General features: G+C 40.3%; 1 protein-coding gene across 1 annotated transcript; it reads right to left on the reverse strand.

Annotated features, from left to right (window-relative positions):
* Positions 1 to 22,266: 22,266 nt before the first annotated feature.
* On the reverse strand, positions 22,267 to 183,908 carry IPCEF1 (interaction protein for cytohesin exchange factors 1). Its single transcript, XM_068984971.1, has 10 exons — positions 183,849 to 183,908; positions 98,473 to 98,509; positions 97,686 to 97,855; positions 66,867 to 66,940; positions 65,357 to 65,428; positions 56,947 to 57,005; positions 55,550 to 55,638; positions 46,428 to 46,800; positions 29,094 to 29,287; positions 22,267 to 22,473 (listed from the first exon to the last, which is right to left on the reverse strand). The coding sequence occupies exons 1-10, from the start codon at positions 183,906 to 183,908 to the stop codon at positions 22,267 to 22,269; spliced, it is 1,335 nt and encodes a 444-aa protein (XP_068841072.1).
* Positions 183,909 to 216,340: the final 32,432 nt, after the last annotated feature.

Here is a 216,340-nt window from a genome sequence, read left to right on the forward strand (position 1 = left end):
AGGCTCACATTTCACATGAAAAGTACTCTGCCCAAGGCAGAAGGACAGAAGTAGAAATGAGAGAAACCTTTATGGGAATCTATGATATGTGGCTATCCTTGACTCTTCTTGTAAAACAATGGCATCAACTTTTAGCTGAATAATGTAGAAAGAGATACGAGATGTAGCCAAGTGATCCTGCAGATTAAGCTCTGCTAAATCTCTATGCTCACTTTATACTCCCTCTTAAGAATGGGTATGGGACCCCATGTTCCACCTAAACCTTTACCCCTCAGCCCCTTCTGTGAGCCCTCTTGCCCCACTGGCCCAGCATCCCTAGAGACAGTGGCCAAACAGCATGTGGAATGGTGTCACAGACAATTAAAATTCTGAGATTTGACCCACACTGACCAGGTTTAATCCCTCACCCCTTCTACTCACTAGCATATTCTTAAACTCTCTGAGCCTGTTTCTGCCACTGAAAAATCATTAAGAATTGACATTAGGATTAAATTAGACAATATACAGAAAGCTTTCAGTAAGATAATAAAAAGGGACCATTATGTGACTTGAGGTAGTGTTAATATTGTAAAGTGTCTTCATATAGAAGTAATTCTCATGCCAATTATTCATTTAAATCATCTGACTATTTTCAAATAAAAAATACCAATGTCTGGGCCCTGCACCAGATGAATTAGATCAGTTAAGTGTCTGGAAGTGGGGCCTGACCATCAGGATGTTTTAGAAGTTCCCCAGGTAATTCCTAATAGTCCAACTGTGAAGAAAGTTGAGCACTGAAGAATTGATGCTTTTTAACTGTGGTGTTTTCTGAATGTTGAGCTTTAAGCCAACATCTTCACTCTCTTCTTTCACTTTCATCAAGAGGCTTTTTAGTTCCTCTTCACTTTCTGCCATAAGGGTGGTGTTATCTGCTTATCTGAGGTTATTGATATTTCTCCCAGCAATCTTGATTTCAGCTTGTGCTTCCTCCAGCCCAGCATTTCTCATGATGTACTCTGCATAGAAGTTAAATAAGCAGGGTGACAATATACAGCCTTGACATACTCCTTTTCCTATTTGGAACCAGTCTCTTGTTCCATGTCCAGTTCTAACTGTTTCTTCCTGACCTGCATATAGGTTTCTCAAGAGGCAGGTCAAGTGGTCTGGTATTCCCAGATCTTTCAGAATTTTCCACAGTTTCTTATGATCCACACAGTCAAAGGCTTTGACATAGTCAAGAAAGCATAAATGGATGTTTTTCTAGAACTCTCTTGCTTTTTTGATGATCCAGCAATGTTGGCAATTTGATCTCTGGTTCCTCTGCCTTTTCTAAAACCAGCTTGAACATCTGGAATTTCATGGTACATGTGAACTGAAGCCTGCTGAAGCCTGGCTTGGAGATTTTTAAGCATTACTTTACTAGCATGTGAGATAAGTGTAATTGTGTCATAGTTTGAGCATTCTTTGGCATTGCTTTTCTTTGGAATTGGAATGAAAACTGACATTTTCCAGTCCTGTGGCCACTGCTGAGTTTTCCAAATTTGCTGGCATATTGAGTGCAGCACTTTCACAGAATCATCTTTCAGGATTTGAAATAGCTCAACTGGAATTCTATCACCTCCACTAGCTTTGTCTGTAGTGATGCTCTAAGACCCACTTGACCTCACATTCCAGGATGTCTGGCTCTAGGTGAGTGATCACACCATCATGATTATCTGGGTTGTGAAGATCTTTTTTGTACAGTTCTTCTGTGTATTCTTGCCACCTCTTCTTAATATCTTCTACTTCTGTCAGGTCCATACCATTTCTGTCCTTTATCGAGCCTATCTTTACATGAAATGTTGCCTTGGTGTCTCTAATTTTCTTGAAGAGATCCTTAGTCTTTCTCATTCTTTTGTTTTCTTCTATTTCCTTGCATTGATCTCTGAGGAAGACTTTCTTATCTCTCCTTGCTATTCTTTGGAACTCTACATTCAGATGCTTATATCTTTCCTTTTCTCGTTTACTTTTTGCTTCTCTTCTTTTCACAGCTATTTGTAAGGCCTCCCGAGACAGCCATTTTGCTTTTTTGCATTTCTTTTCCATGGGGATGGTCTTGATCCCTGTCTCCTATACAATGTCACGAACCTCTGTCCATAGTTCATCAGGTACTCTGTCTATCAGATCTAGTCCCTTAAATCTATTTCTCACTTCCACTGTATAATCATAAGGGATTTGATTTACTTCATACCTAAATGGTCTAGTGGCTTTCCCTACTTTCTTCAATTTAAGTCTGAATTTGGCAATAAGGAGTTCATGATCTGAGCCACAGTCAGCTCCCAGTCTTGTTTTTGCTAACTGTATAGAGCTTCTCCATCTTTGGCCGCAAAGAATATAATCAATCTGATTTTGGTGTTGACCATCTGGTGATGTCCATGTGTAGAGTCTTCTCTTGTGTTGTTGGAAGAGGGTGTTTGCTATGACCAGTGCATTCTCTTGGCAATACTCTATTAGCCCATGCCCTGCTTCATTCCACATTCCAAGGCCAAATTTGCCTTTTACTCCAGGTGTTTTTGACTTCCTACTTTTGCATTCCAGTCCCCTATAATGAAAAGGATATCTTCGTTGGGTGTTAGTTCTAAAAGGTCTTGTTGGTCTTCATAGAACCGTTCAACTTCAGCTTCTTCAGCATTACTGGTTGAGGCATAGACTTGGAGTACTGTGATATTGAATGGTTTGCCTTGGAAACGAACAGAGATCATTCTGTTGTTTTTGAGATTGCATCCAAGTACTGCATTTTGGACTCTTTTCTTGACCATGATGGCTACTCCAATTCTTCTGAGGGATTCCTGCCCACAGTAGTAGATATAATGGTCATCTGAGTTAAATTCACCCTCTCCAGTCCATTTTAGTTTGCTGATTCCTAGAATGTTGACATTTACTTTTGCCATCTCCTGTTTGACCTCTTCCAATTTGCCTTGATTCATGGACCTGACATTCCAGGTTTCTATGCAATATTGCCCTTTACAGCAATGCCCTTGCTTCTATCACCAGTCACATCCACAACTGGGTATCGTTTTTGCTATTGTGTTTGGCTCCATCCCTTCATTCTTTCTGGAGTTATTTCTCCACTGATCTCCAGTAACATATTGGGCAACTACCAACCTGGGGAGTTCCTCTTTCAGTATCCTATCATTTTGCCTTTTCATACTGTTCATGGGGTTCTCAAGGCAAGAATACTGTAGCGGTTTGCCATTCCCTTCTCCAGTGGACCACTTTCTGTCAGACCTCTCCACCATGACCTGTCTGTCTTGGGAAATAGATGGGGAAACAGTGTCAGACTTTATTTTTGGGGCTCCAAAATCACTGCAGATGGTGTGCAGCCATGAAATTAAAAGACTCTTACTCCTTGGAAGGAAAGTTATGACCAACCCAGATAGCATATTCAAAAGCAGAGACATTACTTTGCCAACAAAGGTCCATCTACTCAAGGCTATGGTTTTTCCTGTGGTCATGTGTGGATGTGAGAGTTGGACTGTGAAGAAGGCTGAGTGCTGAAGAATTGATGCTTTTGAACTGTGGTGTTGGAGAAGACTCTTGAGAGTCCCTTGGACTGCAAGGAGATCCAACCAGTCCATCCTAAAGGAGATCAGTCCTGGGTGTTCATTGGAAGGACTGATGCTGAAGCTGAAACTCCAGTACTTTGGCCACCTCATGCAAAGAGTTGACTCTTTGGAAAAAACCCTGATGCTGGGAGGGATTGGGAGCAAGAGGAGAAGGGGACGACAGAGGATGAGATGGCTGGATGGCACCACCAACTCGATGGGCATGGGTTTGGATAAACTCCGGGAGTTGGTGATGGACAGGGAGGCCTGGCATGCTGCAATTCACAAGGTTGCAAAGAGTCGGACACGACTGAGTGACTGAACTGAACTGAAGTATGGTGTTGGAGAAGACTCTTGAGAGTCCCTTGGACTGCAAGATCTAACCAGTCTATCCTAAAAGAAACCAGTCCTGAATATACATTGGAAGGACTGATGCTGAAGCTGCAACTCCAATTCTTTGTTCACTGGATGTGAAGAACTGGCTCACTGGTAAAGACCCTTATTCTGGGAAATATTGAAGGCAGGAGGAGAAGGGGACAACAGAGGGTGATAAGGTTGGATGGCATCACCGACTCGATAGACATGAGTTTGAGCAAGTTCTGGGTGTTGGTGGTGTACAGGGAAGCCTGGCGTGCTGTAGTCCCTGGGGCTGCAAAGAGTCAGACACAACTGAGCAACTGAACTGAACTGAACAGGTAAGTCTTACACATGTGCCTTCCTGGTTGAATACACAAAAGGGATGAGGAGCTCTGCCAGTGTGCTTGGAGGGCAGGGAGACAGCCAAGGTGGGCATCCTAGAATTGATGAGTCCTGCCTTGTTTAGCAGGTACCAGAGTCCTGCAGAAAAGATGGGAGGAAGATCAGATGCGCAACAGACACTGGAGAGGTTGAGAGCCGGGTTACATTTTTCCCTTAAAGTGTATAAAAAAAGAGTCTTCTTTATGATGTGTATCAAACTCATTGAGTTTTCCACTTTTACTTTAACTTACTTTCTCTTGCCTTTTACTTTTCTTCCAACCAGGAGCAAGCTATAAACCAGAAAATTCACAAAGAGCTGGACAGATGCAATGGGGAAGGACAGCAATCAAGACCAGTGGCCCCTCGAGTGTTCTCCTATCCATTGTCAACTAAAAAACGTAGTCATGACCTGAAAGTAAAGTTATTTTATTTGGTGGGGATGTTTAGGACTCTGAGTCCTGGAGACTGCATCTCAGAAGCTCTAAGAAAACTGCTCCAAGGTGGCAGGAGGGGAAGTCAGGCTCTATACAAATTTGCAACAAAGAGAGCTGCCAGTCCAAACATCACAGGTCAGGTATTAAGTTAAGGAATTCAGCCTTCTATGCATGGGAAGATTTAAGCCTCTGGGCTCACTGAATTCACCCCTCTCATATACACCTCGTCTATTTGGCGCCAGGCCTATTTCCTTCTTCACTGTGCTTCTTGCATCCCCCAGCTCTTCAGCAATCACTGGATCAGTTTGGGGAGCCCTTATTCACATTTGGAGGCCAGAGATCACTAATGGCTGTGATATTTTTTCTTTACTGATACAGCAGGAGATGGCTTCCCTGGTGACCCAGACAGTAAAGAATCTGCCTGCAATGCAGGAGACCTGGGTTCAATCCCTGCATCTGGAAGATCTCCTGGAGAAGAAAATGGCAACCCCCTCCAATATTCTTGCCTGGAGAATTCCATGGACAGAGGAGCCTGGCAGACTACAGTCCATGGTGTAGCAAAGAGTTGGACACGACTGATCTGGTCACTGTTAGAAAAAGAAGAGTTGGACACTCTGATCTGGTCATGGTTAGAAAAAGTCCCTAACAGACGTGCCCTGGGAACACCCTTTTTAAGTTTAGAATTGTCCTGCAGGAAAGAAAAGATGTCACCATGCCTGTAACACCATGCATGCTCAGTTGCTTAATTTGTGTCCAACTCTGTGATCCTATGGACTGTAACCCACCAGGTTCCTCTGTGCATGGGATTCTCCAGGCAAGAATACTGGAGTGGGTAGCCATGCCCTCCTCCAGGCAGCTGGGTCTAACACAGCCATCAAACTGTGGTAGGCTAATACAGTTTCCGAGAAGTCAAAGACACTGATGGACCCAGCAAATGTGAGAAGCCACTTACATCAGCCCCTAATGCCTAGCTCACTGGAGATTTAAATCAAAAGCTTTTCATTTTCTCCACTATTTATGGAATGAAAAAACATGATCTGCAGACTGAAATGGCCAGAAACAATGAACATTAACCCCACTGCCTACATGTTAAATTTCCTGGTAATGATATCCCTGCCAAAAGTCACACTTGAACCAATCCTAACCCACAGGAAGTTGAAGAAATCAGTGTGCAGACTCTGGTAACAAGACGTCAGCTCTCAACGGAAAACCAGCACAAGGGGCCTGCAATATTGATATGCAAGTCACTTGCAGGCTATGAGTCAGTTTCTTGAAGTAATTAGCAATTACCAGCATTTATTCAGTGAGCAGGACTCTGGCAGACAGACAGTGACAGTCTGTCATTATCCCAACAAAAGAACCACAGCGCTTATCCTCCCCAGAGGAAGTACGATTTTTAAGAACTCCAACTTTCAAGCTCACACTCTTCCCAGACCTATGATTTATTTCACCATCAACCTTAAAAATGATATAAAGTTCAGCTATTTATTTATGAGGAGCTGCTCACAGATGGGTCTCCCAAGAATCACATGCAGCCTCAGAAAGCTCTAAAAAAACTACTGAACAGAGATTTCATAGGTCAGCTGCCAGGGGGGCGCCACTCTGCATTATCCCCCAGTGACTACATTCTGGGAAAGGATGCCCTTTCTTCAAACTTCCTGCAGACCGCTCCCCCGGTGTCACACCCTCATAACTCAGTTGCTGCCCTGATGTGGGCAAAGCAGTTATTATTTGTTACATTCTGATTCAGTTCAGTTGCTCAATCGTGTCTGACTCTCTGCGACCCCATGGACTGCAGCATGCCAGGCCTCCCTGTCCATCACCAACTCCAGGAGCTTGCTCAAACTCATGTCCATCGAGTCAGTGATGCCATCCAACTGTCTCATCCTCTGTCGTCCCCTTTTCCTCCTGCCTTCAATATTTCCCAGCGTCAGGGTCTTTTCTGATTATAGACCAATATTAGTCACTGTAGAAGCAAGAATGAGCAAACGAGCTCTTCAATGGTAGACTCTCTAGTTTGGTCAGAGCTTCAATAATGGAGCCAGAGTCAAATTGAAATCAATCAAATCCACCTCCGATTCTTACTGGACACATGATTTCAGGCAAAGAATTTAATCATTCTGAACTTAGTTTGCCCACTTATCAAATGAATGAAACCTACTTCACATAAAAGAGATAACACACTACTAATAATAGTATAATGCATGCTGCCTTACACACAATACATGAGCAATATGTATTAATGTCATTAAGTCACCAGCTTGTCCCTGTCTTGACCAGTGGATAAGTATAAATATTCCAGTAAGGAAGAAGGAAATTGAATCAGTAATCAAAAAACCTCTGAACACAGAAAATGCCAGGACCTACTGTCTTCACTGGTAAATTCTACCAAATATTTAAAGAATTAATGCCAAGCCATTTCAAACTCTTCCAAACAAAGAAGAGGAAAGAATACACTTAAACTCATTTTAAAGGGCCAGCATTATTCTGATACCAAAGCCAGACAACAATAATACAAAAAACATTTAGGCTAATATTCCTGATTAACATAGATGTAAATATTCTCAATAAAGTACTAGTAAACCAAATTCAACATCACAGCATGTTAAGAGGATCATACACAACAGTCAAGTGGGATTTATCCATGGGATACAAGGATGGTTTAACATACACAAATCAGTAAATGTGATATACCACATTAATGGAATGAAGGATGAAAATCATATGATCATCTCAGTAGGTGCAGAAAAAGCATGTAACAAATTAAAACACCCTTGCATGATAAAATCTTTCAATAAATTAGAAGGAATGCACCTAAACATAATTAAGGCTATATATGGCAAATGGACAACTTATTCTCAATGGTGAAAAGCTGAAAGCTTTTCCTCTAAGCTCAGGAACAAGACAACAATGCCCAGTCTCATCACTTCTATTCACTACAGTGCTGGAAGTACTAAACAGAGTAATTCAGTTCAGTTCAGTTCAGTTCAATTGCTAACCCCATGGACTGCAGCACACCAGGCCTCCCTGTCTATCACCAACTCCCAGAGTTTATACAAACTCATGTCCATTGAGTCCCTGATGTCATCCGACCATCTCACCCTCTGTCATCCTCTTCTCTCCCTGCCTTCAATCTTTTCCAGCATCAGGGTCTTTTCCAATGAGTCAACTCTTCACATAAGGTGGCCAAAGTACTGGAGTTTCAGCTTCAGCATCATTCCCTCCAAAGAAATCTCAGGGTTGATCTCCTTTAGGATGGACTGGTGGGATCTCCTTGCAGTCCAAGGGACTCTCAAGAGTCTTCTCCAACACCACAGTTCAAAAGCATCAATTTTTCAGTGTTCAGCTTTCTTTACAGCCCAACTCACACATCCATACATGACTACTGGAAAAACCATGACCTTGACGAGTCGGACCCTTGTTGGCAAAGTAATGTCTCTGCTTTTTAATATGCTGTCTAGGTTGGTCATAAGTTTTTTTTCCAAGGAGCATACATGTTAAGAAAAGCAAAAAGCATCCAAACTGGAGAGAAAAAGGTAAAATTGTCTCTGTTGGCAGTGACACAATTTTACAGACAAAAAAATCCTAAAGAAGAAAATTCCGCCATTAGTGGCAGCATAGATGAACTTGAAGGACATCAAGCTAAGTGAAAGAAGCCAGGCACAGAAAGACAAATGCTGCATGGTCTCAGTTATATTTGGACCTAAACAAGCCAGACTCATAGATGCAGAGATTAGAATGGCAGTTGCCAGGGGCTAGGGAGTGGGGCAAATAGGGGAATGTCAGTCAAAGAACTCTAAAGTTCAGAATTTCTGGGCATCTAATATACAAGAATGTAGTCAATTTGAGATTGTAGTCAATATAACACCGTAATATATAATTGAAATTTTCTGAGAGACCTTAAATGTTCTCACCACACAACACACAGAAAATGATAACTATATGAGATGATGGATATGTTCATTAGCTTGATCATGGTAATCATTTCACAACGTATGCATGTATCAAAACTTCACGCTGTATACCATAAATATATACAATTTTTATTTGTTAATTACATCTCAATAAAACTGGCAAAAAATTCCAGCAAGTTTTTTTCATAGATATAGTCAAGATTATTCTAAAATTTAGATGAATACACAAAGAGCTAGGATAGCTAACTTATTTTCAAAAAGAAAAGAAAGTGGGAGGAAGCAGTCTGCCAGAATTCAATTTTTATGTTTATAGCTGCAGTCATCAAGACTGTGGGATACGGGCAGCGGGAGATGCACAGAGAGCAAACGAACAGAACCAAGAACTTAGAAATAGATCCACACAAATACAACAAACTTTGACACAGGTGCAAAAACTCAGTGAAAGAAAGACAGCATTTTAAACAAGTGGTTCCGGAGTCACTGGACATCCATAAGCAAACATTAACCTCAATTTAAAAGGTTTATAAGTATCACATCTTGTATAACAAGTATCACACTGTCCTCGATAAAATGGGCTAATGATAAGGTCATATTAGGACATTTCTGCAAGGCAGTATGTTTTTTTTAACTTTTTACTTTATATATTAGAGTATTGCTCAGTCGCTTAGTCATATCCAATTCTTTGTGACCCCATGGACTGTAGCCCACGTACTCCTTTGTCCATGGGAATTCTCCAGGCAAGAATACTAGAGTGGGTTGCCATTTCCTTCTCTAGGAGATTTTTCTTACCCAGGGATCGAACCCATGTCTCTTGCATCTCCTATCGTGGCAGGCAGATTCTTTGTCACTGAGTATAGGTGATTAACAATGGTGTATTCGTTTTAGGTGTACAGCAAAGTGATTCAGTTATACATATACAAGTATCTCTTCATTTTCAAACCCTTTTCCCATTTAGGTTGTTATATAATATTGAGCAGAGTTCAATACGGTACTATACAGTAGGTCCTTGTTGGTTATCCATTTAAAATATAGCAACATGTATGTGTCAATCCCAAATTCCCTAATTATCCCTCTCTCTTACCCTTCCCCCAGTAACCATTTTTAGAGAGATATTTGCTTAACTTGGGTGTCTAGGGAAAGCAAGTGAGAAACAAAATCTCACAGTCTAACCCTGATCAATAATTTGTAAAGACAGGTGGTAAGAAGAGTAAATACTTAGGTTCCAATCAATGTTTGAAAAGTATGAAATGGAGCATTTTGTGCGTAATGTAGAAAATCAAGATGTGTTGTCAGGTTTCTAATGAATGATTCTGACTGTCACTCATGGATTAGATGATACTTAAAGTATAAGGAAATGGCAACACACTCCAGTGTTCTTGCCTGGAGAATCCCAGGAATGGGGGAGCCTGGTGGGCTGCCATCTATGGGTCGAACAGAGTCAGACATGACTGAAGCGACTTAGCAGCAGCAGCAGCAAAGTATACTAAGGTGGTGGGTTAGGCGTGTGAAGTAAAGAGCAGTTGCATTCTGGACTCATTCTCAGGGCTGATGAACTATTGAGCAAGAAGAAAAACAATATAGTCTTCACTATGCCATGCTTCCCAGGGTACCCTTACTCAGCACAGAACAAAAAGTGCCCCCCACGTGAAAAAGTCCGGCAGAGAGGTGGACAGCTGTCTTAGATCAGATTCCACAGAAGCATGAGCAGAGACAGAGATTATTGTGGAAGTGATGTGAAGGAGTCCTCCTTTTGAGCTCTTGCTTTTCACCATCATATTAAGCTTGCTACATACTGGCACAGTCAGAATTTCTGAATGAACTCCCAAGAGGCAAGTTAGTGTGCTGAACTATAGCCCAGCGGTGTCATGGTTCCCAAGGCCTCCATGACACTCCATCTCCCTCCTCCAGCACACATCCTAGACTCCCTTCCTTTGCATATCTGCTACCTGATGCTTCAAACCTCATCTCTGAGTTCCTGGTCACCATACATTCCTCAGGCCCGTGACTGCTCTTGCCGTTTTACTGGGCAAGTTATAACCAGCCATGGAGTACCAAGAGATGCCCCTGTAGATTGTCTGAGTGCCAAATGTATTTTTCCCTCTTCCACTATGTACCCACAATCTTATCTCCTTGTGGTTTCTATAGTCAATAATCCCTGCCAGCATGGTAGAGCCTTTCAGGGCCTGCTGGTCTCCCAGCCTGAGGAGTTCTAAGTAACTAGGTGGTATAGTCTTTGGTTTCTGGGGACTCTCATTGCCCACTCCCCACCCCCTTGCAGAAGTAGGACCTGTAGATGCACAGAGCCCGACCTTGGAAGGATGGAAAACACAAATTCCCTAGCTGAATCTCTTGGAGTGATGCTGAGTCAGCCAGTTCTATTTCTTGCCTCTTGTTTCCTGACCTATGTAATTTAGGGTACCATACACTGGCCACTGGCTCTTAAAAGCACACTATATTCTGAAGGGTGGTGCTCCACTCTCATAATATATTCCTAACAGTAGGTGTCTCAGCTGCCCCTTCAGGAGACTTTTCCAAAGCTCTTTCAAGCCAGCAGCCTCTTGAACATATAGAATGTGACAGAACCACCAGGCCCCACAGTCATGTACCCACTGCCTCAGTTCCTTGGCCATACAGTGGGCTGCTCATTAAGGTCACGGTCTCAGTCTACTCAGATTGCTATGACAAAATGCCATAAGCTAGGTGAATTATCAGCAACAGAAATTCACTTCTCACAGTTCTGAAGGCTGGAAGTCTGAGATCAGGGAAGCCAGCAGGACAGGGTTCTGGCCACAGCCCTCTTCTGGGGTGCAGACTCCTGATGGCACCCTGTATCATCACATGGTAGAAAGAGAAGAAACTTCTTATAAGGTCACAATGCCATTCACGAGGGTGCCATCCTCATTCCTATGGCCTCCGAAAGGCCCCACTTCTAAATACCATCACATTAAGGATGTGATGTCAACATATGAATTTTGGAGGGACACAATCATTCAGTCCATAACAGGGATGATATGCGGGATCGTCCACCAGACATTCTGTGAGCCTCAGATGAATCCATATATGGATCCCTGTCAGTCTCAATCAGGGTGAAGCACTGCTTTTTCCCAGATGAAAGGGGTTCAACCTAATCAACGTGCCAACACGTAGCTGCTTGGTCTCCTCAGAGCATGGCACCTCTTGGGACTCAGCATTGATTTTGTTCCTAGTGGGCAAGACGTTCAGCAGGAACAGTAGCTTTCACCCCTGGGGAGGAAGCACGTGATTTGGAGCCTGTGGTTAATCTCCATCTTTGGCACTGTGGTTTCTCTCTCCATGAACCCATGTGCAAGCCCTGGGGTGATTCAGGACAGAGGCTAGCACATCAGTTGGCTGACTCATCCTGTCCACTTGGTTGCTCAGTGCTTCTTCTGAAATGGGTGCTCTCTGCTGGGATTAACTCAATACAAAGATTAGACCCTCACATTTTGTGCCAAAACCCCCTCCCCTAACCCAGGCCTCTTTGTCCTCAGTGTTACTGGGGCCGCCTCTCTCTCCACACAAAGTGGACGACCAGTGACCTGGCCTGAAGCTCTGACTCCTGGGTGGTTTTCTGCTCACCACTGGCTTTCAGAATGAGACTGTAGGACCGTTGAAAAGTTCATTTTTTACTCAAATTCAGGTATAAAGTCAACCCACTAATGATCTAGGTTTGGGCAGTTTCCTCTTTGGTTTGACAATGAGAACTCCCCAGGAGGACAATGTGTGAACCCAGGGAGCGATGACTACGTAACCGTGATAAGTGGTGTAGGTGTCTGATCCACTCGTTTACGCCATTCCCTGGAGCCCTCTAGAGCTGCGGAAGCCCAGTCTTGGCCATGCCACTCCCATTTTCCACTAAATTACTTCTGGACCACTCGAAAGATATGTCTAAGAGTACTCACCGCTTGGCGATTAGTTCTGGCTGCAAAACCAGCTGGTGTGCCTTGGTTAGACACTCTACCATAGTTAGTATTCACCAGGGCTAAATAGTTGCCAGAATATTTTTTCCATGGTAACTCATTCTCTGTTGTAGATGGCATGGCCTTGGTCCAGAATCCTAGGGGTCTGTGCCATGACTCTCATGTTGGAGGCTGTCATAGACTCCAGATAGTTTCTTCTGGGTTGTATCTATCTCTACTACCGACTGTGGGATGTTCCAAGTCATAGAGCCCAAGCATGAGAAGGATTACTCGCACTACGGTCTATTCTTACTGTAGAGCCCATTCTTGTTCTGGGCCCTAGAAGATTCACATCTCAATGAATGAAGTCAGAACAATCTTCCCAAGTACAGGACATGTTCCCTTCAAAACTTGAACAGACCCACCAAGCATAATGCTTCTTTCTTACTGTAGACATCTAAGCTTCAGAGAAGGCAATGGCTACCCACTCCAGTACTCTTTCCTGGAAAATCCCATGGACGGGGGAGCCTGGTGGGCTGCTTTCTATGGGGTCACACAGAGTCAGACACGACTGAAGTGACTTAGCAGCAGTAGCAGCAAGCTTTCCAAGTGGCTCAGTGGTAAAGAATCCGCCTGCAATGCAGGAGATACAGGAGACAAGGGTTCAATCCCTGGGTCAGGAAGATCACCTGAAGAAGGAAATGGCAACCCACTCTAGTATTCTTGCCTGGGATATCCTGTGGACAGAGGAGCCTGGAGAGCTACAGTTCATGGGGTTGCAAGAATCGTACATGACTGAGCACATCCACACACAAGGTACAATAATTCTGTCCTTTGCATGAGATGTCCTGGCTTTCCCCAAGCAATTGGACCCCTAGACATTTCACATATTTAGCAAGACTTTGAGCCTTTGTTGAATCTATCTCTCACTATCCGCAGTTCCTGTGTCAAGCCATAGCCTCCGAAGTACTTGCCCCTTCTTGCTCATCAAGTTCTTATTGCTTGCTACGTGATGTCATCAATATGGTGAACCAATATGTTTTTCTGTGGAATGTTTAAATGGTCTAGGTCCCTTTTAACTATATCATAACACACAGCAAGAGAATTAATATAGCCCCCATTTATGGTAAAACCATACATGCATTTAGTCATCCATTCCATATAGATGTGAACTGAAGGATATTGAAGAGAATCCACTTCCCAGCCAAGGCTGATGTGCTTGCGGATGTAATCTGCGCTAGGAAAGAGACTGCAGCAAACACTGCAGGTACAGTGGGTAACAACTTGGTTCAGTTAACAGGAATCCATCATAATTTGCCATGATCCTTCTTGGTTTTTTAAGGAGACAAACTTGTAAATTGAATAGGTATTAGTGGGCACCACTACTCCTATACTTTAAAGCCCTTTACGGGGGCCACTGACCTCTGCCGTTTCCCTTGGATACAATGTTGGTTTTCATTTACTGTCTATTCTGAAAGAGGTAGCTTCAAGGACTTATACAATACTTATTCCTGATTAAAAAAAAAAAAAAACTGACATGAGAATTCTTCCAGCTGCCAAGTATAGCATTTCCAAAAATTAGCGTGACTTCTCTGGAGGTCCAGTGGTTAAGACTCCATACATCCACGGCTGAGGGTGCAGGTTCAATCCCTGTCAGGGAACTAAGATCCCACATGTCACACGATGCAGCCAAAAGTTTTAAAGAATAAAAAAGAAATTAGAGCACATGGGCCATTTATCATTCGGCCTGTATATTTCCCTTCCCTCCCCTAACCCAGCGGCCATATTATTTGGAAGGGAAAATATTCCTGGGAATCAGCAATATTTTGGGCCCTATCAAATTTCCCTTGAAGGTATTTCTGCATACAGCTGTCTTCCCATGCATTTTGTGTCTAGAGACTCATTTTCTATTAGCCATCTCCAAAGATCCATATGGTCAGCACCAGCCCCAGGGTATCACTGTTGCCCATTGCACTAATTCTGACTACCTTGCTTGTGATTGCTAAGTGTTGCCATCTGGCTTAGGCATTTATTGGCCACAGCCACCCTGGTCGAGAATGAGGGGCATAAATAACATCCTGGCCTAAGTGGGTCTCATTTGGGCTGAGGACCATTTTCTGGAAAAGGGGGATGCTATTAACTGCAAATCCTGAGGCATGAAAACTCTGGACAAGTGAAGGGGTCTGGGCTGGCTTCCACAGCATCCACAACAATAATATTTGGCGTCAGGACAACAACTAGTGAAGCATCCAGGCACCCCGCTGGCCTGGGAGCTCTGTCCCTTCCCCACACCACCTGCTCCGAACAGAACTGCCAACACACACTCATCAGAGACTTCAGGGCAGGCAGGGTGCTTATGAGTTCCTAAAGCATGAGGCTGGAAAAACAAGGAGACCAGCATCAAGGGGTTACCTGTAAAGACAGGCTCGTTTAGGTTGTTCAAAGAGAAAAGACAAATATAGTATTCAGATGGTGATTTATAAGGGCTGAAATCAATGGAAATTCTATGCCTCTTGGTACATTTGAACATCATCATGGATTCACTAGACTCACTGGGACTCTTTCCTGTGAGAGCAATCTGGGACCTGGCATGGAGCAGCTCATAAACCTAAGATTTCGAGGCCTAAGTCACCCTCTGCTAAATATTCAATTCTCAAAAACAACTTTGTAATGCTTTGTCTTTAAATACAGGTGTCATTAAAACTTGATCGAATTGTGAAACTCCTGTACCTGTCACACCTGAGTATGTGTCAGTTTAAAAACTAGAACCCTTTCTGATAAACATGGAATTATTAATACTTTTCCTATAGTGAATATATTTTGATGAAACCAAATTCATCACACGGTATGACAAAGGACTTTGTGCTTGTCATTAAAACTTAGACATTCCGAAATTTCTGGAAGATATCGATGGTTCAGGAGGACTAAATAGGATATTTGAAATGGAGGTTTACAGTCAGCAGATTTACATGGTAGAATGATGCCCATGAATCTCTGGACCTGCATATATGGGCAAGGAGGAGTTAAGGTTGGAGGCTGTATTCAGGTTGTTAAAACAGAGAAGGTTGCCTGCATTAACCCAGGTGGGCTGAACGTAAACACACCGGTCCTTAAAAGAACCCGTCTGGAGAGAGTCTCTCACTAGGGAGACCAGGAGCAGAGAGATACAATGTTGCCACTTTGAAGATAGAGGGAGATAGCCAAGAAGCAAATAATGTGGGTGACCTGGAGAGAGCAAGGAAACGCATTCTTCCCTGGAGGCTCCAGAAGGAACACAGCTCTCGCGCTCTCTCTCTCTCTCTCTCTCTCTCTCTCTCTCTCTCTCTCTCTCTCTCTCTCTTTTTAATTTATTTTTGGCTGTGCAAGGGCTTTCTCTAGTTACAATGTGTGGGCTTCTAATTGAGGTGCCTTCTTTTGTTGTGGCGCACAGGCTTAGCTGCCCCTTGACTAGTAGGATCCTCCCAGACCAGGGATAGAACCCGTGTTCCCTGCATTGGCAGGTGGATCCTTAACCACTGAACCATCAGGGCACTCCCAGGAACACAGTTCTGACAATATTTTGATTTTAGCTTGCGGAAAAATGGGTATCAAATTTCTGAATCCACAAGTGGAAGAAAACACATTTTTAAGCTGCTACATTTGCAGTGGTACAGCAGCAAGAGAAAACTAATGCAAGATTGTTCTGGAAAACAAAAACATGCTATATCGATGCCTTTGGATAATCTCTTTGGTCTAGAATAATTTTTTACTGCGTCCGTGTGGGAGCCTAGACAGACTTGCTGGTGGCAGATGGAGGAAAAAGAGGATGAGACTCGGCATGTAAAGTGAAAATTTGGAGGGCGAGAGGAAAAAAAATAAACGCTCTGTGTATACAGCAGTCAAGGAGGTGTTAAGTTCAACGCAAACTAACCTTCTTCCATCAGTGGATCGGAATAAAGGCGATTTATGGTGCTACTTCAGTATTGTCATTGTACACGTGTACACCCGTGGCGGATTCCTGTTGATGTGTGGCAAAACCAATACATTATTGTAAAGTTAAAAAAAAAAATAAGAAGAAGAAGGAGAAGAAGAAAAGAAATAGAAAAAAGAAAAACACCAAAGGGGGGAAAAAAATCGTCTAAAAGCTATTATTTTGAAGATGCCACCAGAGGGCGCCCTAATCTTTGTAGACGATAAAAGGCAAGCCACTCAATACTTCCCAGGGAACTTTTATTTTGACCAAGCAACATTGCAGGGCAGAAAACGAACACAAGCAGAACATTTCCACTGTTTCCCATGTCATTTTACTAGACATATTTTCTCCTGTTTTTATTTTTATCTGACAAGTCATCCTCAAACACAGAAAGCAGGAGAAATGAGTCATGCCTCTTTTTTCTCCGTTCGTTCCAAGAGGGGAGATGACAGACTGCAATGAGATTGAAGGTACCGTTTCGACATTAACATCTTGCCCCCAACCATCATGCAGTGCAAAAGGTCACATCCGCATCATGCAAGGACGTTAAAAGACGTGGTGGAATAAAATCCTGGGCTTTATGATGAGATGCTCATCATCTCCCTGGGGCATGCGTCCCCTTTTGGATTCAAGGTAGAGAAATATCAAAACAGGGCAGCGAAGTCTTCTCACAGCACGAGAAACAGAAGTATTATTCAAAACGTAGAATCCATTTCTTCTTCGCTTTCTTTGTGGTCTGTGGTGATGTGTGCAAGGGTGAAGATGTAGAGAAGGCTTCCTGTCTCACAACACATAGAAACGAGTTCGTTATCTTGTTCACTGAGACAGCAGCTCTGGGTGCTGGAGGAATGACTGATCCACCTCAGTCCATTTCCTACAAGTTGTTAAAATCTAGTTTCGGGGGCTTCCATTTTGGGGACATATTACAAAACCCTAGGTAGGCAGTCACTCTACATTTCTAGGACTCTATTTCTCTTATATATAACTATACCCCCCAAAAAAATTGGATGATGAAGCCAATTGGAAAACCCCAATCAAATATCAAATATTAGACCGAAGAGATCCATCCTCAAACTTCATTTAGACACAGCAGCTTTGCAACACAGAGTGACTATGGGGTGGCCCCCTTCTGCACCTAAATTAATCGCTCGATCTTCTGTGGACTTCATCAAAATATTATCTTTCAACTGGAATATACAAAGAGGTATATGTCCATAAATTTATATATGGCTGGAACTGGTACAGAGCCTCTCCTCAAAAGACCTGAAAGTCTCTGGTTCATCTCTGTGATACTGCTTGTGATTTAGAGGCTGTCTGAGAAAATTAGCATAATTACATAAAAAAGAACTCAGAGGAACTTAAGGTCCTAACCCTTAATCACTAAGCTCAGTGTCTGGCATCTCCTGACATGTTTTAAAAAGGAAAAATAAACAGATCTCTTTCATCCAAGGATCTCACAGCTCCTACCAAGCAGTGTAATTTACAGAAGGAAGGAAAGGAAGCAGGATGATAAGTTATGCCCCAATCCACAGCCAGCCCAGCTGCAGATCAGTACGGGAGGAACAGTAAACTTTCAGGCCACGAGGAAGAGACTGTACTCAAGAAACAGGGGCCCTCGGGTTTCTGGTGGATGACCTCAGAGAAGCCACCATGGCCCTGTCCCCACAGCAGTGCAAGGGCACGTACAGTCAAGTTCACCTGCTGGGTCCCCACACCACTGCACAAGGCAGAGAAGGAGGGAGACTCAAGCTCACGTCCTGGCCACACCACGTGGGGGTCTCCCCAAGGCACCTCACTCCTTGGCCAGAAGAAGGAATAATCCACAGCCAGCCCCAACATTACAGAGACCCCTCCGGAGGGGGAGGGGGAACCTGAAACACATCCATTTGCAAACTACTACAAAGTGCTGCTTAAATCTAAGGCACCATCGTTTCACCTTGACCTCTGACTCCAGCACAACCGCTTTCCCAGGCTTGCTTCCTGGAGTCTTCACAATAGTGTGCTTTAGAGTCTTTGTCCAAGGCTGTAGGTCCGGGGTGTGATACAGAGACTGACACAACTAAGGACTGCTCAAAGCAACAGACAGCCGCCACGTGAGGGACACGACTCAGCAGATCCTGCAGTGGTCCAATCAGCGAGAGCATCAGTGGAGGGAGCAGTCCCCCGACCCACAACCACCCCAGAGAGGAGTCCAAGCCAGATCCTAGTCCACAGCAGGTGCCGCTGGTTCAGACCCGGCTATGCTCAGAGCTTCTCCACTTCCCGAGTGGTCATGGTAGTGTGCCGTTCCGCAACCCTTGACAACAGATCTCTTTTATCCAAGGATCTCACAGCTCCTAACAAGCAGTGTACTTTACAGAAGGAAGGGAAGGAGGCAGAATGATGTTACACCCCAATCCATAGCCAGCCCACCAGCAGATCAGTATGGGAGGAACAGTAAACTTTGACAACAGCAATGGGTGTAGGAATCTCCCCTTAGACTCACATGAAATGGCCCCAAATCCATTTCAGAGATGGTCCAGTCCTCAGGAATAAATCAGAAGTAATCCAATTTTCTCAGTATCCCTCAGATCAGAAAAAAATGGCTTCAGGCCCAGAGAGACTTACTGGCATTACATCTGAAGAAAGTCACCCCTCTCTTCTCACTTCTCTTGCCCTCCTCTTCAACCACAGCTGAAGGTGGGAACTCAGAGTTGCAGCCCCCCCTACTTCCTAGCACAAAAGAACACAGAGCGAACACATCCCCAGAAGGGAAGTCACAAGTGAGCAGGTGAGTCTGGTCTAGAAGAGCTGGGTGCAAAATCCTGCAACTCAATTTTAACTTTCATGGGGGGTTCTGCAGAGTAACTGTTTCAACAAACAAAGCAAAAACGTGTCTACTGACTTCACCTTGAAAAGTAATTGAAAGACTAGATTAAGTCATCTCACGGTTCTATTTTGCCTTTAAATTGGAGTGGTATCAGTGGACTTGAAAAGGTCAGTTACATGTATATTAACGAAAAATCACAGTAAAGCATTAGAATATATCTTCAAGCTGTTGAAGCACTTCCGCCTGGGGAAAACTGGTTTGACATTTATAGGGTGGTGCTGGAAACCAAAGAGAAATAAGGCAGAAGAACATATATCATAATATCCTTCCCTCCATGATTATTTCAGCTTTTCTCACCACTTTGTTTCCATTGCAAACGCTGAACAATCCACCTTCTGATTACAGGAAGAATTTGACCTGTATTCAGGTCAAGAAGCAACAGTTAGAACCAGACATGAAACAACAGGCTGGTTTCAAACTGGGAAAGAAGTACATCAAGGCTGTATATTGTCATCCTGCTTATTTAACTTATATGCAGAGTACATCATGCGACATGCCAGGCTGGATGAAGCACAAGCTGGAATCAGGATTGACAGGAGAAACATCAATAACCTCAGATACACAGATGGCACCACCCTTATGGCAGAAAGCAAAGAGGAACTAAAGAGCCTCTTGATGAAAGAGAAAAGGGAGAGTGAAAAAGCTGGCTTAAAACTCAACATCCAAAAAAACGAAGATCATGGTGTCTGGTCCCATCATTTCATGGCAAATAGATGGGGAAATGGGGAAACAATGGAAACAGGAAGAATTAGATGCTGCTAATTATAGGCAGAATCAATGATAATTTCTAGATTAAAGAGGATGAAACACCAGCCTTCAAACCAGAAGCTTCAGGGTCCAGCCTGAGGACCTGAATGGTTCCTTCTCTCAGGGTCAACAGTTCCACCTGGGGCAACAGCACCTAAATGCTCACTGGGTCAAACTGACCAGCATGGCCTTTATCTCTCAGAAGCTTCTAGTACTGCAACATGCTTCTTGTCTGTTTGTTTCCCTTCTTAATGCTAAAGCTGTTTTTTGTTTACAAAGTATTAAGACATCTTAGTAAAGCTTAGGGAAATTTTCAACAACTATTTCCATTTAGTTTGCAGATAAAATTCAGTGGGGGTTGGTGGTTATTTCCATTTGAATGTCAAGCCACACACTCTGACACTACAACGCCAATGAGGTTGTGCTGACAATTTGCTCGAGGTCAGGATGAAATGGGTCTCTGATGCGTTCCGATTATTCTTATGGAGAGAAGTATTCATGGTGATTAGTGAGTGGAGACTTGCCTCTCGTTTCTCTAATAAAATGAGATCCCTTTAAGGGTATTAGTCTAATAGTCTTCAGAAGACTGAATTAGTTGTGCTTCATTTGGTTTAGGATGTGTGGGCATAAATGGCATAAACCTTAGAGTGTATTTACTAGAAGGGATGATGTAAGAGGAAAGTCCTTTTCTGGTTAGGAGAATGGTTTACAACAGATAGAAACCTAAGCATTCTGGGGACAGAGACAGAAAGAGAGAGACAGAAGCAGAGAGAAAAGCCAGGAAATAAAGATTATTATTAGCAATGCATGCCCTACATTTATCCCACAGGGTTTCCTGAGCATTCCTCAGACATTATAGTGCAATATCATAACTCCAATGTAGCCATAGTATTTCAATTTTTCTCAAGCAAAAAGTATATACTTTGAAATATATACTGAACAAAACATACCATAGTATATAGCCTCTTTTAAGACATTAGTAATCTGAACTTCTATAAATATCTTTAAATAACAAACATATTATAGATAGCTATTCACATAGTACACAGTAACACGTAAACATACAAAAATAAAACAATCATGTTTTTACTCCTTTTTTTTTGGGGGGGGGAGTAAATTTCAGACACCAGAATCACCTTGTCAATATGGATCCTGGGGATGGTGGATACACATTTATTTAATGGCCATGTTGTGCTTTTTGTGGGATCTTAATTCCCCAACCAGGGATTGAACCTGGGCCCTCGGCACTGCGAGCATGGAGTCGTAACCACTGAATCACCAGGGACCTCCCTGGATGTACCTTTTATGCCATGCATAGCTACCACACCCAAGGGCAACGGCAGGAAGCATTCCTCGCTGGATGTATTACTACGTCCTGGTTCAGAAAAGCTTAGGTCGGAATAGAGCTGTCTGAGTGTGATGAGAGAGTTGTCTTTAGCTGTTCTGTGAAAAGGACACATGAGTCAGGTCCCCGACCCCAACCCGGATAAAGTGTGAAAATATTATGCTGGCCTTTGAATGAGTGGAATACAGAACACGTCTCTTTCTTGAGCGTTCCCATACACCATTTGCTATGAAGAATTTCTCAACACGTAGGAAAGGCACCACCATCCTGGACCAAAGGTAAGGAATTTGGGTTCCACAATACATCTGTCCTGCTGCGGGTGCTCTGTAGAAAGCATTCTTCCACTCAGGTGATTTGGGGAACTCAGCTATCCAACCAGATGGAATATGTACATTCTTCTTTTGGAAAACGGAATATTTCTATGAAGAAGTATCCCTGATCAAAAATGATCTTTTGCCCGTGGAATGCTGTCCTTCTCTTAAGAACAAGAAACAGACAATATGGTTCGCATATCCCACCTAGAACCCAGCATGGTCGGGGGTCCCAGAAGGAACACAGACACTGTTTTCTCAGCTGAACTCCATCCCTCCAGTCCGATGGGAGCACTGGAATTGGTGAGGCACCGTCATCGTTTGTTTGCATCCCAACCGCATCCCTCCAGGAGGACCTGGTGTTTCCAGGAACTGGGTTTCAGTTTTCCTTTGCAAGGAAAAATGTTAAGCTCTCGCAACGTCTTGAAGAGTTGCCTGAGGGGTAAGACAGGAGGGGAGAGCATCCTGGCTTGTTCTCAAATAGAATTTTCAAGGCGGGCAGAGGAAGGTGGTTTCTGGGGGGAGCCTTCGGAGGCAGACGTGGGGGTTCGCCTCTGCTGATGTTGCTGATAGATGTCCTGGATCAGCAGGGTGTTCATGACCTTCCACTCCCTGTATTTTCTGGCTGTCAGCTTCGGATCATCCAGCAGCTGGTTAATCATGGCCAGGTCGTGTTCTTTACACTGTCCAAGTCGGAAAATAAAAAGAGACACAGAGAGAGAGGAGGGTGAGATGTGATAGCTATCTTCACTTCAATAAACCATCTTCAGCCTTTTGCAAATAAAGGCACATACACCTTGACTGTAAAATTATCAAAGTGTTTTTACACACTAATATTCAAATTTCTACAACAATCCTAAGAGATATGGCAGGACACCCGCCCATTTACACAGGCTAAGCACAAAGAGGTAAGTATCCCACACAAGGCTTGGGGGAAGAACTGGACACAAAACCAAGGTCTCCTATGTCACTGTTTCCTGATTAATCCAGTATTCCACATCACAGTCATATTTCTATCTCAGTGTGAGCTTTATTCCTTCTGGAATGGATAACTGCATAACCAAGTTGTTGACCACACAGTACTTTTCCTAAGACATAAGACAGTATAAAATGTCTCTTTTTAATTTTCTATTAAATTGTATTAATTTTAAATTAATTTCACACATTTATTCAAGGTATACAGACTAAATAGGTAGGCTATCTTTTTATTCAAAAAAGATACCATTAAACTTCCATCCAAACAATGTGTATTTCAATGATGCCAATTGTCTATTCACATCATTTCGCCCTGCCTCCTCTGCAACCACTGACACACATTTCTGAAATGTCTGCCTCAGGTTAGGGGACTTTTCTGTGGTCAAGGAATGGAATGAAACATAAGACGTATCAGTCTCCACATTCAAAAAAAAAGATTTCTCAGCCTAACACATTTATCGCAAATCTATTCCTGCTTCCTCCATCTCTGTGACCGTAATCCCAATTTGGGATATAAAGTCTCACCTATCACCCTTAATCTGCTGCTATAGCCTCCCAAGTGAGGCTCCTGGCCCCAGTCCCCACTTCGTATCCACCTTCTGTCCGACAGTCCAGGGAGTCCCCCTGAAATTCTGAGTCCTCTTAATGGTTCCCCTTCTTGCCCAAGTTTCCACGGACATGAGCCCATTTGTCGATTCTCCACTTGCTTCTTCCTTTCCTCTCTAGGAGTATTGACGTGGGTTTTCTCCCCCATACAATGCTGCTTCATCACCCCAGGACATGTCACACAGAGGACCTTCTTCACCCTTCTTCACCTGCTGCTGCTGCTGCTAAGTCGCTTCAGTCGTGTCTGACTCTGTGCAACCCCATAGACAGCAGCCCACCACGTTCCTCCGTCCCTGGGATTCTCCAGGCAAGAACACTGGAGCAGGTTGCTATTTCTTTCTCCAATGCATGCATGCATGCTAAGTCGCTTCAGTCGTGTCTGACTCTGTGCAACCCCATAGACAGCAGCCCACCACGTTCCTCCGTCCCTGGGATTCTCCAGGCAAGAACACTGGAGCAGGTTGCTATTTCTTTCTCCAATGCATGCATGCATGCTAAGTCGCTTCAGTCGTGTCTGACTCTGTGCAACCCCATAGACAGCAGCCCACCACGTTCCTCCGTCCCTGGGATTCTCCAGGCAAGAACACTGGAGCAGGTTGCTATTTCTTTCTCCAATGCATGCATGCATGCTAAGTCGCTTCAGTCGTGCCCGACTCTGTGCGGCCCTATGGACAGCAGCCCACCAGGCTCCTCTGTCCACAGGATTTGCTAGGCAAGAATACTGGAGTGGGTTGCCATTTCCTTCTCCACTTCTTCACCTAGTGGACTCTAATTCCTAGAGTGATTTTCACATGGAATATTTCCCAGAGTCTCTCTCTCTCTCTTTTTTTTTTAATGGATTTTACTACAGCTCATGAATGTATATTCACTTCGGGCATCATGCTCTCCAAAAAACTGAACCCCCAGATTGAACTGAGAAGATTTCTTCATGCTTGCATGCCTTCCAATGCTTGGAACCCTCTTAGAACTATCACATCACACTTAGATGTTCATGGGTCTGTCACGTCATCTATTCTAAAGCTTCTTAAGGAAGGCGACAAGGAACATATTTTATTCATTCCTGTATTCCCCGTATCTCACACAGTGCTGAGGGCCAGGTAGACATTTGGTTATGAACTATCTCGGCTAGATCCGGGGCAGGATGTGCACAGGTGAACATTCACTACTGTGCTTACTGGTCAAAGTTCAAATGCATAACCACTGCCATTCAGCGGACTTGCACTACTATTCAGTAACTGTGTTTTCTCATCCCTTTTTTCTCCCACTCCCCTAAATGACTATTTCAGAGTTTCTCATTTCTGCTCAGATCTCCTCCCCAACCCTCCCCTGTAGCTGATGACCCTGCTCTTTATTTTTTTGAGGAAATGGAAACAATCAGAAGAGTAGTTCTCCCAAGCTCTTATTGCCTTCTATCTACATCAGCACAAACACATGCTTCCTTCCTGTTCACTTGGGTGAAATATCTGTGCTTCCAGCAAGACCCGTCTCTCTACTTGTAAAAGCATGTCCTTTCGTACATTCAAGAAATTTGCTCCAGCAATTCTCAGCCCTTTCCTGTAACGCATCAGTTTCCCATCTCCAGGTGATCATTCTCGCTGGCGCACTCGTATGCTCTTACTTTTCCATCATAAGAGCCCTTCCTTGACACCTTTCCCTGTTCTATTCTTCTGCTTCCAATGTCCTTGTGCCTGCTCTTTTAGACCCACTGGCTCATGAATGTATTGTTTGTGCTCTACATGCAGCTTTAACTTATGCTTTATTTGGAGTGTTGTATTATATTTTCTTGTCTTCTTCTTTTCCTGTTTCTAAATTGACCAGAATAACATGGATTTCAAGGGAAAAGGTTCACACACATAATAATCTGAGTAGTGAGATTTATCATTTTGAATCACAAAAGCAAGGGTGTGGTGATAAACAGAGGTTAAAAGATATTTTTTGGTTTCAGGAAGGCGAGGAAAACTGTGCAGAAGGAAAGCAACCAAAGAGGAATAACAAGGAGGTTGGCCAAGACCAAGAAAGAGAGAAAAGAAAGGTTAGTAAGTTAAGTGGGTAACCAGGAAGGATTGCTACAAAGTCAAGCAGAGCCAAGACAGTTTTCTCTCTGAGTCGAACATCAACACTTCAAAAAACAATCTTTCCCACCCCAAAAAATTTTAAGGAGTTTTACTTCATTCTTAAGAAATCTTGACATCTGTCCAGAGAGTGAGCCTAACATGCTATTGAAGAAATTATTAATTAAGATCTTGGCAAATCAACAAAATTTGAAAAACTGATTTTTTCAAGGCAAAAATGAATTCACCACCCCTCTAAAGGGGATAAAAGGTTTTAGGAAAGGATCTCTTCAACTTTGGGCTAACACTTCTCATATGGTTTCTAGCTCTAAATAATTCAAATTTCTTCCCATTCAGCTCAAGTCTGTGTTAGTTCCTTTATGGATAAAAGAAAAAAACTGTAGATAAGAATAGAGAGGAAGGAAATTAGCAAAACAATAAAACTCTCTGAGCTCCTTCCTAAACTTGGCAACCCAGGGTCAAGAGCTTCAGGCAAAAGCCTTGTTTCTCCCCTGTAGAATAAGAGCTCGCTGAATGCTTTGAATTACTTTTACGACATCCTTCTGGTTTTCTGGCAGGCAGGGTCTGATAGAGTTCTGAAAGATACCATCCTTTCATTTTTTCACTCCAACTATTCAGTGCATGGTTTGTATCAAGACCTAAGCATTGGAAATGGATTCTACCAGAGCAGTTGGGCAAAGAAAGGTCTGTTCCCTTTCAGATACAAGTGAGGGTAGTTTTCCAAGAAAGTTTCAGTTGGACTCATTAATCATTGCATTAATCATTCATTTAAAAATAAAGACAGGCTTAGCCAAAAGTCAGGGGAAGTGGATCTCTTGGAGACTCTTAAAGATCTAAAGATCTCTAGTGTGTGACGCAATAGTTTGCTCAACTTCCTAAAAGCATTTCCATAAAGAGTATTCATTCCAATACAATCCCAGTGCAAGGATTTTTCTTTATTTCTGGAATGTGCCTACACTACTATAAACATTATTATTAAAATAGTTTGCTTGCTTCTACATGAAACTGTTTTTTTTTTTTTGCTTGTCCACACTACAGCTTTGAAGTATTCTTTTTAATAAACATTTATATTGCAATGTAATATACACAGAGCAAAATATACACATAAAGTCTGTGCTTAATGAAATCATCACAAAAAGAACACATTTGTGTAACCACTGTCACCGTCAAGGAAAGACTCTTACCTGGCACTTCAAAAGCTTTAGTGTGGTCCTGCCCAGTTTATATCCTCACCTTTTCCTCAAAGGTGACCACTATCCTGACAGCTTGAGTTTTAAAGACAGAACTGCCCTGGTGATGGAGTGGTTAAGAATCCCCCTGACAAGGCAGGGGACACAGGTTCAATCTCGGGTCCAGGAAGATCCTGCATGGCCCAGGACAACTAAGCCTGTGCGCTGCAACCACTGAGCCCTGGAGCCTGAGAGCTACAACTACTGAACCTGTGTGCTGCAACTAATAAAGCCCACATGTCCAGAGCCCATGCTCCCCGACAAGAAAAGCCACTATGATGAGAAGCCTGTGCACCGCAACTGAGAGTAGCCTACATGCAGCAATGGAGACCTAGTGTAGCCAATAAATAAATGGAAAAAAAGCAATTTAAGATAGTTAAAAGAAAATTATTCTGATAGCTTTCTGACATGAATAAGCATGCATGTACCAAATGATCACTCTCTAATGAAGAGGCTGATGTGTTTTTGTTTTTTTTTTTCTTTTTATCAACAAGGTCAATTTCCATGTCGTCCTGCCCTCCAACCTCATAGGAGGTTCACAGGAATACACAAGGTGGAATATATCTCATCAGCCCCAGCCTAAGGGATCTGTGGAAAGGCCTTCTTTCCAGTGATGTTCAGAGAGTGCAGCTGGCTGGGGCAGAGAGCCCCTGAAATAATCCAGCATTCCTTGCTCCCTGGTATTCATGCCCTTCTGTAATTCTCCATCTTGACTGTCGGGAGGCTGACCTAGTGAATTGCTTCTAATGAATAGAACACTGTAAATGCAATGTGATGTCTCTCCTGAGGCTGGGATATGACCCACCCTGCTTGCTCACTCTCCCCACCTCACTCACTCTGCAGGACACCAGCTTCTACTTTGGGAGCTGCTCTATGAAAAGACCCACAGGGGAAGGAACTGGGGGTGGCCTCCAGCCCATAGTCAGTGAACAAATGAACAACTGAGACCGTCAGTCCAACAACCTGTAAGGAACTGAACTCTGCCGTGAAAGAGCTTAGAAGCACACCTTACCCCAGTGGAAGAATGTGGATAGCCCCAGCTGGTGCCAGGATTATAGCCTCAGAGACGTGGAAGCAGAAACACTGAACCAGGCCACACCCAAATTCCTGACTCCCAGAAAGTGTGAGACCATAAATGTCTAGTGCCTGGAGCTGCTATGTTTGGGGGTATTTTTGTCACCTAGTTAGTAGATTACTAAAACCTGGGAAGAAAAGAAAAATCTGTTGGATTCATCAATTCTGTGGCTATAGTGCATGAAGAACAAGAGGTCACAACTCTGCAAATATTGAGTTGGCAGAAAAAGTTCATTTGGGTTTTTCAGTAACATCCTAAGTAAAACCCGATGAACTTTTTGGCCAACCCATGATGACAAAATATAATACATTTGATTTTGAAAGGACTGCTAGTGATGTTTCTCATCATTAAATGCCAGGGAAATTTCTCTACATTTGTGCTTTCTTTCTATAAATAAAATGTACCTTTGCCTTTTATTTTTCAGCCTCATTCTAGCAAGGTTTTTAGGGTGCTTAGGTTTTCTATAGATGAACAGGGACATCTGACTAAGAGTCACTCAGTCGTCTTTTGCAGCCTTGTCTTTTTGCTTGCTGACATTTCTTCCCAGAAAGGGATTCACATTCATGGGATACAAGTGGACATGTACAAAACAGAATTAAATTTCAGGTCTGTCAAGGCTTTTCAGAATCTATAAATCTTCTGCTAATTCAGAACTATTTTACAAACTCTTCTGGCCTCCCCTTGTTTGTGCTGTCGTCTAAATGTGAAACCAGGATGCTCTTGCTACAAAGAACACTTTCAGTTACAGGAGGCCCTAGAAATAGCTCCAGTACATCCTGTACACTGCCCCTTATTCTCATGATGAAATCCCCTGCTACCAGGAAGTATCTCTTTCCCACTGCCCGGCTCTCATGGTGTTTTGTAGCTTCAAATCCAACAGCTTGAAGTCTCCTAAGTCTTTGCTGTCTCTAAAATGTAGACATTTTCTTCTGGATATAGTATAGAAGAATGGCCTCCTTTAATGAATCAGGTGAAATCCCAAGATCTTATTAAATATTACTGTGTACTCCTACCAGTTGACTATCTCAGACTCTCTAACATTTATTATTCCAGGTAGAAGGGTACAAAAACAAATTACATATGATCCTTGCCATCTCAAAGCTTAATATTTGAGATTTTATGCCAGAGTGAATGCAATTATCAAGGCCTATTGTAAAAACCACATTCCCTAGGGTTTTAGGAATGTCAAGGGTCAACTCACCCTATAGAGACTGTATTGGCTTTACTGCCTTTCCTCACCTTCTATAGCCACATAAACACACCGTGGTTAGCACGGATTGTTCCAAAAAACCAGCGTTTTCTCACCCCACATCCACAGAGTTCATCCACAATCTGGAATTTCTTACCTTTAATGTGCTATTCAAAGTTCGTATTTTGTGGAGTTTCTCATTTATGGATGGATTCTTGCACCTCTTGACAAAGGACTTTCTCAGCTCCTTTTTGGTTGAAGGTCGTCGGTCCCCAAGAGGAGACAGACTAGCTTGCTCTAACGATTTGTAGAGCTTCTCCATTTCATCATCTTCAGAGGCTTTTGTCTCTTCTATTAAAATAAAAAAAATAACAATATGCCCAGTTAATCAAGGACAGAACATTTGATACTGTAGTCCTAAAACAAGATCCTCCTGACACCTTCATCTTAGACTTCCAGGCTCCACAGTGGTGAGATGTACATTTGTACTGTCTAAGTCACTTAGTTGGTGGCACTTTGTCACAACAGCCCATGCTCCCTGTGAAGGCTCTGGGGCAGGATCTGTCCCAAGCCTCTCTCCCACCTTTTGATGGCTCCTTGGCTTGTGAAGGACTCCTGTCTTCACTTGGTGTCTTACGGTGTGCCTGTCTGTGTGTCCCAATATCCCCTTTTATAAATACCAGTCATATTGATTAGGGGGACATCAATCTCTGATTTAGATATTTGGGCAAGTCTCAGAATTGACTTAGAGTTGATATTGGAATGGATTCAGACTTTTGGAGATGTTGAGATGAATTCAGTTAGGACTTCAACACAGGGATTTGGGGGAAGGACAAAACTGAACCCATAATAGTACACCCTCTGTGCTGTGTGCTCAGTTGCATCTGACTCGCAGTGGCCCTGTGAACTGTAGCTCACCAGGATCCTCTGTGCATGGAATTTTTCTGGTAAGAATACTAGATTGGGTTGCCATTTTCTTCTCTAGGGGATCTTCCCCACACAGGACTCAAACCTGTATCTCTTGCATCTCCTGCACTGGCAGGCAAGTTCTTTACCACTTGCACTACCTGAGAAGTATATACCCTGTAGCCTCCCAAAATTCATGTCCCTCTCACAGGCAAAATACATTCATTCATCCTAACATTGCCAAAAGTCTTAACCCATTCCAACATCAACTTTAAGTCCCAAACTTTAAGTCAATTCTAAGTCTCATCCAAATATCATCTAAATCAGAGATTAGTGGGCCTCAGGGGAAGACTCATCCTAGGGAAAAATTCCCCTCCACCTGTGAACATGTGAAACCAAACAAGTTCTCTGCTTCTCAAATACAATGGTGGGAGAGGAAAACCTTTGCAAACCAATATACACCCTAAATAATGAGAACCATTGTCCCGGATCTCTTTTAAATTTCCTTCCTAGAACCACCCTTTGAAAGAAGGAATCTGCCTGTGGTCTGTGGCTTTGAGCAGATAATAATCATTTCTCATGCCACACACCCCCATTCTCTTCCTTAACCACACCTCGCCAGCCTCAGCCCAAATGCTTCCAGTGAAGCGACTCTACCCGGTATCCAGGGGGACCCTATATGTTTAGGCAGTCCCATCGTGCTAGCCACAGTCTGATCTAGCGATGCACGTGGGTCTCAGATCAGGCCCACGGGGCCAAAGAGACTCAATTCTGAGACTTCGGTTTCAAGTATCAGGGAATTAATCTCCTTGTTTTCCTAAACTGAGTGATGTGATGATATGACCTGGAAGATTCCAGGAATCATGCCAAGAGTCATGAAAATGAAGCCAATCCATAGGATACAATGGAGACATGGATCTTGGTGATACTGTTAGTGTCATCTGAGCTCCTGGGAGCCAATCCATTACCTTTGTTAAGATATTCTGGATGTTGTTTTCAGTCATATGCAACTGAAAGAGTCTCAAATAATATAGAAATGTACTCAAAGAAAATCATCGCCTGCCGCTGCTTTAATTTCTTACTAAGAACTTCAGTCCTTTATTCACTTTGGTCTCTGAAAAGTCTTGGGAAAGATAGACAATAAGACTTTTTTCTACCATGCAGTCCTTAGTTTTTTCTACACATGCAGGAACCTATGTGATTTGGTTCCTGTCCTGAGAACAAGATTGACAGAGGATCATATAGAAAGCGTGGCCTTAGGAGAACTAAAAAACAGTCTCTCCAAAGGGGATAAAAAAAAATCATACAATAGTAGTCTAGGAGCATCAAAATTAAGCACACTCACTTCCTTCACAGTTTACTCTTGTAAGATTAAGTGTCTTTAGGCAATGTTTTTCCCCCTTCTACTACCAGAAAGTCCATAAGCATGCATAGTACTCTTTCATGAAATGGAAAGAAAAGATGTTGGGTTAACTTTGCAATTAAATTATAGTAATGGTCAATAAACTTCTTTGTTTTCTATCAAAACAATATCAAAAAAAGGGGAAAATATTTAAAACTACATTCGAAAACAGACTTTTTGGCTCAGTTGGTGCAGATATCAAAAATAGGCTTTTGTCAATAAGCACATGAAAAGAGGCTCAATATCATTGGTCATTCAGTTCAGTTCAGTTCAGTTCAGTTCAGTCGCTCAGTCGTGTCCAACTCTTTGCAACCCCATGAATTGCAGCACGCCAGGCCTCCCTGTCCATCACCATCTCCCGGAGTTCACTCAGACTCACGTCCATCGAGTCCGTGATGCCATCCAGCCATCTCATCCTCTGTTGTCCCCTTCTCCTCCTGCCCCCAATCCCTCCCAGCATCAAAGTCATTTTCCAATGAGTCAACTCTTCTCATGAGGTGGCCAAAGTACTGGAGTTTCAGCTAAGAAATGCAAATCAAAACCACAATAAGATACTATTTCACACTCACCAGGATAGCTAAATCAAAAAGGACATAAGTGTGGAGAAACCAGAACATTAAAGTCCTTGATGGGAATGTAAAATGGACCCCACTTTAGGAAACAATCTGGTAGTTTCTCAAAATTCTAACTGTAGGGTTACCATGTGTGCGTGTGCTAAATCGCTTCAGTCATGTCTGACTCTTTGCAACACTATGGACTGTAGCCCACCAGGCTCTTCTGTCCACAGGATTCTCTAGGCAAGAATATCTGAATGGGTTGCCATGCCCTCCTCCAGGGGATCTTCCTGATCCAGGGATCAAACCCATGTCTCCTGTGTCTCCTGCATTGCAAATAGATTCTTTACTGTGAGCCACCATATGACCCATCATTCCATTTCTAACTATGTATTCAAAAAATTAAAAACATACATTAACACAAAACTTGTGCATGAATGTCATGAAAGACACAAACAAAAGGTGCAACGGTGTAAATAAATGTTCATCAATTGCTGCAATATGGTATATGCATGGAATGGAGTATTAGTCGTTAAAAGAAATGAAGTACTAACACACACTAAAACATGGATGAACTGCAAAAAATTCTTTGAAGTAAAAGGAGCCAGTCACAAAAGGCACATACCGTATTGTCCATTTATAATAAAATTTCCAGAATAAACAAATCCATAGAGACAGAAAGTAGATTAGTGGTTGCCTGGGGCTGAGGGGACAAGCAGGAATGACAGCTAATGTGTATGGGGTTTTCCTGTGTGTGGTGTGATCCACACTTCACAGTGGATTGTGGAGTTGCACAACTCTATGACTATACTAAAAACCACTGCACTGTTTTTTATGTGTGAATTTTATGGTATGCCTAAGAAGCCACCTGCAAATGAGAAGATGCAAGAGACACAGTTTCAGTCACAGGGTCAGGAAGATCCCCTGGAGAAGGAAATGGCAACCCACTTCAGTATTCTTGCCTGAAAATTTTCATGGACAGAGGAGCCTGGTGGGCTACAGTCCATGTGGTCACAAAGAGTCAGACACAACTGAGCAACTGAACAAGCATGCATACATGAAATATATCTCAATAAAGCGCAGGTGGCTGCAACCAGCGCAGAGAGCGCGGGCGAGAGGAGCTGCCCAACGTCCGAGGTTAGGAGTGACTGCCGTGAGGAGCTGCCCCACGTCCGAGGTCAGGAGCGGCAGCCATGACGAGCTGCCTCACGTCCGAGGAGCGGTAGCTGCGAGGGCGCAGGAGGGCCTAGAGGAGCTATTCCATGTTCAAGGTCAGGAGGGGCAGTGGTGAGGAGATACCCCTCATCCAAGGTAAGATGCAGCGGTTACAGCTTGCTGGAACAACCGCGAAGAGATACCCCACGTCCAAGGTAAGAGAAACCCAAGTAAGACAGTAGGTGTTGCAAGAGGGCATCAGAGGGCAGACACACTGAAACCATAATGACAGAAAACTAGTCAATCACAATAAACTAGGACCACAGCCTTGTCTAACTCAATGAAACTAAGCCATGCCGTGTGGAGCCACCCAAGATGGGCGGGCCACGGGGGAGCGGTCTGACAGAATGTGGTCCACTGGAGAAGGGAATGGCAAACCACTTCAGTATTCTTGCCTTGAGAACCCCATGAACAGTATGAAAAGGCAAAATGATAGGATACTGAAAGAGGAACTCCCCAGGTCAGTAGGTGCCCAATATGCTATGGGAGAAGAGTGGAGAAATAACTCCAGAAAAAATGAGCGGATGGAGCCAAAGCAAAAACAATACCCAGTTGTGGATGTGACTGGTGATAGAAGCAAGGTCCGATGTTATAAAGGGCAATACTGCATAGGAACCTGGAATGTCAGGTCCATGAATCAAGGCAAATTGGAAGTGGTCAAACAAGAGATGGCAAGAGTGAACGTCGACATTCTAGGAATCAGCGAACTAAAATGGACTGGAATGGGTAAATTTAACTCAGATGACCATTATATCTACTAATGTGGGCAGGAATCTCTTAAAAGAAATGGAGTAACCATCATGGTCAACAAAAGAGTCCAAAATGCAGTACTTGGATGCAATCTCAAAAACGAAAGAGTGATCTCTGTTCATTTCCAAGGCAAACCATTCAGTATCACAGTAATCCAACACTATGCCCCAACTAGTAATACTGAAGAAGCTGAACAGTTCTATGAAGACCTACAAGACCTTTTAGAACTAACACCCAACAAAGATGTCCTTTTCATTATAGGGGACTGGAATGCAAAGTAGGAAGTCAAGAAACACCTGGAGTAACAGGCAAATTTGGCCTTGGAGTACGGAATGAAGCAGGCCAAAGGCTAATAGAGTTTTGCCAAGAGAATGCACTGGTCATAGCAAACACCCTCTGCCCACAACACAGGAGAAGACTCTACACATGGACATCACCAGGTGGTCAACACTGAAATCAGATTGATTATATTCTTTGCAGCCAAAGATGGAGAAACTCTATACAGTCAGCAAAAACAAGACCAGGAGCTGACTGTGGCTCAGATCATGAACCCCTTATTGCCAAATTCAGACTTAAATTGAAGAAAGTAGGGAAAACGACTAGACCATTCAGGTATGACCTCAATCAAATCCCTTATGATTATACAGTGGAAGTAAGAAATAGATTTAAGGGACTAGATCTGATAGACAGAGTACCTGATGAACTATGGACAGAGGTTCATGACATTGTACAGGAGACAGGGATCAAGACCATTCCCATGGAAAAGAAATGCAAAAAAGCAAAATGGCTGTCTCGGGAGGCCTTACAAATAGCTGTGAAAAGAAGAGAAGCAAAAAGCAAAGGAGAAAAGGAAAGATATAAGCATCTGAATGTAGAGTTCCAAAAACTAGCAAGGAGAGATAAGAAAGCCTTCCTCAGAGATCAATGCAAAGAAATAGAGGCAAACAACAGAATGGGAAAGACTAGAGATCTCTTCAAGAAAATTAGAGATATCAAGGGAATATTTCATGCAAAGATGGGCTCAATAAAGGACAGAAATGGTATGGACCTAACAGAAGAAGAAGATATTAAGAGGTGGCAAGAATACACAGAAGAACTGTACAAAAAAGATCTTCAAGACCCAGATAATCGTGATGGTGTGATCACTCACCTAGAGCCAGACATCTTGGAATGTGAAGTCAAGTGAGCCTTAGAGCATCACTATGAACAAAGCTAGTGGAAGTGATGGAATTCCAGTTGAGCTATTTCAAATCCTGAAAGATGATGCTGTGAAAGTGCTGTACTCAATATGCCAGCTAATTTGGAAAACTCAGCAGTGGCCACAGAACTGGAAAAAGTCAGTTTTCATTCCAATCCCAAAGAAAGGCAATGCCAAAGAATGCTCAAACTACCACACAATTGCACTCATCTCATACGCTAGTGAAGTAATGTTCAAAATTCTCCAAGCCAGGCTTCAGCAATATGTGAACCATGAACTCCCTGATGTTCAAGCTGGTTTTAGAAAAGGCAGAGGAACCAGAGATCAAATTGCCAACATCTGCTGGATCATCGAAAAAGTAAGAGAGTTCCAGAAAAACGTCTATTTCTGCTTTCTTGACTATGCCAAAGCCTTTGTGGATCACAATAAACTGTGGAAAATTCTGAGAGAGATGGGAATACCAGACCCTGACCTGCCTCTTGAGAAATCTGTATGCAGGTCAGGAAACAACAGTTAGAACTGGACATGGAACAACAGACTGGTTCCAAATAGGAAAAGGAGTACGTCAAGGCTGTATATTGTCCCCCTGCTTATTTAACTTCTATGCAGAGTACATCATGAGAAACGCTGGGCTGGAAGAAGCACAAGCTGGAATCAAGATTGCCAGGAGAAAGATCAGTCACCTCAGATATGCAGATGACACCACACTTATGGCAGAAAGTGAAGAGGAACTAAAAAGCCTCTTGATGAAAGTGAAAGTGGAGAGTGAAAAAGTTGGCTTAAAGCTCAACATTCAGAAAACTAAGATCATGGCATCTGGTCCCATCACTTCATGGGAAATAGATGGGGAAACAGTGGAAATAGTGTCAGATTTCATTTTGGGGGGCTCCAAAATCACAGCAGATGGTGATTGCAGCCATGAAATTAAAAGACGCTTACTCCTTGGAAGGAAAGTTATGACCAACCTAGATAGCATATTCAAAAGCAGAGACATTACTTTGCCAACAGAGGTCCATCTTAAGGCTATGGTTTTTCCAGTGGTCATGTATGGATGTGAGAGTTGGACTGTGAAGAAAGCTGAGTGTCGAAGAATTGATGCTTTTGAACTGTGGTGTTGGAGAAGACTTTTGAGAGTCCCTTGGACTGCAAGGAGATTCAACCAGTCCATTCTGAAGGAGATCAGCCCTGGGATTTCTTTGGAAGGAATGATGCTAAAGCTGAAACTCCAGTACTTTGGCCACCTCACGCGAAGAGTTGACTCATTGGCAAAGACTCTGATGCTGGGAGGGACTGGGCGCAGGAGGAAAAGGGGACGACAGAGGATGAGATGGCTGGATGGCATCACTGACTTGATGGACTTGAGTCTGAGTGAACTCCGGGAGTTCGTGATGGACAGGGAGGCCTGGCGTGCTATGATTCATGGAGGTGCAAAGAGTCGGACACAACTGAGCAACTGAACTGAACTGCACTGGCTTTAATAAGATTATCATGATATCTGATGATGTTTGCATAGGAAAAATTCTAAGCTTGGTAACAGTCCTGGAGTTAAGCTGGAGACATTAGAAAGTATTAAGAAATTGAAATTAAAAGACATATGACTCCTAGAGGGTAACGTTAGCATTGAGGACTCCACGAGTTTTCAGTCCCACAAGATCACAATAATTTTATACATCTTTTTTTACAGATAGGCAGGCAGGACTCTACTTCAAACAAAGTCTGGATATATGCCTTCCCTGGTGACAGTAAAGAATTTGCCTGCAATGAAGGAGACCCAGGTTCAATCATCCCTGAATCGGGAAGATGCCCTAAAGAAGGGAATGTCTACCCACTCCAGTATTCTTGCCTGGAGAATTCCATGGATAGAGGAGCCTGGTGGGCTACAGTCCATGGAGTTGCAAAGAGTCAGACAAGACTGAGTGACTAACACTTTCACATAGCTTCTAATACCACAGTATTTTTAAAGTAATATATATTTAACAAACCTTAAGAAATCAGCAAAATAAGTATAGAACAAAAACAAACAGAATGATTACTTTCTCTGTGTGCACCAAGATGCTCAGTTGTGCTACTAAAGACTGTGATAGAAAATATAATTATTTTTGACTAGTGCGTTAATTTGTAATTATGTCAGAGCAAAATGATTATAAGATCTTATATCTAATTTGACAGACAGTAAATCAGTAAGGATGAAAATAAGTTTTAGGAGCTTGGAATAGCATGGCATAAAGTACATTCCTTAAATGAAAAAGAAGATGGCTTATTTGGATAATCTTATATTATTTAATATATTTTTATGAATATATATTACCTTCAAGTTAAAAAAAATCACAGATTAGCTCCCTCTCCCCCCCACATTTCCTTCTCTAAATTAAACTTCAGGGCACTACCCATGAGGATGTGTGTAAGTGTCTACGTGTGTGTGACTTGCTCCTCCTAGAAACAGTGGAAATTTCAAATTAATACGCAGGTAAAGTGGACCTTTTGCCATTACAAAAAGTTAATATAATTTACCTAAAATATGACCAAACAATATTCAAAAAACAAACACTTTTTCATTGGGGTTCATTTAGAAATTGGAGATGGTAGTAAGGAGTGAGTATATTCAAAGAAAGTTTTAAGCTTCTGGAAAAATGAATTCAAATTACCATTACATTCTACCTCTCATCTCCTCGTCCCTCCTCAAAAGAAACCTCAGACCTGAAGACTGTATGTCTGACCTCTAATTACCTGATTCCAGAATCACTCACAAAGGTAAAGATGAGAAAATAATAAATGATGACGTTAAGAGTCAAGAAAACACCCTGATTGCTTAAAATAAGCATAATAATCTGTGGAATACACAACATATTACTAGATATTCAGGGGTAAGACCTGTGACCCAACCTTGTCCATGACCTAGATGGGGATTTTACACTATTTTACTGTTGCTAATGGCTGGAGCCTAGGTCTTCACAGGACCATAAACAGAAAATCTAATAAAAATGGAAGCAGATGATAAGTAGGAGCATAGGACAAAAAAGGACCCAAAGGGTACAAGCATATCAAAGACAGCTTGCACCTGACCTCAAAGCAGAAATGAAAGTCCTTGCTAATCATTACATGAAGACTATCTCTTTAAATGCAGTGGTTGGCTAACCTTACAGGGCTACCTCCACACCTTTCAAAGGTTTTTCAATAAAGTGGCATTTTTTTAAATCTCCTTTTCATCTTTTTTTTTAATGCAAATACTTTTCTAAATTCTAATTTCTTAGAAAACACTAGATTATTCCCTTATTTTACCAGATTATAAAAAGAGCAAAATAACAAAAAATGATTGGCAGGAAAGGCATTTTGTCTCTCTCCCACTGTAAACAGAAGCCAAGTTCATTATCTTCACCTCCTTTGTCTTCTGTGGCAAAATAAAATGAATTTTGTCTGACAATCAAGTGTTTCCCATGCAATCGCTCTCCTTCCTCTCAAGTGCATATTTTAGCCTTCTTACATAAAATAACAGGACTTTAATTTCCTTCTTCTCATATGGCACACTGTAGTCTGTCTCATCAAGCCTCACAAGTTCCTTGCCGAGGAAGATGAAAACTATTTTTATATTACAGATGAGAAAAAATGTAGAGATTCTTGAAAAACAGCACGCAATCTTTCCAAAATGTAAATCGATGCAAAATTAGGAACAAGAGTTCAGTTCCACGCTGTGCAGGCCTCTGCAATTCTCGATGAGTTTCCTCCAACTTTAATAAGCAATCACCTAGGGATCTTGTTAAAATGCAGCTTCTGATTCAGTCCAGGACAGCAGGCACTGAGATTTAAATTTTTAACGAGCTCCTCAGTGATGTCAGAATGGCTGGTCCCTGGACATCCTTTGAGTAGCAAGGCTGGGTTGCTTCCCAACAGCTAGTCACACAGAACCTGTCTCAGTTCATTGGAAGAGAAAGGGGCTGAAATTACAACCAGAAAGTTGAGACTCATCCAGAAAGCAGCATCTCTTTCTCTGCACCATAGCTTAATTAAAAAAAAAAAAAAAAATCTGGCTTGCTCAAAGGAGGATCCCAGAATCCTTGGCTCTAAAGCATCAGTATCTCACACATTGAATTGGTAGGAATTTGAGGTCAATGTTAGCGACCTTTTACTTCTGTTAGACTCGCTCAGAATGTCTGAAAGGGTCAGACATAAAACATTCTCCAAACTTAGGTTAATAATCTAATGATTTAGACTCAAGAAAGGGATGGTATTTTTTTTTTTAACAAGATCTTTGTTGACATGAGCAAAAGACAAAACAACACTTCTAACTAATGGTTACTAGTTTCTTCCTTTCCAAGATGATGCCAAATGCACGCACTCCTCTCTTGCTACCTCCCACGAACTCAGCCTATTGTGTGCTTCTGACGGGACACACACGCTCCAGTAAGTCTGGAATTTGGTTGTCGAGAACACTGTATGAAGATTATCTCTTTAAATGCTGTACTGTCAACTTGGCCTCCCCCACTGTCTTATTTTTGGTGCTTCCTTGTGCTTTCTAGACTGTGGGCTTTTTATTTTCTGTTCAGAACATAAAAGCCGACTTTAGGAGACAAGAGGGAAATTCACACGCCATATTTCAAGTCAGAATTTGAAAGGAAAACTTTTTGAGGTTGGAAAAATCTAAATGCTCTCCCAAGGAAGATAGTCATTCCTAAATATGAAACATTTTAAAAAGTTTACGTAGAAAACAGTATTTCCTGTTTCAAATGCAGTGTTCTAAGTACTTGAGAAAAGAGAGACTATGGAAGTTACTTGTTACCAAGAGAAGATATAACTACACAGTCATTTGGACATTCAGACTTTAAGACTTTACAAATGTCATTCACTTTAGCACCTGACAAGCTTCCCTGGTGGCTCAGTGGTAAAGAATCCTGCTTCAAATGTAGATGTGGGTTCAATCCCTGGGTCAGGAAGATCCCCTGGAGAAGGAAATGGCAACCCACTCCAGTATTCTTGCCTGGAGAATCCCATGGACAGAGGAGCCTGGAAGGCTATATAGTCCACGGGGCTTCAAAGAATTGGACACGACAATAGCACCTGATGCAGAGATTAAAAGCATTTTATAGGCTTCCTCTAATTAATGATTCTGACAACTCTACACAATGACAGTCAAATTTAGAATCATAATGACACACAAATTTGCTTTATGCAACTAAGATAAATCTGGACAACTTATCTTACTCATAAGGATACTACTAACCAAGAATATTAGTATAGTATAATTTTAGAGACAGATTAACTATTTATCTCTGCTTCTGTTGATGCTGGTGGAAACAGCTTTCATGTACTGAACTTTTAACTGTGTAACAGGCACTGTGTTAACTACTATACCAACATTATCTTAATACCTTTGTAACAACCCCACAAGGAAGTCTTATTAATCCTAGTATAAAGGAGAGAATGTCAAGACACAGAAAGATTAAAAACTTGGACCAAATTCACAAAGAAACAAGTCTAAGTTCTGACCCAAAGCTCATTGCCTTAAACACTATGCTTTATGCTATAAAAATACTTGATACACTGTCTTTGAATGAAGTTCAAGGAAGAGGATTTCAAGTCAGATAATGCATAATCATCAAGACAGTAGCTGGCAAGGCCAAGGCTCAGATCCTTGGCCCCTCTACTCTGTCTTCCAAGGGAAAAGTCTCCACCCAAAGCCTCTGCTTCTGAGGTGCCCAGGTTTTATACCTTTAATTCTGTTCTCACAGGGCACTCAGTCCTAGGAGAGGAAATTCATAAGCTGGTCAGCAACTTAAGACACAGGCTGGAGAATCAGATTCTCTGCTTGGGCGTTTGAACCGGGTACCTAGGGATAATGAACCAGTTCACATCAGGAGCTATCAGGGTAGGCTGGACCCCAAAGACAACAAAGGTATAAAGGCACAGAAATGGAGAATGCAAAGTCAGGGTCTCAAAAAATGATGGCAGGTACAGGAAATTCTATAAGAGAAAAATCAAACAGATTGAGAGAAAGTCAGAGACAGCATTTGGGTGTAAACCAAGTATAATCTTGTGTTTCTGTAACTCTGAGACTAATTTTACTTTGGTTTCCCATATTTTCCTATATTTGATTTACCTTCTCTACCAGTCAGATATCTACTAATATTTTATCACGGATATTTGATGTTTCTATTAAGCAAGATAACTCAGTACCCCTGTACTGTATCATGGCTTTCATTGATAAGAATAAACTTAGTCCATTGGGAGACCCTTAGTGTTTGCTGTTCTTCTGTTTTATCATTATTGCCTGTGTGGCAGCGATTTTCAGAAATAACCTGAGGTTGAGCTCATTACCCAAGATTCTAATAACTAGCTTTTTACATTTTTAAAACAAAGATTCCATTTGTTTTTAAAATGTATTCTTCCAATCATAAGAGCACCTTGGATAGGTAAAATAGTTAATGCAGACAAAAAATTTCTACATCTGCTCATACTCTAAGCAGACAAAAAACATCAGCATGCACAAACTGGTATTTGGTCAGGTTTGGGGTAATTGCTAAATTCTAAATCTGGCTCATTTATGTTACTTTCCTGGGGTGTCATGCATCCTCTAGTTATGTGTATATCTTCATTAAAAATGCATCTATTCAAAATGTTTCCCACATTCAATCTTGCTGTACTTCTACTTAACAATTTATTTGGATAAATTGGGTATTAGTCTTATTACTGATTGAGGAGGCCATGGCAACCCACTCAGTGTTCTTGCCTGGAGAATCCCACGAACAGAGGAGCCTGGCAGGCTACAGTTCATGGGGCCACAAAGAGTCAGACACAACTTAGCACACACACTCATTACTGATTATTCAGCTTGTCAGCATCCAGGGTATGGCCACTTCATTCATGGAGTAAGTATAACTGTCTCACACTGTCGACATAATATAAGTAGAAAGATACAATGTGAGTCATCATCACACAGGCATGAGTCACGGGCCAAATAACCTTTCATAAAAGAAAAGAAACAGGACAGAGTAAAACTGAGCTGACAGGAACATTCCATTAACCTCATCATCTCTTTCCCTGCTTTGCTTTGTGGAAAGACTCAGTGAAGAGTCTGAAGACCTCTGGATCTACCAACGTGGAAAGGCAACAGGATGCAATTAACACCATGTATTGTTTAACTAGCTTACTCTGTGGAAGAAGATGTCTAAAAGGGTTTAACTTCAGTATAAAATTCTAGCAACTACAGTTTTAATTGCATACCAACTGTAAAATATTTCTCTCATTGTCTAAATAAAAAGAAAGCTATAATATATGCTGTCTGCTTATTTCTGGGCTGTTATTAACCTTTAAGAATCTTTTCTAGGATAAAAGCCTCTTTCTCCAGCAAACACATCTTGAGACTGGGACTTAATCTAAAATCCTAACTTCTATCATAGACATTGTTGAAACTTCAATCCCTGTCATGTTAATAAAAGCATCCTGAACCATATTTCAGACGCAGGACTTTTAGCACTTTTCTTTTTTAATCTGAAGATAAAAAATAATAATTTTTAGAAGTCAGAAAAATGAAAAGCTACCTCTTTTCCAACACACAAACACATATGTAAAACACACACACATACACATACACACACAAATACGCAACCTGATTACTCAACATGTCATCGCAAACACAAGCAAAAACTGGGTTGCTGTTTCCATAGCAATGACTTTCTGTGGTTTAACTCTGCTGGGAATTTGACCAAATCCCCAGCAGCAGGAGAAAAGCATCAGCAAACATTCTGTACCATATGGCAAATGCCAACAAATCAATGAGGGGAAAAATAGTTTTATTTTCTCTTCCTTTCTACCCAAAGGAATACCTTTGTGTGGAGCTGTTTGAAGAAGCATACAGATTTCAATTGTCACTCTGCACCTAACTCAAAATGTTAAAATACCTGGTTTCTTCCTTTGGAGATTAAAAGACCTGTTGGTACTCAGCCAGGCTCTGCAGCATACACATGCCCAGAATGACATTAGACACGGACAAGAACTGCAGGCATCTTCCTGTGACTATCAAATCATTCATCCTAAAGGAAAATTCAATCTGCAGAGTTACCTCTTGAGAATGAATGAGAATGGAATTTTATTCTCATTTGCTTCTGAAGCCATCCTCATCCTAAATGCTGTGTGTGTGTGCATGTGTGCAAGCTTGTTTGTGCATGCATGAAACTTTTTAGTCCTACCAATGGTCCAATGATTAAAGTAAGAGTTGGTAACAGGAAAGAGTAAATATGGTCCTTTTCATTTTTTTTTTAGTTCCACCTATCCTGTATCTGGAAGGATCTTCTAAATATCACATTAGAGGCAATCTAGTTCAAGATCCTTAAATTCCCTCTTTAGTATATCTTCATAAGGCCAAAAATTGTAATCAACACATAATATGCAATTAATACCCAATGAAAATGGTTGTTTCAGAAAGAGTAAACACCTTCAGTGATGAGGAACACATTACTTTCCAAGGAGCCTGTTCAGTTTTGAACAATTCTCAATGTTAAACAGTTTCTAATGTTGAACTGAAAATTATTTCCTTTTTACATGAACCATTGGCCTCAAAATTTATATCAATTTTGAACTTCCAAATTAAGCCCAGTACCTTCATATGACAGCACCTCCCCAAGCTGAGGCCAGCCTGAGTCTCCTGCTTTCTATCCTGTACAGTCCAATAGTAACCCATCTCCCCTTACTCATCAGTGGTGCTATTTCCATTCTCCCCCTACCCAACCTCGTTCACCTCTAGAAGCAGGTTATTTTGGCAATAACTTTATTTACTAATGTAAAGTAGATCATTAGCATTAATTAAGGGTATTCAACAAAAATGCCATCAGATGGGGACTTCCCAATGATTAAGACTCCAAACTTCCAATGGAGGGAGAATGGGTTCGATCCCTAAAAGTGAAAGTGTTAGTCACTCAGTCGTGTCTGACTCTTTGCGACCCCATGGACTGTAGCCCACCAGGCTCCTCTATCCGTGGAACTCTCCAGGCAAGAATACTGGAGCGGGTTGCCATTCTCTTCTCCAGGGGATCTTCCCAACTCAGGGATCAAATGCTGGTTTCCTGCACTGCACGCAGATTCTTTAACATCTGAGTCACAAGTGAAGTCAGGGAAATAAGATCCCACATGCCTCGGAAGTATGGCCAGAAACTAAATAAATTAACAAAATAAAATAGCCTATTCTCAAGCTCTCCTGAAAATATAATGTCATCAGGGGCCCAGCAGGTAATTCAACTGTGTGAAGCATCTTCAGATAAGGCCACAGGGCGTGATGACAACTGTGGTGACTTGGAGAATGAGTTCCCGGTCTAAGAATCCAAATAGATGCTGTACACACACACACACACACACACACACACACACACACACACACACACACACCAAGGTCTGTAGAGTTCTAATCCTTGGCCTAAATTATTCTGATGTGCTGTGCTACATTAAGTTGCTTCAGTCATGTCCAATTCTTTGCAACCCCATGGACTGTAGCCCACCAGTCTCCTCTGTCCATGGAATTCTTCAGGGAAGAATACTGGAGTAGGGTGCCTCTTCTTTCTCCAAAATTACTCTGATACAAAATATCAAATTAATAGGGTACATATAAAAATTTGAGAACTTAAAGAATTGTCCCTGATGAACCTGGGAGAGAGGGCGAAGCAGTCATTTACACCATCAGACCACCGTGGCTGGCGATCCTGGAAATTTAGCCAGTCAACTCATCATTTTCTCATTTTTAAGTATCTTTTATCAGGTAAGCTTGTCTGACAGTGGAAAGAATAAAGCACACAGACTGTCAGGAACAACCAGTCATGATTGAAAACTAATCATTTTTTTAAAGTTAGTCTGGATAAAAGATAAGGACCAATTACCATGGAGTATTAAGAAGTATCAGATAGCATCGCCAACTCAACGGACATGAACTTGAGGAAACTCTGGGAGACAGTGGAGGACAGTGAAGCCTGGCGCACTGTGGTCCAAGGGGTCGCAAAGAATCAGACACAACTTGGAGACTGAACAACAACATTAAGGTTCACACTCTTCATTTCTACACTCCAGTAACTTTCTTTTGCTAAGATTTAAAATGATTTTTTTTCTTTTTTTTAACACGTAAGCTGTACTCTCTTTTGGTTTTAAAGTTCTAGTGATGCCCTCTGAAGTACACGCAGCTGCCTCTTCCTGTTAATTACACGGGCAGGCACTTCAGGAGCCAACTAGCTTAGGACCCAGCCCTCATCTGTGGTGATAGCTCAGAGAAGGTGGTTGCTCTGTGCATGTTTTGAACAAAGGAGGTGATGTCATCTACAAAATGTTGATCTAGTCACCATGAGCTCCAGAGCAGAGGACACGGGACCGAAAAAAAAACAAAAACAACCTATAGCTGATTCATGTTGAGGTTTGACAGAAAATAACAAAAATCTGTAAAGCAATTATCCTTCAAAAAATAATTAATTAAAACAAAAAAAAAAACAAAGAAAACTCAAACTTTATCTCAGATTGGTGAAAAGGTATCATTATTTTGTGAACACATACCTCATAGTTGCAAGCATTTGGTTAGTGACACTTACAGTGGGCTGGAGAAGGAAATGGCAACCCACTCTAGCATCCTTGCTTAGAAAATTCCATGGACAGAGCAGCCTCGAAAGCTATACAGTCTATGGGGTCCTAAAGAGTCGGACTGGAAGAGGAAATGGCAACCCACTCCAGAATTCTTGCCTGGAGAATCCCATGGACAGAGGAGCCTGGTGGGCTACAGTCTACGGGGTTGCAAGAATCAGACACGACTGCGCAACGAAGCACACACACAGTGGGCAATGAATGGCCTTGAAGCTGGAGTTTTCCACGTGCAACCCCCTCTACAGAAGTAACCTCCGGACTTCGCCTCACTTGACTGTAATTATCAAATCATTCATGACTTTCAGCATTGTTTCTATAATCCACCTTAGCGTTCTACATCCACATACAAATACTCATTCTCTGAAAAGAGTAAATAAATTTTTAGGGCTTCCCTGGTGGCTCAGTGGCAAAGAATCTGCCCATCAGGACCTCGGCTCGTTCCTGGGAACACAGCAGGGGGAGCCCGGGCAGAAGCCGGAGGCCTGGAACACACTTGGCTAAGTTGCTGCTCCTCTTCCATCTCCAGGACCTCCTTACAAGCGGTGAGGGAACCAGCCCAGTACACGGGCTCAATCCTTACTCCAGAAGGATCCCACATGCCACGGAGCAACTCAGCCCGTGTGCCACCGCTATTGAGTCTGTGCTCTGGAGCCCGGGAGCCACAAGTGCTGAGCCCACATGACCTTGACCCTGTGCTCTTCAACAAGAGAAGCCACCATATGGAGACGCCCACACACCACAGCTGGAGAGTGGCCTCAGCTCGCTGCAACTAGAGAAAGCAGCCCGCAGAGCAACAAAGACCCAGCACAGCCAAAAATAAATACATAAAATTATGTTTAAAAAATAATAATTTCTTGCTTTTACCTCTGTCTGTCATCTTTGATCCAGTAGGCTTATCTGGGACGGTAAGATGGTCGACGTTGCTATTCAAGGAAGAAGTGTCATCACTCGACAGCGAGTTCAAAAATGCACTTTCTGATGCATCAGCGTTGTTTTCCAGGGCCCCGCGGCCGTTTGCCTCTGAGGGGGCAGGTGAGAGCAACTGCACAGCACATGTCACAGGGTTTCCCATACCTTCAGCGGCAGATGAGCTGCTAACCATGTCAATCCAGGACTGTCTTTCTCTCGATATGGAGGAAGACAAACTGCTGGGAGTCTTTTTTATGTTTTCCATGGAAGAGAAAGAACGCGATGTTTCACTCAATTTGGGTGAAGATGAAGATGCCTGCTGTGCAGCCTATTTTTCACAAAGAAAACCAAAAGAGCATGAAATAAAGTATGATTAAGTCAGCATTCTCTACTTTTCATTTTCAATGTAGGTAGGCCAGTGTTTCAAAAAGGGACCAGTAATAAAAGAGTTGAAAGAAAATTAGATGGTGTTTAAACCTGTGTGATAGGCATGATGATGCCATTTTCCCAAATCAATTTGTATAACTTTGAATTCATGACTCTAGGATCTGAAAAAAATCTCTGTATCATGATTTACTCTGTTCTTCAATGCTCTCCAGATACTTAAAAGACCTCTTTGGGGAATTCTCTGGAACACTGAAGGACACTTTGAGCAAAAAGTATATTACAATCTATCACTGAATTTTCACTGATTGGGCAAAAACTCTTAAGAAAGGTGATTAAAAGAAAGAAAAAGCTGGAGCCAAGCAGGAAGCATAATAACGCGAAGTGAATGGAAGACCAGTGATGTAGACAAAACACATAGATTTATACTCTCAAATATTTTTCAGATATTCTTTACCACATGACCAGTATCAGCTCATAACTACATAATTAGGTGAACTAATGTTAACTCATTCACTCTTCAATAATTTTAAAATGTCGATAAACTTTCTCCAAAAAAGACAAGAATACGTATGCAGGGTCCTAATTCATTAAAGGAAACCAAGAACTACAAGAAATGGGTTGAAGATGTAGGGTCTTCTGAAAGCAGTTGTTGACATAAAATTCAAGGGTGAATGACAACCTTGGAAAAATTTTCACCAGTCTTTCAATGCAACAACACGAATGTCCTCTCTTGGGAAGGACTTCATTTGTCCTGACATTTTATCTTTATTATATATTGGCATTAAAACATATGCTTTCTTTTGGAAAATGGTAATGGTAGCTATTACCTTTTGTCTTTTCAGAGCTTTTTAAATGTTCTGCGTAGCAAAATAAAGATTTGGCGATTAGATGCTGGTCCTCCACTTTTAATTTTATCATTCAAGAAAAATCCAAAAGTCTAAATACCAGTGCTCTGGGGTTACCCTATATCTCCAGTGGCAGATAAGACAGAGAAGTCTGTGTTATGGTTCTGTTCCATTACATCATTCTATGAGATATTGCTGTCAATTTCAAGCATTCAGAACTCCAAGGAAGTGGAGGAAGTGGTAGGGAGGAGACTGTTTGAGGGAAAAAGCCAAAAAGCAAAGTAGGATCCTCTCCCCAAAAACTCAGAATGATTGCAACTAATTCAGGATAGTTGACTTTGCTCTAAATTAATATGTTCCCAAGAATTTTACAGCTTCTAAGCTTTATGTTCTGATGGAAAAATCAGTAAATATCCAATGAGTGCCTAGCTAGCTGCAAGCTAGACATGGGTTGTCAAATAAGCAATAAATAAATAAGCAGCATGCATTTTTAGTCACTCAGTCATGTCTAGCTCTTTGCAACTCTTTGTACTATAGCCTGCCAGGCTCCTCTGTCCATGGAATTTTCCAAGCAAGAATAGTGGAATGGATTTCCATTTCCTCCTCCAGGAGATCTTCCTGACATAGGGATGGAACCTGTGTCTCCTGCATTACAGGCGGGTTCTTTACCCACTGAGCCATGGCACTAAAGCATCTAGTTAAGATACTAAGTGAAAAAACTGGCTTAAAACTCAACATTCAGAAAACGAAGATCATGGCATCTGGTCCCATCACTTCATGGCAAATAGATGGGGAAACAATGCAAACAGTGACAGACTTTATTTTCTTGGGCTCCAAAATCACTACAGATGGTGACTGCAGCCATGAAATTCAAAGACACTTGCTCCTTGGAAGAAAAGCTATGACCAACCTAGACAGCATATTAAAAAAACAGAAACATTACTTTGCCATCAAAGGTCTGTCTAGTCAAAGCTGTGGTTTTTCCAGTAGTCATGTATGGATGTGAGAATTGGACCATAAAGAAAGCTGAGCACTGAAGAATTGATACTTTTGAACTGTGGTGTTGGAGAAGACTCTTGAGAGTTCCTTGAACTTCAAGGAGATCCAACCAGTCAATTTTAAAGGAAATCAATCCTCAATATTCACTGAAAAGACTGAGGCTGAAGCTAAAGCTTCAATACTTTGGCCACCTGATGTGAAGAACTGTCTCATTGGAAAAGACCCTGATGCTGGGAAAGATTGATGGCAGAAGGAGATAACAGAAAAGGAGATGGTTGGATGGCATCACCAACTCAATGGATGTGAGTTTAAGCAAGGTCTAGGAGTGGTGATGGACTGGGAAGCCTGGTGTGCTACAGTCCATGGGGTCACAAAGAGTCAGACTGAGCGACTGAACTGAACTGCTTGAGGATACTAACTCATCACACACATCTTCCTAATAACAACATGTTTGGCATGACATGAAAACTTTCCTTTCAGGAATGTCAATGAGCTTCCAAACTGGCTGCCTTCAACCACCTAGACCACTTAGCTGGGAGATCCAAGATCTGCAATTCACTAAAAAACAACTACAACAACAAAAGGGAACCCTGGCGATCTGAAGGAGTTACTACACCCCCTACCAAACTGTCCAAATAAATGCCAAGACTTGTTTACTCTTTAACATGATCTACAGAATAAATATTAACAAAAATACACATTCAGGCCCAGTGCTGACATGGTCCCCTATTGTGAGCTATTTTAGTCAAACTTGGCTTCAGTGTGATCAGTTTCCTTTTCTGAAAAGAGACCAAGCACAAGCTTTTCCTGTTGCTCCCGCTGATACTACTGTAATTTGATTGTAGCAAAATAAGCTATCTGTGCAAAAAGCTGTTGCTGCAGCATTTTTCATAAGCCTTTTTGAACCTAAAAACTCTGCTTAAAAGAATGAAGGACGTAGTCAATGAGCATCAGAAATTTCTAGGAAATGTACTCTGTTGTGGTACTCCTCAAACACACAGCAAATGCTTCCAATCCATTTTTTCCAGCATCATGTAGCATTTATAAAGTTGATTTTTGAACAGAGAAAAGAAGGGTGAGGGGCAAAAGAGAATAAGAAAAGAACTAGAAAGAAGGACAAACAAATGAGAAAAAAATGATATGTACCAAGTCAGAGGGAATTTTCATTCAAAGAAAGATTGACACAAATCTAAAGTTTCCTGGAGTGCTGCCACAGAGAATCAATATGGGAATGAGCTTTGCAAACCCTGCAGTGCTAAACTCGGTTCATTATTTCTATGACTCTCTAGCTACCCATAACTATAAGTCAAATAGAGAACTTTTAGCTCACCGCCTTCTATGAACCATTCAAGCATCCATCCAAGGGCTAGCTCCTCCTGGAAGCCTTCACTGGTTGCCTCAGGGAGAGGCAGGCATCTTTACCTGGTTCTCCCATGCTTACTTCTATTATACCAGGTGGAATATAATTTTATTTGTCAACTATTACTGTAATTGTTGAACAACTTGTTCCTCTTTATTGGTGAGTTACTTGAGAGAAGGCTGTTTTTAATCATTTATGCATCTCCATTTTTTGCATTTGTGCCTGACATTAATAAATTAGTAGTTGGTAATAAACTAAAAAGGCTGCCCAGCTGGCTCAGCAGTAAAAAATTCACCTTTCAATGCAGAAGACTCAAAAGATGCGGTTCAATCCCCGGTTTGGGAAGACCGCTAGAGAAGGAAATAGCAACCACTCCAGTATTCTTGTCTGGGAAATCTCATGGACAAAAGAGCCTGGCAGGCTATAATCCATACACTCACAAAAGAGTCAGACATGATTTAGCGACCAAACAACAACAAATAAACTAACGCTACAAAGACTGGTCTAGACAGCCAGCTATGTGTAAGAGAAGTGCCCAGAGAAGTTCAGTCTCTTACTCAGGAGCACCCTGAAATTCTCTGTAAAGTGCCTAATCCCAGGATCCAGAATTACTGGTTGCAATGCCAATAGTCCCACAAATGTCTGCATCATCTCAAACAAAATTATTTTATTTATTATTGATTAATAATTGCATGCTGTTTCACTTATTAGAGAACAATTGGGTTTTAAAATGCTATTTTTTAATGAGAAAATACAGGACATTTTTAAAATCTTAGTTTTCATGAGGAAACTATGTGCATTATTAAATAAAATAACCAATACTGGTTTTCCCCATTTTCTGTATAAGACACTTTTAATCACTGAAGAAGCTTAGTTAAAAAGCTGATTAGCTCTAAAATTCTTTCCTTTGAATTGTTTTTAAAGCACAAGCATGACATGGCAAAAAAAAAGAGTTTAAAATGGCCACCCAAAGCCTGTAATTAGAAATGAGTGAGTCAGCATATAAATCTTAAGCAACGTTAGTCAAAGTACATGAAAATACAAAAGTAATGCACAAATAATTTTAAATCCACTTTTTTTATCCATACTATCTCCCTTACAAACATTTCTATTATTATATATAGTACGCATAATGAAAGATCGTGTCCTTTAGTAAACAATTGTGCAAGAGCTATCCTAGTAAGATTAAATTTGAATTTCTAGAACTGTTTTTACCCTTTTTGTGTTTAATCTCTGACCTCTTCCTCTGCCACTGGCCAATGAGCCACGATGTGCAGAGTTTGTTTCTACTTATTGCTTCTTTGATTTGTTTTAGTTGATTCCCCCCCCATCTTTTGGATATAAAGGAACTGTACTTCTGAAAAGTGTGAAAATATAAGGACTATGATGCTAAAATAATTTCCATGAGCTGCTTAAATCTGGGATGATAATATCTTCTCAGTTTCTCTCATATCTGATCCACCAATTGGTCTTCGAACTATGTTCAAAATCCAACCATTCTACCTCTCAACTACACCCTGACCCCAATCCTCACTTCTCACACTAGATGACAGCACACTTTTCCTTAGATTTCTTTGCTTCTGGACTTTCTCCCTATGTCACAGGTCACTCCTACATGGCAGCCTGAGTGGTCCTTTCAAAATGGACATTGATCACATCACTTCTCCGCTCAAAATGCCCAAAGGGCTGAGGAACTCAAAACATCAAAGTCCTTAATGGTCAGCAAAGTAACGTCTGCACTTTTTAATGTGCTGTCTAGATTCGTCATGGGTTTCCTTCCAAGGAGCAAGCATCTTTTAATTGCATGGCTGCAGTCTCCGTCTGCAGTTGTTTTGGAGCCCAAGAAAATAAACTCTGTCACTCCTTCCACTTTTTCCCCTTCTATCTGCCATGAAGTGATGGGATGGGATGCCATGATCTTAGTTTTCTTAATGCTGAGCTTATATGATCATAGTCTTACCTAATGTTATAGTAGGAGCCCAGGGAATGCTTGTTTCAGTACAAATAGATGAAAGGATGGATGTGAGACCACTAAGTTAGGTCACTGAAATGGGAGCAGTGTTTAAAATGTTATTCCAAATGTCAATCAAATGTTATTCCTTAAAGTTCTAAGTTAAGCATTGTCTGGAAGACCACTAAGGCTAACATTATTTTTCTGAAGGAATGTATTAGAAATAGATAAATGTTGAACAGTTAGATTTTATGTTCCTTAGAAACAGAATGTGTTGCTGCTGCTCACATATATCCCAGGCAGATTTTGTTTTTGTTTTCTCTTGTTTCTGAAAAGCAGACATGCTAGACACTTGGTTAAAATAACACTTAAGCTTTTTATTTAAACAGATGAAATTTTTAAAATTATGGTAACATTTGTGCAGAGCAGGAGCAAATATTGTTTTGGCTGAATCTGGCATAGGCTAGCCATGACTGAGCTATCTAAGCCTAGACAAGTAAAGAAGACAAAATAAAACCAAACTCCCAAACACCCAAATCTTTCCCAAGTTCTTGTTGTTGTTGTTTTTTTAATTTTGGGGTAATGAACTTTTATTTTGGAATAATGAATTCATGAGTATAAAATAAATACTATTCTAGAAAATTATTTCAAAAATGATAAAATCTTGAATTAAAATTTTAATTCTATGTTCAATCATTTTGATTTCTATAAACAGTAAGATTTCAGCACCAGATCAGTTTGGATCTATGCTTCTCATGGGTGAAACCACATTTCACAAAGAGCATAAGGAATATTACAGGGTCTTTGAGTAAATAAGAGATTTCTATTCATGTTTATTCTTCTTGAGGAGGCCCCGCAGGATGGATAATGGAAAAGACATCCATTTATTTACAGAGAAATTAAAAATGGAAAGCTTTTTGGCAGGCTTAAGATAGATGGGACTCTGTAGGTTTCACTTTGGAAGATCCTTTGTGAAAATCACCACCCATGATTTTTTAAAACCCACAAAACAGCAAAAAAGGAACTGACCTCATTATATTTCAGACTCATTAATTTTATATGCTATAAAGTGATTTAAAAGCTCAAAGATCATTAAAAATTTGTTACAAATATTTTCCAAGTTTAATTTTTAAAAAGTGTTGTCTGGTAACTTGATCCTGCTTAAATGCTTATTCAGGCTTCCCAGGTGGCTCAGTGGTAAAGAACCCACCTGCCAATGCAGGAGTTGTCAGATACTAGAGTTTGGTCCCTGAGTTGGGAAGATTCCCTGGAGGAGGGCATGTCAGTCCACTCCAGTGTCTTTGCCTGGAGAATTGCATGAACAGAGAAGCCTGGTGGGCTACAGTCCATAGGTTGCAAAGAGTCGGACATGACTGAAGTGACTTTATCATGCGTATGCTTATTCATTCATTTAATATTTATTGAGAACCACTACCTAAATAGTACTTGGACAGCAAAGAGGTCAAATCAGTCAATCTTAAAGGAAATCAACCCTGAATATTCACTGGAAGGACTGATGCTGAAGGTGAAGCTCCAATACTTTGGCTACCTGATGAGAAGAGCCAACTCAGTGGAAAAGACCCTGATGCTGGGAAAGACTGAAGGCAAAACGAGAAGGGGGCAGCAGAGGATGAGACAGTCAGATAGCATCACCGACTGAATGGACATAAATTTGAGCAAAGTCTGGGAGATGGTGAAAGGCAGGGAAGCCTGGCGTGCTGCAGTCCATGGGGTCGCAAAGGGTCGGGCACGACTGAGTGACTGAACAACAACAATAAATCACCATACAATGCAACTGACCTTTCATCTAAGATGGCAATGTGGTTGCTTTTACATTCACCACGTAGAGTTCTAGATCCCTTAAAAAGCTCTTTGTAAACTCCAATACTTTGGCCACCTGATGCAAAGAGCTGACTCATTTGAAAAGACCCTGATGCTGGGAAAGATTGAAGGCAGGAGAAGGGGATAGCAGAGGATGAAATGGCTGGATGGCATCACCGACTCCACGGACATGAGTTTAAGTAAACCCCAGGAGTTGGTGATGGACAGGGAGGCCTGGTGCACTGCAGTCCATGGGGTCACAAAGAGTCGGACACAACTGAGCGTCTGAACTGAACTGAATCTGTGATATAGTTTGCCATTTATAAAACTTAAAATCACAATATTTTAGAACTAAAATAATTCATAAGAGATAGAGAAGGAGAGACACAGAGAGGAAGAGACAAAGACGAAAAAAACTAAACAAAAATATAAGCTTCTCCATTAAGCCAACAAGGCTGACTTTAGAAGAGGATTCAGTCTACATCAAGGGAAAGCTAAGAATATATTAAGAAAGGCTATATTGTACATCTAGTTCAAAAATTGGTCTACATTTTACCATAGTCAACATTTAATTTTATTTATATCTTGCTTAACTTTGGCTAATCCTATGTAATAGAAATTTTAAATAAACATTCATTCAACAAACATTTATTTCTGGTCTTGACTGCTAGCCAAATACATTAGAAATGTGACCATAATTCTCTGCTAACAGCAGATAAAAGCAGTAGAGCTCATTATTTAAATGATATTAACACCTTTAACTCAGGAACTTGGCAAAATGCAAATGAAGATTAAAAACCTTATCCCACAAAATATAAAATTCTGGCAGAAGAGTTTTGGTTGGCAAAGGAGATGCTGTAACCTATGAGAACTTATACTTACTGGGGTCTATGGTTGGACGAGTGTCATGGTGCTATGGAAAAGGCATGTACTATAAAGCTATAGGGGGCTTCCCAGGTGGCGCTAGTGGTAAAGAATCCCCCTGCCAAGGCTGGAAACGTAAGAGATGTGGGTTCCATCCCTGGGTCAGAAGATCCCCTGGAGAAGGAAATGGCAACCCACTCCAGTATTCTTGCCTGGAGAATTCTATGGACAGAGGAGCCTGGTGGGCTACAGTCCATGGGGTCTCAAAGAGTCAGGCATGACTGAGTGACTAACACTTTCACGTTCATAGTCTTAATGTCCATCAATAACCTAAACTTACACTGGATGCTTCCAAAGTTTTGGACTGCTCTCTAGGGAACATACCGAATCATTCTATAGGCACAGTTAATGCGCTAACCCCACTCCTGGCTTCCAGCTCTCTTTCTGATTCTAAATTTCTCTTCATGGTCTTGCCTTCACCCCCTTTACATTCATTTTATATCACTACAAGGCCTGCACCTAGGAAAGGCATTTTCAATTCTTTCTGAGAACAAGTAGGGTATAAATAAATGTTATAAAATAAATCTTTGCAAGCATCGGCCTATTACCTAGAAGCCCTCTGCATTAGCATGAATCCTCTGGGCACAATACATTTGTGGGTCACAAACAAATGCACCAAATTTGTCATACCAATGGGTTGCTATGGCACCCTGGGAATTGCACTTGCTTTTTGGCAATACCTTAATTTAGCCTGCTCTAAAAATGTATCAGTCAAGGTAGTTTCTACCCAGTTGGAAGGAATGACATTCACACGTTTGATCGATGAGCAACAGGCTAATTTGGTACCTACCGAAGGAGAGAGACTCTCTGCAGAGTGATGAAGGGGTGGCGTCTGGACCGCTATTTCAGGATCTTCCTGTTCACTCTCACTGTAGCATTCTAGAACAAAAAGGAAAATGCTGAAAGTTTCAGCCCTGTCATCACTCATTCCATATGCATGAGCAGAGGTTCTTCTCCATCTGGCTATTGCAATTCCAATCCAATTCAGAAAGTCCTCATCTAGTGGGCTACCTGATACATAAGAGTTTGTCTCTGTTAGGGTTTCTGCCCTCAAAGAGTGTCCACTAGGCAGAAAGAAGTCTAATCATAGCTCAGGGAAAATAAAACTAATTCCTCAAAAGAGCCGTGAGTCATACACTAAGGGAGTATAAAATCAGCAGTGATTAACTTTGAGCATAGAAATCTTAATGAGCTGAAAATGGCAGGATAAGTAAACCATCAATGATGCACAGAGTAATGTGAGTCCCAGGCGCCAAGTATTCTGAGTTCCCTAAGGGACAGGGTGGAAAACAAAGCTGAAAGGTTGCTTGATGCCGTATCACAGAAGGCCTTACATAACAGGATAAGGAGGAGGGTTTTGTGTAGTTATTTTTGTGCTCACAATCTATAAAATAGTTTAAATATTCCATGAGAATTTATTTTGTAGAAAAGGGGGCCAAGGAGATGGTTAGGACACTGATTTCACAGTATCATATTATGCTTCTTTATTCTAAAACAAGCTGTCACTTTTCCATTTCTAAATTTAAGATTCTATGATTTTGCTCTCCAAAGAAATAACTCCCTACTTCTAACTCCCGAGTTTTACGTGGTCTGAGCATTTCAGAAATAGTGTCAGCTCTGTGACCCAGACACATAAAGACATCTTTCTTCTCAATATTAAGGAGCAACTGCATCACTAAGAAGAATTAGACCCCTGGAGCTTTTGAACACTGAAAGCTATAGACTGAGCTAAAAAGATGGCCTTTGTCCCAGTCTGACATTCAGGCTCCTGGTGCAAACTTAGGGTAATTAGTCTTGGCACACACCTGGTAAAAATACTAAAATATCAGAGAGGAAACAGTGGGCTGAAAGTTATCTGCCTAGAGATCACGATGAGATCACACTGATGAGTAAGAATTCAGTAAGTGGGGCAATAAAACATTTGCATTGGCAATTGACTATGATCTCCATGAAGCCTACAGCTGCTAATGTGTGGGTGAAGTGTGAAAAGCATTCTTAGCCAGCCTGGGAGGCTCTATTCCATGTTGGTGAGCCAGTATGATTATGTCTGTCTCTATATATTTTCAGATAATTTTAAATAACAAAGTACGTTTCATTAGAACAAGGCTCTACATAGAACTTGACATTGTATTTTCACCCTATTCTCAGATGCTTGCTAAAGTTTCAGAAATTGAAAATAGAACATACCTTCATCCTTTGAAGTGGACTCAGGATGGATTTCAGCTAATCCCAATTTGTTTAACCACCTAAAATTCAAATAGAAAGTAGACGTTTGACCAGGGAGATTGGTCCCACACCTATTCACCCTTACCCTAGACCCTAGAGGAAGGTCTTTTATCAGACTTTATAACGAAATTAAGTCATAGTGCTATATCAGTATAAATGCTTTCAGAAACAGCCTAAACATGTGTTATGGAAACCTAAGACCACTGGTTTCACACTTCAGTCCATATCGTAAGCTATATGATATGAAATGAGGATAAGAAATGAGGTGGCCCATTATACAGCTAGTTAAAGTGGGTAACTACATTAGATATTCTAAATATACAAACAAATATGCGTTTTGTAATTGCATATTTGAAATGCTTTCACAACCATCCAAATGAATTTCATAACTTGACCTTTAACGTTCTCTCTCTTTAATTCTTAAAATGTAAGCTTACTTCACAAAAAGTGATGATGATCTATTTTTAAACCATGATCTTTATATCGATAAGGAAAAAGATCTGGCCAGAGTTTCACAGTTATTCCTTAGCTGGGGAAAATTTCAATTTCTTGAAAAATTTTATATAAGGTAAAGTTGACAATGTCTCATCTTCCATTGACTTACCATTTTATTGGCAATGAATTTCAACTACACATCCATGATAAAAATAGAACTAGACAAACCTGAGGGAATGCAAATGTGACTTATGACTTCAGGCCAAGGGTTCAGTTAGAAATTTATTTTAATATACAAATGTTTAAAAGACATAAAATGCATCTATTTCATATGTTCCTAGCTATATAACCTATTTGGACTGCAAGGAGATCCAACCAGTCCATTCTAAAGGAGATCAGTCCTGGCTGTTCATGGGAAGGACTGATGCTAAAGCTGAAACTCCAGTACTTTGGCCACCTCATGTGAAGAATTGACTCATTGGAAAAGACTCTGATGCTGGGAGGGATTGGGGGCAGGAGGAGAAGGGGATGACAGAGGATGAGATGGCTGGATAGCATCACCGCCTCGATGGACATGAGTTTGAGTGAACTTCCGGAGTTGATGATGGACAGGGAGGCCTGGCGTGCTGCGATCCATGGGGTCGCAAAGAGTCAGAAATGACTGAGTGACTGAACTGAACTGATATAACCTATTTAAGGGAAAAATATTATTTTGGGACAGTGATCATCTAAATGGCCTATTTCCCATTTCTTTCTACTTTTCTCTATTTTAAAAACATATTCCATAATACAAATTAATCTTTTTTTGAAACATAAGTAGCCTAAGTCAACTATCAACAAAATGATGATAATAATGCTATGAACTTATTGACTCACTTAATGTTTTATTTTTGCTAGTCCAATAATGCGTCATAAACTATCCAGCTACACCCCCACCAAAGCATAAACACTGCATATTCCCAAATCTGAAATTGTCAACAAATTAGGAATCTTTACCCAGCCCTCAATCTGCCATGGTCTAGAAAAATTTTTAATAGGAAATACAAAGTACATTTTATTTTAAAAATAAAATAGAACTTTCTATAAGAAGCAAGATGAGTTTCAGCCTCATTTAGGAAGTCCCCTTTTGTACCATGATAAACACATGTCTCTAGTGGCCACTTAAAACTAGACTAAGACTCAAGCCCAGATCATGCCAGAGGAACTGAAAAATGTTCATCAAGACTCTACAGCAAAATAAACAAAACAAAGAAATGGAAAATGACAAAAAGCTACAAATGGCTAATAAATATAAGGGAAAATTCTCAGCCTCAATAATATTTTAGAAAATGCATATTCAAGCACAAGCAAATATTGTTCACCATGAGACTGGGAATATTTTAAAATATTGCTAATTTCTAGATTTCAAGATAAACAGTCTCATCCTTTGTTGAGTTGACCCTGAAAAACTGGTACAGTCAATATCAAGCAGTTAATTTGATGATACTACCTGACCTGCCTCTTGAGAAACCTATATGCAGGTCAGGAAGCAACAGTTAGAACTGGACATGGAACAACAGACTGGTTCCAAATAGGAAAAGGAGTACATCAAGGCTGTATATTATCACCCTGCTTATTTAACTTATATGCAGAGTACATCATGAGAAACGCTGGGCTGGAGGAAGCACAAGCTGGAATCAAGATTGCTGGGAGAAATATCAATCACCCCAAATATGCAGATGACATCACACTTATGGCAGAAAGTGAAGAGGAACTAAAAAGCCTCTTGATGAAAGTGAAAGAGGAGAGTGAAAAAGTTGGCTTAAAGCTCAACATTCAGAAAACTAAGATCATGGCATCTGGTCCCATCACTTCATGGGAAATAGATAGGGAAACAGTGGAAACAGGGTCAGACTTAATTTTGGGGGGCTCCAAAATCACTGCAGATGGTGACTGCAGCCATGAAATTAAAAGATGCTTACTCCTTGGAAGAAAAGTTATGACCAACCTAGATAGTATATTCAAAAGCAGAGACATTACTTTGCTAACAAAAGTCCGTCTAGTCAAGGCTGTGTGGATGTGAGAGTTGGACTGTGAAGAAAGCTGAGCAGCAAAGAATTGATGCTTTTGGACTGTGGTGTTGGAGAAGACTCTTGAGGGTCCCTTGGACTGCAAGGAGATCCAACCAGTCCATTCTGAAGGAGATCAGTCCTGGCTGTTCATTGGAAGGACTGAGGCTGAAGCTAAAACTCCAATACTCTGGCCACCTCATGGGAAGAGTTGACTCATTGGAAAAGACCCTGATGCTGGGAGGGACTGGGAAGAGAAGGGGATGACAGAGGATAAGATGGCTGGATGGCATCACCAACTCGATGGACATGAGTTTGAGTGAACTCCGGGAGTTGGTGGACAGGGATGCCTGGTGTGCATGAGGTGGCAAAGAGTCAGACACGACTGATTGACTGAACTGAATTGAACTGAATTCAAAATATAAATATTCATTCCCCTTCACCAAACAATTCTAATTCTAAATATCTATCCTTCAAAACACATTTTCATATATATAAGAAATGTGGAAAAATATTAATTCGATGGGCTTGCAATGACAAAAAAAAATTGATACAATAGAATTGTCCATTAACAGAAAAATAGATGAAGAATGGTACCAATTCCATCAGTACCATGTTAGAAACTAATAAAAGACTGCGGTTGGGTGAGGGAGCCTTATCATGACCTGGAAAAATCCTAACACACTGTTAAGTAAAAAAGGCAAATACAAAACAAAGTGTTTATCCTGATTCAGTGTGCTTCCTTTTTGAATTAATTTTCATTGTAATTGCTTCACAATGTTGTGTTGGTTTCTGCTGTATAGCAAAGTGAATCAGCTATACAGACACATATCCCCTCTTTTTTGTATTTCCTTCCCATTTAGGTCACCAGAGGTCACTGAATAGAGTTCCCTGTACTATACAGTAGGTTCTCAATAGTTACCTACCTTATACATAGTAGTGTATTCATGTCATCAGTGTGCTTCTAAAACTATGTGCATGACTTAATTTGCAGGGCAAAGCATCAGAGAGGATATAGTCATATTGTGAAAAGTGGCTTAATTTTAGGGAGAGAAGTTAAATTGGGAAGTAAAGTTGGGGGAATGGGAGGTTTTTCATTTTACATACTTCGATATTACAAGATTTTTTTTACAAGAATGTATTCTACACATTACTCAAGTAAAACGCTTAAAAATACATTTTTAAAAACTGACCAGGCAAAGCACAATGAATTTAACGGCTAACTAATCCCTAGTTTATTCCTGATTTCATAATTTTATAATTGCATTTGACTCTCCCCCTCCAAAAAAAGCATCTCAGAGTGAAACTGACAAAATTCTTTTTTTAACATATCAATGCAAAAAAAAAAAAAAGATGAATTGAGAATGCCTGAATCAAGAAAAGACATTGCTAAGTTCCTTTCCAGAAATGAGCAGAGTAGAAGAATACTGACAGTAAAGAAAAGATTCCTTTTAGGCCTCACTCAAAACTCTTCTCCCTTTAATTGACACTATGAGTTACTTGCTGGGAAAACTCGTGATTGTTCAGAATCTTGTTTGTTTTCTTTCTAGAACCCACAGGCTCAGAGTACCTTCTTGGCTAATAACTTTTTTTAAAAAACATCTAGGCAGTAGAAAACTTTCTATTTGTAGCTAAAAGATAGATGCAAAAAGACTTATATTTATATAAAAGAAGACGACAGATGTTTCCTGGGAGTTTGTTGTATGTTAACTTGCTGTGAATGTGTGCGTTGAAGAAGCACAAGTGTTAAGAAATTGATGTACAAAATGAGAACATTCTTCCCACAAACACCGCCTGAGAAAGGCAGCTACCACCAGCCTTTGTTTAGAAACCAGCTTTTACATTACCCTAATTACTCACCCCTGCACTTATAAATTGAGGGTCCTTGCAGAACACACAGTGTTTCTTAAACTTATTTACCTTTTCCTTCATGAGAAACGTCACCACCCAAAAAGGCAGTTTCTCAAGGAGGGGAACTTCTAAAACAGGCTCCGTCTCTCCGAATACCACTCCCTTGTTCCCCAGCACCTCTGCGTCTCACTGATACCCAGAGGCATTATGTCCTGGCTCCAACACGCCTCATCAGTAAGAAAGGAAGTTCTTCGGTGGCTACTGAAAAGCAAATCTTTAAACATCCTCTGCCTAGTCTTGTGGGAGAAGGAGGAGGTTAACTAGCAATCCCAAAGGGATTCTGCATTGTTAGCTACTAGAAAAAATCATCTTCAGAATAATAAAGCTTGCTGCTGCTGCTAAGTCACTTCAGTCGTGTCTGACTCTGTGCAACCCCATAGACAGCAGCCCATCAGGCTCCCCCGTCTCTGGGATTCTCCAGGCAGGAACACTGGAGTGGGTTGCCATTTCCTTCTCCAATGCGTAAAAGTGAAAAGTGAAAGTGAAGTCGCTTAGTTGTGTCTGACTCATAGTGAACCCAGGGCCTGCAGTCTACCGGGCTCCTCCATCCATGGGATTTTCCAGGCAAGAGTACCGGAGTGGGGTGCCATTGCCTTCTCCAAATAAAGCTTAATAATGATATTATAAATGAAAAATTATGATACATTCAGGCATAGACAAAATGAGCCATTTACTTATGAGTGTCCAGAAAGACAATTTTTGTGTATAAAGGTCACCGAGAGATTCAAAAATATGAGGCCAGGACACCTCACACTCAAATTTCAATTTATAATCTTATTTGTAAGCTGGAAAGATAAATGCTAAAATAATCTCAAGTAACACAGATCTTCACACCATAGAAAGGCCCTAAGACTTTGGCTTTGATAACTGTGAAAGGCTTAGACTTAATAGTCAAATAGGCAGAGTGTGTAGCTAATGCTCATATAACTGTATTCACCATTAGACAGATCACTACAAAGGGAGGATGAATGGACCAGATATGTAAGCAAAACTGGAGTAGTGGGTCAGCAAGAGCTAAATAACTCTGATGTGTGACTGAGAGAGCAAATTTGCCTGAAATAGAGGAGTTTCAGATAATCTTGTAAGGGTCTCACACTTTTACTGGTTTAAACTGTGTTTCACCATGTAGCTAGATAAATTCCCTAGGTAACAAAAGACTTTGTAGTCATTGTTTTCCCGGTAGTCAGTCTTACTCTCCCCTTGTTGGACTGAACAGAACTACTTTGAAAGAACCAGCCCTGGGATGAACAGAAAAGATACAGACCGGAAGAAAGCTGGAGATACAGGAAGCTCGTGGGAGAAGCTAGGTACTGGCAGGAGCCTACGGGGCTGGGGAGAGGAGGCTGATGGGCAGCTCTATTTCACCACCAGTAAAGCTTTAAAAGGGTTTCCCTCGTAGCCCAGAAGGTAAGGAGTCCAACTGCAATGCAAGAGACCTGGGTTTGATCCCTGAGTCAGGAAGATTCACTGGAGAAGGGAATGGCTACCCACTTCAGTATTCTTGACTGGAGAATTCCGTGGGCAGAGAAGCCTGGCAGGTTACAGTCCATGGGATCACAAAGAGTCAGACAAGACTGAGCAACTAACACACACACACACACACACACACACACACACACACACACACACACCCCTTAGAAAGGACCACTTGGGACTGATGTATGTTCGGCTCCAGACTGACAGTCTTTGGACAAGACATTAAGTTTTCCACACATCTAGACCTTGCTCCTCTCCCATCAGGAAGCTTCCATAAACCTCTTATCCTTCGCCATCAGAGGGCAGACAGACTGAAAACCACAGTCACAGAAAACTAACCAATCTGATCACATAGACCACAGCCTTATCCAATTCAATGAAACTATGAGCCATGTCATGTAGGTCCACCCAAGATGGATGGGTCATGTGGAGAGTTCTGACAAAACGTGGTCCACTGGAGAAGGGAATGGCAAACTACTTTAGTATTCTTGCCTTGAGAACCCCATGAACTGTATGAAAAGGCAAAAAGATAGGACACTGAAAGATGAACTCCCCAGGTCAGTAGGTGCCCAATATGCTACTGGAGATCAGTGGAGAAATAACTCCAGAAAGAATGCAATCCATCCTAAAGGAAATCAGTCCTGAGTGTTCACTGGAAGGACTGATGCTGAAGCTGAAACTCTAATCCTTTGGCCACCTGCTGTGAAGAACTGACTCATTGAAAAGACCCTGATGCTAGGAAAGATTGAAGGCGAGAGGAGAAGGGGATGACAGAGGATGAGATGGTTGGATGGCATCACCAACTCAATGGACATGAGTTTCAGTAAACTCTGGGAGTTGGTGATGGACAGGGAGGCCTGCTGTGTTGCAGTCCATGGGGTCGCAAAGAGTTGGACGTGACTGAGCAACTGAACTGAACTGAGACTTTGCTAATCAATAGGATTTAGAGTTAGCAACGCAAATGAAAGGAGAAATAAAGGACTTTGACTCTCAAGTTTTTCATCTTCTCCTTCTGTGCTGTTGTTCAGTCTTCTGAGTTCTATCTGACTTTTTGTGACCCCGGACTATAGCACGCCAGGTTTCCCTGTTCTGTGCTATCTCTCGGAGTTTGCTCAAACTCATGTCCATTGAGTCAGTGATGCTATCTAACCATCTCATCCTCCTTTTGTACATTGCTCCTGTTTTTCTCAGATGCTTGAGAAAGCCAGAGGGAAAAGCTAAAATCAAAAGAGGATAGAAACTATTTCTCCCTTTGTCCAAGGAAATAAAAGTCTTGTTTGGAAGACTCGATTGTCAATGCTTTGCTCTGTTATTTCTAACACAGGGTTTCCTAACTTTGTGCTAAAAAGCCATTCTGCCCTCATTTGAAGGTTTGTAATGGGAAGGTAAATGTAGGGAACAGATGAGAATGATTCTAATGACAAAGGGCTTCTGTGGGGATACAGAGTAAGGTGCTCTGTGTGTGTGTGTGTGTGTGTGTGTGTGTGTGTGTGTGTGTGTGCGCATGTGTGTATGTTGCTCATGCATGCTTAGTGAAAAGTAGTTTTTTTCTGTAAGCTTCTTGAGCAACAAGCGAAAAAGAAATTACACAGAGCAAATGGATAAAGTCGTTATGTCTAAATTAATAGATATAATTAGATACAAAAATATAAATAGGTTAAACAATAAGCGCTATGAATGGAGATATTAAATCTGTATTCTTCATTTTTAATGCCCAGGATCCATTACAAGGGAATACATCATAGATAATCCATACACATATTTTTAATTAATTAACTGAAAGCAATGAAACATTGACAATTCTGAGAATAGGACTTAATTAAACAGAACACCCTCCAATGCCACAAGCACCTCAAATATATATAGTTTCATTCAAATAAGACCCATTGGGATCACATTGTAATCTAAACCAGCAGGGGATGTTGCAAGGCAGGCAATGCTCTACCAGGATATTGCACTTACTTAACCCGAGCAAACAGGAAATGAAGTTAGTGATATACATTTTTACATTAGAGGTACTCTGAACAAAGACGGGCTGCAAAATGTTCAGGATAGAACATGGAGAGATGATAAACATGAGTCACCAGGGTAGTCACACAGCACATACGACGTCCTGCAGAGAGTTTCCATGTAGAATTCTGAAAGCTGTGGGACCTGGAACACAATTCTTTCAGGCTTTTCTCCCTGTGATGCTAATTCTCACTTTCACATTTTCTTACAGTGTCTTCAGTCTATTCCTTTCTCAGTCTAGTGTCTGAGTGCTTCCCTTAGAAGAGCCTTACTACTTCTTCCTAAAACAGCCATTTTGATCTGTGTAGTGCTCCAAAATGCTTCCAAATACTAGGAAAGAAAGCAGAAAGACCTTATAACCGCTAAGGAGTTTGGGCTGTAAAGCAGCAGAAACAAATGAAACAATAATTGATATGCACACACGCTTAAAATTCAGACACTTAACCAAAATAATCTGTAAAGATTATATCGAGTGATATTTCTCTACTTACAAGTTCATTTCCTGCACATTCTCAGCAGCGAAATAAAAGGTCTTGATCTGTGGATGACTGATCTTAAAAGCACTTGGAAGGGGAAAAGCACAGACACGTGAGAAGTTAGAAATTAGTACAGTCAACAATGCAGTCAACAGTAAAACAGTCAAATATATATATATATGGTAAGTTCATCTGATTTCTTTGTTAATTTATAAAAGCAGAATTTTTAATTACATTAAATATCTATTGTCTAATCTCGATTACATGTAGGGAGCAGAGGGTGAATTCATCACGTCAGGGCATTCAGACCAGAACTTGGTCTTGACTAATCAATAGTCTCTACTTAAAACATATGAACATATTCTTTTATTTTCAATTGCTGTTTGTTATAGAGAAAATACACTAAAATATAAAGTGGTAGATGTGCAACTTCAAAGTACCCAGATCAACTCCAACAAGCACAGTACTTAAATTTAGATACAATAACTGCATTTATAGAAAAATAATTAAGTATAAAATTTCTACACTCTGACAACACATCAAAACCATTAACCAAGCTATCCTCTATTGGTACAGAAAAAATACAAGGCAGATTTTTGAGTTTAAAAGAAAAGTATAAAAACATTGATGATAACAAAGTATTTCCTCTTTACCATTTAGACAGGAAGTCCTGCAGTGTGGACCAGGGTTTTTGTACATGACCAGTTTCGTCAAAACCACAAAAATCGAGGCAACCTCATGTATCACCAGGTACTTTCTGATGCAGCTACATCACAATGGCACAGACTTAAAGCTCACAACAGGTTAATTGTTTTTTTTAATAATCAGTTGCTGCTACTAGAAACACAGGTCAATAGGGAACTGCCCTTTTCTAACAAAATAGGAAATGATGTCAAAAGCAGAACAAAGAATAAGTAAAAGATAAAAAAGACACATATACAAAATGAAGATGGATCCTGTTATGGGAAGAGCACTTGACTGGGAGTCTGGAGAGCTGGTCTAGGCTGGAGACTCTGGCTCCTGTTGGTTATCAAATCTCTTAGACTTTAAGTATATCAAGGTGCAATCCCCAAGGCTAAGACAACTCAGAGAATTCAATTTCAGAATGCTACTGACAATTTCATGAACTAAGGAAAAGAAACTGGTCTCATATCATATCTGCTGCTCTTGTGAGTCCTATTTAACTAGCCATTCTCTTTACAAAAACACATCCTTGACATCTGATCACCCTGCCAGTCCTGGATGGTGGCTCGTTTCTCATTGGATCATGGACCTGGTCATTAGCAGCATGGCCTGCCAGGGCTCCGTGGGGTTTTAAAATCCATCTGCTTCACAAAGTGAAATTCCAGAAAACAAGAGGTTAAAAGCTTCTATTACTGTTTGCTGTGCCAAACCATAAAGTCAACATTTTTCGACATTTGAATATCATCATCATGAACTTCTAAACCACCATATCACCTGAGGAACTTATAAAAAGGCTGTTATCCTGGCCCCATTATTTTGTGGGAAATGATAGACAACTTACTGCTTTTTCTTGCATTCAGACGCTTTCTCTACAGTGAAATCAGGCAGGTTAACAAATCCATCAGCCTTTTCTGCCTGAAATAAACACACACCACAAATAGGAATAAATGCATCAATCCTAGCCATTCGTTTATTGAGATCATATGTTGAACAGAGATAGAATAAGTGAAATGGAGAAGGATCAAAAGATACTTCTCTGAATCAGCATTGGACTTCTCCCAGACATACATTTTATAAGAGAAATTAATATTCTTCTGACAAAGCATCCAGAATCTTATCTGAGAAGTAACATGACACAGTTTTGGGACAGCCAACGTGTGGCACAAGCAGGACCTACCCAACCCCTTCTCGTCTGTCTTCCTAGAAAACAGCAGAGCTAACTGATCAGAGCTCCACTTCCTCTTGAGCCCATGGCCACCTTCAGCATCTTTCTCATCCCACTTCTCTAGCGAGCCGCAAGTATCTAAGATAGAACCTAATTAGCATCACAAGCACAGTCATTAACAGCATGCCCTATTACATGATGAACAGAGGCCTGATTGTGGAGTTAAGTAAAACTGAGGTTCATATCATGGATCCACCACTCACTGGTTGTTATAGGATTTAAATAAGCTCAGAAAAATAAAACACTTAACAGATACTCAACAAACATTAGTTTCTCTCTCAAGTTTAGTAAGTTCCCAGAGGGTTAAATCACAGAGCCATCTCTTGGAAAATCTCAGTTCCATAATCAATGCCTTGAGTTCTTTCTATAAAGGAAAGAGTGCACAGAAAAATGATACTTTTAAGGAAATAAAATGAATGCCACTTTGAAACACCATTTAGAGGAGAATGGATACAGGTATATGTATGGCTGAGTGGCTCTGCTGCGCACCTGAAACTATCACAACATTGCTAATCAGTTATACCCCAATGCAAAACAAAATGTTTTTTTAAAAAGTGCATGTCAGTGTTTCAAATATAAATATTAAAAATCTTCTCAACAAATAATAAAAGATGTTAGGCAGCTCAGCAACTTAACCTCATTTATTCCAACCATTATTCAAAATCTAGTGAGTTCTGTACTGTACCTGATTCATTATGAAAGTTTTATATAAAAACTATGAAACTTCAAGATAAAAGATTAAAAAATACCAAAAATTTTACAGGGAATGTAATCATTGCTCTGCCTCTAAAAAATTTCTTAGCCTTTATGAATAAAATTTAACTGAACCACAGGAGGCTAGATTGCTTGTCACAGATAGAACTCAAATCTTTCATCTACACTAATGTCTCTGAATGAAGAAATACAGTTCACAACATTAAACGTATCCCTGGCAGTCCAGTGGTTAAGACTCCAAGTTCCCAACGTAGGGGGCATGGGTGGGAGAACTAAGACCCCACATGCTACACAGCATGGCCAGAAAAACAAAGCAAAACATAAATGAGTCAGTGGTTATTAGAGGATAAATAAAAATTGGTTTTGAAAACACAATTAAAGGCAGCTAGCTGTTAGCTCAGCACCTTGGGTGCTCATAGTTCATATTGTCACCTGTGCTTCTTTCCCTTATCACCAACTAGGGTGTAACTTGCACTCTTTCTTCAGAAAAATTAAACTGTGAAACTTCCAGTCTTAGGTCTGTTCCCTCTGTTCTCTCCTACGTGCACCAACTTAACCAGACTCTTCACTCGAAGATCTTTCTTCTTATAAAACTCAAAACTCAATTCAAAGGACACTTCCTTCTTCAAAAATTGTATGTTTTTCCAATTTGACATTTATTTTGGGATGGGCTATTTAATCACTGGATGATGGTTTCACCAACCCTATCTAAAGAGAATGTAAAGCATTTGAAGAGATTCAACTTTCTCTACAATGCACAATGCTTTCTGTGGCCTCTCAGCATTATATAAAAGTATATTACTTTTCATTTATTTAATTGAAGAGTAGTTGATTTATTTACAATATTGTGCTCATTTCTACTGTATAGCAAAGTGATTCAGATATATATATATATGTGTATATATATGTGTGAATATATATGTATATATATGTGTATATATATGTGCATGTATATATGTATATGTATATATATGTATATATATGTGTGTGTGTATATATATATATTCTTTTCTACTATGGTTCATCACAGAATATTGAATATAGTTCCCTGTGCTATACAGTAGGATCTCACCATTTATCCATCCTATATAATAAAAGTTTGCATCTGCCATCCCAAACTCCCAACCCATCCCTCCCTCACCCATACTAAAAATTAGAGTTTTAAAAAAATTACATTAGGCTCCAGAAATTCCACTCTTATATACCCCGAAAGAAGTGAAAACAGGTACTCAAATAAATACATGCGTGGTCACAGCAGCATTATTTCATGATAGTCAAAAAGTGGAAACAGTCTAAGCATCCTTCAACAGAGGAACAGATAGTGGCCTATCTATACAATGGAATATTATTCTGTCACAAAAAAAAGAAGGAAGTATTGATAAATACTCTAATGTGGATGAACCTTGAGGACATTATACAAAGGAAAAGAAGTGACACAAAACACTATATATTGCATGATTTCATTTATATGAAATAGCCAAAATAGGTAAATCTATAGAAACAGAAGACAGATTAGTGGTTGTCAGGGGCCACGGGCAGAAGGGGATAGGGAGCAACTGCTTAATGGGCATGAGTTTTCCTTTGGGTTGTTGACAATGTTTTAGAACTAGATAGAGGAAATGGCTGCACCTTGTGAGGACACTAAATACCACTGAATTACTCATTAAAGAATGGATAATCTCATGTAAAGACTTCCTTGGTGGCTCTGAGATAAAGAATCCACCTGCCAATGCAGGAGATATGGGTTCAGTCCCTGGGTTGGAAAGATCCTCTGGAGAAGGAAATGGCAACCCACTCCAGTATTTTTGCCTGAAAAATTCCACAGACAGAGGAGCCTGGTGGGCACCCGTCCATGGGGTCGAAAAGAGTTGGATCTGACTTAGCAACTAAACAACAGTCTCATGTGAATTTTACCTCAATAAAGAAAATGCTATGTTGGGCTAGGGTATTTTAATGTAAATTCCTGCAATTACTTTGGAAAGAATAAAACAATTTATATTCACCATTTGTTTCTATTTCCTACCTTCATTGATTTCTACACCCACTAGTCCACAGAAAGAGCTGTTACCGAGAACCGCAATGATTTTCCTGTTGCTAAATCCCGTGTACCCTTTTTAGCCCTCACTTAATTGAACTCTGGAAACTGACACTACAGCCCACTCCCTCCCTCAAGAAATGTCTCTTTTCTGACAGTGCATTTCTGCAGCCTCCCCCTGTTCCCCATTTAACTGCTCCTTGCTTTCTTTCATAGGGTCTTCTTTCCCCCTCTGTTTCTTATGCCCCAGATTTCTAAGTACAAACTCACTCTGTTCTCATTCCAATACCCTCCACAGGGGATCATACTCACTTCCATGGCAGCATGTACAACCACATTTGTACACACATATCCAAAACCTATACCCGCAAACTCCTTTCAATCCTAGGGCACCCATCCCAAGATCCAGCTGCCTAATGTACGTATTCGATGAGTGTTCCACAGGCTCCCTGTCATGGACCCAATATTTGTGTTCCCCCACATCTCAAATTCATATTTTGAAGCCCTAAACCCTAACATGATGGTATTCGAAGCAGGATCTTGGGGAAGTAGTTTGGTTTAGATGAAGTAATAAGGGTGAAACCCCTCTGATGGAATTAGTGCCCCTATAAAAAGATGAAGACTCTAGTGCTTCCCCACTCCTCGCCACGCCTCCTCCATCTGAACATATGGCAAGAAAGCAACTCTCTTCCAACCAGAAAGAAACCTCTCATCTGATATGGAATCCACTAGAACTTGAGCTTGGACTTCCTAGGCTCCAGAACTCTGACGAACAAATATGTGTTGTTTAAGCCACGCAGGCTATGGTATTTTGCTATGTGGTAGCACAAACTGACTAAGATTCTCCCCTTGAGAGTGACAAATCCAAGACCAAACTCATCGTCTCCCTCCATGAAAGGCCTGCTTCTCTTTCTCCTGTGTTCTCCTCTGAAGTGAATGATGTCCCTTTTTATCCAGTTATCCAAAAACAGGAAATATGGGATGACATCTTTGACACTTCAATCTCCTTCTCAGCATCTGTGCAAGTAACCACTAAGTTGTATCATTGCTGCGTCTGCCACAGCTCTTCAAAGCATCTATTACACACACCTCCTTCAGACCATTATTGCAGAAGTCCTCTAAACCATTAACCATTATCCCTCTTCATAGTTGTGTTTTTCTCTCTGATTTAGTGTCCAAATCACAATCACAGCAAATCTTCATTCCACAAACCTCTTCTTTCATTAAAATCCTGCATGGTTCCCAATTGCTCTTGGAGAAAGTCTAAGTGTTTAAAGTGAAGTCGCTCAGTTATGTCTGGCTCTTTGCGACCCCATGGACTGTAACCTATCAGGCTCCTCCGTCCATGGGATTTTCCAGGCAAGATTACTGGAGTGGGTTACCATTTCCTTAAGTGTTTAAGAAGAGTATAAAAGGCCTTTCATGATTATGCCATGATTAATTATACAGTTTTATCTTCTCTGGAGAAGGGAATGGCTACCCACTTCACTATGCTTGCTTGGAGAATCCCATGGAGAATCCCTGGAGAGCTACAGTCCATGGTATCACAGAGTCAGACTTGACTGAGAAACTAACACTTTTACTTTTTCACTTTCATAATTATATAGCTTCATTTTCTCTAGTGCCCCTACCCCTTACTCAACCAAAAGTAAATGAAAAAATTAAAACACAGAAAAAATACTTCTATTGAGCTGAATTAGAATTAATACCCAATTTATAGCATTATTACTCTCTAGATAATCTGCTATCAGTACAAGAAGGCCACCTTAAATGACAACAACACAAAAAGCAATCAACAAAAAACTAAATACAGACATATGTAAGAGAAAAACCGTAAATCTTCATTTTGGTGGATTCCTTTCTGGTAAAACTGAAATGGCTGAGATTCCTTCAAATAAAAGCCTAAATAAAAATGAGTAAAAGATACCTTAATATTTCCCCAGTAAATTTTTCTTCTATGAGCAAAGGCATTTCTCGCTTTATGTTCAAACTGTATTCAAAATCACAGATAACTGTGTCAAACATTGTCTTTGCTTATTTGACTTGCAAAAAATGCCTCAAAAATGACAATCACAGCGGGAAAATCCTAAGGAATGACAGTTTTCTCCTCCTTTCCCTCCTCCCACCCCTTCAGATCCCTTGTTCCTTATTGCAGTAACGGAACTAACTTTCTCAAATAGCATCCTTCCTCTTCAATCATTTCTAACTTTCTGAAAAGTTACTTGAAAGTTCTTCATTGGTACTTGCAATTTTCTCCCTGGATTCTAATGTAAAAAAAAAGTCTTGTTCTCTTACCAGAACTATCACACCATCTTTTGGTCACTGTGCAAACTTGTCTTATCAGATTTAGTCTTACATTCTGAAACAAGACACTGCTTTTCACTTTGTGATATGATGCTCTACAATCTTAAAACTCACATATTCATCCTTCCCCTTTTCTAGCAACTCTGATTTTGTTCAACTTAGTGAAGTTTCATCTGCAATTGGCATATTAGCAGCATTAAAAACACATGTTTATTAAAACTGTTCATGTTATACATTCATTTATTCAATGAACATTTACTGAGTACCTTTTTTGTGTCAGGCACTGTGTCAAATATTTGGGCTTTATCAGTGAGCAAAACAGACAGAGATATCTACTTTCAAGGAGAAAAGAGACAATAGCTCAATGTATGAGCACATAAATTACACAGCACACTCTGAGCAGTAATTACTACAGAGAAAAGTAAAACTGATCTGGGTAAAGGGGTTCTGACTGCAAGGAGGGCAGGGTGCCTTCTGTTCCTAGGCTTAAAAAGGCCCTTCCTCTCTCACTTTCCTAGATATGTCTCCACGAATCAACTTAGGTGTGACCTTCTCCAAAACTTTCCCTGGCTCCTCCAAGCTTGGAGCTAATGCCTTCCGCTTTGTGTCCCAACCCCCACAGTGGGCTTTGCTTACCATACTTCTCTTTCTGTATTTAGTTATCAAGGTATTCCTCTGTTTCTCCAACAGACTGTGCACCTTGAGCGAAATTATTTTGTTGTTTACAGTTATATCACCAATTATTGAATAAGCTAAGGTGTTCAACACAAGTGAAATAAAAAAAAATGAGCTTTATGAATGAATGAAGGACAGAAACATGGTCTTTTTCCATCGTCAGTCAATAAAGTGCTAAAATGAGATGCAGAAGTCACTTGGGAAAACATTTGGCAGTTTCTAAAAAATATAAATATATATTAATAATTACCATACAACTTAGCAATTCCATTCCTAGGTACCTACCCAAGAGAAATGAAAGCATATGCCCATGCAAAGATCTGCCTGCAAATATTTATAGCAGCACTATTCATAATAGCTCAAACCTGGAAACAATCTAAATATCCATCAACTGGTAAATAGTGTGGTATATTCATACAACAGAGTACCGTTTAGTGAACCACTGACATGAGCTCAAACATAGAAGAATCTTGAAAACATAATGCTAAGTAAAAGACAGACACAAGAAATCACCTAATACTGTATCATTCTTTTATACAAATTGTAGGAAAAAAGCAAATCTATCTATAAAGACAGAAAGTAGAATAGTGGTTGCCTGGAGGGGGAATGAAGATTGACTGTAAAGGCATAAAGGATTTTATTGATATGATGGAAATTATTTAAAGCTGATTTATTATGATGGCTCATCACTCAGTAAATTTACCAAAAATCATTCAGTTGTAAATCTGAATAGTGTAATTTTATGATATGTGAAATATATCTCAATAAAGCTGTTTTTAAAAACATGAGATGCAGGAAAAGTTTGGGGAGTAAAAAATAATGAATGAATTTTTCCTGTTTGTCTGTCAGTAAGACTTAAAAGAAGGCAAAATATGAGGTCTTTGACGACTCCGCTGATGACTCAATATGACTTGTTCAAACTTTAGACACAAAATTAGGTTAAAATTTCTTATTTGCTTCAATTTTGGATTACAGGAATTTTAGAGTGAAAAATATTTTACATAGAATTTGCCACACTCAGACATATTTTTTAAATTAATTAAAATAGGATGTTAAGTTTTAATATCTAAATGCAAAATAAGTGTTCATTGCCATCAATAAAGTTTGACTTTTTCATACTACAAAATAGACAAACTCAGTTCTTAAGGACCTACATATGTCAGAAAGGTAGAAAAGCAGACCTAGAAAAATAAGAGTGTTATAAATATATCCCAGAGACTAAGTAGGTCAAAGAAGACCAAGCCAGAAACAAATGAAGTATAATATAGGAAACTATTATGTATTTCATGGTTAAAAATAAAGAGTACAATTATCTGTCTATTCTCAGTGGAACACTATTTCCTTGATTCTAAGAAGACTGAATTTTTACATTTCAATAATTCTGAAATCAAGAGGCACCTTAGAAACTATGTGTATTTTCCTTGTACCATTTCCCTCAAAATCCTGTTATTCAATAAAGTATAGGTATTTAAATGGACAGAATCTTAAATTCAAGGGGAAATTAGTTTAAAAAACAAAATACAGACTTCTTTGTAATATGCTTTTGCAGTTATGCATGAATATGAATTTGACACTCATGAAATTACTTTAAATAAACTTCAGTGAAGTTACCCAATGAATATCAAAGTCAGGAAATTTGCAAAACTTCAGTACTCCACATAAATCCATGGTTTGCTCAGTTCTACCCTGACACTCCCAGTATGTTGGAAACAGTTTAGTTTAGTTGAGTCCAGTCACTCAGTTGTGTCTGACTCTTTGTGACTCCATGAATTGCAGCATGTCAGGCCTCCCTGTCCATCACCAGTTCCCGGAGTCCACCCAAACCCATGTCCATTGAGTCAGTGATGCCATCCAACCATCTCATCCTCTGTCGTCCCCTTTTCCTCCTGCCCTCAATCTTTCCCAGCATCAGGGTCTTTTCCAATGAGTCAGCTCTTTGCATCAGGTGGCCAGAGTATTGGAGTTTCAGCTTCAACATCAGTCCTTCCAATGAACACCCAGGACTGATCTCCTTTGGATGGACTGGTTGGATCTCCTTTCTGTCCTAGGGACTCTCAAGAGCCTTCTGCAACACCACAGTTCAAAAGCATCAATTCTTTGGCACTCAGCTTTCTTTATAGTCCAACTCTCACATCCATACACGACCACTGGAAAAACCATAGCCTTGACTAGATGGACCTTTGTTGGCAAAGTAATGTCTCTGCTTTTTAATATGCTATCTAGGTTGGTCATAACTTTCCTTCCAAGGAAACAAGCAAAGTCTAAACTCTAAGCAGAGCAGTTCACTCTCATGTCACTTTGGAACAGTTGTTACTAAGTTCTAGTGGCCTTCAATTTTCTTGTTTTGCAGTGTCTTTGTCTGATTTTGTTAACAGGGTAATGTTGACCTTGTAGAATGAGCTAGAAAGTATTCCCTCCTCTTTAATTTTTTGAAATACTTTGAGAAGGATTAACTCTTTTTTTAATGTTTGGCAGAATTCCCCTGTGAAGCCATCTGGTCCTGAAGTTTTACTTGTTGGGAGATTTTTGATTACTGATTCAATTTCAGTATCAAGAATTGGTCTATTTAGATTTTCTATTCCTTCCTAATTCAATCTTGTAAGATTGTACATTTCTAGCAATTAATCATTTCTTCTAGGTTACCCAATTTTTTGGCATAAAACTGTGGTATTCACTTGTGACTGTATTTCTGTGACACTGGTTGTAACTTCTCCTCTATCATTCCTAATTTTGTTTATTTGGTCTCACTCTCTTTTTTTCTCAATGAGCCTGGCTAGAGGTTTACCAGTTTTAAAAATATCTTTCTAAAAAGCAACCCTTAGTTTCTTTCATTGATCTTTTTAACTATTTTTTTAGTCTCTGTTTCCTCTCTAATCTTTATTATTTCCTTCCTTTTGCTGACTTTGGGCTTTGTTCTTTTTCTAATTCCTTTAGATGGAAAGTTTAGGCTGTTTACTTGAGATTTTTCTTGTTTCTTACGGTAGGCCTACATCACTAAAAACATCTCTTAGAACTGTTTTTGCTGCATCCCATAGACTTTAAAAAGTTGTATTTCTATTTGTCTCAAGATATTTTCTGATTTCCTCTTTGATTTTCTCATTAACTCATTAGGTTTTTTTGTAGCAAGTTTTCAGTTTCCATGTGTTCGTGGTTTTTCCATTTTTATTCCTGAAATTAACTTCTAGTTGCATACTGCTATGGTAAGAAAAAATATTTGAAATAATTTCAATCTTTTGAAATTTACTGAAACTTATTTTGTAGCTTAGCATGTAATATATCTTGGACAAAGTTTCATGTGCACTTGAAAAGAATATGTATTCTGCTGATCTTGATGGAATGTTCTGTGGCTATCTATTAAGTCTATCTGATCTAATGTGTCTTTTAAGGCCACTATTTCCTTATTGATTTTCTGACTGGATAATCTGTCCATTGATATAAGTAGGCTACTAAAGTCCTCTTGTATTATTATATTACTGTCAATGTCTTCCTCTATGTCTGTTAATAGTTGCTTTATATATTTAGATGTTTCTATAGTAGATACATTTATGTTTACAAATGATATATCCTCTTCTTGGATTGAATTGCTTATCATTATATAATGCCCTTCTTTGTCTTTTGTTATAGATTTTTAAGTCTACTTTGCCTGATATGAGTATTGCTGCCCAGTTTTCTTGTCCACCAACATCACTGGATAGAGAGAATGTAGTATACATATACATAATGGAATGGAATATTACTTAGCCATAAAAAAAGAATTAAATTTTGACATTAGCAACAACATGGATGGACCTAGAGGGTATTATGCTTAGTGGATTAAGTCAGATGGGAAGAGACATATATTGTGTGTTTTCACTTATATGTGAAATCTAAAAACTAAAATGAATGAACAAATACAGCAAGGCAGAAATAGACTCACATACACAGAGAACAGACTGGTGGCTCCAGTGGAGGGCGGGGCAGGAGAAAAAAGGGTGAGGGGGATTAAGAGGCAGAAACTACCCAGTATAAAATAGATAAATTATGGGGATATATTGTACGGCACAGGGAATATAGCCAATATTTTATAACAACTTTATATGAACTCACACACTGTTGCTGGTAATGCAAAAATGGAAGCCACTGGAAGGAAACCGAGCAGTAACTAGCAAAAATGTATTTACTCTTTGACCCAGAAACCCTACTTCTGGAATCTGTCCTAAATATAAATATGTTGAATGGCATTTGAATTGCATCATTATTTGTAAGAACAAAAGATTGTAAAGAATCCAAATGTCTATCATCAGGGGACAATTGAATAAAGTATGTACAGCATCCACATACAATGAATAACTAAGAAAAATGACATATATACATACAGAGTAATCTCCAGGACAAGGTAAGAGAAAAAGTAAGGTATAGCACAATAGATAGTGTGTTAATTTTATGTAAGAAAAAAGAGATAGGATATGTTCATGCCTACATACTCATCTTTATTTGTAAAAATAAATCATAGAAAAAAATTTTTAAAACAAACATAAAAGGAGGAAGGCAAAAGGGTAGAGGAACAGGGACAAAAGTAAGACTCACCTGGTTATAATTAGTTATATAGTTTTGACTTTGAAATTGGATAAATGATTTATATTTTTTTAAAAATGCAAACAAAAAAGCAGTTCCCAAAATTAGAAACAAATAGAAACAAATGAATTTAATTGAATATAATAAACATGGTGACAGAACCCCACACAAATAATAACAGAGCACAGAATTTTGACTACAAGATAGTTAGTGGAACACAGTCTAAAAACTTTTAGTAATGACATTGTCCTTACTTTTAGGTGATTTTAGTAGTTTTTCTTCCCCTCAAAAAATTCCTTGAAATATAAAGGAGGAGGGAGTGGAGTTGGCTTTTCGCTTTAAGTGGCAGACTATGTGATGCTGCTTTGTTATGAAAAGTCAACTCAACTCCCTCTTCCTTTCAGGAAAGGAACTAGAAAGATTATACACCACGGCTGTCTCCAGTCTGCTAGTACTATGTGGGCCTGCAGGCAGACAGCTGACATTATTAGCACTGAGTTTTGATAAGCACTGCAAAGGAAGAAGAAAGAATGATTTTCTCTCTTCTTTTAGCTATCACAAGCAAGACTGGCAGTGAGAACACTTGAAATCCTTTTGAGAAGTATCAGTCAGTTCAGTTCAATCACTCAGTTGTGTCCGACTCTTTGCCACCCCATGGACTGCAATACGGCAGGCCTCCCTGTCCTTCACCAACTCCTGGAGTTTACTTGAACTCATGTCCATTGAGTCGGTGATGCCATCCAACCATCTCATCCTCTGTCGTCCCTTTCTTCTCCCGCCTTCAATCTTTCCCAGCATCAGGGTCTTTTCAAATGAGTCAATTCTTTGCATCAGGTGGCCAAAATATTGGAGTTTCAGCTTCAACATCAGTCCTTCCAATGAATATTCAGGGCTGATTTCCTTAGGATGGACTGGTTGGATCTCCTTGCAGTCCAAGGGACTCTCAAGAGTCTTCTCCAACACCACAGTTCAGAAGCATCAATTCTTCGGGCTCAGCTTTCTTCACAGTCCAACTCTCACATCCACACATGACTACTGGAAAAACCATAGCTTTGACTAGATGGACCTTTGTTGAGTATAGTAATTATAATAATCTGAGTAAAATCTCTAGTAAAACCTAACTTTTGTTGAGTACTAAACACATGACATCTAGGTACTAATATCTTAGTCTTTAGAGAAAAATTGATCATATTCAAATGCCAGAATGTACAAAATTGATCACTATTTAGCCTAGACATGAAACTAGACTGGCAATCAGGACTTCCTTGGTGCTCTAGTGGCTGAGATCTACACTCCTAATCCACGGGATCTGTGTTCAATCCCTGATCAGGGAGCTAGATCCCACATGCCTGAACTAAGCATTCAAATGCCACAACCAAGACCCAGCACAACCAATAAATAGGTTGGCATTGTACAATAGAAAAGTTATATGGTTCATTAAAGTGACAAAACTCAGACCAGAACCCAGAAGTCAGTTAAATAATTCTAGACAACAATTTCTTCAGTCTCAACCATAGATGAAATATCATAGAAGAGAATCTGCAGTTGGCAAATGTCATAGAAGAAAGAAGCCTGGACTTGAATCAGAGTATCTAGAAGCAAGCCACTTACTGTGTAATCCTAGGCAGAGCATTTAATCTCTTGGGTCAGTGAGGCTAATTAGAATTAATATGAATCTATGTAATACTGTAAAGTTATCAGAGCTGTTACAGTTAAAATAAAATTTAAGATTTTATTATTAATGAGAAGAATTGGGAAAGAAAATAGGAGAAGAAATGGCCCAAAAAAGACAAAGGTGAAGTAAAATAAGTTTTTCACTCTGCTCACTGTCAGCCGAGCCCTCCAAATAGCTCCTTCTTAGTCTAAACTCTCCTTATTTCCTCTGTCTCAGATTAATGTCTGTAGAAAAATATTTTAAATTCTTTGGAGAGCAATACTAGCAAGCTCTCTATATCCTTCATACAGTATCTGGGGTATGCTTTTATTTAAAGGATATTGCTTTTGGGTTTATCTAGCTCTGTATTTTGCATATAATGAGATTTTCATCCAAAGAGATTTTTCTTCTTATAAATGCTTAGAAATAGATGTCCTACATAGAAAACATTTGGCAAGTGTTCTTGACTAATCAACACAAAGGCCTGATTTCCTACCAAACCCACAGATTGTGGCAATTCATTATAAAAATGGACTGAAGGTGTTGGTGGTGATAATCAGGATGGTTCTGAAGAGGCTGGGGCTCTAACAAGGGGGAGAGAAAAGGCCTCAGAAGGAAGCCGACCACTTGCAGAGAATGCTGTGGGTGACCCAGCCACGTGGCCACATCCTGGTCATGCGGGGCACACTGGCTAGACTGCACTGCTGGCCCTTGCATCTCTTTGTGGGAGGCTTCTCTGGCTACCAGATTCCAGCTCCCCATCTGTGCAGGGGCGCACTGCCCCTAGGACAACCAACGACTGATGCGACTTGGTGTATAAATATTCCAGGGTCCCCTGTCCCTTGGGAGGAAAACTCAGAGGTGTGTCTTTCTCACAGGCTCTCAGAGTTCCCCAGCAGAATTAAGCTTTAGTTACCCACAGTCATGATCTGCATGCTCGAGAGCTTTATCAGCTAACTTTCCACCGTTTCTCACTTCCTCATTTCCTTTCCAAATATTTCCGGTATCACTTCCCAAATAAAGTGCTTGCACCTAAATCTTCTCTCAGGGTCTGCTTCTGGGGAATCTAAACCATGATGCTATTCCTTTCACAGAAAGTGTTCCTACTGGTGGTTCCTGCTCACGAACAGCCCATCTGCTCTGCACCTGAAGCCCTCTTCATGATTTCCTTTTAAAAATCGCCCAAGGATATGACTCTTTCATTATCATATTAGATCATATTTAAGTGGTCACCACGGGCTTCCCAGGTAGTGCTGTGGTAAAGACTCTGCCTGCAGTGCAGGAGACGCAAGGGACGTGGTTTGTTCCCTGGGTTGGGAAGATCCCCAGAAAAGGAAATGGCAACCCACTCCAGTATTCTTGCCTGGGAAATCCCATGGACAGAGGGGCTGGTGCGCTACAATCCATGGGGTCTCAAAGAGTCAGATATAATTTACTGACCAAGCACGCACACACACAAGTGACCGGCGTCTCACTCTCTGATCTGTAAATCAGCAATCCTAGCTAGCTCTGCTTACTTAAACATTCTTCCATTCTCTCCCTATGAAATCATAGTTTTAATGAAATTAAGTTACCAGTGAATTTTCTGGCAGGCTGACATACAAAGGTAGTCATTATCTTCTGAAATATCATTATCAGAGCAAGGTGGAAATTTTAGCATAAAAGAATCTTCTATTATTGTTCTCTATAATATAAAATCTTCCCCACAGGGCACAAGCCTTAGCACAGAAGGCCATTCGTGATCTTCCACATCCAGCACTCCCACCAGTGTTTTAGAAGCCTTAAAACCCTAGAGACGCTATTACTTCCACCTACTTAGAGTTGGTCTATTCCGCAGCATACTCAGGGAAAAAAAAAAAAAGGGAAGAAAAAGCACTAAACAGGAAGGAAAATTTTTAAATGAACAGGAAGACATTTGACTAAATGTCACTATTACAGAATAAGCTACGTGTCTTGTTTCCCAATAGAGTTCATCTTCCATCCATGGCTAGAGCAAGAGTGAGGAAAGAATAAACAAAGGAACATCATTTAAGAAAATCTGAAGTCTGGTGTGTTTGCTTTCAATGTTAGAAATTTGGGGGAAATAAGAAAAATAAGGCATACTGTTTCAAAATCACAGTTATTATAGCACATAATCGTGCCTTCACACCATGCATATTAAATCTTCCAATACTCCAGAAAATTTCAAATCTCTTCAAACTGCTTTCATGAGTTTCTTGAGTGCCATTAAGTTACTGCTCAGCCACAGCTAAACAGACTCCACTGGGAAGAGACAGTTGTCCAAAGAAGATATATAAATGCCCAAAAGGCACATGAAAAGATATTCAAGGTGACAAACCATTAGGAAATTGCACATCAAAGCCACAATGAGACACTACCTCATATCTGCTAGTATGGCCACTATCCAAAAACAAGAACAAACAAAAAACCAGAAAATAGCAAATGGTGGTGAAGACGTGGAGAAAAGGGAACCCCTGTGCGTCACTGGTGGGAATGTAAAATGGCCACCATTAAAAAAAAAAAAAAAAAACAGTATGGCAGTTCCTCAAAGAATTAAAAATAGAATTATCATATGATCCAGCAATTTCACTTCTGGGTATGTAGCCGGAAGAATTGAAAGAAGGGTCTCAAAAAGACTTTTGTATACCCATATTCACAGCAGCATTATTCACTGTCTCCAAAAGGTGGGTACAATCTAAGTGGCCATCAATAGATATGAACGGGTAAGTAAAATGTAGTCTACACCTACAATGGGATATTATTCAGTCTTAAAAAGGAAGAAAATTCTAACACATGCCACATTATGATGCAATGAACCTTGAAGACATTATGTTTAGTTAAATAAGCCAGTCGCAAAAGGACAAATACTGCCTGATTCCAGTTGAATAGGGTACCAAGAATAGTCAAATTCATGAAGAAAGAAAGTAGAATGGTAGTTTCCAGGGGTGGAAATAAGAAGAAACAGGAGTTATTGTTCAGTGAAAATAGCATTGTGGTTTTATAAGACGGTAAGAGTTCTGGATATAGTTGCATAATAATGTGAATATACTTAATGCCACTGAACTGAACCCTTCAAAATGGTTAAGATAGGAGACTGCATGTAATGTTTGAGGTACCACAATTTTTGAAAAATAAATTCCAAAAAATGTGGTGATACTCCTCTGAAAATCATTATTTGTCAGTGAAGGATGAGAATGCATTTGCCACAGTAAGTTTCTTAAGATTCCAATAGGAAAATATCAGTGGTTAACACGCTGTTCATGAGACTGCCTCTTTCCCAGGGAACAGCCAGAGAGTCACATTCCAGTCTAACAGATAAGAAAGAAGGCCCCGAGAGGGTCGGGGGTTGGCCTAGGTTGATGAGTGGCTACAGCATCAGAGGAGAGCCCATCCCCCTGATTTTGAATCTAGGGCCAACTTCAACTCTAAAATGTCATTTCCTTGTGTCCTTTTCATTCATTTGGGAGGTGGGGAGAATGCTGTGCAGTATGTGGGATCTTAGTTCCCCTATCAGGGACGGAACCCACACTCCTCACCCCCTGCATTGGAAGCGTGGAGTTTTAACCACTGAATCACCATGGAAGTCCCTTTTGTCCTTTTTGAAGACATTGTTTCCAACAAGTTCTAAATTCTGGCTCCTTTAAAAAATATTCTATATATATATATTTTTTTTTTTCACTTCCACTGCATAGCTTCCTTTCGAAAAGTGCTTGAAACACGCTTTATGGAAAACCAGACACAGCAGCAGGATGACAGATGAGTTTATCAGCTAGCTTGTCAGTAGAAGCATCTGGTCCCTTGGACCTTAAAAGCTTGCTCTGCAGGGAACGATATATTTTCAAATAATGACTTCTCAGGAAAATCCTCAAATCTAACCAAAAGTTCAGCTCATCCCATGGGTCACTTCTCATTCTATTGTTTGGAAAATGTGCACACAGCCCTCATCACTAAATCACATATTACCTAAGCTCTTACTCCAGGTTAGGAACTACTGTGCTGAAGAACCCCCCCAGGGCCTCCTAGTTCACTTTCCTGTTTCATGGCTTAAAAATCACCCTTTACACAGGGTCAGTAGGAGTATTTTTAGAATCTCTAGCACATGACAGCAATTGCCGCCAAAACAAAAGCAAACATTTCTAGTGCTTGAAAATCCTCAGCACAATCCTTCTGCATCCTAAAATCACAATGCTGTACACATACATTTCATCTAAAGTGTACACAATTTGCCATGATGTGTATTCCTTTGATCTTTTATATATTGCCTTAAAATGCATTTAATCTTCTCACAACCACTCTGAATTACGTAGGGACAGTATTCTTGGTCAAAAGGCACTTATAAGAAAATGAATGCATACTGAGTTACATCACTGACCTAGGATGAGACAGCTTAGTATGAAAGGGCAGGACTATGGACCCTGTGACATTTGTCCTTCATACCCATGCTGGCAAAACTCACTTTCCTGCCTGCTCGTTTAAAAGAATAACCGAGACACACACACACATTCACACTCACCTATCAATATATTTATATGCATACCAATGACTATATAAATGCACATATATTAAACACACTTGCATGCTAAATCGCTTCAGTCATGTCTGGTGCTTTGCGAGCCCCCTCCAGGCTCCTCTAGCCATGGAATTATCTAGGCAAAAATACTGGAGTGGGTTGCCATGCCCTTCTCCAGGAGAATCTTCCTGACCCAGGGATCGAACCCACATCTTGTACGTCTCCTGCATTGGCAGGTGGGTTCTTTACCACTAGCACCACCCAGGAAGCCCATATTAAACACACACTATAAATTAAACACATGTTGCTTTACATTCAACTTAGTATATGCGTGTTTGTAAATTCTATTTCGTGATGGCCATTTTAAAGAATTTTAAAAACCAAGATTTCTGATTTCAAATTCTGTGCATTAATGAACTATAATATATCCATATGTAACACAGCCATGAGAAATGATGCTGTGGATATATATATATAGTATATAGACATGAAAATATTTTTGTAATAATTGCTTACTGAAAAAATCAAGTTATGATCTAATGTATGGTATAACTGTATTTTTGGGAAACACAGAAAAATGTTTGCCAACACATACACCAAAATGTTTGGAGTGCTTGCATCAAGGTCATGGGATCATAATTCATTTAAATAAATAAATGATCTTAATTCATTCATTTCTTTCTGTTTCTCTCCATATCTGTCTGACATTTTAAACCATCTTCTTAATTATTTGAGGCATTTAAAAAATTATTTACATTTCTGAGAAGCAAGAAGCTGGAGTCCACCCAAAAAAAGATGAAATAAAACAGAGAAAGGTTGTGGAAACACCAGCAGAAGCACTAGGCACTGCTTGCCAGAGGAGAGGAGAGGACGCTGATCTCCCGAGGGCATTGCAGTCCCTGCCACGAGCTGAGGACTATCCTCAGACAGCCCAACCTATGTCATGAACCCTGGGGTCCTCCGTCAAAGCAACCGTGTCCAAATATAGTGGACCTGCCCTGAGAACAAGACGACAGGTGAAATATTTCACAGCCTCGGCATTTCACAACTTCTTTGGCAAAGTTTGGAAAGAATTGAAAGGAAAATAATACTGGCAATATCAGCAACTGTTCCCACACTGTGTGAATTTAGCAACAAGAAGTCATAAAGGACAGCCTGCCTCAGTTCCAGACTGCCCTGGAAGCTATGGTGTACACGTCTCTGCTCTGTTCTTGGATTTCCTTTCCATTTAGGTTACCACAGAGCATCGAGTAGAGTTCCCTGTGCTAAACAGTAAGTTCTCACTAGTTCTCTATTTTACCCTAGTATCAATACTGTATATATGTCAATCCCAAGTATACCTTCTAGCTGCTTCACTTTGCTATACAATAGCAATTAGCATATTACAAAGCAACTACACTCCAATAAAATTTTTAATAAAGAAAGCTATGGGTGGAGAACTATTATTTTAGAAATGCATTTGGCGGCCTACCAAGGAAAATAAATGTTAAGACACGGTGATAGTATCACAGACAACAAATACATTAAATCAAAACCAAGCATCCATTTTAAAGATCTTTTCCACATACCTGAATTATAATGAGGGAAGGAAAAGAATTCAAAAAGTCTTCAGTCATTCCTAAATTCAGGCTTTCAAGTGGTACCTAAACTCATGTTTTTCTCCTTTCACTCAAGTCATCATCTTGAGGGTAACCACTCACTTCCAGCTGCTAAAAATTCGTTTGCCCTATGTGGACCTGTCCACACATTTCACCTTCCCATTCTCCTTTCCCATGCACACTCCAGGAACACGGGTTGGCAACAAGTGTATCCGTTTTACTTAAGTGGTTTGAATTGCCTTCACTGAAGAAGCATTGTTAAATACTGGAATTTTGTATGGGATACTCTCAGAAGCTGGTTTTTGGCTTAAACAATGAATGCAGAAATCAAACAAATTAGAAGCCCATCATTCATAAAGGATCTTGTTTGGTAGAACTCCAGGAATAATCAGGTGTTCAATATGCTTTGATTAACTGATTTATATAAATAATTGACAATTACATAATGTGATAATTAAGTAATTGTACTTAAAAAAATGATTGGTGCCTATTCTGTGCCTACTGGTTCTAGGCTCCAGGGACACAATTTTCTGGTTTGGGGCACTTTTTTTCACTTTCTGGGTGTGCCATTTACTCCATACATTCAGTGATATCCCAAGACCAAGGTGGTCACCAGTATTCACAGAGGATAACTCTGAATGCTGAACACTGACTTTTTTTTTTTTTTTTCGGTTGCTCCATGCAGCATTGTTGTTCAGTCATGTCTGATTCTTTGTGACCCCATGGACTGCAGAACGCCAGGCAGCATATGGGATCTTAGTTGCCTGACCAGGGATCGAACCCATGCCCCCTGCAGTGGAATCCCAGAGTCTTAACCACTGGACTTCCAGGGAAGTCTCTAGAAACAGTTTAAACCAGAGAGATAAAAAAAATATATATATGCCCTCAGGAGTTCCCATTATACTGGGGAAAAGGAAAAAAAGAATATAATAAGCTCTGATTGCAATATAAATTCTTACAGATTTTTTTTCAACCTATGCTAAACTTGTTCAGACATCTTCCCCCAAATCTATGTTAATAAGTGATTACTAAAAAAAGTTAAGAAAACATCAACAACTCTTTCAAAGGGAGAACTAACCCATTTCTTATTTTCTTATGGTGGGGGAAAAAAAAAAGGTGCTCTATATTGAGTGAAACTTTCAGAGCAGTTTTCTCATAAAAAGAGAAATTCAGGCTTTCAAGTAACATTTTCTGCTAAAGTATGTTCAGTTTAATCTAAAAACCGTATTAGTCTTTTCTGTAGAGATTCTCATAAAACCGATTCCAAGAAAAATACCTTCCAAACCTAAGATCTTCCAAAATTCACATGACCTAAATATACAGCTGAATACTGAAAACTCTGATATAGTCACGGTTACTTGAACCTGCAGACACGTGGCACCATTCAGGCAGTGAGGGGGAAGTCAGTCACCTTCGGGCTGGCAGGTTGAATTCTCAAGGAACTGCAAGGTCTGAATAATAGGTATACTGGAGTGGAGTGTGACTCCCCTGGTGTCTCAGACAGTAAAGCGTATGACTACAATGCGGGAGACCGGGGTTCAGTCCCTGGGTTGGGAAGATCCTCTGGAGAAGGAAATGGCAACCCACTCCAGTATTCTTACCTGGGAAATCCTGTGGGTTGAGGAGCCTGGTAAGTTACAGTCCATGGGGTCACAAAGAGTCAGACACGACTGAGAGACTTCACTTGGAGTGGGTAGCCTATCCCTTCTCCATCAGTTCCTCCCAACCCAGGAATCGAACCATGGTCTTCTGCATTGCAGGCAGACTCTTTACCAACTGAGCTATCAGGGAAGCCCCTTAAACCCTATATTAACACACAAACCTCACCAGTTTACCAAAAGTGTTTATGAAATAAAGAGTTGGTGATTCACCCTTTTCTGTATGAGGCCCAGGGGTCCCTGGGTTCCCTTGAATCACTGATGCAATAGCACAAAAGGCATCAATAATTGGTTACTTTAATACTAAAGAACATGGGTTTCCTAGTAATTTTATGCAAAGAGTGTACAAAACTAAAATAAACCAGAAAAGTCACTGACAATGAGTCTAAGTGAAATTTCACGTTTTTACCGACAAACTTGTCCTTCCTCAATTTTCATATTATTTTCCTAGTCTCCCCAGGCTTTAAAACTTGGAGTCGTTTTAGCTTCAAATATTTTGTGTCCTATATCAAGCGCTCCACATACCTTTCCCTTGCTAACTGTGTGAGTGCATGCCAAGTCTCCTCAGCTGTGTCCTACTCTTTGTGACCCTATGGACTGTAGCCCTCCAGGCTCCTCTGTCCATGGGATTCTCCAGGCAAGAATACTGGAGTGGGTTGCCATGCCCTCCTCCAGGGCATCTTCCCAACCCAGGGATCAAACCCGCATCCATTACACCTCCTACATTGGCAGGCTGGTTCTCTATGACTTCCCTTGGCTTCCCTTCTCTACGACTTCTGGGCTTCCCTTATGGCTTATCTGGTAAAGAATCTGCCTGCAATGCAGGAGACCTGGACTCGATCCCTGGGCTGGGAAGATCTCCTGGAGAAGGGAAAGGCTACCCACTCTAGTGAATCCGGCCTGGAAAATTCCATGGACTGTATAGCCCAGGGGGTCACAAAGAGTTGGACACAACTGAGCAACTTTCACTCACTTCTTTGTGACTCACGCCCCCTGGAAAGCCCCACTTATCATGTAGTGTGTCCTAAATTTTTAGTTTCCCCTCCAGTTTAGGAGTTCACGTTTCAACAACTGCATTTTGTCACCATCTCCTAACTGACCCTCTGAAAGCTCCTTTATTCTCCAATATAGCCCCTATATTGCCCCTATATCATCCTATAGGCTATATATATCATCCTATATTGCCCCTATATCATCAGAGCCCCTATATTGCTCCAATATAGCCCTTATATCATCTTCCCCAGACTGAAGATGAAGCCCAGTCTGGGGAAGATTAAAAGTGATGATGGTTTGGGGAGAGATTTTATTTTTAAAAAAGAAAAAAAAAAGAGGGAAAACAAAGAAAAGCTACTTAAAATAGAATATGGTTTTGGCTATGGCTTGACTCATGGGCTTTCAATGCTTTTTCCCCCTTTTGTTGAAAATAACATTTTCTTCTTCTTCTTTTTTAAAGAAAACCATTGTATATTTAATTTACCTTTTTTGTCTATTGGTCTCCTCTTCATCATGACCCCTCTTTCCCCTCCCCCTTTTCCCAGTGAAATCCATGTTAAATCAATCACTGGATTCACTGCTTCATCTTTTTATTTTTAATGGAGGGTATGCCACAATTGTAAAGCAATAAGATTTGAGGAAAACAAGACGAAAATTTTGCTTTTTGCTAAATGGTAGCAAGTTGAACCTGGAGAATCCCAGGGACGGGGGAGCCTGGTGGGCTGCCATCTATGGGGTGGCACAGAGTCGGACATGACTGAAGTGACTTAGCAGCAGCAGCAAGTTGAACAGTAATCAAAAAATGGAGAAGGTGTTAGTTAAAAGTTATTGCTTCGGGTTCTCAACCTGAATTTAAAAAAATCAGTTGCCATCTAATACAAGTTTATATTCTATATACAAAAATTTGGAAGTCTAAAAAATCATGACTTTATACTTCCACTGATGGGGCAGATAGGCGATAAAGATGAATTCTGAACTACTACTAAAGATACGCGTGTTTTTTATTGTGGGGCAGGGCAAGGAACTGAGGTGACTTGGTTTGGGGAGGTAGGTTTGTTTGTTTGTTTTTAGTTTCATCACTTGTTATCTCTAGGAGACTCGGAGCCAGCAATCCTTTTCTTCTGCTGCAGTCTTTAAAGAACTTACAAAAAAAGCAAGGGCCGCCAAAACTTAAATCTTTCTTGATTTCCCCCGAAACTTAAATCTTTCTTGATTTCCTATTTCGTTCTCCAGTGGTTCATGTTTTAAAAGACGCTTACTCCTTGGAAGAAAAGTTATGACCAACCTAGATAGCATATTCAAAAGCAGAGACATTACTTTGCCAACTAAGGTCCGTCTAGTCAAGGCTATGGTTTTTCCTGTGGTCATGTATGGATGTGAGAGTTGGACTGTGAAGAAGGCTGAGCGCCGAAGAATTGATGCTTTTGAACTGTGGTGTTGGAGAAGACTCTTGAGAGTCCCTTGGACTGCAAGGAGATCCAACCAGTCCATTCTGAAGGAGATCAGCCCTGGGATTTCTTTGGAAGGAATGATGCTAAAGCTGAAGCTCCAGTACTTTGGCCACCTCATGTGAAGAGTTGACTCATTGGAAAAGACTTTGATGCTGGGAGGGATTGGGGGCAGGAGGAGAAGGGGACGACAGAGGATGAGATGGCTGGATGGCATCGTGGATTCGATGGACGTGAGTCTGAGTGAACTCTGGGAGATGGTGATGGACAGGGAGGCCTGGTGTGCTGCGATTCATGGGGTCGCAAATACTCGGACACGACTGAGCGACTGAACTGAACTGAACTGAACATGTATCTATTCTGTTTCTTAGATAAAGAATATTTTACCAAGGATCAAAATAAGAAACCCTAGAATTAAAATGGGGAGATCTATATATCACAGTGGATTTCTTCTCAAACTGATAATATTTAGCTTTTAAGCAAAATAAAGTGCCAGTTAATGTAAAACTCAACCACAAAGACTTGAGATTTTTGCTTTATGAAGACAGAGAATTGAAACTCTTTTATGCCATAAATGTGCATTCAGAGTCCATGAACCAAGCTCTGCTTTTATTTAGGGACAGAATGTTTTCCTGTCAGACCCCATTCTTCCCATTTCTTGGTAGAAACATGGTATGGGGTGCATCTCTTGGCTTCCTGCTGGTGCACAGGATGCTCCTGCACAGGCCACTTGCACTGCCTACCAGCCCTGCTCTGACATGATTTCTCCTGGTTCTGTTCTTCACTCCACATCCTATACTTGATGGGAGTATGTGACATGCTGCTCTGACACTATTCCATTAGTGTTGTCTTTATACTGGTGCCCTTGCTTATTGCAAATGTCACTTACAGCAGCAGTTTAAGGGGCTCTGCTGGGCTGGAGAAACCGTGCATTCAGGAGGCCTGTGTGCAGCGGATAACAGACCATGCCTTATGAAGGCAGTCAGGAGACAGATCTGTAGGTTTGCTTCTCCGCCTTCTGATAGCATGAGCTAGTGGGAAAAAAGGTTTAGGAGGTCTTAGTGTGTTAATGGGCTTCCCAAGTAGCTAAGTGGGTAAAGAAAAGGCCTACAATGCAGGAGACACCAGAGATAATGGGCTCGATTCCTGGGTTGGGAAGCTCCCCTGGAGGAGGGCATGGCAACCCACTCCAGTATTCTTGCCTGGAGAATCCCATGGACAGAGGAGCCTGGCGGGCTATAGTTCATAAGTCACAAAGAGTCAGACACGCCTGAAGCGACTGAGCACAGCACAGTACATAGCCCCTATATTACTGTGCGGTTGGTATTTTCACAAGCCAATTTCATGAGGTCACCTTCAGACTCAAGAATCTGCAGTGGTTCCCTACTGCCTACTGACCAAATCACATTCCTACCATGTGCATTTAGGGCCACACTTGCTGATCCTGGCTCACCTCTAAACAGGGAGGTCATGTAGCCTGACTTTAGCATTGGTAAATCTTATTCCGAATTCCAGTCCTACCACTTATTCCTTAAGCAGGTTTGAGCAAGTTACTTAAATTCCCTGAGCTGCATTAAACGCCTTGAAAAATGGGAATAATAAACTCTATCTTGCCAAGATTTATGAGAATTCAGTATAATGCCTAACACAATGGGTTGGCACAGTTCATTTATATTTTCATTTCTTTGTTCACATCAGTCCCCAGACTGGAATGCACAACTTCCTACCCTCTGTCCTTAAAAAAAAACAAAAATAATAAAAACTGTCTTCCAAGGCTGATCCTAAGAAAATCTTCTCCATGAAGACTTTCTAAATTTACTGCAATCCACAAGAATAATGTTTTTTTGTTGGTGAAAATTATGTTTATCCAGTAAAGAAGGCTGGCTTCTTTGACCAAGGAAATCACACAGCTTTGGAAAATGATGAGATTAAGGAAAACACACCTTCCTAGATAGAAAGGGAGAAGAATCTTCCAGGAATAAAAGTTGCTTGACAGAACTCTCCCACATTCAACCCAAAATATTTCCCTTTACCCTGAATTTTACAGAATTCATCTGTATTGCTCACTCTCAGAGCCATTTTCTTCACCAACTTTTTTGATCAGGTCATTTACACAGGTCTTTTTGTGTCCACCAGTCTCTAAGCTCTTAATAGAGTGAAGAATTGCAGTCTCTCAATTCATTTATTTGTAATTTATTTGTAATTCTACATTTATAACATCTATATCAACTAGTTAGTCTAAATTATTTTCAAGTCCTCAATAAATACTGATGGGAGTATATATAAATGGGTGGGGAGGTGGATGAATGGAAGGATAGATGATAAACTTTTCATGTTTGGCTCATTTAGAAAGAGAATTTTAACATCTGTTATCTGTAATTAATATTAAACTGTGCTTTGTAATTAAAGCCTAAATTGTTTAGGCAATGCCTCCAAGTTTTATACTAGCCTAATGCATATGTTCCCTTGATGAATTTTGATAGCTCACATATGCTCTTAGATAAAGTAAGAAGATACACCATCAAAATGATTACATGCTCTGTGACTAGAAACGTTTAAGAACCTCACTGATTTTAAATGGGTTATATAACAAAATAACATATATAATATTTACCATATGATCAGTCTCGGGTATAAATAAAATCCACAACATATTAATGAAGAATTCTTAGAAAAGAAAAATAAGTTATAGCAAAAGGGGAAATCTAAAAGCTGAAAAAATATACTTTTCACCAATAAGTAATCACATCTTTAGGACCTATCCTGTCACTATTTCATAGCAACACGCCTGAAAGAAAACAATAATTCAAAACTTTGTCTGTCCTCCTCCAGAGGGAAAATGCTGATCCCAAACAGTCTTCAAACGTGCCTGGAATCCAGGTGAAAAGCTCGAGTGGAGGGGATTCCCTGGGAAGTCTTCCTTCTCTCTTTCAACATTTCTGCCCCAACCTGGTGATCTGGATCAATGAACCCTTGTTTTCAGCCAGAGGCCATGGTTAGAAAGAATCTAATAAAATAAACTGTAATAAGACATTAACAAAATGGGAGCAAGCAGTTGTGTGGGACCCATCTGGGACCATGGAAACCTAGCAAATCTCAAATTGGATCTTGTCCTGTATTTTTAAGAACAGACGTGACTAGGTGCGACTATTTTTTTTTTAATCGATGTTATTCTACTGGAAAATTATTTTCCATCAAAAGCTGTCTTTACTCTCCAGCCCATTTCTCAAAACCCCCACAGGTAAGATAAATACTGGTGATTCCTAAATCTTGTTTATTTATAAAATCAACAAATACAACATGAGTGCCTAGTAAGTGTCAGACACTGCCTAAGGGGTTAAAGATATACTCAATCTTGCTCTACAGAGATTATTATCAATAGTGGAAAACAGCAAGACTAAGGAGATGTACAGGCTTCCCTGGTGGCTCAGACTGTAAAGAATCCGCCTGCAACATGGGAAACCAGGCTTCAGTCCCTGAGCTGGGGAGATGCCCTGGAGGAGGGCATGGCAACCCACTCCAGTATTCTTGCCTGGAGAATTCCATGGACAGAGGAGCCTGGCAGGCTACAGTCCATGGGGTCACATGGAGTCAGACATGACTGAGCGAGTAAATACACACAACAAGATGTACAAAAGAGGAAGATAAGTGTAATAAGTATTAAGCATAGGCTTCCGTGGGCATAGAAGAGGTGGCCTAATCTGGGTCAGAGGAAAGGTAAGGACACTAAGTGAAAATGAAGTCGTGTCTGACTATTTGTGACCCCGTGGACTGTAGCCTACCAGGCTGCTCTGTCCATGGGATTTTCCAGGCAATAGTACTGGAGTGGAGTGCCATTTCCTTCTCCAGGGATCGAACCTGGGTCTCCTGCATTGTAGACAGACGCTTTACCGTCTGAGCCACCAGGGAATTCAAGGACACTAAGAGGATCAGCTACTCAACCTAAAATTTGATTTAGGAGAAGTAAGCTTGATGGGATTGAGTGGGAGAAAGACTTTACAGGATGAAGACAAAGAGTTATCTGAGCCAATAAACAGCATATGCAAAGGCTTACAGAGAGAGCTGGCATACGTGCCATTAATAAAGAATTAAAATTAGTTCTGCAGTTGCAGCTTGGGTGGCAGTGTAGAGGGTGGGGAGAGTAAGACAGATACAGGCCAGTAGATTATCAGGAGCCAGGAAATGAACTGGCACTTTAGCGGTAAGGAAAAGCACTTGTGTGGATTTCAATCCAGGATTTGAAACAGCCTGGATTTTTAAGGCTGTTCAACTTGAATATGGTTTTGTGAAACATGGCATAAATTCTTGTGTGCAGCATGAGATTCTGTGCGAGTAAGATGGGGTGTGAAAAGCAATAGATGAATGTCTGGACTTGACCTTTCTCAAGAAAATCTGCATAGCATTTTCTAAAGCAGCAAAGAGCGGTGGAAGAAGGAAGTACACCATGTGTCGGTTTCTAGGTAACGACAATAACAAAACCCCGAGAGAGGTGAGGGTGTTGTCTCCTCAGGTTGTCAGGTAACAAGAGAGACAAGCAGAGGGATGCCACACGGCAGCATCTTGCCACAACTTGCGCATAAGCCCAGCCTCACGTTTCACTTCCAGAGTTGCTCCTTCTGAGCCCCTCTGAAGGCAGACAATAGCAGGGAACCACATGGGACCAAGCTTATCCTGGTCCCTGCATGGAGTCAGGTTGGCATAGGATAAAACCTGGGCCTGAGAAGTCTAAGGGGCTTAAGGGGATCTGTTTTACCTCTGTTAGGACTCTGATCACCTGGAGAATGTGCGTGAGCTCCCTGAGTCTCGGCCTTCTCCCAACGATCAAAATATGGTGACAACTGCTACTTCAGAGGGTATTTTGGAGGAGTTAAAAAAAAAACATGTAGGAAAGGTACCTCGACTCTCCCTTGGCATTTGGCAGGCATTTGATTTGATAAGAGGAGGCTCTGGCTATGAAACCATCAGCTTCATTACCGTATGAAAAAGAATGGGTAACAGGGAAGGTATAAGAAAAAGAAGTTTCTTCACAAGGGATAGATGCCTTGGGAGCTACTTTATTGAGTCTGAATTCCTTGAGTGGCCTAAAGTAAATAAATGTTCTCAGCCTGAGGGTATGTGTTTGGCTCTTTCTTCACAGTTCATATTCACATGGATGGCAGGACTATGACTCTTAAATTAAGTATTCACTGAATAGACTTTTTCCCCCAAAACAAACATATAATTAAGATGTCAGGGTGTGTGTGTGTGTGTGTGTGTGTGTAGAGATGACTCCTCTATAACACAGCATAGAATTAGGGAGCTGAAAGGGTTGTTCTGTTATATACCACTAGCTGAATAGGATAATTCTCTGGCCAGGTAACAATAAGTTTATCTCCATTCAATGTTGCTAATCTACTTCTACTCGAATTCATAATTTGCTCCCTGAGTATTGCTTTATGTGTTTGTATGACAGCAACTGAGGACAAGGGGCCTCGAGGGGGTCTGATGGTCCCTCCTTTTTCTCTTTCTCATCAAGTCTCCGTCAACAGTGCTGGTCCCTATGGAAGCATGAGATTCCTAATGCCTAAAATAGGTAATTCATTGCTCCCTTAAGAGAAACAAGCCAAATGAACTGATGAGGCCAAATAAGCCAACTCTGTAACCATGTGTGGTTCAGAGGGGATTCAATTCTATGAAGACAGGAATAGCACCAAGAACATATTGGAGGAAAAATGCGATTGAATGAGGAAATTAATGCCAGGCTTATATCTGAGCTTTTTTACTTCCCACAGATGTGCTATGCTCCATCAGCACCCAATCTTCCCAACAGTCTCAGAAAATTCCTAAAGAGCTATTAAAAAGTAAATTAGTAAGCCGTCTCATTTCATAAAAGATGCAGACTGTAACTTGCCACAACTAGCCAAAAGCAAAAGCCTAAAACATTATAAATGAGAAGCAGAAAATTACATTAACCCTAATTTACTAACCTTCATTAAGAAGGAAGCTGTATCACTTACAACAGCCAAGATACGGAAACAATCCAAATGTTCATCGATGGATGAGTGAATTAAAACAACGTGAGCATGCTGCAGTCCATGGGGTCGCAGAGTCGGGCACAACTAAGCGACTGAACTGACCTGACTGAGATATGTAAATAATAGAATATTATTCAGCTATAACGGGCTTCCCTAGTGGCTCAGACGATAAAGAATCTGCCTGTAATGCAAGAGACTTGGGCTCAATCCCTGGGTCAGGAAGATCCCCTGGAGGAGGGACCTGGAGAATACCATGGACAGAGGAGCCTGTTGGGCTACATTCCATGGGGTTGCAAAGAGTCAAACACGGCTGAGCCACTAACACACACACACATTCAGCTCTAAAAATAATGAAATTCTGCCACTCGTGAAAACGTGGATGGACCTTGAAGGCACTATGTTAAGTGAAATAAATTAGACAGAGAAAGATGAATACTGTATGCTCTCACTTTTATGTAGAATCGTTAAAAAAGAAATAAACCTAAGCTCAAAAATGCAGATAACAGATTGGTGGCTGTCCGAGGTGGAGATTGAGGGGTGAGCAAAAGGGGTGAAGATACTAAAAATACAAACTTTCAGTTATAAAATAAATAAATCATAGGGATGTAATGTACAATACTGTGACTATAGTAAATAATACTGTATTGCATATTTGAAAGTTTAAAGTAAATACATCTTAAACTTTCTCATTAAAAAAAAAAAAAGAAGGAAGCTGTATTTGTTTAGGAAAAATCCCTTAGGACAGAAGGTGAGAGCCCAGCCCAAGGTTGCCTTAATTTGGATAAAACCATTCCATGCTGGAGGAGACGATGAATGTGCCCAGGAGAGGAGAACAAAAGAGAGACAAAGGAGACAGTGGAGGATTACGTATTCTGCAAGGTGGTTCTTACTTGTGAACCTCCCAAATCTTTAAGAAAATTGCTAAAACTCAAAAATATATACTTTCATAAAACTCAGGGAAGAATTTTGTACCAGGTTTTGGGTGAAACCAAAGCAATACACTTGGGAGCAGGAGACAGAGGAGGGGCTGTACAGAATCTAGAAGCACAGGAGAGGGAGCCGACTCCAGGGCACTGGAATTGGATTTGAGGGCCGTTTAACCAAACCCTTACAGGATAGGTCTTTGGGTCACGTGGATACACAAGTTTTCGATTAGTGGTCAGTGAATGTAAATTTCTTAGCTGAGAATCTCACCTTCTAACCACACAGGGCACTTATTTTACATTTATAAAGTTATTTGCCCTAAAGCTCTGTTGCTCAAGAGATGGGCATATACAAGACGTTTTGAAAGAATGGTGTCAGATAAAAAGAACTGTTCTGGCTTATGGTCAATTTCTAAATGATTTCTCCTTAATAGATTAAAGGACATCCATTGCTGACCTTCACTCAACCAAAACGGGAAACAAGCTCTCCTGAGATCAGCAATTGGCTACTTGGGATTAGTGGAGAGAGTTCTTCTGTGAAAGGTCTCTGCTCAATATTCAACAACATCATTGTTTCCAGAATGCCTCAAGCCAGGAAGGATCAGAACACTTTTTTTTTTTTTTTTAAATTTTGATCATCACACATTTTAACAATAACTTTATTTTCACCCCCTTCCAACAGAAAACTCGCCTGCAAAATAGATCTCAAAAGTACACTGCCTATTACAGGATAAATTAGGCAACTTTCTTATCAAGACTTGTCCAAGGATCATTAGCTTAAAGCCATCGGTGTACACACCAAAGAACAAGAGAAGACACTCAGTGACGCAATGTTGGCACACAGGTTAGAGGTTCCAAAACCAACCCCTGCCCACCCCACCCATAGAGAAGGTCAGAAGAAAAGAAAATAATGAAGGAGGAGAAATGAAAACAGCTTCTGTGGACAGAATCAGCTTATACCCTCAACTTTTCTTAAAGTTGAGACCCTTTTTTTAGTAGAGATCTCAGCAATGTCAAGTGTCCATAGCAAGTGTTGTCCATGAAAATCCTGAAATGATTAGCATCTCTCATGGCAGAGTAACATTAACAGGCCCCGAAATCCTCCTTCAGGACGGGTATACATTGGGATGCTCCTCTCCAAGCAAAGATTAGTCAAGCCGGATGGTTTTCTCCTCCAAGTACAACAGAAAAACCTACATATCCACAGAAACAGTTTCTAGAGCTTTATTGGTTTATTTGCTCTATTCCAAGTCCCCAAAATTGAAATGATCTTTCCCATAGGGACCACCTGCTCCATCATGATCTCTGACCCACCCTTTGTTGAAGACGGAAGAGGAGGAAGAGAGTGGACTCACCAGCTGATTGCTGTACCAGTACAGCGACGACCCCTTCAGGACCACCCAGAACTTTTTCCATTTGTTGCCTAGGAAAGTTCCTTTCTCCTTTTTCTTATAGAGCCACCCTTGGCAGTCAGCATGCCCCAGGTCTTTACACGATATCCTCCTTCGACTCATGCTGAAAAAACCTGCAAACGAGTACATGAAAAAGTAGGTAACGTCGTATCCTGATTTATAAGACAGAGTGAAAGGGAACTGTACACTGTTTACCTTCAGGAAGTTGCATTTTTGTACCAAGATTTATGCAAAGTAAATGTGAAAAATAAAGTAATTTATCGATTTTATTTTTAAACATTCATTTGGTGCTTAGAAGGGACAAGATCAAAGAAACAGTGAGACACATGCAGGTGTAAGTCTAAGAACATCCTTCAGTCGAGTAAGTTGAAAACGTGAAAATCATGATTCTGGCAGGCACATCACTGCACTAACCAGCTTGTTTCAACAATAATAGCAAGTTATGCAAGAGATGGAAAAGGGTTAATGCCCACCTAGAAATACAGCCACTTGCCGACTCAGTGCCAGTCTTTGTAAGCTCTATTGACATACCACGGGGGATTAATCCAAATGAACAGCAAGCCATCATTTCTTTAAATCGATCCAAAAACAAGAACCCCACGTTAATCTGCCATCCACGTCCTGGTATTAGCATTAAGACAGACAAAAATCGGATCCCAAAGAAGACATCCAGGAGAACACGACACTCACACACACAAATAGGGGATAAAGAGACAAAAGATCTAATTACCTTGAGTTTTCTTTCTCTGCTTCTGACGCAAGGGAACCTGCTGGAAATGCAGGAAGGAGAGAAAAGAGGAAATTTCTGATTGTGTTGTAACATTTGTAAAGAGAGAAGGAGGGAGGAGGTGGCAGTGTTTATGAGCAGGATGGAAGCTAAAAAAAAAACTCTCCAAGCAGAGCTAAAGGGGCGCTTACTAGCTGAGGCACAAAATGTGCTAATTAGAATCAATAGACATTTAGCTGCACCTGAAAAAATACGTAACACAGCATTTATCACTAATGTTTCCTGTTTCCACCCACAACCACCTTTCTCACTACCACTTTAGTTATGACAGGATAGCGTTCACTCAAGTTCTTAAAAATAATACAAATATCTCCCCTTTTATTTTTTGTGAGAGAAGGAAAACTTATAGCCTGCTTTATTTTGCGCCATTTCTAAAGAGCAGCAACTATATAAATAAACCTGGAAGACACCCATTACAATCTCACAGGACTACAGGTTTACATCAGACTACTAAATTCATGGTCCTGCTATCTCCACCAGGTTGCATGTAAACCACATGAATTAAACATCCCAGAAAAAGAAGTTCCACAGCCTCTTTTGGTGCGGTGTAAGTACCTATCAACCCTCCTTATTGGGAAATTCTGATTTGCAGCCAGGTTTCATTCACATATTGTCTTATGGAAGATAAATTAATTACCAATTTCTATTTTATACTAGCTCTTCTAAGATTCAAATTAGAAAAAAAGATACTATATCTGAAATACACATTTTTTTCACAGTACATTTTAAACAATTTGTGTAAAATCATCAGACTATAAACAAAAATAGAAAAAAAAATCTTTCAACTGGCTCTGTGTGTGTGTGTGTGTGTGTGTGTGTGTGTGTGATTTTTTTTTTCCTCCATGATATCTAAGCTGAATTCAGTCAGGGTTAAATGACATAATCTTCTGAGTGAATTTGGAAAAAAAAAAAATGTACATAATCGAAGAGGAGTTCTAAAAATTGGTATGCAATCCTATTACAAGATCTTATAAAGTTATTCTAGATGCAACTGACTAATATCCTCTGTATCTAACTATTGCTCTAATAATTACAATGGTTCTATTATATGTTTGAAGAGGGAATATGACAGAGTGGAAGTAAGATGGGATTTTTAAATCCAGAGACCTGAAATCAACTTACAGTTGTTGTAATTAGTAGCTGTGTTACCCAAGGAAAAGTCAGTTTAGCACTCAAAACCAACTTGCTTCATTTGTAAAATCAAGATATTTATAAATTCAACCCCATAAGTCTCATAAGTATTTAATATGATTGCACACAAAAATGCACTAAAAATTAAAAATCCTTTATGTATGCACTGTAATATTATATGCTTATAGATATAAACAAATTTTTCATATATAATAAACAAAAATTTCCTATCAAGTTTTAGGATAGGCAGGATTTGTATTTCTCTCAGATGTATTTCTCTCATCATTTAACTTCAATGATGAAGTTAAAGTGCCTTAAACTATATTTCCTGAGAAACTTCATACTGACTTTTTATTTTACAAATATTAGAATAAAATTTTATCCTTGAAGAAATAAATCATTCTTTTGAAAAATGGACATGACAAAGGCAATATGTGCCCTAAATTTTAGGCAAGAGAAGACATATTAGAGTCATGACAGGCAACTAAAATTTAGGCATTTTTGACCAAGTTCTAGTCATTCCCACTTCATAAGATATCTCCCACACTGACCTGCATCCTGATCTAAAATTCCCACTATTCTCTCCAACGTTCTTTCTCCTGGGGTTTTTTCTATATGCAATTTTCTGAGTTCAGCAAAGCCCATTAACAAAATATTTTAACCCAAATATATTGTTCACATAATGTATTTTATTTCAATAGCTAGAACTTAGCTGACAGCCAGGACTGAAAAAGAAGAGGGTAAGTCAATTTAAACAGTGGGAATAATTTAAGAGAATCTGGGGTCCAGGAGACCCCAAGAAGCTCTCAAGACAAATTAAGAACCACAGGGGAGTAGGAAGAAAAGGGAATTGTAGACAGAGACAGTCCTAGACCATTCTGGCGCATCTGAACAAGGTCAATCACATTAGCTTACACAAAAAGAACAGCTTAGAAAAGAAGAGAAAGTAGGAGAGGACGCTGTAGGATCTGTGAAGGGAGGCACCCCACGCTCCATCCCTCCTGACTGGGAGCAGGTGAATCTCCTCCATCCATCAATTATGGGCTAGTACTCTTGCCTAGAAAATCCCATGGATGGAGGACCCTGGTAGGCTGCAGTCCATGGAGTCACAAAGAGTCAGACACGACTGAGTGACTTCACTTTCATTTCACTTTCATGCATTGGAGAAGGAAATGGCAACCCACTCCAGTGTTCTTGCCTGGAGAATCCCAGGGTCGGGGGAGCCTGGTGGGCTGCCGTCTATGGAGTCGCACAGAGTCGGACACGACTGAAGTGACTTAGCAGCAGCAGCAGGCTTCCCAGGTGATGCTAGGAGTAAAGGTATCTCCTGTTACCAATGTAGGAGATGAGACATAAGAGACATTGGTTCAATCCCCAGGTTGAGAAGATCCCCTGCAGGAGAAAATGGCAACTCTCTCCAGTATTCTTGCCTAGAAAATCGCATGGACAGAGGAGCCTAGTGGGCTACAGTCCATAGGGTTGCAAAGAGTCTAACACAACTCAAGCAACTCAGCACAGCACAGTTTGGCAAGGTCTTTCCAGTTCTACCATACAAGCTGATGGCTGGTTCTAGAGAAAACCCTCTATCAAACTGCACGCTCTGTCTCAACGTGGCCCCAAAACAGGCCTCAGTCTATGCTAGATTCTTGCACCTGGACTAATGAGAAGTAGGGCTCTAGGCTGGACAATACCTCAAGCAGGGTGAGCACCAAAAACCAAGAGGACTTCATTCAGACTCTTTTTTTTTTAAAACGAGGGGAAGGAGTTTAGTCATTGAGTCAGCCCTACCCCTCAGACAGAACTTTTCCTAAGGCAAATGATCACAAAATCTGTATAAGTGTTCAAACTGTTTCCCCCAACCAGAAGCTGAGCTTCATATTACAGGAACGATAAATTAGCGGGAATTGCATTTTCACTTGATCAACATGAACTTGAAACCTAAATTGGTTTAGATGAAAGAATGAAAACAATCTTGAGAACTTTAGTAAGTTTGAGATATGTCTAACTCCTCACAACAGGAAGTGGAACCCACGAACTCGTCAGTTTCAAAAAGATCTCACATGTGGTTTATTCCACTAGATGAGCAAGAAAAAGCCAAGCAAACAGTGAGCATTTTATGAAACTATTTTTTTTGATAGGGAATTATAACCATTATAACAAATGTATGTGTAAGTATGCTCAGCCATGTCCGACTCTTTAGGACCCTATAGACAACAGCCCGCCAGGCTCCTCAGTCCATGGGATTTCCCCAGACAAGAAGACTGGAATGGCTTGGCATTTCCTGCTCCAGGTGATCTTCCTGACCCAGGGATTGAACCTGTGTCTCTTTATAACAAATATCTGAAGCCTAGTAAGGTATTTTTCTCACAAGATTTTCTTCCTATTGGGATATTGTAGGGAAAACGAAATTCTGAATTTGCCCTAATTCGGCTCTAAAATTTGAGGAAATTTTTCTTTTAAATAAATATTTCCTTTTTATGGAAAAACACTATTTTTCTTTTACTTTTTAGGTTGGGGGGGTAAAAAATTCACTTGGCCATTAATCACTCAAAAACACATGCTGTATAAATATACAAAGGAGCCAGTGTACAATATACAAATGGACCTCCTCTGATATTGAATGATGGTGTTCACATCCAAGTTAAGGGTAATTATTATACTGATTTCTAATTTATATAGCAATTAAATCTTAAAAAGTACAATTTACCCGTGACATATTAAAATTCACCACAAAATAGATTGTCATTACATCAAATTTCACAATGGTCTCGTCTTAAAATTATACGGTGATATGCTATGATGGGTCCTGATTTGCGGCATTTTCCCAAGTTCCATGGTATAAACCCTCACAGCATTGTCAGTTTTCAGCTACCAATACTTTAGGTGGCCAGCAGCCTGAGCCAAAGGACACAAGCAGCCTCAAAGCTCTAGGGTAGTATTAGTCACTCAGTCAGTCCGACTGTTTGTGACCCCATGGTCAATAGCCCACCAGGCTCCTCCATCCATTGGACTTCCAGGCAAGAATACTGGAGTGGGTTGCCATTTCCTTCTCCATTAAACAAGCCACAAAAATTCCTGAATGTTTTAGGGCCAAGCCAGCTCCAGCTGATAAAACCATTAGGGAGTTTCTCTACAAAACACCTTTCCCCCTACCCCCCCAAAAAATCTCTCCTTTTTCCTGGCAAATTAAACTCAGTTTTGTAAAGAGAATTTTCAAGCTTTAAATATTAAAATTTCACCTGTAAAAATATATGAAAAACTTGCTACTTTTTTCCAGAAGACTAGCCACCTTAAATATTACAAGTTAATATGAAAAGAAACCCTCTGATAGTGAAAAATGAAGATAGATCAGAGACTTTATAATAACAATAGGCAATAATTGAAAACAATGATAACCACAAAACATAAAGCTTATAGTGTTTGCCAGGGTGAGTCTTTTCATAAATACCTGGACTGAATTGTCACATTTACAGTTTAGATGTTATTATAACGCACATTTTACAGAGAAGAAAAATTTTTAATTAATCTTTATTGGAGTATAATTGCCTTACAGTGTCGCATGAGTCTCTTGCCATAAAGCAAAGTGAATCAGTCATATGTAGACGCACATACCCTCTTTTGTAGATTTCCTTCCCACCACTTAGGTCAGAGGAGAAAAGTGAAGTAAATCAAGATTCAGTGTTTCGCCCAAAGTCACAAAAGGAAACAGTAAAATACATACATTTATTTCAAGAGTAAAATTCACAAAGTAGTAACCTTTAAGGTATTTGCTTTGGTTGTTGATGTTATATAAAGTAAGAGGACAGAAAAGCGGGAATTGGAGTTTGAGGAGAAGCTGGATGCAATGGCACTTTCTACATTGAGAAACTGGAGAAATAAAAGTAGAGCTAGGGAGAAGAGAAAGGAGAAGAAAAAGAAGGAGGGACAAGGAGAGGAGGGTGAGGAGGAGGAAGCTAGAAGGTGGAAAGTGAGGGAGAGAAACGTGTCAGGGAAAGAGTGTCTAGCTTTATCAGTGGATAAATGACAACAATATAGAGAACTGTGGTGCTGGAGAAGACTCTTGAGAGTCCCTTGGATGGCAAGGAGATCCAACCAATGCACCCTAAAGGAGATTAATCCTGAATGTTCATTGGAAGGACTGATGCTGAAGCTGAAACTCCAATACTTTGGCCACCTGATGCAAAGAGCTGACTCCTTTGAAAAGACCCGGACGCTGGGACAGATTGAAGGTGAGAGGAGAAGGGGATGACAGAAGATGAGGTGGTTGAATGGCATCATCGACTTAATGGACATGAGTTTGAGTAAACTCCAGTTGTTGGTGATGGACAGGGAGGCTTAGCATGCTGCAGTCCATGGGGTCACAAAGAGTCAGACAAGACTGAGTGACTGAACTGAACTGATAGAGAACATGGCTTAAGCAGAGAAATGACAACCCACTCCAGCAATATTCTTGCCTGGAGAATCCTATGAATAGGGGAGCCTGGTGGGCTACAGTCCATAGAGTCGCACAGAGTCAAACACGGCTGAAGCAACTTAACACAGCAGCATTTGTAAATATATACATAGATATCCAGAGTAAACATATCGAGTTTGATGTATATAAGACACATGGGAAAATAGCATAGATAGTATTTACGAGTCTAGAGATGTGGGAGAAGTCTGGAATAAAGGCATAAAATCAGGAATCATCGGCATATAGAGAGTGGAAATCTTGAGTTTGGGTAAGATCACTCAGATGTGTAGGATGTAAAAGGATTGAAGTCAGAATCCAAAGGAAGACCAATGCGTTTACACAGAATGAACAGGAATGGAGACTGCCAGGAGACGGAGCAGACAAGCAAAAGGAAACAAGGAAATCAGGAGAGGGATTGTTGTGGAAGTGAGGGAAAGACTGAAGGGAGAGGTGAGCCAAAACCATCAAACACTCACCAGTATAAAACAGAAAGAAAAAAGTACTAGAGACCTTGGCAAAACAGTTTCATCGTTGTGTTGGCTAGAAAACAAATTTCAGTGAGTTGGGGAGGAATGGGAATTTAAGAAGTTAACAGAGCACTAAAGACTAGTCTCTCCAGGAGACATGATCGTAACAGGAGTCCTAGAGCCAAAAGACAGAGGTTGTTACACGTGTTTCCAAAACTATGCTCCTGTGCTTATAATCTCTGCTGCAGTAAACTATAGACAAACACTTGTTCACTGATAGTGGCATGTTGAAATTGAAAAGCCATTTAACTACATGATATCAGAAGTCTCAGCTGTTCATATTCTAACTCCTTGAGTACACATTTCTTACTTTCTTCTTTTCTTTCTTAGTTTTTACTTTATTTTTAAGGGAATGAAATATGAATACATGATATACAACTTCCCTTTTCCATTTCCCTCTCATTCACCCCAGGTTACACTAAACTGAATGTGATATTTATCATTCTCATGCAAATTTAGTATTTACAAGGAGCATTTAACAATACCATAAGCAGTAGCATTAATGGTGGCGGTGGTTTAGTCGATAAGTCGTGTCCGACTCTTGTGACCCCATGGACTGCAGCCTGCTAGGCTCCTCTGTCCATGGGATTCTCCAGGCAAGAATACTGGAGTGGGTTGCCATTTCCTTCTCCAGGGGATCTTCCTGACCCAGGAATCGAACCTGGGTCTCCTGCATTGCAGGCAGATTCTTTACCGATTGAGCTACGAGGGAAGCCCTAATAGCATTAATGGAGGTGTTTAATTTTCAGTATTGTATTTTTGAGATTTTTTTTTCCATGTTGAGATAAGCAGTTGTAGTTCTAAGATAGCACTACAGTCAATGAAAATACCATAGTTTATTTATCCACTCACATATTAACCCATATTTAATATGTAATTGTGCACTGCCACAACATTGTTGCAATTATCAACTTTGTATAACTTTCATTGTACAATATAATACACATGGGCACATGTGTCCATGGGCTAGAGTATTTACCTGAGAGTAGATCGCATGGTCATAGGATATATGCATCCTTAATTTTTTGGATATACCCTGATTGCTCTCAAAGTGTCCTACTGATAATCCTTCTTGCAATTAAGAAAGAGCTTCTCCCAGGTAGCACTAGTTGTAAAGATACTCATAGGGGAGCTAGCTTCACTTGGACCAGAGGAAAACTACTTTCTACCTCCAGATGAGGCTCCCATCAAGCTGTAGCTTCAGTCTTGATGCCCCTTTTCATTTCTGATCCACAGAGATGAGCACTGTGTTTTTGAGCCTACTGTGCTTTTCTTGTGTTCTACAGTTTTCTCTTTATCACTGAATTCTGTATTGACAGCAGAGTGGAGTGTCTACACGTGAACCTGCAGGACAGTGCTGAATGGAAACCAATCATTTCAAGTATGAGACCCCACCTTGAAATCACAATTTAAGTGACAAACGAGTCACTTTCCACAGTGGTTTCAATATACCACCAAGACATCTGTCCAGTTCCTCTCCTGGCACCCTAAACTTTTCTTTTATCCCACAGAAATGCCAGGCACTTTAACAATTTCATACATTTGAATGCTTTATTCTCTTCCCCTATTTTTCATCTGCTTAACACTCACCCTTCCTTTCAGACCCAGGTCAAATGCCACCTCCACCGTGAAGCCCTCTCTGACTTTAGAAGGCAGTGAGCTCTTATAATAATCTTATATTCACTCAGGGTTATTTACCTGCAGTCATTGTAAGAACTGATTTCTATTATTTCCCAAAGATCTTCATGGTAGGTACTGTTTTTACTATTTCACAAAGAAGGAACTTCCTCTTGGTGTGGTAAGTAACCTCCCCTCAGATCACACTGAGGTATCAATACAGCCAATACCAGACCTCGCCATTCAGATTCCTAAGTCTGTTGTTTAACTCGAGGCTACTCTACTTCTGTCTTGTTTATTCCTCAATGGTTTGCTGATACCTCTCCTCTCAAATGGGTTGATAACTTATCTGTTTACAAATCTGAGTGGTAACACGGTGGTGACAATCCATCCAGTGGTCCAAACCAGCAACTGTGGTTAATCTCATATAGGCTTTTCTTCCATCCCATATAATTACTTAATCAATTCCTCTGTTAATGCTGGTTCTTAAAGTTTATCAAATTCCTTTATCAGCTCTATAGTTAAATGACAGCTCTGCTTAGATCGACCAGAACTTCAAAATAGAATTGACATTCTTGAACATGCCATGACTTCAAAATCTAGCACCTAGCCCAATGCCTAACACACAGGGAACACTTGATAAATATTTACCAAAAGGTTAACTGTGTCTTATGTCAACTTTTACTTCCTATAATGCCTTAATGATAGTGCCTGGTACAAGTGGAGATTTAACAAATATCTGGAAAGCCATCTAGTGTTTGATTGCTCAGAGCTGAAAATACCTCCACAAACATCAGCAGAGAAAAGCAACATCAAAATTGCTCTGCATTCTTCTCCCCACAGAAAGCCACATACATAGAGAAAAGCTGCTGGGATCAACTGACACTAAGTTTGAACCTACCTGGAGAGATGACCTTGGATGTTTCTTTAAAGGTAAAATGGACTTGTGCTGGACAAACCTCTTGTTGTTGTTCAGTTGTTAAATGATGTCCGACTCTTGCAGCCCCATGGACTGTAGCCCACCAAGCTCCTCTGTCCATGGGATTTCCTAGGCAAGAATACTGGAGTGGGTTGCTATTTCTTTCTCCAGGGGATCTTCCTGACCCAGGGATTGAACTCTTATCTTCTGCATTGGCAGGCGGGTTCTTTACTGCTGAGCCATCAGGGACCAGAACAACAGGAGACTGAAGCAGACAAGTCTCTCACTCGCTCGCTCGCTCGCTCAGTCGCTCAGTCGTGTCCGACTCTTTGCGACCCATGGGCTCCTCTTGCCCACCAAGCTCCTCCATCCATGAGATTCTCCAAGCAAGAATACTGGAGTGGGTTGCCATTTTCTTCTCCAGGGGACCTTCCCGACCCAGGGATCTCCCACATTGCAGGCAGACGCTTTAACCTCTGCATCACCAGGGAAGACAAATCTCTACTTCAAGCTAAAATACTACCGCCTGAAAAACCACAGTAGCTTTCTTTGACATCCTGCTTTAACCATATCCTCCAAAGACTAAGAATCTGGAACCCAAGAAATAGGAACGCATGGGGTGGAGAAGAGGTGCTAGGTGGAGGGACACAAGTCTTCCAGAGGTAGCCAACGAGCCCCCACCCTGTCATCTTTGCCCAGGCAGCTGTCGTGTACTTCTCCACTCCAAGTCCTACCTGGGACAGAAAATATGCACAGCAGCTTCCTGCCTTCAAAGCAGCACTGGCACAGCCAATTCAACACAGAGTTCTGTTGATGGAGCCTAAAAAGCAAGCTGCCAACATTTCAGCTCTTTCCAGTTGAACAAAAAGGTGGAAAAGAGATTCTTCAGTTCATCCCTGAATATTTCCACATCCCTGAGACACACACCACGGGCACAGAGATGGAGTGGGGGGCAGGGCAGTTTCCCAAAGGGGCTGGAATCACGTGGCAGCTGTTCCCAGCACACAGTGCACAGAAGGACCAGGCAATACACATTCTGTGAATGATGTATGCAGAGTTTTTTTTTTTTGTAAAGCACACACATCAAGGACCAGTTTGCTGTTAGATTGCTGCACAGATGCAGTCCCAGCAACAGGCAAAAAACCCGACAACCACAGTACCAGAAGTGTCCATTCACATTCGGTGAGCTTGTCCTCATCAGCAGAAAGACTGCGCCAAGCAACTGTGATTTCTATGCTGCTGCTGCGTCGCTTCAGTCACATCCGACTCTGTGCGACCCCATAGACGGTAGCCCACCAGGCTCCACCATCCCTGGGATTCTCCAGGCAAGAGTACTTGAGCGGGTTGCCATTTCCTTCTCCAATGCATGAAAGTGAAAAGTGAAAAGTGAAAGTGAAGTCGCTCAGTCATGTCCGACTCTTCATGACCACATGGACTCCACCGTCCCTGGGATTCTCCAGGCAAGAGTACTGGAGTGGGTTACTATTGCCTTCTCCAGATTTCTATGCAGAGACTTTCATTTCAGGAAGTTTTCCCTTGGCATTTCTTTTTTCCAGGAAACATTTAGGGAAGGAAATTTATTTTAAACAATTTTTGAGAAAACACTGTCATGAAGTTTTGATCTAAGAGAACTGTGACATTTCTTCTCCACTCAAGCAATCTCTGAAAGCAATTCTTGAAACCTTTGGGTAAAAGAATTGTGTACAATGGTAAATGAGATATTGTGTCACATTCTCTCTGAGCCTTGTCATCCTTAAATTAAGGCTGCTTTCCTTCCTTAGCTAAAATGCTGTTGCTAAAATCTGAGACTTTAGTAATCAAGCCTTTAAGACTCATATGCTAGTCATTATTTATTTATCTATTTATTTTAATGAGAAATGAATCACAAAAGAAAACTAAGCGTACTGATTTAGTGTATAATGCTGAATGACCACAGTATTTAGTTGCTGTTGTTTAGTTGCTGCTTGCTGTTGTTTAGTTGTTAAAGTCGTGTCTGACCCTTCTACGACCCCAGGGACTGTAGCCCACCAATCACCCCTGTCTATGGGATTTTCCGGGCAAGAATACTAGGGTGGGCTACCATTTCCTTCTCCAGGTGATCTTCGTGACCCAGAGATCAAACTCCAGTCTCTTATGTCTCCTGCATTGGCAGACGGATTCTTTACCACTGAGCCACATGAAGAAGCACAGTATAATGTACGGAAAGCCTCATAAGAACTACACAATGGGTGTTTAATGATTGTACCAAATATAATCATAATGGGTGGAAATTTCCCTAAAATCCCTGACCCAGATCCTAAAGGTGTCATGCCAGTGCTTTCTTCCAGGTCACAAGTTGGTAAATTATGGTTTTTGTTTATTCAACCACCCCTTACTGCACAGTCACTTAGTGTCAAGGACCAGCAATTCAGTGGCAAGAAAGTTTTAACATAGCTTCCAGGGAAACACAGAAGAAAGAGAACTGAGAAGGAAAACAAGGTCTCACCCCATCACAGTGCTTACCTAAAACTGAGGAGTCAGGGCAGGCCCTCCAGATGAAGACCTATGCATGAGAGGATGCAGTACGGTAATGCAGGTACAAGTCAGGAGGCATGGACCACAGAGGACAGCAGGTTTGGGGGTGGAAACCATGTTCAGGGGGGCTGAGTCACATTACAAAGGGCCTTGTAAATTATGCTGGAAAGTACAAAGTTCATCTGAAAGCCAATGGAAGCCATTGAACAGACGGAAAAAGATGAGTAGAAAAATCACATCTATGTGTAGGCAAATTCACCCTGGCTGTTGTTGGGCAGGTAGAGGTTAGTTGAGGGGAGGAGACAAGGGCAGAGAGAGGCAAAGAGCCCAGTGAGCAGGGGGAGGGCAAGTGCTGTGAAGATGGGGAAATATTGGGCTGTTGTTACATCTTCTGGAAAAACCCGAATAGACTTTTTGGTCAACCCAACATTTAGGTGTTAAAATAGACAGAACTTAATGAGTTAATCCTTTTGATTCTGTGTGAAGCTTTAGCTTTGAAAATCCTGCTGCTTCCCTTCAGAGGAGAGAAAATCAGAGGTAAGACAAAGATACTATCAGATAACAACAATTCAACAAAAAAAAAGAACAGTGTTTTTTTTACTCGCACATAATAAAATTTCAAATGCGTAGAGTCTAGTTTCTTGAACTAGCACTATTTACATACCACTTCAATGATACCTATCATGTCGGGATCAATAAAAGTCCCTTAAAAGTATCACCCTGCCCCCACCAGGTGGTCGGCTCCTCCTCTAAGTACCCCAGCACCAAGCACAGAGCTCAGCACACGCAGCTCAATACATGTTAGTTTAGTGGAAATGAAGGGTAATTTGGGATGTCATTAGGTCAAATGTGTCAGGCCTACCAAAACCACCTAGCATAAAAATAGGCTCTGGTGCTACATATTATTTAGAGAACAAATGACAGCAGAAAATGGAACTAATTTTCTGAATGGAAAGATAGAGTAGAGTAACCACTGAAAAGCAGCTGGAAGAAACCTTTGAGAGAGATATTAAGCATTCCCAGCATTCCCAGCCAGACACCGGAGAAGGCAATGGCACCCCACTCCAGTACTCTTGCCTGGAAAATCCCATGGATGCAGGAGCCTGGTAGGCTGCAGTCCATGGGGTCGCGAAGAGTCAGACACGACTGAGTGACTCCACTTTCACTTTTCACTGTCATGCACTGGAGAAGGAAATGGCAACCCACTCCAGTGTTCTTGCCTAGAGAATCCCAGGGATGGGGGAGCCTGGTGGGCTGCTGTCTATGGGGTCACACAGAGTTGGACATGACTGAAGTGACTTAGCAGCAGCAGTAGCAGCCAGACACTGATGGCTGTGAGATAAAAATAACAGGGAAACTGACACACAAGGAGAACTGAGCTGATTCAGTCTAGGGGCGGAGGATGATGGCTCATGAAATGAGAAAGACCCAAAAACAGTTCCCACCAAGAAGAGAATCCACTTGTACCCAGAACCAAAGGGGAAGGAGGTTACATATTACAGCGGTAAAAGCCGTAGATTGGGAGTTCCCGAATGATACCTTAGTCCTTGGGTAATCAGATCTGCCATCTTTGTTCAAAAATCCAAGGCCATACTTTTTTTTTTAAGACATGGAGATTTTGACTTGTTTCAACTCACCATTAAATCTCAATTCCTACATAGTACAGTGGCTGACACATAATAAACTCAGGAGAGATAATCAGTGAACATTAAATGAATGTTTCAATGAATCAGTTTATTCATTTGAAGTCCTTAGGTGCCCTCATTATCTTAATTTCCATTTCCTCTTAAACATATAACATGAACTCCTTCCAGCTGAAAGATTACTTTTTTTTTTCATCAGAATTAAACACTGCATCATCTTTCTCAAGGATTCAACAGTCCTAATTCTTTCTTTTCATGCCATTTTCCCAAATAACACATACACATGCTTATAATCACATGCATTTTTTCTTTTTAAATTTCTCATAAATTTTGGATACTCTAAACCTGAGTCTCCCTGATTCTGTCTTTACATATCTGTGACCTCTGTGTGCTTTTGCCCTTGACCATAAGACCCTCCTTTAATATCCTGAACACACAGCTTTGATCTCACACAGAATGATCGCAGTTCGTTTCCAAGCAAACCATTCAATATTATGGTAATCCAAGTCTATGCCCCGACCAGTAACACTGAAGAAGCTGAAGTTGAACAGTACTGTGAAGACCTACAAGACCTTCTAGAACTAACACTCAAAAGAGATGTCTTTTTAATTATAGGGGACTGGAATGCAAAAGTAGGAAGTCAAGAAACACCTGGAGTAACAGGCAAATTTGGCCTTGGAGTACGGAATGAAGCAGGGCAAAGGCTAATAGCATTCTGCAAGAGAACGTACTGGTCATAGCAAACACCCTCTTCCAACAACACAAGAGAAGACTCTACACATGGACATCACCAGATGGTTGACACCAAAATCAGATTGATTATATTCTTTGTAGCCAAAGATGGAGAAGCTCTATCAGTTCAGTTCAGTCGCTCAGTCATGTCCAACTATTTGCGACCCCATGAATCGCAGCACGCCAGGCCTCCCTGACCATCACCAACTCCCAGAGTTCATTCAGATTCACGTTCATCGAGTCAGTGATACCATCCAGCCATCTCATCCTCTGTCGTCCCCTTCTCCTCCTGCCCCCAATCCCTCCCAGCATCAAAGTCTTTTCCAATGAGTCAGCTCTTCGCATGAGGTGGCCAAAGTACTGGAGTTTCAGCTTTAGCATCATTCCTTCCGAAGAAATTCCAGGGTTGATCTTCTTCAGAATGGACTGGTTGGATCTCCTTGCAGTCCAAGGGACTCTCAAGAGTCTTCTCCAACACCACAGTTCAAAAGCATTAATTCTTCGGTGCTCAGCCTTCTTCACAGTCCAACTCTCACAATCATACATGACTACTGGAAAAACCATAGCCTTGACTAGATGGACCTTAGTTGGCAAAATAATGTCTCTGCTTTTGAATATGCTATCTAGGTTGGTCATAACTTTTCTTCAAAAGAGTAAGTGTCTTTTAATTTCATGGCTGCAGTCACCATCTGCAGTGATTTTGGAGCCCCAAAAAATAAAGTCTGACACTGTTTCCACTGTTTCCCCATCTATTTCCCATGAAGTGATGGGACCGGATGCCATCAGCAAAAACAAGACCGGGAGCTGACAGTGGCTCAGATCATGAACTCCTTATTGCCAAATTCAGACTGAAACTAAAGAAGTAGAGAAAACCACTAGACCATTTAGGTATGACCTAAATCAAATCCCTTATGACTATACAGTGGAAGTGAGAAATAGATTTAAGGGACTAGATCTGATAGACAGAGTGCCTGATGAACTATGGATGGAGGTTCATGACATTGTACAGGAGACAGGAATCAAGACCATCTCCAAGAAAAAGAAATGCAAAAAAGCAAAATGGCTGTCTTAGGAGGCCTTACAAATAGCTGTGAAAAGAAGGGAAGCTAAAAGCAAAGGAGAAAAGGAAAGATATACCCATTTGAAAGCAGAGTTCCAAAGAATAGCAAGGAGACATAAGAAAGCCTTCCTCAGCGCTGAATGCAAAGAAATATAGGAAAACAGTACAATGGGAAAGACTAGAGATCTCTTCAAGAAAATTAGAGAGATCAAAGGAACATTTCATGCAAAGATGGGCTTGATAAAGGACAGAAATGGTAGGGGTCTAACAGAAGCAGAAGATATTAAGAAGAGGTGGCAAGAATACACAGAAGAACTGTACAAAAAAGATCTTCACAATCCAGATAATCATGATGGTGCGATCACTCACCTAGAGCCAGACATCCTGGAATGTGAAGTCAAGTGGGTCTTAGGAAGCATCACTACAAGCAAAGCTAGTGGAGGTGATGGAATTCCAGTTGAGCTATTTCAAATCCTGAAGGATGATGCTGTGAAAGTGCTGCACTCAATATGCTAGCAAATTTGGAAAACTCAGCAGTGGCCACAGGACTGGAAAAGGTCAGTTTTCATTCCAATCCCAAAGAAAGGCAACGCCAAAGAATGCTCAAACTACTGCACAATTGCACTCATCTCACATGCTAGTAAAGTAATGCTTAAAATTCTCCAAGCCAATCTTCAGCAATATATGAACCATGAACTTCCAGATGTTCAAGCTGGTTTTAGAAAAGGCAGAGGAACCAGAGATCAAATTGCCAACATCTGCTGGATCATCAAAAAAGCAAGAGAGTTCCAGAAAAACATCTATTTCTGCTTTCTTGACTATGCCAAAGCCTTTGACTGTATGGATCACAATAAACTGTGGAAAATTCTGAAAGAGATGGGCATACCAGACCATCTGACCTGCCTCTTGAGAAATCTGTATGCAGGTCAGGAAGCAACAGTTAGGACTGGACATGGAACAATAGACTGTTTCCAAATAGGAAAAGGAGTGTGTCAAGGCTGTATATTGTCACCCTGCTTATTTAATCTATATGCAGAGTACATCACGAGGAACTCTGGGCTAGAGGAACCACAAGCTAGAATCAAGATTGCCGGGAGAAATACTAAAAACCTCAGATATGCAGATGACACCACCCTTATGGCAGAAAGTGAAGAAGAACTAAAGAGCCTCTTGATGAAAGTGAAAGAAGAGAGTGAAAAGGTTAGCTTAAAGCTCAACATTCTGAAAACTAAGATCATGGCATCTGGTCCCATCACTTCATGGCAAATAGATGGAGAAACAATGGAAACAATGGCTGACTTTATTTTTCTGGGCTCCAAAATCACTGCAGATGTTGACTGCAGCCATGAAATTAAAAGACGCTTACTCCTTTGAAGAAAAGTTATGATCAACCTAGATAGTATATTAAAAACCAGAGACATTACTTTGCCAACAAAGGTCCATCTAGTCAAGGCTATGGTTTTTCCAGTGGTCATGTATGGATGTGAGAGTTGGACTATAAAGAAAGCTGAGTGCTGAAGAATGGATGCTTTTGAAATGTGATGTTGGAGAAGACTCTTGAGAGTCCCTTGGACTGCAAGGAGATCCAACCAGTCCATCCTAAAGGAGATCAGTCCTGGGTGTTCATTGGAAGGACTGATGTTGAAGCTGAAACTCCAGTACTTTGGCCACCTGATGTGAAGAGCTGACTCATTGGAAAAGACCCTGATGCTGGGAAAGATTGAGGGCAGGAGGAGAAGGGGATGACAGAGGATGAGATGGTTGGATGGCATCACCAACTCCATGGACATATATTTGGGTGGACTTTGGGAGTTGGTGATGGACAGGGAAGCCTGGCGTGCTGTGGTTCATGGGACTGCAAAGAGTCAGACATGACTGACCGACTGAACTCAACTGAACTCAACTGACACACAGCTTTATATCTAATCCTAGCAAAAATTTTCTATTGTAGCACATTTATTCTCTTAATTGTTCTTCCCTATCTTCACTGTGAATATTCATATTTCTATTATCAAACACACACACATTCATGTGCAAAAAATCAGACTTCCCTCTTTCTGCAAGTTTTAGATAGTGAATTTCTAGGTTGCATAAGTGACTATAATTTTCATTTTTAGTTTTCTGCACCCTTGTCTCCCAAACTATCCACCATTTTTCATCATTAGCAAAGATTCCCTCAATTAGAAGGAGCATCAAAACAAAAGTGCTCTTTGCCTTCTCTCTCTCTGGAATATGAAATTGTTATCAAGCAGAGAATTAATATGTTGTCCTGCTTTCTAGTAAAGTATCTCTTCCAGGAGCTGTCTAGTTCACTCAATTTCTCTGTCATTATAATACAACTTGCCTTGACATCCATTTCTTAATATGCACCAGGAAACCACTATCCACGTTCCCTATTTGGCAGGAAGTCTATACTATATTTTCTCAACACCCCACTTCTGCTTCTGCTTTTGGTTCTACCCCCAAAACTCTGTCCTATGCATTCATCATGAAGTCATTAGATTTGCCAAAAGATGCTCACCATCCAATCCCACACTGCACTGCATCATCTTCTATTTGAAGTGTCATGTTACTTATACTAACTTCTCTATTTTCCCTGCATAATCAACCACTAAAGGGGCTTCCCAGGTGGCACTAGTGGAAAAGAATCTGCCTGCGAATGCAGGAGACACAAGAGATGCAGATTCAATCCCTGGGTCAGGAAGATCCCCTGGAGGAGGAAAAGGCAACCCACTCCAGTATTCTTGTCTGAAAAATTCCATGGGCAGAGAAGCCTGGTGGACTATAGTCTGAGCATCCCCTTCCATCTAAAGTATCATGTTACATCAACATCTCTATTTTCCTTGCTTGAATTTTCTCATCTAATAGAGGAAACTTGCTTAATTGACTTACCTAATTAAGGCAAATTTATGGCTATAAAATTATTTTAAAAGGAACCTATAATTTTGGCATAATAATTAGCAGAATTATTCCCATAGAAGTTGCATGAGAGGTTATACTATACCAGAATTAATTGAAAATAGAGACAAATTTATGTACATTATATCAAATTCGTGGTTATGTTTCATGATATTTAAACAGCTAGGGGTCTTAAACAAATGCTTGGTGATCATAAGAAACTTTCGAACTCTAACAAAGGGATCATTTAATTCTATTGTGTGTGTTAGTCGCTTAGTCATGTGTGACTCTTTGCAACCCCATGGACTGTAGCATGCCAGGCTCCTCTGTCCATGGAATACTCCAGGCAAGAATACTGGAGTGGTTTGCCATTTCCTTCTCCAGGGGATCTTCCCAACCCCTGGATCGAACCCAGGTCTCCTGTATTGCAGGCAAATGCTTTACCATCTAAGCTACTAGGGAAGCTCTTTCATTCCATTATGACTAATGAAACGGACAATAAGTAGCTAGTCAAACTTAAAATCAACCTAATTTTTCACTCGTTCATCAAACTGACGATACTTGAAGTCTGAATATTCCAAAGAATACTTACAAGCTCATTGCCATCAGTAGCCATGTATGACGTCAGATTGGTAGAAACAAAAGCTAGAAGAGAAAAGGCATTTTAAGTTAAATGTTGGAGGAAATCACTCTTAAAATTGTATATCTTCTTGACAGGAAGAAAAGCACTTGTATTTTGATTGATGAATTTCACAATAAAAGCAATTCATTACAAGGCCTTTTAATTCAGAATAAGCCAACCGTTAAAAACTGAGTTCATAAAATAAGCCAGAATTTTAATTGCACATGTGTCAGTATTTCTTTCAAGTCTACAGCAAGATATATTGTATATATTTTTTATCTACTTAATATTGTACTATGGGCTTCCCTGGTGACTCAGCGATAAAGAATCAGCCTACAATGCAAGAGACACAGGTTCTATCCCTGGGTCAGGAAGTTCTCCGAGAGAAGGAAATGCAAACCTATTTCAGTATTCTTGCCTGGGAAATCCCAAGGACAGAGGAGCCTGGCTACAGTCCACGGGGTGGCAAAGAGTCAGACATGACTGAGCAACTAAACAACAACAATTATCATACATAGACATACATTTTTGAACAGTGAAAATATTTTCATCTTCAAGATGAACAACATAATGTAAGATGTGGACATATCTGATCCATTACTATTGTTCTGATGGTATTAACTGAACAATTTCAAAAATGTAACCAATCCCTCAGCCTCAGAAATCTCGACTTTAATATGAAGATGAGCCCCCTTTGATGTATTGCACTTTGTAGTGGATTACCTGAGAAACTAGACACTCTGGTTTCAAGAAAAGAAGATGAAAACAAAAAGAAGAAAATTTCATATCCTCAGACTAAAAAAAAAAATCTCACATCTTCAGACTTTGATAAGCAACAAACTTGTTAAACATCCACAAGCCGCTAAAACTCTCTGCAAAGGAAAGAGCCTTTCACCTCTTCCCAGTGACAGATCCATACCCCATGTGACTACTTCTTACACCAATGGTTCCCAAATTCTGAAGATGCATAGCCCTTCTTTATGTCAAAAATGTTATATTTATATTACATTGATATGAATAAAATATTTATTTGTAAAATGCCAAAGGAAAAAACCACAATAAAAAAAGACTGACCAATTTACTTAGTTTTTAACTCACTTGTTTAAAAAATACAGTAAAACATAAATGGAAAATCAAATCACAGGCTGGTGAAAATATTTGCAGTATTCATTTAATACATAAAAATCATAACTTAGACAGTTCTCTTATTCACCAATAAGAAAATAATAAGTAGACTGGGAGACCAAGACGGTGTAATAGAAGGACATGGAGCTCACCTCCTCCCACAAATACATCAAAAATACATCTACATGTGGACCAGTTCTCACAGAATACCCACTGAACGCTGAGGGTCTCATAGAACCAACGCTGCAAGAAAGACCACCGCATAACTGGGTAGCATGAAAGGACAAAACAAAGAAGCTTGGGATGGACCTGAGCTATGAAATCTTCTCTCATCCTGGGACCCCTCAATCAGACATGGAGTTTCAGGGGCTCAGAGGAGGACGCAGCAGCCAGCCTGCAGGAGCAGGACAGAGAGAAAGGTGCCCAGAAGGTCCTGGCCACCTCACTGCACACCCCAGCCTGAGATGCATCCCTGGTGGAGAGCATGGTGGCGGCTGGTTGCTGGTACACAGGACTTCAGCAGACAGACCCAGGGGGAAGATTTGGTTTGGATGCAGAGACAATCCCAAAGGCCTCAAGGATGGTTCAGGCCACTGGAGGTGTGTATAGGACCAATGGGAACCCAATTTGTCAATGCATGTGCGAAGGGAGTGGCATGGCCCCACCAGAGCAGCTTCATCCTCAGCTTGCTCACAGAGGGTGCAGCTCCACTCTACAAGCTCTGGGCACACACAAGCACGTGTGGGTGGCCCATACGCAGGGTGGGGCTGAAATCTGAACTGATTCCTGGTGGGTGCCTGACTTTCACAGAAGATTCACACCACTGGCAGCTTCCTGAGCACAGCACCGGAAGGACTTCCTAGCTTACTACCGACTTTTCCTTTGCTGAGGTGGGGCAGAGGGCAGTTTTGGCAACAGTGCACTTCGTGAGCACACACAAGGGTGACAGAAAATATCACAGAGAGCACGTCCCAGTGGATAGCTCTGGTGGAAGAATACCCACGGGCTCCGTTACCAGCAAAAGTACACCAGTCCTGCCTCACACCGCAGCTTAGAACCAGATCTGAGAGCTTCTACTCCAACAGCTGGAGAACAGGCCCTGCCCTTGACAGAGCTATGACCACCGCAGAGCAAAGAGGAGACCCCTCCAAAAGCCAGTGCAGCCTCTGATCACCACAATATAACTTTCACCCCGAAAAGGGGGTACTGGCTAGCACACCACCCCGAAGAACGATGTGGCAGGTATCCATACCAACAGCAGCCGTGGCATCAGTGAGACTCATATAGAATGTTCCCACATAAAAACAGCCCTTCAGGACCACAACAGATAACTGTTTCTCCTAAATTGAGTCACAGAAATATAACTAAAATGAAGGAGCAGAGAAACTATTCACCAATAAAAGAACAAGAGAAGTCGCCTGAAAGACCAAATAATGAAACAGGCTTTTTCAGTTTACTAGACCCTGAGTTCAAAAAGGAAGTAATACAAATTCTGAAGAAATTAAGAAAGATTATTGCTAGAAATAGGGATCACTGTATCAAGGAACTGGAAACTATAAAGAGGGGCCAATTAAAATTAGACAACTCAATTCCAAGATGAAAACTGAGCTAAAGGCAATAAATAGCAAATTAAACAATTCCAAACAAAAAAGTGACCTAGAAACTACCCAATCAGAAGAGAAAACAGATAGAAAAATGAAAAAAAAAAAAAGAAAGCAACATATGAGAACTATGAGATAAAATAAAGCATGCCAATCTACACATAATAAGGGTACCAGAAGGGAAAAAAAGAGAAAAGGGGATCAAAAATGTATTTGAGGAAATTACAGCTGAAAACTTCCCAGACCTAAAGAAGGAAACATATCCAGATACAGGGAGAAAAGAAAAGAAAAGTCAGAAAGAGGAAGTAAAAAGGCAATCTCTTTGAAAATCATGTCAAAAAAATAAAATACCTTGAAATAAACCTGATCAAGGAGATGAAAGACTTATACACTGAGAACTATAAAACATTGATAAAGGAAACTAAAGCCGACTCAAAGAAATGGAAAGATACCCCACGCTCTTGGATTGGAAGTATTAATATTATTAAAAATGACCATACTACCCAAAGCAATCACAGATTCAATGCAATCCCTATAAATAACCCATGAAATTTTTCACAGAATTAAACAATCCTAAAATTTATATGGAACCACAAAATACACAGAATTGCCAAAGCAGTCCTGAAGAAAAAGAACAAGAAACAAGACTCTCCCAGACTTCAGACAATACTACACTAATCAAAATAGCATGGCAATGACATGAAAGCAGACATATGGGTCAATGAAACAGAATAAAGAGTCTAGAAACAGACCCACAGACCTGTGATTGATCCATCTTTGACAAGGGAAGCAAGAATATACAATGGAGAAAAGACAGTCTTTTCTTCAGCAGGGGTTGTTGGGACAGCTAAACAGCTGCATGTAAATCAATGAAGTCAGAACATTCCCTCACACCATACACAAAAATGAACTCAAAATGGATTAAAGACTTAAATGTAAGAAACTATAAAGCTCTTAGAGGAAAAGATAGGCAGTACACACTTTGCCATAAATCACAATGAGATCCTCTTTGATCCACCTCCTAGAGGAATGGAAATAAAAACAAAAATAAACAAATGGGACCTAATTAAACTTAAAAGCTTCTGCAAAGGAAACTATAAACAGGATTAAAAGACAACCCTCAGAATGGGAGGATATAATTGCAAATGAAACAACTGACAAAAGATTAACCTCCGTAATATATAAACAGCTCATACAGTTCAATGTCAGGAAAACAAATAGCCCAATTTAAAAAATGGACAGAAAATCTAAACAGACATTTCTCCAAAGAAGACATACAATAAACACATGAAAAGATGCTCAGCACCACTAATTATTAGAGAAATGCAAATCAAAATTACAATGACGTATCACTTCACACTTCACACACTTCACAGTCAAAATTGCCATCATCAAAAAATCTACAAACAATAAATGCTGGAGAGGATATAGATAAAAGGGAACCCTCCTACACTGTTGGTGGGAATGTAAACTCATACAGCCACTAAAAAAACTAGGAAAAAATCTACCATATGACCCAGCAACCCCACTACTGGGCACATACTTGGAAAAAAACAGTTCTGAAAGACACATGTACCCCAGTGTTCATTGCAGCACTATGTACAACAGCTAGGACATGGAAGCAATCTAGATGTCCAGAGACAGATGAATGGATAGAGGATATGTAGTACATATTTACAGTGGCATATTACTTAGTCATTAAAAAAAAACAAATTTGAGTCAGTTCTAGTGAGGTGGATGAACCTAGAGCCTGTTACACAGAATGAAGTAAGCCAGAATGAGAAAAACAGATGTCATATATTAATGCATGTATATGGAATCCATAAAAATGGTATTGATGAACCTATTTGCAGGGAAGGAATGACGATGCAAATGTAGGGAATGGACTTGTGGACACAGTCGGGGAGGGAGAGAGTGGGATGAATGGAGAACGTAGCACCAACAATTATGCTATCATGTGTAAAATGGATAGTTGTTGAGAAGTTGCTGTATAACAGGGATCCCAGTCTGGTGCTCTGTGATGACTTAGAAGGATGGAATGGGGGAGGGGAGGGAAGCTCTAGAGGGAAGGGATAGATGTATAATTATGGCTGATTTGCATTGTCATATGGCAGAAATCAACACAACACTGTAAAAATTAAAAAATAAAAAAGATTTAAATACAAGACATGACATGATAAAACTCCTAGAAGAGAACATAGAGGGAACGTTCTCTGTCATAAATTGCAGCAATGTCTTCTCAAGTCAGTCTCCCAAGACAAAAGAAAAAAAAATTTTTAAAAAACAAATGGGCCTAATCAAACTTAAAAGTTTTTGCACAGCAAAGGAAATCATAAACAAAACAAAAAGACAACCTATGGAATGGGAGAAAATGTTTGCAAATGCTAGAACTGACAAGGGATTAATTTCCAAAATATGCGAACAGCTCATACAGCTCAATATAAAACAAAAAAAAAAAAAGGAAGAAGAACCAATCCAACCAAAAACTGGGCAGAAGACCTATTCATAAATAGACATCTCTTCTAAGAAGACATACAAATTGCCAGCAGGCACATGAAAAGACACTTAACATTGCTAATTATTAGAGAAATGCAAATCAAAACTACAATGCTATATCACCTCACACCAGTCAGAATAACTGTCATCAAAAATTCTACAAATAGTAAATGCTGGAGAGGATGTGGAGAAAAGGGAACCCTCCTACACTTTTGGTGAGAATGTAAATTGGTGCAGCCACTATGGAGAATAGTACGGAGATTTCTTAAAAAACTAAAAATAGTTACCATATGATACAGCAATCCCACTCCTGCCTCTATATCCAGAAAAGATGAAAACTCTAACTTGAAAAGATACATGCACCCTACAGTAGCCAGACAAGAAAGCAAGCTAAGTGCCCACTGACATATGAGTGAATAAAGAAATTGTGATATGTATACAATGGAATATTATTCAGCAATACAAAAGAATGAAATAATGCCATTTGCAGTAACATGTATGAACCTAGAGATTATCATACTAAGTGAAATAAGTCAAACAGAGAATGACAAATATCATATTATTTCAGTTACACATAAAATCTTTTAAAATGATATAAATGAACTTATTTACAAAACAGAAACAGACTCACAGATAGACAGAAAATAAAACTATGATTACCAAAGGGAAAAGAGGAGGGATAATTAGGAGCTTCATATTAATAGATACACACTACAGTATACAAAATGCCAGGCTGGATGAAGAACAAATGAAATGCAGGGCTGGATGAAGCACAAGCTGGAATCCAGATTGCCGGGAGAAATTAACAATAACCTCAGATATGCAGATGACACCACCCTTACGGCAAAAAGTAAGGAAGAACTAAGTGTCTTGATGAAAGTGAAAGAGGAGAGTTAAAATTTTGACTTAAAACTCAACATTCAAAAAATGAAGATGCCAAATGGCATCTGGTCCCATCATTTCATGGCAAATAGATGGGAAAACAATGGAAACAGTGACAGACTTTATTTTGGGGGGCTCCAAAATCACTGCAGATGGTGATTGCAGCCATGAAATCCAAAGACACTTGGTCCTTGGAAGAAAAGTTATGACCAACCTACAGAGCTTATTAAAAAGCAGAGACATTACTTTGCCAACGAAGGTCTGTCTAGTCAAAGCAGTGGTTTTTCCAGTAGTCATGTATGGATGTGAGAGTTGGACTATAAAGAAAACTGAGTCCCGAAGAATTGATGCTTTGAACTGTGGTGTTGGAGAAGACTCTTGAGAGCCCCTTGGACTGCAAGGAGATCAAACTAGTCAGTCCTAAAGGAAATCAGTCCTGTATATTCATTGGAAGGACTGATGCTGAAGCTGAAACTCCAATCCTTCGGCAACCTGATGCAAAGAACTGACTTACTGGAAAAGACTCTGATGCTGGGAATGATTAAAGGCAGGAGGAGAAGGGGACAACAGAGGATGAGACCATTGGATGGCATCACCAACTCGATGGACATGAGTTTGAGCCAGCTCTGACAGTTGGTGATGGACAGGGAGGTCTGGCGTGCTGAAGTCCATGGGGTGGCAAAGAGTCAGACACGAATGAGCGACTGAACTTATACAAGACAGATAAATAACAAAGTTCTACTGTAGAGCACAGGGCACTATATTCAATACTTTATAAATAACCTATAATGGAAAATAATCTGAAAAACTATATAAAATATATATATATACATATACATTTGTATTCATGTACATATTATACATATTCCCTTGTGGCTCAGCTGGTAAAGAATCTGCCTGCACTGCAGGAGACCTGGGTTCGATCCCTGGGTTGGGAAGATCCCCTGGAGAAGGGAAAGGCTACCCACTCCAGTATTCTGGCCTAGAGAATTCCATGGACTGTATAGTCCATGGGGTCACAAAGAGTCGGACATGACTAAGCGACTTTCATTTCACTCACATATTATATAAAACTGAATCACTTTGTTGTACACCAAAAACTAACACAATGTCACCTATGCTTCAATAAAAATATTAAAAATTTTATAAAACAAAATAATTATCAAACTAATAAGATAACAAGTTTAGGAAAATTCAAAACATAAAAATACAAATGACAAACATTGGCTACCTAATGCAAAGAGCCAACTCATTGGAAAAGACTCTGAGGCTGGGAAAGATTGAGAAGGAGAAGGAAGCAGCAGAGGATGAGATGGTTAGATACCATCACTGACTTACTGGACATGAATTCAACAAATTCCAGGAGATAGTGGAGGACAGAGGAGCCTGGTGTGCTGCAGTCCATGGGGTCGCAAAGACACGACTTAGTGACTAAACAACCACAATATTCAGTCTCATTAGTAATGAAATAAGCTCAAAGTAAAACAACAGCCTAACTCCATTTTTAATCTTCATGACTGGCATACACAAAAAAAAATGTTAGAAGCCAAGTTTGGTGGAGGGTGTTGAAAAGAAAAATTTGTTGTTGGGATGCCCAATTATTATAGCCTTGCTGGAGGACAATTTGTCAAGGTGATGTTGATGACAATGGTGACATTCACAATGACTGCTGACATTTGCTGAATCTTTACTATCTGCCATCAACTATGGGCTTCCCAGGTGGCACTAGTGGTAAAGAACCCACCTGCCAATGCAGGAGACACAGGAGATTCAGGTTCAATCCTTGGTGTGAGAAGATCCTCTGGAGGAGGGCATGGCAACCCACTCCAGTATTTGTGCTTGAAGAATCCCATGGACAGAGGAACCTGGTGGGCTACAGTCCATTGGGTCACAAGAGTCAGACACGACTGAAGCAACTGAGCACCATACCAAACATAAGAAAGTTTACAGTATATTTTTAATGAAACAGTAGGGAAAGTGTGTGCAGTGGAACTTCATTCACTTTTTATTATAAAAAGATAGGTTTATACGATACAACTCACACATCAGTGCCTTGGAGGGAAAAGTCTGAAGAAATCTACAGCAAAATATGTATAGTGGGACTTTCTTGGTAGCCCAGTGGTTATGAATCAATGCCTTAAATATGTGTCTACCCATTGCAGAACCTTAGTGCATGCTCTTCAGCAGTCAGGTCAATTCTCACTTAGTCAAGGAAGCTTTCCACTATATTTATTAGAGATCAGTATCTTTTCATATGTTCTCATTAGCTCCTTATCTTTTATTCATAGAAGGTCTCATAATTGTATAGAATTCTTAATTTTGCAATTACTTTGCTAACATCTGACTCCCACTATAGTAACTTACCTGAGGGCAGAAGGCATTCTGTCTTACCTTGTCTATCTGTTTATTGCTCTGTACCCCATCTTTGTATACTGGTTGATTAAATAGACGTTTGTTGAGTAAATGAATTTAAAATACAGAAAATAAAAGCTCTGAACTACAGATGAGTTTCCATAAGGAAAACCTATGAATTTCCATTTTTTTTTAATTTAGTGGAATAGTATTGTCATGAATAGCCCATGAGAAATCCCGTTCCCAATCTGCAGAAGGTGGAAATGAGACTGTGTGATGTCAAACCTCCCCGAGTTAGAGAGCAAATGGGCGGAAATAATATGCAAACACTGGTGCCAGGAGGCATAGGTGAGGGGACGTGCCTTTATGGAGGCTACGTGAATGTTCACTTAAGTAGTTCATGTAGTGGCTTTGGAGTTAGGGTACTATATTTCCTGAGGTGGTCGACATATGTGAAATCTAAAATGTCACCAAGATGATTCAGAGTGCGGCAGAAGAATCATCAGAACAACCTAAGCTTAATCTAGTTTCTCCTCTTCCATACAAAGCACACAGCCATACTTTAGAAGAATTAGGAAGTGGGATGATATTTATGAAGACTCATGGAAATACACTTGCTTATGGTCTGGACAAAAAGAACCAGCTCAGCTAACGATGTTATAGGGTACATGGTATCTCTAAAAATTAGGTAGCACCAAGATTCGATAAAAATACTTACAACGCACACAATAAAATTAGCTTGTGGAAAATAATAATAATGCTGGCAAAAGTGCTTTGGAAGTAATACTTTTTCCATAGTCCCAACCTTTCTGAGAATATTAGTTTAAGGAAGGTGCCTATGAGTGAAAGAGTTAAAAGAAGAAGTGTTAAGTTCTCTGATGTTTTGATAAAGAATTTTTGTATAATTCCCAGGAATTAAAAACATATAAGAGCCTAACAAGATATAACAAATAATATTCATAAATCAAGTTTCCAATTCTTTGCTTTCAACAAAATTGAAGAAAAATCTATTTTAAGTCTATTAATCATTAAAGTAGTTGTGATATCTGGCATATTCTTGGAAGAAGTTCAAAAAGTGCTCCATTCCCACCTATTTATTTATATGAAAAATAGTTTTCTCCATCTATTAGTGTCCTCTTTGATTTCTTTCACAGTGTTTTATAGTTTTCTATATATAGGTCTTTAGTTTCTTTAGTTAGATATATTCCTAAGTATTTTATTCTTTTCGTTGCAATGGTGAATGGAATTGTTTCCTTAATTTCTTTTTCTACTTTCTCATTATTAGTGTATAGGAATGCAAGGGATTTCTGTGTGTTGATTTTATATCCTGCAACTTTACTGTATTCATTATTAGCTCTAGTAATTTTCTGGTGGAGTCTTTAGGGTTTTCTATGTAGAGGATCATGTCATCGGCAAACAGTGAAAGTTTTACTTCTTCTTTTCCAATTTGGATTCCTTTTATTTCTTTTTCTGCTCTGATTGCTGTGGCCAAAACTTCCAGAACTATGTTGAATAGTAGCGGTGAAAGTGAAGAATCAATATAGTGAAAATGAGTATACTACCCAAAGCAATTTACAAATTCAATGCAATCCCTATCAAGCTACCAGCCATATTTTTCACAGAACTAGAACAAATAATTTCAAGATTTGTATGGAAATACAAAAAACCTCGAACTGCCAAAGTAATCTTGAGAAAGAAGAATGGAACTGGAGGACTAAACTTGCCTGACTTCAGGCTCTACTACAAAGCCACAGTCATCAAAACAGTATGGTACTGGCACAAAGACAGACATATAGATCAATGGAACAAAATAGAAAGCCCAGAGATAAATCCACACACATATGGACACCTTATCTTTGACAAAGGAGGCAAGAATATACAATGGAGTAAAGACAATCCCTTTAACAAGTGGTGCTGGGAAAACTGGTTAACCACTTGTAAAAGAATGAAACTAGATCACTTTCTAACACCGCACACAAAAATAAACTCAAAATGGATTAAAGATCTAAATGTAAGACCAGAAACTATAAAACTCCTAGAGGAGAACATAGGCAAAACACTCTCAGACATAAATCACAGCAGGATCCTCTATGATCCACCTCCCAGCATTCTGGAAATAAAAGCAAAAATAAACAAATGGGATCTAATTAAAATTAAAAGCTTCTGCACAACAAAGGAAAATATAAGCAAGGTGAAAAGACAGCCTTCTGAATGGGAGAAAATAATAGCAAATGAAGCAACTGACAAACAACTAATCTCACAAATATACAAGCAACTTATGCAGCTCAATTCCAGAAAAATAAATGACCCAATCAAAAAATGGGCCAAAGAACTAAATAGACATTTCTCCAAAGAAGACATATGGATGGCTAACAAACACATGAAAAGATGCTCAACATCACTCATTATTAGAGAAATGCAAATCAAAACCACAATGAGGTACCACTTCACACCAGTCAGAATGGCTGCGATCCAAAAATCTGCAAGTGATAAATGCTGGAGAGGGTGTGGAGAAAAGGGAACCCTCCTACACTGTTGGTGGGAATGCAAACTAGTACAGCCACTATGGAGAACAGTGTGGAGATTCCTTAAAAAATTGCAAATAGAACTACCTTATGATCCAGCAATCCCACTGCTGGGCATACACACCGAGGAAACCAGAATTGAAAGAGACACATGTACCCCAATGTTCATCGCAGCACTGTTTATAATAGCCAGGACATGGAAACAACCTAGATGTCCATCAGCAGATGAATGGCTAAGAAAGCTGTGGTACATATACACAATAGAGTATTACTCAGCCGTTAAAAAGAATTCATTTGAATCAGTTCTGATGAGATGGATGAAACTGGAGCCGATTATACAGAGTGAAGTAAGCCAGAAAGAAAAACACCAATACAGTATACTAACACATATATATGGAATTTAGAAAGATGGTAATGACGACCCCATATGCAAGACAGCAAAAAAGACACAGATGTGTATAACGGACTTTTGGACTCAGAGGGAGAGGGAGAGGGAGGGATGATTTGGGAGAATGGCATTCTAACATGTATACTATCATGTAAGAATCGAATCGCCAGTCTATGTCTGACACAGGATACAGCATGCTTGGGGCTGGTGCATGGGGATGACCCAGAGAGATGTTATGGGGAGGGAGGTGGGAGGGGGGTTCATGTTTGGGAACGCATGTAAGAATTAAAGATTATAAAATTAAAAAAAATAATAAAATAAAATAAAATTTAAAAAAGAAAAAGAAAAATAGTTTTAAGTGCTCACATACATAAAAAACAATAATAGGATTAAAACTGGTTCTGAACTCTAATACTAGAAATAAATAATAATCATGGGTATTGTTACATACCCAACACTTTGGCCACCTGATGTGAATAGCCAACTCATTAGAAAAGACCCTGATTCTGGGAAAGATTGAAGGCAGGAGGGGAAGGGGATGACAGAGGATGAGATGGTTGGATGGCATCACTGACTCAATGGACATGAGTTTAAGCAAATTGTGGGAGATGGTAATGGATGGGGAAGCCTGGCGTGCTGTAGTTCATGGAGCTGCACAGAATCGGACATGACTGAGAGACTGAACAACAAAATTAGGAAGAAAATCTCATCTGTGTCATTAAACACTGCATTTTCAATAAAAACATTTACCTCTTGTATTAATCATCATTTGTCAAGATGTGCAACATATTTATATTTTTTGTTAAGTTACAAACCAATAATAATTATAATGGCTCACTCCAAATGAAATCATTTATGGTTTAAAGGATTATGCCACTTCAAAATTTTTTAATAAATTTCATTTTAAATATATGCAATATATTGTTGAAATGTATTACAGGATTATTAATAAGTTTTAAGCATAAAAATATTTTATAATTGTACAAAAATCCATGGAGTATTGGAATAAAAATATGAGTTCTAGGGGGAAAAAAGTGCTATGTAAAATCTAAAACTCCAAAGATTACTTTAAAAAAATAAACATACCAAATTTCTGTTTATATTTAATGTTATATTTAAAGTGTTAAATATAACACTTTTCAGGCTTTCCCGGTGGCAAGAGCCACAGGAGACATGGGGTTGATTCCAGGTCAGGAAGATCTTCTGGAGGGGGGTGTGGCAACCCACTCCCATATGCCTGCTTGGAAAATCCCATGGACAGAGGAGTCTGGCAGGCAACAGTGTATAGATAGCATCGCGAAGAGTCAGACATGATTGACGTGACTTAGCATGCACATATAACCTTTCTTCACTATCAAGATTCATAATATGCCACAAATTACATCTTTTGCAACTATTTAAACGTATGATAAAAACTCTGGGTGACAACTTAAAATTTGAGGAAGTATGTAGGGTTTCCATGTTATGTTATAGATATACAACCAAAAAAAAAATGTTTAAAAGTCACTGCACACACATGGTTTAGGGCCAAACAGATCTCACTCCACCACTTAAATGTGGAAACTTAAAAAAAAAAATTCACCTAATTTCTCTAAATAGTAAGTGCTTCATCCATTAAACAGAAATGACAATAACCAGCTGATAGGATTTTGTTAGAATTAAGTGAAATATCATATGGGAGACACGCAGATGCTCAACAAGAGGTAGCAATTACCTAGAATGGGTGCAATTACCCAGAAATAGCTTTATTATAGAAAACTATTCTTCCTAATGGAGTTAGCACACAACTAAAGGGTTTAAACAAGTTAGATAACAGGTTTCATCAAATAAAATAGCTTTCCCACTTCAAGGTTGAATAAACTCCCTAACCTACTCTCCTAGAGACATTTTTGGTATCTTATTTCAGAGTTTAAGGAAATAGTTTTCTTAGTCATATCTGAGACAATTACCTTCTTTAAAGAACAATTCCTTAACACAATACCACATGCTGCTGCTCCTGCTGCTAAGCCGTTTCAGTCGTGTCCGACTCTGTGCGACCCCATAGACGGCAGCCCACCAGGCTCCCCCATCCCTGGGATTCTGCAGGCAAGAACACTGGAGAACACAATGCGTGAAAGTGAAGTCACTCAGTCATGTCCGACTCAGCGACCCCATGGACTGCAGCCCGCCAGGCTCCTCCGTCCATGAGATTTCCCAGGCAAGAGTTCTGGAGTGGGTTGCCATTGCCTTCTCCCAATACCACATGACACTTAGCAAAAACACTAAGGTCATTACTAGTTTTTAAGTCAATGAGATGAAATCAAATAAAATATTTGTATTTCTGATAAGTCCTGTAATTGAAAAGTGGAAATATATTTCATTACAATTCCAAAGATGAGCTTTTTCCTAAATTTATTACTGGTTTTCTGGACTGAATGTTTGTGTCCCTGCAAAATTTATATGTTGACATCTAATTCCAAGCGTGATAGTATTTGGAGATGAGGACTTTGGAAGGTAATTAGGTCATGATGCAGTATGAGGGAGCCCTCATAAATGAAATTAGTGCCCTCATAAGAAGGGACCAGACTCACTCTCTCCCCGTGTGTAGCTACAAGATGAATCAGCAGTCTGCAACCCAGAAGAGAGATCATACCTGAACCTGACCAAGCTGACATCATGTTCTTGGACTTCCAGCCTCCAGAACTGTGAGAAGTGAATTTCTGTTGATAAGCCCCCTTGTTTACAATATTTTGTTACAGCAGCCCAAGCTAGCTAACATGCTGGTGAAGAATCATTCCTTTTTGTTTTATCCTAATAAACTTCATTCTAGCAATTTATTTTAGAAACTTTTTGGTAAACTAGTTAAGTAGAAATACGTATTCTGGTCCCATGTCATTTTAAAACCAGAAAATAAATTAAGAATATCAATACACAACAAATGGACTATTGATAAAGCAGACAGTTGATAATTAGAATTTTCAACTTAAAAAAATTTCACTAAAGGCAGTTATAGTTTCCATTGATCCAAAAGTAACTGTCTTAATTGTAATCTTTGGGATGATGTAGTAAAACAAGTACAATGCCTACCCTTTTAAAGAAGACAGTTTATTATGATCTCAAGATAGTTTTCTGTTTGAAAGAAACTATGGGCTAGACTTATTCTCTTTCCCATGGAGCCTTAAGTGAAAACAATGTAATGAACAAAAAGTTTAAAAGCCAACAGATTCATTCACAACAGGCTTATCCTTTAAAATCAGTGTTAGTGTTCAACAAGACACTCTCAGAACAGTAAATGGATTTATAGACAATCCAAGAGCATAGGCAAACAATGTGCATTATTCTTAATCCAAAAACTAGAGCTCTTCGGAAGGAGAAAATGCTGGTCATCCTAAAGGCAGAACTCTCAATCACCAAAAAGCATGGAAAATGTGTGACAACGAAGTACACGCTTAACCAGCAGTGACACCAGCCTATAAGCATCTTCTGTTAAGTGACTGTCCATCACAGCAACACCATGTGAGCAGCAGAGAAAATGCATCTTTGCTCAGATAAAAAAGTGAAGGACATGAAACAATCCACTGGCTTTGCTCCTTAGCAGGACGTCTCTTATTAAGGCAGAGAAGGACAGAAGGGAGCAAAATTCAAGATGCCCCCCTTCACCCCCGCCCCCCAGGAGCATGCATGCAGGGATGTATTGGGTGGGCTCGTCTGTGGTTATTATTTTGTCCGGGAAATTTACAAAAGGGAAAAATTTATTCAAATTATTGCAAACTTTTTCCTTTTAGCTTTATTGTCATTCTGTCCCAATCCATCTCTCCTACAAGTTTTAAAAGTCTTATTCTTCTTCTTTTATTTATTTTCTTTGTTGTCTTTAACTCTTCCACTTATTTCACTGCATTTCTTTTCTGCGGTCTCTCCACTTTGAGGATAATCCGACAGATGGTTTTAAGACTCGCAGCTTTTTTTAAACAGAAACTATAATTAAAATTACTTTATTTTCAACACCACTGAAATTCTGTGATCCATCATCTGGGGAGATTGGCAGCCCTCATCTTTTCTTCTCCCTCCTGCCTTCCCACATAAGCTTCCAGCCCTGACAATCACAATTTAGACATAAAAATCCACAAATCTAAGATGGAAAAGCCCTTCTTTCAGCCAATAATGTCAATCTCTATCCCCAAACAATCATTTTTACCATAGTAACAGGCAGGTGGAAAACTGTAAGTGATGACCAACAATCCCTCTTCTACCTCTTGGAGGAACCTGCACCAAGCCAGAAGGCTGGTGGCCACCCCCCCTTAGCGAGGCACGAAGCTCCCTTACATCTTTGACCTCAGACATATAGGTCCTTTTGCAGCTTCCAGAACCCGAAAGATTCACAGATTATGATCTGCAACCCAGCATGCCCTAGGGCTCTGGCAAGAGACTGGAGCCCGGCCAATTTCCCTCCCGGTGTAGCCAGCGCTGCCCACGTGTGCCCTGCACTCATTGCTCCCAAGAAGCACTTTCCCTTTAGCAGCTAGTGGGGTCAACCAGATGCCCAGAGACCAGTGGGACTCATACCTATGGGATCGATTCTGTTCCTGGGATTGTCTTAAATTCCACGATGCCAGCCCAGATTAACCCCACCAGCCCTCCAGAACTGAGCTAGCACACTGATTTTCAGCTCTTCAAATTATGTATAAAGGCAGGGGCCCTGCAAAATAACTTTCACCCACCCCCTCAACATACACATGCACAAAAACACACATCACAGTAGCAACTTCGTGCACCACGGCAGATAAAGCCTCCAAAGTACCTGCCTCCTCTCCTGCACCAGTGACAGATGGAAGGAACTTCTAGGAGTCAGTCATTCTAGCATTCAAACTAGCTGTGTGCTGAGGATGGATTTACAAGATTTCTGATGGAAACCCAAAGAACCTCCTCAAAGGTCTGTGTAGCCCCAGTATGCTCCATCAGGTAAGAACAGGGCTTCCAGGCCTATGACAAGGCCACAGGAACCACTGGTAGCTCTTCTTGCAAAGGATCAGTTATTAGGTCCGCTACAGGGTGTCCCAAAGTACATACACCCTGTTTGTCCACAGTGGCCGCTCCTAGTAACAACACCTGATCCCTAAATTCACTTCACTCCAGCCTGTATGGGGCGAGAATAGATGCTGTGTGCTAAGATGGGCCAGACAAGAATGGCAAATGAGCACCCTTCCCTTTCTACAATCAGCAACTCTAAATTTCTCCACGTGACTTGCAGGCAGATTTTCTCTCTCTGGAAGAAGGTACATGTTTCTGACTGTAGTATCCAGACTGTGTTTACACTGCTCTGAGGCAGCCTGTCACCTTAATTAAGCTTTACCCAACAACCCTCTTTCCACAAAAGTAAGTAAATATAACTCCATTGAACCCTCTTTCCACAAAAGTAAGTAAGTATAACTCCATGCAGCAGGGCCCTCTTCTATGGAACCATTGCAGGCTAAAAAGGAGCTAGAAAAACTATTACAAAACCTTCCTGCTGCTTGCACCCATTGCTCTGGAGTTGAACAAAAATTTCTCTTTTGTTTGGCTGATTCTTTCTTGGGAAATACTGCTTTGATGGGACTTAGGATTTTGCAAAATAGTGCCTGAGGCTCCATCCAAAAACAGAGGTCGTGACCATAAGGAGCTAACCTGCTGTGCATAAACACAGGAAAGGCTGCCTTAACCAAGGGGCTTCCAGGGTGGCACTAGTGGTAAGGAACCCACCTGCCAATGCAGGAGGAGGTGGTAAGAGATGCAGGTTCGATCCCTAGGTCAGAAAGATGCCCTGGATGAGGAAATGGCACCTTACTCCAGTATTCTTGCCTGGGAAATCCCATGCACAGAGGATCCTGGTGGGTTCATGGGGTCGCAAAGAGTCGAACACAACTGAGCACATGAGCACAGGTACAGCCTTTATCAAAAAAAAGAAAAAAAGGTGACTTCTCTTAGATACAGTGACACTCGGCAAGATTCTCAAAAATTCTTTGCAGTCTTCACATCAACTCAGTAAAGTAACAATACCTACACTTTCACAAATAAAGAAACTGATATACAGAGCACGTAAACCAGCTACTTCACATGGCTAGTAAGTCATAAAGTCAAAATTTGAATTCAAGTCTTCAGACTCCCAGCTCGGGGTCCCTTGGATATTAGCAGTGCTGCCTCTTCTAATAAACTTTGCCTTTTCAACTTCTCCTTAAAGCATGCTTAACTTTTCTGCAAACAGTAAATCTCATCACATTCTTAGAGAATAAATTGAGTGCCATAATTCTTGTAGACACTCCAGGCCAGGCATACAGTAGGCACCTAATAAATATCTGTTGACTTATTCTGACCCTCCCTCTACTTTAGGACAAGTTAGAGTAAATTTGAACAATTTACCAAATTTGAAGAATTCAGAGAAGCTGTATGTGACTCACCACAACTGACATCTTTTACTCAAAGGGCTGACCTTCCCAGGTGGCTCAGTGGTAAAGAATCTGCCTGCCAATACTCCAGTATTCTTGCCTGGAGAATCCCATGGACAGAGGAGCCTGGTGGGCTACAGTCTATGGGGTTGCAAAGAGTCAGATACGACTGAGCGACAAAGCATGCACTCAAAGGGCTACAGATCAGCTGCCACGGGGTGATTTTGAAGGATCTGATCAGAAGGAATATAGTACCTAGAAAGAGACATCAGAGACTCAAACGCAGTTTGTGTTCGGATTAAGCACTCTTGCCAAGACTTCATTCATAAATAACATAGGGCTCACTTCCTGGGTGCACTCCTAAATATCTGTATCAGTCTCTCAACAACCTTGATGCAAGTACCTGATTTTTGTGTCTGCTGACAAATTCTTGGTTAATGTCTCCAAAAATTTTAAAGAAGTATTAGAGGTCTTGCCAAGATGTATATCTATTTACTATCTAAGAAGAGCTGTTAAATTATTAAACCCATTCTCGTGTGTGTGTGTGTGTGTGTGCGCGCGCGTGCTCAGTCGCTCAGTCATGTCTCTTTGTGACCCTATGGACTGTTGCCCAACAGGCTCCTCTGTCCATGAGATTTCTGAGGCAAGCATACTGGAGTGGGTGGCCATTTCTTCCTCCAGAGGATTTTCCCCACCAGGACCAGGATTGAACCCGAATCTCCTGTGTCTCTTGCATTGCAGGCAGATTCTTTACTGCTGAGCCAAAAGCCACTGTTAAATACCCGCAAATTGTTAACATTTGTTGACACAATCCATGTACTGTTGCCTTCAGAACTAGATTAGCTATCTCTGGAATCATAATATATATGCAAAGAGACACCTAGTGGACAAATATATATGTACACTATTGAGCTTGAGACCAGAGACAGACTCAAAGATCATTCTGACTCTCTAATTTAACATGCTTTAGACTTCAATTGAGCAGTTTTTTAAACTACTGGAATCATAAAGCTGGATATCTAAGTTTTACAAAAATTTTATGTTCATTTCTACAGGAAATTTTTGCTCTTTGTGTGTGTGTGTGTGTGTGTTTTAATTAGACTATCATTGACATAAAGTCCTGAGAAATAACACAAAAATGAGAGTAGAATGTAATTGACCAGCCACTTGTATTTCTCTGAAAACATGTGTGCTTATTTTTGGTTTCCACCTCTTCACAGACCTTATGTATGAGATTTTCCATTGCCTTTGGGTTGTTTTATTCTTGCTTTTAATTAAGAAAAGTTTTTTTTTTTTTTTCCAGCCAGTTTCCTGTGGTCTGCCCAGCTTCCTGTGGCCTGCCCGCTCTCTTCATTTCATACTCCCTTCTCACCCACACCTCACCTACACAGTTTTATACCCATCTTCTCACATTCAACTTATACATGCACCTGCCACCCTCCCACTGCCCTAGATAATTTTAACCTCAAAAGTAAAAGTCTTGTCATCACAAGAAAGCAAGGAATTGTTTACCTATTCCTGACACCATTTTACTGAAATTTGGTTATGTCCAATGTTTGGAAATGTTTTATTAATTAAATAGATAAGTTAAATTTAAATCTGTATGAATGCATGGACTCCAACTTGTAGAATTTTAGCTCTGAAAAAGAAACACTCGTTCTTGAGGAAACCAGACAACATTTACAAAGTCTACTCACTCTGAGACTGCAGTACCAGGAAAAGCCAAGTCATGTGGAGTCCCAGGAGAACAAAGTGCCAGGAGAAGCAAGAACACAGATGTGTGGTTGAAAAAGTGGTCTTGGAAGTGGGTCCTCCTGTCCCAACTACCCCAGCTGAAGCCACATGAAAAAGATGAACAGCCAAGCCAAGCAAGTTCAGTTCAGCTCAGTCATTCAGTCGTGTCTGACTCTTTGCGACCCCGTAGACTGCAGCATGCCAGGCTTCCCAAGCCAAGCCAAGCCAAGCCAAGCCCTTCCCAAATTCTGTCATGGGCAAACCAATGAGGTCCTCCATCATTTTCAATAAGCTCTTTCCTCCGCAGCGTATTTGATGGCAAAATCTTGAACCTTTTCTTGGATATTAGGACTATACTAACGATTCTCAACATTGTGTCAGAGGTGCTCATTTTAAAATAGTAAGAATTACAATAATTAAAAAATAAGAAATTAAGATCATCTATTTTCAGTAAATATGATTTTACATGTTGTTGTGGAACAACAACAATGATTTTACACGTGGAAAAGAATCAACACAAATTATTTAAACTAAAAGTGGATGTAGAAGGCTTGCTAGATACCAGCCCAGTACGTAAAAACTAATAACTTTCTACATTCCAGCAACAAAAAGCATGAAAATAAAATTTGTAAGAAGATATGCATACAGCAACATCATTAAATCCCAAATCTGTTGGAATGAATCTAACAAAAGATGTGTAATACTTCTATGAGGAAATCTATAAAACACTATTGGAAGAAATGTAAGAACATCTAAAGAAATGGAAGGCTAGGTCACATTCATTAATTAGAGGACTCAATTGCAAAGATGACTACAGTTAGTGCTTTTTCGTTGCTGTTATTTTTATTATCTTACAGCCATAGGATATTATTTTACCTTTTATTTTAAAATTTTTGTTGTTTTGTCTTTCATTTTAGATCTATAATCTACTTGCAATTGAATTTTGATTCTGGTTAGTTTTATTTTTCAGATTAATAACTAATTGTCTCAGCATCACTTATTGAAAATACTGTCATTTCCTTGTCTAATCATAAAGGAGAAACTTGGTAAGTTGGAACCCTAAAATTAAGAATTTTCATTTTCCAAAAGACAACATTAGGGACTGTAAGAGCAAGAAAATGAATGAGAAAAGATATGTGCAGTATATATAACCTATACAAGGCTATATACCAAAATGCATAAAGAACTCCCATAAATCAGTCAGAAACACAGAAAAACCCAAAAGAAAAATGAAAAAGGTCTTAGGCATTTCACAAAGGAGGATATCAATTAGTAAATATATGTATGAGAAGGTGCTAAGCCTCATTAACAATCAGTGAAATGAAAGGCAAACCTGCAAAGAAACATCATTAAACAGCCATCAAAATCATGAAATTTTAGAAGGCTGACAATAGCAAGTACACTGTAGAGCCAATGAAAACAATCAAACACTGCTGCTGGAAGTGTGAATTAAGACAACCATTTTGGAAAACTGGCAAAATCTGCTAAAGCTAACCAGTACAGCCTATGACCCATCAATTTTATTCTTAAGTATATGTGCATCAGATATGCATGCACACAAAAGTTGAAAACGTATATAAGAAGGTTTCTAGCAACTTTATTGATAATAGCAAAATGTTTTTAAAAATCCAAATGTCTATCAACAGGAAAGTGGATAAATAAACTGTGGATTGGTCACACATGGAATACTACTTAGCAATAAAAAGGAGGTAACTCATCTCACAGTCTTATAATGAGAGAAAGAAATTGGATATCGAAGACGATAAATGGCATGATTCTTTTTATACAAAATATTAAAACTGGCAAAACTAGACCTCAGTGTTTAGCAAAGTACACTTGGGTCATAAAATTATACACAAATGCAAGGAAGCAAGGATCACAAATGGCAGGAAAATGGTTACCTTTAAAAGAAAGCAGGGATTATTTATTAGAAGGGGCACAAAAGGTGTCCTGGGGTCCCAAGAGTATCTTTTCTTGACTCAAGTAGTGGTTACAAGAATTTTTTCTGTGTGATAAATCAAGCTATTCAAATTAGTTTTGCTCACTCTTCTCTATTAATGTTATATTTAATATGTTTTATTTCAAAATAAAATTTAAGAAGAATTAGCAATATGTTATCTAAAAAGGATATGAAATGTTAAAAGATAGAAACAGATATCCAGGCAAACATAAACTAAAAGAAAGCAGTGATGACAATTTTAATATCTGAAAATATAAAATTCATGATAAATGTATACATTTATAACAAAAACTAAGACTGGAAAATATAACCAACATAAACAGATAAATACATTGTCTTAAGAAACCACAACTCAGAACTGGAAAGAGAAATGTATAACTTAACAATTATATATATGTTATAGATAACACAAATAAAATGTCATAGTTTATTGACATTAAACTATATCAATAGCTTAAGCAGACAATAAATAAACAGAATGTAGATGATATAAATTAGCAAATTTATATACACAAAATTCTATACTTGAGAAACAAAGGATAAAAGCTCATTTTCAAAATACACCATATTTGTCAATAATTGATAAAAGTACTATATTACAAAGAAGTCTTGATAAATTTCACAAAGTCAATTTAACACAGACTATGTTCTCTGACTGCAATGCATTAATTATAGAAATTAATAGTGAAAACTTTAGCCCCTGGTGGCTCAGATGGTAAAGAATCTGCCTGCAATGTGGGAGACCCGGGTTCAATCCCTGGGTTGAGAAGATTCCTGAAGTAGAAAATGGCAACCCACTCCAGTATTCTTGCCTGGAGAATTCCCTGGACTGAGGAGCCTGGCAGGCTATAGTCCATAGGGTAGCAAAGAGTCAGACACGACTGAGTGACTACCACCACTAATAATGAAAACATAGCTTTAAAAAGTCTGTATGTCTGGAAACTAAATCTTGCATTACTTAAAAAAAAAAACTGGATAATCAACAAGGACTTGTGTATAGCACAGGGAACTCCACTCAGTATTCTACGATACAATAACTGATATGGGAAAAGAATCTGAAAAAGAATGGATATGTGTATATGTATATAACTAAACCACTTTGCTGTATACCTGAAACTAACACAACACTGCAAATCAACTATACCCCAATATAAAGATAAAAATTAAACTTTAAAAATATTTGAAAATTTTAATGGATTAAAAAGAAAATGGGAAATAATTAGAATTCATCACCACCAAAAACACTACATATCAAAAGTTTTAGGAAACACAACTAAAGCATTTTTCACAGGAAAATTTATACCTTCAATTCATTTATCAAACCACAAGAGGAATAAAAACAGATTAAGAGCTTAACAAATAAACTAGAAAAATAGCAAAATAACAAACCCAAGGAGGAGATAGCAAAAATAAAGGCAGAAATCAATAAAATAGAAAAATATAGAGAAGATTAATAAAACACAAAGCTAATTCTTTAAACAAAAATTAGTAAAGTAGAAATTCAACAAGACTGATAAGGGGGAAAAATTAGATGCAAATAAAAGCTTCTGAGTTATAGCTCTTAACCTACCAATTATTCAGCCCGAAATTGTTAACATCAAAAAATGTCATTCAAATGCAGAAAAATAGTTAAGAAAAAAATCTAATATAGAGATATTACCCAATTATCCATCTTGGAATCTGCCCTCCTGAAAGAAATAAAGTATTCTTTGCCAAAGTCTAACATTTTTTCATACATTGATCAGTGGGAGTAAAAATATAATTGAAAATGAAATAAATTATTCATAAAATCAGAGAAAATTATTTTCCCTATAATTTTTTGAGGCAAAATTGCCTAACATTTAAAAACTAATTATATCATATACAATTCAAAATTAAGCAAATTGGAAAATTACCATCTGGTTTCAGATCTGCTGCTTTCTTCCACCTATTAATCTCAGGCCCTTTAAATACAGGCCCCCATTTCTCAAATCCTTCACTAGAAGGATCTTTTATTGACTATTTACTAATTTTTGTCTGACCGGCATCTTTTACTTCAAGAAATTGCCTCTTTCCCTTCAGTGTGACTCTGTTAATCATATGGCTCGACATTCCCACACAGGAGCAAGTTTATGGCTTAGGTTTGCCAACCATTCATTCATTCAGCAAATAGGTACTGGCTGATCATATGCCAGGCAGTCTAACAGACTGAAGATACAATATTGAACACAACAGATAAAACCTCCTGCCCTCAAGGGATCTATAAACGTGGGAGCAGACAAACAAGATAAGTAAGTAAAATAAATGGTATATGAGGTGGAGATAAACAGGAAAAAATAAAATAGTACAGAGTATCACAGAGGGTTGTGATTTTTAAATAGATGGGTAGAAATGGACTCACTAAATAGCTGACATTTGGGTAAAGACTTGAAAGACGTCAAGGAACAGCCAATGGCTACTCAAGGGTGAAGCAGCCCAGGTTTAGGGAACGGTCAATGCAGTGGCCCCAGGTTGGGATTGGGTGTGTGTCTGGCCTGTTGAGGCATAACAAGGAGTCCAACAGTGTAGGCTGAGTAAGGAATGGAAAGAGCACAGCAGATGAGGTCAGAGGGGTCATGGGAGATCACAGCATGCAAGTCTTGGTGGGTTTTTTTTTTTTTTTTGCATTAGGAATTATCATTTTTATTTTAAATTTAAAATGAAATTTGAATTGAGAATTATGTAAATTATATAAATTACATAAATCTAGTAGGTGTGAGAACTGGGTCTGAACTAAGGTCATATATAGTGACAAAGACCAATTGATTCTCCTTTGTTAGCATCACTGATAGAAATTGATCTCTTTTCCATTCTCATTACTTCAAAGTGTAGTTCAACCCATCATCACCTGGCCTGGACCACTTTAGTTGATTCCCCCTATCTTGATTCCTATGTTTCCATTTCATCTTCAATCCTGCTACAGATAAACCTTTCTAAGATCTGACCATGTTACTTATCAATTAAAAGCCCTTCCAAGGCCTCTCATCAGCTCTATGACAGGGTACAAATCTGTCCATGTGGCCCTCTGTGATCTGCATCCCTCATCTCTCTTGAATCATCTTTTAGATCTTGGTGGTCTTTCGAGTGATGGTTGAAGATTCTAGCTTTCCTTGAAATGAAACAGGCAGGTTTTGCAGGGTTTTGATCTGACAAACACATTAGCAGCTCTGGCTCTAACACTGAGAGAGACTGAAGGGAGGGAGAATATAAACTGAGAAACTAGTTAAAATTTGCCTGAAGTCATCCCAAGAAGATGCGAGAATGTCTTGAGCCCAAACAGAAGCAGTAGAGGTGGTAAGAAGTAGATGGACCAAAATACTTCACTTTTTTGACACAATGACCCATTCAAAAAGGAGTACCAACTCAGGCTACTGAGGAAATTCTTCCGGGTGTATTAGGATAAGATTTGTCCTTTTATTCCTGGGATTTTAGTCATAACACAACACAAGCCTGGAGTTAACAGTGGCCATCTTGGTTACCTGGTAGAGAGACTAGAAAATGAAACCAAAACAGTGGGTAGCAGAACACAAAGAGGGGGAAAAAATCTTCCACTGCCGCAAAATGCTGAATCAGATATGTTCCCAAAGATGTGCACTTGAATCTTGTTGTTTAGTTGCTAAGCTGTGTCTGACTCTTTGCAACCCTATGGACTGTAGACCATCAGGCTCCTCTGGCCACGGGCTTTCCCAGGCAGGAATACTGGAGTGGGCCGCATTTCCTTCACCAGGGGATCGTTCCAACCCAGGAATGAAACCTGAGTCTCCTGCACCGGCAGGCAGATTCTTTACCACTGAGCCACCAGGGACATGTCTTATGAAATTTCAGAATTCCTAAGAGATACAGAAAATTCTTAAAGTTTATAGACAAGATAAAAAGGTATTATCTACACAGAAACAAAATAAGAATGACATCAGTTTTCTCATATGCAACATGGGATGTCAAAGACATTGGAGCTTTGCCTTGAAAGTTCTAAACAAAAATAAATTTTCTCCATAAAATTCAATACCTAGTCAAACACACAATCAATCATGAGGTCAAAATACCTTTTCAGACATGTTTATTCCCCATGTACACTATATAAAAGTATTGCCTGGTAAAATACTCTAATAAAGTGAAAAGGAGAAAACCATGATATTAAGATTCAGGGAAAGCTGAATAATGGGAAAAAATTATGAAAGACAACCTATCAAAATTATTCTTAGTTTCAAATTCCTTGCTTGATATCCCATGAATTGATTTTGCAATCAAACCTCTGTGTTTAGAGTTACATTTAATTTCAAGTAATGGTTTTGTTTAGAAGAAATAATAGATATTAATAAAACAAATAGAGTCTATAGACATCTAAACATTCGAGGGCCATTTTTTCCCATTGTCTATTTTATCTGCTGCTGCTGCTAAGTCGCTTCAGTCATGTCCGACTCTGTGCAACCCCACAGACGGCAGCCCACCAGGCTCCCCCATCCCTGGGATTCTCCAGGCAAGAACACTGGAGCGGGTTGCCATTTCCTTCTCCAATGCATGAAAGTGAAAAGTGAAAGTGAAAGTGAAGTCGTGTCCGACTCTTAGCGACCCGATGGACTGCAGCCTACCAGGCTCCTCTCTCTATGGGATTTTCCAGGCGAGAGTACTGGAGTGGGGCGCCATCGCCTTCTCTGGTCTATTAAATCTATATCATCCCTAATTCCTTGTCAGTAATACTTGCTCTATTTTCCCCAACCTAAAGTCAGCAAGTACAAAAACATGAAATTAATTTTAAAAGATTAAAATTGCTCACCAAAGGAAAGCATATTAAAATATAAAGAATTAGAGAGGTGACAGAATTAGAAAGTTGTTTCATATATGTGCCAAGTACAAGGATTTCCAGCAGAATTCATCAAAGAAGAAATGACTGGTGCTCACTGTAACTGGTTTTCCTCTCCTCTCTGCCCCCCGAAGAAGACTTCCAGTTCCATGTGGTGAGGAGTGGCCATATGCCTAGTTCTGGCCAATAGTGGAGGTGATGTGCAACAGCTCCCATCTGGAGACAAGTGTGAGTCCTCCACGTGCTCTCTTCTGCTGTCACAGCAAACCCTGAGGCCACCTGCTGCCATGGTGATGCCACAAGGGGTGGAGCTTCATCAGCTTACATGCCTGAGTGACTGTGTGGAGTAGGGGAGCCCTCCCCTTCTCATGCCAACTAGTATTGAATATATAGTGTAAATAAGAAATTAAAGTTTCTTGTGTAAAGCCACTGAGCCTTCAGAGTTAATCTGCTACCATGGCACAGCCTAGCATGACCTGATAAGGGTTATTTTGCCTTTCTAACCATTAACAAAAGACTTTTCTAATTTACTTAAGTTAGGTGTAAATTTTTCTCTTGTAAAGTAAACTGACATATACCCAAGGTAGTTAATCCCTTTTTTGAACACGTTAGTAGAAGGTGTTTGATTAGCAAAGACATTGACATTTCTACTGAGGACCATAAACTCAGAGAAAAATGTCTGAAATAAGAACTGTTTTGCTTCCTGAGTAAGCTATTTCTCTCCTCCCCCTTTTCCTCACTCTCTACAAACAATAAATGCAGAATATTTTCTGGGAAAATAGTCCATTAATTTGTGCAAGTAATCTCAAATGATTTCAAAATATTCAGCGAATACCTATCAGTTTTAGAATCAGATTCTGTCCTTAGAAAGCTACATTCATATTTTGAACCAAAATTTAAGAAAGCACAAATATCATTAACCAGTTAAAATAACAGCCCCAATGTTAACCTGCCGCCTCAATAATTTGAAGAGGTTGCAGATTCTGTTTCAAAGAATATGTAAGTAATTCCTCAGCTAGCCACTCTCTCTTTGAAATTTAGTCCCTACCCCTGTTCACACTGGTATGCATGCATGCACGCTATGTTGCTTTGGTTGTGCCCAACTCTTTGTGACCATATGGACTGTAACCCTCCAGGTTCCTCTGTCCATGGGATTCTCCAAGCAAGAATACTGGAGTGGACTGCCATGCCCTCCTCCAGGGTCAAAATGGTATATTTTGTGCAAAAGAATTACAAGTCTTCAAGAAGAAAGAAACATATATGGTAACTACTCCTTCACTGCCAGAACAGATTTTAACATAGAGTCTATTTTAAAATAAGTAAAGAAATCCTTGGAGTCTAAGTTGTTTTTCCATTAGAAGTCTGAGACTTGGTCCTACATATTTCTGTTCTGGAAAAACTCTACTGACATTCTGAATCACCTGGAAACATAAATTAACACTGAGTATGTCTTAGAACATAATATTCATAGGCACAGCAAAAAAAAAAAAAGAACAAGAAAAAATACCTCTGTGTTCAAAATATATTCACACAAAACTTCACAATATTCACTGCCCAGCAGGAATATGTCAAAATAATTAGAAAAGCATTCTGTACTTAAAAACTCTGTGAAGACTACTGGTGGGAAAGTAAAATGACAACAATTGCTGTGGAAAACAATACAGAGGTGCCTTAAGAAATTAAAAATAGGATTACCATACGATTCATCAATTTGACTTCTGAGTATGCAGTCACAAGAATTGAAAGCAGAAGCTCAAAGAAATATTTGTACATCCATGTTTATAATAGCATTATCTACAATAGCTCAAAATATGGATGCAACCGATAAACAGATGAATGGATAAGCAAAATACACACAATGGAATATTATTTGGTCTTAAATAGGAAGGAAATTCTGCAAAATGCTACAACATAAATGAGCCCTGAGGACGTTATGTTATGAGAAATAAACCAGTTACAAAAAGACAAACACTGCATGATTCCACTTATATGAAATATTTAGAGTAATCAAAACCATGAGATAGGAAGTATAACGCTTGTTATACTGGTGGGAGGGGCTGGTGGGAGGAGGAAAGGGGAGAGTTATTGTTTAATGGGCAGAAAGTTTCAGCTCTACAAGATGAAAAGGGCTCTGAGAAATGGTGGTAATTTATATGTGGGCATCTAGTTTCTTATAAAATAGATTCTTCACATAATTATCATTTTATGGTATTTGATAGTTATGGTATGTTCCTGACCACTAAAGGGATCAAACAAGATAATTCAATAAATAAATTATTTTGCTAAACAGCTCTCTTACTGAAAAGTAATCACTATCAAGAATCCATTTTCAGGTCCTCAAGAAAATCCAGAGGACCAAATACAACTGGTTATCTATTAATTCTATTAGCTTCTCTCTGCATTAATCCTACCATGGGAATAAATATACCTAGGCTATTACAACTTGGTTCACAAATTAGAATAGCAAAGTGGAGTACAGGCTGTTCAAGTCACAGATATCACTAAGAGAAAGAATTAGTTCTGAAGAGTTCTCAATTACATACCAAAGAGCTATGAGGGTCCTTGTTCCAGGTCCGTTGCTTCAGATCTGTACAAGAAAAAGTCAAGAAAGTGGTCATCAGATTTCTGCCAGGACAACTGCATGGGAGGAGGTCAACGTCCTACCACATCAACCCCAAGAAAAGGCAACAAAATAGCAACTTTCTAACCGTAATAACAACCATAACTTCATTTTCTATGCCTGTGAGATTATTTCTGAAGTATCATATTTTATATTCCACATACAAGTAATATCATATGGTATTTGCCTTCCTCTGTCTGACTTCACTTCATATGACAGTATCTAGTCCATCACTACAGTAAAAAGTCCTCCATTTTCACATCAAACACAACCAGACATCCTTTTTTCCTCTTCCACAGGCTGCACTGCACTTTGCTCACACCTCGTGGCTTAAATTTCTAGTTTTGTTATTTTATACTGCAAGGTAATGTGATGTTATGTTTTATCTAAATATTTTCCAAGTACAATGATTTGAAATTGTAACAGCTCACCAGAAGCAACGTAAAAGTAGATGAATGTTAGCGGTACTGAATGCCAAGTCACCGGCTTCTGTTCATGTTTGTATTTGGTGCACCTAGCAGTAAGCCAGCCATCTTTCTCCCCACAACAAGACTCCATGTCACTTCCTTCTGCTTTTCAAAGCAGTGAAAACAGCACTGTTTCACTGCTGTGGTAATCAGCATTTGTACAAGAACTTCTTAGAACTGATATATTAAATCAGTTGTAAAAATTTTTTTTTTTACTCTTGGACCTCACAATCGTAGTATTGTTTGGTTGAAGGCCAACTCAAGAAAAGTTGGGGTATCAGTGCATGTAACTTGCTCAGAGCCAGGAGAATGGATCTCTAGGCAGACATTCCAGCCGGAAACAGCACAAACAGGTTTTCCCATCAAGAGCACTCATGGGCGTAAAAGTCAGACAAGTTTTATAGTAATACTGAAATTTAAAAAGTAATACCACCCATGTCTAGGTAAATGTGACTGCAGATGCTTATCTGGGTGATATTTGGACTCAGATGTACTGACGAAATCATTTTGAGTTTAGGAAGATCTTAAAGAAATTGGGTGCTATTTTCCACTGGTTAAAACCACTTCACCACCTCCAGAAAGCCTCACACTGAGAGGACAGATTAAGATCCATTTACTCTTCCACCCAGGCACAATTTCTCTGACACTCAATGCTTTGAATATCTCATTTCAAAAGAAAAGAGTAATTTCAAATGCCTGAATAATAAGTGCGATATTTCACCCTTATCCAGTGCTCAGTGTCATAAGGAAGCAGAGACAGAATCCTGAAAATACCCAAAGAAGGAACAAAATTCTCCTTTCAACTTCCACAGAATGCTGCAATTGTAACATCATTTTCTTTCTGAGTTGGCATATCATGCACCCCCTCCAAGAAAAATCTATATCTTAGCCTTAGGAAAAGCATTATTCTTATCCTTCATTTGAATTCATTATGTAGGTCAAATACAGTAAAGAAAGCTGCATTTGAAGACTATGCCTTGAATATATAAATTGCAGCCAGACAGAAAGAGTGGATGAAAAATGTTTCAGCAGTGAAGTCTTTAATAAAACACGTGCCATCCATTTCCCCCCCACCAATTCTCAACAGACTTCCATTGTCTTCAAACAATAAGAGAAGCTGTCTGCAGTTAATTTAATCATTGTCATTTCCTAAGAAATAAGGACTGATGTCTATTGAAAATTATTCCAATTATGTCTTTGAAAATGAGTTCAAAACTGTTCAAATGACTGCTTTCAATACTATATTAACCTCCACCAAATGTTATTAGTTATTCTCACAATCTTCTTAGAGCAAAAAGAAAGTGACATTAGTGCCTAACTTTTTTATTCAGTAAAACTTCAAACTGGAGATTTCACAATCATTTTAAAAATTTTGCTCAAATCTGGTCTACTTTAGGATTAATCTAACCCTTTTCTATGACATCCCAAGAAGTAATTTCTCTGATTAAAAACAAAAACATGGCCAAAATCCATTTTATTGTACCAAATAAAACCAATGCTCTGCAATCACTTGAAAATAAGTAGAAGATAAGCAGAGAGAAGGCATCTCACAAAAAGAATGAAACAATAATGAAAATCACAGTGTCCATGTGTGCTGAGTCTCTTCAGTCGTGTCTGACTCTTTGCAACCCTATAGGCCAGTCAGGCTCCTCTGTCCATGGATTCTCCAGGCAAGATTACTAGAGTGGGTTGCCATGCCCTCCTCCAGGGGATCTTTCCGACCCAGGGATCAAACCCACACCTCTTACATCTCCTGCATAGGCAAGCAGGTTCTTTACCACTAGCACCACCTGAGAAGCCTCCCCATGGACTGCAGCCCACCAGGCTTCTCTGTCCATGGGACCTTCCAGGCAAGAGTACCAGAGTGGGTTGCCATTGCCTTCTCTGGAAAATCATAATAGCCAAAGTTTATTAAGCCCTGATTATTATTTCATTTTTGTTTATGCTAGGTGCTATACATGCATTCATCATGTAGTTTTCACAACAAGTCTGTAAAGTTGATGCTATTTTTATTCCCATTGTACCGATGAAGACAAATGTCTTGAAATGTGCAGCTCTGGCCTGGCTGGCGCCCACTACTCTGTGGACAGTTGCCACCCCAATGCTCATAGGTGACTCCCTGCGCTACCCCGAACCCCTAACAAACCACCCACATGTCTGTTTTTAATCAGTACTTTGATGAGGGCTCTCCATACAGGCGCACACTTTCAGTTGACTGTATTTCTCTCTCCAGAACCCAGATACCCTGGAAGAGGGATTGTGTGGGGAGGTGTAGAGAACAGGGAGGATCCAGGTCAGTGACCTCTGCATCCACAACCCAAGCTCCTCTCATGAGGCCAAACTTCCCTCATCTCAGCTTTTTCCAGGTACCCAGGGTTCTCTCTCCCTAAAGCTCCATCACACTCCTTAGAAATGCCCATGAGTACAGATTCATTTAGGTCCACTTTCTGCACCTAGAAAAACTCGCCTTCTCTTCTTCTCCCTGACCAAAATATGTATTCCATATAAAATGCTGGCTTGTGAATATCAGCCTCAGTGGTTTAGAGTGAAGACAAAGGAACGTTAAAGTAGGAGAGGCTGTGGGCCCCCTCTAGCCCAGCTGCTTTTGGAAGCTTTCTCTCCATCACTCGAGTCTGCCATGTCTAAACCAAAACTGCAGATAAGTTCAGCCTCTCTTTCCCAGGGCTCTTGGACCCCATGCACTGCACCTGGACATGCCTCTGAGTCCTTTCTGAAGCTGCCCAGCTGTTCACCAGATGCTCTCTGCCAACCAGGAGTGACCCTGCTATGACATGCACACGTACATTAACGGTTGGTTGGTTGCAGCATAACTTTGCCAATTGTGTTGGCCAACTCTCATCCTGACGGGGTTCAAGAGACTGTGTTCCATGAAGGAAGTAAAGTTCATGACTTTCAGACTTTTCTGGGCTTTGATGTGCTGTGAACTCTGGGTACACTTGATGAGAATGAAAGGAAGCACAGGGAGAAAGAAAAGAAAGGGGAAGAGAGCGATTTGGACAGTGAGTTATTGTAGGTCTTGGACCAGCCAGAAGGCAGCAGGGGGCCAGGCATGAGAGATCAGGGAAAGAAGCTGCCACAGAAGAGGATCTGAAGACAGACAAACACACAACACAGAAGTCACTTCTCAGCTTTACCATTCCCTATTCTGCTCCTCCCAGAGGCTGAAATTACACCTTTTACCTGTGTGCACCCTCCCTTAAGTTCCAACATGCATGCGTGCATGCTAAGTTGCTTCAGTTGGCTTTGAGTCTATATGACCCTATGGACTGTAGCCCACAGGTTCCTCTGTCCATGGGACTCTCCAGGCAAGAATGCTAGAGTAGATGGTCATGCCCTTCTCCAGGGGATCTTCCCAACCCAGGGATTGAACCACATCTCTTATGTCTCCTGCATTGGCAGGCGGGGTCTTTACCACTGACGCCAAAGTTCCAACACACACCCTAGAAACTCACATGAGCACAAATTCACTTATGTCAACTTCCCGACCTAGGAAGACTCCTCTTCTGTGCCTCTCTCTGAACACAGTGGGTATTCTGCATTAAATGCTGGTTCATGAATGTCAGCATCAGTGGTTTACAGGAAAGAAGGAGCATTAAAGTAGGAGAGGCTATCAGGACCTTCCCACCTACACCCTCCCCTACTCACCTCCTGATGGTGGGACGGAGGGTGGATGAACGGGATGCAAATGCCAAATGCAGGTTATACAAGAAGCTTTCCCCTTCTCTTTCCTGTTGGTCTAAAGTCACTACATTTCTAATTGCTTGGCCCTGCTTGCAAGAGTAAGCTCCTGATTCACCACCCCTACCAACAGCATGGACTTCCCCAGTGGCTCAGCCCTAAAGAATCCACCTGCAATGGTGGGCGGGGAAGATCCCCTGGAGGAGGGCATGACAACCCACTCCAGTATTCTCGCCTGGAGAATCCCATGGACAGAGAAACCTGGTGGGCTACAGTTCATAGGGTCACACAGAGTCAGATGTGACTGAACTGACTGAGCATGCATGCCCACACCAAGAGCATGGGCTTCCCAGGTGGCTCAGTGGTGAAGAACCCACCTGCCAATGCAGTAGATGAGGATTCCATCCCTGGTCGGGAAGATCCCCTGGAGAAAGAAGTGGAAACCTACTCTAGTATTTCTGCCTGGGAAATCCCATGGACAGAGGAGCCTGGTGGGCTACAGTCTACAGGGTAGCAAAAGAGTCGGACCACAACCTAGTGACTAAACAACAACAACAACAACCACGAGCAAATTTTTAAACCTGAAGTTGATGGGCAAGTCCGACATGATGCCTATTATTGAGTGTTCAAAGGAACAAAGTATCTTCAGGACCTTTGTCCACCATGTCCTTGTTCCAAGGTGGCTCTGCCCATAAGCACAGCATCAATTCCACTTTTTATGTTTTTGATAGTAAAACATATATATTTGCATAGTTTTAAATTTAAAATGCAAAATAAAAACATTAACAAAAGAAAACAAAAATCATCCATGAGCCCAACTCCAGAGATAACCCGTTCTTTACTTGTTGTGTTGTCCTGCTTCATTTTCTTCTATTCATTCGGAAAATTTGGAATGTAACCAGGGATATTCTATACACACAGCTTTGTGTCTACAAAGCCTCAACTCAGAGCTCTGTGCAAATGGGGATTAGAGCTAATATTTGAGCTACTTGACAAGTCACATTTAGATCCTTTAATCACAGCAGAGGCCCTGACATTCCACTAACTTTATTAGGCATGTATGAGATTTTGGACAGCACTCTAATGAGCCGTAATGCTCTGAAGAGCATTCTTTTCTTATCTTGGTTTTTGAGCAGGAGGTCCTAGGGTGCAGAACAATGTAAAAGTCCACATGGACATTTTCAACATTTGAAACCAGCACATAAAGCACAGAAGTGCTTTTGAGAACAAGACCAATAACTTATAAGATTCAATGATTGGTGCCATATCAAGTGTTCATTGTTTAACGTTTCTGTGTTCTTTGAGGGGGAAAGCTACATAATGACAGAAAGCAAAGATTGTTTCTCTCAAAATTCACTGAAAAACATCAGATTCAGGATCAACGGGTTCTAGAGAACTATGGAAAATATAGAAAAACTTTTTTAGAAAAAACGTTGGGGATATATTAGAAAACATACTATGATGATATTTCACATACACACCACTTTGATTTAACAATTTCTTAAACTGTCCCCAAAATGTCTTTTTAGAATTGGTTTGTAAAGACCATCTTAATAACAAACTAAATTTAGGCCAAAAGCTTAACTCTAACTTCCCAAACATTTCATGAGTTATTATAATCAATTATATCATCTCCAATCAAGAGAACATTTTAATTTGTTCATACAAGAAACTGATTGTACCCAGTTAATTCAACTGAAAAAAAAAAAAATGATGCAAGCCCAAAGAAAGCAAAGGAAATGGAGAGCAACCTTTCTGTAAAGAGTGAAGAATATCTCTTCTCCTTTCAATAGAAAATGAGTAATTCCTATTAAGGTTATCAGCATCATCAGGAGGAGAAAAATTTTCCTCATCTTTCTGTGTTGGCTGTCTTGAGCCTGAACTCTCTAAGGACACTTACTAGAAGGTTCTATGGAGGTGTTACAAAAATGGCTACAGCCATATATATTGGCAGCCCTTGGAGTAGGCGGAGAGTTGTTCACTGTTTAGTTTAGAATCGTGTCCAACTCTTTGTGACCCTATGGACTGTAGCCTGCCAGGTCAATTTCTCAGGACTGAAATCTGCCAGGGATTTCTCAAGCAAGAATACTGGAGCAGGTAGCCATTTCCTTCTCCAGAGGATCTTCCTGACCCAGAGATTGAACCTGCATTTCATGCATTGCAGGGCGGATTCTTTACCACTGAGCCACCTGGGAGAGAAGAGAGCAAAAAACTCTCATGAGGTTGAGCTGCGACTTACCAGTTCAGAGAGCAGGCATACAGAGAGGGATATACTTGTTTTGTTGTTGCTGGAATATATATGTTCCTTGCACTCTCTTTGTACAATTAGGTTACCGCCAGCTGTTCAATGTGGTAATAACTTCCAGTAATACTCTGTTTTCCACTGGCCAACTCACCTGGCACAGTCATAGGATGGCTCAGGACCAGAGATCATATCATAGCGTAAATAGGTCTCTCTGTGTCTCTCTGTGTCTATGATGAGTGAAGGGAAACAGGGTTTCAAATAAACATGAAGCAAGTTTGGGGAAAATCCTTCCAAATTTTAAAGCTCACGGTCGAATGAAACAGGAGAGAGAAACCCTAAAATTTGACATTATCAGCACTAAGCTGTGAAGCCCAAAGAAGGTTTTTTGAACAATCAGTAAAAATGAAAACAATTCCAATCAGCTTATGCCAGACAGACTGGATTATCTTTCTATGCTATCTAGAGAAAAATGACTCTAAGATCACTATCGTGTGACGAGGCCACCAAAGAACAGGCACCTAAACATGTAGGGGCAAAGTATTTCAGAGATCTGTCAGGCGGTTAGTTTTTAAATGACCTTAATTTTCTGACTAATGTGCTGTTTCTGGTATTTTGTCAGCTTTTTAAAATGTGAAATTTATTGTCATTTCTAACATGTTTTTTCAATACCGAGTTTCTTAGAACTTTTTTTTTGTAAGTCTGCATTATGTTTGCACCTTGTTTGACTCCAATTTCTCACATTACAGCCTGGTCTCAGTTGAGCAATGGTAATGATAGGGGGGAAGGGGTTGAAGAGGGAGTTGAGGATTATGTCCATGTTTGGGTCATCCTCTCCTGGGACCATGAAATGGTGGTAGCCAGAGATTTGTGCTGTTCTCCAAGGAACATGAGAATCTTGGGCACAAGACTAGGGTCTGTGTGAGCCAGACATCCCTCCAACCTTGAAATATTAGCACTGTATTTTGTTAAGTGTGCCTGCAGCTTTCCTTTTCTCCAAGTTATTGAAGCATTTGTTTAAACAATCTGCAGCATGGAATAACTGCATTCCCATGCTTGCCAAGAGCATTAAATCCAACTGGCTGGTTCTCAGTCCATGTCAAATGCTCAGTTACAGTAAACAATATTTATATAATATGTCTAAAGGCCTATCTATTACTCTATATTGCAGTGTTATTTACTCTTAGAGTGCTGAGACTTCAGGAGGTCTGTGATTCCCTGAAATTGTATACAGAATTTAATGTGTGTCTGCATTTACAGCTTTCATCAGAGTCTCAAATTGGTCTATGACACATAAAAGCTAATAATCACTAATCTACATTTCAAGTGCCACCAAGGAGGTGATACTAAAAAAAAATTAAAAAATAACAATACTTCATACCTTTAAAATGTTTTTTAAAAATTTATACTAGAAAGTTTAAAATCCATTACTAAAGTAAGCTGGGCCAGTAGAAACATGTCATTGGTTTACATGAGAAATTATAAAAGATACCCCAATAAAACAAAAGAAGTTTTCAAATGTACTGTTAATTTCATTCCCCAGTGTATCATTGCTATGAACTGAATCATGGCCCCCTGCCCCCAAATTCAGATGCTGAAGTCTAACCTCCAGTGTGAAGGTTATTTGGAGATGGGCCTTTCAGAGCTCATAAGGATGAAAACCTCATGATGGGATTAGTGCCCTTAGAAAAGAACGTAAAAGAGAGCAATCACTCTCTTTCTGCCCTGTGAGGACACATCAAGAAGGTGGCCGTCTGAAGCCAGGAAGAGAGCCTGCACCGGAGCCTAGCCAAGCTGTCACCTTGACATGGAACTTGTGAGCCTTCAGAACTGTGAGGAATACGTGTCTGTAATTTAAGCCACCAGGTCTAGGGTATTTTGCTATAGCAGCTCAAGCTACGACAGTGAGTATGAGGCAAAGCTTACAGAAGAATTGTTCTCTAGTGTTAGTAGAAAGAGAGCTGGGCATCTCAGGAGATGTGATCATGAATCTATAGCTAATTGCTTCTTACCCTTTACATTGAAGGTTAAACTTAGAATCAAATTTGCCACAGTACTCTCGTAAAGGTCTAGAACCTTCCCACATACACTTTGTATATTAACTTTACTTCAAGACACCATTTACATTTCATACCAATATTTTCCTTTTTCTCATCCACCAACTTGCCTTTTTATTGTAGTTTGCTGTATGAATCTCTTCAAGTTGCCTCAAATGGTTTCAAAAACAAGTCAGATTATAAGCGAGAATATAAATCAGGGCTTCCCTGGTGATCCAGTGGTTAAGAATCCTCCTGCCAATGCAGAGGACACAGGCTGGATCAGGGAAGAATCTTTCCTGGTCAGGGAGGTTTCACATGCTGTGGGGCAACTGAGCCTGTGTGCCACATCTGCTGAAGCCTGCACACTCTAGGGCCCAAAAGCCACAACTACTGAGCCTGCACACTCTAGGACCTGTGCTCTGCAACAAGAGAAACCTCCATAATAAGAAGCCCATGTAAGACAATTAGAGAGTAAACCCCCCACTCGCTGCAACTAGAGAAACCCCTCATGCACCAACAAAGACCCAGCACAGCCAAAAATAAATAAATAAGATTAAAAATAAAATGAACCCAAAAAAGAATACAATTGAATAAATTAATGACATTTCCATTTTAAAATTAAAAATATAAATATTCATAACTGCTTTGGAAATTATATGCAAACATTTCTTTGAAGAAACTATCTCAACGATGCTCATAATTCCATGAGAATGATTTTCTTCTTCTAAGAGCCTTTAGTTTGAGGCTCATGGACTGTCCAAGGGTCCTGTGAACAGAACTCTGGGATTCTATATACTCAAATGGGGAAAACATACCTTCAGTTTCACTGAATTCTAACTGAAATTTAACAGTTCCTTCAAATATATACACTGACAACAAACCGCAGAAGTATTATCAGTGTCTGTGATTTTGTTTCCCATAGAAACCACAGGTGTTCTTGTCTCCAGCTGGGTTATTGCAGCTCTCTCCAAATATCACTTATGCTCCTCACCACCATTCAAATGTCACCAAACTTGCTGCTGGATTGTTATTTAATGCATTAATATAGAAGCACACATATTACTATATCACACATTTTTATTATTATATTTTTACATATCTGGTTTCTTTGTAATCCTTTGCATTTTGTTTTATGCATTTAAAACCATTATTCTGAATAAGGGTCCGTGTGTGAAGTGTGAAAGTCACTCAGTTGTGTCTGACTCTTTGCAACTCCATGGACTGTAGCCTGCCTGGCTCCTCTGTCCATGGAATCTTCCAGGCCAGAATACTGGAGTGAGTAGCCCTTCCCTTCTCCAGGGGATCTTTCCAACCCAGGGATAGAACCCAGGTCTCCCACATTGCAGGAGGATTCTTTACCATCTGAGCCACTGGGGAAGCCCAAAATACTTTACCACTGTGCCACCCAGAATATCCTAGAATATCCATAGGCTTTTTCCAATTGCCAAGAGTGTCCAGGGCATAGAAGAAGTCAAAACTCTGATACACACAAATTGTTTAGGCAGCATTTTACAAAGTGTTTGCAAATATTTTACTGAGAGCTACACTATGCCTAGGAAATAGTGGTTTCTCTTAACTGGAGAACTAAAGCATCTTCTTTTAAATAAAAAGGAATATTAGAAGCTGCACAAGTCTCATAGACACCTTGACATTAAAGGTCACCATCAGCCCTGACCTAATAAAGCCATTTCTTAAGGCTGTACTTTTAACTTCTGAAAAGACATTCAACAACTTTGTGAAACTTTGGGTCAGCATTTCTCTGACAGAAAGAGGAAAAAAAACTGACATTTAAAACCTCTTAAGAATCAGTACTGTGTGAAGACTCATTATACACTTTGCAAATTATATAAGCCCCTCCCTTTAATTTTTTTTTCCTTGTGAGTCAGCCTTCTTTTGAATTTTTATCAGATACTTTGGTACTTTTAGCACAACTAGAGTAGGACAAGAATAAGGAACTAAAACAAAAGGCTGTCGATACAATTACTCAATACACACTTGAAAATTAGTTACTGCTGTGACATTGTATGAGTGTGTTGGGGGGAATCGTATACATGTGGTGACACCACTCCACGAAGGCCATGGGCAAGGGGCTTTGTTCCTACTTTCCAATTTCTTTGGTGGAAGATCAGGAGAGAGACTAAATACTGACTGGGGATATTTACTCTCACCCCCCGTGGACAGAGGAGCCTGGTGGATTGCTGTCCATGGGATCGCACAGACTTGGACACAACTAAAGCCACTTAGCACGCATACATGCACTGGAGAAGGAAATGGCAACCCACTTCAGTATTCTTGCCTGGAGAACCCCAGGGACAGAGGAGCCTGGTGGGCTGCCATCTACGGGGTCGTACAGAGTTGGACACGACTGAAGCAACTTAACAGCAGCAGCCACTACTCCACGTGGTAACTACAGCAAGAAGCAGGAATTGAGGCAGCATGGTGTGTCCCTGCCAAGGTGGAGTTTATCCTCTCAGTCTCTTTTCTCTCTCTTTCAGGCCAACAGGAGGTTATTAGCACTGGGCCACCTGCCCCTATGCCAGCAAAAGTTGTAGCTGGAAATCAGAGTTCATAGTTAAATTATAAGGCACCAGCTCTGCTCAGTATACATTACTTTGCATAACTAGTAAGTTTTCAGATGGCTGATTTCTTACCTTTTAAGCAATGGCACTTTTTTTATGTTAGTTATTTTACACAACTGAATATATATTATGAATGCATTATATACTTCTTATGTACTTAGAAAAGTACCCTGTAGTTTAATCTTCTATTAATGACTCTGGGTTGACATTAGAAATATCCACTTTCTTTAGTCCTGAGAAAGAAGAACGGAGCTGGAGGAATCAACCTTTCTGACTTCAGATGATACTACAAAGCTACAGTCATCAAGACAGTGTGGTACTAGACAAAAACAGAAATATAGACCAATGGAACAAAATAGAAAGCCCAGAGATAAACCCATGCACCTATGGGTACCTTATTTTTGACAAAGGAGGCAAGAATATATGATGGGGCAAAAATAGTACTTCAATAAGTGGTGCTGAGGAAACTGGACAGCCACATGTAAACTACTGAAATTATAACACTTCCTTAATGCCATGCACTCATTATCGATTAAAGACCTAAATGTAAGACCAGAAACTATAAAACTCTTAGAGGAAAACATAGGCAGAACACTCAATGATATAAATCAAAGCAAGATCCTCTATGACCCAGTTCCTAGAGTAATGGAAATAAAAACAAAAATAAGCAAGTGGGACCTAATTAAACTTAAAAGCTTTTGCACAGCAAAAGAAACTACAGACAAGGTGAAAAAACAACCCTCAGAATGGGAGAAAATAATAGCAAAGGAAACAACTGACAAAGAATTAAATTGCAAAATATACTAGCCATTCATACAACTCAATATCAGAAAAACAAACAACCCAGTCAAAAAGTGGGGAAAAGACCTAAACAAGCATTTCTCCAAAGAAGACATACATATGGCGAACAAACATGAAAAGATGCTCAACGTCGCTCATTATTGGAGAAATGCAGATGAAAACAACAATGAGATACCACCTCATACCAGTCACAATGGCCATCATCAAAAAGTCTACAAACAATAAATGCTGGAGAAGGTGTGGAGAAAAGGGAACCCTTTTGCACTGCTGGCGGCAATGTAAATTGATACAGCTACTATAGAAGATAGTATGGAGATTCCTTAAAAAACTAGGAATAAAACCACCATATGACCCAATAATCCCACTACTAGGCATATATCCTGAGGAAGCCAAAATTAAAAAAGACAAATGTACCCCAGTGTTCATAGCAGCACTATTTACAATAGCTAGAACATGGAAGCAGCCTAGACGTCCATCAGCAGAGGAATGGATAACGACGTTGTGGTACGTATATACAATGGAATGCTGCTCAGCCAGTAGTCAGTTCTAAATAGGTGGATGAACCTAGAGCCTATTACCCAAAGTGCAGTAAGTCAGAAAGAGAAAGATAAATATCATATACTAATGCATGTATATGGAATCTAGAAAGATGGCACTGATTAATTTATTTACAGGGCAGCAATGGAGAAACAGACATGAGGACAGACTTATGAACATGGGCAGAAGGGAGGAAAGGGTGAGGTGTATGGAGAGAGTGATATGGAAACTTACATTACCATATGTAAAACAGATAGCCAATGGGAATTTGCTGTATGACTCAGGAACTCAAACAGGGGCTCTGTATCAACCTAGAGAGGTGGGATGGGAAGGGAGATGGGAGGGAAGTTCAAGAGGGAGGGGACATATATACACCTATGGCTGATACAGGTTGATGTTTAACAGAAAATAACAAAATTCTGTTAAACAATATCCGTCAATTAAAAAATAAATTAAAATTTTTAAAAAATCTGCTTTCTTGCATGGGCATAGTACAAGGTGTGAATTAACAATGCCACCTGCCCTGTCAGTAAACAAAGGATGCTACAGCCATCAAGCCATCACATTGCTGCCTCCCCTACAGGGAGCTCTGAGGGAACTCAGCGTGGAAACAGGATGCCTGAAGCTGCCCCCAGTGGTGCACCCTGAGGACACGCGGGATGAAAAAGCACAGGATACTGGCCCTAGATAGCTGAGGTGCACATCAAAGGAATATTTCAGTGATCCCAGACTCCTGCATCCCCCCATACATAGAAAAGCACTAAATTCATTAACTTGCGATACCTGGTTTTCTTTCATTAACAGTAATCTTTTGATGCCCCGATTACCTAGTCTTTGTTGTAAAAAACTCCTATATATCCTGGCTCCCCCTTTGCCTCTTAGGAGCAGTCCCTCAGAGTGATCTGAGAGTCTTGTCCCTTGGGCTTGAAGTCCTCAGAATGTCCACTGAATGAAACATAATTCTCAATTTTTAGGGGGTTCATTTTTTTTTCAGTCAACAAAGGGTAATTCCTAGGATCCTGAGAGTCTTTGACCATAACTTGAATTGATGCTGAGACCTCTAACTCTTACAGCTGCTTTTTATATATTTTTGTATATTTTTGTCTAATTCTTTGATGTCTAACATTATTTCTCCCTGTTTTCAAAAGTACTAATGAAAAATTTCTCCTATGTTCCAATAGATTTGGAAAGCAGATATGCAATAAGAAAAAAATTGAGGGCTTCAGTTCATTTTGAATGGAATAAAAACTATAGTGCATGGGATTTATTTGTTTACAATATCTATTTGACTATTCACAGTTTCACTGATTTGCTGATTTATGCTGTATCTGGACGTATGAGTTTTTGGTATAGATAATTTCCAAATAAATGAGATTCACCTACATTTGGTTTTCAGTGTCAAACATTCAGAGAGGCCACCTTGCTCTCATAGGTATATCTATATACCAGCTCAAAGAAATGCTTATTACAGCTTTTGGATGATGGCAAGCCCCTGTCATTGAGTTAAAAAAAATCTCCTGCATCTAGTAACTGAAATATTTCCAGACCTTGACTGCACAAACTGTGGGTCCTGCTGTCAGAAATCTCTGAGTCACACATGTATTTTCACAGAGGCAGCAAAACTCCGTTTTCCCACTTCCTCTTTCACCCATGCTTAATTTGTCTCATTTAGTTGTAACCACACCATGTGGTAGAAGGACTGTGGACACACACTGAAATCCTGCTTCTGCTTCCAACTAGCTGTGTGGGACTTTGGGGAAACCATTGTTCTTACCAAGTCTCAATTTCTGCATTTCTTAAGTGATTATAATTTAGGACCTGGGGCATTTGTGAAGACAAAGGGACACAATTCCCATGAATTTGCCCGGTTGGTCTCAGGCACTTAGTTGACGCTTAATAATGGTTTCCTCTCTTTTCCCACGTTCCTTTATGGTTCTATTTGTTGACTCTGCAATATGCAACTATATAGATTGCCTTCAAAACACACAGTTATCATCTGGAGTCAGCGTTGATCAACAGCCCAAGAGCTTTAGCCATTCTGCATAAGTCCCCATAAGGTTTTAGAATGCAGCTGTATAGCAGTACTGTCACATTGCCTTAGGAGCATATACAAGTCCAAATCCAAGTCTGTCAGCCCTTAGCCCAGGCTTTTCTTGATGAAAGGGTTTGCACTGTATTTATCTTTTCCTTCCCAACTCTCAGCCCATCACCTAGGACTTTGTGTGTGCTAAGCTGCTCCAGACGTGTCCGACTCCTGGCGACCCTGTGAACCACAGCCCACCAGGCTTCTCTGTTGATGGGATTCTCCAGGCAAGAATACTGGAGTGGGTTGCCGTGCCCTCCTCCAAGGGATCTTCCCAACCCAGGAATCAAACCTACATCTCTTACGTCTACCTCCATTGGCAGGCAGGTTCACCACTAAAACCACTAGGAGCAAACACTGAAAAAAATTTTTTAAAAAAGTGAGGAACCATTTTGATATCTTGAATGATGTACTTGTTACATCAGGGCTTCCTGGAAGAGTAAGTCATTGGAACAGAAGCCAGAAATCCTGGAAAACAAGAGGCCAGGATGATCAGATCCATAGACAGCCACCTACTGATGGCTCTCTGCTGACCTCCTAGTACCACAAATGGCTGTAACATTAACCTGGGAACTCTCCCACCTATCTTCTAATGGGAAAAGGAAAAAAAAATCCTCATTTGCATTTCTAGACAGAGTCAGTCTGTCTATGCCTAAAATAGTCATTTAAGTCATGAGAAAATTAACGAGAAGACTGGTACTTCCTGGCTGTCTACTCAGCCCTTTCCATCTCGACACTGATCCAGACAGGTGTCTTTCTTAGGAGAAGAAACCAGTTGCCCCTCAAGAGCCTGGTTCACCACCCTTTCTTCTCATTTTCTTGGGCTCCCTTGTCCTTCACTTACTACACCTGCTCCTTAGTAATTTCTACTATACACTCTTCACCAAGCATTTTTCCGTCTCCACAACCATCACCAGGCCCGTCTGTCTTTATTCTTCTCCCTATATTTCTACCTTCTTCCTCTTTCTGCATCTATCCATCTTACACATACATATTAGAATGAGCTTTCACAAAAATTACATCTCACTAATTTTAAAAGAAATGAATAATAGTTCTCTATCACTAGCTTTTCCTTTCAACCAGTGAAACTACCCTCAACTTCCTTCTTCTCTGGTTCTACCCACTCGGGTACCTGATTCTAAGAAGCTCTCCATGACAGTCAAATTAACCTCATCAGTGCTTGTTTTCTCATTATTTAATAATGCTTCAGTATACATGGTGATTTTTATCTAGAATCCCCTTCCATGCCTTCTCATCCAAACTCATTTCCTTAAATTCCTTAAAAATGTAACATTTTAGAGTTTAAAGAAATGACCCTGGGTTAGAGCTCAACAGTGCAATGCAATCCCCTTATTTCTTTGCAGTCAAGAAACCAAGACCCAGAGACGATCTGTGACATCCTTCTGCAGAAAGGTCTCAGCATCCACACCCTCACCCTACAGCTGCTCTCAGGAAAGCAGGTACATAGCAACGAAGAGGCAGAAGAGCGATGAACACTCAGGAACACCTCCCAGTTCCAATTCTCAGCCCTGACCCTCACAATGAAAACATTTTATGAAGGACAAATCTGAAACTCAGGAAGGGCAAACATTGGGTTGGCCAAAAAGTTCATCTGAGTTTTCCAAAAAATGTTATGGGAAACCCCAAACTAACTTTTTGGCCAACCCAATAACTTATTTGCTCAAAGTCATGGAGAGAGTCAATGCCAGACTCAGTTCTCAGACCTCAGTGTGTTTACCCACAAATCTCACTTTATTTCTCTCTCTCCTTGCTCCCTCCACCTGTACACACTATATACAACCCACATTTGTATTTCTTCCCCTCTGTGTATGATCCATCATAGGGGTGGTTCTATTAGTTTACTAAGGATGACACAATAGAATACCACAGACTGGGAGGCTTCAGCTACAGAAGTTTATTTTCTCAGGGTTGTTGAGGCTGAAGTGTAAGATCAAGATGTCACAGTTAGTTTAGGATTGACATTAACATTCCCACTTCAACTTAATTACCTCTTGAATGGCCCTATCTCTAAATATGGTCATATTCTGAGGCTCTAGGGGTTAGGTCTATAACATATGAATTTGGAGAGAACACAGTTCTGTCCATAACAGGAGTCTAGAACTGTACCTTCTATTTCTGTTATCCTTAATCTCACTCCCCCACCAAGTAATCTTTTTCACCAAATTATGATAAGAATAACACAAATTAGTATTTAATAAGGTTTAGACTCTTTTGCAGATCTAAATTTAAAGTGAGAAGAACCTAGAAAAGTATTCACTATGTCTTTATTGTTATCTACATCCTGCCTTTTGCTTCAAACACTCATTATAAACAGTGAGTAATAATTAATGTCTTCTAACAGCATTAAGCCCATCCAATCCCAAAGAAAGGCAATGCCAAAGAATGCTCAAACTACCACACAATTGCACTCATCTCACACGCTAGTAAAGTAAGGCTCGAAATTCTCCAAGCCAGGCTTCAGCAATATGTGAACCGTGAACTTCCAGATGTTCAAGCTGGTTTTAGAAAAGGCAGAGGAACCAGAGATCAAATTGCCAACATTTGCTGGATCATTGAAAAAGCAAAAGAGTTCCAGAAAAACATCTGTTTCTGCTTTATTGACTATGCCAAAGCCTTTGACTGTGTGGATCACAAGAAACTGTGGAAAATTCTGAAAGAGATAGGAATCCCAGACCACCTGACCTGCCTCTTGAGAAACCTATATGCAGGTCAGGAAGCAACAGTTAGAACTGGACATGGAACAACAGACTGGTTCCAAATAGGAACAGGAGTACGTCAAGGCTGTGTATTGTCATCCTAATTATTTAACTTTTATGCAGAGTACATCATGAGAAATGCTGGGCTGGAAGAAGCAAGATTGCCGGGAGAAATATCAATCACCTCAGATATGCAGATGACACCACCCTTATGGCAGAAAGTGAAGAGGAACTAAAAAGCCTCTTGATGAAAGTGAAAGAGGAGAGTGAAAAAGTTGGCTTAAAGCTCAACATTCAGAAAATGAAGATCATGCCATCTGGTCCCATTACTTCATGGGAAATAGATGGGGAAACAGTGAAAACAGTGTCAGACTTTATTTTGGGGGGCTCCAAAATCACTGCAGATGGTGACTGCAGCCATGAAATTAAGAAGCTTACTCCTTGGAAGGAAAGTTATGACCAACCTAGATAGCATATTCAAAAGCAGAGACATTACTTTGCTAACAAAGGTCCATCTAGCCAAGGCTATGGTTTTTCCTGTGGTCATGTATGGATGTGAGAGTTGGACTGTGAAGAAAGCTGAGCACCGAAGAATTGATGCTTTTGGACTGTGGTGTTGGAGAAGACTCTTGAGAGTCCCTTGTACTACAAGGAGATCCAACTAGTCCATTCTGAAGGAGATCAGTCCTGGGATTTCTTTGGAAGGAATGATGCTAAACCTGAAACTCCAGTACTTTGACCACCTCATGCGAAGAGCTGACTCATTGGAAAAGACCCTGATGCTGGGAGGGATTGGGGGCAGGAGGAGAAGGGGACGACAGAGGATGAGATGGCCGGATGGCATCATCAACTCAATGGACGTGAGTTAGAGTGAACTTTGGGAGTTGGTGATGGACAGGGAGGCCTGGAGTGCTGCGATTCATGGGGTCGCAAAGAGTCGGACACGACTGAGTGACTGAACTGAACTGAACTGATGCGCTAAGTACTACACTCATAGTACATACACTCATCACATACAGAGTTACTCTTCCCAACTTGCCCCTCTCACATGCACCCACTGACAAATATTACAACCAGCAAATAAAGAATTGCTCATAAGAATCCTACTGTTGAAAAGAAGGCACATAGTTTCTTTGAAAACTGCTACTTAACTGTAAAAAGTTCTCTAGAAGCTTCAGCAATTCTTACGGGGAGAGGGAGAAAAGTAAGACAGTGAACTGAGGAAAGAAATAAGAACAGGATGAGAAGGGGCCAAAATCTATGATGTACATGCTTATATTCCTGTCTAAAATATTTTAACAAGGACTTCAAATTTTTAATTTTACCACTTAATTCATCTTTTTTACCAAACCTATTCAGAAGTCAGCATTCCTTCCCAAAGCAGTTTTTACATACAACAAAGAATAAAGTATACTTCATATTAACTTCAGACCTCCTCAAAAAGACATTAGTGAAAGAACTATAAATATACTAGCCCCTACTGCAATACAATGGAACAGTAATATGCACTTATAATTTCCATAAAGCAGAAATACTTTTGAAGGTTCTAATTTGTTGCTAGTTTTACAAGATAAGAATATGTTTCAACTTAAGATCAGTTACAATACTTCTAACTTAGGAACATGGGGCAGTCCATTAAAAATGAGTTACAGTCTTCATAGTTCCCATTTCTAAAGAGTAAACAAGAACAATTATTTTTAAAAAAAAAAAAACAAGGAACTCCTTAACAAGTATGACAAGTCATCTTAGATGAGGAAAGTTCTGCAATGGGACATATGGGGAAGAAGGTTAATGTATGCTAAAACATTACTGTCTCTTCCAAATAATATGATTTCCCCAGAAAAAGAAAACTTAACCTTTATTAAACCTTATGTATCTAGTGCTAGCTCCTTCCCATTTCCCCAAAATGTCTCTCAGATGGAGCTCTTCCCTGAACTCTCTGTGTTAAACTACTCAGGACTCCAAATACCTCACAAATTTGTATTTATTTTGTGTGATTGACATTAACGTCTGCTCTACAGAAACCAGTATGGAGGTCCCTCAGAAAACCAGAAATAGAACTACCATATGAACCAGCAATTCCATTCTGGGTATTTATCCAAAAGAAATGAAAACACTAACTTGAAAATTACCTGCACCCCCATGCTCACTGCAGTATTATTTACAATAGCCAAGACATGGAAACAACTTTCGTGTCTACTGATGGATGAATGGATAAAGAAAACGTGGTCTACAGCTGTCCATCAGTGTCCAAGGGGAACTGGTTCCAGGACCAGCCAATGGAGGATACCAAAATCCCCAGATGTTCAAGTCTCCTAGTTAACTCTCTGTATATTTGGGGGGGCTCCAAAATCACTGCTGATGGTGACTGCAGCCATGAAATTAAAAGATGCTTACTCCTTGGAAGGAAAGTTATGACCAACCTAGATAGCATATTCAAAAGCAGAGACATTACTTTGCCAACAAAGGTCCGTCTAGTCAAGGCTATGGTTTTTCCAGTAGTCATGTATGGATGTGAGAGTTGGACTGTGAAGAAAGCTGAGTGCCAAACAATTGATGCTTTTGAACTGTGGTGTTGGAGAAGACTCTTGAGAGTCCCTTGAACTGCATGGAGATCCAACCAGTCCATCCTAAAGGAGATCAGTCCTGGGTGTTCATTGGAAGGACTGATGTTGAAGCTGAAACTCCAATACTTTGGCCACCTGATGTAGAGAGCTGACTCATTTGAAAATACCCTGACGCCGGGAAAGATTGAAAGTGGAAGGAGAAGGGGATGACAGAGGATGAGATGGCTGGATGGCATTACCAACTCAATAGACATAAGTTTGGGTAAACTCTGGGAGTTGGTGATGGACAGGGAGGCCTGGCGGTTCATAGGGTTGCAAAGAGTCAGACACAACTGAGCAACTGAACTGAACTGAACTGAACTGAACTGATATACCTCTCAGGTTCAGGTTGGTTCATGAACCAACCTTGGATCATGTAGTATTCCATGTACTTATGGGAAAAAATCTGCATATAAGTGGACTTGCGCAGTTAAACCCATGTTGTTTAAGGGTCAACTGTGTGTGTGTGTACACTCACACAATGGAATATTACTTGGCCATAAAAAAGAAAAGTCTGCCATTTATGACAGCATGGATGGACTTAAAGGGCATTTTGCCAAGTGAAATAAGTTAGAGAAAGAAAAACATTACATGTTCTCACTTACATGTGGAATAGTAAAAGAAACTCTTAAAACAAAAAAACCCACAGATACAGAGAACATATTGGTGGTTGCCAGAGGTGAGGGAAGGAAGGGGAAGGGGCAGCGAAGGCAGTGCCAGTGGGAAGAGGGGGGAATGGGTGAAGGTAACCATAAGGTACAAACTTCCATTTGTAACAAATTGGGATGTACTCATGTGATAGAACAGGGAGCAGAAAACGGAAATGAACTATTACCGATACATAAAACAGCAAAAATTAATCCACGCATCACATACTGTGATGAACAAAAGGAGCCAGATTCCTAATGTCATTCGATGCCATTGACAAGAAGTTCTGGAACAGACAAAAGTAATCTACAAGGAAAGAAACCAGAACCATGGTTGTCTCTGGGGAGAGGAGAGGATGAGGGATTGATTGTCATGGGGCACAAGGGAAATACTCCATATCTTGGTAACAGTGCAGGTTACGTGAAAACATGCATCTGTTAAAACTCACAGAACTCTAATCCTTCTGGGCTGCACAATTCACTACGTGGGGATGATACTTCCATCAAATAACCTAAAGCTCAGGAGATAATTAGACAATATTATTTTGATGAAATGAAAATTAAACCTGAAAACAAATAAAGTAATAAAATGGGGCAAAATCAGGGACTTTCCTGGTGGTCCAGTAGTTAAGACTTCCCTTTTCAATGAAGCGGGTTCAGGTTCAATTCCTGGTCAGGGAGCTAGTAATATCCCACAAGCCTCACAGCCAAGTAAAGTAACCAAAACATAAAACAGAAACAAGATAGTAACAAATTCAATAAAGACTTTAAAATGGTCCACATCCAAAAAAAATCCTTAGGGCTTCCCTGGTGGTTCAGTGGTAAAAATCCGCCTGCCAATGCAAGAGACACGGGTTCAATCCCTGATCCAGAAGGATCCCGCATGCCACAACTACTGAGCCTGTGCTCCAGAGTGGGAACCACAACTACTGAGGCCGTGTGCCGCAACTCCTGAAGCCCGTGTGCTCGACAACCTGTGCTCCACCACAACACAAGGTCACTGCAGTGAGAAGCCCGATCACCGCAACGAGAGAAGTAGCCCCTGCTCACTGCAACAAGAGAAGGTCCGAGCAGCAATGAAGACCCAGCACAGCCAAAAACAAAAATACATAAAATTATATTTTTTCATCTTAAAAAAATAAATAAACAAAGTTGGGCAAATTCATTTCACTCTTCCACTCAAGGAGTGTAAACTCAAGATTATGGATGCAATGGAAGCTTCAATTCTGTTTTGATTTCTACTTTTCCATACAACATGCTTCCGAAATCAGTAATTACCTTCCCCTGCCCCATTCTGGCCCATGAACTAAAGCCAACTTCATCATCCAGAACCTACAGAAACATGGAGACCTGTCCCAACAGAGCTACTAGCTGTGTTAGCAGAACTCTCTGTCTGCAACAAAGTGCCTTCCAGGAAGACTGTCAGGGATAAGGCTGAATGTATGATTTTTGCCTTATACAATGACTTTAGAAACTAACAGAGGATAAGCTAAAAGTCCATAGTAATTTTTCCTATGTGAGTTGGTAAGTAATATACTCTAGATTCAAGTACATAACTGAATTCCAATCATATGATTCTTAGCACTCTGGTTATAATTAAATGTACTTGCCTATAGTTGAAGTATTTTAAAATTCTCCCTAATCCTTTCTCTTCCCTCCCCCTCCCCCCAAAACATGAACTATTTATAAAGCTTTCTGTCTCTTCATTTGGTTTTACTTATCTGGACTCCTAAGCCGTGCATGGTAAATTTCAGACCTATAATTTGTGGCTTCCTGCTTCCAAGACTTCTCCAGAGTCATTCTCATGTGACTGTTTTCCAGTTAAATATTTACACATATACACGGGGTACACAGGCAGTTCATATTTGACATGATTTAACAGCATCTACATCTGTTTCTCATCATAACATGAATGGAAAATGTGCCTGCTAAGCATTTTAAAAATATATTTGTGCAAAACATTGTTTCTAATTTCATCTTGAGACATTTCTTCATAAAGAAAATAGAAATAAGATGGCCTGTTTCTGATTCCTTAATTCCGTTCCTCTGGCTTCAGGGTCCTCTCTTGCTACCAATCATTACTTCCCAAGCTTAATCAAAGTATGCATCATGTCTTTTTTTTATCTGTGAGCGAGAAACACAAAATTAAGTTGAGATATGAAGGCAAAAAAGTTAAGAAGCCCCCCAAACAACGACTGGCTTCAGTGCTAACCCCAAGATGAGCAAGACTTCATCTGAATAAAGCCGCTGATTATTCAAACATGTCTGAAGCCTGTTTCATGTTCCCAATACACAACTTCAAGCATGAGTTTTCCAAATTTAAAAAAAAAAAAAAAAGGCGAGAGAAAATTCTTGGCTTTCAAGAGGTAATCATTCCTAGGTCCCCCAATTTTCAAATCACAACACAAACATGTCTTCTAATTCTTCCCTGCTTTATTTTTAAAAGTCAAACATATTTTAAGTTCATACACTTTTCCAGAAATATAAGGCACAGTTAAATCATGAAAGCATACTCTTTAGAACACTAAGTTAGAATAAATTGAGCCTATCTGATTATCATCCTATTGTTTTGGGCTCTAACCCAGAAATATTTCTCACTTTCATTCATGTATTATCATAAGCAATAACAAAGCAAGATAATAAAGAATGAAAACAAAAACTCTAGAGTGCACTATGAATCCTGGAAGCAAACCTCAGTTCATATGTAGTCAAGAAGCGAAAATAAAAAGAATAACTGTTTTCAGAGATTTGGGACTTATATTCCAAGTTGTGTCCAACTAAAGATCTTGACTTTTTTTTTTCTTTTCTTTTCCATGATTATCTTTTGGCCATTTAATAGCTCATTTCACTCTGGAAAGAAAGTGATTGAATTAAAAAAAGGAGATTTTTAAAAAAGAGAGAGATGAGACTGAAATGAGTATAATTGACCTCAACAGCCCTGAGGAAAAGCTTTATTTTCAAGAAGCCTGGAACATTCAGCTTAATAAAGCTTTTGGTGCATCTGAGAATTTAAATAATCCTTAATATTCTTAATTCCTGTCACACTGATTTAAAAGTGTAACAGTAGACATACTATTTTTACACATTCTGTTAAGAAATAATATGAAAAGTTGCTCAAATCCAGAAACGACACTATATACTCAGAGAAGCATGTCTTGGGATATATTTCCTCAAACAAACAAATATACATATTTACATATTACATGTTAATAAAATAATACATGTAAAACACATATATGTACATGTTGGCTTTGGTTTGGCACTCCGACACTTTAACTATCTATGCTTTAGAAGAAGGTAAAGAATTACAATATGTGAATAAGTAAAACCTACAGATGATCCAGTATTCTTGCCTGGAGAATCCCATGGATAGAGGAACCTGGCAGGCTATAGTCTATGGGGTCGCAAGAGTCGGACACAACTGAGCAACTAAGCACACAGATGATCCAACTTTTTAATCCATGAACTTTCATTACATACTAGATAAATATTTCAGGAAAAAAGATACTACATACATTTAATTGTTTTTAACTTTTGGAGAATTAAAACATGATGAGGATCAAAATGACCAAAAAAGCCTTTTAAAACCTTCCAGGAAGCAAAAAAGGGAATATTTCCCAATTCTTTTAAAGAAGGCAGCTGAACTCAGATATGAAAAACTAACAGAGACATTATAAGAAAAGAAAATTATAGACCAGTACCCCTCATGAACACAGATGTAAAAATTCTTAATAAAATACTGGCAAGTTGAATTCAGTTACATATGGAAAGTATATTATATTATGACTGTTGGAAGTTTATCCCAGGCTTAACAATTGAAAAGCAATCAATATATATCACCATATAAACAGAATAATAGAAGAAAATCTCACGATCATTTCAATAGATGCAGAAAGTGTATATACCAAAAACTCAGGCTCACATTGTGAAAAGATCAGGAACAAGGTGAGGGTAGAAACACTCTCACCACTTCTATTCACCATTGTACTCAAGAAGCTACCCAGTGCAATGGGGCAAGAAAAAATTTTAAACAAATTCTACAGAATAGAAGGGAAAAAGAAAAACTCTTCATTTGCAGATGGCATGGATATTTTGAAAGGAAATCCTATGAAATTAAAACAAACAAAAAGCTCTTAGAACTAACTGAATTATCAAAAGGTGGGATAGAAGGTAAATATAAAGTATAAATTTTGTATCTATGTTCTAACAATAAAAACTGGAAATGGAAATAAATTATAAACTAATGCCATTTATAATAGCATCAAAAAATATAAAATGGGGGAGGAGATTTGTTCAGGATGACAGAGTAGAAGGACGTGCACTCAAAATAGGGATAAATCTAACAAAAGATGTGAAAGACTTAACAATAAAATGCCAAAAATATTGTGAGAATTAAAGATCTAAAGAAATGGAAAGATATACCTTATCCAAGAGTCAGAAAACTCAATATTGTTAAGATGTTAATTGTCTTTGAACTGATCTATCAATTCAGATCACACCCAATCAAAATTCCAGCAGAATTTTTTTAACTGATAAACTGACTCTATTATTTTTATTAAATGCAAAGGAGCTGAAAAAGACAAAACAACTTTATAACAATGACAACGAGTTACACATCTAGTTCTGGATTCATCATAAAGCTAAAGTAATCAAGACAGTATAGTCTGACATGAAGCGTGGCAAATAGATCAATGGAAAAAAAGCAGAAAGTCCAAAAATAAATCTACAAATATATGGTCAATTGATTTTTGATAAAACTGCATAAGCAGCTCAACAGAAAAAGCATAATCTTTTCAACAAATGGTGATGGAACAATTGAATATCTAGGTGCAAAAACGGAGAAGGCAATGGCACCCCACTCCAGTACTCTTGCCTGGAAAATCCCATGGACAGAGGAGCCTGGAAGGCTGCAGTCCATGGGGTCGCTGAGGGTTGGACACAACTGAGTGACTTCACTTTCACGTTTTACTTTCATGCATTGGAGAAGGAAATGGCAACCCACTCCAGTGTTCTTGCCTGGAGAATCCCAGGGACAGGGGAGCCTGGTGGGCTGCCGTCTATGGGGTCGCACAGAGTCGGACACGACTGAAGTGACTTAGCAGTAGCAGCAGCAGGTGCAAAAAAGAAAAAAAAAAAACAAACATTTTTGATTCATATCTTTCTCTGTATACAAAATTGACTCAAAGTGAATCATACACCTAAAGGTAAAACCTGAAAGTATAAAATTTGTAGAGGAAAAGATAGGAGCTTTTATTAAAATAACTTCTATTTCATGAAAGACATTTTTAAGGGAATAAAATGACAAACTATATGTGATGAAATGTTCATATTCAGAACATTTAAAGACATCTAAAAACTCAAGAAAACAATCCAATTTTAAAAATGGGCAAAAGATGTGAACAGAAGCTTCACAAAAGAAGACAGAGGTCAACTAAGCATTTGAAAAGATGTTCAGTGTTGTTACTCATTAGGGAAATGAAAATCAAAACCACAGTGTTACCCCTACATACCTAATAGAATGGCTAAATTTAAAAATATTGGTCTCACTAGGCCTCGATGTAGAAATGGAGCAAACAGAACTCTCATACATTACTGGTGGGAATATAAAATGGTCTAATCACTTTGGAAAACCAGTAGTTTCTTAAAAAGTTAAACATACACCAACTACAACCCAGCCATTCTACTCCTGGATACTTATCCAAGAGAAATGAAAGTATATGTATGTTCAAAGTTATGTACACAAATGTATATAGCGGCTTTATTTGAAATAGCCAAACACTGGAAACAACCTAAATATACATCAATAAGTAAATGGGTAAATAAAATTGTGGTATACCCATTCAATGAAATATTGAAAGTGAAAACTGAAAGTGTTGGTTGCCCAGTTGTGTCTGACTCTTTGCAGCTTCATGGACTGTAGCACACCAGGCTCCTCTGTCCATAGGATTCTCCAGTCAGGAATACTTGAGTCGGTAGCCATTCCCTTCTCCAGGGGATCTTCTTGACCCAGGGTTTGAACCCAGGTCTCCTGACTTGCCGGCAGATTCTTTACCACCTGAGCCACCAGGGAAGGTCACAATGGAATATTGAACCATTGTAAAAATAAATAAAACTGAATATCAATACATGGTAATAAGAGCAATGTCTCAAAATAATGATGATGAGTGAAAAATAAGACAAAAAAGATAAAATTCTAGAAAATGCAAAATAATCTATAATATAAAGCAGATCAGTGGTTACCTGAGGATGTGGAAAATAAGGAAGGGCTGGTGAGAGGGATTACATTTCCTTGATTGTGATGATAGTTTCATTGGTGTAGAAGGTTTCATAGGTTTCATTGGTATATGTTAAAACTTATCAAACTGTACACTTTTAATTGCGCCATTTATTAAACATCAATCACACCTCAGTAAAGGGCTTCCCAGGTAGAATAGTGGTAAGAATCTGAAGATCCCCTGGAGAAGGAAATAGCAACCCACTCCAGTATGCTTGCCTGGAGAATCCCATAGACAGAGGAGCCTGGCAGGCTACAGTCCAGAGGGCCTCCAGAAGTCAGACATGACTGAGCAACTGAGCACAACACAGCACACGTACCTCACCAAAGCTGGTTTTTTTCCCTACCATCCGAGTATGAAATTAGTGTCCATGAATTTAAGAAACAGAAAGAAGGCCAGTGTAGCTGGGAACATAATGAATGAGAGGGAATTAAAAGGCAAAATCAGAGGTAAGCGGGGCCAGACCACATGTGTCTTTATAGGCTCAGTCAGTTGAGTGAAATACATTCAAATGGAGGATTATAAACAGAGCAGTAACATGATCTCATTTATATGAAATGCTCCTTGAGCCTTTTCCAGGATATAATATAGTTGGAATCATATAGCATGTAATCTCAGATTGGCTTTTTTCACTTAGTAAAATTCACTTAAGAATCCTCAATGTCTTTTCATGGCTTGACAGCTCATTTCTTTTCAGCATCAAATAATATTCCATTATCTGGATGAACCATAGTTTATGCATCCATTCCCCTGTTAAAGATATCTTAGTTGATTCCAAGTTTTGGCAACTGTGAATAAAGTTGTTATAAACACATATTCAGGTTTTATATGGATATAAGTTTTCAACTCCTTCGGGTAAAATCCAAGGAGTGCAACTGAAGGATAATATGGTAAGAATATTTTAGTTTAGAAAGAAACTGACAAACTGACTTCCAAAAATGGCTGTACATATTTTGTATTCTCATCAGCAATGTATGAGAATTCCTGTTGCTCCACATCCTCACAGGTATTTGGTGTTGGCAATATTTTGGGATTTTGATCATTCAGACGGATGTGTAGACGTATCTCCTTGTTTTAATTTGCATTTCCCTAACAAGATAAGATGTTGAGTATCTTCATACACATTTGTCATCTTTATCTTTGGTAAGGTATATGTTCAGATATTTTGCTAATTTTTTAATCACATTGTTTGTTTTCTACTTGTTGAATTTTAAGAATATCCTTGTATATTTGGGGTAGCAGTACTTGATCAGATATGCCTTTTGCAAATATTTTCCCCAAGTCAATGGCTTGTGTTATTCTCTGACGATGACTATATTTTAATGTAACTCATTTGATACTGATTATGCCTTCAATCCACTAAATCTAGCTAGGTGTATATAGAAAAATGAATAAGATAAAAATCAAAATATTACCAGAAACACAAAATAACAAAATATGCTAAGATGTACAGTTTTCTAAGAAATAGTTTCTATTCATATATATACTGAAGAAAGATCAGAAATCCAGTGAGACTCTTGGGAAATCAGTGCAATTTGTAAGTCAGACTTTTCAGGTAATTGTAGGCATCCCCAGAATCATGGAGCACAAAGTAACAGAAAGATAGAAAGCATGGATACGGAATTATATAATACTGTTTGATATTTTGTTCCCTGCAATCATCCTATTTGGCATTTAAAAATTACAAAAAATTTTCCTAATCTCTTCCTAATTAAGACGATTGTTTTATTTTCTTTGGGAAAATGCAGGAAATCAGTTTAAATAAACATATTTGTTAATTCTTATTTATGTAGCTGAAATTGTTAAAAAAAAAGAAATAAACATTTCCAGTCTTAGATATGGTCAATAATATCAAAATCTTGCTTATCAGGTCATCTTCCTCACTGTTCACCATATACTTTTATATGTTGGGTATTTTCCATAATAAAAATGTTAATTTTTTTTTAATAAATGTTTGGGACTTCCCTGGTGACTCAGATGGTAAAAAATCTACCTACAATGCAGGAGACCTGGGTTTGATCCCTGGGTCTTGAAGATCCCTGTAGAAAAGAATGACTACCCAGTCCAGTATTCTTGCCTGGAGAATTCCATGGACTGGGAGCCTGGAGGGCTAAAGTCCATGGGGTCACAAAGTCCATATGCTAAAATTTACCAATATGGCTTAGTCAACTGACTAGCTGTGTGGAAAACATCTTTAAAAGCTGTTTCACCAATGTAACTTTCAGGTAAATAAAAATTTTGAATGCATAAAATAAAATAACAAAACTATTAAAAGTAGGTATAGGAGAATTTATTTCCTTCTGGAGATGAGAAAGCTTTTCTAAACAATACACAAAACCCAGATTCCAAAAAGATTAGTGAATGTGATGACATAAAAGTTTTTTCTGCACAGAAAAAAATAACATGCAAAGTCAAAGGACAAATGATCAACTGGGAAAAATATTTCAACACATATGACAATGAGCTCATTCTCTTAATGTAAAAAGACCTCTTACAAATCAGTTATAAAAGACCATTAAACCAATAGAAAAATTAAAAAAGAACTCAAAGGCGGTTCATAGAAAACAAACACAAAAGCTTTGCAACAAATGAAAAGACAATCAACCTCAATCATAAAGAAACAAAAAGCAAAATGGAAATGTTATATGAATGCTGTTATTGGGAAGCAATTCTTAAAATATACGTCATTAAGAGTATTTAAGAGAAAAAAATTTAAGATGTAGCATGATCTATATAGTACACCTCTACCCATGTTAAATAACTAAATATGTATCTATATGCGTATCTATATATACACATATATGCATTATGCTTAAATACATTCCATATGTATTGAAATATATCCATATGTTCTGCATGCATAGAATATTCTAGAACATTGTATAAACTGGTGACAGTGGTTGCTTTTATAGTGGAAGCCTGGAAATCCAGTGTGAGTGGTAAATATAACTTTCCATCCTGTGTGCTTTATATAAAGTCTAAATTTTTAAATGGATGTCTGTATTACCTTTTCAATGAAAAATAACTAGTTGATTTTAAAAAGCTAAATTAATACATTCAACAGATATTTCTTTGTGTCAGTCACTGTTCAAATGCTAAGAATATAGGTGATGGAAAAGCAACATAAATCTCTGTCCCCAACTCTAACATGCTCCCGAGGGGAGAACCATAAAAGTCTCTAATGAATTCTGTTCAGTCGTTATTTTTTGACAGCAACTTAACAAATGTTTTCTTTGGATATGTGCCCTTCTCATTGTAAAGGAATATACTGAGTCTTACATACAATAGTAACTATAGAAACGCATTCCATGGAACTGACATAATTGTCATCATCATAATTTGGATAGGCTTTGTCAAGTTAGAAGCAGCAAGAAGAGATACATGATTCATACCTCCATATGTATTTATATCATTTTAGAACTTCATCGTGGAGAAGGAAATGGCAACCCACTCCAGTATTCTTGTCTGGAGAATCCCAGGGACAGAGGAGCCATCTATGGGGTGCCGTCTATGGGGTTGCACAGAGTAGGACACAACTGAAGTGAGGAAAACTTCATTGTCCTTGCAGCAAAACATTTCTAACCTCTATGCCTTTGCTTTACAATTTACCTATTGAGAGTTTAGAAGCCTCTCACTCCCTTATTGCTTATTATTCATTATTTTAGAATTCAAACCTATACTATGTCACGAAGATTCAGGACTAAAAGCATCCCAAAGACTTTTACTGTCATTCATACACATAAAATTTTCACCAGTGGCCTAAGTTTTCATTTCCATTGCATCCCTATGTCTTTTTCTCTAGATATAGAACAACTATGCCAACAAAATGTAAAATTATAGCTGTTAAGAATTTGCTTCACTTATTAAAAATGTATATTTTAGTTAAAGGATGGAGTAAGCTAAAGACCAATATTCTAAAATATAGTGGATGAGCACAAGGCTTGCACAGTGTTTGGTCATAAAGGGATTTCTTGGCCAATAAACTGGAAAAACCTGCTTATTAAGTTTCCCCACAATTAAAAAATTTCCCCATGTTGGAGATTAACAGCACCTGTTAGCATATTAGTCCCCTAAAAAAATTCTTCAAGGAAGAAGTGTGCTTAACTCTGAGCCTCTGTTTCTTTCTTCCTTCTCTATGCTAATTAATAGATCTCTTGCCATCAGAGGAAATTATCATCTGTGCTCAAAGCAGGACATGTTTCCATTTTTATTCTTTGCTTTCCTCTCAGCAAACCCTAGGGTACTTCCTGGCCCTACTCTGAAAGTCATGTTGTCATATTTCTTATTAGCTCACAGCTAACTTCCAGCTTCTATTGGTAAAAATTACAGCATAACATACCTCTGTCACAAGGAGCTCACTCTTGGTCCCCTAGTAAGAAGAAAGTGAAGACTGAACATGTGTGTGCTTAAAACAACTGAAATTCAATACTACCTACCAGATTATTTCCTCATAAGGATAATCCTCTCTGAGAGAAGACAGCAATAACCAATAACAACAAATGCAATATCCATTTTCTTTAAGCATGGAACAAAAGAGATCCAGTTCAAACCACTTCCTCAAAACAAAATAGGATGGGAAACAACCTTCCTGTTAACAGAATACCAATGGGACTTTAAAATTACAGCCTCTCTTTCAGCTAACACTCTGCCCAAGAAAGTTTTATTGGATTAAATGTTAAAACGAATCCGAGAATTTTCTCTTACAAGTATGTTCAGACATGGATCCAGGCCTTCCAAAGTTCTGTTAGCTCTTGACTTTTATTGTCACGCCTTGCTTTCAAAGCTTCCTGGACCAAAACAGTCTACCAGCTAAAGGTGAACCTTAATAAAAGAATTCTTTGTTTCCATTTTTTTTTAAAGGTGATGTTGTCACCAAGAAAATCCTGCTACAATTTCCTTAATTCACATGCAGGACAAACATGGGCTTCCCAGGTGGTGCTAGTGGTAAAGAACCTGCCTCAAGTGCAGGAGACATAAGAGAAGTTGGTTTGATCCTTGGGTCGGAAAGATCCCCTGGAGGAGAAAATGGCAAGCCACTCCACTTGGAGAAGCCCATGGAGGGCTGCAGTCCATAGGGTGGCAACTAGTCGGGCATGACTGAAGCGACTTAGCAAGCACGCAGGACATACACGACTGAAAAATTTTCATACTTTATGAGACAGACATTTGACCTAACATTTGATAACTTTTTATGAGGCAAATTCACCTTCTGGTGAAAGCCTGTGAGTGACAAATATTTATCTGGGAATCTAAGCTTATCAAGAAGCTTAAACTGGTCATTTTGTTTAAGGGTGTGCTTAAGAACTTTTTGATTTAAAAAAACACCTTGAAAACTTTGAAGAGATATCTCTCCTTTGGCAAACAGAACTGGAGACTCAAGTATTTTGTCTCCAGTTCTGCTTGAATTGCCACGTCTTCTCTGCCAGCTGGGTGCCCTCCCCCAGCCCCATCTGTGCAGCTTGCTAAATCGCTGGGGAAACCACCAGGCACAAAGTCAGCGCAAATACCCTCAGAGCCCAAAAGAAGCTGTCACTTAATGAGAGAGCCTGAGGAGAGAAAGGGAGATTGGGTAGGGGCTCTGTTAAAAAAAAAAAAAAAAAAATGCTCATTACAAGGTAAAGAAAAATTATCAGTAAAGATCTGTGTAATCAGGAAGTTTCCTCCAAAACGTTACAACATCTCCATGTTCAGCTGATCTTGAAGCAGGTCTGATGGGGGGTACCCTGGAGGGGATCATGGTTGGAGAGACTTGAAAGAAATTTCTTCTAATGAAAAAGCCAGCATTAGCTGCTGCCTTGTGGAAATACAGGCTTGTCTCTCATCCAAAGTGCCCAAACCCAGGTCAACTTCCTTTTCTGACGGCCTTTGAAGTGTTACTGAAACTCAAGTCATGGGTTGGCTCCTCAAATGAGCCAGTTTGTTTAGATGTCTTATCAGTCACAGACTCAACCTTAGTGCCTTGCACAGGCACAGCCTTGACAGAGATAAGTATTAGGAGAGAGGAAGGATGAAATGAAGGAAATCTACCATCTTCACACACACAGGACAATACTGCATTATACTGAAAAACATTTTAAATCAGAAAAAAAGCTGAACAAATCTTCAAGAATAAATGCTGCAGTCTTTGTTGCTGGGCAGTTGACATTTAGAGGGTCTGGACTAAGTGTTTATCAGCTTGAAGCTGTGGGACAGATGAGCCAAGCGGTTTGGCAACCAAAACTAGCTCCCAGTCGGAACCGGCTAATTCACACAATGGCATTGTAACTCAACGACTGAAAGACTTCTTTTCCAAGAATGTGTTCATGTTAACCCAGATTTGACAGTGGAGAGTCTGGGAGTCAGGAAATCTAGGCAGTGAACTGAGCGTTACCTCTAACGAGCTGCTCACACTTGAGAAATCACAAAAGCTCTTTGGACCTCCGTTCCCTATCCATTAAGTGATAAATGGAGAACAAATGGAGTCCATGGTCCCTCTGAGCCAAAATAGGTTTGGTGTCTGATTCTGTGCAGTAGGCACTGACGTCAGGCCTCCAACACAGGTAGGGAGAGGCCTTCCGAAACATCCAGTATAAGCTAAGAATACTTGCTCAGTGGGATGACCCAGGCTAGGACACAGTGAGGAGCAGAAGATAATTAAGCTTGAATTCAAACTTTACCTAGATGATAAATCAGTAGAGACAACTGACTGATCAAAGGCAATAGGATGCTCCAGAGGCAGAAACCTCCTACAAGAAGCAATAGACCAGATTAGAGCCTCAGTTCAGTTACTCACTAGTAAAATGACCTTGGACAAGTCACTTCACCATTCTGAGCCTCAGTTTCCTCCATGGGCCCATTACTATCTGCCCTGCACACAGACAGCACAAAGTCGATCCAAGAAAATGTGCACAAGCACCCTTGGGTGATTGTAAAGACATCATAGCTCAGAGGTTCCACACGAATAGGCCTTTAGGATTTAGAAGGAGGTCTCCTTCCGAAAAAATCAAACAAAAACAAACGAAAGGGTAGAAGACCATTTTTTGAGTAAACAGCTTCCAACTTTCCCACTTAAAAATACAGACACTGAAATGTCAATAGGTGAAACTTCAGTGACTTAGATGGTAAAGAATCTGCCTGCAATGCAGGAGACTCAGGTTTGAGCCCAGGGTTGAGAAGATCCCCTGGAGATGGGAATGTGTCTACCCACTCCAGTACTCTTGCCTGGAGAATTCCATGGACAGAGGAGTCTGGTGGGCTATAGTCCATGGGGTCACAAAGAAGTCAGACAGAACTGAGTGACAATCTCACTTTCACTTCACTTCACTTTCTCTAGCCTCTCCGAGAGAACAGGGAGCAGACTGTTCATTGGAAATGATGGCATGATAAAAAGATTGCTAAGCCCAAGTCTTTGTCATACTTACTCAAAGCCCCAGACCACTCAAGACATTCAAGGAAGCAAAAAAGTCAGAGAATCTCTGCTTTACACCAGGAAGCAGGACACATGCTGAGAGGCAAGGCAATCGATAGAGTTCAGCAGAGGGATTAGTCCAATACGCCCAGCTAATCCTGAAAAAGAGGCCCAGAAACCTGGGAGTAAGGGTAAAGAAAAAAGAATAGGGCACAGCCAAGATTTCCTGGGGGCTATTGATTGGGTGAACAGGTTGAAGAAAAGAAGACAGTTTTTCTTGCATGAATAACTAGGAAGAGAAGTATTAGACAACAAAGCTACCTTGACCTAGAAAATATTAATACAAGTGTGATTTGACAAAGCAAAATTAACCCCTAAGTGAGGGGGGGAAGAGAGCTTAATGATTTTTAAAAATTATACCCAACCAAGTTTATTTGTTTTGATCAACTCTCCACGAACTCTCAAAAGAATATAAGAACAGCCAGAGAATATTAAGCATTCAATTCTAAACACAGGTAATAGAAATATGATTTCAATATGTCAGAGTACAGTTGTATCTCTTTTTTTTTCAAATGCACACACATATAAAGAAAAAGGACAAAGTACTGAAATTTTTGCACCAAAATGTTAACTACGTTTAGTTCAATATGGTAGGAAAATGGGAAATATTTATCTTTTCCTCCTTTATTTGCATTTTGACAATCAAGATGCATTATATGTATGCTAAAAAAATAAGTATTTTTAAAAACAAGCAGTAAATAGCATGATAGTTAATAATATAAATTTAGCATGAGGTTGAATACAAAGTATTTGCCTAAAGAAATCTTTTTAATACTCTCCTTTTATCTAATTTGGTATTTACAAATCTTTTTTCTCAAGAACTTCTTCTGGTCTTAAATAGAAACCATGAAAGGAGACTATTTAAACACACCTCAAAATCCTGCCTGCCTAACTTTTAATGTCTATTTTGTTCCCCTTTTCAATCTGAATGAGGCTTTGTCCCAAGCCTCCTCGGCTGTGATCTGGAAATGTCTTTAGAAATGAGATATTCCACAGCACTTGGGCAAATCGGTGACAAGCACTCCTGACATTATATTCTTCACCCAAACAAGCATCCTCTGGCCTAAATGGAGTTAGATGACATATACTCCCAGCCCGGGGATGAGAGAAGAGGGCAAGAAGCACAAATCAGCCTTATCTAAAAATAAGAAATCTCATGGCATCCTTTTCCCTCTTCCCCCAAGGCAGCCATATGTTAAATTCTGGTGCCAGAATCAAAGGTTGGGCTTTGTTGGGGTTGAGCTCCTGACTACACTACTTTCCGCGTGACATTGAGCCAAGTTCTTAACCTCTCTGAACCTGTTTCTTCATCAGGTGAGGGGGAGGTAGCACTTTCCAGAGTGATTTGATTGAGAAAATTAGACAATGATTATACTGCCTTTAACACCTTCCCTGGGAGGCAGCAAGTACACGTTAACTCTTAGTGATAACAGTAGTGCCAACTACACGTGACACCCAGCTGGGAATATGGAAATGTGCAGCCTGCGTGAGAAACTACAGCTGGAAACAAGGAGCCCTCACAAACCCTATTTTCTGGCTTCACTTGAAAGCTCACCTCAGTGGCGCTCACTGCCCAGGAAGTTCTAAACACTGTAGAGGAGACCTCACTGGCCAGGGGCTTCCATCCATTGGCAAAAGGCCCAGGTCCATGGTAAGAAACATGAGGCTGTGGGGAGCAGACAGCAGTGCTCAGTATCTGAACTCCATCCGGGACTGAGAGGAGAATCTTGCTAACCCGCACCCAACATAGATCACAGAGGAGTAAGTGTTCAATGCAAAGTGGAAACGACCCCATGTCTAGGACTCTGCTGCTCCCAGGAACACCAAACTGAAAAGCAAGTCCCTTCCGAAGGAATAGCCAAGCCTTGCTTGCTCTGCTCACTTACTCCGCTAAGTGGTCTGGGGTCTCTCTCCTCTTGATGGCTTCTCAGGACAGGATAGCTGGGGGTCTGATGTTCTTGTCAAGGAAACTGATCTGTATATCACTCTGGAATGCAGATGAGCATCCACAAAATAAATTGTGCTCTAGTGCCTACCTCCAACCCTGCTCGACAATTCCCTCTAAGTCCCTGTTGCCTACGCAAAACGGCTCCAGTTGGTTAATCAAGTTGAAAATTCAAGTCCAGGGAGCTCAGCGGCTTGTGTTTCAGGGTGAAATGCAGCTCGAGCTGGAAAATCCTGGCCAAGTTTCACCAAGAGAGTTCAAGTTCAGAGCTTTCTCTTTGACAGAATGGCTGTAGCTGACTCTAACCAGGAAAAGGTAATGTTAATTCACATGATGATAAGGGAACTTAAAAGGTTCTCTTGCAGTAAAACCCCTGGAAAACACGAGATATCCAAAAGGCTCTCGGTGAATGTTAAATATTCAAACATGGCCTTTTCATCATATTATATGATTAGTATTTACATTCACGAGTGAGAACAATTCTTTGCCTATTTTATCAGGATCATAAGAGAGGCTTGGAGTCATGGTTCAACAAGGAATCAGCAAATAAGGCCTTTGGCATAATTTGCCTTAGGCTTTTAATAGGTAGAAAGAACAAAGTTGTTATAACTGACCTGTACTTCAAGTGAATTAATAAAATGTTCCTGCCACAACCATTAGTTTGCTAAACTTGCAGAAGTTTCAAGAAGTTGATGAGGTAACATGTAGTCATCAGACCAGAAAAACTAGTGCAAACATCCCCCATATGGTTTTATACTCTGAGTCATCCAAACAGAATAATCATAAACAAGTAGCTTTGTAACCGTAAAAAACATGGTTTTCATGTTCCCAGTCATTTTCTCAGTTTTTTAAAAGAATCAAAGGTTTCCTCCTTAAAACGTGACTTACTCTAAGTATAGCCAAGTGTCTTCTGGGTGAGAAGTGACACCTTACACTGAATTATATTCTGTGGGAGTGGATAATGTTAAATTGAGACTCCTGGGAAGAATTTTGAGTCAGCTCCATTTCTTTCCTTTTTTTGAGAGGTCTTGTATTTTCCTATTTTAGATATGTTTGGTATCAATAAAAAAATTTGTCTATAAATGGTTAAATGTTCTATTCCTATGTAATATTAGAGATTAGTACACCAAACTCCTAAGGAAGTATTTCCCTTCTTGAAAGTCAGGGAAAAAAAAAAATTCTAATTTGTTCAATGTGAAAGAATCTAACCAGTCACAGATTTCCATTGAGCATTTTGAAAGAAATTACCTAAAATTAATAACAAGTCTAAAGAAAGTTGATTATTAATAAATTAAGAGTAGGAACAAAAAGATATTTCTAGTTTTGAATAGATTAAATGAACTAGCCAACCTACAGTAATGTTTTCCTGCTATAAGCATGTTGTTCTGCTAGGGATATTATGGTAATAGGGATTAGGGTAATCTAAACTGGACTGACTGAAAAGAGGAAGTAAGAGATTCTTAAATTGCAGAAAAACCCAAGAATATACTTAAAATCCTGGCTATTTATGCTGCCATTAAAACAGCTATGCAGATACCAAACTAATTTTAATGTATCAAAGGGATCAACAATCATAGGTGAAACAACGAAAATGACCCAACATCGATGACTTGGGAAGTCTCTGTTAGCTATATGCTTAGATTGAAGTCTTGAGTTTTTATGTTTGGACCAAAACACTATCCCATCGCATCATTTTTCAGTTCAGAATATTTGAACTTTTCTTTCGCTGTACAGCTTGAGGAAGTAAACAGCCTCTCAAACGGACACTCATGTTCCATATCTAGTAGATGGCCACAGCAGTGGGATAATCTGGAATCCCCAGCTAGACTCAACTCATGAAAGGAGGCTCTTTCACAGATTTCACAATAGCCTAATTTCCACTTTGTTAATGTGTCCCATTGTTCAGTGTCTGCATTCATTCCCATTCAGTGATGAAGTGGATCTACTGTTTGAGGCCCAGTGCCACCGGTTAGAGTCAGAGAAATGAGTCAGGCTGGATTTGGTCCCTAGAAGCACTTGCCAGCAATTAGATGAGTTTATGACTCTTACTCCTTACTGCCTTTAGTTTCCTAGGGCTGTAGTCACAAAAGACCACAAGCTGAGTGGCTTAAAACAATAGAAACTTACTCTCTCGTAAGCCTGGAGACCAGATGTCTGAAATCAAGGTGTCATCAGGACCATGCTCACCATAAAACCCACAGGGGAGAATTCCTCCTCACCTTCCCTGAGGCATCTGGAAGGCTGGCCATTCCTTGGCGACCACTGGCTTGCAGGTACATCACTCGGATCTCTGTCTCCCTCATCACATGGCTTTCTCCCTGGCTACCTCCGGCTTCACAAGGCTTTGTTCTTATAAGGACATCAGTCTTCTTGGATCAGAGCTCCTTTCATTATGACTTTAACTTAATCACATCCACAACTCCTCCTTTCCAAATATGACCACACTCTGAGGTACTGGAGGTTAAAACTTTAGCAGGTTTTTTCCCTTGGGGGAGGAGGCACAGTTTAACTCACAAACCCCCTACTACCTTTCAGCCAATCCTCTTTCGCCTGTAAAACTCTTATATACCAACTGAGTCTCTACATGATAAGATAATAAAATCTGAGCCAAGACAGAAGGCCCCTTTGGTTTATAATGTTTTCACCTTCTTCAAAGCATTTCCACTTAATTGTATTTGGTCCACACAAGAAAACAAACTGGATAGGTATTTTTTTCTGCCTGATATTCTTATCAGGTTTTATGGATGAGAAAACTGAAGTATAGAGAAGTTAAAGGCCTTGCTTGGTAGGACACAACCTTTATACTACCACAGGCAGAATACTCAGGCCTCCTAACCTCTTCATCGGTGCTGTTCCCACTAACAAACAGGGCCATAGTGATGTAATATCATCACTATGGGTGCACTGACACTCAACAAAGAAACTGGATTTTTCAAATTAAATAGGACATTGTTACAAAAGAGCAACAGGAGGGACCCTTGTGATGGTCAAGGGTTATGTCTCTTGACGAAGGTCACAGACTATCCAAGGATGGTTCTGAAAGTCATGAAGCCCACTGGCTCTCCAGACTCCTTTGGTTCCATTTGGTTGAGAAGTACTCCCTACATAATCCTTTCAGTTCAGTTCAGTTCAGTTCAGTTCAGTTCAGTTCAGTCGCTCAGTCGTATCCAGCTCTTTGTGACCCCATGAACCGCAACACGCCAGGCCTCCCTCCCTCACCAACTCCTGGAGTTCACCCAAACCCATGTCCATTGAATCAGTGATGCCATCCAACCATCTCATCCTCTGTCGTCCCCTTCTCCTCCTGCCCCCAATCCCTCCCAGCATCAGGGTCTTTTCCAATGAGTCAACTTTTCGCATGAGGTGGCCAAGGTACTGGAGTTTCAGCTTCAGCATCAGTCCTTCCAATGAACACCCAGGACTGATCTCCTTTAGGATGGACTGGTTGGATCTCCTTGCTGTCCAAGGGACTCTCAAGAGTCTTCTCCAACACCACAGTTCATAAGCATCAATTCTTTGGCCCTCAGCTTTCTTCACAGTCCAACTCTCACATCCATACATGACCACTGGAAAAACCACAGCCTTGCCTAGATGGACCTTTGTTGGCAAAGTAATCCTTTAGGTCAGCCTAATGGCAACCCACTGCAGTATTCTTGCCTGGAGAATCCCGTGGACAGAGGAGCCTGGTGGGCTACGGTCCATGGGGTTGCAAGAGTCAGGCATGACTCAGCAACTAAACACCACCACTAAGGAGTAGCTACATTGACAACCACATACATGCAGTCAGGTCAGGACACAGGGAGTGCCCCCACCAAAAAGAAAAATTCCTTTCCATGAACTCTTCAACCAAGAAATAGAAAGGAATGTCAGTTAAGGAGATTTCAAAGTAGGAAGTGAATCTGTTCATACTCCCCCTTGGTCTCCCAATTCTTGGCCTCAGTTCACTATCTTATATAAGAAAATATTGAACGCAAATGAAATCAATGCAATGTCATGTACACTGGTAGTTAGGCCACAGGCTCAGAAATGCACAGAGATCTGGGCTTGAATCCTGTCTCTGTACCTGCCTAGCCGAGTGCTTTTGAAGTGAAGTCAAGTGAAGTGAAGTCGCTCAGTCGTGTCCGACTCTTTGCGACCCCATGGGCTGTGGCCCACCAGGCTCCTCTGTCCATGATGCTTTTAGGGTATTTTAACTCTTGAAGCTTCAACTTCACGGACATAACAGCAGTGCTATCAGTATTTCCCAGGACTGTTTTGAAGAGATTGCTTTGACAGTTGTTCATGTGAAAATAAATGTGTTGATTACAGTGCCTTGTTCAACAATATCTTTGGTTTGTATTCAGTGCTCCACACATGAACATTCAGTAAATGCTACGGACCATCTGTTCCAAAGTTGACCACGTTGCTACTTCTAGTTCAATTTGCATTGCATACTGACTGGGTTACCTGGTTTTTACAACCAGGCAGAAGGTTCACTGTCTGTTTGGTTTAATTCTTCCATCCCTAATCTAAATTTCAGTTTTCACTGAAGAATTGGTCATTTTTTATTCAGAATTTTTTTAAGAGCTCTTCCATACTCTAGCAATTTGGGGATGAGTTTAAACTTGTTAACTTTTCACCTTTCAATGCCTTCTATTTCAACTCCCATGTCAGTTTAAGAAACCTGCTTTTTTGCTCACATTTGTTCATTTTTTGGCCTCTTTGTCTGCCAGTAATCTCTCACTTGATCATTTCTAACACAAGGACAGGAGACTTTTTCCAGTGCCTATAAGCCAAAATAAATGATTTTGGTTAAGTCTCTGATAAGGGCCTCCTCCACAGTGACCAGTCAGTACTGAGTGGGATGGCCAAGACCCTAAGAAGAAATATTTGCTACTCTACAAAAATATTTTTCTGATCTCTCCCCAGGTATACCAATATGAAAAAGACAAGTCAGTATTCCCTTAACAACTAGTTACTCTTATGACAGCAGATATAAACTTAATTTAGAACTATCCAAGTGACTGTTGAACTTGCTAGAATGTCACCCAATACAGCTTCAGAGGCAGTTATAAATCATCTAGGGAAAATAGCCTTTTTTCGTGTGTTTCTAGGAACCAAGTAGGCTAGTCAGCCCCAGAGGGGATCTGGTTCACTATTCTCACTTTAGAGCTGCCACACAATTCTGCACCAGACTTAATGTCAAAGGGGATTCCCCATGAAGATTAAATAATCTAAATCACGTCATTTCAACTGCAAGGAACCACAAAGTTTAGCACACTATAACTAAAAACTACTTAGTGGAAGATTAAGAGTTAAAACTATGTTGATTTTTTTAACTTTTATTTTGTTTTAACATTTATTTTGTTTTCAGATTATTAGGGTAGTCTCAATATGCTTCACTAATGAAAATTTTGGAAAAAAAAATAGAAAAGCTTGAAGACAAATGAAACTATCATCAGCTATAAACCAAATTGGTGGTGGTGGTGTAGTCACTAAGTATGTCTGACTCTTGTGACCCCATGGACTGTGGCCTGCCAGGCTTCTCTGACCATGGGATTCTCCAGGCAAGAATACTGGAGTGGGTTGCCATTTCCTTCTCCAGGCGATCTTCCTAACCCAAGAATCAAACCTGGGTCTACTGCATTGCAGGCAAGTTCTTTACCGACTGAGCTATGAGGGAAGCCCATAAACCAAATTAATTATATGTTAATGTATTAACATATTTACCTCAGTCTTGTTTCTCTGCAGTGTTTTACTTAGCTGAAAGTTGTTTCTTCTTTTTATCAATTTAATCTTAGTATATCACAATATTTCATAAACATCATTTTATTGATGGTCTTTTTAATACACTATCGTGTATTTAACAATCTTGAAAACTAGGCATATAACATTTATTTTTAATCAATAATTCATGAATCATGCTTATTTTATGAAATTTAGAAAACAGCAAAAAATAAAGAAAAGATAAATTGGTGATTAAATTTGTAAGTGTGACCATAGAGTTTTAAAAACTGAAGAAAATATGTTGTCAACTGCCATTTGGTAAAGATCTACGAGATGGCAGGCACCATGCCACTGCATTTCTGATCCTTACATGACAGCAGAAAAAGCTCATTTTATTATAATCATCACTTTGAAGGTTCAGAGGTCTTAGAGCTAGTAAGTGGTGGATACAGACTTTGAACAGATGTGTCTAATCCCCAAACTGTTTCCCGACTACATCACACTACCCCCCATCATCACCTCCACTTCACGACTTCTTCCACCGCCACCTCCTTCACCACCACTATCATCTCTACCGTCACATCTATGGATCTTTACCATCACCTTCACCAACACCTCTCTCCATTATCACCACTTTCAAGACTATCTCCATCATCAGCTCTATCATGTCCCCTCCACCATCCCTCCACCACCACCTCCAGCATCTCCACCACCTCCAGTCTCCATCACCACCTCCAGTCTCCACCACCACCTCCAGGATCTCCACCACCACCTCCAGTCTCCACCACCACCTCCAGGATCTCCATCACCACCTCCAGTCTCCACCACCACCTCCAGTCTCCACCACCACCTCCAGCATCTCCACCACCTCTAGCATCTCCACCACCACCTCCAGGATCTCCACCACCACCTCCAGCATCTCCATCACCACCTCCAGGATCTCTACCACCACCTCCAGCATCTTCACCACCACCTCCAGCATCTCCACCACCACCTCCAGCATCTCCACCACCACCTCCAGTCTCCACCACCACCTCCAGCATCTCCATCACCACCTCCAGCATCTCCACCACCACCTCCAGCATCTCCATCACCACCTCCAGCATCTCCATCACCACCTCCAGCATCTCCATCACCACCTCCAGGATCTCCATCACCACCTCCAGCATCTCCATCACCACCTCCAGCATCTCCATCACCACCTCCAGCATCTCCATCACCACCTCCAGCATCTCCACCACCACCTCCAGCATCTCCACCACCACCTCCAGGATCTCCACCACCACCTCCAGCATCTCCATCACCACCTCCAGCATCTCCACCACCACCTCCAGCATCTCCATCACCACCTCCAGCATCTCCACCACCACCTCCAGCATCTCCATCACCACCTCCAGGATCTCCATCACCACCTCCAGCATCTCCATCACCACCTCCAGCATCTCCATCACCACCTCCAGCATCTCCACCACCACCTCCAGCATCTCCACCACCACCTCCAGGATCTCCACCACCACCTCCAGCATCTCCATCACCACCTCCAGCATCTCCACCACCACCTCCAGCATCTCCATCACCACCTCCAGCATCTCCATCACCACCTCCAGCATCTCCACCACTTCCACCATCACCATTTTCAGCACACATTTCCATCATCAGCTCCACCACCAACCATCAGCTTCGCCACCACCTCCGCATCACCTTCATCATCACCGCTCTACCACTACCTCGACCATCATCTCTACCAGCAGCTCAGACTCTGCGTCACCACCACCTTCACCACCACCACTTCCATCCCCCCTACACCTCCACACAGGCCACCATAACGCTACTCTTAAGGCTCCTTATCATCTCTTTTCTATATACCCTTTCTTCTCTTCCCACCTTCATATTCTCCTCTCCTGCTTCACTCTGACCTTTTCCAACCTAGATTTCCTTATGTGCCTGAGTCATAGAGATAAGGCAAACACTGCCAGACCACACTCATTTTATGAACAATCCCATTCATTCATTGCACAAACACTGACTGAGAGCTTAGTATGGGACAGGCACTGTTCTGAGCACTGAAGAGTCCAGTAATTCTTCCATTTGCAGGATTTTCTTCAATTTCAAAGAGCTTATAGAATTTCCTTTACTCTCACACACCATTTACCCCCATTAAACTTGCTTGAGTTCCCAACTCATTCTGCCTGGCCTCCACAGCAGATGGAAAGCAGAAGTGAACTTCTCAAAAAGGATACGCAAGTAAAAAGGAAAGTCTCAGGCAATAGTCATGAAGTAACTTTTTATCACTTATTGCCACAGCAAGCCACCACAGGAAAGAACTTCCTATTTCCATACTGCTTAATGCAGCTTGCCTATAAGAGTTCACACATGGACTGTCTTCAGAGAAGACACTTCAGAAATAAAGAGAGGAGAGGGACATTTAAAAATAAAGAATAAGTATACCAACAAATATACAAACTGAAGTCCTTTTTCTTCTCACTTGCATGATGTGCGCAGAAGGAAACCTATGTTCTTTCTGTTTCTATTTCCAAGTCAAATTTTAATTAGCTGTAGAGGAATCCGAGTCTGGGTATGACTATATGATGCCTAAGAACACACAGGCCCCTACATACTAATAAATTCCACTACTACAGTCAGTAATGCCTTAGTGACTTATAATCCTGTCTCTTACAATTAAGTTTCTTTCACATATTCACAAGCAAAGAAAACCAAATGTTCCAGACGTCCTGGGTAAAAACCTCTGAACCAACATTACCTAAGTTCCCATTTCATACAGAGATATCTTATCAAGCCTGTGACTTTTTATCTAAAAGTAAAATCCCCTCCAGCAGTCTGCATACAAAGGAGGATTCTCTACAAAGAACACACCTTCTCAAAAGAGGCTGGCCCCAGAGTGTTTTCCCAGATGAATTCCTCAGGACCCACACACTTGAGGAACTGAGTTTTTCTAAATCAAACCCGTGGTCTGCAGTCCCAGCAGTTATCAATACAACATCTACTATAGAAATAGAAGAAAGGAGAGTTCATGGTTCTCTCCTTCAAAACTCTAACAGTGTCTGTAGCACTGGACTTCCCAACAGCAAGTTTATGAAGAGCTGAGCAAACATGATATCCCAAGAGTCACATCTTACTCACAGCTCACAATTTTAAAGAGAGTGCCAGAATATCCATTGCTTCACCATCTTGAGATGCCAAGCAATGACTTTATACGTCAGCCAAGGAGTGGTTTTACTTACATGCAATAAAAAGAGAGCAAATCCAAGCACCAGCTCTTTATCCCTGATTTCAGAAAATTCATAATACCCTGAGGTCAAGGTTGAGGATTCCTCCATATGCAGCCACAGTTCGGGCAGCTCCACAAGACGACCATTAGAAGCTGGCCAGAGAATAGAGCTCTTTCAAAAGAAGAGGAAGTGTCATCTCTACTTCCCCAATCTCATTGTTCTTCCTTCTTATTGTTAATAAGCCTTCCTTGATTCCAAAACACACGACACAATTCATGTAAATTAGTTACGTCCCCTCTGTCAGACTCCATTGATCACTAAACACTATTCAGTATGTTCATTTCCAGGACACACGTGGGAAACAGTACATCGTTTTGCATTCTCATTTTGGAGGCAAAGATGTTTATTTGCAGGCGAGGGTAGGGTGGGGTGGGGTGAGGTCATTTGCAGAGCTGTTCCTGGTGGGTTTAGTTGAAATCCACTTTTTTATCATCAACCTCTTTTAGGCTCAATGTTCTTTTGCATTTCCCTTCTTTCTCACCTCCTAGTGTTCAGATTACTCCTAAATAGATGACACAGAAAAATGTGCAAAAAGTATCTTATGTTAAAAATAAGTCAGCCTGCCTTTCTCCTGCAGGATAATTAATAGATTCTCTAACTTTAAAACTTTTATTTCACATGCTCGAAAAGGAAAATGACAGGGGAAAATTAGGGAGACCGGAACTCACCATCAATAAATGCCTGCCCTCCGACTTCTCGTTTTCAATACCAGCATCTTGTCTCCTTAAACCTTCTTGAGGAAAGAACATAATGTCACTGTACTTATGGTCCACTTTCAACGAAAAGGAATCAAGTCATTTGAAACAGGCTCATGACCATGCAGTTTCCCAAAATGTGGTCACTAGATCCTTAGCACATATATTAGTTATCCATCGCTGTGTAATGGACGACCCCAGCACTTAGAGGCTGAAAACAACAGACACCTATTACGTCTTAGTTTCTGAGTGCCGGGAATCTGGACCCAGCTTAGCTGGAGTCTCCACAAGGTTACAGCCAAGGAGTCAGCAGAGACTGTAATCATCTCAAGGAAAAGAAACGCCTCCAAACTCACCCACGTGATTGTTCGTACAATTCAGTTTCTCAAGGGCAATAGGATTGATGATCTCGATTCAGTGCCAGCTGTTATCCCGTGGGTCTCCCTTCAGTCAGTTCAGGACATGGCTGGCCTCATCAGAGCAAATAAGTGAGAGTGAAGGAGGATGAGAATGAGGAGTCCAGCTCCTCTTAAATCCCCATGTGTCACCTTTTAGACCTGATCACAGGCAATTATGAAGGCTCTCCCTGGAAGGCTTCACAGGGATACTGCCTTCCCCACACCAGACTTGGTGACAGCAGGACCCCACAGCATCTGAGGGGAGTGGTGGTCAAGGTCCCAGGCTCCCTGTCACTCCTGCTCTGTGGCATATTTACATTCCAGAGTCATTTTACCTGAGGCCTGGGGGCAGGGTTCTCTTCTGGGGCCTCTGCTAGAGGCCTCCTTATGAAGGGAGGTAGGGAAATCCCCATTACTCAGTTAGGGCCAGTCTATTCCTGGCCCTCCTCCCACATACCTACATGCACCTCAGGGGCCATAAAACTCCCAAGTCTTTTCTTTGGGGATGGCAAGCGGATGGGGAAACAATGGAAAGAGTGACAGACTTTATCTTCTTGGGCTCCAAGATCACTGTGGACAGTGACTCCAGCCGTGAAATTAAAAGACACTTGCTCCTTGGAAGAAAAGCTATGACAAACCAAGACAGCATATTAAAAAGCAGAGACATTACTTTGCCAACAAAGGTCCATCTAGTCAAGACTATGGTTTTTCCAGTGGTCATGTATGGATGTGAGAGTTAGATTATAAAGAAAGCTGAGCACTGAAGAAGAGAAGCTTTTGAACTGTGGTGTTGAAGAAGACTTTTGAGAGTCCCTTGGACTGCAAGGAAATCAAACAAGGTGATCCTAAAGGAAATCAGTCCTGAATATTCATTGGAAGGGCTGATGCTGAAGCTGAAGTTCCAATACTTTGGCCACCTGATGCAAAGAACTGACTCATTGGAAAAGACCCTGATGCTGGGAAAGATTGAAGTGGGGAGGAGAAGGGGACAACAGAGGGTGAGATGATTGGATGGCATCACCGACTCAGTAAACATGCATTGAGCAAACTCCTGGAAATGGTGAAGGACAAGGAAGCCTGGTGTGCTGCAGTCAATGGGGTTGCAAAGAAGCGGACACAACTGAGCAAGTGAACCACAGCACATCAGCCCCAACCCTCCACCATGCTCCTTCCTAAACCTTCCTCCAGTTGTAGACTCGCCTGTGCCTTCACAGTGAGTGACATTTCCTTTGTGGCTTGTTACTCCAACCTGTGACAACTCAGCTCTCCCTTGCCCAGCTCAAGTGGACCTCCTGACAGAAAGTGACTGTGAGAAAGACAGAAGTCACAATCTTTTGTAAGCTTTTCTCAGAGTGATATCCTAATACTTTGTCACATTCTGCTTGTTAGAAGCTAAATTCTTGATCCAATCTACCCTCTAGGGGACAGAACTCTATAAAGCATGCATTCCAGGAGGTTGGGGCTCATACAGGTTTATTTAGATAAAGCATACAAAAATTGTATCCAAACTGAAGTTTTTCCTGTCCATCCAAATACTAACAAAAAGGAAGACTCACCTAAAGATATAATCCTCGGTATAGTCATACCAATAAGGGAAAATCTGAGACTTTCATCCAGGCCGTAAATCAGCCTGCAGCCCACTCCAGTCATTACCAAGATTACACTGCTCAGACCTGGACACCTAATGATCTCCATCATTCCACCTCCAAGAAACAAAGTACCACATAAGAAAATCCTAAATGACACTATAAAATTAGCCTAGAATCTGGAAGGTGGCTGAAGCAATTTCAGTAAAAAACAAAAAAAAACTTTTTGCCTAACCACAGGCATGAGAACACCTCAAGACAAGCCCAGAGTTGGACCTTTCTGTAAGTTTCTACAGGTTTATATCATCAGCTTAATCATTTGTCCCATTAGCATCAGAACTCCCTGACACCTGGCCCTTCTCCTCTTAAGGGTCAATGAATCTGCTCCTTCCAAGGATGACAAGGCAGAGTTTTATTGCGTGGAGCCCCCACCAACCCCACCAGACACAAAAGCAGGTCACTCCTTCCATCTTCCTTTGTAAACATGAACTACTTAGACCAGGACAAACAGGGGGTCCGTTTCCTAGTCCACAGCCACTGGGGATGAGGAGAGAAGGGTCATTCTGGGAGAAGTAAATAATTCTAAGACCTAAATTGACTTTGGATCTTCCTAATGTGAAGAGGTGCTGACAACAGCTGACAGAGACCAGTGTCACTGGATTTGCAGTTTAACTGTCAGTATATTAAGGGCAACATTCTCAAAAGCAGAGTGGAAATCCTCTGTAAGGCATGGTTGTGTCTCTGTTTTTTCAGAAGTTATTTAATTTATACATTAAACATAGTCTGCATTCCACGCCTCCCATACCTCACCATCCAATGTCAATAAAAACTGCATTAAAAATAAATAAGTGTTGAAGGAACGAAGAAAGAGAATATATAACCAAGTTACTACTTCATTCAAAGCTTTGCCTTGGAGGAATAAATAAGGTTTGAAAACTAGTTCAGTTTCTGGTTTCAGACATCCTTTCATTTCTTTATATTAATTTCATGAGATGATAAAAATTAAATCAAATCTGTGGAGGAGTGACAGGATTATAAGAAGATGCTGTACATTTTGACCAGGGATACAGTGAAAGTTCTCCCGGTGGCTTCTTGCTTTAGAAACATCTGTTTCTAGGCAGTTCTGCCTCATCTTTTCCTGTGCTGAGTTGTCCTCTAGTGCTCTGCATCAGGCAATAGCAGTGCAAAAGTAACAGATGATATGAAAAGTATTTAGTGACATCAGTAGCAGGACCTTGTTTCTCATCAGGCTTTAAATGCCATCTTCAAAGACATCCTCAAAGTGCATGTAATTTACAACTGTGGGACCAAGATTGAAGCCACTTAAATCCTCCAAGCATAATCACCTGATTTATAGAAGTGGAATCCTCCTCTAGTCCTTCCAATTCAAGATAGGCTTATCACAGATTTCTTTTTTTTTTTTTTTTGCCCCTTTCCCTCCTTCCCAAGACTCCATTAAAATAATAGGCAAAGCAGACAAAACATATAAGCCCATAATACTCCTTCTGCAGAAGCAGAAATGGAGGAAGAGCATTAGAGCTTCAGAGATCTCAACAAATTTCTGGAAGATGGGATGACAGAGGAGGGGAAAGAGATGAAAGAGGGCAGGGGAGTCACAGAATTCCATCAGTGAGTAGGACACCATGGTGGAGAAACGGGCCACCTGTGATGCAGAATGCCTGAGAGAATCGAAACTCAAAAAGCCAAGAGAAGGCGGAACATCTAAGTAAGCAAGGAGGATGAAAACTGGAAGATTTCATTGAAAATCTCTAAGAACCTAGCCTGCTCCCATACCTTACTGCCAAATACCTCTATCGGCCCAGCCTTCACACATTAAGCACACACAATCCTCCAGGCAGCATTTCACCCTACCCTGAGCAATATCGTGAGGGATTCTTCTTTTAAAAAATTTAAAATTATACAGAGAATGCATACAATTATGTGTATATGGCTGCTTCAGAGGGAAAACACCACATTCTGGAATGACAGTGTCACTCAGGACATGCTGAGGCATAGCATATCTCCTTTTTGGGTAGACAAGAAACAAAGTGAACAAGAAGGGAAAATGATCTTCTGATAGGTATTCTTACAGATATTTATGAAGATGGTGTATCCATTAAAAAATAACAGGCTGTTAAGAAAGATAAATAATCTGAAAACAAGAAAGAACCCTTCAGTTCAATTCAGTTCAGTAGCTCAGTCATGTTCGACTCTTTGTGACCCCATGAATTGCAGCACGCCAGGCCTCCCTGTCCATCACCAACTCCCGGAGTTTACCCAGACTCATGTCCATCGAGTCGGTGATGCCATCCAGCCATCTCATCCTCTGTCGTCCCCTTCTTCTCCTGCCCCCAATCCCAGCATCAGAGTTTTTTCCAATGAGTCAACTCTTCTCATGAGGTACCCAAAGTATTGGAGTTTCAGCTTTAGCATCAGTCCTTCCAAAGAAATCCCAGGGCTGATCTCCTTTAGAATGGACTGGTTGGATTTCCTTGCAATCCAAGGGACTCACAAGAGTCTTCTCCAACAGCACAATTCAAAAGCATCAATTCTTCAGTACTCAGCTTTCTTCACAGACCAACTCTCACATCCATACATGACTACTGGAAACACCATAGCCTTGACTAGATGGACCTTTGTTGGCAAAGTGTCTCTGCTTTTGAATATGCTGTCTAGGTTGGTCATAACTTTCCTTCCAAGGAGTAAGCATCTTTTAATTTCGTGGCTGCAATCACCATCTGCAGTGATTTTGGAGCCCAAAAAGTAAAGTCTGACACTGTTTCCACTGTTTCCTCATCTATTTCCCATGAAGTGATGGGACCAGATGCCATGATCTTCGTTTTCTAAATGTTGAGTTTTAAGCCAACTTTTTCACTCTCCTCTTTCACTTTCATCAAGAGGCTTTTTAGTTCCTCTTCACATTCTGCCATAACGGTGGTGTCCTCTGCATATCTGAGGTTATTGATATTTCTCCCAGCAATCTATTATAAATATGACTGCAAAATAAAGATTTTAATGAAAGGCTTGGATGATAAATTCAAGTAAATCTTTCAAGAAATGTTACTCAATGACTTCATCAAAGAAATAGCATGAAAGAGTTCCCTTAAGTGAAGTTCAAGAGTATTTGGATTAAAACGCCTCACTGAGGGCCCAGGAGAAAGAGTTTCAACTCACAGTCAAATTCCCAAGCATCAACAAAAAGAGAGAAAATCCTAAAATCTCCCAAATAGAAAAAAAAAGTCACTTCCACAGAAACTAGAAACAGAAGGGTTCCAGACTTCTCTGGAAGTAGAACTGAGGGTTAGAAGGCAAATGAGTAAAACTTATGAAGTTCTGCAGGATCTTAATTTTACACTATTTTCATTCATTCATACAATCAGTAAACATCTTGGTGCACCATTCCAAGGGTTACAGCAGGGATTGAACGATAGGAGAACCCTGCCCTCAGGAGCCTTCCAATCAGGAAGGTTCTCTATGCAAAATAAGCCACATCCAGCCTGGATGGAAGGGAAGTTTGGGGGAGAATGGAGACATGTATATGTATGGCTGACTCCATTTGCTGCCCACCTAAAATGATCACAACATTGTTAATTGGCTATACTCCAACACAAAATAAAAAGTTAAAGTTAAAAAAATAAGCCACATCTAATGTGTTAGGTAGTAATAAGTGCTAAAAAGGAAAAAGAAAAAGCAGGTTAAGAAATTTAAAAAAAAGAAAAAAAAAAGCAGAGACATTACTTTACCGACAAAGGTCCATCTAGTCAAAGCTATAGTTCTTCCAGTAGTCATGTATGGATGTGAGAGTTGGACCATAAAGAAAACTAAGGACCGAAGAATTTATGCTTTTGAACTATGGTGTTGGAGAAGACCTTTGAGAGTCCCTTGGACTGCAAGGAGATCCAACCAGTCCATCCTGAAGAAAATCAGTCCTGAATATTCATTGGAAGGACTGATGCTGAAGCTGAAACTCCAATACTTTGGCCACCTGATGCAAAAAGCCAACTCACTGGAGAAGATGATGGGAAAGATTGAAGGGAGGAGGAGAAGGGGACGACAGAGGATGAGATGGCTAGATGACATCCCTGACTCGATGAACATGAGTTTGAGCAAGCTCCAGGAGTTGGTGATGGACAGGGAAGCCTGGCATGCTGCAGTCCATGGGGTAGCAAAGAGTCGGACATGACTGAGTGACTGAACTAAACTGAAGAAATACATAGAATACAGGGAGAGAATCAGGCTAAAAATTAGATGAGGTGTCCAGGGAAAGACTCACAAAGAAGATGACCTCTGGGTAAAGATCTGAAAGAAGTGGAGAAAACCAGGAGACATCTGAGGAAAGAGAATGACTGGAAGAGGGAAGGACAGATGCAGAAGTCCAGAGACCCTGAAGCCTGCGTGATGATAGGCGAGAGGAACAGCAAGGAGGTGAGTTTGACCAGAGTAGGGGAAAGTCAAGGAAGGCCATACAGAGTTATGGTTTGGTCGCATGGAGTCACAGTGAGAACTTGGCTTCTGACTCTGACCACCTAAACCAGCCATCAGCAAGCTTTGTCTGTAAAGAGTTAAATAGTAAGTATTTAAGTAATAAATGGTCACAGATCACTATTCACCTCTGCTGCAGCCTGAAGGCAGCCATAGGCCATATATCAACGAATGAACAAGACCGTGTTACAATAAAACTTTATTTATGGTCACCAGAATTTGAATTGCATATCATTTTCATGTGTTACAAAATATTCTTCTTTTGATTTGTTTTTCATTCATTTAAGAATGTCAAACACTATCCTAACTTCTGAGCTGTACAAAAGCCAGACAGCAGCTATGTTTGGCCCATGGGCAGAAGCTTGTTGATCCTGAACTTAGCTATCAATTAAGCATGAAGGCAGAATGTGCCTATTTTCAGACCCAGAAAAGGTGACTCAGAAAGATGACCTCCCACAATCCTTTCCTAGGAAGTTCTTTGGTGAGATAGTCTGGCAAATGGGGGAAGTAAACCAGACAATGAAAAGGTAGAATCCAGGAAAGAGAAGACCAAGCTTAGCAATGGAGTGAAAAGAAGTGATGAAGTGGCTGATGTCGACAGCAGTGCAGCAGACTGAGGCATGGGCAAAATGTCTTCAAAAGCAAACTTTCCGGGAGAAAAAAATGGAATCACAGATTGTGGTGCTATCTTTAAAAATATGGAGTAAGCTAAACTGAAAATACAAATTGAAAAAGTAATTAGAATACATCAAAAATAAAAACAGTGAAAGAACTAAATATTGATTATATAATTTGGCTGTAAAGTAAGCAATACTTATATAGTTATGACAATGCAATACTCACAGCAGGTTTCCAACACTGAGAATAAAGGTATGGAGAAAACATAAAATTAGGAAAGACAGTAAATAAGCCTTGATAGTATAAAAGTTAAAACATGCTAGGCTATACAAAACAACAGCCACTAACTGTTGAAATATAATTTCAGTTAACTAAGATGAAATGAAATTTAAAACTCCAGTTCCTCAGTCACACTAGCTGCATTTCAAGTGCTCAAGATGACTTGCCAGTCGCTACCACACTGGACAGCACAGGTATGGAACATCTCCATTAATGCAGAAAGATCCACTGGAGAATTTGGGAAGTGGAAGGAGAGCTTTGAGGTGCTAACTGTGTGAGGAGTCAGGAGATGCTACATAGGCATCTTTACAAAGTGTAAGCATATTGTTTAAAAAGGTTACCGAAGCTACAGCAGAAACTAACACAATATTATAAAACAATTAAAAAAAGGGGGGGGGAAGTGGGTGAACCTAGAGCCTATTATACAGAGTAAAGGAAGTCACAAAGAGAAAACCAAATATTGTATATTAATGCATATATATGGAATCTAGAAACATGGTACTGATGAATCTGTTTGCAGGCAGCAGTAGAGATGCAGACACAGAGAATGGACTTATGGATGAGTGTGGGGGAGGAAGAAGAGGGTAAGATGAATGGAAAGGGTATCGTGGAAGCTTATACACCACCATATGTAAAACAGATAGCCAGTGGAAATTTGCTATATGACTCAGGGAACTCAAACTGGCCTCTGTAACAACCTACAGGGGTGGGAAAGCGTAGGAGGTGGGAGGGAGGCTCAAGAGGGAGGGGACACGTATACACCTACGGCTAATTCATGTTGATGTGTGGCAGAAAGCAAACCAATATTGTAAAACAATTAGCCTTTAATTAAAAATAAATATATTTTTTAAATGCATCTAAAATACACACACCAAAAAAAAGAGCGGGGGGATGTCACCCAAGTAACCAACACGAAAGCACTAAAAATGGAGATTGTATTGTCATGGGATGAGGAAGGTGTTCTCGAGTGAGCCAAACCCTCACCTCTTGTCCTCTGAGGTCAAAAGGTAACATCTGAAATTGACAGCAACAACAAAAAGACCATGAACATGGTGTAAAGAAATCACAAGAAGGATTAAAACCAGAAGAGCTAAGTGGGAAGCCTGTCATCAGGTTGGAGTGGAGAGGGCTGAAACAGAGGGCAAGTGCTTGTCCCTTAGCTCCCCTTGACTGATCACTCAGCCAGACCTAGCTACCATCCTTCAAGGTTCAGCCCACGAGTCATTTCCTCAGGGAAGCATTCCTCATCCTTCAGATTGAGCTATTCGCTCTTCATTGCTCTCACAGCATTCTGTACAAAATCTCGAATTATGTTTTATTATGTTTATAAGCACCCGTGACATGTGTCTTCTCAAGTCCTGGTCCTTAGAAAGGTCCCCGTTCTGGTTTAACGTTCACCCTTTCAAAATTCTCAATAATCCTCAGACAAGGGTTCCCCTGCTCTCACTTTGAACTAGGACCTGCAAACTATGCAGCTGCCCTGTTTGGAAGTTTTCTTCCTAACTGAACTGTCAGCTCTTTGAAACCAGGATGGATTATTGTTTTTTAAAATTTGTATCCCCATAAACTAGCATAAGGCCCTCAGTAAATCACCATTCTCATAACTGATATTTATGCATATTTTACTTGTGAGGGCTATAATTTTAAACTCTAAGATCCAAGAACATAATCTATCTTTCAGGAAACCTGTGATTTGTAGCATGCCAGGGGTCACCCTAACACCATCCATAAAACATCTTTGACTCTTTCTTGGGTGGTTGAGATGCCATAATTACAGTTTATTTCTGTCTTTTTAAAACGTTTCCTTCTCTTCACTATCAATCCCTCTGGGAGGGCAGCCTTTAAGCTCCACTAGTGAACCTGAACCAATATGAATTTGTTAGATCCTTTCAGTTCAGACAGAAACAATCCTATTCCAAAAGCAGGCAAATCATTTCAAGATCACATTTTGAACACAACCCTCAGCTGTGTTACTGATTTAGGACCATGTTGGTAAAACATATATACAAATAACTCAACTTTCTGAACCTCAGCCACTGCATATCAGTGAAATGAAAATGTCAGTGTGATACATGAAAATACATCATTATTCAAGATTCCAAAAAAAAAAAAATACATCCATCCAAAACATATGACATCATCTCTAATTTCTGCCTGACCTGAAATATTTTTTCAACCTTTTCCACTAATCAATATAATAACCCTTAATTTATTTATTATTTATTATTATTATATACTATTCAAGGCACTTCCCTAGTGGCTCGGACGGTAAAGCGTCTGCCTGCAATGTGGGAGACTTGGGTTCCATCCCTGGGTCGGGAAGATCCCCTGGAGAAGGAAATGGCAACCCACTCCAGTACTCTTGCCTGGAAAATTCCATGGACAGAGGAGCCTTGTAGGCACAAAGAGTCGGACACGACTGAGCGACTTCACTCACTCACTCATATACTATTCAAGATTGAAGACAGAGGAGAAGGGGGCAGCAGAGGATAACATGGTTAGATAGCATCTCCAACTCAATGGAGATGAATTTGAGAAAACTCCAGGAGATGGTGGAGGACAGGGGAGCCTGGCGTGCAGCAGTCCACGGGGTCGCAAAGAGTCAGACACAACTTAGAGAATGAACCACAGCGGTGAACAGTGTCTGACTCTTTGTGACCCTAGCCCACAAGGCTCCTCTGTCCATGGAATTCTCCAGGCAGAAATACTGGAGTGTGCTGCCATTTCCTTCTCCAAGGGATCGTCCCAACCCGGGGATCGAACCCAAGTCTGCAGTGTCTCCCGCATTGCTAGGTGGATTCCTTACCACTGGCCCACTGGGAAGCCCAGTTTATGAGCAGATATTCATAGAGATGAATAGTATATTTTTACCTGAGTCTAGAAACAATGTATTTTTGGCATGTCTTTAATATACATTGAAGTGTCATTACTTTCGAATGTATCCTATAAATCTCCTTTGTTTAGAAGTTTATAAAGAATAAGTTACCATTTCAGAAAATCACAATAGCACTGGAAGGCCTGATTATGGAATCGGTCTTTTGTACACTTGTATTAGTAGCCATCAGGTTACACTGATTGACATATGTATGAGGATACAATGAGTTAGGTATTCTTCAAAAGCCAAATATCCTTTCAAATACCAACAATACTCAGTTGAATATCTTACTTAAATAAAAACTTACTCCTTATAAATCAGAGTAAAGTTCTATTTCATTTGTTTTCCTAATGTGATCATGTCTGAGCATTCATATATTAAAATATAAATTATTTTATTATAAACTACTTTTATTTCCTCCTTATATCTCACCAAGGACATCATGAGTTAACAGAGAGCTTATTGTGTGCCATACGTATTTCAAGAGCTGTACATGTGACTCACTTGTGATTCTCACAATAACCCCTTGAGATGGGTATTCTTACCCCCATCTCATAGAGGAAAAACTACGGCACAGAGAGGTCAGGTAACTTGCCCAAGGTCCCATGGCAGACACTGGATTTGAACCCGGGCAAGCTGGCTCTAGGCCTCCTGCCGTTAGTCAAATTACTGTACTGCATTGTATTGTTTGTTTGTTTAAGTTTAAAGGTAAATAAGGATTTCCTGGTGGCTCAGATGGTAAAGAATCTGCCTACAATGCAGGTGACCTGGGTTTGATCCCTGGGTCGGGAAGATCCCCTGGAGAAGGGAATGGCAACCCACTCCAGTATTCTTGCCTGGAGAATTCCATGCACAGAGGAGCCTGGCGGGCTACAGTCCATGGAGTCACAAAGAGTCGAACACAACTGAGCGACTAACACACACACAGGATGATTTTTTTTAAGCTTATAAGTAAGCTGTATCATTTATGAATCTCATTCCAAGCTAGTAAAGAGGACATTTCCACATATCTTATCAAGAAAAGAAAAGCATTGAGCTGGGTAAGGAGGAGAATCAGTGGCTCAGTTAATTGAAGCTGAGAAAGAAAAGTCACAAATAAAAGCAGAAGGACAGCTGTAACTGGGCACAGCTCACCTGCCAAGCCAAGGGGTGTGGGATAACTGGGCACAGCTCACCTGCCAAGCCAAGGGGTGTGGGATAACTGGGCACAGCTCACCTGCCAAGCCAAGGGGTGTGGGATAAGTTGTATAGAAGGATCCTAGCCTCCTTGAATAAAAAGCATCCTGAATATAATGTAATTTCTTAATATTCTATTATTTCTCTCTGCAGTAATCTTCTCCTTGTTAAAATAAGGAAGATATTGAAAGGCGTGGATTTTTTAAACTATAAACCCCAATGTACAATGCCTGGTATCTGATGATCAAGTAATGTTGGTTGAATTATTTATGTTTTCCAGTATTAATGACTGAATATAAAAGCTCGGTGCTTGGCCTCTCTCTCTCTTTCTCTCCCTTCCAATCTGCAGTCACTTGCTTAATAGGAAAATCAACAGCTCCAACCTGATTTCTTTGGAGTCTTCCTCCTAACCAGCAAAGATCCCCATATCAGTCTCACCTAATGGGTTATTTTATCAGCTTTCAGAAACCCCTATGCTTTTATAAATTAAAAGTTTAAAATAAATATTCCCTGTTTCAGTGAAGGAGTTGGTAAATGCGGCAATTTTAGCCTTTTAGCAAGCTGCTGACAAATCCCATGGAATCTGCAATGCTGTTGGTTGAGAACCTTATAAACCTCTTTGAATCAAGCAGTAATCAATAAGAAGACCATGCCCAGGTGAGGCACAACATCTCAGCCATACTTACCTTACTCAGTTTTGAGGACAGGACAAAGCCAACATTCTGTAGGTGAGGCCAGGGCCCACCCAAGGCACACGGTAGCTGGTTAGTGGAAGCAGGCCTTTGCCAAAGTGAGGGTCGTATCTCTCAGCCACAAATACTTCTCCCTAAGGACTCCTTCTAACCCTTCTGAGCACTCTTGACCCATCTCCTACATGTCCAGCCATGATTGTGGCTCAGAGGCTCAGCACCACTGGATCTTCCTTGCATGAGTGCCATCCATCAGCAGACAGTCTGGAGCCTGCAAGGATGGATGGTGGTGGAGGCAGGGTAAAAGACTCTCACAAAATAGATGATCAAAGAATTGGACATACAAGCAATGGGGTAGGTGCTAGAAATATTTTTAAACAGATATCTGCGGCAAGATTTCTAGTATACATTGTTGAAATTTCAAGATGTTACTAGCAACTAGGGACAGTATAAATGAAGACAGAAGTGCTGAAGAACAAAGTTTTGTCTAGACGTAGGACTTTCTGATAGTTTCTCCAAAACCTACAAGTCCAAAAATTCATGATACAGTAAATTGAAGTACTTCTATGATAATAATTCACTATACACTATAAATTCCTAGAAGCCAAGGCCAGTCTCTTCTTCACTGACATATCTCATAAAGCTCAGCACGTAGCAGACACTCCATAAATATTTGTTGAAAAAATGAAGGAAAGAGGGATGAAGGAAAGAAACAATGTAAGTGGATGCATCAGTTTCCCATTGCTCTTTTTAAATTTTTTTCATGTGTTCAATTTTTAAAGTCTCCATTGAATTTATTACACTATTGCTTCTGTTTTATGTTTTGGTTTTTTGACCCTGAGGCACGTTGCAGCCCCATGGACTGTAGCCCACCAGGCTCCTCTGCCCATGGAATTTTCCAGGCAAGAATACTGGAGTGGTTTGCCATTTCCTACTGCAGGGGATCTTCCAGACTCAGGGATTGAACCCTGTGTCTCTTGCATCTCCTGCATTGGCCAGAGGATTCTTTACCACTAACACCACCAACATTTCATGCAAAGATGGGCTCGATAAAGGACAGAAATGGTATGGACCTAACAGAAGAAGAAGATATTAAGAAGAGGTGGCAAGAATACACAGAAGAACTGTACAAAAAAGATCTTCACGACCCAGATAATCATGATGATGTGATCACTAATCTAGAGCCAGACATCTTGGAATGTGAAGTCAAGTGGGCCTTAGAAAGCATCACTTCGAACAAAGCTAGTGGAGGTGATGGAATTCCAGTTGAGCTGTTTCAAATCCTGAAAGATGATGCTGTGAAAGCGCTGCATTCAATATGCCAGCAAATTTGGAAAACTCAGCAGTGGCCACAGGACTGGAAAAGGTCAGTTTTCATTCCAATCCCAAAGAAAGGCAATGCCAAAGAATGCTCAAACTACCGCACAATTGCACTCATCTCACATGTTAGTAAAGTAATGCTCAAAATGCTCCAAGCCAGGCTTCAGCAATACATGAACTGTGAACTTCCTGATGTTCAAGCTGGTTTTAGAAAAGGCAGAGGAACCAGAGATCAAATTGCCAACATCCGCTGGATCATGGAAAAAACAAGAGAGTTCCAGAAAAACATCTATTTCTGCTTTCTTGACTATGCCAAAGCCTTTGACTGTGTGGATCACAAGAAACTGTGGAAAATTCTTCAAGAGATGGGAATGCCAGACCACCTAACCTGCCTCTTGAGAAATCTGTATGCAGGTCAGGAAGGAGCAGTTAGAACTGGACATGGAACAACAGACTGGTTCCAAATAGGAAAAGGAGTGTGTCAAGGCTGTATATTGTCACCCTGCTTATTCAACTTCTATGCAGAGTACATCATGAGAAACGCTGGACTGGGAGAAGCACAAGCAGGAATCAAGATTGCTGGGAGAAATATCAATCACCTCAGCTATGCAGATGACACCACCCTATGGCAGAAAGTGAAGAGGAGCTAAAAATCCTCCTGATGAAAGTGAAAGAGGAGAGTGAAAAAGTTGGCTTAAAGCTCAACATTCAGAAAATGAAGATCATGGCATCCGGTCCCATCACTTCATGGGAAGTAGATGGGGAAACAGTAAAAACAGTGTCAGACTTTATTTTGGGGGGCTCCAAAATCACTGCAGATGGTGACTACAGCCATGAAATTAAAAGACCCTTACTCCTTGGAAGAAAAGTTATGACCAACCTACATAGTATATTCAAAAGCAGAGACATTACTTTGCCAACTAAGGTCCACCTAGTCAAGGCTATGGTTTTTCCTGTGGTCATGTATGGATGTGAGAGTTGGACTGTGAAGAAGGCTGAGCGCCGAAGAATTGATGCTTTTGAACTGTGGTGTTGGAGAAGACTCTTGAGAGTCCCTTGGACTGCAAGGAGATCCAACCAGTCCATTCTGAAGGAAATCAGCCCTGGGATTTCTTTGGAAGGAATGATGCTAAAACTGAAACTCCAGTACTTTGGCCACCTGATGCGAAGAGCTGACTCATTGGAAAAGACTCTGATGCTGGGAGGTATTAGGGGCAGGAGAAGGGGACGACTGAGGATGAAATGGCTGGATGGCATCACAGACTCGATGGACGTGAGTCTGAGTGAACTCCAGGAGATGGTGATGGACAGGGAGGCCTGGTGTGCTGCGATTCATGGGGTCGCAAAGAGTTGGACACAACTGAGCAACTGAACTAAACTGAACACCACCTGGGAAGCCCCTTTTAAAGTCTTTATTGAATTTATTGCAATACTACTGCTTTATGTTCTGATTTCTTGGCCCCAAGACATGTGGGATCTTACTTCCCTAACCTTCCCTAACCAACCCCACACCCCCTGCATTAGAAAGTAAAGTCTTAACCACTGGACCACCAGGGAAGTCCCTCCCATTGCTTTTGTAACAAATCACCAGAAACTCAGGGACTTAAAGCATCACAGCCCTGTTACTGCCCTACAGCTGTGAAGGACAGAAGTTCCGGACGATCTGTCAGGGCTGGACTCCTTCTGGAGGCTCTAAGGAGAGCTACTTCTTCGCTTTTTACACCTCTAAAGGCTGCCTTCACTTTTGGCCCACTGCCCCCATATCACTCCAACCTCCGCTTCTGTTGCCAAATCACCTCTTGCTCTGACCTTTCAACCTCCCTCTTGTAAGATCTCCAGGGAGATCTCCTCCCTGGAGCAGGGAATGGCAACCCACTCCAGTAGTCTTGCCTGGAGAATCCCACGAACCTCTAGAGAAGCCTGGCGGGCTACAGTTCATAGTGTCTCAAAGAGTTGGAGCAACTTAGCACACACAAGGATTAGAACATGGACATCACTGGGTGACTCAGACAGTAAAGAATCCGCAGTTTCAACTCCTGAGTCCGGAAGGAAATGGCGACTGACTCCAGTATTTTCCAGCCTGGGAAATCCCATGGACAGAGGAGCCTGGCAGGCCACACTCCATGGGGTCGCAGAGTCAGATACCACTTAGCGACTAAACAACAACAACAGCAAGCCAAAGTGAGAGAGACATTAGACTTTGTTTTCCAGATCCCTATCTATCTTCAGAAGTATATCACCAAATTTATCATTTTAACCTCCTTCCAACTCTGCCAACCACCTCACTCCACGTGCAACTCTCGTCCTCGGCAGACCTGTGATACCTTTCCGACTAACCCCCTCACCTCCAGTGGGTCTCGCCAAGTCATCGTCCCTGATTCGAGTAACCCCTTAAAGACACACATCTGTCCCTCCCCAGGAGTTGCATATAACACCAAAGAAATATTTGCTGAAATAGTTGTTGAACATAACTGGTGATAATAGATACTGATCTGGAAAAAAAAAATTTCTTTGTAACCAGATCCTATCATCAAGAATCTGCCACTTCTTTATTATTTTGATTATTTTAATTGGATTTCACATGTTTTGTTCTGTAAGGAAGCCTGTTACTGGTCTATTCGTTTGTATGTAATTCACATGAGTGGATACTGCATATTTATAACATTAGATTTCCACGATCCAGATGAATCACAGGAGTCTGTGATCAACTCCTCAGGCAGGTCTGATCACTGCCACCATGTGGCAAATGCTGTCATTGAATCAGCAAGCCAGACACTGCAGCCTCTCATTCTTCCCATTAAGCCTTTGAAGCATAAGGAAGGCTTTAAATATGTCTGACTTTCATTGGTCCAGTGATGAGATGAGACTTAAAACATCAATTTGTGGGATTTTTATATCACAGCAGGAAAAAAGAAGTAAAAATTCTTGTGTCACCATAGAAATCAGTTTTTTCCTTCTATTTTCCACATTCAACCTTGCAAAACACAGTAATACCTTGTTTTCTTGATATTAAAGGGAATATGACAAACTAGAAGCTTATTTTCAAGATAACTCAAGTTTGTGTCTTCAAGAATTATTTTGACAATTTAACCATCTATCATGTTCTAATTTCGCTGTCATAGAAGTTAGAATAACATGATGTGTCTGTTTCCCTTGGTGCAGCCATGAAAAGCCAGTCACTGCCTTGAGGGCTGGCTCCTGCTATATTGTTCAGTTGCCCAGTCGCGTCCGACTCTTTGTGATCTCATGGACTTCAGCATGTCAGGCTCCTCTCCCAGAGTTTGCTTCACCATCTCCCAGAATTTGCTCACATTCATGTCCAGCGAGTCAGTGATGCCATCCATCTCATTCTCTGTCTCCTCTCAAGAGTCTTCTCCAGCACCACAGATCAAAAGTGTCAGCACTTTGGGGCTCAGCCTTTTTTATGATCCAACTTTCACATCCATACATGACTACGGGAAAAACCGTAGCTTTGACTATACAGACTTTCGTTGGCAGAGTGATGTCTCTGCTTTTTAATATACTGTCTAGGTTTGTTGTAGCTTTCCTTCCTAGAGGCAAGTATATTTTAATTTCATGCCTGTAACATTGTAAATTCACCAACATCTAGGATCAGGCCCATCCTTATGACAAAGAAACTCCACTTTGTGCTTGCCTTGGGGTTTTCCTGGACACAAGGATGCTGACTCACCTTAACCAATTCAGCTCAGTTCAGTCACTCAGTCATGTCCTACTCTTTGCAACCTCATGAATCGCAGCACGCCAGGCCTCCCTGTCCATCACCAATTCCCGGAGTTCACTCAGACTCACGTCCATCGAGTCTGTGATGCATCTAGCCATCTCATCCTCTGTTGCCCCCTTCTCCTCCTGCCCCCAAACCCTCCCAGCTTCAGTGTCTTTTCCAATGAGTCAACTCTTCGCATGAGGTGGCCAAAGTACTGGAGTTTCAGCTTTAGCATCTTTACCAAGTCACACACAAAAATGTGAAATCAGATTTATGCACTTGTTTGAGAAAAGAAATGAAACACATGACTTTAACTTAATTTTTCTTTTCTGTACCTGTAACAGGGGTTGGGGTTCAGGGTAGGAGGAAAGAAGAGGAGGACACATAGATGCCCCCTAACAGAGAGAAGCAGGGAGCTGGGTTCCAAAGGCATTTTTCCTCCTAGTTCCCATAGCTTAGCAATCTGTTCACCTATTCCTGAGATAAATTACAAGAATCTCTGATCCTTGAAAACAAAAGAATGAGCTAAAAATAATATCAATATTAAACCCAAAAGTCATTAGCAGTGATGTCTTGGATTACTTTTTTAAGTTTGGAGCAGTGATCATTTTTTATCATTGTTTTGTTATTTATCTCTAGATCTACCACAAAATAATAACTAAATTGTAAGATGTACAATTTATGCTATGTAAAATAGATTTGTATTATCCAAGTTTATTAATTACCATATATGTCCCATGAATGCTTTTCAAAAGGTCAGTTCTTTGTACTGTAAATAATTCACATCTATTAATTCAACTTTCAAATTATGTCATGCTTTTTAAACCTTTATCTACTTTGTCTGCTTGATCTGTCAAAGACTGAGGGACATTTGTTAACTTTGATGACTTTGGGTATTTGTCAATTTCTTCTTATATATCCAGTAAATGTTGTATAATATGTTTCAGGTTCATATACTTGAGCTGACATAGGCTTTGGAGGATTAAGTCTTCCTTGTAGACTGTATCTTTCATCTAAAATGACATTCTGTCTTACCCAGTGCTTTTGCCTTGAAATTTATCTTATCTGAAATTAGTATCATCATTTCCCATTTTGGGGGTCTTTCTGTTTTCTAATCTTTGCCCACCTTTTTTTTTTTTTTTCCCTGCACCTCTAAGTAATTTCATTTTTGGTGTTCTTTGTTGTTCATAGGATATTGCCTGATACTTTGTAGAAACATACTTTAAGACTTTATGTCTGCTTCTGTTTCTCAAAACTGCTGTATCTACTCTTCTGTCAGCTTGTTTTATGCTTTATGCTCCTTTGTGTTTCATTAATGGTCCAGAGCCCAGGGCTAGAGCACGTGACTAGGCCTAAGTCAATCAGAGACTTCTTGCGATCTGAGCAGGTCCAATCAGCCAGCTTCTAGCATTTGCACAGGAGTTCTTGGAAAGAGAATCTCTTTCATGCTGAACTTTAGTTTGTCAAGATGTGAGATTACAGTCACTATGGCCACCTTGCTGGAACGAGAACGGACCCAACACAATAGAAAAATAGTTGAAAGGTAGAAAGAAATGAGTGCCAGAGGTTTTGTTCAAACACTCAAATTCAGTTATACTTGAGGAAGACTCTACCTCTAGGTTCTTCCTTCAACAGAATCCTGCAAAGACAGAAATGTTTCATGATTTACAGTGTCCAGGATGGCAGCCACTAAGCTCACTGTGACTGTCCCACACCAGGAACTGAGATCCTACAGGCCGCAAGACCAAAAGTAACAAAGAAGAAGAAGCATCTTGACTACATTCACAGAATTAGTGGCAATGTCAAACTAGTGGCCAGGTGTCCTAGAGTCTATTATTGTGGTCTGAATGTGTGAGCTGGGAGAGAAGGTGAAAGTTAGTCACTCAGTGGTGTCCGACTCTTTGTGACCCCATGGATTACATGTAGCCCGCCAGGCTCCTCTGTCCATGGATTCTCCAGGAAAGAATACTGGAGTGGGTGGCCATTCCCTTCTCCAGGGGATCATCACAACCCAGGGATTGAACTCTGGTCTCCTGCACTGCAGATTCTTTATCCATCTGAGTCACCAAGAACTTCGCGAGCTGAGATATGCAGTCATTAATTAACAAGGCAGCACTGAGGAACTAAAAATTAAGATTCTGTATTTGATCTGTGGACTTCTGACTTTTCTCTTCTGTTTCTTTCTTGGTTGTGGCCACTGGCATCAATCTAAACAACAGTCTTTGGAGGGAAATTATCTCTAATTATGACAAATATAAACAAATTGGTTTTATTATGTTTTCACCTATAAAGCTGATGTGCCAACTGTTTTTTAAGATATGGTTAGGAATCCTGTTTAGAAAACTTTAAATGATTCTGATTCCTACTTTAGATCGAATATTTCTTCTGACATTAAAAATTACAGGATGGAAAATATGATTCTTGAAACGAAGAGTTCTGGAATAGCCCCTCTAAGCTACTTAGAAGTATCTGATGCAAAGAACTGCTAATACATGCATACAGATGGGCCTAGTATCAGAATAACAACATGGTTCATTTTCCTTTTTATACAGGCACTGTCCATTTTTTTTTGTCTTTGCCTTCCTCTTGCTTGGGTTTATTTAGAGATTTTTAAAAAATATTTATAATAATATTGTGGAATATTTAGATTATAATTCTTGGTAAAATGCCATCCCTCAATTATGTTTGAAACACAGCTATTAATTCAGGGAATTTCAGGAAATTTCTGAAGCCCAAAATATTCACCTACAACTTCTTAATCATTATGCTGTTACTGCCTTCCCTCCCTTTCTCTCTCTGCTCTGTCGTGTCTGACTCTCTGTGACCCTTTGGATTGCAGTCCACCAGGCCCCTCTGTCCATGGGATTCTCCAGGCAAGAATACTGGAGTGGGTTGCCATGCCCTCCTCCAGAGGATCTTCCCAATGCAGGGATTGAACTGGTGTCTTCTGTGTCTCCTGCACTGTAGGCAGATTCTTTACCACAATATGTTCTGAACACGTTCTTCACAGCCAGGAAATCTAGGTAGCCACAAACACTGAAACAACATAAAATATAGCTGTCTCTTTTTTTTTTAACGTGGCATTTCTGACTTAAATTCTGCAGATCCAAGTAAAGTGGAGGAGATTTTCACATGTTGATTATAACTGGGGGAAAAAATTGAACATCAGAGCCAAACCAGTTAGATTTAGGGCTCACGCTATGACAGCCAGAGAGCAGAGAAGCCTGAGAAACCCCAGAGACTGGATATTGAAAAGACTATTCTCCCCTAAAAGTTGAGCAAAAAAAAACCACCCAGGGCTTAACATCATTCAACTCTCAAGTCAGTGATTTTCTACAACGAAAACTTCCATAGAAAAGTTTCACTGTTTATAATCAGCATCCTAGCTGTAGGGCAGATCTAACCTTGTTTTCCTACAGAGCTGACTGTGGCTCTAAACTCTGCTGGAGACAGAGGTGGCAGCTCACTCCAGTATTCTTGCCTGGAGAATCCCATGGACAGAGGAGCCCAGCGGGCTGTAATCCATAGGCTGCAAAGAGTTGGACATTGCTGAAGTGACTTAGCACGCAAGCACACTAAGCTCTGCATTTCAAGGAGAAAAGAATTCCAGGGCATCTTCCTGCAGGCTCACTGTTCTCAGCCTTGCATGACCCCCCGGGCTATGCTGCTCTGATATCCTTCCAGACAGCAAGCAGGGACAGAGAAGGAACCAAACGCATGACTAAGCTCACAAAACACACCCCAAGCACCACTGAGCCAAAGACAGAATTCCAGTTCCCATCAAAGGCTGCGCAAGCCCCCCGGATCTGAGCAGCCAACACCAGATGGCCCTCCTGCAGGGTGGTCCAAGCATCTCTCTCTCTGAAATCTGCACGTTTTGCTCCTGGCGGGAATTTACAGAAAAACCGTCACAGGCACTGGGAGAAAGAAAACAAAGCCAGAAAATACTGGCTCTGTTTGAAAAACTGAGTCCAAACTAAGATTATAACTATAAGGCTGTGACTGGCAGCAAAGTGCATCTAAGAGTAAGTTAACATGAAGTTGAAGGTGGAATTCAGGGTCACGTCTGTAACGGGCACCTCAGTTTTTAAAATTATGAGCATGGGAAAAAATGCTCCTGGGATCATTTGCGACCCAGAGAAAGAAGCTTGAGGAGAAACGGGCCTACAGCCATACCGCCCTGAATGCGCTGGATCACGTCTGACCCCAGAAGTTAAGCAGGGTAGGCCCTGGTTAGTATTTGGATGGAAGGAGAAATGGTGTCAGAGATTAATTTATCAGCAGTGATAGCATTTTGTAAATAAACTTAAAATTTTATATTAAGATGATAACATGTGCTTGGGTGCTAAGTCGCTTCTGTTGTGTCCACTCTTTGTGACCCTGTAGACTGTAGCCCACCAGACGCCTCTGTCCATGGGGATTCTCCAGGCAAGAATACTGGAGTGGGTTGCCATGTCGTCATCCAGGGGATCTTCCCGATCCAGGGGATCGAACCTGTGTTTCCTGCACTGCGGGTGGATTCTTTACCGCTGAGCCACCAGGGAAGCCCCAAGGTGATAATATAGGTGGTTTTATTGTATTAATATGATTTTTCTTATCAAAAAGTAAGAAATAAAACACTTCCAGATAAAGCAATCTTATATATACATGAAAGTATATAATGCAACAGTTCCAATATGTCTAAACTTCTGTTACTATGTTTTAATTAGATGACACCAGATATGCAATGCTGCTGCTGCTGCTAAGTCGCTTCAGTCGTGTCCAACTCTGTGCGACCCCATAGATGGCAGCCCACCAAGCTCCCCTGTCCCTGGGATTCTCCAGGCAAGAACACTGGAGTGGGTTGCCATTTCCTTCTCCAATGCATGAAAATGGAAAGTGAAAGTGAAGTCGCCCCATCGTGTCCATCTCTTCTTGACCCCATAGACTGCAGCCCATCAGGCCCCTCCATCCATGGGATTTTCCAGGCAAGAGTACTGGAGTGGGGTGCGGTGCCATCGCCTTCTCCGAGAGTGCAAATGGCAGGTACCGAAGTGTATTAACTGTGGGCAATTGCATAAACTTCACTGCTAGGCTTTCAGTCCCCTAATCACTACGAAACTAGCAGGAACACACCAAGACCAGTGATCTGACTTCTACCACAGTCTATCAGTGAGGGTCACTGTGCATCTGTTATTCAGGTCACACAGAACCAGCAAAGTGTGTACCAAAATGAACAGTGAAATGAGCAAATGTTAAAGTGCAGCAAAGAAATAAGAAGGAATAAGGCTGGAAGTCAATTTCCAAGCAAATGCAGAGTCAAAGAAGAAAGAGTCAATCATAGGAAGATGGATGTGGCCTTGGTTCCTGAGACTCCAGACATGCAGCAAGAAGATTAAGGAAGATTAACTTAGTCACGTAAGGACACAGTTGAGATGCAAAACAGGGAAGCAAAGTGATGTAAGCAGAAAACACTGGCAATTGAAAGAACTCTGAGAGCTATTCCTTATTAAAACACAAAGGATAAAATGTTGAGAGCTGATTCAAATTTTAAAAGGAGTATAACAATTCTTTAAGACAGAGAAAAGATCCAAAGAAGGTAAGATGTACAAACTATCCTTGACATAACTTTTACAAAGAAATAAAATATTTTCATTCTCAATCTTTCTAACACTTGAAATTACTGGGTACTAAATATACACACGTGTATGTATATATGTATATGTGTATATATATATATATATATATATATATATATATATATATGTATACATACATCCGTTTTACAATTTTTTTCATTTCCCTATAGTCCCAGGGAAGCCACAGGACTTCCCTGGTGGCCCAGACGATAAAGAATCTGTCTACAGTGCAGGAGACCCAGGTTCAATCCCTGGGTTGGGAAGATCCCCTGGAGAAGGGAATGGCAATCCACTCCAGTATCCTTGCCTGGAGAATCCCATGGACAGAGGAACCTGGCGGGCTACAGTCCACGGGGTCCCAAAGAGTCGGACATGATTGAGCAATTGAACGACAACAATATATTCATAACTGACAGAAAGGGAGCATTTGATGTTCAGACAAGCAAATTTGAGAGTTCACAGAGGAATTATACCTTTGCCCCTTGATTATTAAGATCACTTTGCAAGGTGTCGGTCTGCAAGGTCGTGCCTATGGTCCTGCACAAAGCAAGAACTGTCTACCCTATTTTAAATGGGAAAGTAAATTGCTCTTTTTGCCCAAGGCATTGATACATATGCTCTTGATGAGAATTCGAAAGCAACATCACCTCCTGCCTACCTTGCGTTGCCACATGTTCTCCCCAAAAAGAAAAAAATAAATGGTCAGCATTATCATCCTTCCTCCAGATCAACAAACACACTGTTAGAGTGAAAACTCAATGCCCTTCTTCAGGGATCATCATCCTCCAGTTCAGTTGCTCAGTCGTGTCCAACTCCTTGTGACCCCATGAACTGCAGCATGCCAGGCCTCCCTGTCCATCAACAACTCCCAGAGTTCACCCAAACTCATGTCCATTAAGTCGGTGATGCCATCCAGCCATCTCATCCTCTGTCGTCCCCTTCTTCTCTTGCCCCCAATCCCTCCCAGCATCAGAGTCTTTTCCAGTGAGTCAACTCTTCGCATGAGATGGACAAAGTATTGGAGTTTCAGCTCCAGCATCAGTCCTTCCAGAGAATATCCAGGACTGATCTCCTTTAGAATGGACTGGTTGGATCTCCTTGCAGTCCAAGGGACTCTCTAGAGTCTTCTCCAACACCACAGTTCAAAAGCATCAATTCTTCAGTGCTCAGCTTTCTTCACAGTCCAACTCTCACATCCATACAAGACCACAGGAAAAACCATAGCCTTGACTAGATGGACCTTTGTCAGCAAAGTAATGTCTCTGATTTTCAATATGCTATCTAGGTTGGTCATAACTTTCCTTCCAAGGAGTAAGGGTCTTTTAATTTCAAGGCTGAAGTCACCATCTGCAGTAATTTTGGAGCCCCCCAAAATAAAGTCTGACACTGTTTCCACTGTTTCCCCATCTATTTCCCATGAAGTGATGGGACCAGATGCCATGATCTTAGTTTTCTAAATGTTGAGTTTTAAGCCAACTTTTTCACTCTCCTCTTTCACTCTCTTGAAGAGGCTCTTTAGGTCTTCTTCGCTTTCTACTATAAGGGTGGTGTCATCTACATATCTGAGGTTACTGATATTTCTCCCAGCAATCTTGATTCTAGCTTGAACTTCATCCAATCTGGCATTTTGTATAATGTACTCTGCATATAAGTTAAATAAGCAGGATGACAATAGACAGCCTTGACACACTCCTTTCCCAATTTGGAACCAGTGTCCAGTTCTTTTTTTTTTCAGTTTATTCTTTTTTTAATATAAATTTATTTAATTAGAGGCTAATTACTTTACAATATTGTATTGGTTTTCCCATACATCGACATGAATCTGCCACAGGTGTACACGTGTTCCCCATCCTGAGCCCCCCACCCACCTCCCTCCCCATACCATCCCTCTGGGTCATCCCAGTGCACCAGCCCCGAGCATCCTGTATCATGCATCAAACCTGGACTGGAATTTCATTTCACACATGATATTCTACATGTTTCAATGCCATTCTTCCAAATCATGCCACCCTCGCCCTCTCCCAAAGAGTCCATAAGACTGTTCTCTACATCTGTGTCTCTTTTGCTGTCTCACATACAGAGTTATCATTACCATCTTTCTAAATTCCATATGTATGCATTAGCATACTGTATTGGTGTTTTTCTTTGGGCTTACTTCACTCTGTATAATAGGCTCCAGTTTCATCCACCTCATTAGAACTGATTCAAATGTATTCTTTTTAATGGCTGAGTAAAACTCCATTGTGTATATGTAC

The sequence above is a fragment of the Capricornis sumatraensis genome, chromosome 13 (genome assembly GCF_032405125.1).
Source record: "Capricornis sumatraensis isolate serow.1 chromosome 13, serow.2, whole genome shotgun sequence".
Taxonomy (NCBI): domain Eukaryota; kingdom Metazoa; phylum Chordata; class Mammalia; order Artiodactyla; family Bovidae; genus Capricornis; species Capricornis sumatraensis.

Coding starts and splice junctions, on each gene's coding strand:
- IPCEF1 (XM_068984971.1), bottom strand. CDS start 183,908: ATGTACCTGCAAGCCAGTGGTCGCCAAGGAATGGCCAGCCTTCCAGAT. Junction 46,801..55,549: donor CAGAGAGTCTCTCTCCTTCG/GTAGGTACCAAA, acceptor TGTGAAAAATAG/GCTGCACAGCAGGCATCTTC. Junction 29,288..46,427: donor ATCAAAGATGACAGACAGAG/GTAAAAGCAAGA, acceptor TTATTTTAATAG/AAGAGACAAAAGCCTCTGAA.